The sequence below is a fragment of the Phyllostomus discolor genome, chromosome 8 (assembly GCF_004126475.2).
Source record: "Phyllostomus discolor isolate MPI-MPIP mPhyDis1 chromosome 8, mPhyDis1.pri.v3, whole genome shotgun sequence".
NCBI classification, from domain to species: Eukaryota; Metazoa; Chordata; class Mammalia; order Chiroptera; family Phyllostomidae; genus Phyllostomus; species Phyllostomus discolor.
This window is the reverse complement of record NC_040910.2, coordinates 56970788-57214580: the sequence shown is the minus strand read 5'-3', so window position 1 is coordinate 57214580 and position 243793 is coordinate 56970788. Positions and strand designations below refer to the sequence as shown.

The window sequence follows — 243793 nt, the reverse complement described above, 5'->3', positions numbered from 1 at the left end:
TGAGTTGTCTTTCTGGGGATTGCTGACTCCCTGAGCCCTACTGCTCTCCTCTACTGGTGGCAGGGGGTGGGGAGGGTGTCTGCCTTCCTCTTAGTGAGCCAGTTGGTCCTGCAGGGCAGGGGCGCCATTGTTGCTGCAGCAGTGGACACAGGCTCCTGTCTCCTCTGCTGCTGCAGGCAGGGTGGTGGGGTCAGGTGCAAGGTGCCTCTAGGTGGAGGGGTCAGGGGTGGTCCGCCTCAGGGGCTGGATGGGTAAGTGCTCAGCCTCTACTGCTGGGGCAGGATTGGCAGCCACTGGGCCACGGGTTTGGGCACACACTGCCTCTGGGGCTTCAGGTGTGAGCACATGGCCTCCACTGCTGCTGTAGCAGCCAGGGCTGGTTAACAGTTTTAACATGGGTGGATGCTGAGTTTTGGTTGCTTTTCCTGCATTTGATGAACAGATTTCTCTCCTTTAACCTGTTAAGGCAGTGCTACAGCATCTGCAAGTTTTCCAATGCTAAAGAAACCATGCATTCCCATAAAAAATACATACATTTATCATGATGTAGTAAACTGCGTTTAGGTATTTGCTAGCTTTGTTTCAGATTTTTACTTTCTGTTCATGGATATTGGCCTTAATTTTCCTTTCTTGTGCTTTCCTGTCTCATTTAGGTGTATTCAAAGCATTGTGCTGATATACTTTCTCTTCTGGAAGATTTTGCATAAGACTTAAACTATTTGTTATTGCAAGTTTGATGCACCTCACCCTAAAAATAACTGGACCTAGTATTTTATATAAATATAAATACAAATATAAATACAAATACAAATATAAATATAAATGTACACACACACACACACACACACACACACACACTGGCTGGGGTGTGTGTGTGTGTGTTTGGTTTTTTGCATGCTGATTTGGGGACTATTGATACCTGAGGAATGTGAAGTCTAAAAGTTTGTGACCAGTGTGACTCAATTCAGCATGATCCTGCAAAGCAAAAGGTCGTCAGTTCAATTCCCGGTCAAGGCACATGCCTGGATTGTGGGCCCAGTCCCTGGTTGGGGATGCGTGTAAGAGGCAACCAACTGCACACATCTATGTTTCTCTCCCTCTTTTTCCCTCCCTTCCCCTGTCTAAAATGAAATCTTTTTTTGAAAGTTTGTGTCGCTTCAAAACTTGTATGTTGAAATCCTAACCCCAAAGGCAATGGCATTAGAAAACGGAGCCTTTGTGAGGTGATTAACATGCAGTGGAGCCCTCATGAATGCAGTTAGTGTCCTTTCAAAAGGCCCCACCTGTCCCCTTCATCATGTGAGAACATGGACAGCAATGGCTATGGAGCCGGTAGAGGGCCTAAACCAGAAATAGAACCATGCTGGTACCTTGATCTTGGACTTCAATAGTGATAGCCTTCAATAGTGAAAAATGAATGTTTATACACCACCCAGTCTGTGGTATTTTGTTACTGCAGCCTAAACAGACTAAGGCAGGGAAGTTATATTTTCATAGAAATTTCCCCAGAAATTAGAGAATTTTAAAGAATGGTGGTAGGAAGAAAGGCCTTGCAGACATAGCATTAATAACCCAGAAAAGTTTGTTCCTTACAATCCTAAAACACTAAGACTCAATAGTCCCAGGAGGCAGAAAATGAATTCACTGATTTTTGCTTTGCTTACACTCCACCCCCAATAGCACCTCTTCCAAGTTTTTAAAAAAACAAAATGGATACTTCAGTCCTGAAGTGCTTCCTACTCCTGATAAATTAGGCAAAACTACATGATGTTGGCCTCTGTAAAGGTCAATAATTTTAGTCTGACTTGTGAGATAACTGTTTTTAGCTTACTCAGTTATATTTCAGAAATGCTGAAGTAGACTTACTTGTTGAAGGATGTATTAGTCCATTTTTGTAGAAAAAAAGCATCAAGACTTAGAGCCTGATTTTCTTCTAGTGGCCTGTGGAGTGCAGGGAGGTAGCAAGCACCATGCAATGACACAGAAAGGAGCCTGGCTCATTTTACCACCAGGGAGGATACCTAGGTCCCATATTGTTCCTGTGCAGGAAACAGGCACAGCCTGGTAGGCCAAGAGTTGTAGAGCTGCAGTTGTTTGAACCTTTTTCAACTTAATACAGCAAAGATAATTCTTTATGAGAAAACAAGTGAAATACCATGTACTTTGTGACCTAAAATAAAGTGACTTTAGATCTGATTTAGAGTTTGAAACAAGTAGTCAGGGAGTCAACTCACAAGACTATATATCTGCACAATTTTCTTTTCAAGTGGATGGCTTAGGAAACAGGGGAGAAACAACCCAAAAATTTTAACAACCACCAAGTACAGAAGTTGCTTTTAAATAAAAAAGCAAGTTTAGTGAAAGGTGAGGTAGCTAAAGGTCACCTGCTTACATTTGTCCTCCAAAACATTCTTCTTAATACAACTGGCTTGCATACACTTAAATATAATTTCAAAAAATAGGTTTCCAGATTACTCCACAATTTAGATTTTATGACTGCACTTTTACAGGTCACTGTGCTTCCCAGCAATGCTTGTGAAAGCTGGTGGCAGTTGCCACATATTAGCAGAAAGAAAAAAAAAAATACTGACCCTTTGATTTACAAATTCTCTATTTTATAGTCAATAATAACTTAAGAACACACACAAAAATCATTTTTAGACACTTTCCTAATATTCCTAAGGTTATCCTGCATCATGTAGTCTCTGATGTCTGATTAGGTCTATATTCTGAAGTTTAACCCATAATTAAGTACTTTTTATCACTTTCTCCCCAGGATGAATTCTTTGATATTCAGTATGGAATGAACTTCAGTTGAAACATTTTCCACATGAGTTTTACTTACAGTTTTCCTCCAGTATGAGTCCTCTGGTGATTAGTAAGGGAAGAGCTCTGACTAAAAGCTTTCCCACATTCTTTACATTTATAAGGTTTTTCTCCTGTATGAATTCTCATGTGTGTCATAAGGGATGAACTTTGTCTAAAGGCTTTCCCACACACTTTACAGTTAAATGGTTTCTCCCCAGTGTGAATTCTCTGGTGCTGAATTAGAGCTGAGCTTTGGTTGAAGGCCTTTTCACAATCATTACATTTATACGGTTTCTCTCCAGTGTGAATTTTTCGATGAGTATTAACTGCTGAGTGGGAACTGAAGGCTTTTCCACATTCTTTACAATTATATGGTTTCTCTCCAGTATGAATTCTATTGTGTATATTAAGCCGTGAAATCCAGGAGAAAGCTTTTCCACACTCATTACATTTGTAGGGTTTTTCTCCAGTATGAATTCTTTGATGTTGTATGAGAGCCGAGCTTTGGCTGAAGGCTTTCCCACATTCTTTACACGAATAAGGTTTCTCACCTGTGTGAATTCTCTGATGTATAATGAGAGCTGAGTGGTAACTGAATACTTTCCCACACTCATTACAATTAAAGGGTTTCTCTCCAGTATGAATTCTATGGTGCCTACTTAGCCGTGATATTGAAGTAAAGGCTTTCCCACACTGACTACATTCATATGGTTTCTCTCCAGTATGAATTCTATGATGCTGAATAAGAGATGAGCACTGGCTAAAGGCTCTCCCACATTCATTACACTTATAGGGTTTTTCCCCTGTGTGAATTCGCTGGTGATTATTAAGGGATGAGCTACCTTTAAATGTTTTCCCACACTCGTTACATTTATAGGGTCTCTCTCCAGTGTGCATCCTCTGATGTCCAATGAGAGATGTAGTGAAACTGAACGCTTTTCCACAGTCACTGCATATGTAAGGTTTCTCTCCAGTGTGAACTCTCAGGTGCTGAGTCAGGGATGAGCTTTGGCTGAAGGCTTTCCTACATTCCTTACATTTATAGAGCTTCTCTCCAGTGTGGATTCTCTGATGTTTACTCAGGGAAGAACTGTGGAGGAAGATTTTCCCACATATGTTACACTTGTAACATTTTCGCACTGTATTGACTCCCAGTTGTTTAAATAGAATTGAATACTGCTGTGAATGGGGTTTCCTTCCTCTGGAAACAATTCTGGGTTTCCTAATAACTGATGATATTAGACCAAGATTTTTCTCAAGTTCAATACCTATGAGGTTCCTCTCCTTTGTGTAGGATTTTTTTATGGTAATTGAGACTTTCCTGAAAGGTTTGTTCTTTTTGCCTTGCTGCTTCTCCACCTTGTCCTCATTTATGTAGATTTTCTCCAACTTGAAGTTAAAAGTACCATCACCTATGAGTTTACTCATTACTTCCTGATAGTCTTCTTTGGAAAATGTGGTTTCAAACAAGCTCCCCCACCCTAAAATAAATAAAACATGTAAGTCTCCCTTGCATTGGGAATAAAGAAAAGTGACATCAAAATATACAAGGATCACTAACAAATATATGCTCAGAATCTAAACAAATACAGAAGTTCTAAGAAGTGATGAGAACTGTATGAAAACAAAAACGAGGTGATCTATAAGGGTGAACAAGCTGGCATTTTAAACTGTGTGATGAGAAAATTAAACATGAGATATAACTAGCAAGAGCTGGCCATGCAAACATGTAGGTATAAAAATAACTCCAGTTAGAAAAAAAACTTTGTGTTTGAGAAACATAAAGAAGTCCAGTTTATTTAAGCAAGAGGGAACAAGGGAGGAGTGCTGCAAGGTGAAGAGGTGGGCAAGTGCTGTGTCATGTAGAGCCTTCTAAAATCTAGAAAGGCATTTGGAATTTCTTATCAGGATCACTGAGGGTTAGGAGGGACACAATTTTGTTGAAGAAGAATAGCTATGGTGTTGTCTGTCAATGGGGGTAAGGGCAAAGTAAACAAGGGCATATGGGGAGCAGCCAGTCAGGAGGCTGACAAAACCCTCCTGGACGGAGGAGATGGCAGTTTGCAGTGGCATGGCAGTGGAGGCGGGCACATTTGAGCTGCTCTGGAGGTAGAAGTAACCGGCATCTTCACCTACTAACAGTGTGTGCAGAGTAAGTAGAAGACAGGATGCAAGAGTAATACCTAGCTTTTGGCCTGGACAGGTCAATGGAGACAGGGCCATGCGATATGGGAAAATTGAGAGAAGAGTACTTTCCAAGGATAGTTTTGTCCACTTTTTTGATTACTTAGGATACAGTGCAAAAAAAAGAATCAGTTATTCAAAAGGAATAAATATATTTTATGAAAGAGCTTTTATTTCCTTAAAAAGGAGATATACAATCATGAGAAAAATTCAGAAAACTATAAAAATGAAAATGTAGTTTACCCATAAACACATGCAATGTAATCACTATTACATGTGAAATTTAGCACACCAGATTTTTTTTGTACATTAAAAAAATCTTTTACTTAAGAAATAAAAACAGACTGAAACTAAATTTCTCCCTTCCCCTCTTCATTTAAAACAAAAAGAAACCGTGGGCTTCTCTTCATGTAGATAAATGTAGGATGACACCATCTTTTTAAGGGCTGTGTAATATTCCAGTCATGAACATACCATCATTTACTAAATCCCTTCTGAAAGTCATTTAGATTTCTTTTTCCCCAGTAATCCCTCATGTTGTGCCCTGGCTGGTGTGACTCAGTAGATTGAGCACCGGCACATTCTTTTACACATTCTTTGCAACTTTACACAATTGTAGAATTATTTTCTTTAGACAAATTTCCAAACCTGGAATTGATTTTAATGAAGCCAGATAGACTGTACCTATCAAAATCCCACTAAAGATACTGTGTGACAGTACGGGGACAGTGGCACAATGGATAATGACACATCTGACTACAGATCAGAGGATTCTAAAGATACTGCATGTCACTTGGAGAGTAGCAAAACACTGGATATGTATTTCTTAATTTCTGGTAATTTAATAAGAAAAAAATGGTATCACTGTTTTAGTTTGAATTTCATTGATTATAATGAGGTTGAGTAGTTTTGAAAAAAAATCCTCAGTGCATTTTCAATTCCCATTCCTTGCCTTTTTAATCACAATACTCATGCCTTTGTGCTGTAATTACTCTCTGGACTTTTTATCTTTATATCATACCTTTGTATCTACAGCCACAGCAGTAATACCAACAGGGAAAAACTAAAAACTAAAATTTCTAAAAGACTGTTCAATAAAATATGGCTTAACAATACAACAGAGTCCTTTCAAAGAGGTAGGCCTCTACTTCATGAGGGTTGAACAATTGAATGACATTCCCAATTAAAAACACGCTCAATAACAACATGTATAATCAATCTCTCTGTTTCTCTCCATCTGTGTGCGTCTGTCTCTTTCGTGCACAAACACACTCAAACAATACCCACACAGTCTGAAAGGATTAACAGTAAAATACCAGCAAAGGTGCAACGTGGTTGGTAAAATTTCAAGGGAATCTCCTTTTCCAGCTCCTCTTATTTATAATACTATGTATACCTTGTACAAATAAATGCATATGGAAGAATTAGAGCCCATTTGACACCAATGATTTTTCTGACAACCAGAAAGCTCAGAATCAAATCAGAAACTCATCCTGGCTACCCATTCTGGTACTTTCTACAGATATATTTACGTTCTAGAGCGCTGAATGAATTTCTATTTTATTTTATCATTATTCTTGCAGTCGGCTTCCTTGAGTTATTAGTAGAATGTGGCAGAGTATACGTAAAATATGTAGTAGAAAAAAGATCCCTGAAATGAGAAAGACTTGGCTCTTCAAAGCAAAGGGCCTAGTGAGTGCCAAACAACAATATTAAGAAATATAAATAAACATCCTGATACAACCTAATGAATTCTGAATTCTAAAGATAAAGAGGATATCCTATAATTTGAGACAGAAGACAAGACCAAAAAACAAGTATTTCTATACAGAAAATAGAGGAAGCAGCATCACACTAACAGATTTTTTAGCAACAAGAGATTCTGTAGCACTCCAAATACAGTAGAGCACAATTTGAGCAATTCTGGGGGAAAACCTGATGCCAGAATTCTAGATCTAAATATAATTCCCACAGGAGAGGTAAAAAAAACTGACTTTAGACAAGCACAAATATAGTACACGTGAACCTTTCTGAAAACATTTTTTAAGAACATACTCTAGTCAAACCAAAGGGAAAGATGTGAAGACAGAATTCCTGAAAGGACACAGAAGACTGAGTGGACACAGAAAGCCTGCCTCCTGCCATCAAGAGAAATAAATGCTGGCCCTAGCTGGGGTGACTCAGTGGCTTAAGTGCCAGACTGTAAACCAAAGGGTCACTGGTTCGATTTCTGGTCAGGGTACATGCCCAGGTTGCAGGCCGGTCCCTTGTTGGGGGCATGCAAGAGGCAGCCAATAGATGCCAATAGATGTTTCTCTCTTCCTCTCCCCCACCCCTCTAAAAAGAAATAAATTTTTTAAAAAAGATAAATAAATGTTAGATAAGCAGCAAGTCAGAGGACAGAACCATCCTCTGGTACCAAAAACAAAGATAAAATTCAAAGTAGAACAGAGAGTGAGAGCTCAGGACCCAGCAACCCATGGAGTTCCAGGGACTGAGACCCAAGTCCTGGTAGCTAGGGTCTGGAACATATTATCTTGAAAATTTTCACAAAAGATTTAGGAGAAAGTCATGATGAATATCTGCGAAATTTCTGCCTACATTTCATAACTGTTACCATTTTGCTACCCTGCCCTCTCTCCCTCATGTTGTATATGAATACAAGCACAGCTTCTTTTCAGCTGAATTATGTGTAATAAGTTGCAAACCAGAAAGTCAAAGCAAAAACCCAATATGGAACAATTAGATTGTATTTAATGTTAAAAGGTATGCGAAAACCACAAAAAGAAAATAACTTAAGAAAATAATCCAGAAAAGCACAAAAAAAGGAGGGAGCCAACCTTCACACGCTATATATTATATATTCTGTATTCAAATTACAAGGGGAGTATTTTTTAAAAAGTGCAATCCAAATCGGAAGAATCCACCTCTCCCTCTGAACCTCCTACGTCAAGTACTCAAAAGATAAGACTGTGAAGCTACATCCTTTCCAGCATTTCCCACTTGGCCAGGGCCATCAGCCAAGGCCCTGGTCAGTGTCAGCTGAGAGCAGCCTCCTGGCTGACTGGCAGCATCTCACAGATGGACCAGATAGGCCCATTTCCCAGGGACCGTCACTCACCTAGACGTGCACCGTAGGAAAGTCCGTTTCCCACCATCCAGGGGTCTTCCCCTTGCTGTAACTGGAAGATAACCTTTGGTTTGGAAAACAGAATCCCTGTGTGTGAGCAAGAAAAAGAGAATGAGTCCATGGCACAGGCACAAACAGCCATCCTGGCCTGTAGATCCAGGCCCAGTGTCTTGGGCCAAAAGGATAGTCCAAGGAAAGAGAGAGGTTTGTTCTGAGAGGGGCTTAAACCTGGGCTTCCAGGGAATCAGGAAAAATGCTAGAGCTCTGGCTGTGTACTCCTCTAAGCTGGAACCTCCTGTGAGTCACAGGGAACAGAGGCCAGGGACAGGAGACGGGAAAAGCACAGAAAGGAACGTCCCTACTCTATGAAGTTGAAACCTTTGCAGCAGCTGAGAGTACTAGCAACTGCTACCCTCAAAGCCCACCTACTGCAGTGGTAGACTGAACCTGCGTGAGCCCTCAATGTCCTCCTTGGAGAGAACACCAAGATGCACCCCCAGCAGAGTATATATCACCAGGCAGAGCCTTACCCACAGAACCTGAGTTGAGGCAGGGCCTCATCCACAGAGCCTGGGACAAGGCAAGGGCTCAACCAGTGAGCCCAGGACGAGGCCCCAGCCTTACCCAGGGACACCAGGCTGTGGTAGTTCTCCAGCATCACCTCCCGGTACAAGGTTCTCTGTGCAGAGTCCAGGCACAGCCACTCGTCCCGGCTGAAGAGCACGGCCACGTCCCCGAACGTCACGGACTCCTGTAACAGCAAAGCCACTTCTGCTTGCCCAGGACCATCCCCACAAGGCAATGACTGAACAGTAACCCTGCTACCACTCAGGGCCCTAAGGATTTCAAGCCAAACCCTTCCTATCCCCCTCAGTTCCTAAGCACGCATCCATCACACACCTTCTGTGCAAGAAACCCTGTGCCCTCAGAATGTGAACAGCCACCAAACAAGACAAGCACTTAAAGTCATTAAACAAACCAGAATGACAGAGATGCAGGCCTTCAGATGTGGAAATGGACAATCATCGAGACCAAACTCCTTCCACAGGTGAGGTGTCAGCATCAGGCTTTAGAAGGAGTCTCTAGCACATTCCCTCAGGGAGGAACAGGTGTGCTGGACTGTCCCCATCTTGGGCCATCTTTGTGTCCTGGGTGAGGGGAGGCTCTGAAATGCCCCAAGCATGGCTTTGTCAGGACAGGGCCCAAGCAGTGGGCTGCACGAATCCTTCAACAGATCCCAGTGCAAAGGCTGCAGATAGAGCCCTCCCATCCACCCAGAGGCCCCTGCCCACCTCTCCCCAGCTTCCCTAGACCACTCACCTCTTTTAAACTAGTGACCCCTTTCTTTTCTTATTAAGAATCTTTTTCTTTAAAAGCAACTTAGCAAAGATCAATACGTAAAAGAAAAAGAAATGTTAACTTTCTACCACAGAAACAAGTTTTATTAACTTCTTCCTATGTGTCCTTTCAGATTTTTTACATGCTAAAACCGCTTTAAATTTAAACAAAGACAGAAGATCCACTGCACGTTTTATTTGTTGTCTCTCATTTCATTGTATAGGTCAATCAGTTCATGTAACTAATCTACTGGTGGACATCTGGGTTATTTCCACTTGAGTTCCATTGCTGCAGACTGGATGCTTCCTTGCTCAGGGAAAGCTCGCTTACTTCCTCCAACCTGTCACCTCTTTCTTCTCCTTTTGCCATCTACGTGAGCCCAGTACTGCTTGTCAGTCCGAAACTGCCCAATACCGAGGCATGTGTCCCTGACCACACCTGCTGACTCAGAGGTCCTCTTTCCTGGATCCTCCTAGAAAAATTACCTGGACCCTTACCAGGTACTGCTATGGTTGACTGGGAAGGCAAAGGCGCTGCCTTTCCTGCATAAATCCCTCATGTTGTGAGGGAATCATTTGACTCTTCCATGTCTTCACCCTCCACAGAGCACAGATACCCTGGATCCCTCACAGAGCTCTGAGTGTGACTGTGGATGAGACCTGTGGCCCATTCAATTCCTCCTAGTCAGCAAGGACTTAACTGTTAAGCACAGAACTGACAATAAGTCTAGCAGTGAGTTGAGGCAGAGTCCCTCTGATCCGACTGGGGCTTCCTGCCCGGATAAGCTCAGCAATGAGTGGAGCATGTTCATGAACCTCTGAACCCAAAAGGCAGTTCAAGGAAGGAAGCCTCACTCACCTGAGCCTGGGGTGGAAGCAACTCTGTGGCCATTTCCCCCTGCCCACTGCCCTGGCTGCAGGAGGCACCTGTAAGGAAGAAGAAAGCTGTGACACTGTCCACACTGTCAGCACTCCCATACTTCAGGCCAGGCCACCACCACTGCACAGGGAGCCCCTGAAGAGGGGACCTCCAGAGAGAGGGGCCCTCAGCATGCCCCAAACTCCCCATCACAGGCCTGCTACCTTCCAGCCAGTGGTTTGTGAATAAAAGATAATCCAACTAAGGGATGAGAATTATCTGAAAATGCATGAACAGAGTGCAGGGCCATCAGCCCAGGCTCAAAGATTTAAAGCAATGAAAAATGACACAAATATTCCGCACATCAGCACTTTGATACTTTGAGCTGTAATAACTGTGATTATGACAACAAAAAGAGGGCTACACAGGCCTGACAAGCCCAGGAACCAAAAGTAACCTGAGGACAGTATGCATGGTGACTCCTAACTGGCCCATCAACCTTCACAGTAGGCGAGCCCTGCCTACCATCCTCCTGCAGCTAAGACTCTTCTCTGCCGAGACAGAGGAACTCGAGCTTCCAGCTCCTTCAAAAAGAGCCCCGAGTCCGGAACTCAACTCGGACCTCCCTGCTGTCACCTTGCTGTACCCACCGTCTCCTCCAGAGACTGCCCTAAGTCACCAGGCTACGCCCACCAGCGCAAGCGCCACATCTCTCCATCTTGCTTTTCATCCAGTCCCGGAGATTTCCCCAGCTCTGCTTCTTCTGCCTTCTTAACCTAGTGACCAGCCTTACATTTTTTCCTCTGATTCCGAAAATATACAAGGAACTGTACGCCTGCTATTCTCGGAGCATTTCTCAATCCTCTCAGTCTTGCTTCAAGGCATGTCCTCAAGTAAATCCTTATGGGTTTGAAGGCTTCTTTCATTGACAATTTTAATTCTTCAAGTGTCATCTGAAGAGCTTGGTGTGCTGTTCAGAAATAGCTAACCAAAAATTCCTCTGTTCTCTTCCTCTTGGAAGCTGCGCTTCCCTTATGAAAAAGAGTTATCATACCCCCCTGTGTGAAAGGAACCTTTACCGACCCACCTTCCCTTTCCCACCTCCTGAAATACAAGACTCAGAAGAAATAGCGTCGCTGGCTAGAAATGAACTTTAAAGACAGAGTAAAAGGACGTAACAACAACAACAACAACAAAAAAATAGTTAAGTCATTCTAGGAAAACGATGCCAAACAAGCAAGGTTTACAAAAATGGATAAATCTAAAGTAACATGTATGCTCTGGGGAAGCGGGGAACCAACAAACATTACAAGCCGAAGACCACCACAGAGTTCACGAACCCCGAAACAAGACACTGCTCGCTGCAATCCTTTCCTACGGCCATTCCTCACGGAGCCCGGCCCGGGCACAGGCCCAGGACGAAAGCGGCTGCAGCTCCAACTTCCGGCCTCCAAGGTGGCCCCTCCGGGCAACGCCCCCTCCCCGGGCCGCGTCCACTTGCCCCGGCCGCCGCGGCTTGAGCGCACCAAGCTGGGACTCGGGACTCTGGACCCACCTCAGGAGGTGCACAACCTGGGCCCTCTCTCACCGGCAATCCGTACCCAGCGCCGCCGCGACGGGTCGCGAAGCTGCCAACCTCACTGGAGGCAAACGGAAGACCTAGCGTAAGAACATTTCTCACCGAAGCCGCCGAGCGTCAATGCGCCTGCGCACTGGAGAGCCGCGGGGTCTCCAGCTCGAGGCGTTGTGCTTTTCCTTTCGAACTCTATTTCCCAGATGCAGCCGCGGCAGGCACCTCGACGGTGACCGGGAAGGATCAATAGCAACAGGCCTGAAGAATGCTCCCTCCTAGAAGCAAGGAAAGGTTGACCTACATCTCGAAGCATCAGCTCTAACCTCTTATCCTCTCGTTCACCCTTTTTATTCGTGATTATAATGACAATGATGATAAGAGGGAAATCTGATAAGTATTTTAAAATGTGGAACATTACGCACTCTCTGATCCTTATTCTTGGTTGGTAAGAGAAGTGTTCAAATCCGTTTCAAATTTTTGTCTAAATTATGTCTAAATTTTGTGGCCTCTAAAAGATATATTTTTAACTGGCATTCACATTAGGTAAAAGCAAAAACAGAAACCCAGTACGTCCCTTTCCATAACACTCATTCTTTTAAAACGGTTCATTGTAATCATGAAGCTTGTCTTCAGCTTCGACTACAATCCCCTTCTTCAAACTGCATTCCCATGACTGGCACCGCACATACCAAATAACATGAGCTCAATATGTTAAATAAATAGTTTTTAAAATATTCAACATTATAGCTTACAAAGGAAAACCTAATTCTAAAGGGCATTTGAAGGTAGAAAATAAAGAGGTTAACTAAATACGCCAGGAAAATGTGAAAAAGAAATCTGGGATCACAATGTTACAATAATATCTTTTCAAAGTAAAAAATGATTAAAATTGGACATATGAGTTGTTTTGTGTTGATAAAAGATACACATGACTAACCACACACCACTAACCATCAGGGAAAAGCAAATCAAAACCATAACGAGTGCCCTGGCTGGTATGGCTCAGTAGATTGGTCCTCATCCTGCAAAACCCAGGTCATCTGTTTGATTCTGGGTCAGGGCACATGCCTGGGTTGCCCACCAGGTCCTTGGTTAGGGGCATGAGAGAGGCAACAGATTAAAGTTTCTCTTGGACAGCTATGTTTCTCTCCTCCTCTTTCTTCTTCCCTTCCCCTCTCTCTAAAAATAAATAAAAATAAAATCTTTTTTTTCAAAGCCTCAATGGAAGCTCTGGCTGGGTTGGCTCAGTTGGTTGGAGCTTCCTCTCATGCACAAAAAATAAAAAGGTTGCCAGTTCCATTCCAATCCTGGAATGTATGGGAAGTAGCAACCAATCTCTCTCTCTCCAACCTCCCTTGGATGAGGATTTTTTAAAAATAACAATAAAAATACAAATCACAACGGGATATCAGTTTGTAACAGGGTGCAGCCAAGAGGGGGGACCCCAAACAGGGATTTGGAATGGGGTCCAGAACTCAAGGTGTCCAGAAAATATTAGGATGCCCTCACCCCCACCCCAATAGGTGTGGGTTGGGGGAAGGGACAGATGGAGCAGGGCCACTGAAAGCTGTTTTACAAAGCAACAGCTTTGCAGCTAACCTCTGGTGTGGTCACTTAACATATCTATAACCTTTAACTGGTTGCATAGATATGTTAAATAGCTATGGCCATGCTCTGAGCCAGGGGAATGGAAGTAACTTCCCCACCAAGACATAACTGAGGGCAGGTCCCCCCCACCCCAGTTACAGCGCCTGCCTGGGAGCTCGAAGATTGGCTCCATGCCATGGGGCCACACCTGCCCAGACTCATGATGGCAGCCCAGTAAAACTGGAAGGATATGAGAGTGTTGGCAAGTGTAGCTGATTGTGGGGGGAGTCAGATATGGGGCTGCAAAGGAAGATTGGCTAGGGGATTTAAAACTGAGATGCAGCAGCAATTGGAGGGAGAACCACTCAGTCTTTAGCAGAATGGGGACTCCCGTGTCCTTGTGCAGAGAGACCCACGCAGCTTTGCCAGAGTGCAGACCCCTGAAGCTTTAGAAGGGGGAACCACCACCTGGCTTTAGCAGAGATCCTGGCGACACAGCTGATGGTGCCAGGAACCAAGAGAGGCCTACCAGCTGAGACAGATTACTGGGAAGAACCAGGGGCTGCCTGAGCCACGGACTTATATTTCTTTTCCTGAGATATGGTACCCCAGACTGGGCAAAGGGGGAAGGAAGGACTTAGTGTGTTTGTGGGTGTTTTAAGGGACTTTTGGATTTTGATGAAGACATTAGGTCACTACTTTAAGTCTGTGTGGCATTAAATAAACATTTCCTTTCCTTTTCACTAATTTCTGGCATTGAAAGACATCTTTCCTCTGCAGCAGACATAACAAACCTGGGGGGTTCCTTTTGGTAATAGTATATTGCCCTTTGGCCCCCCTTGGCCCCTTTTGTTCTGTAACAAGTTCACACCTATTAGTGTGGCTGCTGTGAAAACAAAACAATGCCATACAGAAAACAAGTGCTGATGAAGACCTGGAGACGGTGGAATCCTTGTGCATTGCTGGTGGGAATGTAAAATGATGCAACCACAGTGGAAAATAGTAGGGTGGTTTCTGAGACAATTAAAAATAGAATTACTGTATGATCCAGCAATTCCACTTCTGGGTATATGCTCAAAAGAATTAAAAGCAGGGTCTTAAACAGGTATTTGTATACCAGTGCACACAGTGGCATTATTCACAATAGCCAAAATGTAGAAATATGTAGGAGACCATTCTGTATGGTGTGGGCCAGCTCCCACTCAGAGATGCACAGGACCCATGCCCACGGATAGGTTCTCCCATGGGGAATCAGGCCTACAATGTGTCTAGGCCACTTTGAGTCTTGCTCTTGCTAAAAAACTCCCTCACCCTGAATTGAGGACATTTACTGCAAAGTAACTTCCTAAAACCCATGCTAAAGCTTCCAAGGATGAGTGTAACCAGTTCTACCACTTTTGCCTTTTCATTTGCAAATATCCCTCTTCTGGGATATGATTAGCAGCATTGGTTCCTTTGTTTTCTGTAAAAGGTAACCACCTAAAGCGAACCTGTGCATAGTAAATGAGGACCATCATGTAGTATGCCAAGAAACCCTATTCAGGCCTATCATGGCAAGGGCCAAGGCTTTTGCTCCCCTTGAGAGAAAAGCCATGCTGTCCCTTTTTCTCCACTGGACTCGGTAGTCTGTGTGAATGTCTCATTTCATCCATAATGACTCGGACACTGTGGGCTGGTGTCTGCATCAGAAATAACCCAAGCATCAACGAAGGGCTGGGTGGATAAACAAAATGCGGTCTCTACATACAATGGGTTATTATTCAGCCATAGAAAGAAGTTCTGACACATGCTACAATATGGATGAATCTTGAAGGCATACTAAGTAAACTAAGCAGACACAAGAGACAAATATTATATAATTCCACTTATATAAGGTATCCAGAACAATCAGATTTATACACAAATAGTAGAATAATGGTTACCAGGGACTTGGAGGGAGAGGGAAATGAGGATTTATAGTTTAATGGGTACAGAGTTTCAGTTTGAAATAATGAAAAATTTCTGGAGAGAGGTGGTGATGGTTGCAAAATGTGAATATAGTTAATGCAACTGAACTGTACACTTAAAATGGTAAATTTTATGTTATATGAATTTTATCACAATACAAAATAAAAACATAAAAATCATGAACCACTATTGGCAAAACAACATAGCACTGACATTTATGAAGTAAAAATAACATGGCAGACTAAGTACATAATTACCTCCCTTTATCTCTTAATATTCTTTAAAATAATAATAACATATATAATTTTCAAAGGAATAAATTGAAAACATCTAGAAAAAGTCATCAAAACATCAGAAATTGAGTGAAAATCTTGGAAGGCATTCATAATGTACTCTAAGATCCAAAATCCATCATATGTAAAGACTCGGAGGAAAAAGAAAAACAGAGAAAATGAAAAGGGGGAAAGAATTACAAATGGATTATATCAAGATATGGATAGAGATATAGCAGAAAACATATTCAAGCTGAAAAAGATCTAGGCCTTCAGGTTAAATACAATATAAGGTGTTAAGCATAATAATTGGGGTGTAGGGGTGGAAAGAGGGTGTCTACAAAAAATACAACCTGGATTGAAACTGAAGAACTCTCAGGAAAGCAGGAAACCCTAAAAACTACCAGGATATAAGAAGGAAATAAAGATTACCTATGTATTTATTACTTGCCACAAGTAATAGAAGATGCTACAGCAGAATGAGTGATTCATTGAAGCTGTTCAAAACACAGGATTCTTCCTTCTCTCCACCCTGCTCCTCAGGAGTGGAATGAGATGTAGATATGGCCACAAGATCAAGTTTCTGTTGAGAAATAAAAGAGAGGGACTGGGTGCTGGGTAACCAAGAATTCCACTCTTCCAGGCAAAGCATGGGGTTAGGCTAGTCCTGGACTCTAATCAGCAGTTATGGATCCTAGAAGACTATGTGGAGTAATATTCTCAGATTTCTAAATTAAAATCATTTTGAATTTGGAATTCTATGACCTTTTAATCTAGCACTTACCTATGAGCAGAACAAAGGCATTTGGAAGATGAAAATACAAATATACATAGATTCTGATCTCTAGAATATTTCTGATGGAAATTTTCATGAATGCAATTTATTTTTAAAAATCAAAGTAAAACTTGTACAGATTAAAAAAATGTAGTAAGTAAATGAATCTGAGTAAAAATGATTCTTGAAGCAGATTGTGAGGGTAATTTAACAATAGGGTTAAAAACCCAGTGATGGCAAAACAGAGAGGCAAAGAAGATATGAGAGCGAGCTGAGGTTCTTGTCTTATTCAGGAGAATAGCATAGATACAAGTTAACTTCAAATATAAATTTTTTTAAGTGTTTCAATATGTATGCTAAATATTTAATAGAAACCTCCACCCAAATAGAAAAACAGTCAAATAGAATATGACTTTCTAATCAACTGCTGAGTAATCTTAAATTACATTGAACATCTCTTTTTAATTAAGTATTTGTTGGGGACCACTTTGTGTGGTATCAGGAACTGTAGCCTTGAGTGAGGGAGGCCTTGCCTGTAAGTCCATTAGGGAACGCCAGGAATGCTGGAGGCAGGCATGACCCAACACTAGCACTGAGGGTTCCCATGGGAAATCAGGCCTAAAGAATGCATTATATCCCTTGAGGCTTGCTTTGCTTTGTATAGCCCTGTGGATATAAACCAGAAGTTTAAATTCAAAGCAGAAGGGAGTGAACTTCTAATCTCATGAAACACGCCCTAACAACCCTCTGGCATCAGTGTATCTAACCGGCCATAACCTAAGGCAGATCTCTTCATTTCCTCAATTGTTATCTATAGATAATATCTGTTTTCTGTAACTATGGCCTTTAGACATTGATTGATGAGCTTTGCATGCATACTGTATACTCCTATGCATACCGATCCCAATAAAAGCCATTTCTGAGAAAGGCTGGGGCATTCTCTACTAGAGGGAATCTCCACTCCCTTTCCCACTGGAACAACAGATTGTGTCCGGGATAACTCATTCTCATCCCAGGCAGCTGGGAGAGCTCTGAGGGATGGGGCATCCCACAAGTATTTGATTTATTATTGTAATTAGATTTTCATAAAAGTTGTCTTTTCACTGTGTTTTGTTAATGTGAAATTAAATTATAGTTATAAGCAAAAGTTGGTTGCCTAGGGAACATAATTATATATTCAGTTTAACAGAACTAAAAGAATATTTGTCTTGAAATGCAAGATTTTGTTTGTTACATAGCCTTTTGCCATGCAATTACATTACAAATATTTTTAAATTTCAAAATGAAAATTACTTGTACTGTTTGAGTTATAAGGGTTGGAGTGTGTAATATCAGCTCCTTAAAGAAAAAGCAAAGTGATCTATGATATGTCTCCCTTTCCCTGCAACAGGGAGTTTAATTTTACAATTAACATCCACATTTGTATTGGACTTCTGCAGGACAGTCTTCAGCACGCTTACCCTGCAGTTTTGCACAGTCCTATGTAGAGCTTTGAAGAGACGTGGCAAGTGTCTCTCCTTGACAATCTCACTTTCCCACATCATGGAAGTACTGGTCCCCACACACAGACATGATGATAGAAAATAAAATATAGTAAGTTATATTTCTAAATCTCAGATCTAATTCTCTTTGTTGATACCAGTAGGTAAGTGTGCAGGCAGGGATACTACTTCAAAAGATGCCAACAACAAAAAATATATTTGACAATTATGGAAGTAGTTGAGGGGAAACAAAAGTATTAAGAACTAGAACCAGTAAGCATGTTAAACTGTGTTAAAGGGGCCCAAAATGACATCATGTGTTCAAAGTCCATGACACCAAACCTAGATTTATAATATTTGACCGATGCAGTTTCAGCCTTCTTCAGCAATGCAGTCTAAAATTCTGTCTCTTGGGCAATCTCTCTATCCCCCAAAAGAAACTGAGGCACTCTACCTGATAAAATCGTTGCCTTTCCCTAGAGGAAGGTAACTTTGCCTGAAACAATCCTTTGTTTTGCTAATAACTTTTTTTATCCTGCCTATAAAACCTTCCATATTGCCCACATTGTACAGCATCTTGGGGCTCCTCTGTGCTTACTAGATGGGATGCTGCCTGATTCATGAGTTGTTCAATAAAGCCAAATGGATCTTCCAGTTTACTCGATTGAATTTTTACTCTTTAACAATTGTGTTGCTTGTTTTTTTCTTACTAATTCACATCTATATCTATTCTCTATATTGATTCTTAGTCTGTTGCCTACATTGTATTGGTAAATAGCTGTTCACAGTTTGTAACTATTTTCACTTACTTCATGGTGTATTTTGATGAACAAAAGCTTGTAACTTTTAACAGGTAACTTAAAAATTGTTTTCCTTTTGGGTTAGAGCTTATGATATTGTGATTTATTTTAAGAAATATATACTTGGCTTTAGTTCTCATTCCTGGCATAGAGCTCCAAAATCTCTTGAAATTTCCCAAGTAATGATGATCATAAAGGTGTCTTTTGTTATGTTAATGAAAGACCCCAGGTGCCCTAAGGACAGAAGGTATAAACTTTCAGCTTCGCCTTCCAAAATCAGGGAAGGGGGTAGGGGAGATGGACTTGAGATTGAGTTTAAAGCCATGGCCAATAATTTGATCAATTATATCTATGTAATGATACCTTCATAAAATCCCAGAAGGATGGGGTTCCAGCTTTCAAGCTGGATATCAAATGGAGATTTGGGGAAATTGGCACACAGACAGAGTATGGAAGCTCCATGCCTGTTCCCCAAACCTTGCCCTATGCACCTTTTCTATCTGGCTGAGACATACCCTTTCAAAATAAACTATTAATCTCATAAGAAAAATGTTTCGCTGAGTTCTGTGAGCTGCTGTAGCAAATTAATTGAATTCAAAGAGGGGGTCATTTGAACCTCCAATCTATAGTCAGAAGCACCAGTAACAACCTGGACTTATAATTGGCATTTGAAGTAGAGGTGGGGGGAGTCTTGTAGGACTGAGTTCTTCATATATGGGATCTGGTGCTATCTCTTGGTAGGTAGGTCAGATTGAGTTGAATTGTGGGACACCCAGCTGCTATCAGAGAATTTCTTGATGTGGGGAATGAATTCACACATTGGAAATAGAACAAGAATTATTGGGGTTTTTATTGTTTTAATCATATTTAACAAAATTCTTCACTATCCTTAGGTCAAGAATCTGTTCTCATAAGTTACATTCAAACATCTTTAAAGTTTTAATGATTGTCTTTATTTATGTAGAGTTAATTTTGCATATGATGTGAGGTAAGGTCATTCTCTCTCATTGCTGTTGCCCAGTTTTCCTAAATCACTTATTCACTGTTTATCCTTTACCTTGTGATTGGCAATGCCAGTTTTTTCACATATATGGACATATGTGTGGATTTTCTTATGTGAACTTTCCACATATGTGTAACATTTTAAGGACTCTTTATTCCAATGCTCCTCACACTAACGTCCAGAGTCATGTAATCTCAGTAACACATAGGGATTTATTTACATGGACTTCAACACATGGGTCCAATTTATGTGGACAATCAAAGGACTAAGGGTAGTCAAGTGCCTCTTTGAGGATAAGACAAGTGGTCTATTAAGACACATCACAAAGCTAGCCAGGGTCAATGGGAGTAGTGGAGTGACTCTTGGCCATCTCAGCTCCTCTCAGCCCATGTTGGCTGTCTGTTCAAAGGCCTTGGCTTTAATACTCTTATGTGATAAAATGTTGCATCAGCCTTTGATTAACACATGCTGTTTTGTGCCACCTCCATAAACCCATGATGATTATGTTGCCCTACTGTGCATGCTCTGAGAGGGTGGTGTTACCCTTCAGATCAGCACCTGTTGTTTACCACATTGTACTGCGCATGCTAGAGGGGTTGCATCATTTCGGAGTCATCACTCTACTGAGCATGGTCTAAACATGGCTTCTTAGTTGACAGGACTGTTACATCTTTGTTCAGTCCTGCTCTCCAGGTAGACCTATAACTAGACCTGAATCCCAGCTGCCCCCTGAAGGTGAGGTACACAGTATTAACCTTCCCAAAGAACTATTATGTTTTCTAACTTACAGACACAGGGACATAAGTGGGATGGATATGAAGGATGTGGGAAAATGGTGGAAGGAACTTAAAGTGGGATCAGACTGAATTTATTGATATGGGCTCAGTAAGCAGAGATTCTGTCATTAATGTTGCAGCTCAGACTTAGAAAAGGCTCTAACTGTTTGTTTGGTTAAAATATGAACCAAAAGGTTGTCCACAGTGAGAAAATTTAAAGTGCTGCAACTGCCTTGGTTTGATGTAGAGGAAGGGACTCGAAGGCTTAGAGAGACTGGAATGTTAAAGTGGGTTTGTTTTTTAAGACCTACTCATTCACTCTGAGAGGGTCCAGAAGACATATTGTCCACCAAGACCATGAGAAGTAACTTTTTGAGGGGAGCCCCAGCTTCCTTGAAGGGCCTTGTGCTCACTCTTCCTGAAAGCCAGACCTTACTGTGGGAACTGTGGTCACTGAACTGGGAAACCTAAATGCAGTGGGAGTACCTGGATCCTGGGTTGGCCAAGCCAGATGGTGGCACTCAACCACGAAAGGCAAGGTGGGCAGGGGTTAACATGACACACAGTGGAGTTAAAGCAGCAATGGGAGTAGTCTGAGGCTTTGGCTATTTAATCATGTTGTTCCTAGAAGTGAAATAGATAGGAAACTGACTAAATTCTCACTTGTCTGTATAAGCAGAAAAGTTCTAGGTCAGGTGAACCAAAAGCTAACCTAAATCATAAAAACAGAGAGTCATGGCCCTTCAGCCAATTCCCAGACTTAAACCAGTTTACAGACACAGAACTCCCAGAATGCAGGAGAGGCTGAGTCCCCTTGAAGAAAAACCCCAGTACACTACCAGAAATGCAGACTGCTAATCTTTCCCTGGCCTGCAGTGTTTTACCTGACCACCTATGCATTGAAGAAAAAAACACCATTGTGGAGACTACTGCACCCTGGTTCTTCAACTGACACTAATCCCAGGACTCAAAGCATAGCTGTGACCCCTGAGGCAAGGAAGAGGATTACAGAATTCAGACCATCAGTAGATTTTTAGCTCAGGTCTACCTCACAGTGGGTCCAGGAGGTCCCTCTGATGCCAGGCAGCACCCAGGGAGGCCAAGGGAGGCCTCAACACGCCCAAGTCCTTATCACAGAAAAAGAAGGAATTCCAGAGCATGACAGAAAGATTTAGGAAAGCACAGTAAACTTTATTAAAGCGATAGTACATGCTGGAGAAGTGAGAGCAGGTTGCCCCAATGAGCTCTGGGTGGAAGGTTTCTTTTTTTAATATATTTCATTGATTATGCTAGTACCGTTGTCTCATGTTTTCCCTCCCCTTTTTTCCCCTCCACCCTGCACCTGCCCACCATCATTCCCCCTGTTAGTTCATGTCCATGGGTCATACATATAAGTTCTTTGGCTTCTCCTTTCCTATACTATTCTTAACCTCCTTCTGTCTGTTAGTACTTACTATTTATGCTTCTTATTCCCTTTACCTTTTCCCTCATTCTCCCTCTCCCCCTCCCCACTGATAACCCTCCGTGTGATCTCCATTTCTGTGATTCTGTTCCTGTTCGAGTTGTTTGCTTAGTTTGTTTTTGTTTTTGTTTTAGGTTCAGTTGTTGATAGTTGTGAATTTGTTGTCATTTTACTATTCATAGTTTTGATCATCTTCTTTTTCTTAGATAAGTCCCTTTAACATTTCATATAATAAGGGTTTGGTGATGATGAACTCCTTTAACTTGACCTTATCTGGGAAGCACTTTATCTGCCCTTCCAGGTTGAATGTTTATTTCTTCCTTCTGCTCCAAATCACTGATCTGGGTCCTGGTTTCCTTCCCTTCACTGGTGATTCCCATATATTTTTCTTTATTTCACTTTGCATAGCCTTCATTTTTCCTCTATTTTGCGATCATACTCAATCATTTCTGTGAGCATCTTGATTACCCGTGTTTTGAACTCTGCATCTGATACATTGGCTTCATTGCTTAGTTCTAATTTTTTTGAAATTTGATCTGTTCTTTCATTTGGGCCATTTTTTTTTTAAATTTTGGTGCAGCTGTAGCATTGTATGGGGCAGAGCCTTAGGTATTCACTAGGGTGGGGTAGCCCATGTCTCTGTGTTGTGGTGCTATATGTGGGGGAGGGGTTTGAGAGGGAACAATGCCACTTGCTTGGCTCTTGGCTGGCTTTCAGTCACTACCCACAAGCAAATTGGGTCCTTCTGGTGCTGAGTCCTGTGTGGGTGGGCTTGTGTATGTTCTAGAACCTTGGTCTCTCCAGTGAACCCTTCTGCAAGGCTGGGAGTTTCTCCTGCTGCTGCAACCCCCAAAGGTTTTTACAGCCAGAGGTTTTGAGGCTTTATTTCCCTGTGCTGGAACCCTGGGTGGCATGGTCTGTCTTACTCCCTAATTGTTCCTCCTGATTTATCTGCACACAAATGTGGGACCACCCTCTCCACCAGCCACTGCCTTGCCATGCATCCTCTCTACTTTGGCTGCCCGTCTCCTCCCCTCCTACCAGCCTGAATGAATATTTCTTCTTTAACTCCTTGGTTGTCAGACTTCCATACAGTTTGATTTTCTGGAAGTTCTGGTTATTTTTTGTCTTCAAATTTGTTGTCCTTCTTTTGGTTGTAGAAGGAAGCAAGGTATATTTACCTATACCTCCATCTTGGCTGGAAGTTTCTGGGTGGAAGATTTCTATAAACATGAGCAGGGGTTTGGAGCAGGTGGAGGTCAGATCTGGTGGTCCTGAGGTTCTGACGTTGGTGGGGTGACTGCCAACACCATTCATCCTTTACCAGGACTCTCTCCAGATCATGATTTCTCTTCTCTTTTTCTTCTTTTCTTTCCTTTTCTTTTTTGGTCCTATCAATTACAGGAAACTGGGGGGTGTGGAGGGGGAAGCAGGAAAACAGGTGGTCAGTGAAGGTCATGTTTGGGATGTTCCAGCCAAGACAGAAGAGGGGAGAGGCAGAGGTTGAAGCCTTTGTTCCTTGTTCTAACTTCCTTGCCTCACCTCAACTCATCTTGTATTTTCCAAGTTCTAAAATGCATAGTTGGAATATATATACTGAGAAGCTGATATAATCCCTGCATTGGTTGTTCAACTTGTGGACTGAGGGTTATTATAGTGGGAAAGTCCATGCAAAAGCCATGGGCCTGTTTCCAACTGGAAAAAGAGTAAACCAGCTGCAGCCTGTCAAAGTACCGATGCCTAGGCCCACCTTCAAAGATTTGGATGCAATTGGTGTGGGAAGAAGCCCCAGCATAAGTAACTTTACAAAGTTACTCAAGGACTTAATGTGCACTCAGGATTGAGAGCTTCTGAATGGAAGTGGTTAACACACCACAGGACTGCAGTGATCTGACCTCGGCTAAAACAGAAAACGGTCCCCCCAGAATTCGGCCCGAACTGTAAGCTAGCTTTTCAATCAGTGATTGGATTCAGCATGAGTTCATTAAAGGAAAACTTAAAGATACAGAGCAAGGGATTAAATTGCTCCTAGATGTTAACTGAATTTAAGGGCTCGAACAAAACTTTATCTGATAACCAAATTAAAGTTGCTTAACCTCATTACTTCTAAAAGAGGGTTCTGCAAAAATAAAAAGTGGGACAACATATAATCTCACATCTCCATTTGAACTCAGGTTTCAATACCACAGATATGAATGATGGGTTAACCGAAGGTCTGATATCACAAGGTCCGACAACAGAAAGAAGTGGGTGTGAATTCTGCACTGCCAGTTATTAGTTGTAAGACCTTGGGTAGGTAATTCAACCTTCTTGAGATCCTAAAATGGAGATAATAATACCTGTTTTTCAAGAGGTTTGCAAGGATGAAATGCGATGGAGTATTGAAAGCATCTTTGTTAGGTTCTTTGACACTGAAATTATCTGTGGTAACTCAGTGTTACAGTAAAGATGTTCAGAGAAGGTAGGGAAGAGGCAAAAGACACATGCCCCACCTGGATTTCCCTGGTGCTACTAAAACACCAGTTCCATAAGAGGCCACCCTGAGTGAGCAATCAGCAGCAGTCATTTCTCACTTGGAATCCCTGCCACCATGGTTCAGATACTTTCCATCTCTTTTCTTGGACTGTGGAGTAACTGACTCTGTTTTGCTCTATTTTGAAGGTGGACTAGCTGGGCCTATCGTTCTCCTATATGAGGGGCCCTACTTAGTAGAGTTTCCACTCCAGGACACTTCATGGGCCACTGACTAGCCATCAGTGGTGCCCAGGGAGAGGGAGAGGTCACTTGTCACCAAGCATGCACAAAGAAGCCCTCTGAAGGGAGTATTGGACACATGGGGCTTCCTAGCAGGCAAGAGTTTTGTGTGGCATGTTTAGTACAACTCTGAGTGTCCCAACCAGCAGGAGTTGATAAAACAGTAGCTGAAACATCAAAAACACTCACCCAGGTCCATCCAATTAAAAAAATTAATAAATAAAATGCACATGGAATGTTGAAAAAAAAGCAAAACAAAACACCCTTTCTAGGTTGTGTGTTTGTGTGTGTTCCACCAGAGGACAGGAAACTTTAAGGTGATAGATTTTGTTTTTATGTGTGAATAAGCCCAATAAAGTATAATGATTCCTTGAATAATAGATAATTATAGATAACTTATTGAACATTTTATAATTGCCAGGAACTCCCCTAAACATTTTCTATTATTTAACTTATTGATTGTATTGTCTTTAACTAGTTCATATTGTGAGTTATAATTATGCAATTTGTTACTTAACCTGTTTTTCATTTCTGTCCCTCCATTAGACTGGAAGTTGCTTGACAGTGTTATCTGTTTAAGTTACTATTCCATACTGACTCGTGAGTCTGGATCATTGTAGTATCTGCATAAGGTTCTTATTGAATGAGTAAATGTGAGCACCTTGAATCTTCATCTCAAAACCCAAATTAAGCTGTTGTTATCATAGCACATTGTGTTTGGTTATGAGCAAGAGTCTTTTAAAATTTGTGAAATATGTTTTAGGTAAATATAATTTCAAAATTTTTGAAATTTTGAGAAAATTGTGAGACAATTTTTGAGTAATTGTCTCACAGTGTTTTCTCAATAGTTTTTATGTGGTTTATACATTGGGGAAAATGTTCTTTTGTAGAGAATGCTAGGCATTGTCAAAACTAAAATCAGTAAGATCTCTCTTGAGAAGAACTTGTACCATTAACTTATGTTGATCAAAGCTATAATAAGTATTTTGGAAAAAAGAAATACCACATTCCTGGAGGCATTGCAGAAATAAGTGCCACCATCAAGAACCTGAAGGATGTGGGGTAAAAGGGAGAAAATATATGATGACAGAAGATGATTTGACTTTGGGGGGTGGGCATAGAATGCAACATGAAAATATGTACCACTGAAATGTACACTGGAAACCTATATAATCTTATTAACTGATGACACCTCAATAAATTTAACATAAAGAAAACAAAGAACAGAAAGGATGGAGGGGTGGTGATTCTCACCAAATCCCCGCTTACCTCTCCTGTATGGCCTGGGCAGGAAAAAGGTGGACCTTGGAGAGTGACAGTAGGTTATTTGGGGTTTATCCCAGTGGTGGTTCTAATTTCAGCCTCTGTACAAGGTGTAGTTCCATTGCTGGAGCAACCAACTCATCCCTTGGTGCCTGATATGCAGCTACTCATTTGGCAAACACCAGTTTCTGAATCCCTGTCTGTAAAGACCACCAGAAGCAGTTTGCTTTAGGCTGGTGAGGCCAGCAGTACACCTCCACTGTCCTGTTGCAGGGGACCATCAGCTCTCCTGCCCGTGTCATCACTGAGGTCATAGGGTTCTTGACCCCCATTCTCTTCCACAAGGCAGCACACTGCCCACTGCAGTGACAACATTATGCTATTTGGACTTTGTGAGGAAGAAGTAGCAATTATTCTAGACTTGCTAGTGAGAAAACTGTGTGCCAGAGAATGGAAAATAAATCTGACAAGAAATCAGGGAACTTCTACTTTCTAGAAGTTTGGGGGTATGGGATATTCTCATACAGATGTAGACAGACAGACAGATAGATCAATTGATCTCCATCTCTTCTATGGTGAGAATAAATTGTTGCATCCAGCCTTTCTATACTCCCCCCTCTAAAAAAGGATGCACAAGATCCAGTGGTCCTCTCTGGATTTTGTTCCTCATTTCGGTGTGTTGCTCTGTCCCATTTACCAAGTGCCCAGAAAAGCTGCTGGTGCTGAGTAAGGTCCAGAGCAAGCAGAGGCTCTACAACAGCCCAGGCTGTGTGACCCAGCAGGTACCATGCGCTTCCAGTGTCAGTGGCAGGTACAGATGCTGTTTGCAATGACTGTCATGTTCTGATTTTAAAGGAATTAAACGCTTGAAATGACTCATCCCTGAGTATAATATTTTTGGTAGGCTTTGGTAGTTGACTTTATCAGATTAAAGATCTCCAGATTGTTATATTTTTTAAATCATGAATGGATATTGGATGTCATCAAATGTTTTTTTCTGCATCCATTTAGATAATCATGTTTTTCCCTTTAATCTGTTAATGCAGTGAATTACATGAATAAATTTTCTAAGTCATTAATCTACTAAACTGCATTTCTGGAACAAACCACACTCGATTATAATGTTTTTATGTATTTCTGTTTGCAAGTGTTTTATTATAATTTTTGGTTCTATGCTTCTTTGTTAGGTTATAAATTTTATTTCTTGTCCTAGCTATGTATTTAGATTCATAAAATGCTAAACGTATCCTTTTTTCTATTCTGAAATTGTTTTGTTAAAAAAAAAAATGAGTTCTGCTGCAACACATACTTCTGTATGGTGGATTAATTCCATTTGATGTGAGAGTTTTCCTGGTTTTTATAAGATTTTCCCCCAGCACATTAATATGTTACACTCCAAATAAAAAGGTCTAAATTCAGATAAACCCACACAGCTGATAGCATTACAGCTAAAGAAAATAGGATTGTTCCTGACACCCTTTTAAACTCTCACAGCCTCTCTCTCAGCTCAGTGTGGCCCCCTGCTGTTGCTCAGGAGCTCTTCTGGGTGGTCCTCAGTGCCAGCAACCCTTCACCAGGCCTCTTTCTCCAAGGCACTTCCACCTTCCTTCAAAGGGGAAGAACTCATTCTGTCTCATTCTCTCTCTCTCTCTCTCTCTCTCTCTCTCTCTCTCTCTCTCTCCGCCCCCCCTCATTCGTATTGATGTATCTGGTAAGTTACCACATCTTTTTAACTATGCTATTATTTTTTTAATAAGAAGTGGTTTTGTTAGTGGTTTGTTCAAATACTATTCTTCCCATAACATCAGTTATTTTTCGTTGGCATTTTTACTCAACACAAAAGTTTTCAGGGATACATATACAGCAGCCCAGGAGAAACACCTGTATTCACTCCTTGATTAATTTGTGCTGCTCCTCTGTACCAGAGACTCCAATTGCTGACTCTTGTGCCTTGTAGATACCAACATTGCTTTATCACAGTTTTCATTCAGGTCTCTGCCCTAATATCACTTACCATACAGGTCTTCTGTATATCCAACTCAGTATCCATGTACAAAAATGTGAATTTGGACCCCCACCACACATTACATACAAGAATTAACTCAACTTGGATCAAAGGCCTAGATATGAAAGCTAAAACTGTTAAAATCTTACAATAAAATCTAGATGTAAGTCTTCATGATATCAGATATATCTTTTTGAATTAGTGTTTTGGGTTTTTCAAATAAATACCAGAAATGAAGTAGTTCTAATTATAATTTTTAGAGGAACCTCCATACTGCTTTCCACAGTGGCTGCACCAGTCTGCATTCCCACTAACAGTTCACTAGGGTTCCCTTTTCTCCAATCCTTGTCAGCACTTGTTAATTTATTGATGATAGAAAGTTCTGGCAGGTGTGAGATGCTATCTCACTGTGGTTTTAATATTCGTATCTCTGATGGTTAGTGACATTGAGCATTTTTTCATATACCCTTGGCCATCTGTATGTCCTCTTTGGAGAAGTGTCTATTTAGGTCCTCTGCCCATTTTTTAATTAGATTGTCTTTTTTAATGTAAAGTTGTATGAGTTCTTATATATTTTGAATATGTATCTCTAATCTGATGTATTATTGGTGACTATCTTCTCTCAATGGGTTCATTTTGTTTTCTTTATAATTTTTTTAATCCTCACCTGAGGATGTTTACTGATTTTAGAGGAAGAGGAACAGGGAGAGAAAGGGGCAGAAATATTGATATGAGGGAGAAATGTTGAGCTGTTGCTTACTATGTGCACCCAACCAGGGATTGAACATACAACCCAAGTATGTGCCCTGACTGGGAATCAAACCTGCAAGTTTTGGTGTACACAATGACACTCCAACCAACTGAGCAACCTGACCACGGCTGTCTTTTCATTTTGTTGATGGTTTCCTTTGTTGTGCAAAACTTTTTTAGTTTGATGTAATCCCATTTGTTTATTGCTTATTTTGTTTCCCTTTTCCAAGGAGATGTGTCCAAAAAATACTACTAAGAACAATGTCAGAGGGTTTACTGCCTATTTTTTTTCTAGGAGCTTTATGGTTTCAGGTTCTACATTTAAGTTTTCAATCCATTTTTGTGTTTATCTTTGTATGTGGTGGAAGAAAATGGTCTAGTTGCATTTTTTTTTGCTTGTGTCTGTCCAGTTTTTTCAACAGCATTTACCATATTGACTGTCTTTAGCCTATTGTATAGTCTTGCCTCCTTTGTCGTCAATTAGTTGACCATGTAGGTGTGGTCTTATTTCTGGGATCTCTGTTCTGTTCCATTGATCTACCTTTATGCAAGTACCATGCTGTTTTTATTACTATGGCCTTATAGTGTAGTTTGTTTCAGGTAGCATGATACATCCAACTTTGTTCTACTTTCTCAAGATTGCTGTGGCATTTTGGGGTCTTTTGTGGTTCCATACAAATTTTGGAATTATTTGTTCTAATTCAGTGAAAAATACTGTTGGTATTTTGATAGGGATTGTGTCGAATCTACAAATTGCTTTGGGGAGCATGGACATTTGAATGACATTAATTGTTTCTATTTGTGAGCACAGTCTATGCTTCCATTTATTAGCATCTTCTTCAATTGCTTTCTTTAATGTCTTACAATTTTCCAAGTACAGGTTTTCACCTACTTGGTTAAATTTACTTTTAGATATTTTTATGATGAAATTATAAATGAGTTTGTTCTCTTAATTTCTCTTTCTGAGAGTTCATTATTGGTGTATAAAAATGCAACCAGTTTCTGAACTTTAATTTTGTGTCCTGCTATGTTACTGAACTCACTTGTCAGTTCTAATAGTATTTTAGGGGACTCTGAGTTCTCTCTAGATATTGTCATGTCATCTGCAAATAACAGCGGTTTTTCTTTTTCAATTTGGATTCCTTTTCTTGTCTGATTCCTGTGACTGGGAATTCCAATACTATGTTGAATAAGAGTGGTGACAGTGAACATTCCTATCTTGTTCCTGATCTTAAGAAAAAGCTTTTAGTTTTTCACCATTGAGTATGATATTGGCAATAAGTTTGTTGTCATAAATAGCCTTATTATGTGGAATATGTGCTTTTTATTCTCAATTTGCTGAGAGCTTTTATCATAAATGGATGCTTAATTTTGTCATATTCCTTTTCAGCATCTATTAAATGATTTTTATCTGAAATTTATCCTTCATTTTGTTTATGTGATGCACCACATTAATTGATTTGCAGATATTGAACCAAACTTGCATCTCAGGAATAAATCCCACTTGATCATGGTCTATGATCTTTTTAATGTATTGCTGAAATCAGTGTGCTAATACCTTGTTGAAAATTTTTGCATCTATGTTCATCTAGGATATTGTTCTATAATTTTCTTTTTGTAATGTCTTTGTCTAGCTTTTGAATGAGGGTAATACTGGCCTTATGAAATAAATTTGTGAGGCTTCCTCTCTCTTCAATTTTTGGAGTAGTTTGGGAAGGATAGGTGTTAATTCTTCTTTGAATGTTTGGTGAAATTCACCATGAAGCCAACCAGTGCTTTCTTTGCTTGTTGGGAAATTTTTGATTACTGATTTAATTTCACCAGTAAGTATACTCTGTCCAAATTTTCTGTGTCTTCTTTATTTAGTCTTGAATGATTTTATGTTTGTAGGAATTTATGCATTTTATTTTAGGTCACCCAATTTGTTGGCATATAATTGCTTGTGGCATTTTCTAACAGTCCTTTGTATTTCTTTGGTGTTGGCTGTCACTTCTCTTTCATTTCTGATTTTATTTATTTGGGTCCTCATTTTTTCTTGATGAATCTAGTTAAAAGTTTATAAGTTTTGATTATCTTTTCAAAGAATCAATCTTGGTTTCATTGAGCTTTTGTATTTTTTCTAAAATATCTAATTAATTTTAGTTGTTATTTTGATGGTGGCTGTGAGAAAAGGCGCTCCATGTCTGCCTGTGCCACCATCTTGACCAGAAGCCAGTTTTTTTCTGAACATATTACTCTGTATCAGAAGAATATACATTCTAATTAATAATCTTTATTATTCTCTTTCATCTTCTCACTTTGGGCTTTGTTTATTCTTTTTTTAGTTCTTTTCATGTAAGATTAGATTATTTATTTGGGATTTTTCTTGTTTCTTGAAATAAGCCTGTATTACTATAAGCTTCCCTCAGAACAGCTTTTACTGTGTCCCACAGATTTTGAGTCATTGTGTTTTCATTGTCATTTGTCTCAATGTATTTTTTGATTTTTCCTTTATCTCGCTGTTAATCTATTCATTGCTTAGTAGCATAGTATTTAACCTCCATGTGTTTTTGTGTTTTTTAGCTTTCTTCTTGTGTTTGATTTCTTGTTTCATACTATTGTGAGCATGGAAGGTGCTCAATATTTCAATCCTCTTAAATTTATTGAGATTGTTTTGTGTCCTAACATGTGTACTTGAAAATAATGTATATCCTTCTGATATAGAGTAATATGTTCTAAAAAAAAACTGGCTTCCAGTTGAGACAGTGACATAGGCAGCACCTCTCCAGTGATATGGAGCACCTCTTTGCACAACCACATCAAAATTACAACTAAAATATAGACCAACCATCACTCAGGAACATCAGAAATCTAGCTGAATGGAAGTCTGACAACTACAGTTGTTGAAGAAACCACGTCCATCCAGACAGATAGGAGGGGTGTGGATACAGAATGGGCTGGCCCCACACCCACATGGATAAAAATTCAAGAGGGATATCTTGGGAGTGAGGAGCCCCAGACCCACACCAGAACCCCAGCCCAGGATTCCAGAGCCAGGATGATAAGTCCCCACAACTTCTGGCTATGAAAACCAGTGTGGATTGAGTCAATGGAAGAGGCTGCTCGAGCCCTCTCTGATGGAGTCTCAGATATGGCACCACCTCTCTTGGTGCAGTTCCTCTTGGGAAACCCACACATGAACGGACCTATCCAGGCTCATTCTCTCTGACCTCTAGCACCAGGGTGGCAGCTTGAAGGGCACCAGTGGTATATGGGGAGAGACTGAAGTGCCTGGCATTGGGGTGAGCAGAGGCCATGGTCCCTTTGGAGAGTCCTTTCTCTACAGAGCTGGTAGGGTGGTGCCATATCTGAGACTCCATCAGCCTGGCTAACACTGTGTAACCCACCTTGGAGATTCACAGAGGCTCTACCCCACCCAACTTATGGGCCCACATAAGCTGCTTTTTCATAAGAATGGCTAGTCTTGGATCCTAAATCCTATCAAACAAGTAACAGCTGGCTTCAGTAAGCCCAAGCAGCAGCCAGATTCACAGCTAAAGTTATAGCTTGCCTTCACCTGAGAATCTCCAAGTCAAGTAGCAGCCAGCTCAGATTGCTTTATAGCTCAGGCAGGTTGCCCCAGGCAAAACACAGATCGGGGCTGATGTCGGCCTACACCACCCAGGAAACCCCAGGGCCAATGCAGCCCATGGACAGCTACAGACCATGCTGGAGCACCACCACCCTACCCCTGCACCCCTCCACAGAGGACAGAGGTTGGTGGTGAGTGGTCACAGCCAATCCTTGCAGCTGACTGGGTAAATCCCTCCCATTGATCTGCCAACAGAAACCAAGGCTCAACTACAAGAGGAGGGTGTACTCAGCCCACATAAAGGGTGCACCTTGAGTACCCAGCTTCGGTACTAGGGGAGGCTGTGCCACTGGGCTCTATAGGACACCTACTACCTTAAGCCATGCTACCAAGACATGGAGTCAAAGCAGCTCTGCCTAATACATAGAAACAAACACAGGCAGGCTGCCAAAATGAGGAGACAAAGAAACATGACCCAAAAAAAAAAAAAAAAAAAAAACAGATCAAAACTTGAGGAAAAGAGCTAAACAAAATGGAAATAAGCAATCTGTCATATGCAGAGTTCAAAAACTGCTTATAAGGATGCTCAAGGAACTTAGTAAGGACCTCGGCAGCATGAAAAAGACCCAGTCAGAAATGTAGGATACACTAATTAAAATAAAGAACAATTCACAGGGAAACAACAGTAGAATGGATGAAGCCGAGAATCAAATCAATGATTTGGAACATAAGGGAGCATAAAACAACCAATCAGAACAATAAGAAGAAAAAAATCCAAAAAAATGAGAATAGTATAGACTCTGGGACAACTTTAAGAGGTCCAACATTCACCTCATAGGGTTGCCAGAGGGAAAAGAGAAAGAGAAAAAAATTGGAAATCTATCTGAAAAAATAGTGAAAGACAACTTCCCTAATTTGGTGAAGGAAATAGACATGAAAGTCCAGGAAGTGCAGAGAGTCCCAATTATGATGGATGTAAAGAGTCCAACTCCAAGGCACATCATTATTAAAAGGCCAAAGGTTAAGGATAAAAAGAGACTCTTAAAAGCAAGAGAAAAGAAGTTACTTACCAGGAGGTTGCCAGATGAGAAAGGGCAAATGGATGAAGAGGTGAGGGAATTAAGAAGTACAAATAGGTAGTTACAGAATAGCCACAAGGATGTAAAGTACAGTATAGGAAGTGGAATAGCCAAAGGACTTATGCAAATGACCCAAGGACATAAACAATGGTGGGGGGATTGCCTGAGGGAGTGGGGGGTGCTGAGTGGAGGGAGGAAAGGGGGGAAAATCAGGACAACTGTAATAGCATAATCAATAAAATAGATTTTTTAAAGCCCAATTAAATTATTCTGGTCCAATATGTCACTTAAGGCTGCTGTCTCCTTGTTCACATTCTATCTGAATGATCTATGCATTGATGTCAATGAGATGTTAAAGTCCTCCATAATGATTACGTAACTGTCGATCTCTCCCTTTATGTTCATCAATATTTGCTGTGTATATTTAGGTGCTCCTACGTTGGATATGTAAATGTTTAAAAGGATTACATCATCATGTTGAGTTGATCCCTTTATCATTATGCTCGTCTTTGTCTCTTGCTTTTTTTCTCATTTTCATTTGAATGAAATACCTTTGTTCATCCTTTTACTTTCAGTACATATGTGTCTTGATTGAAATGAGTCTCTTATAGAGAGTATATGTATGGGCCTTTTTTATTATTCATTCAGCTACCTATGTCTTTTGATTGGAGCATTTAACTGATTTATATATAAAGTAATTATTGATATGTACATAGTTATTGCCACTTTATTATCTATATTTTTTCCTCTTTGTTTTCTTCCTTTTCTTCTTAAAGAATACTTTAAACATTTCTTATAATACTGGCTTGGTTGTTATGAACTCCTTTAGCTTTCTGAGGGTGTCTGGGGTGCTCTTTATCTGTCCTTTGGTGTTCTATGCAATAAATAGCCTGCTAGGTAGAAGGATCTTGGTTGTAACCCCTTGATTTTCATCACATTGAATAGTTCATGCCAATCCCTCCTGATATGTAAAGTTTCTGTTGAGAAATCAGTTAACAGTTCTATGGGAGCTCCGTTGGAAGTAACCAACTGCTTTTCCCTTGCTTCTTTTAAGAGTCTCTCTTTGTCTTTAACTTCTGGCATTTTAATTAGGATGTGTCTTGATGTAGAACTCTTTGGATTCATCTTGTCTGGGATTCTCCATTTCTTGGACTTGTATGTCTATTTCCTTTGTCAGATTAGGGAAGTTTTCAGTCATTATTTTTTCAAATAGGTTTTCAGTCCTTTGTTCTTTCTCTTCTCCTTCTGGTACCCCTATGATGTGAATGTTGTGATGCTTAGTGGTGTCCAAGAGGTTTCTTAAACTATTTTCATTTTTTGTAATTCTTTTTTCTTTTTGGTGTTCTGACTGACTATTTTCTACTTCCTTGTTTTCCAATTTCCGGATTCAATACTCTGCTTTATCTAATTTGCTGTTGATTCTCTGTCTTTATTCTTCACTTCAATTGTATTTTTTACTTCTGACTGGTTGTCTTTTATGGTACTTATATCTTCATATAAGTTCTCACTGAGTTCATCTATTTTTCCCATAAATTTACTGAGCATTCTTTTTAAAAAATATATATTTTATTGATTATTACTGCCAGAGTTGTCCCTTTGCCCTTTGCCCACCTCTGCCCAGTACCCTCATTACCTCCAGCAACACCCTCCCCCAACCAGTTCATGTCAATGGGTCATGCATATCAGATCTTTGGCTTCACCTTTTCCTGTACTGTTCTTAACATCTCCCTGTCTATTTTGTATCTAACAATTATGCTTCTCATTCCCAGCACCTTTTCTCCTATTCTCCCCCTTCCTCCTCCCAGTGGATAACCTTCCAAATGATCTCCATATCTATGTTTCTGTTCCTGTACTTCTTGTTTGCTTAGCTTTTTTTTAGGTTCAGCTGTTGATAGGTGTGAATTTCTTGCCATTTTAATATTCATAGTTTTTATTTTCTTCTTTTTCTTAAATAAGTCCCTTTAACATTTCATATAATAAGGGCTTGGTGATCATGAACCACTTTTAGCTTTACTTCATCTGGGAAGCACTTCATCTGCTCTCCATTCTAAATGATAGCTTTGCTGAATAGAGTAATCTAGGTTGTAGGTCCTTGTTTTTCATCACTTTGATACTTCTTTCCAGTACCTTCTTGCCTACAGCTTCTTTTGAGAAATCAACTCATAGTCTTAGGTGAACACCTTTGTAGGTAACTCTCTGCTTTTCTCTTGCTGCTTTTAAGATTCTCTCTTTATCTTTAACCTTTGGCATTTTAATTATGATGTGTTTTTGTATGGTCTTCTTTGGGTCCAACTTCTTTGGGACTTTCTGTGCTTCCTTGACTTGCATATCTATTTCCTTTGCCAAATTGGGGAAGTTTTGCTTCATTATTTCAAATAAGTTTTCAATTTTTTGCTCTTACTCTTCTCCTTCTGGCAACCCTATAATTTGGATGTTAGTATGTTTAGACATGTCCCAGAGGTACTTTATACTATCCCTGTTTGGGGAGGATTCTTTTTTTCTTCTTGCTGTTCTGGTTAAATGCTTATTTCTTCCTTATATTCCAGATCATTAATTTGAATCCTGACTTCATCCCTCCACTGTTGGTTCCCTGAAGATTTTTTGAAAATTTTGCTTAGTGTAACCTACATTTCTTCCTGGGTCTTTTTTATTTTGTTTCTGTACTCAATGAGTTCTTTGATCCTGATCACCAGTATTTTAAATTTTGTGTCTAATAGGTTACTTATCTATATTTTGTTTAGTTCTTTTTCTCATGTTTTGTTCTGTTCTTTCACTTGGGCCATATTTCATTGTCTCCTCAATTTGGCAGCCACCCTGTGTTTGTTTCTGTGTATTAAGTAGAGCTACTTTGACTCCCTGTCTTAGTAGCATGGCCTGTTTTAGAAAAGGCACCTATAAATTGTGTGGGGAAGAGCCTTAGGTAATCACCAGGGCAGAGCAACCTGTTTCACCACTTTGTGACTCTGTGTAGGAAGAGAGCTAGGAGAGGGGGCAATGCCACTGCCTGGCTTCTGGAGGTTTGCCCAACACTCACCTAGCTTCCCTAGTGCTGAACCTCAGAGGGTGTGTGTCTGCATATGTTTTAAGTCCCTGCAGGCCCTCTAAGTGGAGTCTCCTAAAAATTCAGCAGTTTCTTCTGCCATCATTGAGCATTCTTATAACCAGTGTTTTTTTTTAAATATTGAACTGTTTTATGTTTTATTGTTTAGTGTGTTACGGTTGTCCAAATTTCCCCCCTTTGTCTCTCTCCATTTAGCCCTCTCCCCTTCCATAGTCCATCTCCACACCACTGTCCATATCTATAGGTTCTTCATATATGTTCTTTGACTAATCCCTTCACCTTCTTTCAAATAGTACCCACTTCCCTCCTCTTTTAAATATTGACTTTTTAAGTATATTTTATGGATTATGCTGTCACAGTTGTCTCATTTTTTTCTCCCCTTTATCTCCCTATACTGCAGCTCCCTCCGGCATCCCCCCTCCATGGGTTGTATATGTAAATTCTTTTGCTACAGAATAGACCCGGGGTGGAGGGGAATGATATAGTATTACCAAATTGACCCACCCTTGTGCTCCAGGGGTCCCCCACCCTGTACTAGGTTCTCCTTGCTTGCCACCAGGGAAAGATGTCTCCCAATGCCAGAGATTGGTGAAAAGGAAAGGAAAAAAATTATTTATTTAAAGAGTTATACAAATTTAAGAGTAATAACTTAATGTCTTCATTGAGATCCCAAAGTCCTTTAGAATACCCACAAATGCATAGTCCTTCCTTCCCCCCTCTGCCCAGTCCAGAGTATCATATCTCAGAAAAAGAAATAGAAGTCCATTGTTCTTCTCTGCCTGAGCCGTGTGGTACCAAAAAGACCCTGTATGGATGCTCGTCTGAGTTGAAACCCCAGCACTAATCTTCCTTTGCCGCACCATTTCCAACTCTGCCCACAATTGGCCACAGCTGCCAGCATATCCATATTTTTCCAGCTTTACTGGGCTGCCATAGTAAATCCGGGCAGGTGTGGTCCTGTGATGTGGAGCCAATCATCCCCAAGCTCTGTAGCTCATGGAGCAGGTTCTGTAATGAGGGGGAGTTGCCTCCTAGTTACATCATGGATTAAAGTCACTCCCTGTACCTTTTCCCCCATTCACTCCTCTCCATCCCCCTCCCCACTGATAACCCTCCATGTGATCTCCATTTCTGTGATTATGTTCCTGTTCTAGTTGTTTGCTTAGTTTGTTTTTGCTTTTGTTTTAGGTGTGGTTGTTAATAATTGTGAGTTTGCTGTCATTTTACTGTACATGCTTTTTACCTTCTTTTTCTTAGATAAGCCCCTTTAACATTTCATATAATAAGGGCTTGGTGATGATGAACTCCTTTAACTTGACCTTATCTGAGAAGCACTTTATCTGCCCTTCCATTCTAAATGAAAGCTTTGCTGGATAGAGTAATCTGGCATGTAGGTCCTTCCCTTTCATGACTTGAAATACTTGTTTCCAGCCCCTTCTTGCCTGTAAGGTTTCTTTTGAGAAATCAGCTGACAGTCTGATGGGAACTCCTTTGTAGGTAACTGTCTCCTTATCTCTTGCTGCTTCTAAGATCCTCTCCTTCATTTTTACCCTGGCTCATATAATTATAATGTGCTTTGGTGTGTCTCTCCTTGGGTCCAACTTCTTTGGGACTCTCTGAACTTCCTGGACTTCCTGGAAGTCTATTTCCTTTGCCAGATTGGGGAAGTTCTCCTTTGTTATTTGTTCAAATAACTTCTCCACTTGTTGCTCTTCCTCTTCTCCTTCTGGTACCCCTATAATTCAGATGTTGGAATGTTTAAAGATGTCCTGGAGGTCCCTAAAAATGAGGTTCCTCTCCTCATTTTTTTGAATTCTTATTTCTTCATTCTTTTCTTTTGGTTGTTTCTTCCTTCTGGTCCACACCATTGATTTGAGTCCCAGTTTCCTTCTTTTCACTATTGGTTCCCTGTACATTTTCCTTTATTTCACTTAGTGTAGCCTTCATTTTTTCTTCTAATTTGCAACCAAATTCAACCAATTCTGTGAGCATCCTGATTACCAGTGCCTTGAACTGTGCATCTGATAGGTTGGCTATCTCTTCATTGCTTAAAAGTATTGGCTCTGGAGCTTTGTTCTATTCTTTCATTTGGGCCTTTTTTTTTTTTTTTTGTCTTGACTTGCCTATTTGTAGTGAGGGGCAGAGTCTTAGGTATTCCCCAGGCCAGGCAACCCAGTTGCTGCATTATGACACTGTATGTGGGGGAGGAGTCTGAGAGGGAACAATGGCGCTTGCTCCACTGTCTGCCGGATTTCAGTCCCTTACTCCACTTCCCCCAAGCAAACTGGGCTCTTCTGGTGCTGATTCCTGTGTGGGTGGGTTTGTGTACGTTCTAGGACCCTGTGGGTCTCTCCAATGAACTTTCCTGTGAGGCTGAGAGTCTCTCCCGGCACCTTAACCTCCACAGGTGTTTCCAATCAGTGTTTTGAGGCTTTATTTCCCCATGCTGAAACCCTGGGTTGTGAGGTCTGTCTCATTCCCCAGTTGTTCCTCCCAGTTTATCTACACATGAATGTGGAACCATCTGGTTCCGCAAGTCACCATGCGCACCGTGCCCCTCCACAATCCACAAGCTTGCTGGGTCTGCCAGCCGCTGCTCTGCATGCCTGGGTCTTCCACCCATCGCTTTTTTTTTGCCATGACCCCTCTCCACCCGGCCACCCAACTCTGCCACTCTTACCGGTCTGGATGAATGTGTCTACTTTAACTCCTTGGTTGTCGGACTGCCATACAGTTCAATTTTCTGTCAGTATTGGTTGTTATTTTGTTTCTAAATTTTTGTTGTCCTTATTTTGGTTGTGCAAGGAGGCACAGTGTGTCTACCTACGCCTCCATCTTAGCCGGAAGTCCCTCTTTGAACATATTTAAAATAGGTGATTTAAAGTTTTTTGTCTAGAAATTTCAATGCCTGTCCTTATCAGTAAATTGCTTTTATTTTCCTCATTCGACCAGGCCACTCTGTCCTGTTTCTTTGCATGTCTCATGATTTTTGTTAAAAATTGGATATTTAAAAGATTACAATGAGATAACTTTTGGAATTAGATTCTTTCCGTTTCCAAATGTTGTTTGTTTGTTAGCTATTTTGAACTAATTCTGTAAAGTCTGTATTCTTTGTGGAATGTTGGTGAGTACAGTGGTCAGCTAATTATTGCACAGGGATTTCTTTAAAGGCTTTGGACTAACAAATCTTCCAGTTCTTGCCAAGGGGCATGTCTTCAATACTCAATTAGGCAGCTGACAACTCTGCCTTAGCCTTTGCTTCCTGCTGCTACAGAGCCTCAAGGTCAGCCAGCATGAGAGCTCAGGGCTTCCTTTGTCTTTCCTGAGTATGAACACAAACTATGCATGTATGTAGCCTTCTAGAGTCCGGGGAGTGCATCAGAGTCTTTCAAAGCCCCAGTGGATATCTCTTTTGCCAGCTTTTCCCTCCAAGCTGTTGTGGTCGTCTATTTTTTGTACCAGCTGTTATCCATCACCTTAGTCAGCTCAATATTGTGATATTTGCTTGATACGGACCCTGACCAGCGATGTCCATGGTGTTGTGGACATGACGAACAAATTCACATGGACTGCAGAAGTCCTGTGGAGAAAAAGGGACATCATGGTCACTCTCTGAGTGAGAGAGAGCCCTGACCCTTGCCTGGGCAAGCTTTTCTTACTTTTCGGGGAGCATTACCTCAAGAAAAGTCTTCATTCATCACTGTCAGGTAGCAATGATCAAACAATAGATAACATTCAAAGAACTATGGGGGCTTATTCTGAGTCAGGGTCGGTTAGCTAAAGGGCCATAAAACTTTGGGAAAGAAACTCATTTTATGCTTGGACCCTTATCAGAAAATTGAGGACATTCTTAGCAAAGCAGGTTTCACAGGATTTTATGCATTCTTTCTTAGACCTGATTGTCCCAGGGAACCCACCCTTCCCAGCACTGGGATGAATCGCCCTCTGGCATTGTTTCAGGTTTAAGTCAGGCAGTGGAAGTAAGGCAGCCAAGAAATCAGGAGACTTCCTGCAGACAGAATGAGGACTCAGGCTATGTCAAAGCCAAGGGCAAGGGTCCATCACCCTCTTTTTCTATAACCCCCCCAAGTCCTTCCCTGAGGGGCCCTTCAAGACCATGCCTGTGTTAGGTCATCCCTCCTTTGAGGAATCTTACCTGTCATTAGCAAACCAGTCATCCACCCAGGGCCAAGCAGAGTGAAGTAAAAGGGGGCAGAGGTAGCACTCCTACCAGGAAGATAAGCTTTGTCTCCCTAGTGGCTTATGGTCCCAAGGTCCTTTACTCAGCTTAGACATGGGGGGTTACAGCTTCTGACAGCAAGCAGGGCGGTTCCCAACATTGCTTATAAATTTTTGACAAATGCTCTCCAGGGAGAGACTTTTAGCACTAGTTAAGCACTATATCAGGTAAAATAAAGACAATTCTTTCAAGTGGGTTTCTTCCAAGAAAGCACAAAATAGATCAAATAATGACAGCTTTGTACCCTTATTATTTAGGTGTGTCTCTTATAAACAAGTTAAAACTGAATTTTGTTTTACCCAAACTCAAATTTTGTCTTTTAACTGAAGCACTTATTCCCATTACATTTATCTTAATTACTGACACATTCTAATTAGTTCTCACATCTTACTTTGCTATTTGTCCCACCTTTTCTGTGTTTTAGAATCTTTTAATTGTGAAAACAACACATAAATTTTTTAAGTACAAGATTGTAAATATGAAGTGTAACACGTTAGTATAAATTTGCCCTGGCTGGTATGGCTCAGTGGATTGAGTGCCAGACTGTGAAGCAAAGGGTCACTGGTTCAGTTCCCAGTCAGGGCACATGCCTGGGTTGCAAGCCAGGTCCCCACTAGGGGGTGCACAAGAGGCAACCTCACAGTGATGTTTCTCTCCCTCTCTTTCTTCTTCCCTTCCCCTCTCTCTAAAAAAATAAATAAATAAAATCTTTTTAAAAAATTAAATACTAATATAATCCCCAACAACCCATAAGTATCGTCACTAACCACTTACCTAGTACAATTCTTTCCTGCATTTCTTTGTGGTTTTACTACTGAGTATGCATTTCTAAATACTAGGATTTACTTTGCATGTTTATGAATACAATATAAAATGAAATCACAGTGTATGTAGTCAACAATATGTAAGATTATTCCGTCATTATATACAGTTTTGGTTCATTTACCTTTCCATATAATATTACATTCAATTGCATAACAAAAGTTATTTATTCACTCTACTGTTAATGCACTTTTGATTTGTTTTATTTAATATTTTCCCTCTAATGAATGATGATACCTTGAATATTCTTGTTCATACATCTATGCATTTATTTCTCCAGGGAATATATCTAGAAGTAAAATTGCTGAGAAATACTGCATGTGTATCTTCAACTTTAGCCATAATGAAAGTTTTAGTTCTAATTCAAAACTGTGTTCCTGGGAATTATACCAGTTTATTCTTTTACTAATAGTGTATGAGAATTCCTATTATTCCCCATCTGTATTAACACATGGAATTTTCAGTTACCAGTGGAACTTCTCTGCTCATTATGATTTTAATTTAAATTTCTCTAATTTTTAATGAGATTGAGTATCCTTTCACATGATTGTTAATATTTTGATATCCTCTTTTGTGATATGACTATCAAATTTTTACCCAATTTTAATGTGTAATTTGTCTTTTTATAATTGACGCATAGAAGTTCTGTCTACGTTCTAGATATTAGTTCTTTGTAGGTTATATCTCACTCTGTGGTTTACCTTTTCACTCCCCTTTTGTTGTCTTTTCCCCTAGCTTTATTTTCTAGAGAAAATAATGTAATGAACCCACATAAACCTATCATCTAGCTTCAACAATCATCAATATTTTATTCTTCTTATCTTGTGATAGATAAAGCTCTTAAGTTTAAAGTTGTTAAACTATAGTTTTCTTCTTTTATTGTTAGTGTTTTTGTGCTAATTTCAACACATCTTTCTCTAAGGTCATGAAATGCTATCATGTACAATCTTTTACCTGCTTTATTGGTTTGCATTTCCCATTAGGTCACTGATGCATGTGGAATTGGTCTTAGCATGTGGAGTGAGGTAGGATTCAGGTTCCATTCGCTTATGTGTGGATAGCTCAGCAGCACTGTTGTTTGCTCCCCCACCCCTCAGTTTCCCAGTGGCCTTTGGGAGGCCCTCCAGACCTCAACTTAGACCTAGTAGTTCGGGTTCCTGACCTAAGCTGATACAAAGAGTGGAGATCCCTCTCACACAGCCCCCTGTGGCTAATTTCCATGCCAACAAATTGCCAAAAACTTAGTTATTTAGGACAAAAAAAAATGTTTTCTTACAAAGTTCTGAAATTTACTGGTGGATGTCAAGATGCCAGCAGGACTGAGTCCCCTTCGGCAATGCTAGAGGACAAGCCATTTCCCTGCCTGTTCCAGGTTTCAGAGCTGCATCCTCAACTTGTGGCTCATTTCTGCATCTGCAAAGCAAGAATTTAGCATCTTCAAGCCTCTCCCTGCATCCATCTTCATATCACCTTCTCTCTTATAAAGACCCAATGATTACACAGGACCCACCGGGATAATCCAGGACCATCTGTCCATCTCAAAAGCCTTAATTTAATCACATCTGCAAAGTCCCATTTGCCATACAAGGTAACCCCACAGGTCCTGGGGGTTAGAACTTGAACAGATGTTGGGAAGGGGCATTATCCAGCCTACCACATTGTCCTTTAAGAAAATGTTTTTCTGCTGTGATCATACCTTGACACTGTGTGTATCATGGAGAAATTTCCATGATATTGAAGTTTTCTGAATTTAAAAAAGTTTTCTGAGCCCTGGCTGGCATAGCTCAGTGGATTGAGTGTGGGCTGCGAACCAAAGTGTCGCAGGTTCGATTCCCAGTCAGGGTACATGCCTGGGTTGCAGGCCATGACCCCCAGCAACTGCACATTGATGTTTCTCTCTCTCTTTCTCCCTCCCTTCCCTCTCTAAAAATAAATAAATAAAATCTTTATAAATAAATAAATAAAAGTTTTCTGACCTCTGTCTGGGAAAAGTTCTCTAAGATTCATTCTATGGCCTTACCCACTTCGATTTCTCTAAGTTTGAAGAAAATGTGTATTCTGATTAAAGACATTGCCATTAAAAACACAATTAGACAGTATCCTTGAACTAGGAATTCTCTGATATTTAGTAAATAAAAATTTTAAATGAAGAGTTTTTCAAGTGTATTTGATGCTTGGAATTCCTCCTTGCCTTGTGGCAAGACAGACTAAAACACCACCTTATAAATGAATCTTTGGTGCATTTAAACATTTGTTTCAAAATTCTTCTTTTATCAAAACTGTGAACCCAAATGCTTATGTTCATATTGATCTTCAAATCAATAAAGATCATACAGAGTAACATAATAAAAACTGACAATTTTATACAGTATCACACATTTGGTTTATTTGTCTAGTAGTCTGCATTTTTACTTAGGGCAAGATTCAGATTTGATCAAATTACTTTAAGTTTTTCCCTTTGAAAATACCCCCTCTCCAGTTATATAATGTCATAAGGAGGCAAAACTGAGCCTTGTGTAATTTAGGAAGAGAGACATATTTTAGTAAAAGTTTCAAAGATTTCTGTGTGTCACTCTCCTCTAAGCTTGCATGACCAAATGAGCATCAGGGTGTTGCAACAGCTGTTTTCAATTAAACTTCATATTTCAGTAGCTACAATGCTTTGCATTTGCTGGTCAGTGGAAAGGAGCAGGCCCTACCTATTCGGTTTGTTCTGGGGGTGCCGGAGTGCCTGGGATCAAACTGTCTGCTCAGCTGAACTGGAGCAGGCCAAGTTTATGCCCAGACCACCAGTCACTTCATAACCAATGTGATCAGTTATTATTGTCTGAAAGCAAAGGCCTAGCAGCCCTGGGCAAAAGCTCATTTGCAAAGTCTTTACCTGATGTTATAGACTGGTTTGTGTACTGAAGTGCAACCCCCAAGGCCTCAGAATGTGACCTTATTTGGAGACAGGGTCTTTACAGAGATAATCAAGGTCAAATGAGGTCATTAGGGTGGTCCCAAGTCCAATATGAATGGTGGCCTTGTAAGAAGAGGAGACTTGGACACAGATATGTGGAGACAGGGAAGACCATGTGGAGACACAGGGAGAAGACAGCCATCCACAAGTTAAGAAGAGAGACCTGGAAGAAATTCTTCCCTCACAGAAATTGTCTCCAGGGGGAGCCACATCTGCCAACACTTTGATTTTCGACTTCTAGGCTCCAGAGCTATGAAACAGTGAGTATCTCTGTCTCAGCCTCCCAGTCTGGGAATCACACTGACTCAGACATGTGCTGAGAGACATCTGCTTCCAAAGTTGGTATCCTTAGGAACCAAGAACCTACATGTTCAAAATGAACAAGATGCTGGCTTCCAGTGACTGGTGGGTAGTACATGCTGGTCCATGGATGAGATGAGCTGGCCCTTGGGGGCCAGTGGCCAACAAGAAGCATGGAGGAAGGTGATGCTGGGACTTAACAACAACCGCTCCCTGCAGTGCATCCTGTTGCTGTGGAGACAAGTCTGCTGCCCTTGGGATCAGCAGAGGCTCCTTTTCGGTGGAGATAGGGTGAAGGGCCTGGTGAGGGGCTGGCATGTCAGGAAGCAGCAGGGTGGCAGGCTCCTTAAGGCACACGTGCCTCATATTTGTCCTCCATGCAGGATGTTCAGGGAGGGGTGAGAGGGACATTCTCAGGCACAGACACCATGCCTTTGAATGTCACTGGGCCAGATACCATGACATGTGAACAATTTCTCGCACCAAACCTGTCCTTGGTGGAATGTATCTAACAACCCATTTCAGGCACTTGTAAGATCACCATTAAATAAACTCAAGAACATACAGTTTTCAATTAATTGTGTAATAAAAATCACATGGTTGTTAATTTGGGGGGCAAGTGTAAAAATATATGTAACATCCAGCTCTGATTAGAAATGTGGAAAGCATACTATAATTTAATTGAACCTTGTCCACAGAAATAGAGCTGAAATCCTGGACTCAGCAGTAAAGGTCATTGAGTTTTTGACCTCAGATTGTCTGAGCAGCTCCACATTCCTTGTGCTGTGTGACCTCAAGGAGTGGCCATCCCTGTCTGCTTCAGTTGTCTCATCAGTGCCAGGTGAACAATATGCTACTGCATGGGGCTAAATTAATCGTAATAATTTTTCTTCCTTCCTCAAGCTTTGTTTTTTGGCCTCTGTGCCACCCACTCTCCCACCCTTCCTGTGCCTCCTTGGCCACCCCCACCCAGCAGCCTCTCTTTGTTCAACCTCCTTGCTGAGGCATTGGGATGCCAGGGACTCGGTCCCCACCCTCTGGCCACACCCTGTGCACAGGTGAGTTCGTTGGCCTACCCAAGACTATCCATCTCACACACTTGCTGTTGCTGCCTCAGCTTCATCTCCAGCCCTGGCCTCTTCCCTCAATTCCATACTCACGACTCCAACCCTAGACTTGACATATGCCTTCAAATCTCAAATGGGATTCTTGACTCCTGTGTCCCAAATCAAACTCTTAGCTTCTGTTCTCCATGGTTCTGCTCTATCTAGGTCCTGGCCCTCATATTCTCAGGGACGCTGACCCTCCTCCCAGGTGTCTGTGCTATGGTGCCTTCTTCTCCCTGACCTCACAGCTAGTTCTTCCCATGTCAGGGGACCACCCATTTCTCTCTCTCCCTTTCACCTCCAACATGCAGGTCAGACCCTCTCACCCGTCTCTTGCACCTCAGTGAAGGCTTTTGCCCCAGCTCACTAATGGTCCATCCTCACTCCAGGGTCACAGGGATGCTCTGATCCTATGAGTTGGAACCTGCTTTGTGATGTGGCCCTGTCTGACCAATCCTGAGCTGGGAAGGGCTGTAAGGGGCTATGGGAGCCCAGCTACCAGCTGAGGCCCCACCCACCTCAAATGCCAGGTTTACACAGTTACTGTATTTTGCCATGTATAATACGTACTTTTTTGCTCAAATTTTTGAGGGAAAAATAAGGATGCACATTATACATGAATAGTACTAATTCTGTATCTATATAAATGTTTTTAATTCTTTTATTTACATGTATGCATTAAAAGAGTAACTCTAGACAGCAATAACAATATCCATATGCAAAATAATGCCCTGGAATATAATTGGTTTTGTTGCTAAATATAAATAAATAAAAATTGAATTAAAAAATTAAAGCAAAAGATTTTTTCCTGAAAGTTTAGGCCAAAAACGTGAGTGTGCACTATGCTCAGAAAAATACAGTAAATGCTCCATTCTTCCCAACTTGTACAGTGGGTACAGCCATGCTTGACCCAGGCCTATGCCAGGGAGAGGTGCCCAGACAGCTGTGGGAGCAGGGACTGTAAGTACTGGTGGAAGAGAGAAGGATGATGTGGCTTTTACTTGCTCCCACTGCCAGCTTTGACTAAATCCCTGTGCCACCCTAATCCACCCTGTCTAATGGAGCCCAAGCCAGCTCAGGCCCCAAAGGACAAGCCTGCTAATCCCTGCAGCTGGGAGCTCACCACCTGGCTCCAGCATGCCCTTCACTCTCAGAGCCTCAGGATGCCAAATCTGGGGCCTCAGACAGGACAGTAAAGGTATCTTTAGACCAAGCCCCTTTCACCTTTAGCCCAAAACAATGAGATAAGGAAAATCAGGTACAAAGAGCCTCATAACAGTGTGACTCACTGCTTCAGACCCCGGAGCCCAGGAAGGCTTATAAACAACCAACCAGAAGAGCAAGTCCTTAGGGCTCCCTCAAGAGCTTTAGAAGGAGGGGGTCTGATCGGTAAGGCAAGCTAGCCTGTCCTCTCCTTCCATCAGAGGTATGTGGACTGGTGGTTTCACATCAACCTGGGTGCAAATCCTAATGCTGACACACCCCAACCATGTGACCTTGGGCGGATCACTTAACTACTTGAAGTCTCTATTTCCTCATCTGCAAAATGGGGCTATGGTAAAAGTCTCTTCTTTGCAAGGTCATTGTGGGTGTGTTAAGCAGAGTCCTTGCTAATATTAAAAGTGGGCTTCCCCCTGGTCGCTTCCCGCCCAGCCCTGCTCTCCCTCTTCCTGTTCAGATCCACACAGCTCACTCAGCCTGGGCTCCTTTCTTCTTCAACTCATGGGTTTACTGCAAGGTTTTGCAAGGAGAAAGTTGGGAAGTGCCTTAGGCAGCTGGAGCCAGGAAACTGGTGGCTAGGAAAGACCAGAAGAGAGAGAGAAAAGGATAAAAGAGAGAGACAAATAAAGAAAAATTGTCAGAGAGACACAGAAAGAAGAAAGAGAAGAGTAGAGACAGACATGGAGAGAGAAACAGACCCAGAGAGAGAAGAGCAGTGGTGTGTAAGAGACGACCCGAGAGAGTCAGGTCAGACACACATCCAAAGACAGAACAGGAGCAGACCCAGGGAGTAGGAGAGAGAGGGAAAGATGTGGAGCCAGTTCTGCGCATACCCCTGCTCGGGGCTGAGGCGGGTCTTTGCTCTCAGGGCAGCCTCTCAGCCCTCCCCACAATCCTTAAATCCTCTCTCGATTTGCGTCTGTCACAGTTGCTTCCTGACACTACAGCGGCTGGCACAGGTGAGTGTGGCAACAGAGGGGCGTCTGGGTGTGCTCTAGGGATGGGCCCCAGGCAAAGTGGTCCAGTGGGGAAGGGGAAGGGCTGGCGCACCGGAGACAGTGGTCGGGCAGGCGATCCCAGTGATAAGGTTCAGTCGGTGTTGAGAGCGGGAAGGTGGGGGCGGGCGGGGGTGTCCGGATAGGCTCAGTCAACATTTATTGCTCGCCTCTCTCTCCCTAGGCCCCGAGGCTCGTGTTTCCCTAGTTCTCCCTGCCAGGCGCTGGGAGCGTTCTCCGGTGCAGTCCTCCCCATCCGCTCTCCTTCCCCAGCCAGTGAGCCCATGGCCGGGCCGAGGAGCACCCTGGAGCCCGCGCTGCTGGCGCTGCTGCAACCAGTGCTGGTGCTACTGCTGGCGCGGGCGGGCTCGGCGGGCGCGGCGGGAGCGGCGGGTTCCGTGCGCCTGGCGGGAGGCCTCACGCTGGGCGGCCTATTCCCGGTGCACGCACGCGGGGCGGCGGGCAGGCCGTGCGGGCCCCTGAAGAAGGAACAGGGAGTGCATCGACTGGAGGCCATGCTGTACGCGCTAGACCGTGTCAACGCTGATCCCACGCTACTGCCCGGCGTGCGCCTGGGCGCCCGGCTGCTCGACACCTGCTCTCGGGACACGTATGCGCTGGAGCAGGCGCTGAGCTTCGTACAGGCGCTGATCCAAGGCCGCGGGGATGGCGACGAGGCAGCCTTGCGCTGCCCTGGCGGGGTCCCCCCGCTGAGCAGGGCGCCCCCAGAGCGCGTGGTGGCTGTCGTGGGCGCCTCGGCCAGCTCCGTTTCCATCATGGTGGCCAACGTGCTGCGCCTGTTTGCGGTGAGGGCGGCAGACCAAGTTCAGTGTCCAGCCCCTCTGTCCCGTCCCCATCCTTGAAGTGACTGAAGTCTAGTCTCCTTGCAGAAATCACTCCAATTCATAAATAGCTGCTTCAAAGAAATCCTGTGGGTCCAGCCAGACGCCGGGCTGAGCCAAGTCCACCCTGAGCCAGGTCCACCCCAGAACCGCACACAGCTGCTGTGTGAATGAGGCAGCCGACCACCTCCTGGGCCTACGGCTGAACGGAACGAGCAGGGCGCACTGGGCTTTAGACCCCACTTGCTGCTTATTCCGGTGTCCTAGTCTGGGGCACACCCTGCACAACCGTGCATGGAGGTCCTGACCCTGGACCCTGTGGAGAGCTCTGGGTGACCAGGAGCAAGTTTCTCCTGGCATCAAGGCCCTCCTTCCGGTGGAGCAACTGGGACAAGTTCCTGGCTTCTCTGGGAGTGAGTGGGCCTGGAAGGACTTGTACCTACCTCCTCCTCTTTTTTGATCATCATTCAAATTCAATTTCAAATGCCTGTCTCTGAAGTTCTCTTAAGGGATAGCACTGGGGTCTCCTTTCTAGAGTCCTTGTCTGCAGCGCCCTGCCCTGTCCTAGAGGCTCAGACAGGCCCACGGAGCCCTTGTCCCTTGGGAATTGTCTTCTGAGGGAGGCAGCATTTCCATTGCAATCTGAGGGCCAGTGATTTGGGGAGATGGCTGAATCAGGGATTAGGGGGTCTTTGGCGTTAGAGCTGGGAGTTTCTGTCCATTCACTGGAATATTGCCCCTTCCTGTCTGAGAAGAGAGGGAGGCTTTGCTTCCATCAGGGTCTGGCCCAGCAAGGGACTTCTGTGTCTTGAGTTTCTCTGATTATCCCAGGAGTGTACTCTGTATAGACTCCATGGCACTAGATGGGACTTTCCTCTGGGCCCTTTTCTGTCATCTGCAGCCACTTAATCCCTCCCACCCCAGCTTCTGCTGGATTACCACTTTGGTGCAGAGCATAGAGAAGCACCTTCTAGTTGGCACAGAGAGAGGTTGTGTGGCTGCCCAGTGTGTGTGTGGATGCAGGGGATGACAGGGAGTTGCCTCACCAGCCTATGTCTAGTCACATTTGTGGGCTTTGTCTCCTTCCCTGCCTGGAGCTCCAGTTTCTGTCTTTCTCCGTCTGGGTTGAGTGCAGCATCTGAAACTCCAGGGCCTTTAGGGTCCACATGGGGACTGTAACTGAATGAGCAGGACCCTGTGAGCCCCGGGCCCACTGCTGCCAGCCCAGCCAGAACTGAGGTGGTGCTGCACCCTGAGATTTTAGACACTGGTACGAATTTAAACATTAAAAAAATGAAGACTAGTGCACAAAGCGCAATCATGGGCCCCATTTGGCTCCCTGGGGGCTGCTTTGCAATTCTTGGTCCAGTAGCAAAGATAAGAGTTTCTGAGTTCACTTCTCAACCACATCCTGTGCTCCCAGTCATTTTAAACCACTTTTCCTAAGGACAGTCAACCTGGAAGGCTTTTCTGAAGACTAAACCAAACGATTGAGAGTGCCCAGAACAACCACGGTGTCACTAGTTGTGCTGCAGCAAGCAGGCCCTTCTCTGCCTCATTTTCTCTGATTTCCCCTCTTTGTCTTTCTTGTTTTTCCCTTTATCTCTTCCTCCTTCCTTCCTTCTTCCCTCACTCCTTCCCTCCTCCTCCTGCTGTCTTCCTCTTTCCATAGGTTTTCGCCCTCTGCATTTTCTTTCTGCCTTGCTTCAAACAACCCTGTCCTCCCTAGACCAGCCCAGCTCCATCCTTCCAAAACCTTCCCTCTCTCTGAGCTTCACCCAGCTCGCACTTCATATTTCCCTTGTGACTATGTCTTTCTTGAAAACGGTTCTGATGCACCCCTCCATCTGCTAGCTTCCCTCCCCTCCGTTCCTCGCTTCTGCCATCACCCTGCCCATTCCCTCCGGTGCAGTCTGCCTTCTCCAGGGTCGGCTCAGCTGTCAGTCCCTGCTGCAGTTGCCCTCTTGCACACAGACAAACCCAGGTCCAAACAGACCCCTCCCTATAGGCTAGACACAGCCTTGAATCACATGCCCCTCCCCTGCTCCCCTGTCTGATCTGCCCCTCCTGGGGCTGCCCCCACCCACACAGACTGCCTCTTTGTATGAGATAAGAAAGGGTCTCCTCAGAAGCTGGCAAAGATGTCCCTTTCCAGGGCAGACAAAGCCTAGATCTAGAGGCTGGACTGGCTGCAGGCTGATGTGCGCTCCCACTGCTCCTCTGCTCTGACACACCCTGCACAACTGGATGTGGGGCTCTTCCCTAGACCCTCATATGTCCCCTACTCATCAAACCCTGTCACAAGGAGCAGGTCTCTCCCCACACCACTGGCCACTCCCACTGGTGCTCAGGTCCCCACCCCAAACCCTTTGTGACCCCAGCTGCATCCTGGGCACTCATTACCTTCCCTTCTGGGATCACTAACCCTATCCACAGTTCAGGTGTCCTTTCTCCTTCTAGATCCCCCAGATCAGCTATGCCTCCACAGCCCCTGAGCTCAGCGACTCCACACGCTACGACTTCTTCTCCCGAGTGGTGCCCCCTGATTCTTACCAGGCCCAGGCCATGGTGGACATTGTACGGGCATTGGGATGGAACTACGTGTCCACGCTGGCCTCTGAGGGCAACTATGGCGAGAGCGGGGTTGAGGCCTTTGTACAGATCTCCCGAGAGGCTGGTGAGCTGGGCAGGAGGGTTGGAAGCACCAAAAAGCCCACACAGGGTTGAGCCAGGGGCCATGAGAAGGGGGCACTGGTCTGTGGTGGGGAACCTGGATGGTATCTTCTGTGGGTAGGAGCCCCTTTCCTTTAGAGCTCCCACCTCAGCCCTGCCTCATGGCCTGGCAGGAAGGGCCCAGGCCCCTGAGGATCACACTACAGTCACACACAGTGGCAACTCAGTGGGTGGGTGGGATGGACGAGAGCTGACTTTGGCATCCTGGACACCCAGGGGGGGTCTGTATAGCACAGTCCATCAAGATTCCCAGGGAACCAAAGCCGGGAGAATTCAACAAGGTGATCAGGCGACTCATGGAGACGCCAAACGCCCGGGGCATCATCATCTTTGCCAGCGAAGATGACATCAGGTGGGACATCCTCCCTACTTCCCCTCCCTGCACACTGCCCCTGCTGCCATCTCTGCCTGCTGCCCCAGAAATGAGCTAGGGCTGGTCTGAGTGGAGGAGCTCCAAGTCCAGCCAGGGGAACACACAAGAATACATGTCCGTTTTTATAATTCACAGTGAAGGAGACCTGTGGGCAGATCTAAGTGCAGAAAATGAGCATCAGGGAAGGAACCCTGGGGGCAGAGGCAGCAGGAGGCTCTGCAAGAGGAGGGAGGCCCTCCTTCCAGACAGTGTGAAGTGGGTTACAGTGCACAGAACAAGAGGGAAAGCCTGGGCCAGAGCCTGGCTGGACTCCTGACTGTCCGAGAAGCCCAGGACAAGGGTCCTAAACACCCCACACCCCATTTTCCATGATAAATGGGAGTCCGACGACTGATGTGGAATGGGGTGAGTGGAGAGAGGTCTATCGGAGGAAGATCTCAGGCCTTTACTGAGCCCATTCCTACTCCCACCAGGAGGGTCCTAGAGGCTGCACACCAGGCCAACCTGACGAGCCACTTCCTGTGGGTCGGCTCAGACAGCTGGGGAGCCAAGGCCTCCCCCATCCTGGACCTGGAGGACGTGGCTGTAGGGGCCATCACCATCCTGCCCAAAAGAGCCTCCATTGACGGTGAGTGAAGGGGTGCCCTCCTACACCTCATCCCCCCACCCCATCCTTCCCCACTGTTCGTCTTGGGCCACTCATTTCCCCCATTGGTAAAAGCACACTGCCATCCAGATGCCTACTAAGAGTTCTAGGTTCTCTTGACCTGAGGTTCGGTCAACACATCCCTCCAAGCAGTGCTCTAATGAGCTGGCAAACGAGGGAGAGCACACCCACCGTACAGGGGGAGAATTGTTAGTGTGTGTTTTTTTTGCTTTGTTTTATTTTTTAATTCAACGCACATATTTCTCATCCTGGCAAGAGCACTTTGATTTCAGGTGAGAGTGGGAGGGAGAGAAACCGAGGACATGGGACACACCGTGCAGTTGCTCCAAGTAATGAAGTCTCCCCTCCTCTTACCCCTCCCACCATCCCACCTGTGACTGTCTGGAAGAATCCAGCAGGGTGTTCACTTCACAACAACTTGATGGGGGACTTCAGGGCTACCTGTAAACCTGGGCCCCAGGCTCAGCCACTATGAGGGAGGCGATGGTGTAGACGAGCAAGATGCCAGCAAGCAGCATGTAGCTGAGTCCACAGCTGAGGTATGCACGACGGGCGTGATGCTATGCCGCACGCAGCCGCCAGGCTGGTGGCTGTGGTGGTGATGCCCAGCTCCACCAGGAGGAGGAGCAGCTGAGCCTGACATTCAACCTCATACTCCTTTTTTCCCCTTAGAATGAATTCAGTCGCAAGTGGCGAACTGGAGTGAGAGTAGTTTTAGCAATAAAAGCATTTTGTCATAAGACTTCAGGTGTGAGGCAGTGAGTCAGTGATGGTCTCAAAGCCCTGAGCTCTGTCCCCCTTTATGTTTCACCACCCTCAGTGGCTGTTATGTGTCTCCATGCTTGTGGCAGCCTATTTACAACATGGCTGCTGAAGCTCCATCCATTACATATTGGCAGCAGTATCCTAACTAGGAAAGAAGGTGCACATAAAAGTCTTTCATGCAGTGAGGCTCCCAGTTTGCATCAGGATGCAAATTCTACCCTAGAAGCCCCAGAGGTCTTTGAACTTATGGGCCAGAAGTTGGTCACATGGGCATTCCCAGCTGCAAAGTGAGCAAGTGGTGAAGGGGACACAGGAGAACCATGGCTAGCTTGGACGGTTGCCACCCTTCTGCCCCTCCTGTCAGGGTTTGACCAGTACTTCATGACACGCTCCCTGGAGAACAACCGCCGGAACATCTGGTTTGCAGAGTTCTGGGAAGAGAATTTTAACTGCAAACTGACCAGCTCAGGTGCTCAGTCAGACGACTCCACCCGCAAATGCACAGGTGAGAGCTGCCCAGGGAGGCAAGAGAGGCGAGGGAGAAGGTGGGAGGCCAGGTTGGGCATGGGGGTCCAGGCACACTTCCTCTGGGCATCCCTAGGACAGGTGAAGAACGCATCGGCCGGGACTCTGGCTACGAGCAGGAGGGGAAGGTGCAGTTTGTGATTGACGCGGTGTACGCCATTGCCCACGCCCTGCACAGCATGCACCAGGCGCTCTGTCCTGGGCACACAGGCCTGTGCCCAGCGATGGAGCCCACAGATGGGCGGACACTGCTGCAGTATATTCGGGCAGTCCGCTTCAACGGTGAGTGGTGCCAGAGCCCCTGTGTGAGTCCCTTGAAATGGATTTCTCAGTGAGACCTGGAATGAATCAGGATCAAAGGGATGGAGAGGCAGCATGGTACAGGGAGCACCTGGGCCTGAGAGCTGGGGACTTGAGCCAAGTTCTAGGGACCACTTTTTAACCCTCCTCCTTCCTCAGGTTCCCCACCTCTTGCCCCAACTTAAAAAATGCAGGTGTTGGAGAAGTTCTCTGTGACTCCTTCTGCCTGGAACCCTCAGCAGGTCACACACAACTCTCACCCCCAGTGTGCAAAGCTCAGAGGCTTCCAGTCTCTCAGAGCAGTGCAGACAGTGAAGAGGCACTGCCTGTGAAGTGGGCATGCTGCCAGCCCAGCTGGGCCCTGCACTGCCTGAGCACAAGGTGCAAGTCTGATGCAGAGGGCCTGGCACATGGTCAGTGCTTCTGAAAAGACCCAGATGGACATGGCTGTGCTCATGGCTTGTGGGGAGAGATACACCCCGAGTACAATTGCTATCCTTTAGAAAATTAAAACTTTATTCTTCCACTAAATATTGAGCACCTTTTCTCTACCAAGCTCTCTGCTAAACAGCACAACTGCATTTCACTCCAGACCAGCTCCATAAGCTGGAAGAAAAAGCTTCTAAAAGAAATAAAGCTAATTGTTCAAATTAGTACAAATTTCATGCCAACACTCAGACTTTTGGACAAGTGTGAGCTCATCCTTTCACCTGGTTAAGCTTTCTTTTTTCAATTGTGCAAACATACACGAATCATATACAGTATATTCACCATCTTAACTACTTTTAAGTGTGCAGTTTAGTTGTGTACATTCTTGTGCAACCAGTCTCCAGGACGCTCTCCATTCATGTTGTGAATATGCTGTGAAGAACATGGGTGTAAAGTATCACTTTGACTTCCTGCATTCTCTTCGAGTTTATACATGGAAGTGGAATTGTTGGATCATGTTGTAATTCTTTTTAGTGTTTTGAGATCACCATACTGTTTTCCACAGTGACTGCAGTTTTATGTTCCTACAAGCAGAGCATAGGGTTTCAATTTCTCTGCATCCTGGCTGATCCTTGGCACTTCCTGCTGTTTGAAAAGGGGCTGTCCTCATGGGCAGGAGTGGTCTCCCACTGTGGTTTTGACTGGCATTTCCCTGATGATGCTGAGCATCTTTGAGTGTGCTTGGTGTGCTCTTCCTTTATCCTGGCCGGGCCTTGGGCCTCTCCAGGAGTCCTCCTGGGACGGGCTGGAGAACAGGGTGAGGATGCCAGTCTCTCCTTCCAGGCAGCGCAGGTACCCCAGTCATGTTCAATGAGAACGGGGATGCTCCGGGAAGATACGACATCTTCCAGTACCAAGCGGCCAACGGCAGCGCAGGCAGCGGCGGCTACCAGGCGGTGGGCCAGTGGGCGGAGACGCTCCAGTTGGATGTGAGTGGCCTGTGTTGAGCTCCAGGGGTGGGAGGCGCCCCGCCAGACATGGTGGGCTCTCAACCCCTGTGTCCGGGTTGCAGGTGGATGCCTTGCAGTGGGCGGGAGACCCCTGGGAGGTGCCGCCATCCCAGTGCAGCCTGCCCTGCCGGCCAGGCGAACGGAAGAAGATGGTGAAGGGCGTGCCCTGCTGCTGGCACTGCGAGGCCTGCGACGGGTACCTCTTCCAGGCCGATGAGTTCACGTGCGAGGCCTGCCCGGGTCACATGCGGCCCACCCGCAACCGCACAGGCTGCCGCCCGACGCCCGTGGTGCGCCTCACCTGGACCTCGCCCTGGGCCGCACCGCCGCTGCTCCTGGCAGCGCTGGGCATCGTGGCCACTTCCGCCGTCGTGGCCACCTTCATTAGACACAACGACACGCCCATTGTGCGCGCCTCGGGCCGCGAGCTTAGCTATGTGCTGCTCACTGGTATCTTCCTGGTCTACGCCATCACCTTCCTCATGGTGGCTGAGCCTGGGGCGGCTGTCTGTGCCGCCCGGAGGCTCCTCCTTGGCCTGGGCACCACCCTCAGCTACTCTGCCCTGTTTACCAAGACCAATCGCATCTACCGCATCTTCGAGCAGGGGAAGCGCTCGGTCACGCCCCCGCCCTTCATCAGCCCCACCTCGCAGCTTGTCATCACCTTCAGCCTCACCTCCGTGCAGGTGAGTCTCCAGGCTCCCAAGGTGCGGGGGCAGGGGGACCCTGACCTCCACTCAACCACTCTTCTATTTTGGAAATACATAGTACATGCAGCCTCAGGAGATAGGGCCCCAGCGATCTCCTGGAAGGAGGACTCCGGGAAGAGCAGCCAGCCATTCCTCCACTTCTCCTGGAAGAAAAATGGGTCAGAAGGTGGGAGCGGCAACGTTAGAATTAGTTTCATAAACTGAGCAATGCTCTTCCACAACTTGGTTCCCATATACACATAGAGCAGAGAGATGTCTGATGAATTTTCCAAAGCAAAGAATCTGTTTCCAGAGAGGAAGTTATTGTGGTCCAGGCCTGGGGAGAGGATTGGGCCCTGATGACGTGGCCATGATGTAGCCATGGCGTGGCACATCCTGTTTATGAATGGCCAGATTTTGCCATGTGTGTGCAGCAAAAGCAGAGTGCCTGGGGTATTCATATAAGACAGCAGTACCACAGTTTTGGACATGAGTCCGTGGTCTGGGAAGCCCTGGGTATTTTCTGGGCAAAGATGCTAAGAGAAAGGTGTGTGACGTTGTGTGACATTGTAGAGCCAGTCCGGTTCGCAGGGCCAGTGGACAGCATGCTTTCCACTCTAAGTGAGCCCTCCTGCCCACCCAGTCATGCATGGACCACGTTCATTCCCACCCACAGGCCTCCATGCATGTCATTCACAGCTAGAAGATTCTTCCTGAACATGCAGGGCGTGTGCTTCCTCTATCGCTGCCAAAATCTCAGTGCCCAGCTCATCCAAAAAAGGCATCTCATGCCTCCCTGCCCAAAACCCCCACATGCACCTCACCCCAGCACCCCAGAGAGATGCTTAGACTACATTCAGTGCCCTTCCAGCTCACCTAGGGACTCCCCACACTATGCCCTCATTTCCAGAAACCTTGGACCATTTCTAAGAGGTGCACTTGAAACTTCACTAGGTTATTTACCAAAATGATGGGTGTACAATGTTCCCCCACTGTTGTTTCAATTAGCCTCGCCTTCATGGCTGGTGCAGCCAACTGTGGCAACAGTATTTTCTGTGCCTGCCTGCTCCTACACTTTGATCATTTCCTGTTAGTTATATGTGTTGGATCCTAGTTCTTTATCAACTACAGGTGTCTCAAAATCACTGTGGTACATTTTGTTTGCTGCTCCTGCACATCATAGGCCTTGAGTTTTAGTTGTCCATGGGAAACTTTGTTCCCCCATCTGGAGCCTCGCTCTAAGAAGCCCTCCATGCTGCCTTCCCAGACAGTGGGCAGTGTGACATTTTATTAGTCCCTTGTTCAGGAAGTGGCTGACTTTGGGAGAATCACAAAAAGGTGTTCCTTCTGGTCATACACATTATTATAAAGTGCCCCTTCCTCTAGATCGCACAGGCCTGATCCAGGCGCACTGCCCCACCTGCTCCCTCACACCCTTCCCCCAAATCTGGTGCACTCCTACGGGTAATGACCTGCATGGACGGATGGCAGCCCTTCCAGGGCCCTGACTTCATACAGGTGTTTTCTTTCCTGCTCCCAGCTTCCCTTGGCTCAAGGTCATGTCCCCATCATGGAGGGAATTCAAACTCCATCTCCTCACTGTTAGGACCTGTTTTCCTCTGATGACCTCCCACTGCCCAGCATCCCCTCCTCACCCTCTCACAAGAGGCTCCCTGAGGGGCTTCTTCACTGGGGCTGCACGGTGCATTCACACGTGGTTTCATCCAGTCCCGTGTGATAGTTCTCTGGATCTGGAGAAGGAGTGGGGTCCTCGGGAACTAGGTTTGCCTCACTGCTCATTGGAAACAAGCCAGTGTTTCAGGTTCACAGAGTGAAGGTGAGGCTGTCTCACTGGCGGCTGTGAGGACAGACCATCTCTGCTGGGCCTGGCCCTTAATCAGTGGTTCAGGCACCACTCCCCTGCACGCTGGCATCGTGTTCTTGCAATAGATTGTGAGGATTCCTGTTCTGCAGATGGAGAAGATGTATTTAGGGCCACAACTCTGATTCTGCCTTCAGTCACAGCACCTGACAGGCTCAGTAAACACCATTGGTAATGAGTGGAATACAGGAAGGAGACATCTAGGGGCCCCTCCCCAGCCAGCCCTGATGCGGCCAGCATATACCTCCACTGCAGCTATACCTCTGCAGTGGACTGTGTCACAGGCTTTCCCCTGGGTACACCCTCCTGCAAGGCCCTCTCTTCTCCAGGGCAGCTCTCTCGGACCTCAGCATCCCACCCAGTAGCTCAGGGGCCTCCAGGGGACCCTAACTTGCCAGAGACCCCAGTTGGTGGGCAGTCTGAGTATGTCCCTGATATGACATTGTCTCCTGTAGATGGTGGGAGTGATTGCATGGCTGGGGGCCCAGCCCCCACATAGCGTGATTGACTATGAGGAGCAGCGGACGGTGGACCCAGAGCAAGCCAGAGGGGTGCTCAAGTGCGACATGTCGGATCTGTCTCTCATTGGCTGCCTGGGCTACAGCCTCCTGCTCATGGTCACTTGCACAGTGTATGCTATCAAGGCCCGTGGTGTGCCCGAGACCTTCAACGAGGCCAAGCCCATTGGCTTCACCATGTACACCACCTGCATCATCTGGCTAGCTTTTGTGCCTATCTTCTTTGGCACTGCCCAGTCAGCTGAAAAGGTAATTTTGTTCTCCCCTTGGTTTTGCTTCTTCATTTGTTTCCTGCCTGTCCATGGAAGGGTAGGGCTCCATTGTCCCAAGAGCTGGGCCACACACAGGAATGATTGCCTGGTTGCTTGATGCATTCATGTCCTTAAATACACATTCACTTGTTTGTCTTTCCTGTTGCCCTCTGTTTATTCATTCATTCATCCATGCTTCTAATCATTGATCAACTTTTCATTCAATTACTTCTTCATATACTTTCTACCTGCTGATCCTTTCATCTATTGGCCCACTTGCTTGATCATTATTCACTCATCTATTCATGTGTATAGTAGAACATTTGTTTACTCATACATGCGTTTGTCCACTCACTCCTTTATTCAGTCTCAGTTTGTTCATTGATTTGTGCATGTGAAAACATGTCCATTCATTCATGAACATCCTCTAGCCCTTTTAGGCATATGGACTATTTCCACAGGTGTCACTCTTTGTGAATGGAACCCTCTTCCCTCAGCCACTGGTCCACCAGAGACGTGTCACTCACCCTCCTTCCCACCTACACCAGAGCTGCCCATGACTAGCATTTCTTCATGCCACAGGGCCTTGGCTTATGTAGTTGTCCTTTTCCAAGTGTTCATCCCCAGGCTGTGTAAGGGTGGGGGTTGGAAAGAACAGAGCTCAATCCCACCTGGTCCCTTTTCTGTGGCTCAGATCTACATCCAAACCACCACACTGACTGTGTCCTTGAGCCTGAGCGCGTCAGTGTCCCTCGGCATGCTCTATGTACCCAAAACCTACGTCATCTTGTTCCACCCGGAGCAGAACGTGCAAAAGCGGAAGCGGAGCCTCAAAGCAACCTCCACAGTGGTAGCCCCACCCAAGGGTGAGGACACAGAGGCCCCCAAGTAGTGAGGGGGAGAAGAGGATGGTCACTCCCTCTCTCTCCTTTTCTTTCCCTTGCATCACAATGGGAACTGGGAAGAGTGACTCAGAGGAGACCTTCCAGGAGGCCACGCCCAGCAGGGTGCAACTGGCTCTGGGAAGACCTAGACCATGTGCCAATTTTATCCCTGCTTTTCTGTGCATGTTGGCTGGTACCCTATTTCCTCACTGCAGACTAGACTTTCTCCTAATGGCGGGGAATGGCCACACAGAGGCTTCTACTTCTGGGCGGGACTTAACTTATGCCCTATGGTTTGAAGCTGAGATGCTGCAGTGTGAGTGAGATTTTCTTTTTTTTTTTTTTAATATATTTTATTGATTATGCTATTACAGTTGTCCCATTTCCCCCCTTCTCTCCCCTCCACCCTGTACCCCCCTCCCACCCACATTTCCCCCTTTAGTTCATGTCCATGTGTCATACTTATGAGTTCTTTAGTTTCTACATTTCCCGTACTATTCTTGCCCTCCCCCTATCTATTTTCAACCTACATTCTATGCTACTTATTCTCTATACCTTTTCCCCCTCTCTCCTCCTCCCACCCCCCTGCTGCTAACCCTCCATGTGCCCTCCATTTCTGTGGTTCTGTTCCTGTTCTAATTGTTTACTTAGTTTCTTTTGGTTTTGCTTTAGGTGTGGTTGTTAATATTTGTGAGTTTGCTCTCCTTTTACTATACATGTCTTTTCTTTATCTGCTTTTCTTAGATAAGTCCCTTTAGCATTTCATAAAATAGGGGCTTGGTGATGATGAACCCCTTTAACTTGACCTTATCTGAGAAGCACTTTATCTGCCCTTCCATTCTAAATGAGAGCTTTGCTGGATAGAGCAATCTGGGATGTAGGTCCTTGTCTTTCATGACTTGGAATATTTCTTTCCAGCCCCTTCTTGCCTGTAAGGTCTCTTTGGAGAAATCAGCTGACAGTCTGATGGGAACTCCTTTGTAGGCTACTGTCCCCTTACCTCTTGCTGCTTCTAGGATTCTCTCCTTCGTTTTTACCTTGGCTAATGTAATGATGATGTGCCTTGGTGTGTTTCTTCTTGGGTCCAACTTCTTTGGGGCTCTCTGAGCTTCTTGGATTTCTTGGAAGACTGTTCCCTTTGCCAGATTGGGGAAGTTCTCCTTTATTATTTGTTCAAATACGTGCTCAATCTGTTGCTTTTCCCCTTCCGATTCTGGTACCCCTATAATTCAGATATTGGAACGTTTAAAGGTGTCTTGGATGCTCTTAATCTTTTCCTCAATTTTTTGAATTCTTATTTCATCATGCTTTCCTGCTTGGTTGATTCTATCTTCCTTCTGGTCCACTGTATTGTTTTGAGACTCATATTCCTTCCTTTCACTATTGGCTCTCCTCCGTGTGTCTTCCTGCATCTGTTTTATGGTAATCTGCATTCTTTCATCTAAATTTCGTCCAAAATCAACCAGTTCCGTGAGCTTTCTGATCACCAGTGTTTTGAACTGCGCATCTGATAGATTGGCTAATTCTTGGTCGCTCAAAAGGATGAGTCCTGGGGGACTGATCTGCTCTATTGAAAACATATTTTTTTTTCCCCTATCTCTCCTTTTTTTTTTTCCAGTCTGGGTGCTCTTGTTACGATGGGGAGCGGAGCCTTAGGTGCTCACCAGGGCTGGGCACCCCAGTCGCTAGATTGTGACGTAATATGTGGGGGTGGGGCGGGAGCGGGAGCAGGCGGGAGAAAACAATGGCGGTAGTTCCGTTCCCCTGGACTCAGACCCTTGTCTGGGCTTCTGGGCCGCGAGTTCTGCCCTGGTCCACAATCACTACCCCTCTGGGTCTGCCAGCCGCAGCTTGCGTACTCAGGGATCACCGCTGCGTTCTTGCGCCCCCGGATGGCTTTTGCGCCTATTTCGCGCCAAACCTTCCCCCGACCTCCGCGCGCCGCTGACCCGAGCCAGCCCCGCGCCCGCCCGGCTCGTCTTCTCCTACCAGTCCGGATGAACGCGTCTACTTCAACTTCTTGGCTGCCCGACTTCCATTCAGATAAATCCTCTGCCGGATCTGGGTGTTATTCTGATAGTAAATTATTGTTGTAAGTTATTGGTTTTCTAATCTTGGTTGTACGAGGAAGTACGGTGCGTCCACCTATTCCTCCATCTTGCCAGAAGTCCCAGACTCAGTGTGAGTGAGATTTTCATCCCTTGATCAGCAGCCACCAGAACTTAGGCACTGGGCCATGTGTGAGACTGTGTGGACCCCTGACTGACGTGTGGGCTGGAGTTGGGGAGCAGCAGTTTCCACAAGAGCAGATCCTGGGTTTGTCTGCTAGACTGAGCCACTTGAGCGTGGCACAGAGGGATAAACCTTGGATGAGGGCCCTGTGAGAGAAGATGGGTCTGCCGGGGTCAGGAGAGAGCAGAGGGACCAGGTGCCGCACCCCCCCTACCCCATGAAATTACTTGTGTAAGAGCATCTTCTTTGGAATCTTGTCCCCTGGGACCTGAGGGTGTCACACTCAGATTACAGCTTTTTTTCTTTCCTGTCTGTACTTCCTTAACCCTAAGAAAGTCAGATGCACTAGTGTGGTGTGAGTGGTGTGAGAATAAATGAACAAGGGCATATCTGTCCTCCTCTGATGCCTGTCAGAGCTTGTGCCGGGAGTTCCAGGTGGGACCAGTTATAGGGACAGTTGTGTCCATGGTGAGGATTAATTCAAGTAGATAACATAGGATGGCTCTAAAAACTCTTGTTTCCCAATATATTTTGGGAAGTCCCCTTTGCAAGGCAAGTGTAGGCATCGGGAGAAAGATGCTAACACTACAGATCCATGGATGTTTATTTTCCAATAATTTTTCTTATTACAAAAAGCTTGGTTTAAGTGATGGGATTTTTTAAGTATGTTTTATTGATTATGCTATTACAGTTGTCCCAATTTTTTCCTCCCTTGACTCCCTCCTACTGGTACCCCCTCTTGCTTCAGCAACCCCCCCTTAGTTCATGTCCATGGGTCATGCATATAAGTTCTTTGGCTTCTCTATCTGCCATACTATTCTTAACCTCCCCCTGTCTGTTTGGTACCTACCAATTATGCTTCTTATTTCCTGTACCTTTTCCTCCATTCTTCCCCCTCCCCCTCCCCACTGATAACCCTCCATGTGATCTCCATTTCTGTGATTCTGTTCCTGTTCTAGTTAGTTTTTGTTTGTTTGGTTTTTTTTTTAGGTTCAGTTGTCCATAGTTGTGAGTTTGTTGTCATTTTAATGTTCAGTTTTGATTTTTTTCTTTTTCTTAAATAAGTCCCTTTAACATTTCACATAATAAAGGCTTGATAATGTTGAACTCCTTTAGCTTTACCTTATCTGGGAAGTACTTTATCTGCCCTTCCATTCTAAATGATAGCTTTGTTTAATAGAGTGATTTTGTTTGTGGGTCCTTGCTTTTCATCTTTTGGAATACTTCTTTCCAGCCCCTTCTTGCCTGCAGTTTCTTTTGAGAAATCAGCTGATAGTCTTATGGGAACTCCTTTGTAGGTAACTGTCTCCTTTTCTCTTGCTGCTTTTAAGATTCTCTCCTTATCTTTAACCTTGGGTAAGTTAATTATGATATGGCTCTGGCTGGTGTGACTCAGTGGATTGAGTGCCGACCTTCAAACCAAAGGGTCACCAGTTCAATTCCCAGTCTGGGGCACATGCTTGGGTTCTGGGCCAGGACCACAGTGGGGGTTACGTGGGAGTCAACCACCCATTGATGTTTTTCTTCCTCTCTTCCTCCCTCCCTTCCCTTCTAAAATTAAATGAATAAAATCTTTTTAAAAATAGTTATGATGTGGCTTGGCATGGTCCTCTTTGGGTCCAACTTCTTTGGGACTCTCTGTGCTCCCTAGACTGTATGTCTATTACCTTCACCAAATTAGGAAAGTTTTCTTTCATTATTTTTTCAAATAAGTTTTCAATTTCTTTCTTTTCCTCTTCTTCTGGCATCCCTATGATTCAGTTGTTGACACATTTGGAGATGTCCCAGAGTCTTCTTATTCTCTCTTGGTTTTTTTTTTTTTTTTAATTTTGTTTCTTCAGTCTGTTCTGGTTGAATGTTTATTTCTTCCTTATGTTCCAAATTATTGATATAAATACCAGCTTCTTTCCCTTCACTGTGTTTCCCTGTGGATTTTTATTTCACTTAGTGTAGCCTTTATTTCTTCCCTTATGCTTTTGCCATAGTCAATGAGATCTCTGAGCATCTTTATCACCAGTGTTTTAAACTCTGAATCTGATAGGTTACAGAGTTGGTTATGTCCATTTTGTTTAGTTCTTTTACTGAGGTTTTCTTTTGTTCTTTCACTTGAGCCATACTTTGTCTCCTCAATTTGGCAGCCTCCCTGTGTTTGTTTCTGTGTATTAGGTAGAGCTGCTTTGACTCTCAGATTTGGCACACCTGTTATGTTGTATGGGGCAGAGCCTTAGGTATTCACCAGGACAGGGAAGCAGCTTCATGGTTTGTGGCTTTGTATGTGGGGGAGGGGTCAGAAAGGGGGTATTGTCACTGCCTGACTGCTGGAGGCTTATTCAGCATTCAGTCCACTTCCAGTCACTTATGCAACTGGTGCCCCTCTAACTGTTGCCCTGGGGGTGTTTCCCAGGGTGCGTGGGTTTGTGTACATTCTAGGATCCCGTAGGTCCTTTAAACAGACTCTCCTGAGAGATTGGCAGTTCCTTCTGCCACCCTCACCCTCACTGGTTTTTACAGTCAGGAGTTATGAGGCTTTATATTCCCAGTCCCGAACCCTGGGCTGTGCAGTCTGGCCTAGGGCTTCCTCCCCAGATATTCCTAATGTGGGACCACCCATCCCGCTGTCTGTCACCACCACCTGGTCACTGCCACACCAAGTCTTCTCCACCCTGGCTCCACCCCTCCTACTCGTCTGGATGAATCCTTTAAATCCTTCTTTAAATCCTTGGTTGTCAGACTTCCATACAGCTCAATTTCCTGGCAGTTCTGGGTGTTTTTTGATTTGAGATTAATTGTGAACCTTCTTATGGTTGTGTGAGGAGGCAAAGCATGTCTGCTTACCCCTCCATCTTGGCCCCTTAGTAATGGAATTTTATTTTCTTGGGGTAGAACTAAAGTTTAAAGTGGGCTCTTTTTATTAGTGTCAATTCCCTAGTATCTAATGTCTGGCACTGATTTTGAAGATCAGCCACACATCATACAACATAGACTATTCACTACACAGAGTCTCTGATGCATGAAGGTTCTGAATAGGTGTTTCTGCATTCTTGAAGTTGATAGGGCATTTCCTTAGGGTAACACACAGATTCTCCTTCCTCACAAATGTTGCATTTCCAAGGCTTGTTTCTCTGCTCTGCTAATTATGAAATGTCATATTTTGCTGAATGCTTTCCTAATTCATTATTCCACAGGGCTTTTCACCTGTGTGGGTCTTCTGGTGTACAATGAATTGTGCTTTCTTGCTGAAGTCTCTTCCATATGAACACTTTTATAGTTTTTTTTCTCTGGTACGAACTTGTAGAGTCAATGAGCTCTGACCCCAAAATGAAGGTGTTCCTGAGTTTACCATTCTCTTGGTGTTTCTCCCAGTGTGAATTCTTTGATGTTCTCTGAGTCTTGGCTTCTGCTGGATCACTTTTTCCACATTTGTTACATTTTGTGGTTGTTCCCATTTGAACTCTATGACTCAGAGTTCAGATGAGTTCTTAGTAAAAGCCTTTACATATTTAGAGGATGTCTCCCTGTGATGTGGGGTTTCTGACTCCAAGTCCTGGTGTTTTGCTGAAGACTTCCTTCCATACTCTCTCCATATTCATCCCTCCTGTCTCTGTTTGTGAATTCCTGCTGCACCATGAGTTCTGTCTTCTTCTGTGGTCTTCTCATATTGGCCCACTGTCTGACTGCACAGCATGAGCCCTTCTGCATGTACTGGGTGTCCTTCCTTCCTGAGTGGATCGTCATGTTCGCTGTGATCATGCAGTCCCTTTCTGAATTCTTGAACATATTTAAAGTTTTGACTTCTACAAGAGCACTTTTCCACCTTCCATGTGTACACAAGGTCTGGTACTTTGATAATTTCTTTACTTCTCAGTGAGGTTTACAACTCCCTGAAGGTGTTTCTCTATTTGCATGCATAGTTTTGCATTGTCTGGTGTCCAATCAATCACTTTGAACTCCTAAATAAAGTTGTTTTCAGATCTGTGGAATTCAGAAGCCACTCTGTCCATGTGGTTCTCTGAGGTTGAATAAAAACTGAACTGTACTCGGAGGCTTTCTCACATTCACGGTCCTTGGATAATTTCTCCCCAGCATGAATTACATGTTTCAGTGGAAATGTGTCCTGAATTGGAGACTACCACATTACAATCATAGTCTTCTCTGAGGTATGAGTTCTTTAAAAGAGAATAAGATTACACTTTGACATGAGCATTTACTTAACAATTCGTAAGGTTGTTACCTGTGTACAATGTTTTGTGAGTTCTATAGGAGGGTCTTTTTATACTAATTATACCTTTTCATTAGTGTGATTTTTAAAACATATGTTTTATTGATTATGTTGTTGTCCCATTATTTTCTCCCCTCTATTCCCTTCCACCCTGTGCCCCCCTCCCACCATCATTCCCCCACCTTAGTTCATATTCATGGGTCACACTCATAAGTTCCTTGGCTTCTCCATTTCCCATACTACTCTTAACCACTCCTATTCTGTACCTGCCATTATGCTTCATATTCCCTGTACTTTTCCCCCTGTTCTCCCGGCTCTGATGATAACCTCCATGTGATCTCTGTTTCTGTCACTCTGTTTCTGTCTAGCTGTCTCCTTAGTTCATTTTAGTTTTAGTTTTTGTTTTTTTAGGTTTGGTTGTTGATAGTTGTGAGTCTTTTGTCATTTTACCATTCATATTTTTTAGCTTCTTCTTTTTCTTAGATAAGTCTTTAACATTTCATATAATGAGCTTGGTGATGAACTCCTTTAACTTGACCTTATCTGGGAAGCACTTTATCTGCCCTTCCATTTTTAATGATAGCTTTGCTGGGTAGAGTAATCTTGGATGTAGGTCTTTGCCTTTCATGACTTTGAATACTTCTTTCCAGCCCCTTCTTGCCTGCAAGGTTTCTTTTGAGAAGTCACCTGAGAGTCTTATGGGAACTCCTTTGTAGGTAACTGTCTCCTTTTCTCTTGTTGCTTTTAAGATTCTCTCCTTATCTTTCATCTTGGGTAATGTAATTATGGTGTACCTTGGTGTGTGCTTCCTTGGGTCCAACTTTTTGGGGACTCTCTGGAGTTCCTGGACTTCCTGGAAGTCTGTCTCCTTTGCCAGATTAGGGATGTTCTCCTTCATTATGTTTTCCAATAAGTTTTCCAGTTCTTGCTCTTCCTCTTCCCCTTCTGGCACCCCTATGAGTCACATGTTGGAGAGTTTAAACTTGTTCTGGAGGTTCTGAAGCCTCTCATCATTTTTTTTAAATTCTTGTTTCTTCATTCTGTTCTGGTTGAATGTTTCTTTTTTCCTTCTGTTCCAAATATTTGATTTCAGTCCTGGTTTCTTTCCCTTTACTGTTGGTTCCCTGTACATTTTCCCTTATTTCACTTTTCATAGCCTTTACTTCTTCCTCTATTTTGGGACCATACTCAGCCATTTCTGTGAGCATCATGATTACCAGTGTTTTGAACTCTGCACCTGATAGGTTAGCTATCTCTTCATTGCTTAGTTGTATTTTTTCTGGAACTTTGGTCTGATCTTTCATTTGGGCCATATTTTTTTTTTCTTGGTGCATTTGTTAGGTTGTAAGGGGCAGAGCCTTTGGTATTCACCAGGGCAGGGCAACCTACATTGCTGTGTTGTTGCACTGTATGCAGGAGAGGGATCTGGGAGGGAACAATGCCACATGCTCAGCCCTTCGCCAGCTTTCAGTTACTTTCCCCACTCCCCACAACCAAATTGGGCCCTTCTAGTGCTGATTCCCAGGTGGGTGGTTTTGTGTATAGTCTAGGAACCTGTGGGTCTTTCTAAAGTACTCTCCTGTGAGGCTGGGAGTTTCTCCTGCTGCCACAATCCCCACAGGATTTTTCAGTCAGAGGATTTGAGGCTTTATTTCCCTGCACTGGAACCCTGGGTTTCAAGGTCTGTCTCATTCCCCATTTGTTCCTCCCAGTTTATTCATACCCAAATTTGTGTACACCCAGTTTGCCAGCCACCACCTTGCCGTGAGTCCTCTCCACCCTGGCTGCCCATCTCTGCCCCTTCTACTGGTCTCAATGAATGCTTATTTAACTCCTTTGTTGTTGGACTTCCATACAGTTAGATTTCCTGGCAGTTCTGGTAATATTTTGTTTTTAAATTTGTTCTTCTCCTTCTTTTGGTTGTGCAAGAAGAAAAATGTATCAACCTATGCCTTCATCTTGTCCGGAAGGCTTATTGATGTGATTTTCGACACATTTATTATATTTACTACAGCAACTTTGTTACATCTATTACATTCTGTGTTCTTTAGAGATTTCCCCCAAATTCATCACATTCATTGCCTCTCACTTTATTCAGTGATCCTTATTAAATAAATGTAACTTCCCCCAAAAGTGTGGCTTGGGTTTTCTGTTGCTTTTAAAAAATATAGCTATCGATTTGTAAGACTCCTAAAATAGAATAAACACATAATTCCAGGTAAATCTTTTTACCATCATTTTCTAGAATGAATCCTCCTCAGGAATACTCTGTTATATGACATCTTTGTTTCTAAATATGAAAAATGCCCAAGTGTAAGTATTTTCCATCTCTTAGGCTTTGAGAAGGAATCCTGTTTCAGTGGGGACAGAAGAGCAGAGTGCTGACAGTAATGACAAATAGGCTGGGCATTTGAAAGACGATCTTCCAACCTGTGGACCACAGCATAGGAACCAAGGTGGGATATAGTTCTGAAAGAGAGCAAGTGAGCAGGAGCACTGGAGGGAAAATGCAGGCAAGGGTGCAAAAAGGTAGATTTGTCAAGATACTGGATTTGGACATTTGAAGCCTCATCACTTCATTTGTGGATTACTATGACAGGATACTAACTGGTCTTTCTGCTTCCTGTGTCCTACAACCAACATTGAAGTCATCGTTGCAAGGCACTGGCCCCCACACTTAGAGAAATGTTGCTGTGGGCCCTGCACTGTCCTGGTACCTGCATCTGGCTGTGATTTAGTCTCATGTTTACCTGCAGATTCAGAAACAGAAATAGCAGGAAGACTGCACTAGGCCAGCATATATTGTTCCCACATATTGTTCCCTGATATAATCTGGCAGATTTGGTATCATTAGCTTCTTCTACCAGAACTCTTGAATATTGAACTGGCCCATAGTATCAATTTCTGAGTTCTTTTTCTCATTTGGACTTGTCAGGCAGGGAAGTTTTCCAGAATCCACAGACATTGTCTTGCCCCTGCCACTGTATACTTCTTGACTCAGTTTTCACATCTTCAAATGGTACAATGTTGAGGTTAAGACTTCTTGAGATCAGTTCCAGCTCTGCCACTTGTTAGATGGGTGACCTTGGGCTGGATAATTGGTCTCTCTTATAGTTACCGACAGCCAAAGTCTCCTAGCAACCCCACAGAGATGCCCAATCACTGATGCTATTTCCCTAGCACTGACCCCCAGCCCTACTAGTCACTTCCATGTGGACCCAGCTCATCAAGCCAAGCCCCTCAGCTGACTGGTCTCCCAAGACCCCATCTCACAGCCAAGACCCAATTTCCTGACCCCTGCAGCATTCTCATTCGCTGTCGTTCCAACAAGTGTCATGGGAATGTCCTCTGTGCTGCATCAGTCTACACAACAGGCAAGATTTCCTTCCTGGGAATTACATCCTAATGGTGGGTACAAGCAATAAACAGTTTTTAATACAAATAAATCCAATACTCAGTCTGTCAGAAGAGGACAAGCACTGTGGAAAAAAGGAAATACTACAGCAGGGTAAGGGGAATGGGGAAGGTTGGAGGGGATGGGCTTCCATATTAGATAGAGTGATTCAGTGTGGGTGTCGCTGACAGGCAGCATTGGGAGGGGGTGGGCAGCGAGCTGTTGGGTTACTGAGGAGAGGGGGTCCAGCAGGTGGAGTGGCCAGTGAAGAGGCCCAAAAATAGGGTGCGGCTGGTATGAGGACCCACTAAGGAGGCCAGTGTGGTTAGAGCAGGGTGAGGGAAGGAAACAATGGGGGAAAGGGAGCGAGGTGTATCAGTCAGGATTCTCCACAAAAACAGCACCAATAGGGCATGTTGATTTTCTGGAGAACCCCAATACATAGATGAATGGAGATACAGATCTCTATCTATCTCTCTATATAGAAAGATATCTGTATATTTCCTATTGGATATAGTGTATTATATAGTATACTTATAGATATAGGCTGTGAGGATATATGGTGTGTATGTGTGCATGTGTGTGTGCGTGTATATATATATACATGATACATATATATAATACAAAGGCACAGAGAAAATGATAATCTATATATCTATCTGTCCTATAACCAATAGAGGAGATGATATAGATATGGATGACAAAGATATAGATATATTCAAGAGATATAGTTTAAGGAATTGGCTCCTATGAATGTGGGGGTTGGCAAGCCTGAAATCTGTAGGGCAGGTGGCAGACTGGAAGCTCAGGTAAGAGCTGGTGCTGTAGTCTTGCGGCAGAATTACTTCTCTTCTGGGAAGCCTGAATTTTTGCTCCTGAGGCATTGCATAGGGCCCACCCATTGAGGACAATTACTTCTGTCTTCTGTCTTCTTTACTTGAAATCAACTGCCTGTACTATTAACTGTACCTAAACAGCACAGTGGTTAGTGGTTGATTGAATAACTGGGCACTACAGCCTAGCCAAGTGGATATAAGAAACTACGACATGAAGTACTAAGGGACTGTCCTGTGGAGTCCGCAGGCTGTGATCCTAGGTGAATGAGATATGGGAGGGTTATGCTGGAGGACTTGAAGAGCACACTGAGATGTTCTGACAAGTTTCAGAGGACCACTCTGCCCACTGTTTTAAGATTATGAAGATAAAGAAAGGATATTTCATTTGAACTCAAGAAGGGAAGCCTTGGAGAGGGAACTCTCATATACTATCACTCAGACACCAACCAGGAAGATGTTTGCTTGACACACCCAGCAGAAGGAAGAACTTTCCCTTCCCCAACAACAGCCCAGCCAATGTGGAGCTGACATCCCACTGAGCTCTTCCAAATGGCCCCTCCCCACTTCCTCCTTGCCTCTCCCCTGATCTTCCCACATACCTGTGGTTCTCCACAGTTTGCTCGTTCCAAACTGCAGTGCCTCTGCTATTCCCAGATAGATGCATATTGTTGGTGAAACAGCAAGCACTCTTATTTTTAAGGCCAACAATATCTTAGAAACATCTTTTGTGCATGTGTGTTTTCAGAGTTTGACATGCATTCACTGAAATAGTATTGCTCTAAGTCATGCATGCACCAGCATTCTTAGAAACACTTTTGGTGTTGCCTTGTTTGGGGAAGGGAATAAACAGGAAGAGAGAGGAGAGGTGAGTGAAAACTGATGGCCAGCGTGACCAGTTCTCCAAGACCCACAAGCAGTCCAGCTTAATGGTTAAGGGCTTGGTTTCTAGGATCAGAAGCTGCTTTTCTTACTCTAACACTGTGTGATCTTGGACAAGTCACAGATTCCTCATCTATAAAGTGAGTAGGAAAACCATGTCTAGTGATAGGTCATTGCCCGTGCCCACACCTGGCAGTTTTGTTTAGATTCCACGGCACAAAGTAGGCAATGTTCACAGTACCTGGATGATACAGTAAGAGCTCAAGATATGACTTACAATGTGAGCATATCTAGCATGTTATGATGGTAGGAATAAAAACCACTAGAAAGAATAAGAAAAGTTTGGATTAAAGAAAACCTAGAAGATGAGGACTATGAGATCATTACTTGCCAAGGAACAACTAATGACACCTCCCTTACTAAAGTGAATTATTGCAACAGCTACATAATTGGACTCTGAGAAGACAGTCTACCCTAAGGAGTCAGTCTCCCTGTAATTTCAGGAATCCGTAACACTTGCCCACCATCTGTGGAAGTGGGACCAAAGTGCACACCCACCCTGAAGGGAAGCTAACTTATTTAGAGAAGGCCCCTCCCCTGATTCAATTGGTCTGTTTTCATGCAAATAAGGACTCCAAATCCTACATTTCTATTGGTCCAAAAAGCACTGTCCTAATTGGCCAGAACAGCCACTCTAATTGGTAAGGAGGCTATAGCTGCCCAGCTCTGATTGGATAGGGAGTCTCAATCCTACTGACTGAAATAGGATTCCAGAACTCCTTTATAAGGACTAGCTCAGACAGGCACAGTGCAGGCAAGCAGTGTAGTGTGGGAGGCAAGCAGTTTAGTGCCAACTCCTCCCTTAAGTGTGGCTTGCTTAAGCTGCCCCTGTTTAGCAACAGCTCCAGGTTGTTTATAATTTGAGCCCAGTTAGCCACTAGGGGTCTTCTCAACAGGTATATTTGTTCTTGGGGTCATCAAAGCCTTTCATCAACCTTCAAGAGGGGATGGTAGAAACAGCTGCTTATGATTGATTGAGTTAATAAACACTGGGTGCTTACAGTACCTAACACAAGGTATGCCCTCAAATGTTAACTGTTCTCCCCAGCAGAAAGGATGCAGCTGGAACACTATGGTGTCTGGGGCCAGGGAAGTTTGGAAGGCCATATGTGGAGGTAGGACCAGAAGCACAAATCTGTCATGTCTTAGTTTTACCTGATTAGGGAAGCAGGCAGCACAAATGCAATGTGTACAGCTTAAACACTGGGTATTTTCTCATTTATTTTCAGAAAAATACACTGAAATACTTTCATGGCAACAATTTTTAAGGTAGTGATGTGTGACATACAAGGTAACACACAGAACAAGAAGGGTGAGTCTCATGACCAAATCCTGGCACTTGCAGAGAATGACCATTTGCACAACTGAGAAAATTAAATTATAGGGAAAATCAAGCTTTGTATTTCTTTTCCTTCACAAACTGGTATAAAATATTTAAAGTAAAAATATTACCAAAAATACATTTAGCAGGAGTTGAGGCTGGCCAGGAAGCTGGGAATCCTCCTATGGCAGGTGGCAGAGTTTTGTTTCCACACTGTCCTGCCGGCTAATCCAGCTGTGTACAGGAGGCAGCACAAGTGCAAAGGGGAAGAGGAGGGAGAAGACGCAGACAGCTGGAGGCTACCCATTCTTAGATTAAACTGATGTTGAAGGGAACTGTTTTCTCAACCTAAGGCATGCATGCAGTTTAGGGCTATTTTATTTCAAATAACCCTTGAGACCGAGCCTGCTGCAAAGTCAAGGTGCCATTTTAACCAGCAAACCTTTGGGTTGGCAGGCAGACACTCCATCCATTGAGCCATACCAGGCAGGGCCCAAGGTGCCATTTGAAAAGCAGCTGCTGAGCATGCAAGAAGGCAATATCTTAGATGCTGCTGTCAAAGCCAGGCAAACTCAGGTGGGCAGGGAGAACCACGTGCAAAATCAATCAGCTACATGTGAGTTGAAACCTAACAAGGCAGAAGGATTAGAGGAATTTACAAGGGGAAATTTGGAGCAATTTCATTTTTCTCCTTGAGAACAGGCAGTTTTAGTGGCTGTTCATGGGAGGCCATAGACACTGAAGAATGTAACCAGGTCTAGAGGCTACTCCTCTACTTAACCCCCACCCCCTCCGGCAGAGAGCAATTGGCACTTCCAATGGGTTTCCCCACTGGGCAACTTCCAAGTGCACAACTGGGAGAGTTGGGCCAAGGTCCATTTCTCGGCTCATAGCTTAGCTTCAGTCATGTGAGGGGGTGGGGAGCCTGGTTCACACATAAGCCCAGCACCTCCTCTGCCATGTACATGTGCTGGGTGTGCTGGAAGTCTCTCATGTAGGTGCGACAAAGGGTAGTGGGAGGTGGGCTGGATGTGCTGGGGATGGCACATACCAGCTCAGACCCTGTAACCCTGAAGGGTGGATCCCAGGGGTCCTCACCTCTATCAGTCAGTGTCCATGTGGCCAATCTGCAAGTCTAGAAAAGTGAGGTACAGAATGAGCTGTTCCTAGGAGTCTCTAATGCCTTGGGCATAACTTGGCTGAATTCAGAGAACTTGGGCTTTTAGACAGCAGCAAGCTTCAACTCTGTTTAACCTGGAGTCCACTGAGTCCACCATGACATGGAAGACCCCCTCTGTGCTGGGAGCTGAGGTGCAGCATTTATAGGGATCAACAGGCTGCCCAGATTGATGGGGTGTATCTCCATAAACCAGGAACCTGTTACCTTCTGCCCAGACCAGGTCTCTTTGCTCTCCCACCTTTATAATGCAGAGTGCAACAGCCTGCACTGGTGTGGGCTCCCCATTCTTTGTGGGGGCAGGGAGAAGGGACATGTCACCAGAAACTGTGTGTATGAAGACACCACAGATGTTATTTTATCTGTGATTTCTATGACCGAGCTGAAAGATTAAGGTGATGAATGATCTGTACCTGCAGGACTAGAGTGTCGTTCAAACTTTTGGGCACAGACACTGCTCCTGCCAAAGACTGTCATGGTGCTGGTGACCACTTCTTGACTTGTAGAATCAGAAGTCTCAACATGTTGCTCACCACTGTCACAACCGGATAGACTTTAGGCAGTGGAATACCCAGATGGAGGAGAGGAAGTGGCCATTTTCCAATGAAAAAGCACAAATACAAAGCTCTCTGCTTTTCCTATGAACACAGTTAATACCTTCAGAAAACCGGACAAAGGCAGAGCAAGGACCAGGATGCAGTTTCATATTCATGGCTATAACAAGTAAACTCTAATGCAAGGGGCACTGGGGACTGCCCAGACGGAAAGAGAGGGGGGCAGAGCCTTCTGAGAACAGGCTGTGGGCTCTGCTTCTCCTGTCTGTGGCACAACAGGAAATGGCAAATCAGAAAAGTGGAGGTGACTTCAAACACAAACAGGTGGTTGGGACTGTCCCACCTGAAGCCAAGGTGCGCCTGCCTGCTGTGCATAGAGTAACTGCAGTACAAACAGTTGGAGGGTAGTATTTACACAGACTAAGACCCTACTTTAGGTATAACCCCAGGGTCAAAGTCAAGTTGAAGTCCAAAGAAACTGGAATTTTGAGATTCCAGAGAAACTCCAGAGAAACTCAGGAATTTTGATTAATCTCTGCTTCCCAGGCAGCAGTTCCAAGTTCTAAAAGCTGGATCTGGGGCGATACCCAGACTCATGGACTGTGTGTGAGGTTGGATCACTATATTCCCCAAGTATAAATGGATAATAAGTGACATGATGTTACCAGTTAGGGGTTGCTAAATCAAAAGAGGGACACACCATTCAAATGAATTGTACTGGAAGGAGAAGAAAGGCAGAAAGCCAGTGGGCACACAAACCAGGGAGATCTGGCCAAAGGTGGCATGACACAGAAGATAGGGAGCAGCATTTCAGTCAGTCCCAGCTGACACATGAGAGGATGCATGCCCTTTACCCTGGATGTCAGCAGTGTGGGTGAGAACAAAGGGTTACGCCAAAAGGAGACAGACACCCTCTTACGTGAGAGATTCAGGTAAAGTGAAAGTCTTATAGACCATTTTCTTACTGTTTTGTTCCTTTGTTCCTTAATTTCTATAATTTTACAATTTCTATTTTTGATTTTCATACACTCAGCCTGTACACAGCTCATCAGAGCACCACAGGCATGTGGACCTCACTGGGTTGATTGCCAGCCTCTTCCCACCTTTCTTGTCTCCATGTCAGGTCATATGGTTAGCTGTCCCTAATGGGGTGTCAATAGAAGTGATATGTGTGAATTCTAGGCCAAGGGGGCTAAGAATTGTATAATTTCTCTTAATAATCAAAATGTAAATTTGATAAACAAATTTTTAAGTTGTTAATGAAGCTCCATATTGATTCTTATACTTGGCGATTCAGACTAATTGCACAGTACTGCTTGCTATTCAGGTGAGGCAGTTCTGAACCATGAGGAGTGTCTGACATTCTTAAATTCTCAAAACCCACAATACTATGAAGCTTGATCCTCAATAATAAAATGACTATCTTGACATAAGCTTTCATGGTTATCCTCTGGAATGGATTCTCTTACCTTCAATTATTCATACACTCAGTCTCAAAGCTCTTTTCTTTAAACTGCAATCACTTTTCTCCAATGTGATGTTTCTGATGCTGAATGAGGTTTGCAGTCTGGCTGAAGGCTTTCCCACACTTACTGCATTTGTACGGTTTCTCCCCCGTGTGTGTCCTCTGATGTTGGGTGAGGTGTGTGCTTCGGATGAAGGCTTTCTCGCAGAGTTTACACTTGTAAGGTTTTTCTCTAGTGTGAATTCTCTTATGCTGAGTAAGGGCTGAATGGTCACTGAAGGCCTTCTCACATATATTACATGTATATGGTTTTTCCCCAGTATGAATCCTCTGATGCTGGGCTAGGGCAGACTGGTCCCTGAAGGCTTTCTCACACAAACCACATCTGTAAGGTTTTTCTCCAGTATGAATCTTCCGATGTCGAGCAAAGGATGAATTATCTCTAAAAGCTTTCCCACACTCGTTACACTTATAAGGTTTCTCTCCAGTATGAATTCTCTGGTGCTCAGTCAGGGAGGAGTTCACTCTGAAGGCCTTTCCACATTCATTACATTCAAAGGGCTTCTCTCCAGTGTGAATTCTCTGATGCTGAAGAAAACTTGTACTTTGATTGAAGGCTTTCCCACATTCATTACATTTATAGGGTTTCTCTCCACTATGAATATTCTGGTGTTTGGTAAGATGTGCCCTGCACACAAAGGCTTTGTCACATATGTTACATTTGAAAGGTTTCTCTCCGGTATGTATTCTATGATGGTGGGCAAGGTGTATGTTTCGGATAAAAGCTTTTCCACATAAGTTGCATTCGAAAGGTTTCTCTCCAGTGTGAATTTTCTGATGGTAAGTGAGTGAGGAGCTCACTGAGAACGCCTTGCCACATTCCTTACATTCATACGGTTTCTCACCAGTGTGAATTCTTTGGTGATGGATAAGGTGTGTGCTCTGGTGAAAGGCCTTCCCACATTCTCTACATTCATACCGTTTCTCTTTAATAAGAGTTTTCGGATTAGAACTAAGTTTTTCGATATGAATTTTCCGATGTTTATTAAGGGTCGAACTTGTAGTGAAGACTTTTCCACACTCACTACACTCAAAGGCTTTTTTGTTAGACTGAAATCCCTGACTTTGAACAGAAGATGAGCTCATAGTGTGGCGCCTCCCAGATCCATCCCATTCCTGGTCACTGCTCACAGGTGAGGTTTGCTGGGCAGTGAGGACCCCTTTATGCAGCTTCACCTGGCGGCTTTCGTGCTGCCATTCCCATGGACCATCGCACGTCCAGTGACTCCTGCTAGTGAATCTCCCTTCTATCATCCACTGATCCAATTCTTCTTCAGGAATATCTGCCTTGAGAGTAGATTTCTTACTCACAGGGAGAGGCATCCAGTCTGAAAGACATCAAAAATAAATGTCTGTTTTATCCTAGCAAAACATCTAGTTGGGATTAAGTTGATGAGTCTGTTTAAAATGTTAATAAAAAGATAGCATTTTTGAAGATTTCTTGAAGAAAGGAAAAGGGAAAAGAGGTGAACAGAGGGCAAAATAGGAAGGGATTGATCAAATGTACAATGTGATAAGCAGGAGGATCTTGGGATCCTTAAGTCCAGAAGTCATAGGCCTGGGTTGCGATCCTGAGTATAACAGTTATTTTATTTGTGATTGCAGAGAAGCTATCTGACTTTCTAAGCCATTGAAAAACCTATACAGTCCACATTATGCCAACAGATAAGAAAAAATGTACCTTATTTGTACCTATAATGTACCTATAATGATATAGTCATCGTAACAATCCAGATGACCTTAAGAAATCATTGAAACTAGCAAGAATGAATGTGGCAGAAAAAATTCAGCTCAAGTAACTACCAAAACCAATATTTTAATGTTTTATATAGTCATTTGAGCATTCAGATGGATGATAAAAAGTTAGGCTACTCTTAAGGCTGTGTGAAGGACCTCCTGCTACTGGTGAGGAAGCAACATCTTCAAACTTATATGAATAATGTGACATCTATATGAGGTGAATGCACAGAGAACCAGGATGTACCCACCACGTCTTAGAGGGCAAGGCCCTGAATCTAGGAAAAGGGGAATACTAGGCAACTAGAAGGGAACTCTGCTCTTAGGAGAGGAGTCACAGCCCCATGAATTATATGACAAAATAATTCCTTTCACCAAATACAAATTTCACACTTAACAATGGTCTCACTTGTTTCCCTTCATGGTACCTTGATATTAACAAGTAGAGCTCTGAATTGCATATTAGTTTTGCATATGCATTTGTGAATATGTACCTTTTATGTTGTCTATTTAAGACTCTACACTAAGAAATGGAATAATAAGCATTAGCTGCTAAACACACATAATGCAGATTATGGGAAAGTGCTATCAAGAACGAGCCTCCCTCATTATTTTTTTTCTCTACTCAATCAAGAAAACCTGCAAAGAGCTATTTAAAAAAAAAAAAAAACCTCTTTAAAAGTTATCTGAGAAAGTTAAATAGGTGTACTTTAAGGCTAAAAATCCTGGTGAACTCAGAATATATATCTTTGCTCAAAACAAAGAATGGTCAACATTAAACACTAATACTGCCAAATCTCAAAAACTTAAGAACTGACTTTCACTTCTGGACCTGATAGAGTAGCCTGTGGCAGACCAATATACCTATGGAAAAAACTGGGAAATCTGAAATGAAAAGAAATCTGTCTAAAGGCATCCCATGTACATCACTTGAGGCCAACTTGATAGTCTAGTTTTGGGGAGAAAAGGGAAATATAGAGAGGGGATTCCAAAATTTAGTGTTTTTTTATCTCACATAATTTGCTGAATTCTTATGCTTCTCAGGGCAGGAGACTAACACTAAGCAGAGATTCAGAATCTTCTATAGTCTTATAGTACTGTAGAGTCAAAAATGAGCTCAGGACCTTTCAAGAGGGGGCGGAGAAGGCATAGTTAATGTGTGAGGCTCTCATTTGGGACTCAAACATTTGCATCATAGGGATTCCAGAACAAGGAAAAATGAATGGAAACTTTATTTAAAGCAATAATAGCTGAAAACTTTCCCAACCTGAGGAAGAAAACAGATATCCAGGAAGTACAAAGTACCAAACAAGATGAACCCAAAGAGGTCTGCACCAAGACATATTATAATTAAAATGACAAAAGTCAAAGATATAGAGAGCAAGAGTAAAGCAATAAGTTACACACAAAGGAACCCTCATAAGGCCATCAGCTGATTTATCAGCAGCAATTTGACAGGCCAGAAGGAAGTGGCAGGACATCTTTAAAGTGCTAAAAGAAAGAAAGCTACAACCTAGAATACTATATCTGGCAGGGTTATCTTTCAGAATTGAAGGAGACATAAGGAGTTTCCCAGACGAGCAAAAACTAAAGGATTGTCATCACCATTAAATCAGCTTTAAAAGAAATGCTAAGGGGTCTTTTTTAAGCAGAAAAGGAAAGGTCATAATCAGAAATAAGAAAATATGATAAAGGAACAAATTTCACAGGTAAGGCCAAACATTTAATAAATACAGTGAATCAGATATTTTAAAAAGCTACTGTGAAGGTCAAAAGAAAAAAGACAAACTCAAAAGACAATAAGTAGTTAGGAGATATACGACACAAAAAGAGATCTTATATGTCACATAACATCAATAACATAAAGGAGGAGAGAGCTAAAAATGTAGTCCTAGCCCTGGCTGGCGTAGCTCAATGGATTGAGCGCGGGCTATGAACCAAAGTGTCACAGGTTCGATTGCCAGCCAGGGTACATGCCTGGGTTGCAGGCCATAACCCCCAGCAACCGCACATTGATGTCTGTCTGTCTGTCTGTCTGTCTCTCAATCTCTCTCCCTCCCTTCCCTCTCTAAAAATAAATAAATAAATCTTTTTAAAAAATGTAGTCCTTATAGGATATATTTGAACTTAAATGCCTATCAGCTTAAAATACACTACTATAGTTACAGAATGATATACATAAAACTCATGGTATCCACAAACCAAAAAACTATAAAATATATACAAAGAATAAGGAGAAAACAACCATATAAAACACTAAAGAAAACCAGCAAACCACAAAGGAAAAGAGCAAGAAAAAGGGCAGAAACAGAGAATTAGAAAGATGACCAAAAACAATTAACAAAATGGCAATAAGTATACACTTATCAATAATTTCTTTAAATGTAAATGATTAACTGTTCTAATAAAAGACATGGGGTAGCAGAATGAATAAAAAAACAGACCAGTCTATATGCTGTATACGACAGATTCACTTAAGATCAAAAGATACACACAGGCTGAAAGTGAAGGAATGAAAAAAGATATTCCATGCAAATAGAAACAAAAAGAAAGCTGGAGTATGATACTCTTATTAGACAAAACACAAAATGTTTAAAAGAGCAAACAAGAATATTACATAATTATAAAGGGGTCAATACAAGAAGAGGATATAACAATCATGAATATCTATGTGCCCAACAAAGGAGCACCAGAATATACAAAGTAATTATTAATGAACATAAAAGGAAAAATCCACAGTAATACAATACTAGTAGGGGATTTTTAATATACCACTCACATCAATGGATCAATAGATCATCAAGACAGGAAAATTATTAAAGAAATAATGGCCTTAAATGTCATGCTAGATCAGTTCACCTAATAGATATTTTAGAACTTTTCATCCAAAAAGTGCAGAATTTTTTTTCAAGTACACATAGAGTATTCTCCAGGTTAGATCATACATCAGGACATATAACAAGCCTCAATAAATTCAAGAACATTGAAATCATATCAAATATCTTTTCTGACTACAGTGGCATGAAAATTAAAAAGCAGCTACAGGAAAAAAACTGGAAAAAAAGCCACAAATATGTGGAGATAAAACAATACCTACTAAGCAACCAATCAATCAAAGAGGAAATTAAACAGGAAATCAAAAACTATCTGAAACAAATGAAAATACAACTATTTTTAAATGTATATGATGTAGCAAAAGCAGTTGAAGAAGGAAGGTCATAGCTGTACAGGCCTACCTCAAGAAGCAGGAAAAATCCCAAATACACAATCTACCTCTATGCCTAAAGGGACTAGAAAAAGAACAAACAAAACCCAAAGAAAACAAAAGGAAGAAAATAGTTAAGATCAGAGTGGAAATAAAAGTAGAACTGAAAAATAGGAAAGATCAATAAAACTAAGAACTGGTTCTTTGAAAAGATAAAATTGAAAAACCTTCAGCCAGACTCATCATGGAAAAAAAAAGAGTCCAAATAAAATCATAAATGAAAAATAAGTTACAACCAACACAACAGAAATAAAAAGAATTAATAAAGGATACTGCAAACAATTACATGCCAACAAACTCAACAACCTAGAAGAAATGTTATAGTAAATTTGTATAAGTATGTAACCTTCCAAGACCAAATCAGATAGAAATACAAAATCTAAACAAACCAATTACTAGCAAAGAAACTGAAGTGGTAATAAAAAAACTCACAACAAATAAAAGTCCAGGGCCAGATGGCTTCACATGTAATTCTACATAACATGCAAAGAAGAAATCATGCCTATCCTTTGTAAACCATTTCAAAAAATTGAAGAGAAAGGAATGCTCCTAAATGCATTCTATGAAGCCAGCATTACCCAGAGAGCAAAACCAGACAAAGACATTTAAAAAAAAAATACAGACTACTATCCTTGAGAAACATAGGTGCAAGAATTCTCAACAGAAAATTAGCAAACTGGGTTCAACAACATATTAAAAAGATCATATATCATAACCAAATGGGTTTTATCCCAGGAATGCAAGAATGGATCAACATACACAAATCAATCAATGTGATACATCACATTAACAAACTAAAGGATAAAAACCATATGAATATCTCAACAGATGCAGAAAAAGTATTTGACAAAATCCAACATTCATATGATAAAAATTCTCAAAAAAGTGGATATAAAAGAAACTTAAATCAAAATGATAAAGGCTATATGCAACCAAACCCAGAGCTAACATCACACTCAATTTTTAAAAGCCAAAAGTTTTTCCTCTAAGACCAAGAACAAGACAAAAATGCCCACTCTCATCACTGTTATTCAACATAGTATTGGAAGTTCTAGCCAGAGCAATCAGACCAGAAAAAGAAATAAAAGGCATCCAAGAAGCAGCAAGAGATAAGACAGTTACCTACAAAGGAGTTCCCATCAGACTGTCAGCTGATTTCTCAAAAGAAACCTTACAGGCAAGAAGGGGCTGGAAACAAGTATTCCAAGTCATGAAAGGCAAGGACCTACACCCAAGATTACTCTATCCAGCAAAGCTTTCATTTAGAATGGAAGGGCAGATAAAGTGCTTCCCAGAGAAGGTCAAGTTAAAGGAGTTCATCATCACGAAGCCCTTATTATATGAAATGTTAAAGGGGCTTATCTAAGAAAAAGAAGGTAAAAAACACCCTGGCTGGCGTAGCTCAGCGGATTGAGCGCGGGCTGGGAACCAAAGTGTCCCAGGTTCGATTCCCAGCCAGGGTACATTCCTGGGTTGCAGGCCAGAACCCCCAGCAACCGCACATTGAATCTTTCTCTCTCTCTCTCTCTCTCTCTCTCTCCCCCGCCTCCCTCCCTTCCCTCTCTAAAAATAAATAAATAAAATCTTTAAAAAAAAAAGAAGGTAAAAAACATGTACAGTAAAATGACAGCAAACTCACAATTATTAACAACCACACCTAAAACAAAACCAAAAACAAACTAAGCAAACAACTAGAACAGGAACAAAACCACAGAAATGGAGATCACATGGAGGGTTAGCAACAGGGGAGTGGGAGGAGGAGAGAGGGGGAAAAGGTACAGAGAATAAGTAGCATAAATGACAGGTAGAAAATAGACAGGGGGAGGGTAAGAATAGTATGTGAAATGTAGAAGCCAGAGAACTTATGACACATGGACATGAACTAAAGGGGGGGGATGTGGGTGGGAGGGGGTGTGCAGGGTGGAGGGGAGTGAAGGGGGGGGAAATGGGACAACTGTAATAGCATAAACAATAAAATATATTTTAAAAAAAGAAAAAGAAAAAAAAGGCATCCAAATTGAAAATGAAGAAGTAAAACTCATTATTTGTAGATGACATGACACTGTATATAGAAAACCCTAACAACTCCAACAAAAGACTATTAGAACTAATAAATGATTTCAGTAAGATTGCAGAATACAGAATGAATATACAGAAGTCTGTCGCATTTCTATATGCCAGCAACAAATGATCAGTAGGAGAAATTAAGAAAACAATTTCATTCCACAGCTACTGGTCTGCAGCTGTTCTGATGGTGGCACTTGTGGCATTCCTCTGTGGGAAAGAAATTGTTAGAGAGTTAAACACCTCTTTCTTAGCAAAACAGAAAGTGTGCATATGTGTGACAGACATGGGGAAAAAAAAAACAATTTCATTTACAATTGCATCAAAATGTATAAAATACCTAGGAATACATTTAACCAAGGAGATAAAAGATATGTACTCTGCAAGCTATAAGAAAAAAATTGAAGAAGATACAAATAAATGGGAGAATATATCTTGCTCATAAATTAGGATTAATATCATTAAAATGTCCTTATTACCTAAAGCAATATATAGAGTCAATGCAATCTCTGCAAAAACACCAATGGCATTCTTCTTGGAATTAGAACAACTAATTCTCAAATTTATATTGAACCACAAACAATAACAACAACAACAACAAAATACTGAATAGGCAAAGAAATCTTAAATAATAACTAAGTGGGAGATATCATACTACCTGGTATCAAATATACTACAAAGCTACAACAATCAAAACAATATGGCACTGGCATAAAATCATATAGATTATGATTCCATATAGATTAATGGAATACAGAGCCCAGAAATAGATTCTGTCTTATATGGTCAACTAATCCATGACAAAGGAGTCAAAGATATATAGTGGGGTAAAGATAGTCTCTTCAATAAGTGATGTTGGGAAAACAACAAAAACAAGCAAAAAATATTAAGTTAGACCATTTTCTTAGACCATGTATAAAAATAAACTCAAAATGTATTAAAAACTTAAATGTAAGACCTGAAACCATAAAAACTCTTGAAGAAAACATAGGCAGTAAACTCTTGGAATTGCTCTTAGCAATGTCTTTTTGAATATATTCCTCAGGCAAGGGCAACAAAAAAATAAATAAACAAATAGGACTATGTCAAACTAAAAAGGGTTTTCACAGCAAAGGAAATCGTCAATAAAATGAAAAGACAATCTGCTGAATGGGAGAACATATTCACCAATAATACATCTGATAAAGGATTAATACCCAGAATATATAAGAAACTCAAAAAATTTAAAACCAAAACAAACAAAGTACAATCTGATAAAAAAAAAATGGGCAATGGCCTGAACAGACATTTCTCCAAAGCATACATACAGATGGCTAACAGACATATGAAAAGGTGCAGCACCACTACTCATCAGGGAAATGCAAATGAAAGCCACAATGAGGTATCAGTTCACAACTACTAAAATGGCTGTCATCAATAAATCAACAACTTAAGTGTTGGTGAGAATGTAGAGAAAAGAGAACCCTCATATACTGTTGGTGGGGATGTAAATTAGTGCAGCCACTATAGAAAACACATGGAGGTTCCTTTAAAAAATAAGAATAGAACTATCAGACCCTTGTCCGAGGTATCATCTGCAAATATGTCTTCCCTTACACTTGGTTCTCTTTTCATTTTAATACTGTTTTCTTTAGCCCTGCAGAAGCTTTCTATTTTGATGAGATCCCATTTGTTTATTCTTTCCTTTACGTCCCTTGTTCTGAAGGACGTTATCAGTGAAAATACTGCTACTTGGAATATCTGAGATTTTAGTGCCTATGTTATCCTCTAGGGCTTTTATGGTGTCACGACTCATATTTAAGTCTTTTATTCACCTTCTGATCTCCAAAATATATAAAGAACTCACACAACTCCACTTCAGGAAGACAAACAACCCAATTAAAAAATTTGAACAGACACTTCTCCAAGGAGGACATACAGAGGGGGCCCAGAGACATATGAAAAGATGCTCAGCACCACCAGCCATCAGAGAGATGCAAATTAAAACCAGAATGAGATACCACTTCACACCAGTCAGAATGGCCATCATAAACAAATCAACAAACAAGTGTTGGAGAAGTTGTGGAGAAAAGGGAATCCTAGGGCACTGTTGGTGGGACTGAAGACTGGTACAACCACTATGGAAAACAGTATGGAATTTCCTCAGAAAACTAAAAATTGAACTGCCTTTTCACCCAGCAATACCACTGTTGGGATTCTATCCTAAGAACCCTGAAACACCAATTTGAAAGAACCTATGCACCCCAATGTTTATAGCAGCACAATTCACTGTAGCCAAGCGCTGGAAGCAACCTAAGTGCCCATCAGTAAATGAATGGATCAAACAACTATGGTACATTTACACAATGGAATTCTATGCAGCAGAAAGAAGGAAGAGCTCCTACCCTTCATGGCAGCATGGATGGAGCTGGAGAGCATTAGGCTAAGTGAAAGAAATCAAGCAGTAAAAGAGAAATACCATATGATCTCATCTTTAACTGGAACCTAATCAACAAAACAAGCAAGCAAAATACAACCAGAGACACTGAAATAAAGAACAATCTGACAGTAACCAGAGAGGAGGACAGAGAGGGATAATAGGAGCTCAACCTTACTGGGGGTCAGGGATGGGTGGGGGGTGTGGTGGGGTGAAAATAGAGACAAATGTACTTGAACAACAATAAATAAAAAGAAAAAAAGAATAGAACTATCACATGATCCAGCAATTCCTCTTCTGGGTATTTACCAAAAAAATATGAAAACAGTTATTTGTAAAGATATATGCACTCCTATTCTCACTGCAGCATTATTCATGGTGGCCAAGGCATGGACACAACCTAAGTGCTCACTGACGATGAATGGATGAAGGTGCGGTCCAATGGACTGAGCCATAAAAATGATGAAATATTGCCATGGCGACAACATAGATGAATCTTCAGAGTATTACACTAAATGAGATTAGTTAAAAAGATGAAAAACCGCCCCCACATATAACGTCACAATCTAGCGACTGGGGCACCCAACCCCGGTAAACACCTAAGGCTCCGCCCCCTACCATAACAAGAGCGACCAGACCGGAGAATAAATAAATAAATAAATAAATAAATAAATAAATAAATAAAATAATAGGAGAGACAAGGAAAGACAGAAGACATGTTTCCAGCAGCACAGATTAGTCCCCCAGGACTCATCCTTTTGAGTGACCAAGAAATAGCCAATCTATCAGATGCACAGTTCAAAACACTGGTGATCAGGAAGCTCACGGAACTGGTTGACTTTGGATGCAAATTACATGAAAAAATGCAGATTACCATAAAAGGGATGCAGGAAGATTCACGGAGGAGAGCCAATAGTGAAAGGAAGGAATCTGAGTCTCAAAACAACACAATGGGCCAGAAGGAAGATAGAATCAACCAAGCAGGAGAGCATGATGAAATAAGAATTCAAAAAATCGAAGAAAAGCTTAAGACCATCGAGGACACCTTTAAACGTTCCAACATCCGAATTATAGGGGTACCAGAAGGGGAAGACCAACAAGTGGAAAGGTTATTTGAACAAATAATAAAGGAGAACTTCCCCAAACTGGCAAAGGGAACAGTCTTCCAAGAAATCCAAGGAGCGCAGAGAGCCCCAAAGAAGTTGGACTCAAAAAGAAACACACCAAGGCACATCATAATTACTTTAGCCAAGGTAAAAACGAAGGAGAGAATCCTAGAAGCAGCAAGAGATAAAGGGACAGTCACCTACAAAGGAGTTCCCATCAGACTGTCAGCTGATTTTTCAAAAGAGACCTTACAGGCAAGAAGGGGCTGGAAAGAAATATTCCAAGTCATGAAAGACAAGGACCTACATCCCAGATTGCTCTATCCAGCAAAGCTCTCATTTAGAATGGAAGAGAAGATAAAGTGCTTTTCAGATAAGGTCAAATTAAAGGAGTTCATCATCACCAAGCCCTTACTTTATGAAATGCTAAAGGGACTTATCTAAGAAAAGAAGATAAAGAAAAGACATGTATAGTAAAAGGACAGCAAACTCACAATTATTAACAACCACACCTAAAGCAAAACCAAAAGAAACTAAGCAAACAACTAGAATAGGAACAGAACCACAGAAATGGAGGGCACATGGGGGGCTAGCAGTAGGGGTGGGAGGAGGAGAGAGGGGGAAAAGGTATAGAGAATAAGTAGCATAGAATGTAGCTTGAAAATAGATAGGGGGAGGGCAAGAATAGTACGGGAAAAGTAGAAGCTAAAGAACTCATAAGTATGACACATGGACATGGACTAAAGGGGGGGAACGTGGGTGGGAGAGGGGGTACAGGGTGGAGGGGAGTGAAGGGGGAAATGGGACAACTGTAATAGCATAATCAATAAAATATATTAAAAAAAAAGATGAAAAACATGATTTTACTCATATGCGGAATATAAAACCAAAAGTAACAAACTGAAAAAACAAAAACTCATAATAGATACAGACAATAGAATGATGGTGAACATGGGGGAAGGAGAGATTGGGAAGGGCAAGAGCATAAACGGGATCAAATATATGGTGACAGAAGGAACCAGACTTCGGGTAGTGAGCATGGAATAGAGGACACACAGGTAGAATTATATTTCTGTATACCTGAAAATTATGTAGTGTTATTAACCGATGTTACTTCAATAAATTTAATTTAAAAACTTTTTTAAAATAGGCCAAAAATGGGTTTTTAAAAAATAGGCTTTTTTAAAGAAGCCAAAGCTATGGTTAGGGAAGGAGCCATCTTTAGGACAAAAGAAACAGGAGAGATGGGGTGAGTGGGTTCTGGTGTGTTAGTAACATTCTATTTCTTAATACAGGTGCTGATTATACAGATGTATTTATACTGTAAACATTGGTTGAGTGTATACTTTTGTCTTGTGTATTCTTCCGTGTTACTGTTACTTCAGGAAAAATTTACCTTAAAAATTCAGGGGAGTGGATTCAAAAATAATAACGTGGTTCAAGGAGACTAACTGCCTACTAGCTTTTATTTTCAGCAGGTTTGGAGAGCCGTGTCTATGAAAGTCTTGTCTTTTCTTTTTTTACAATTTTATTTATTCATTCATTCATTTATTCACTCATTCATTCATTCATTTTTTTAGAGACAGAGGAAAGGAGGGAGAAAGAGAGGGAGTGTTGGCCCTAACCGGTGTGGCTCTGTTGGTTGGGCAGCATCCAGCAAAGCGAAAGGTCACCGGTTGGATTTCCAGTCAGGGCATATACCTGGGTTGTGGTTCGGCCTGGCCAGGGTGCATGCAAGAGGCAACCAATAGATGTTTCTCTCCCTTTCTTTCTCCCTCCCTTCCCCTCTCTCTAAAAATAAACAAAACCTTTAAAAAAAGATTATTTGTCTTTTTAATGTCTTAGGTTACAGAATGACCTTCATTTAATTGTTTGTGTCCAGGGAGTCAAATGCACCCTGCTTTTACCACACTGAAGGAGAACTGAGGTGAGGAAGACTGGATCCCTCAGGCTACGAGCACTCAGTCAGCCCTCACTGGGCCCAGGTCACTTCAGTCTAGACTGAATTAAGGAACCATGGCCCCAGCTTCAAAGGCCCACATCAAAAAAAAAAAGTATGCTTTTAAACCATATAACTAAGGTTTCAAGTAAGGCATGCAAGTCCTATGGCCCAAGTCTCCTATACAATGTAGTCCAGAGGCCACCCCCAGGGAGGGACCAGAAATTAAGCCAATTTAATTTCAAATCATCAGGAGTTTCAAGAATTGGTACATCAGATACATCCAGAAGTGAGAAGTAGCAGTGGATAAAGGAAGGAGGTTTATGGTCAATAGACAAAGGCTCAGAGGAACCAGGGACATCCCTCTCCCAACTCCACAGAAGACGCAAAAGATAGGAGGTCCTTTCTCCCTAGTGGAAGTTAGCGAAGCTAGTCTGCATGAAAACACCCAGGCGGCCCATGAGGAAGGGTCAAGAGAGCCATGCTGATTTAGGCCAGGCCCCAGCACTCGCCCAGCAAAGCTTCCCCAAAGGACCTCAGGCCTTCCGCTGTTCAACTGGGATCCAGATGCAGAAGGAAAAACTTCTACCAGGAAAGAGGTGCCACAGAAATTCAGGAACAGAGAGACTGTGAAGGGAGAAGAAAACATCTTTTGAAAATCATTATCTTTAGAGGTAGAATGTTTTAACTGTAAAACCAGAATAAGGGCTTACAGATAAAGGAATATTCAAAGAAACAAGAGTTCTTGAAAGTAAAAATTATGACAAAATTTGAAAACTCAACAAAGAAGTCCCACAGTAAACAGAAAACCAGAAAAAGAAAAAAGAAAAAGAAACCCTGTTTTCAGGCAATTAACAAATGACAAATGACACATGAAAGATGTGGTCTCTGGACAGTTTCTAGGTCATAGCATGGGACCAAAACAGTCAGGAGTCTCTGTGAACTGAAGTGACAGGACCCAGGGTTTGGGGAGGCCAAGACAGCTAAAATCTGTAGCCCACTAAAGACAAGAACGCTGAGGAAACTCAATTTGCAGTTTAAAACCTTCCCACAAGAAAAAAAAAAAGAGAGAGAGGAAAAAAGCCCAGAACACTTTGCTGATTCCACCAAACATTTAATAAAGACACCAATCTACACACATTTTCCTAGAAAACAGAAGAAAAGGGGAAAGTTCCACATTCACTGTATAAGGCTAATATTATTCTGACCAAAGGAAACAAAATTACAGACTAATATTGCCCTGACTGGTGTGGCTCAGGGAGTTGGGGGTCATCCCACAAAGCAAAATGTCGCCAGTTTGATCTTTTGCATCTTTTGCTTAGTTCTGTCCCCAGTTGTTGTGTGTAACAAGGGGAAACTGACATTTTTCTTGCACATCAATGTTTCTCTCCCTTTCTTTATCTCTCCCTTCTCCTCTCTCTTAAAAATAAAATCTTTTTAAAAAATAAATTAATACTACTCATGAATACTAATGTAAAAATTCTTAAAATGTTAGCAAATTAATTGTAGCAATATTTTAAAAGGATAATATATGAAGACTAAGTTGGGTTTATTCCAGGAATGCAAATTTGGCTTGGCATTTTAAAGCCAATCAATATAATTCACTATATTAACCACAGCATCATCTTAAGGATTCAGAAAAGCATTGAACAGAAATTCAGCATCTGTTTAGTTTAAAGTCCCATCAAGCCAGGGTACTTGTAAATTTCTTCAACCTGATAAAGAGCACCTATTAAAACTTCAGTGGTGGAAGACAGAGTGCTTCCCCCAAGACAGCAAACAAGCAGGTGGCCGCCTGCCAGTTGCCACTCAGCTCTGTGCCAGGCCGTAACCTATGCAGGAAGAAACATGGGGACTCACAGACATTGCTGTGGGGATGCAAAATGGAACAGTCCCTTTGAAAACATTTTCACAATTTATGATAAAGTTACATATATGCATTTAGTATACAAACCAGCAACCCCACCTCTAGTGAACATTTACCTCAGTGAAAACATACTTTGAGAAAAAGTATAGGAACTAAAAGCACATCCACAGAAAAATTTGTACCTGGATGTTTATAGGAGCTTCAGGCAAAGACTGAAAACAACCCAAAGGTTCACCACTGAATGGATGAACAAATAGGGGTCCAGCCAAACGACAGGATGCTGGTCAGCAAAGCAAGGGACGAGGACACATGAAAGAGCCAGGACGGGTCTCAAAGACATTATGTTAAATAAAAGATGTCAGACACAAATGAGCACATGCTACCTAATCCCATTGACAGGGGACGCTGGAACGGTGACCTGGGGACAGAGGCAAGACAGAGGCATCCTGGAGAGTAACTGCAAGAGGTAACAAGAACTTCCAGAGGTGACTAGAATGTTACTTTTTCTTGATTTGTGACAGTTACACAACTGTATGAATTTGTCAAAACTGATCCAATATTACACTTTAAACCTCACTTGTTCTATCACATATATTAAATTATACTGTAATGAAGCTGATTAAAAATATTTTACAAACCTAGGCTGCTGGTCAAGATGACCCACCTCTTTGTACAACCACACCAATATTACAACTAAAATACAAAACAAATATCACTCAGGAACATCAGAAATTGAGTTGAATGGAAGTCTGACAACTATAGAATTGAAGAAACCACATCCATCCAGACTGGTAGGAGGGGTGTAGTCACAGATGGGCTAACACTGTGTAACCCACCTTGGAGCTTCACAGAGGCTCTACCCCACCCAACTTATGGGCCCACATAAGCTGCTTTTTCATAAGAATGGCTAGTCTTGGATCCTAAATCCTATCAAACAAGCAACAGCTGGCTTCAGTGAGCCCAAGCAGCAGCCAGATTCACAGCTAGAGTTACAGCTTGCCTTCACCTGGGAATCTCCAAGTCAAGTAGCAGCCAGCTCAGATTGCTTTATAGCTCAGGCAGGTTGCCCCAGGCAAAACACAGGTGGGGGCTGATGTCGGCCTACACCACCCAGGAAACCCCAGGACCAATGCAGCCCATGGACAGCTACAGACCATGCTGGAGCACCACCACCCTACCCCTGCACCCCTCCACAGAGGACAGAGGTTGGTGGTGAGTGGTCACAGCCAATCCCTGCAGCTGACTGGGTAAATCCCTCCCATTGATCTGCCAACAGAAACCAAGGCTCAACTACAAGAAGAGGGTATACTCAGCCCACACAAAGGGCGCATGTTGAATACCCTGCTTGGGTACTAGGGGAGGCTGTGCCACTGGGCTCTATAGGACACCTACTATATTAGGCCACGCTACCAAGACATGTATTATCTGCCTAATACATAGAAACAAACACAGGCAGGCTGCCAAAATGAGGGGACAAAAAAACATGGCCCAAATGAAAGAACAGATCAAAACTCGAGAAAAAGAGCTAAACAAAATGGAGATATGCAATCTATCAGATACAGAGTTCAAAATGCTGCTTATAAGGATGCTCAAGAAACTTAGTGAGGACAGCAGCATAAAAAAGGCCCGGTCAGAAACCAAGGATACACTCATTGAAATAAAGAACAATTTACAGGGAAACAACAGTAGAATGGATGAAGCCAAGAATCAAATCAATGATTTGGAACATAAGGAAGCAGATAACATCCAATCAGAACAAGAAGAAGAAAAAAAATCCAAAAAAATTAGAATAGTATAAATAGCCTCTGGAACAACTTTAAGAGGTCCAACATTCACCTCATAGGGGTGCCAGAAAGAGAAGAGAAAGAGTAAGAAATTGGAAATCTATCTGAAAAAAATAGTGAAAGACTTCCCTAATTTGGTGAAGGAAATAGACACACAAGTCCAGGAAGCACAGAGAGTCCCAAACAAGATGGATGCAAGAGGCCCACTCCAAGACACATCATAATTAAAAGGCCAAAGGTTAAAGATAAAGAGAGACTCTTAAAAGCAAGAGAAAAGAAGTTAGTTACCGAAAGGTTGCCAGATGGGAGGGGGGAATAAATGAAGAGGTGAGGATTAAGAAGTACAAATAGGCAGTCACAGAATAGTCATGGAGATATAAAGTACAGTACAGGAAATGGAGTAGGCAAAGAACTTATGCAAATGACCCAAGGACATGAACAATGGTGGGGAGATTGCCTGAAAGAGTGGGGGGTCCTGGGTGGAAAGGAGCTAAGGGGTAAAGTTGGGACAACTATAATAGTATAATCAATAAAATATAATTTTTAAAGAAAACCTCAATAGAAGTGGAGGATAAAACTATAAAATCTGTCAAGAAGTAGAACAAAAAAGCATATAGATGAAAATTTTAATGAAAGGAAAATTAGAAGACCAGTCCAGGAGGTATCAAGCATTCCATGAAGAGGAAGAGAAAGAGAAAACCAAAGGTGAAAATCAAGCAGTAACAGAAGAAAATGTCTCTACCATAACTGAAGAACCAAAGGCAGGGATTTTATTTATTTTTTCAAAAGGACAATATTGTTTATTTATTTAAACTGGGAACAATTCAACAAATGCTGAGCACATGTTAGGTACAATGCTAGCCATTATAAAAAAGAAAAAATGGGTTAGCTTACAAAAGAATAAAGTGTCCAACACAGTGTGGATTAAAATGTTCCTTTGAGAATAAAAGTATTTGCACTGCCTTTTAATTCTAAGTTATCCAATAACATCAAGTCCAAAGCCAAACTATTTTCCAACCAAATGCCTAGAAATCTGACAGTGGTGAAGAATGAATAGTAACTTTAATCACACTATTACACACACAAACAGACAATGCAGACAATTTACAGAAGATCTGAAAGCTAAAATACAAATTTGCTCTCCTTTAATAAAAAATGTATAAACTGTAAACATGAACCTGGAAGAACTGAGGTCTAAGTTAATACATAAAAACTTCACTTAAATTGTATTGAATGTTTAGAGGCTTTAAAAAAAATGTACTGTTGCCCTGACAAGTGTGGCTCAGTTGATTGGGCATCATTCCTTAAAGGGAAAGGTGGCCGGTTTGATTCCCAGTCAGGACACATTGCCTGGGTTGTGGGTTTGGTCCCTGGTTAGGGCATGTGCAAGAGGCAACCAATTGATGTTTCTCTCTCACATTGATGTTTCTCTTCCTTTCTTTTTCCCTCCCATCCCCTCTCTCTAAAAATAAAATCTTTTAAAAAATAAATTTTTTTAAATGTACTATTAAAACCAATAGGGATGAATTAGTTCAACTCCCTGTCATGGTGGATGAGCAGTCACACAAAATGCAAAGGGCAAGCTTTGTTTTTTTTTATTTTTAAAGATTTTATTTATTTATTTTTAGAGAGAAGGGACTGGAGGGAGAAAGAGAGGGAAAGAAACATCAGTGTGTGGTTGCCTCTCATGTGACCCTCACTGGGGACCTGGCCTGCAACCTAGGCATGTTCCCTGACTGGGAATTGAACTAGCAAGCCTTTGGTTTGTAGCCCACACTCAATCTACTGAGCTACACAAACCAGGGCCAAAGGACAAGCATTTTAGATGGGAAGGCCTCAGCAAATGCTGCACTAGAGGCTCACAGAAGCCCAGTGGGTACAAACAGAACCATGCCAGGTGCATCCCTTGGAAACTTTAGAACATTGGAGTAAAAGGAGGAGTTCCTGCCAGCTTTTGGAGAGGAGAACAGGTCACAGCTGATGAAGACTAAGAATAATTTTGTATTTTGCAACAATAGACTGAGGTCCAGAAACCAATGGAGCATTGTCTTTAAAATTCTGAAGGAAAAGATATCCAGCTGAATTCTGTCTAATCAAACTACCCAGAAAGTGTCAGGGCAGAAAAAGGTATTTATAGACATGATAGGCTACAAAAAATGAACTCGCACGCATTCTTCCTCAGGAAGCTACTGAAAGATGTGTGCCACCAAAAAAAGGGAGTAGACCAAGCAGGGAAGCCATAGGAGACATGCAGCCAGAGATGGGGGGCTTCACAGCAGTGTGAGAGCTGGGTGCCTGGTACTCTAGGATGGAGCAGGTCACACAGTCCAGAAAATGGTTTCATTTTTCAGAAAAATGAAACCTTGACATTGCCTGATGAATCTGAAAGTCTTCCAGAGAGATATAGACCACTGGAAGAGGGCTGAGATTAAATGAAGCTCTGAACCAATGAATACCAGGAATAGATTTCCTAGGAAAGCAATAGCTGTCATAATTGACTACATGGACCAATGGTGAATACTGCTTAAGGATGTAAACACTGATTATTCCTGTGACCTAAATGACTCTGCAACTCTGCTGGGAAGTCAGGGAATAAGAATGCATTGAGATGGCTAGTTGGTGTGGCAAGTTTCACCGTCACTCTTTACAGGAGGAACTCAAAAAATAAGATCTAAAACTGAAAAGTCAAGAGAAAGAAATACAAACATGTGACTTGGAGACATGGAAGCAAAAAGACCTAATAATCAACTACAAGAAGAGAAAGCACTTACTTTTGAAGAGGGGTGAAAGAGGAAGGGGGTGACCATGGCCCCTGTTTTCCATAGTAGTTTCATTAAACTGAATGCATGTATTGCTTTGATAAAATTTAATTCTAAAAATAGAAAAGAACAAAATAAACTCTAAAAAAGTCAAAGGAAAGAAATAATAAAAAGCAAAAATTAATGAAATGGGTCATGATAAGATAGAAAGGATCAGCTAAGTCAAACCTTTATTCATTAAAAAAGCCTACTAAGAAAGCAAAACTCTCATAAGACTTATACAGGAAAAAAAAGACAAAAGTACATATTATTAGAAATCATACTTTCACTTAACAAATACACACTTAGGAGCTGGGGTTCTGAGGACACAAAAGCAAACATGAACAAGACCAGGTCCTTCCCTCGTTGATCTGAGGGCAGAAAGGAGGATTTAAACAAGCCACAGAAAGCACTTAAAGAAAAATCATAAAGATAAAGACTGATCTAGTCTAGTTCATTAATTAAGAATTTCTGTTAGTAAATACAAAAATAAGTTATAGACTGAAATACATATTAACTGATAAAGTATTAGATTCCTGAGTATATAAAACTCCTAGAAATGAAAAAGAAAAAGATAACTATAATTTAAAAGTTTGTCAAAGAACATAAATATGTAAGTTATAGGACACAAATAATCAACATACAAAAAGGTGTTCAAATTCAGTAGTAAATAAGAAAATGTGGGCCCTGGCTGGTGTGGCTCAGTGGATTGAGTGCCAGACTGCAAAGCAAAGGGTGGCCAGTTCGATTCCCAGTCAGGGCACATGCCTGGGTTGTGGGCCAGGTCAGGCCCTGAGTATAGGGTGCACGAGAGGCAACTACACGTTGATGTTACTCTCCCTCTCTTCTCCTTCTCTTCCCCTATCTCTAAAAAATAAATAAATAAAATGTTAAAAAAATGAAAATGCAACTTAATACCACAATGAGATAGCATTTCTCAAGATTGGGACTAGGAGAATTTTTAAGTCTGAAAGTTCCAAATTTTGGCAAGAATATAAGATAACAGGAACTTATATCAACTAATAGTATAATTTGGAACAAATGTAATCAGCAATCTGGGCAAATCTAGGAAAGCTGAAGAAGCGTAGACCCTTAAACCCATTATTGTTACATCTATGAATACACTAAAGAAAGCCCCAAACAAGGCCCATGTGTACAAAAGGAGGAATGTACAATATTCAGGTCAGCACTATTCAAAACAGCAAAAAGTTTGGAAACAACCTCCAGGTCTATTACATTAAGGGATAATCATGAAAGGAATATCAAAGTGCAGTTAAAAAAGGACATAGAGCTACACATCTCAACAAGGATTTAAAACCAGAAGTTATGGAAAGGTATCTATAGTACAGCACACGCACATTAGGCTTGACAGCAACAAGCTGCTCAGAGCTATGAATAAACATGGCAAAGCCGTGAAGAGCAGCACAGAGTTGCTGGGCAGAAGTCAAGCTGTGGCTCTCTGAAATGACAGGAGGAAGGTGGGAAGTGGGGGTGCACACCGGGCTGCATATGTGCCTCCATGTCCTGTTTCTTAAGCTACACAGTGGGGTATGGGTGTTACTTCTTTATTCTTCAAACTGTTCAAAACTATTATCTATCCTCTTTTGTATCTAGGATATACAGTATTCAAAATATATTTTAAGGTTAGAAAAGCAAATGACAATGATAAGTGTACAAATAAAATTACTTTTCAGAGAAATTAAGAGCTGGCTCTGGCCGGTGTGACTCAGTTGGTACGTTGTCATTCTTTAAATGAAAAGGCCACTGGTTCAATACCCAGTCAGGGTGTAGGCCTGAGTTGTGGGCTCAGTATCCAGTAGGAACGCCTATGAGGCAAATGATCGATGTTTCTCTCTTATATTGATACTTCTCTTCCTCTCTCTTCCCTCTACTCCACTCTCTCTAATATCAATAAACATGTCCTCAGGTGAGGATGGAAAAAAAAAGACCTGGTTCTCTAAAAAAATTCCCAAAAATTTTAAGAGAAAAAAAATTGCAGGTAAAATTGGAAATGAGAAAGAGAACATAATATAAAAATGTTGAAATTATAGATGCATACCATGCATAATTATAAATGAATACATTCTATAGCACAAAAAGATTACAGCTGAGACTTCCAGCCAAGATGGAAGCATGGGTAGATACACTTTGCCTCCTCATACAACCAAAAAAGGGACAACAAATTTAAAAACAAAAAAACCAAACTGCCAGAAAAATCAAACTGTATAGAAGTCCAACAACCAAGGAGTTAAAGAAGAAACATTCATACAGACCGGTACGAGGGACAGACATGGACAGCCGGGGCAGAGAGGACAAGAGGCAAGGCAGCAGCTAGAAGACCGGGGTAGGTAAGGCGGCAGCTGGAGGACCGGTGAGGGCAAGGTGGCAGCTGGCAGAGTGGGCAGTCCCATATTTGCATGTGGATAAACCCGGACAACCAGACAGATCACACAACCCAGGATTCCAGTGCAGGGAAATAAACTCTTAAAACCTCTGACTGAAAAAATCTCTGGAGGTTGTGGCAGCAGGGAAATCTCTCAGACTCACAGGAGAGTGCGTTGGAGAGACCCACAGGGTCCTAGAATGTGCATAAACCCATCTACCTGGGAATCAGCACCAGAAGGGCCCAACTTGCTTGTGGAGAGCAGAGGAAATAACTGAAAGCGGGGTGAAAGCTGAGACAGCAGCATTTTTGCCTCCCAGACCCCTCTCACAGTACAGCAAGACAATAAAGCAAAGTGGGTTGCCCCGCTCTGGCAAATACCTAAGGCTCCGCCCCTTACTACTTAATGGGCTGGCCAAGATTAAAAAAATATATATATATCTATCTATGTATATATACCTATCTATATATATATGCCAAATGAAAGAACAGATCAAAACTCCAGAAAAACAACTAAGAGACAAGGCAACAACCAACCTATCAGATGCAGAGTTCAAAACACTGGTAAGCAGGATGCTCACAGAAATGGCTGAGTATGGTCCCAAAATAAAGGAAGAAGTAAAGGCTATGAAGAGTGAAATAAAGAAAAATACACAGGGAACCAGCAGTGAAGGGAAGGAAACCAGGACTGAAATCAAGGATTTGGAACAGAAGGAAGAAAGAAACATTCAACCAGAACAGAACGAAGAAATGAGAATTCAGAAAAATGAGGAGAGGTGTCAGAACCTCCAGGACAACTTTAAACATTCCAACATGTGACTCATAGGGGTGCCAGAAGGAGAAGAGGAAGAGCAAGAACTGGAAAACTTATTGGGAAACATAATGAAGGAGAAGTTTCCCAATCTGGCAAACGAAATAGACTTCCAGGAAGTCCAGAAACCCCGGAGAGTCCCAAAAAAGTTGGAACCAAGGAAGCACACACCAAGGCACATCATAATTACATTACCCAAGATGAAAGAAAAGGAGGGAATCTTAAAAGCAGCAAGAGAAAAGGAGACAGTTACCTACAAAGGAGTTCCCATAAGACTCTCAGGTGATTTCTCAAAAGAAACCTTGCAGGCAAGAAGGGGCTGGAAAGAAGTATTCAAAGTCATGAAAGGCAAGGACCTACATCCAAGATTACTCTACCCAGCAAAGCTATCATTAAAAATGGAAGGGCAGAAAAAGTGCTTCCCAGATAAGGTCAAGTTAAAGGAGTTCATCATAACCAAGCCCTTATCATATGAAATGTTAAAGAGACTTATCTAAGAAAAAGATGATAAAAAATATGAATAGTAGGATGACGGCAAACTCACAACTATCAACAACTAAACCTAAAAAAACAAACTAAGCAAACAACTAGAAATAGAGATCACATGGAAGGGTGGAGAATAGGGAAAAAGGTACAGGGAATAAGAGGCATAAATGGTAGGTACAAAATAGACAGGGAGAGGTTAAGAATAGTATGGGAAATGGAGAAGCCAAATAACTTATATGTATGACCCATGGACATGAACTAATGGATAGAATGATGGTGGGGAGGTATATGGTGAAGGGGAATAAAGGGGAGAAAAAAATGGGACAACTGTAATAGCATAATCAACAAAATATATTTAAAAACAAAAAAAGATTACAGCTAAAGGATAAGATGTACAGTTGATATAACAAGAAACCTAAACAAACTAATAAGAAATGTAAAAAGTTACTAATAAATAAGAAATGTAAACAATAAGGGATGGAGTAGTTTTCTTTAGGTTTACTGAGTAAACGATTTCTCTGTCATTAAAGCTATCTTGGAGAAGGGGGAAAACGACAGTCTGAGGGTCAGGTGAACCAGTTTTGTGTTGACTTGGCTCTAACCCTGACTTGCCATGTAACAGGAACATCAAATGAATGAACCATGATGAGACTCAGCTTTCTGTAACTTGCCTCACTGGTTGTACTTATTAAATGTGGAGGCTGACATAAATCCCCAGAAATCACCCAGCACAGAGACTCAGTCAGCTTTCCCCTCCTACTAGCTCATGGCCCAGAGAACAGAAAAATTAAGAAGAAAAGCTATCTATCAGGATTTTTTTTTGTTCTAATTACAGGTAAGTGCCTATTCTAAACCAAGAGTAATCAGTGCAACAGTGGAAAAGCTCTAAACCCCATCCCTTAAAAATCAGAGATAGAAGCTACTACCATCATTTTATATGATTTTTTAAGTCCTAGCTGGACATTAAGAAATGAAACAGAAATAAGAAAAAAGAAAAACTAAAAATGTATCCAGTGAATATTTTAAGAATTAGTGACAGGAAGGGGATATTCTGAAATGACTACCATTTCTTTATAGTAGCAATTTCCAGTTTAAAAGAGAAAAAGAAGAAATGGTACTATACAAAAATAAAACTATAGCCTTATTGGGAAAGGGGGGAAACAGTTATAATTCTTTATTGGGAAGCATAAAATAAGACTTTCCATATCTGACTGGTTAGCCACTAATCATGCTTCATGAGTTGGCTCCAAGTTTGGGCTGTACAGGCAATGCAGAAATAAGGGGAGCCAGCACCAAGGGCTGTGAAAGGCACCTGGGAAGGAATGGACCACTGCCACCTGGTGTGTCAAGTCACGACGTACACCTGACCTGGGAGTCCCTTGTAGGCATCAAAATCCTTCATCTTCATGACCCCTCCTCACACAAGTGCAATAAGGAACTGGCATTAATGAGGAAGACATGGGAGAACTGAAGTCCTGGGCCCAGACTGGTAGGACGGTGAAGGAGTTTCTTATTGCATTCTCCTCCTTTATTGTTCCAACACTGCTTGTGTAATGCAGAAACAAATATCAAAATGCCTTAGTTTGGCTGTAAAATAAAACATACAAATTCAGAACGCTATTGGAGTTAAGACATTTAAATTCCATAACAGACTGAGTCTTAGACATTCCATGTATATAGTTACTTACTGTAGGATATAAATTCTTTCCTCTACTATGAAACGTCAGTAACAGAAGGTTTTTAAAAGTATATATAAATACTGGATAGCCTGCAAATGCAGCAGTGAAAGTGAAACGTTGTAATGTCCTAGGGAAGGCACTAAGCTCCAGAGAACATCACAGGGCAAAAGAGGCACACCCCGCCCCTGCTCCCAAGTTCCTAGATCCAATGGGCCCCTCGAGGCAAGTGACAGCCACTAAATGGTCAGGCGCTCTATGCTGCTGGCAACAAGTCTGTCCCACCCACCAGGTGCCACGCACCATGCTGGCCATGACCCAGCAGTGTTCTCACGGTGCTCTCAGCCGAATTCGGAGCCACAGAAAGTAGAGAATAATTACATGCTGGCTGACTGTACGCATGTGTGAATGAGCAAAGAAGGAGATGGCTGAAGGAACACACAGGGTTCAGCTGGAACAGGATCAGCCTCAGAGGGCACATGATGACTGGCCCTTAGCCTTGAAGAAGCTGGCCTGCCATGCTCACCCCAGCGTGGCCCCTCCTCCCCAGAGAAGGAAGGGCTGAGACCACACTGTCACACAAGCAGGGGCTGGGAGACCACAGGACCTGGTAGGGCAGCTGCCCAAATTACATGTGAGGTCTTTCCCAAATGAGATGATTCATCCACACCAGATAGGGAGAGAAAAAAAATCCTGAATGGGAAGGTCCAGGGAGGCACAGATCGTCAACAGGAAGGAGTGGCATATGCCTGTGGGGACAAACGTGGCAGCAAGGTATGAGGCAAACAGAAGGGAGCAGATGCTCCCTTCTCCGGCCACAGGCATAGCACGTTTCCCGAGTTCCCTTGGCACCCACCACATGCAGAGCCTTACCCAAGCAGAAACCTCCGGAGGCGACCTCCGATGTCCATTCTTCCCCTTTTCCCAGCTGGGCAAACAGATCTGGTTTGGGTCCTAAGAGCCCTGTTTTTGAGGGGGAAAAAAGGACCACATCTGTTCATGCTACATAAAAAATCAATGTGAAGATGAGATCTAGTTCTTGGAACCTCCTACAAAAGGGGACTGGGTAGGAAGGCCAGGGGTAGAGAGGAGTTAAGGATGAAAAGATGGCTCATGTCTGAGGCACAGTCTGTTCCCATGTCCTCTCTGCCAAAGGGGAGCATTCGACCCGACTCACCATAAACTTCAAGAGTCCTGTGCCCAGGACACCAAGGAGTGGCAGGTCACAGACTTAAAAGTAACATCTTCAGTTGGCCTGCTCCATCTGCTGGGTGCTACCAGTCCTAGTACCAGAGAGCTGTCCAGGAGAAAGATGAGCCTGTGGGGACGCCCACTGCACTTACCAAGCGAGGCCAGGTGGCTGCAGTTTTCCAGCATAACGTCCTGGTACAGGCGTCTCTGCACAGGGCTCAGCTGGGCCCACTCCTCCTGGGTGAACAGCACCGCCACGTCCCTGAGGGTCACCGGTTCCTGCAAGGAAAGCTACCCCTGTTGGCTAGGGCCACCCCTTCACAGGACACATTTTAGTGCCCAGTTTAGGTCTTTTGAATGGCAACCAAACAACAAAGAGTTTGAGGAGAAGGTCAGGGAAGAGAAATATTAGGTAGGCCAAAATATCCATCTTGTCTTTTATGTAAAAAAACAGACATATTTTTCATTTTCACCAATAACTTTATTGATTTGGATATTTTGAGTATGTTGCCTATGTCCCATGTATTAGAACGTTGATTGTTCTCAATTAATGTCTTGATTTGATCGCCATCGACTTCCACCTGACTGTGGAACATTGTCCAGCAAGAAATCTCCAGCACCATGGCAGACTGGGACACCGCACATTCATGTGGTCATAAGCCAGTAGGAACAAATGGGGAGAAAGACCATGCAACCTAGGGTTCCAGCATGGGGAAACAGAGCCTCAAAACCTGGCAGTAAAAACCTGTGAGGTTTATGGTGGCAGGAGAAACTCCCAGTCTCATAGAATCAGTTGGAGGGGCCCACAGGATCCTAGAACAGCACACAATCCTACCCACCTGGGAATCAGCATCTGAAAGGGCACAACCCACTTGTGGGAAGGGGGGTAAGTGACTGAAACCAGGGTGAGAGCTGAACCAGCAGCAATGTTGTCTCTCAGACCCCTCCCACACATACATAACTCAGTGTCCCACAATTTTGGGTCCCACAACGGAGTGCCACAACTCAGCCAAGTGGGTTACCCCACCCTGGCAAATACCTAAGGCACCACTCTTAGAATGTAATGGGTGCTGCCCTGCCAAAGAAATATGGCCCAAATGAAAGAACAGATCAAAACTCCAGAAAAACAACTAAGAGACAAGGCAACAACCAACCTATCAGATGCAGAGTTCAAAACACTGGTAAGCAGGATGCTCACAGAAATGGCTGAGTATGGTCCCAAAATAAAGGAAGAAGTAAAGGCTATGAAGAGTGAAATAAAGAAAAATACACAGGGAACCAGCAGTGAAGGGAAGGAAACCAGGACTGAAATCAAGGATTTGGAACAGAAGGAAGAAAGAAACATTCAACCAGAACAGAACGAAGAAATGAGAATTCAGAAAAATGAGGAGAGGTGTCAGAACCTCCAGGACAACTTTAAACATTCCAACATGTGACTCATAGGGGTGCCAGAAGGAGAAGAGGAAGAGCAAGAACTGGAAAACTTATTGGGAAACATAATGAAGGAGAAGTTTCCCAATCTGGCAAACGAAATAGACTTCCAGGAAATCCAGAAACCCCGGAGAGTCCCAAAAAAGTTGGAACCAAGGAAGCACACACCAAGGCACATCATAATTACATTACCCAAGATGAAAGAAAAGGAGGGAATCTTAAAAGCAGCAAGAGAAAAGGAGACAGTTACCTACAAAGGAGTTCCCATAAGACTCTCAGGTGATTTCTCAAAAGAAACCTTGCAGGCAAGAAGGGGCTGGAAAGAACTATTCAAAGTCATGAAAGGCAAGGACCTACGTCCAAGATTACTCTACTCAGCAAAGCTATCATTAAAAATGGAAGGGCAGAAAAAGTGCTTCCCAGATAAGGTCAAGTTAAAGGAGTTCATCATAACCAAGCCCTTATCATATGAAATGTTAAAGACTTATCTAACCAAAGAAGATAATCAAAAATATAAATAAAATGACACCAATCTCACAACTATCAACAACTGAATATAAAAACAAAAAAAGAACAAAAACTAATTAAGCAAACAACTAGAACAGGAACATAATCACAGAAACGGAGATCACATGGAGGGTTATCAGTGGGGAGGAGGAGGACAGAGAATGGGGGAAAAAGTACAGGGAATAAGAAGCATAAAAGATAGGTACAAAATAGACAGGGAGAGGTTAAGAGTAGTATGGGAAATGGAGAAGCCAAAGAACTTATGTGTATAACCCATGGACAGGAACTAAGTGGCAAGGGGCAGGGGAAGGGCGAGATACAGGTGGGAGGGCGGTACGGCATGGAGATGGAGAAAGGGGAGAAATGAATGCGACAACTGTAATAGTATAATCAATAAAATATACTTTAAAAATAGAAATCTCCAGCATGAAACATATTCAATCAGTCACAGCACCTTCTCCATGCAATGCACAAATCTTTTTCTGAGTTTCAGTTGTGTTTTCACCTTTCTTAAAATAATAAAGCATAATATGCTGAAAATGTTGCATATTTTCGTCCATCTTCAATGTTAAAATGACTGCACAAAAATTGACCAATTCTCATGTTTTTCTAAATGCACACTGATATGACAGCTGCTACCATACAATCTAACAAAATTGTTTTGAATGAAGTTAAAAAAACTAAGTACTACTACAGCCATCACTTGGGAAAAACAAATTAACTTTTTGGCCAATCCAGTATCACAGTGGACTGGTACCGTGGAGACCCACCAGAGAGACAAAGTGGTGCCTGAGACGGGTGCCAAAGGACAAGTCAGACACCGGGAGCAGGAGGCTAAGTAGCTGGTGGGCTATGACTGGGTTGTACTCAGCAACTTCAACCAGGGGCTCATCCCTTTCCATTATTTCTACCAAAGAGTTCTGCCCTGGATAGGGTTCAATGTGAAGGAGTTAGAACAACTTTATCAAACTCATCATAATTTACACATTCGAATGAATTCTGCCCCTTCAGGGTATAACCCATTGCTTATTCTACAGAGGCTGGCTCTGCTCAAAGCTCTTAGTAAATTATTGAAATCAAAACAATCTTTTTTAAAAGTAAAAATGTTTTTGTAATTATAGTTGACATACAATATTATATAGTGACTAGACATTTATATGACTTACCAAGTGATCCCCGGATCAGTCTAGTACCCATTTGGCACCACACACAGCTATTACAATGTTATTGACTGTATTCCCTGTGCCGTACATTTTACATGCTGATGACTATTGGGTTGACTGCCAATTTGTACTTCTTAATCCCTTTGCCTTTTCACGCATTCTCCCAAACCCCTTCCCATCTGGCAACCATCAGTTTGTTCCTTGTTTTTATAATTGTTTCTGTTTTATTTGTTCACTTGTTTTGTTCTTTAGATTCCACATATAAGTAAAATTATATATTTGTCTTTCTGTGACTGACTTATTTCACTAAGCATAATACCTTCTAGGTTCATCCATGTTGTTCTAAACGGTAAGATTTCATTGTTTTTCATGGCCGAGTAATATTCTACTGTATAGGTGTACCACGTTTTGAATGATTTCATTGGTATGCAACAGCCCTCTGAGGTAAAAAGCCATGTCATTATTTAAAAAGAAAAAAAAAGAATCCAGTAAATTGCACCTCCCCAAGAAAGTGTTCTGATTTCTCCTGTTGCCTCTTATCTTAGGCACCACCTCTTACTACTTTACCTCCCTGACCTGACTTGCTAGTGGAAAGAGTGCAGGTTTCTATTTTGGACCAACCTGGTTTCTAGTTCCAGTTGTCACTTATGTGACCTCTAACAACTTTCTTAGCCTGGATGACGCTAACTAAAATGAGCCTGATACGGGGGAAAGTGGAGAAAGTAGTGACTGGGTCAGGCCTCTTTATGAGACTGGACTGGGAGAAAAACTCCTGGTCAGAGAACAGCGACATGCCATGCTCTCCAAACCTCTATGTTCAAATCTTCTGAGGCAATTCAGTGTGGAAAAGCACGCCCCAGCAACCCCCACTCACCTGGACTGTGGTTGGCAGGTGCCTGACAGCCATTTCTTCTCTAAAGAGCCCTCTTAGGTACAAGCAGAGTCGGAGTCCTCGGGCAGAAACTTGCACACACCTGTTGTGGTGAGACGACTGGATCAAAAGCTAGCACACAGCAGTCCAGAGTGAGGCTGTGAGAGCATTCGCATCGTGGGGAACCTGCAGTACCCCAGCCATGAATTCATAGTCCCTACCTACTCCCAATGCTCTGGCCTTCTGAGAGCAAGTCTGTTGGCATGTCTGCTGACCCCACGGTAAAGGGAATCACTCACCATTCGGCTCCCTGCCCCCCATTTCCTGTAGCATCTGAGTCAAACCCCCGTATCTCCCCTTCCGTATCATACATACACTGCCTCCTCCTTGCAGACGGCCCTCTCCAGCCCCAGCTATCAAGCTGTCTGCCCGCCCTTAAGTCACGCTGAGCAGTCTCCTCACTGGACCGCTGCCTAATTCTGGGAGGAGGGGAAGTGTAGAAGGATCTGCTCAGAAAAGCCGGATCTCCACGGTAAGGCTCTCAAGCCAAGCCCTTCTCTGGCCTCAGGCCTGGCCTCCTCCGGGGCCCCAGTCCGGGTGACCCGGGAAGGGAAGGTGTGCAAGCAGTGTACCTGTATGGGAGGCGGGACGAGGAGGGGCGGGGAGTCTTCACTGCACCAAGTCTCGAGGTCGGCCTCACAGCCCTCCCAAAGGTTCCACTTGCGTTCACAGCCTTACCCGGCGCACCCTCTACCCCCGGGCGTAACCGGCTCCCCGGTTGACGCCGAAGCCCTGCCCCTCCTCGTCCGCGGGCATTCGCACGCTCTGCCCGAACCTCGACAGCCCACCCTTGGTCGTCCCTTTTCTCTGGGAATCCAACCTCAGGTTTAGATCCCGGGAAGTTTGGGACATCCGAGCAGCGTGCTCCAGATAGGAGCATGTCTCAGACCTACTGGGCTTTCCCCTCCGCCCTTCTCCCCGGGCGCCACCGCCTACGGCCGCTCTCGCCCTCCCGAAGAGGATCTGGCCACCGTGCCTGGTCACCAAGGCGTTTCCCTTCGAGGAGCCCCTGCCGACAGCGACAGATCGCAACCGCCACATCGCAGACAGAACACAAAGAACTGGAGTCTGCAGCCGGGTCTGAACTGCGCTTGCGCATTGCCTAGTGCTCCGCAGAGCCGAATTCCCACAGATTCCAGGGCTGCTGTGTTTAGCTTTCCGGGCCACTTCCCATTTGACAAATACGCTACGAGCGTCCGCATCAGCGCGAGGAAGAGAAAAGTACTGCGCCCCGTAACAGACACTGCCCTTCCCTGAACTCCCGGCCCCCGCCCTCCGCCAGGTCTAGAGTCTTTCATATGGAAACTACATTTCCCAAGGGCCTCTGCGCGGCGTGCTAGTCCACTGAACATATAACTCCCCCAGTGTTGACCTGCAGTGGTGGTCTTGGTTCCGTTCTGGCTGGGACTCGGTCTTTGCCTTGAAAAAACGCCCAAGGAGATAGATACTAGTAAATTGACGGTGGAATAAGATAGGTTAGTCCTGTGGAGCGGCGCCTGATCCGGTGAGGAGAGCGGATCGGGAAGGGCCCCGGAGGACGGAATAGGACGCTACAAGCTGAAAAGGCGCATTCCATACCGCGCATTCCATACCGCGTCCTCCGCGCGGAAGACCGTGCGAAGGACGCGAAAAGGAGGCGAGAACGCTCGTCGGCCCCGAGGTCGCAAACGACACCAAGTGTGGCCGTCAGAGGTTCGGCGAAAAGTGGGGTGCGGGGTGGTCAGGGGCTGAAGGATGCGGACTCGGGACCTGGGTGGTGGCCCCGGGCACGGTGCGTGGGAAGCATAGAGCAGGTGGAATAGATTTGGCCCTGGACGACTTCTCCGGAGAGGACGGAGCCTGGTTGCCAAAGAGGCCGGCCCTCCTGGGACGCTGGCTGGTATTTGTTGTTGCCGACAGGACTTGTCTTAGAATACGTATTTTCAGGAAGATGAGAGGGTTTTAATTTTGTCGGTGGTGAAAAATACTCGTGTGTGATCTGGGGTTTATCAGAAAGCCGTGTCAGTGACTTAAGTGACACTACCGCATTGTCTGAGGGTTTCTGAAGGTTTCATTGTGTGGCCACTCGGAACACTTAATGTGTCAGGCACAGTTCTAGGGGCTGAAAACCCTTCGCTTGTGTAGCTTTAATTCTATTCAAGGAGGAAGGCAGTAAAAATATGAGGTACTGTTGACAGTGAAGCTGCGATGAGGTTTTAGTATGACAGAGGTTGGGGATTGTTTTAAGTGGTGTTTTGGGGAGTTCTCTGGAAAAATAACATGGCACAGAGATTGGAACACAGTGAGGGAGGGAATCACTGAATACCTGGCCAGGCGCCCTCGGAGGAAGAGGGGACAGGAATGCCTCCAGGCCCATGTGACTGGAGAGAGCCTGGGGAACTCAGGGGAGCGGAGCGGAAGCAGGCCCCAGGGTAACTAGAAGCCTTGAAAACCATTGCAGGATTTAGTCTGTGTGTGATAGGAAACCATTGCAGGGGTTGCCTGGGCACACTGACAGGATCACTGGTCGGCTGAGTGGGTCCAGAGGGAACACAGGGAAGCCAGTTAGGAGGCTATTACTCAGTGCCATAACCTTTTTACGAGTTATGTTTTGAAAGCCTAGTCTTTCTGAGATAAGTAAGGGTTCTGGATGCCATGTTAAATGAGTTGTTGTGCACTAACTACATGTGAGGCACTTTGATAAGCACTTTGCATCAGTTATCTAGTGGAGTCCAAACCTATGAGGTTTCCCTGTGAACAATGAAAAAACCGAGGCACCAATGTTAAGTGCCTTGTGAGGGTCTCAAATCCAGTACATGGAACCAGGAGTCCTGCACCTGTTGATGGAGGGCAGGTGTAAAGGTTTGTCCTCATTACTTGCTGCCCAGGATGGCTGAGAACTGACATACAGGGTCTCAGGCTTCCAGAACTCCTGAAAAATTAGTGAAACCTCCATTGGTCTGGCCCAAGGGTCCTGGTGCACCCTCTACAGATTAGTTTTACTGCTTTTGAGTTATTGCATCCATCTTGGGTTTCAGTAACTTCATTCTTCCTCTCTCCCTTATCTTGTGCCTTCCCTTTGAGCCTTTATTGTGCTATCACATTCTCCTATTTTCTACTCATTTCTTCTCTGCCTTTCTTCCCTTCCATTTCTCTCTTGAGGTGAGGCGAGGAACAAGAAAAACAGGTGAAGAGAAAGGAGGAAACTGAGTGTCTAACAGATTAAAAATCTGTGTCTGATGATAGTTTTTTTCATTCCTCCTTGGTCCTCAGTGTTCAAACTTCATGCCTGAAACTTAGGTCACATAATCCAGGGAGATTGAACTGCCCAAGGTCCCAGTATTGAGTCCTCCATTGCCCCCTACAGGCATGTTATGCTGTCACCATTGATCACCATCTCTCCCAGTGAGAGATTCTTACAGCCTCTACCTGTGCTCCAGATCTTACTTCCCCACTTTGAGCTGCTCATCCCGTCCTTTCTGCACCTTTAGACTCTTCACACCTTTTAGATGACAAACATACTCAATTCTTCTACCTCAAATCATGCAAATTCTCAGCAGATTGTTGGTTGGCTAAGTCAACACTTTTCTCAAGCCGTGTTTTCTTTGTCCATCTCCATTATAGAGGCTGCAAAATGAAACGCTTTTTTTTTTCAGTCTCCTTTGCTACTAGCCTCCATGTAACACAGCTGTAGTCAAGGATGCAGGCAGAAGTCTGCTGAGGGGCTTCTGATAACAGGCAGAGACGCTGCTAGTGCTATCCATTCCTTTTCTTCTTGCATTGAATGCAGATATTTTACCAGAAGCTGTGGCAGCCATGTGACCATGATGGAAAGCCATGAAACTCAAGGCATTGAATTATTTTGTCTCTGTACCAATGCCACCCATCTTAGATTTCTTGTGTGAGGGAATAAATCCCTATTTGTTGTAAACCATTGTTAACTGGACATTCTACTCTTGTCAAGCCTGAAGTTCTTCTGATAGACATACCTTCTTTCAACCCTAGTCCCTCTGTAGTTACCTTTCTAAACCCCTTTCCTAGTATAGCTACTAAATCCTTTCAACCTTTAACTCACTCTTCAACCTACTAAAACTTAGAGATTATCAGTAACTAAAGCCAAAGGCCATTTTTCTACTTTTATCTTACTGTAACCTTCTGCAGCACTTGAAAATATTAACTATTCCCATCCCGATACTAAAATTCTTTTACTTCTGTGTCAACCTGTGCTCCTCATTTTGGTTTTGCATGTTTCTTCTGGCTCTTATTTCCCCTCAGCTTCTACTGATTCCATCTCTTCCATTTAACCCCATTTAGTAACAGTACAGTAGTCCCCCCATCAGGGGATACATTCCAAGACCCCCAGTAGATGCCTGAAACCAAGGATAGTACCAAACACTATATAAACTATGTTTTTACCCATAAATACTATGATAAAGTTTTATTTATAAACTAGGCACAGAAGATTAACAGTAACTAAAAAAAATTATGTCATGTGAATGTGGTCTCTCAAAGTATCTGACTGTACTGTACTCACCCTTCTTGTGATGATGTGCCAAGATACAATGGCTACATGATGACAGGGAGTGTGATGGCAAGGTACTGGGATAGTATGAGTTCATCACTCTACTCAGAACAGTGCACAATTTAAAACATGAATTGTTTATTTCTGAAATTCTCCATTTCATATTTTGGGGCCCTAAGTTGACTATGGGTAACTGAAACCATGGAAAGCAAAACTGCAAATAAGGGTGGGGACTACTGTACTCTTAGAGCACCCTCAAATCACTGCCCTACTGTTTATTCTATGGCCTATTGGGAATGTTCACTTGGATATCCACAGACTCACCAAAACGCCCACAGACTGAACTCATCATTGCCCCCACAAAATTGGTCAACTTAATATTTTTAATTATGGCACATCTATATATCCAAATAAAAAACTCAAGTGCTCACATTTAATCAGTTACCACATTATCTAGATTGTATCATTTTTTGCTTGAATTTTTCCTTCCCTATCCCACTACCATTTTCTCAGTTTAAACCTTAGAAAGCAAGAATGTATCATATTCTTTTTTTAAAAGATTGTATTTATTTAATTTTTAGAGAGGGGAAGGGAGGGAGAGAAGGAGAAACATCAGTGTGTGGTTGCCTCTTGCACACCCCCTACTAGGGACCTGGCCCACAACCCAGGCATGTGCCCTGACTAGGAATCAAACCTGAAACTCTTTGGTTCACAGGCTGGCATTCAACCACTGAGACATACCAGCCAGGGCTACAGCACATTCTTTGATTTTCTAACTATCTTAGCACATGTTTAGCACTTATTAAATGTATGTGAAATAAATAAAAGTTTTTCTACTATCATATCTATAGAATTATACAATCTCCATAAGATTGTTCTGAATATGTTTTGAGTTACAAAGACTTTCTTAATATGTCAGATTTTCATGTCTATTAGTGTTTAGCCTATTCTCCTTTCCATTTCAGTACAGTATGATACAAAGATATGTATTTGAATCCTATGTAAACACTATAAGTTTTATTTTCTAAATAATTAGCTTATTTAACAATTTAATGACTTGAGAGCTCAAAACAGCATGCTGTTACATTAAAGTTTGTACAGTTATCCCATCATCTGTTAGCAACCAGCCTGTATTTTAGGGGAGAAAATAATGCAGGGAGAAGGAAGAGCATGGAGGAATAAAAAGATTTGGTAGAGGTAGAGAATTTTAACTCACAACATCAAGGGAAACCAGGTTGTAAAACAGGGGCATCTAATAACATATATAACATGGTAAAAGATTAAGGATGTCCCAGCATTCCTTATATTTATAGGTTTGTTGCTTTGTAGAGCTCACAGGGATCCTGAAGAACTTCTAAATCCAAAATCCCTCATTTACCAAATACGGACATTGTGACCTGGTAAGAGTAGGTGACTTGTCCAAGTTAGTGACAGATCAGAGTATATTCCAGGTCTTTCAGCTGTCCAGTTACGCACTCTCACATTTCCTCTCCACTGTGAAGTCTCTGATAAACAAAGGAGAATCTGCAGTATTATATAACGGAACTTATCTTCAGCATGTTCTTTAGAACATTAAACCTTCTGATACAAAGTTCTTTCTGAATCAAGATTTTCCACTTTTTTATGGTTTCTCTGCAGTGGTCTGTATCATCTGACATGGTATAACATACATCAACCAAAATATTCCCCAAATCTTCACATTTATTCAATTTCTACATTATATGACTTATCTGATTATCACTGAAACGTTAACCATGGTAAAGGGCCTGATGAAAACTTTCCTCACGTATGAGTTCTCTGATGTCGTGTAAGGTTTGTACTCCGACTGAAAGCTTTCCCACATTCATTACACTGATAGGGTTTCTCTCCTGTATGAGTTCTCTGATGTACTGTAAGGGACGAATTCTTAATAAAGGCTTTGCCACACTGATCACATTCATAGGGTTTCTCACCAGTATGAATTCTTTGATGCTCAATAAGGTATGCACTCTGGCTGAAGGCCTTTCCACACTCATTGCATTTGTAAGGTTTCTCTCCAGTATGAATAACCCTGTGTACAGTAAGGGATGATCGCCCAGTGAAATGCTTTCCACATACAACACACTCATAAGGCTTCTCTCCAGTATGAATCCTCCGATGCTGAGTAAGAGATGAATTCTTACTGAAAGCTTTTCCACACTGATTACATTCAAAAGGTTTTACTCCAGAATGAAGTCTCTGATGTTCTATAAGGTATGTACTTTGGCTAAAGCATTTCCCACATTTGTTACATTTGTAGGGTTTTTCTCCAGTGTGATTTCGTTGATGCAGGGTAAGAGTTGAGCTCTTACTAAAGGCTTTTCCACATTCACTACACTCATAGGGTTTCTCTCCAGTATGACTTCTCTGATGTACAATAAGATGCATACTCTGACTGAAAGACTTCCCACATTCATTACATTCATAGGGTTTTTCTCCTGTATGAGTTCTTTGATGCACTGTGAGATTCATACTTTGGGTAAAAGCTTTCCCACACTCATTACATTTGTAGGGTTTCTCACCAGTATGAATCCTTTCATGTTGAATAAGGGATGAATTCTTACGGAAAGCTTTTCCACACTCTTTACACTGATAGGGTTTTTCTCCAGTATGAGTTCTTTGATGAACAGTAAGGTTCATGCTTTGACTGAAGGTTTTCCCACACTCATTACATTTGTAGGGTTTCTCTCCAGTATGAATTCTTTGATGTACAGTAAGGGAGGAACGTTCAATGAAGTGCTTCCCACATACATTACACTTATATGGTTTCTCCCCAGTATGAATCCTCTGGTGCTTAAGAAGGGATGAGCTCTGGCTGAAGGCTTTCCCACATTCATTACATTCATAGACTTTCTTTCCTATCAGCATTCTTTGAATCTTAACTAATTCAGAATTTTGTTTAATATCTTTTCCATGTGAATTCTGATAACAGGACCTTTTTCCCATAGGAATACTTTGTTGTATATCAATGACTGAACCCTGACTGGAACATCTTCCAAATTCATTACCTCTACATACCCTCCTCTCAGTGAGGGTTTCCTTATGGGTAACTGCCACTTCACCCAGATGTCTATCTGGGTTTTTCTGTTGCCCCTGTAACCAATTATCAGGTTCCCAGGTCTCCCCTAAAGAAGAATGCCAGAGACTTTTCTTTTCCATTGTTACCAGATAGGATAAATCTTCGGTAATGTTGGGCTTTGGACTTGTCTTTTTGGTTTCAAGTCTTGTCTCCCAGTCTGTAAAACATAAAAAATTCAAATGCACATTGGTTTCTGGGCTGGAAGACTGAAAACTATAAGGTAAAAATGAGAATAAAATTGAGAATATATGGCACATTTGAGAGCTTTCAGAGAAAAGAGTGAGCCCATGCAGAAGGGACAGACACTGAAGTCACTGACCACTGGACAAGGATAAATAATGAAGACGGAACTAAAGGAAAATATACAGAAGAACTGGGATTGGAAGAGCAGATCGGAAAGCCCTGCAATGTTGTACCTAGTGTTCCTACCAGCCACTTCTTCCCACCTATATTCTAATGCTAAACCTTCAAAAATATCATAGTGTGAGACAGTGAAGATTGCCAGTTCTGGAATCAAACAGGTTGAAACCCTGGCAATGAATATTTACCATCTTAACTAGTTACTTGTTTCTCTACATCTGAGTTTTCAGATATAAAATGAGGATAAGAATAATCTGATAAGGAATAATCTGCCCTTTGGGAACAAAGTTGTCGAGAACATACTTGAAACTCAAACTCTCAAGGGAGGATAACACAACCCAAAATTTCAAGCAGGCTGTAATTTGCTCACAAAGGTTAAGAGAATCCTAGAGGGCCCTATGCTTTTCTAAATACCCATTCCTTAAAGTTTAGAATTAGTGGTGGGGGCAAGCAAGGGAGAGTGTTGAACTGCAGAGGGGACTAAAGGAAGAACCTTGTAGCCACTCAAACTTTATTTTCTCAGATCCCATCATTTTATCCCAGACAAAAATGGTGTGGAGGCAATGAGAGGCAGAGGACAGGAACTAGAATCTGAGAATATGCCTGTCAATTTTGATCAAAGTCAGCGGAGCAGATATCAGTGGTGAAGCAACAAACCAAAGGCCAGTGGGCAGGAGGCTTTACTGTGAAACAAGGGGCACCAATAAACTTGCCCTCCTCCTTACAACCTGACCTGCTTACATAAAAAAAGACAAAAAAATGGAAAGCCAAGCAGATTCCACTTCCAAAACATACACACCAAGTTACCACAGAGAGGACCTATCCAATCAAATATGAAGATAATAGGCAACACATGAATTAGAGGTGTTCACTTGCCCCACTTCACTGTCATATCCAACTGAAGTCTCTGAGAATGTTTAAAGTATCACCCATGATTCATTCACATTGTTAGAGAAATATAAAGTCCAGACAGAATTACCTCCATCCAAACATGAATGATACACAGAAAATACCAAGTTTGGAAACTACGTAGACTCAGTAGGGTGTCCAACCTTTTGGCATCTCTGGGCCATGCTGGAAGAAGTTTTTTTGGGCCACAATTGAATACACTGTGACACATAATCACAAAAAAATCTCATAATGTTTTAAGTAAATTTACAACTTTGTGTTGGGCCACATACATAGCTGTCCTGAGCCACATGCGGCATGTGGGCTGCAGGTTGGACACCCCTGAATTATAGAGGGTTAATAAGTAAATCTTTAAAATAACAGAATGAGAAGAAAACAGCATAAAAATCAAAAGACATAAAAGTTTTTAAAAAGTTGCATACTTGGAAAAGATATCTGTAACAATGACCAATAAACTAGAACCTAGATTTGGAAAACAATGTCTATGGAACACTAAACTAGAAAAATGAGCAAAAGACAAATAGGTACTGAAGAAAAGGAAGACCACTGTTAAGTGCACACATCTAGGTAAATCTAACTTGCAAAGTTATTCCATAATTCATAATTTTAAAAGTAGCATTGTACAATAGCAAAATATCAGAAATACAAATATCCATCAATGATAGAATAGATAACTAAATTGTCAAACATTTATACAATGGAATAATAATTAACAACAGTAAATGTTATGAACTTCATATTTTGGTCTCCTGAAAATTCGTATGTTGAAGCCAAATTCCAAATGGGATAGTATTAGGAGGTGGGGCCTTTGGGAGGTCATTAGGTCATGAGGGTGGAGCCCTAGTGATAGGATAAGTACCCTCATAAGAAGAGATGGGAGAACTTGCTTCCTGTCTCTCTGCTCTCTAGCATGTGAGAACACAGCAGGAAGGCAGCTGTCCATGAACCAGGATGAAGGCCCACACCAACAACCCAACCACGCAAGCACCTTGATCTCAGACTTACAGGCTCTGGAACAATGAGAAATTAAATGTTTGATTTTTAAGCCACCTAGCTATGATATTCCGTCATAGGAGCCTGAACTTAGACTAGTTAAAGTTAATAAACTAATGCTACACATGTCAATATGAATAAGTAATTTAAACAAAGTTACAGAAAAATAAATGTATACAGAGTCCACTTAAATAAAGTTTAAAAACAGATTAAAACTAACACACTGCTTACAAGTTCATTTATGGATGGCAACACTTTAACAAAAAGGGAAGAGAACGATCATGAGTGAGAATAGTGGTTACATCCAAGGGAGAGAGATGAGAGTGTGTGAATGAGGAGCACACAAAGCACGGCAAGGATACCAGTAATATTCTGTTTCTTATCAGGGTCCTAGGCATTCATTAGCCTTTATCATTATTACCTGTAAGCAGCGGCAGTATGGCATAATGGTTAAGATAATAACTCTGGAGCCATTACTAACTGGCTCAAATTTGAGCTTTACCATCGTTAGCTGTGTGACCTTGGGCAGGTTACCTAACACATCTGTATTTCAGTTTTCTCACCTGTTAAATGGTATCTATCTCACAGTGTTGATGTAAAAATGAGAATCAGTTAATATTTATAGCATTTATATTGGAAGAGTTATGTCGGATTTCGTTAAATAATATATGTTTTACACATTCTCATTCGTATATAACATTTTAAATGAGAAGAACAAAATATTTTCTGTGTTGGAAAATATTAATCATTTTAAGTTTAAACATCATGATGATCTACTACAGAAAACTTAGTAGTAAGATTCATTTTATCTTCATGAAATTTAGAGACCTAATTCAAAACTTAATTCTGAAGACCTGCTCCCTAATTAAAAAATCAATTACCTAAAAATTTTTTAAAAACTGGCTTATGTGACTCAGGAATTAAACTTGGCCAGTACTCTATAGTTGTACAGAGAAAACCAAAGCACTTTCTTATGTATGAAAGATTCAGTGATTACAGCACTCTTAAAAAACAGTCCTAAAATATTAAGTATTCAATTTGCACAAAGGTTAGGGTTAGGGTTGAAAAAGTGACTGAAGTAAGGACTTTAGGGGCTGAGGAAGAATCGCAGGCCTACTGAAAGGAAAGCAACCCAGACAGAGGACATGCAGTGTGGATGCCTCAGGGGCAGGGCTGGTCACCCTGGGCAAGGATGAACAAGCTTTTGGACACTGCTACATTTTTACAGTCTTTTACATCAGTTTTCCTATTAATGGAAGCAAAGACATGTGTCTACTAAACATTAGTGAGGTTCATGTTAGCATGAGGTAGACAGGGTCTCTGTAACAGGATATAAATTCTCTGTGTTGTGTACACACACACACATACACATAGTAATCCAGTACATCTCTGAGGATGTTACAAAATTATGTTATGAAACACAAACAACAGGTTTCTGGGTGCAGTGGTAGTTGACAGTAGCTTCCTGGAGAGCTTTAAATGTTACAGGCTCTAATTGCACCTTATTTTTTAGGCATGATGTTTGATAATAGATTTCTAACATTTTATATATGTTCTTAACTTTTGTTTCCTTCAATACTGAACCTCAACTGATTTAAGTCTAACAACCACTGACTGAAAGCTAAAAATTTACTGTTTTCTACATTACTAATAATTTCCATCTTTATTTCAACATTAACTAGTTTACTAGTGATAATGCTGTCTCCAAAAATAGCACTTCTAAATTTACATTTTGTACTCACCTTTGATAAAATAGCAAAATCTAATGAAGCATTCAACAACTGTACACATGAAAACTAGCACAGGAACAGAAAACAATCATCTAAAAAGAATATTAGGCCAGGGTGTGGCCTACTTTTACTAAATATACTAGGAAATAAGAAGTTGCAGCAAGATAAGGAAAGAAAATAATGATTTTTTTTAAATTAGTGTTAAACTCCAAAACAAAAACATACAAAGCGAAACAGCCTGTGTTCAGATTCTGCCATGTGATTTTGACTCTCTGAGTTTATGTCTTCCCCTGAGAAAGGGGCTGAGATACCTACCCCACGGAATGTTGTGAGGAACACATCAGATGATGGCCAGGCAAGAGCCAAGTGCAGCACTCAAGCAATGTTTTCTTGTCTCGGTTTTGGACAGCACAGTGAGATGAAACTGTGGCTTAATCCAACAGGAACATGGAATAAAATCTGGAAGGAAGATCTGCAGTTTGCACATCATCGCATGTCCTGCTCCACACACCCAGTGTCTCCTTTGTAACACATACCTCTGCTCTTGTAAATACAGTCAAGTCTCCTCCTGGGTGAAAACAAACCAGAGGCACCCTGCCTATGACTTCTTTCAGATCTTGCCCTTTCTTCCCTTTCCTTAAAACTAACCTTGTTGAAACAACAGTCTGCTCTCAACCAAAGCATGCCTCCCTCACACCAGAAGTGGTCCTCCCAGGGTCACAGACCACCTCTCTTTCCCTCTTGGCATTGGTGTACTCACCCTCTTCTTCTCTCTCTTCTTGGCCCAGCTCTCCCATAATTCCCTCCTCCTTTGACCATTCTTTGTCACCTTTGCCAGAGCATCCGTGGCTTCCAGCCAAACATTATTGTTCTTTGGGGTTTCATCCTCATTGCTTTGCCCTATCATTTACCCTTCCTGATAATTAACAGGACAAATTGATATAAATGTCACACATATAACTCTCAAATCTGTCTTTTCACCTGATTTCTAAAAATTCTACTGGATGTCATCAGTAGTCACTCAACAAACATATAATAAACACCTCTGGCAGGGAATGTGGTAGGTAGAGGTTATAAAGAGAAGTAAGCTCACTCATGACAACTCAGTGAACCTACATACTAGTTGCTGTGCAGATTTTCAAAGAGACAAGGAAAACAGTGAAACGCAGTCACAAACAAGTGAAGAATCTGTAGGATCCAGTCCAATGGAGAAGCCTGAAGACAGGTAAAGAAATGGGAAAAGAAAACAAAGTATCAAGAATACATGTGTTTGCCTCTGCTGCGTCCAGAAAAACCACCAAAATGACAGTGGAATACTCAAAAAAGCCTATATAAACCCACCAAAATGTAGAGAACAAGGGAAAAAATGCTAAACACTCAAACCCAAATAATTTAAATATCCTCATACAGACAAGTTAATGAATGCATAAAAATAGACAGCTATTTATTGAGTTAGCCAAAAAATCCATATGGCTTTCTCCACAAAATAAAAGACACTTTTCATTTTCACCAATCACTTTGCTGATTTGGATATTTTAAGTCTGTTGGCTATCTCCTGTTACTGGTTTCTAGTGGGTACAGGCCAAGGGTGCTGTTAAACATCTTCCAATGGGTAAGACTGCCCCATAGCAGAGAGTTATTTGACCAAAATGTCAATAGTACCAAGAAACTTCACAAACCACTTTTGGCACATTCCATCAGCTACAGTACCTTCTCCATATGCTGCGCAAATCTTTTTTTTTTTGCATTTCAGTTACACTGGATATAACCTTTCTTGAAATAATAAAACATAATACACTGAAAGTATGTATCTTCTTCCATCTTTGGTATTAAAATGGCTGCACAAAAATTCATCAATTTTGCTAAGTTTTTTTTAATGCAGGCTGATATGACAGCTGTCACAGTACAATCTAACAAAATTATTTCAAATGAAGTTAAAGACAACTAAGCACTACTAGAGCCATCATACTAAAACTTTTTGGCCAACCCAATAAAAAAAGGAACACTCAGAGAGTGAGAAGGCTCACAGAAATTTTTTAAAAAAGACAGTAGAAATAAATTTTTTCACAGAAGGAAAAAAAGTTTAAGAAAATCTTCACATCTCCCTGCACTCTTCCCTTCAAACAACACCATGCAACCCCTGCAGGCAGGTCTTTGTACCTGCTGTCCCCTGTGCCTAGAGTGCCCCCTTGGGGCCCATCAGTCACCTCAGAGGAAAGGCCTCCTTGAAATAAATAAATATATATTATATAAATATAATAAATACAGATATTATAAATATTTTATATATCTATATATAGAGATATATACACACAGCACTGTTAACACTTGCAGTTCCTGATGCTGCTGTCTCCCCCCAGCACCATGACTCTGTAATACTCATTTCCTGCTGTTTTCCTTTAGTAATTTACTGTCTCCCTTACTAGGGCTATAAAGCTCCACAGAGAAACTGCCTGTTTTGGTTACTGCTGTATCTGCAGTGCTACGAACAGGGCCTAATATGCTCAAAAAACAACCGTTGAATAAATAGGTTATTTATATTAAGAATAAGTACAAATAGTAATCAAATCCACACAGATCTGTAATAAAGGCAATTAATGCTCATGAAGGGGTCATTTTATACCTAATAAATTAGCATTAAAAAGCACAGTATCCAAAGCTGTGCAATATGTAGCAAGGGCCCTAAAAATGTAGTATCCTTTGACCAGTGATTCTTCTAGAATCCCATTCCTTAGAAAGCTTACTGGAAAACAGCAACAATGTTCATTAGATTATTTTCTTTCCTATCAGTGTGTTCTTTCACTTCCTTTTTTTTATTGCATTATATATCCATAAGCGTACACTAACCAGAGATCAAAAATTACTTGCTTATCTCATAATTTTAACCATATAAAAAGAAGTGGTGACCAACACTTTCACACTGAGCAGAGCAATATAAAGGTGTAGAACACTTTTTCACAGAAAGTCAGTAATAACATCTGAAAGAGACATTTCAGTTGTGAAGGGGATTAGAAACCAGATAATAAAGATTAAGTTTTTAGAGGAGAATGAGATTGAATAGGCAGTTGATGCAGATTACAAACTTTGAAATGAGAATGAAAATGTAGAAAATGTAACATTACTGGTAAAAAAAAAAAAAAAAAAAAAGCTGAAGTCATTTTCATTGGTCTTTAAATGAAGACCCTAAAGCACCAATACAACGCAGAGGAAGAAAAATGTTAAGTTATCCAGGAAAGGAAGCCATAGATACAGGTTATGGCTAAGACAGACCCATGCCAGAGAACAAAGAGAATAAAGCAGAGTGAGAGAGAAATGGGAAACAATCACTAATATTTACTTCCTTTCTGGGATGTCCCAGGCAGTGCAGCACTCATTTACCCCACACAGTGTCACCAAGGCAAGGACATGCCACACCAGGGAGGAGGCGTGGCACCGATCATGGGAGAGGTTCAAGAGAACACACGTCGAACATGCAGGTCTCCCCAAGGCACCCAGTGATCTCTGGAGTGACTTCTTCCCCAGTGACACACTCAAGTAACAAGACTAACACTTTACCTACAGAGACGCCCCTGGAAGCTCTTTTGCATCAGGCTCAGTCCTTCTCACTCCAGCTGAGAAATCACATCTGGTTTGGAAAGGTGATACCCTGCTCAGGAGGAAAGACACTAAACTTGTGTTCTGAACTGAGTATAAAAGCCACTTTCAACACAAGTCCTTCCTTATTCCTTCCCCTTCAGGGCTTCTGAATCAAAGGGAGGTGGGCTGCTGCATTTCCCATTTTCCAATTCCCTACAGAAAAAAAGACCTTTCATCTGGAAAGACAGGACACCAAGCAGCTACCCTAAAACAATGCCCCACAGTACACAGGATTTCTAGTCTAAATGCATGAATCTCCCAGGTTGTACAAGAGGTCAATCACAATGGGGGAAGGTGAGATACAGGGGTTAGTCCTCACCCAGCAAGAGCACATTCCTGTAGTTCTCCGGTGTCCCGTTCCCACACAGCTTCCTCGGAGCACAGGCTAGATGAATCCACTCTTCCCAGGTGAAATCCACACACATCCTTGAGTGTCGCTGACTCCTGAAACTACAAAGTCCAGCTCAATACAGGATTATGCCAACAAAACCCTCTCAGCAAGTAAAAGCAAGCAGTCTCGGAAGGGACAGGACAGAGATCTGTGTGAGGAAAAACATGTCATTCTCCAAAAGAAACTAAACATCTGCAACATTATGAAGACAAAGTGCTCTGGCACATAAGGACAAGGAGCAGAGGTACAAGGAGTCATGGGGATGGCACCAAGGCCACTCCAGTCACCACTGTCCTGATGGCCTCCCATCCACCCCATGGGAGGAGGGGTTCCCACCCTAGACAGCACTGCATGACTAAGCACCCATGCCTGGCCTGGGCAGAGGAGACTCCCAACAGCCCAAGGAGGAAGATACTACACACCACACAGATGCGCTCAGGAGCCATGAACCAGCAGGGAGGTGGAAGGCAGGCTTGACAATGACAAAGGGTAAGGTGACCTTTGATTACCAAGGGAAGATATGATTACTGGGACAATTTCATGGATTGGGAGATGAAACTCATTAGGTTGAAGACTGGGAGAAGTGCCCCTGATGGGGCCGACAGAAACACTAGCTGGGTGGGAAACCCTGCAGCTGGAAGGGGTGTATTCGGCGAGAGCAGGGGAACTCCTGGTACGTCTCTGAAGCCCAGCAAGGCTCAAAGATGCCAAGACAGCACATGGAACTGCAGCCCTTACAATAGAGGTAGGAATCCCAGTTACTAGGGAAAAGCATGCAAACAGGACAAATCTGGACAGGTCGGTCTATGAGAGAACCAATAAAACCCAGCTTGACTTGAATAGCATTTCAGATTTATATGCCCATTTCAACCTTGTTCTCTAGCCCTTAGGCTTGGAAATAAAACACCATAAGCACTTCCGGCCAAGATGGAGGCGTAGGTAGACACACTGTGCCTCCTCACACAACCAAGATAGGGACAACAACAATTTAAAAACAGAATAACAACCAGAACTGGCAGAAAACTGAACTGTATGGAAGTCAGACAACCAAGGAGTTAAAATAGACACATTCAGCCAGACTGGTAGGAGAGGCGAAGCCGGGGTGCAGAGGGGTCACAGCACAAAGAGCTGTGGGACTGGGCGTACAAGGCATCCCGGGCACACAAGACCGCAGCAGGCAGATCCTGGGCACACAGGTGGTGGCTGGTAGACCCCGGGCATGGGGTGGCAACTGGCAGACCCAGCAAGGCAGTGATTGTGAAGCAAGGCACCCAGGGTCCCAATGCCAGGAAATAGAGTCTCGGGTCACTGATTGAAAACACCTGTGGGGGTTGAAGTGCAGGGAGAGACTCCCAACTTCACAGGAGAGTTCGTTGGAGAGACCCCCAGGGTCCTGGAACATACACAGGCCCATCCACACAGGAATTAGCACCAGAAAGGCTCAGTTGGCTTGGCGGAAGTGGTGGAAGGGACTGAAATCCAACAGCGGAGCAAGCACCATAGTTTCTTCTTGGACCCCGCCCCCACATACAGCATCACAACCCAGTGACTGGGTTGCCCCGCCCTGGAGAACACCTAAGGCTCTGCCCCTCACTACGTAACAAGGGCAACCAGATCAAAAAATAAATAAATAAATAAAAGCTCAAGCTGAAGTACAAATGAAAGCCCCAGAGTCAATACTTTTAAGCGACCAAGAGATAACCAACCTATCAGATGCACGGTTCAAAGTACTGGTGATCAGGATGCTCACAGAATTGGTTGAACTGGGTTACAAATTAGATGAAAAAATGAAGGCTATGATAAGAGAAATGAAGGAAAACGCACAGGGGACCAATAGTTATAGAAACAAAATTGGGACGCAAATCAACAGAGTGGACCAGAAGGAAGAAAGAAACAATCAAACAGAAAACAATGGAGAAACAAGAATTCACAAACATGAGGAGAAGCTTAGGAACCTCCAGGACATCTTTAAACATTCCAACATCTGAATTATAGGGGTACCAGAAGGGGAAGAGGAAGAGCAACAAGAGGAAAAGTTATTTGAACAAATAACAAAGGAGAACTTCCCCAATCTGGCAAAGGAAATAGACTTCCAGGAAGTCCAGGAGGCTCAGAGAGTCCCCAAGAAGTTGGACCCAAGGAGGAACACACCAAGGCATATCATAATTACATTAGCCAAGATTAAAATGAAGGAGATAATCCTAGAAGCAGCGAGAGATAAGGAGACAGTTACCTACAAAAGAGTTCCCATCAGACTGTCAGCTGATTTCTAAAAAGAGATCTTACAGGCAAGAAAGGGCTGGAAAGAAGTATTCCAAATCATGAAAGGCAAGGACCTACATCCAAGATTACTCTATCCAGCACAGCTTTCATTTAGAATGGAAGGGCAGATAAAGTGCTTCTCAGGTAAGTTCAAGTTAAAGGAGTTCATCATCACGAAGCCCTTATTATATGAAATGTTAAAGGGATTTATCTAAGAAAAAGAAGATAAAAAATATGAACAGTAAAATGACAGCAAACTCACAATTATTAACAACCACACCTAAAACAAAAACAAAAGCAAACTAAGCAAACAACTGGAAGAGGAACAGAACCACAGAAATGGAGATCAAATGGAGGGTTACCAACAGGGGAGTTGGAGGGAGAGAGAGGGGGGGAAAAGGTTCAGAGAATAAGTAGCATAGATGGTAGGTAGAAAATAGACAGGGGGAGAGCAAGAGTAGAATGGGAAATGTAGAAGCTAAAGAACTTATGATACAAGGACATGAACTAAAGTGGGGTAATTTGGGTGGAAGAGGGTGTGCAGGGTAGAGGGGAATGAAGGGGGGGTAATGGGACAACTGTAATAGCACAATCAATAAAATATATTTTTAAAAAACCACCATAAGCATTCAGTATGTTTACCAAGTGTGATGGTTAATTTTAGGACCACTTGATGGGGCTATGGTGTGCCCAGGTAGCTGGTAAAGCAGTACTTATGGCTGTTTCTGTGAGGGAACTCGGCTTCGAATGGGCAGGCCAAGGAAAGATGATCAGTCCTCACCAGAGACAGTGGGCCCAAAGAGGATAGAAAGATGGGGAAGGATGAATTTTCTCTCTGCTTGTGTTGAGACAGCCACATCTGCTGTCTCAGACACCAGTGTCCCCAGTTTGTGAGCCTTCAGGTTCAGACCAGGACTTACACTGTGGGTCCCTGGGACCACAGGCTTCCGGGTTTACAGCGGAACTATAGCACTGGCTCTCGTGAGTCTGTGGATGGCAGATCATGGGGACTTTTCAGCCTCCATAACTGCATGAGCCAACTTCTCATAACCTCTTTCCACATAGTCACACATATCCTATAGGCTCTGTTTCTATGGAGAACCCTGACTAATTCAAGGAGGAACAAGTCATTTTATAGATGAGGAATCTGATCAAGGTTACATAACCTCTCCAAGGTCACACAGCTGGGACTCAAACCCAAGGCCACCTGACTTCTGGTGCTTGTAGGATGAGAAGAAGGCCAAGAACAGAATGCTAGCACCCCCGGCAAGCAAGAGAGTGAGAGCCAGACTGGAAGGGAGATCCAGGATCAACAGGCGAAGAAAGAGTTTCAAGGAGAGGGAGTGGTTCAAACAGCATGACGACTTAAAAGAGAGCTGCTGACTTGAAAATGAGCTAATTGCAGCCGAGTGGTGAAGGCAGGAGTCACCCTGTAGTAGATAAAAGAATAAATGGAAGGTTAGAAATCAGAAGCAGCCAGGTGTGAAAAAGAGAGGAGAAACAAGACTTCAGAAAATAAGTAATGGAAATAAAATAATAGAAGAGGTTTTCATTTACTGACAGAGAATACTGCAGTATGTAAATGGGCAAAGGGGAGAAGTGCAGTGAGGAAAAAGAATGAGAGAGACCAGAGATGGGATGAAACCAATTTAGACCTGTATAGTTTACATCCAACTGGCTACGAACTCCAGGGACAATGTCAGCACCGAGGAACAAGGCTTGTTATCTTTCTTCCCACCTCATTGTTTTCTCCGAATATTTATTTAAACAATAGATCAAAATAAAAAATGTTAAAAAGCACTGACAAATATCAAGAAAAGTAAAAGTAGCTACTATAGTGGATATAAATACACATCAGAATTTCCACTTTAAGAAGGAAAAAAAGGAACCAAGAAAAATCATCAATTCAACAAATGTAAAGGAAGGAGGAGAAGGTGAGATGAAGAAAATCAGACAGACTAAGCACTACTAAGATTGTCACTTGAAATGCGGAGTACCCTAGGCTGCAATCCCTCCTTTGCTCAAAAAAACATCCTATTTGTTATTATAGCCTAAACATATTTTGTTAACAAAAAGAAACAAGCAAACATAATAACCAGAAACATTAAGTAACCGCAAAAAAATCCTCATACATAAATGGGTTGGCTTTCTATCTTAGAAGACAAAAACTCTAAAATCGGTTGAAAATTGTTATATGGCATGTGTAAGAGACAGATCTAAAACACAAACCAAAAAATTAAAATAAAAGGGGGGGGGTGTTAAGACAAGATATAGCAGGCAACTGCAAATGAAAAATAGGCAGGGAGAACACAGAAGTATCAGATAAGGCAGAATATATGTGGAAACAAAACAGGAAGCCCTGGTTTGTGAGAAAAGATAGAGATCAGAAATATGGCATTCTCTCTCCAAAAATTAATCCACTTTTTTAGTCAACTGCCTTGTTAGCCAAATATAGCAGGCAAGATTAAAAGCCCAAATTCAGACTCAAATGGACTGTCTTTTTCTCTTCCCCAGACTCTTGTGCCCTGAGTGCAGAGTCCTTAGAGGACCCGAAGTTTGTCTTTTATTGACCAAGACCTGTCCTGTGGACCCGTGCTGGCCACGGGCTCAGGAACACTAGTTTAGGGAAGCACAAAAAGGCATCTTAAAGAAGAAAGTGAAACCTGACAATATCGTTCAAAAACTTTGTTGTTAATCCTTTATTGTTCATAAAATGTATCTGTTGTTCCACCAAGGCAGTTTTTCCTTTTCTCCTTTCCACTTGGTCTGGGTCATTTTCTCCCAGCTGTACATGAAGCCCAGGTGACTCATGGTGCTTAAAAAAAAAAAGCAGCTTCATGACCTCATTCATGTAACCTAAAACCCAGACCTTTGGACAGTGTTATTCTTTAAAAAGGTGGAGTATCAAATGAAATAAATAGGGATACTTTAAATGATGAAAGTATAATTTATAAAGAAGATACAAGTGTGTAGTTTGAGGCACCACAGCAGCAAAATGCCTTCAGATAGAATTCTTAGCAATCTATTTTTTTTCTTTTTTTGCAAAATTCCAATCATGGCTAAATAACAATGACAACAGCAACAACAAAAAAATTAAACATGGGAAAATACACTTAATAGGAATATGTAAGATCCTTATGATCAAAGTTAATAGAAGCCATAATGAAGATCTCAGTAACATGAAGGATAACTTTTTACTCAGTAGGAAGAATAAACATTGTAAAGATGGTACTCTTCCTCAAATTAACATAGATTTAATGGACTGCAAATCAAAATTGCATATTTTTGTTTTTAACTGTTACTTTTAGAACTTGATGAAGTTAATAAAACTTGACAGTTAATAAAATTCAACTGTAAGGATAAATGTGTAAGAATAGTACAGTAAACAAAATTTTGAAGAGAAAAACAAAAGGAGATTTGCTTTGCGAAATAAAATGAATTCTAAACAAAGAGAGTAGCCATGGTACTAGAGCAGAAACAGATGCCACTCCAGCTCTGCCCTCTGCCAGGCTAACCAGTCCCCAGCCACCATGTCACCCTTGACCATCCCACCCTGCTGTGTGGCTAGCCCAGCTTAACCATGTCTTCAGGAATGTCTCCTCTTCATTGCTGCCTCCCCCTTCCAGAAGATCTAGAAGAGAGGGGCCTCTCCTGGCTCATTCATTGCTATCTTCCCAGCATCCAAAACACTGGTGAGCAAGTGCTAGATATCTGTTTAATGAAAGGGTGGAGGATGAATGCCTCACCTCACTAAGTTAAAGTTAGGTTCCAACCTCACATTATGTACAGTGAATTCCAGCTAGCGAGGATGTAAATGTAAAATGATAAAACATAGTGTCACAGGTTTGATTCCCAGTCAGGGTACATGCCTGGGTTGCAGGCCATGACCCCCAGCAACTGCACACTGATGTTTCTCTCTCTCTCTTTCTCCCTCCCTTCCCTCTCTAAAAATAAATAAATAAAATCTTCAAAAAAAATGATAAAACAAACAGAAAGCATTGAAATATATTTATATGTAATCTTAGGGTGAAAAAAGCCTTTCATACAAGATTCCAAAGCCAAAGAGAGAAAAAGGAAAGTTTAACTGAATGAAACTTCAAACCTTATTTGTAGCAGAAGATGTTATAAACAAATTTAAAAGAAAAATGATGGAACAATATTGGCAATTTATGGCAAAGGATTAATACCCACATTATAGGAAAGGCTTTTTTTACATATAAACAACCCAATACAAAAATGGGCAAAAGATGTAAGAAAGGTATTTAAAAGAAGTAGAAAAATGTACAACCATAGTTATTTCCTGGGCTTAGAAGTATATTTTATAGCTGTAAAAATATTTTTACAACTATATGCCCAATATTTATATTCAGAAAAAGAAGATATTTGCTCTGGCCAGTGTGGCCCAGTTGGAGTGGCATCTGGTAGACCTAAAGGTCGTGGACTGGATCCCATCTGGGCGTGTATGAGCAGGCAACCAATCACCCTCTCTTACTGTCTCCCTTTCTCTAAAAGCAATGAAAAAAATGTCCTAAGGTGAGAAATACATATATAACTTACAGGCAAATACTTGAAGAATTCATAGTCACATCACCAGTTAATGAATAGGAGGAAAGATGAAGAAAGGAAAACAGCTCTAATGTTGCACCAATGCATGGCAGGTCAATCATTGCGCTCTTCAAAAGTGTTGAGGTGCCCTGGCTGGGTGGCTCAGGTGGTTGGAGCGTTGTCCCATACACCAAAAAGGCCTCGGGTCTGATCCCCAGTCAGGGCACATACCTAGGGTGCAGGTTCGATCCCGGTCATGGCACGTACAGGAGGCAACTAATGGATATTTCTTTCTGTCTCTCTCTCTCTAAAATCAATAAACAAACACATCCTCAGGTGAGGATTACAAAAAAAAAGTGTTAAAGTCACCAATGACAAAGACTGAGAAACTGTTCCAGATTAAGGGAGACTAAGGAGACAGGAGATATATTTGTCAAAACTCAATGAAGTATAAGCTCAAAATGGGTTATTTTATATAAATTATACCTGAAATAAAGCAGATTTTAAAACTTCATTAACACTATTTTAACTACATAAAACCAAGGCCAGTGACAATGAAACTATAACCTTCATCAACCAAAATCTTCTGAATGTTCTCCCTCTTCTAGAAACTTCCTTTCTCTAACACCCATTTTTTGAGTTATGTTGCCTTTTATAACTGAGCTTGATGATATCAGAGAGAGAAAGTAATACAAACAGAAATCACATCAGTTAATACTTGTCTTCAAGAAGCCTTCTTAAAACTGGCTCCTGCGGTGAATAGATAAGCACATGTAAGAGAAGCCTCACACATGATCTCATGAGTACAGAGAAGACCAGGAGTCCCTCAGGACTGCAGACCAGTGAAGTCAGCCTAACCTTAAAAAAAAAAAAAAAAACACAAAAAACATTAAATAAAATGTAGGATCTCTTGGGCCAAGTCCCTCTGATGTTTGAGTTCCTTTCCAGAGAAGCAGTAATTCCAGGTTCTAGTAAAAACTAGCAGTTTTTATTTTAAAGCAATGAGGGCAGAACAGCTGAAAGCTCCTCTCCTCACTCACCGTCTTTGCTCCCTGATTTCCTCCAGTGAATGGACACCGCTTCTCCCTGGAAAAGTTCTATGCCAACTCCCTTATCAAAACTCCTGCCACTCCACACCTACCACCTCACTGACACACAAATTCCTCCTTCCCGGCACCTGACCCCAAACCGTGCATCTGACTCCTCACTACCAGTCAAGGCTACGTTCCACTCCACCTCTAAACTCTAAACACCAAGCTCTTGGCTGCAATGGTGCTAAGGGTGCCTCCACCCATTTATTGCTTCAACATCCTAGGAACCATGCTGGGAACTTTTTACTTATGTTACTTCACCTGAACTTCCAAAAAATGTATGAAGTAGGTATTAGTAAATGGAATATGCCACGTGAAATTCTTACCAATGTCAAATATATAGCAAATACTCAGTTAATCTGTTATTTCTATCATCACCATGAGGAACTAATGCTTTAGGGGAACTCAAGTCACTTGCCCAAGAAAATACAGTTATTAAATGGTAAAGTCAGGATTGAAACTTGGGCCATTCTGACTGCATTACAGCATATCCTCTCCCATTACCCGTACTCAACCCTGGGACTTCTCCTGGCTGCCACACTGGTCTTCTCCCTCCCCAGGTCTTGGAACACTGACATGCTGTGTGCCAACCACACCTGTTCTTACAATCAGATTCACGTGCAATCACCATGACTGCACCTGGTAGAGATGTGACTTTTTGTGTTCCCAGAGAGGCCCTAGCCCTGCAAGTACCAGGACCATCTCTCACACGATGCCTGTTCCTTTTCTGACACTTGAACAGCACCAAGAGCTCAACTGACCAGCTGAATATGGAAGTGACAACTGAGAACAGAGCTGAGTGAAACTGAAGGGAAAGCTTTGTGGAAAATAGCCCACACTCAGAAAATAGCCCACACTCAGAGATCGCAACAGCCCTGTCTTGCAGTGAAGCCCACCTGCAGCATGGAGGTAAGGAATGAGGGAGAGGTCAGAGACTGAAAAAGGAACTCACCTGAGCTCCCCATGGTAGCAGCCCAGCAGCCATTGCCTTCTCCTTCCTTCCTGTGGGGTCCTTCCTAAGGGATGGGCAGGAGGAGGAGGTAGAGCTGACGGAAAGAAAAGCCATGAGAAAGGAGACTTCATCAACAACCAAAAATAAAATACCTACAGATAAAGCAAATAACATGTGTACATGATCTACATAAACAAAGGTAGGATTTTTAGTAAGTTGATTTTACTAAGCTTATTTGGAATATATATACCAACACAAGAGACATACAAATTACACCAAACTAATAATATTTTCAAGTTAATTATGAAAAAGGTGATTTTTTTAAAAAGTTGTGTTGCATAACAACAGCCAAAAAATTTCTGAAAGGGAACAGTGGTGAACAAGAACTTGCCCATCAGATATTATGAAGCTACTATAATTAGAGCACAGTGTTACTGAATGGTAGAATCACTCATTCACCAGATATTGTTGACCACCTGCCGTGTACCAGGCACCTGTTCAAACTAGCAGACTGATGTGCAATCATTGTGACTATACCTAGCAGAGATGTGACTTCTTGTGTTCCCTGAGAAGCCCTGGCCCTGCAACTACCTGTGGGTGGGAAGGGGTGAATACAGCTGCAAACAGGTACCACCCAGGAGGGTAGAGGGTAATCTCTCTATCCTCATGGATGATAGTGTCTAAAGGGGAAAAAGAGTTCATGGAACAAATTAATATCCTGCCAACACAAATAGTTCAGAAAAAAACTGTATACTAGAATTCAGGATATTAAAAACATGAACTTCATGTCAGTGAAGAAAGGATGAATTATCTAATAATTTGGCACAAGGGCTTACCATTTGGAAAAGAAGAATCTGCACATAAAATGCAACTAAAGAACTAGAAGAAAATACAAATGAGCATTTCTGTGATCATCATAATAGACTAGATGGCATACTGATGCCAAAGGCCCAAACATGAAGGCAAGGTTTTCATGTCTAACCATATAAAAATGTGACATTTCCTCAGAGTAAAGAAACACACTCACATATCACATGAACACATTTAAAACAAAATGCAAATAGCATAAAAATATTCATTAGTATTCAAAATGCATATCTGAACAACCCTATCACTTGCACCTCTCAGAAAGTTAGAAAAGAGTAAGTACACCAGGTTTGGTATGGGTCATTCAGGCACTATTATATTGCAAATTTTATAAATTACTACCTTTCTGGATGGAATACAACAAGAGGTATCAAAAGCCTTATAGTAGGGCCCAGAAATTTCACTTGAAGAGATTTATAGAATGAGACAAGAATGCAAAGATATATGTAGCTAAGTGGCCTATATTGTTCATAATACTCAGAACAAAACAGAATAAAACCTGAGAGCACAAACGGCTAAAGAATTATTAAATATGGCAGAGACACACTTTTCCTCGCACTCATTAAAATTACAACTTAGCAATTTTTAGGAATTGGTATAAGCAGATGTTTTCAAAATATTGTTTTTAAAGTTTATTATCCATGTTGACTTAGTGTTACTTACATGGATAAAAACATTTAGTTTTTTTTTTTAAAAAACCATGAAGCTTAAAATTTGTGCATTTTAAATCCCTTACCAAATGTATTTCATAACTCACTTTTAAAAACAAATGGACAAAAGAATACATTCATATACATATACACTCCGACATGCAAATAATTTTTTCCTTTTTGCCCACTGAATTTTCTAGTTCTACAGTGAATTTTTTGTTATTGTTGTAAGAAAGGGGAAAAATGCTTTTTAAAAAATTAGAGGAAGGAAAAGGAAAGGATTCCCCGAGGCAGAGAACCTGCACAAAGTTGGCATTCCGTCGGTGAAACGGGTCAAGGCGAGCCCACGCCGCATCCCTCAGAATCGGAAACCAGCGGCAAGCACTGAAGTGCTGTTTACACAAAGGGCAGGGGTTGGAGTCTGGAGCCCCGCACCCAGGCCAGCATCCCCGACTGCCTAGCGCGAAAAGCCCGCGGCGGGAAGAACCGAGGGTCCCTCGCGGGCGCACCGCCCTCGCTGCTCCAGAGGCAAGTGGTGAAAGGACTGTGTGCGGAGACTCTCAGGTCTCGGTGCCCTCTACCCCCAACTCCTTCGCCCCAGGCTCGGCCCTCGGCCACCGGCTCCCAGCCCGGGGCAGGAGGCGTAGCCTTCGAAGTAAGCGGCTGCGCACTGGTCCGAAGGACGTGGCCCTAGCCCCTCAGCCGCCTACAGGCGATCAGGGCTGGTCCGACCCCCGCCTCCACCTGGCGCTCGCCACCCGGCCAGCCCTAACACGTCCACTCCCAGGTCCGCACTCACCCTCGCCCAGCGCCCAAAACCTGCGGGAGAAGCCGATGCAAACAACGCCCGTCAGCCACCTCCCCAAGGCGCTGAACTACAGTTCCCACAAGGCGGCGGGGCCTTTAGCGCAAGCGCTGGAGGTGTAACTGGAGTGCGCAGGCAGACGCTGGAGTGCGCAGGCGCAGACCTGAAATAAGCGCTGTAGCGCAGGTGCCGGAGTCGGATTGGGAGGGACAGTGGGTCGGTTCCAGCAGTCCCACGGGGTGGGGGCGTTGGCTTGGAGACCGGTCCCCGTAGAGGTATCCTTGCGGTTTGTCCAGCCGGAAAGGTCTGTACCAAGACCTTACCCCGACTTACCCTAAGGAAGCCTCTCCTAAGTGCCTCACCGTGCCTGATCCGTGGGGCGGGGACAAGGAGCTAACAACCTCAACTGTGTGTCACTTTCCTCTTCTGCAATAGAGGGAGCCCAGAAGAGTCACTAGCAGAGTTATCAAAATGAGTAGAAAAAGTAGAAGTATCTGGGGTCCCTAGTGTGCACTCCATGAATAATGGTAACAGTGCCCGTTTCCTTAGTTCAGCGTCAGGTGCTAAGGACTTCAGAATTATCATTTATATAGAATGCGGACAAAATCTCCAATTAAATATGTGGCCAGAGTTGGTAGATTCAGCCAGTTAGTTCTGCTGCTGAAACTTGGAGAAGTACGCTCCTTGTGGGGTAGATCAGTATGGTAGCTTAGCGTGTAATATTTGGTTTTCCAAAAATTATGCTGGTTTCCTCTGCGTGTTTCTATTGCTGTGACAAAAATTTAACCCTTGACCAAACTTTGGACAGTTTTCTCTGAGCCCTCTTTTCTACTAGGGCTGGGCCCTGAGCCCTGTTCTTGGCCTGTGGAGCTTAGTTTCCTACTAAATCAGTTTAGGTAGAATCCCCATTCTTCATATCCAATTAAATTCCTAATCCCCTGTCCTTGACGTCTAAATCCTCGATCTGCCTATAACAATCCTGCCAGATCAATTTAACAAGAATGCCCCCAAACTTGCTGTGTAATTCTGGTAATTTTCCATCCACTGCCCCTCTTAACCTCCTTGGTTGCTATTAATTAATCCCCAGCTGTCTTTGCTGTACTGGGAGTTGAGCTTGGTTTTACTGAAGCCTTTCTCCCTTATTGCAATAGTACTAAATAAAATGTGTTATTATTGTCTTTTAATTAGTGCCCAACTCTTAAACTATTTCAAAATATTGGAAAATATGAAAGTCTTCACAATGCATTTAATCAAGCTAAGTAACTCAGATAACATCAAACTAAGTAAAAAATATATCAGTGCACTAACACAAATACCTTAAACTGAACAGTTTCTCCTGGATTACAAAGACTTTCTAACAACAGAAATTACAGGAACAGGAGACCCAAGATGGCAGGGGAGTAAGTGGAAGCTACACTTAACCTTCTCCCAGGACGAATCTGGAATTAGAACTAAATTGTAGAGAAAGCATCCTGAATAACCAACTGAGCACTAGCTGGAAAGAAGCCTTATAACCACAGACAGACAGAGGAAACCACATCACCACAATGTGACTGGTAGGGAGTGCGGAGGAGGCTCAAGAGAGCCCGCTGGGCTCATGTGGGTAGCAGCTGAGTTTTGGACAGACATTTCAGTTACCAGGGGTTCCCCCTGAGAAATGTGGGGTCTAAGCCCCAAGCTGGGCTCCCATCTTACAGCACCAGAACTGGAGAGAACCCAGATAACATCCAGTTGTGAAAAGCAAAGGGGTTTCTCTCTGCCAGGGAGAGATGCCTGGAGACTGAGAGAGCCTCTTAAAGGGCCAATGCACAATATTTTGTTTCCAGCCACTTACCCTGGGCTCCAGCACAAGGAGGGCAGAGTGGACTAGAGACACATGAAGAGAGTCTGGAGCTGGTGGCCCTGGGGAGAGAACTAAAGGAACAGCTGCGAGGATCCCTGTGCTAAGTTATTCCCCATACTACAAAGGCCGCCTTTCTCAGGCAGAGCACCACATTCCAAGTAGCATCAGCCTGAGTGGAAGCAATAGCCCCACCCACAGGAACCCTTCTGCCCCACCCTGTGGAACTAAAGCTCAGCTGCTGAGGAGTACAGTTGGAGGAACCTTCAGTGATTAAGCCTAACACAAAGCCTGCAGGAAAAGGCAAATCTGTGGGACCTCTGAGACATTAATTGACCCTCTCCCTGGCCCAGTGCTGGTAAAAGCCAGTCTTGGAGCGCAGCCTGGTTTTTTCTGCACACACTCAGACCCAGCAAAGGAAGCCACAAGCTGTGAATCACTGACAGCTCCAAACAGGTAACAGAGCCAGTCACAGGCAGTGTCTTGACATTGGTCTGCATAACAGTCTTTGCAGACCAACATAAATACATAGAAACAAACACAAAAAGGCAGCCAAAATGGGAAAACAAACACCCCAAATGAAAGAATGAAAGAACTCTCCAGAAGAACTAAATAAATTGAAGGCAAGCAATTTATCAGAGATACAGTTTAAAATAATGACTATAAGGATGCTCAACAGCGTGAGAGAAGACTTAGAAATCATAAGGACCAGTCAGAAATAAAGAATGCAATATCTGAAATAAATAATGCACTGGAAGAAATAAACAGGTTAGAAGAAGGTTAGGTTAGAAGAAGCACAGGATTAAAATAGTGATTCAAAAGACAAGGTAGAAAAAACCTAAGCAGAACACCAATAAAACCCTTTTTTAATGAGGATAGTTTAAGGGACCTTTAGGACAACATGAAGCATAACAACTTCCACATCACAGGGATACAAGAAGGAGAGGAAAGTAAGGAAGGGATCAAGAACCTACTTGAAGAAATAATGATTGAAAACTTCCCTAACCTGGTGAAGGAAAAGACACAGGAGTCCAGAAAGCACAGACAGCCCCAAACAAGATGCACCCAAAGAGGCCCACAACAAGGTACATCATAATTAAAATGGCAAAGCCTAAACACAAGGAGAATCTTAAAACCTACAAGAGAAAGACAGTTATTTATAAGGAACCTCCCATAGGACTGTCATCTAATTTCCCAACAGAAACATTTCAGACCAGTAGTGACTGGCACAAAATATTCAAGGAGATGAAAGCAAGGACCTCCAACCAAGCCTTCTTTACCCAGCAAGGCTATCATTTAAAATTGAAGGAGAAATAAAGAGCTCCCCAGACAAGAAAAACTAATGGAGTTTGTTACCACCAAACCAATATTGAAACAACTACAGAAGAACTTGCTTGAAGGAGCAGAAGAAAGAAAAGAAAAACCCCAGAGGAAAACAGTTAAAAATAAAATGACAGTAAATATATATCTGTCAATAATCACTTTAAATGTAAATGGTTTAAATGCATCAATCAAAAGACATAAGGTAGCTGAATGGATAAGAAAAAAGGACCCATATATATGCTGTCTCCAAGAGACCCACCTCAAAATGAAAGATACACACAGACTAAAAGTAAAAAGATGGAAAAACATATTTCATACAAATGGAAAGAGAAAAGAGCTGGGGTAGCAACGCTTATATCTAACAAAATAGACTTTAACACCATGGCTATAGTAAGAGACAAGGAAGAACACTACATAAAGGGAACAACCCAAAAAGAGGTTATAACCCTAATAAACATTTATGCATACAACATAGAAGCACCTAAATATGTAAAGCAAATCTTGATAGACATAAAGGAAGAGGCTGACAGAAATACAGTCATAGTAGGAGATTTTAACACCCCATTGACTTCAGTGGATAGATCTTCCAGACAGAAAGTCAACAAGGAGTCAGTGATATTAAATGACACACTAGTTCAAATGGATCAAACTGTTATCTTCAGAGCATTTCATCCCACAGCAGCAGAATATACATACTTTTCAAGTGCACATGGAACCTTTCCAAGTATAGACCACATGTTAGGACACAAAACAAGTCACAAAATTTAAGAAGATTTAAATCATAGCAAGTATCTTCTCGGACCATAATGCTATGAAACTAGAAACCAATCACAAGAAGAAAACTGAAACATACACAAAGACATGGGAGGTAAATAACATGTTATTAAACAATGAATGAGTCAACAATGAGATCAATAAAGAAACCAAAAGACAACTTGAAACAAGTGAAAATGAGAACACAACAACCAAAAATCTATGGGACACAGGGAAAGCGGTCTTAAGAAGGGAATTCATAGCATTACAGGCCTATCTCAAGAAACTAGAAAAACTCAAATAAAACATATAACTTTACACTTAAAGGAACCAAAAAAAAAGAACAGCAAGCAAAGCCCAAAAAGAGTAACAGAAAGGAAATAAATAGATCAGAGCAGAAATAAATGAAATAGAGCCTTAAAATAATAATAATAATAATAATAATAATAATAATAAAAAGAGAAGCTGAGAACAGAAAATTGGAACAAGTATGTTGTGCTTTCACTGGAGATGGTCCTCGTAGAAGTGTTCCTTTCCTGTCGCAGGGCACATGGATTTGGTTTGTGAGTCTCCGAGACCTGAAAATTGACCACTTCTTCACATGCAGAGGACTGCACCATCAGCCCGCCAGCCATAACCATGCCACAAAATGAATATATTGAGTTACACTGTAAGCACTATGGATATTATTTTGATTACCATGAGAAAAAGAAAAAAGCAAGAGGCTCATGAACATTCCAAGAAGGAAAAAATGATGATTGGTCTGAAGGCTAAGCTCTACCATAAACAGTGCCGTGCTGAGAAAACGAAGAAGACTATCAAGATGCATGAAAAGAGAAACACCAAACAAAAGAATCATGAAAAGCCTGCTCAAGGAGCAGTACCTGCTTATCTACTGGACAGAGAGGGACAATCCTGAGCTAAAGTACTTTCCAATATGATTAAACAAAAACCAAAAGAGAAAGCAGGAAAATGAAAAATCCCTCTACCCAAAGTTCGTGCCCAGGGAGAAACAGAGATATTAAAAATTGAAAATATTTGAAAATCTTTTTCAAACAGGAAAAAGAAAGAAAGAAGTATGGAAGCGGATGGTTACTAAAGTCTGCTTTGTCGGACATAGCTTTACTCAAAAACTACCTAAATATGAAAGATTCATTAGGCCAATGGGCTTACATATCAAGAAGGCCCATGTAACACATCCTGAACTGAAAGTCACCTTTTGCCTGCCAACACTTGGTGTGAAGAAGAATCCCTCATCCCCCTTTTATATGACTTTGGGTGTTATTACCAAATGTACTGTCATCGAGGTGAATGTAAACAAGTTAGGCCTTGTGACCCAAGGAGGCAAGGTTATTTGGGGAAAATATGCCCAGGTTACCAATGATCCTGAAAAAGATGGATGTACAAATGTAGTCTTACTGGTTTGACACCAGTTTCATACAAGTAACTCCCTGTAATTATTGAAGATTGTGCACCAATCAGGAAAATCTGACTGTGATGTTTCTGCATACTACAATTATTACAATGGTTTACATGTCTGCAGCCATCAAGAGAACTATTTTATTGTAAGGAACATTAATATGGCCCAGTTTTACAAATTGGAAAAAAAAACAATAAAAAGATCAAAGAATCCAAGAGCTGGTTCTTTCAAAAAATAAGCAACATTGACAAAAATTTTAACCAGAATCAATAAGGAAAAGAAGGACCCAAATAAAAATCAGAAATGAATAAGATGGAATGAATGTCACCACAGAAACACCAAAGATTGTAAGAAAATGTTATGATCAACTATATATAACAACAAATTGAACAATGTAGATGAAATGGGTAAATCCTAGAATCACACAATCTTCCAAATCTGAATCAGGAAGAATCAGAGAATCTGAATAGACAGGTTACATCTACTATAACTGAAGCAGTGATGGAAAGAAAAAAAAACTGCCAACAAACAGTTTGGATGGCTCCACAAGTAAATTTTACCAAACATTCTGAGAAGAAATAACACCTCTCCTCAAACTATTCCAAAAAATTCAAGAGGAGGAATATCTCTCAAGCTCATTTTATGAGGCCAGCATTATCCTAATTCCAAAACCAGATAAAGACACTACAAAAAAAGAAGATTATAGCCCAATATCCCTGATGAACATAGATGCCAAAATCCTCAAAAATTAGCAAACTGAATACAGCAATGCATTGAAAAGACCATATACCATGATCAAGTGGGATTTATCTCGGGGATGCAAAGTTGGAACAATATTCACAAATCAATAAGTGTGATATACCACATAAACAAAATTAAGGATAAAAATCACATGATTATACTAATAGATGCAAATAAGCATTTGATAAAATCCATCCCCCATTTATGATCAAAACTGTCAGCAATGTAGGAACAGAGAGAACATACTTGAACATAATAAAGGCCTATAGGAGGGACCCACTGCTAGAATCATTCTTAATGGGAAAAAAACTAAAGCTTTCTCATTAAGATTGGGAACAAAGCAGGAATATCTGCTATCACTTTTCTTATTCAACATAGTACTGGAAGTCCTAGTCACAGTTAGGAGACAAGAAGAAAAAATAAAAGGCACCCAAGTTGGAAAGGAAAAAATAAAATGGTCATTATTTACAGAAGACATGATATTGTACATAGAGAACCCTAAAAATTCCACCAGGAAACTACTAGAACTGATAAATGAATTCAGTAAACTAGCTGGATACAAAATTAATATCCAGAAAGTAGTTGCATTTTATATAACTATAATGAAACATCAGTCAGGGAAATTTCTAAAACAATCCCATTCACAATTACTTCAAAAAGAATAAAATACCTAGGAATAAATTTAACCAAGGATGTAAAAGACCTGTACTCTGAAAATTATAAGACACCAAAGAAAGAAATTGAAGAAGACACAAATAAGCTGAAGCACATACTGTGGTCATGGATGGGAAAAATTTGTATCATTAAAATTTTCATGCTACCCAAAGCAACCTATAGATTTAATGCAATTACCATCAAGATACCAATGACATATTTCACAAAACTAGGATGAATATTTCCAAAAGTTACATGTAATCATGAAAGACCCCAAATAGCAACAGTGATCTTGAGAAAGAAACAAAGTTGGAGAAATCATACTACCTAATGTCAAACTATACTATAAGGCCATAGTAATAAAAACAGCATGGTACTTTCACATAAAAACAGACACATAGATCAAAAATTGAGAGCCCAAAAATAAACCCACACCTTTATAGTCAATTAATATTTAACAGAAGAAGTAAGCACATACAATGGACTAAAGATAGTTTATTCAATAAAATGTATTGGAAAAAATGAGCAGATACTTGCAGAAAAATAAAACTAGACCACCTTCTTATGCCGAACACAAGAATAAATTCAAAATGGATTAAAGACTTAAATGTTAGACTCAAACCCATAAAAAAAATCCTAGAAGGAAACATAGGCACTAAAACCTTTGGCATTGCTCATAGTAATATTTTTTCTGGTATATCTCCTCAGGCAAGGAAAACAAAAGAAAAAATAAACAAATGTGACTACATCAAACTAAAACCTTTTTGCACAGCAAAGGAAACCATCAACAAAATAAAAAGACAACCTACAGAATGGGAGAACATACTTGTCAATACATCTGATAAAGGGTTAATATCCAAAATTTATAAAGAACTCATACTATCCAACACTCAAAAAAACCAACAATCCAATTAAAAAATAATCCAAGGACCTGAGTAGAGATTTCTCGAAAGAGGATATACAGATGACCAATAGACATATGAGAAAAAAGCTCAACATCACTAATTATCAAGAAGATGCAAATTAAAGTCACAAAGACATATTATCTCACACCTGTCAGAATGACTAACATCAATAAATCAACAAACAATAAGTGTTGGTGAGGATGTGGAGAAAAGGGAACCCTAGTGCACTGCTGCTGATAAAGTAGACTGATGCAGCCTGTGTCAAAAACAGTATGGAATTTCCTCAACTACACTGGTACCTCAGTACTTGTCATTAATTCATTCCAGAACTTGTGATGTGTGCTGAAACCAATGGGCACCAAGCAAGCAATGAATGATAAAGCATTTTCTCTTGCAGTGTGGTGTCATGACTCATACAAGTTCTAGCAAGTGTGATGAGTCCCTTCAAGCACCAGTAATAAAACTTTTCCTGTCATCAAAATGCAATGAGTACAGGGTTCAATGAGTTCTGAAGCTGAGGAGTACTGAGGTATGAGTGGAATTAAAAACTGAAGTGTCTTTTGATCCAGCAACCCACTTCTGGGAATATACCTAAAGAATCCTGAAACACCAATTCACACAAAATATATGCACCACTATGTACAAAGCAACATTATTTACAATAGCCAAGATCCGGAAACAGCCCAAGTGTCCATCAGTAGATGAATGGATAAGAAAATTGTGATACATCACACAATGGAATACTGTGTGACCATAAAAAAAAAGAAGGAAATCTTAGTTTTTGCAACAGCAGGGATGGACCTGGAAATTATTATACTAAGTGAAATAAGCCAGTCAGGAAAAGACAAACACCATATGATCTCACTTATAGGGAGAATCCAATGAACAAAACTGACAAACAAAATAGAAACAGAGGCATGGACACATGGAACAGAGTGACAGCTGTCAGAGAGGAGGGGAAAGAAGGAACTGAGTGAAAGAAGATGAAGGGATTAGCCAAAGAACATATATGTGTAACTTGTAGACACAGACAACAGTGTGGTGATGGCCAGAGGGAGGGGGGCAGGGTTTGCGGGGAGGTGGGTAAAGAGGGGAAAATGGGGACATCTGTAATAGTGTCAACTATTTTAAAGTTAATAAAAATGAAAATTTGAACAACACTATAACCAATTAAGTCTAACAGGCATCTATAAAACATTCCCCCAACCAGGTTATATAACCTCAAAGGCACATGGAAAATCCTCAAGGCTAGACCATATGCTAGGCAGTAACAATTTTTAAAAACCCTCAGTAAATTAAAAATATTGAAATAATACAATGTATGTTCTCCAACCACAGTGAAATGAAACAAGAAATCAATAATATAGATTGGCTCAGTGGACTGAGTGCAGACCTGTGGCTCAGTGGACTGAGTGCAGACCTGGAAACAAAAGGGTCCCCGGTTTGATTCCCAGTTCAGGGCACCTACCTGGGCTGCAGGACAGGTCCCCAGTAGGGGGTGTGCAAGAGGCAACTACACAATGTTTCTCTCCCTCTCTCCCTCCCTTCCCCTCTCTCTAAAACCAAATAAAATCTTTTTAAAAATAAAAAGATAAAAAAATTAAAAATCAATGGATCAGAGAATAATTTTAAAATATTAGAAAATAATTTATGTTTGTGCTTCCAAGTGTACCATCAAATGAGTAAAATAATTAACACAATCAGAAAAAATAATTTCAACTCACATATTTATTTGTATATATTCATATATTTAAAATAAGGGACTAGTATACATATATATTACGTATATAAAATAAGCGACTAGTATCTAGAACACAGAGAACTCATAACTCAATAAGAAAAAGATAAATAGCCCTATTAAATATGGGTAAAGAGTGGATTCTTTTAGTTTAAATAAAAAAATTAATTCTACATTTTCTGATTTGATTTTCTTTAATGTGCAAAGGACCTTAATTGGCATTGCTCCTAGTAAAATATACAAATGGAAAAAAGGCAGATGAAAAAATGCTTAACATCATGGGCCATCAGGGAAATGCAAATCAAAACCACATGTAATTTCACTTCACACCCACCAGGATGACAAAATAAAAATGTCAGGAAAGTGTTGGTGAGAAAGTAAAGAAATAGAAAGACTCATACACTACTTAAAAATATAATAATAGTAATAAAAAATAGAAAGAAAAATAATTTGGTAGGTCCTCAAATGGTAAAACAGGGTGAACATATGGTCCAGCAATTCCACAACTTGTATATAGCAAAGAAAAATGAAAACATATGTTTGCGCAAAAATTTACACACAGTGTTTACAGTAGCTCTATTGACAATAGCCACAAGGTGGAAAAAACTCAAATGTCTATCAAATGATGGATGGTAAAGAAAACATAGTATATGCATACACTGGAATATTAAAATATAAAAAGGAATGACATTAAAAGGGTACAAAATGGATACCAAAAAGATATAAAAGGGCTACATGATATAACATGGAATGAACTTTGAAAATACTATACTAAGTCACAAAAGACCACATATATAATCCCATTCATTTGAAATCTCCATAAAAGACAAATGTATAGAGCCATAAAAGATGAGTGGTTGCTTAGGGTTGGGAAGTATATAGGGTAACAGGACAATGATAGAGTGTATGGGGTTTCATTTTGAGGTGACAAAAATGTTCCAAAATTGCCTGTAGAATTTCAGTTGTGCATATCTGTGAATATGCCAACAACTACTGCATTGTAGTCTTTAAATGGGTTAATTAATTATAAGGTATGCAAACTATATCCCAATAAAGCTTAAAATTAATATACAAACTTCCATGCAAATATTAGATTTTATTACTCTAATAAATTCACAGAATGCAATTGCAAGGTCATGTGGTAGTTGTCTTCTTTTCAGTCTTAGGTGGAAATCATCTAGACTTTCACCATTAAATATTAAGTTTGCTGGAGTTTTTTCTTATGTGATTTTTATCAAGTTGAAGAAGTTTGCCTCTATTCCTATTCTTCTGAGAGGTTTTATTATGAATGAGTTAGATTTTCTCAAATGCCTTATGTGTATTAAATGATATCATGTGATTTCTTTATTTAGCATATTAATATAGAGGATTACATTGATTGGCTTTCAAATACCAAACTACTCCTGCACCCATGGAATAAATTCCACCTGGTCATGGTGGAATTTTATATTTTATATATTATTGGATTCTATTATTTTTATATACTTACATATACATTTATATATTATTATATTCTATTATTTCACTAATAGAATATAGTGAACTCTGTATTCTGTAATTTTTGTAACTGTATTGGACAGTTTTCTTTTTATTTTCTACTGTCTTTGGTTTTCACATCAAGGTAATACTATCTTATAAAATGAATTGAGAAGTGTTCCCTTTTCAGTTTTGGGGAATGAAACATATAAAATTCATGTTAATTCTTCTTTAAACATTTACTAGAATATTTAGTAAAATAATCTGGACCTAGGGGTATTTTAGAGGGAGATTTTTTAATTATGAATTTAATTCCCTTAATATACAGAACAATTCCAATTGCATTTCAGGGAATTGATCTATATCATCTAAATTGTCAGATTTAAATGTATAGAAATGTTCATTGTTTTCTATTCCTTTATGAAATGGTTGGTCAGGTGTGACTGTAAGAGATGCAGGAGGGGCTCAGAGGAAAAAATCCAAGGTTTACTATACTCAGAAGCCCTATAGACAGGAGGCATAGCGTGCCATGCAAGCCCACATGGGAAAAACACCAGGATGGTCGAGGCAAAAGACAGAACAGAATGAAAGGTTTAGGCCAAGGCTTTGCCTTCTCTTCTCTTCTCTTCTCTTCTCTTTTTTGGAGTTGTAGGAAAGATAAGGCAGGGCAGGGTGAACAGTTTAGAATTTGCTGGTTTGGGTAATTCCAGCAGGCTCTGGGCCATAGGAATAGGCCTTGTTGCCTGACACCTGGCCCTGGAAAGATTGTAAGAGAAGTATTGCCCTGTGTGGTATACAAGCTAGAAAGAAGTGTGGCTTTGCATTGGTTAGTTTGTATATCAAAGGCATTCTTCCAGCTGCACCACTTGCTCTCTATAAGTATTGATTAACACCAGCAAGGGCAGTCTCTTCCTAGCCAGAAATATTTTTATTAGGGGTATGAAAACACTGTAACACACAGCTTTGTTTATCACAAAAAGTCTTAACTTCTTTATTTTCTTCACTTGCTCAGTTATTTTGGGGTTTTTTTTTTTTCATTTGTTTTTAAAGTGTATTTTATTGATTATGCTATTATAGTTGTCCCAATAGTCCAAACATTCATCCAGACAGAAAAAGTTGGGACAAAGTTGGGAGTTTTGCCTGGAATGCACCTTCCTGCACTGGGCAAGGAAGGTGGCTAAGGTAGGTACTATGCTCTACTGCAATTCTTATAGGCTTTGGATTTGCCTGAGATGTTGGAACTCCTTACCTGCTTCCAGAAGTTCTCCAAGAGCAATTTGGTCCATATCATGTTGTTTAGTTGAAGTTTCTGTGGAAGAATGAAGGCCTCAGTCTTCCTGGTCCACCATCTTGCTGTTCTCATTCTCTTGGGCTTGTAGTTATTTCATTTCAGCACTTGAAATTGTTAATCCTCTGTAGTTTCTCTTGAGAAATCTGCATCATTCAAATTATTTTTTCCTTTATAGATAACGTATTATTTTTCTCTCTAACCTCTTTTGATTTTGTCTTTGACTTTAGTTTTCAAAAGTTTAAAAGTATTATATGTGTTGGTGAGAATTTATTTCGATTTTTACTTTTTGGAATTTACACAGCTTCTTTTTTTTTTAATATATTTTATTGATTATGCTATTACAGTTGTCCCATTTCCCCCCTTCTCTCCCTTCCACCCTGTACCCCCCTCCCACCCACATTTCCCCCTTTAGTTCATGTCCATGTGTCATACTTATGAGTTCTTTAGTTTCTACATTTCCTGTACTATTCTTGCCCTCCCCCTATCTATTTTCAACCTACATTCTATGCTACTTATTCTCTATACCTTTTCCCCCTCTCTCCTCCTCCCACCCCCCTGCTGCTAACCCTCCATGTGCCCTCCATTTCTGTGGTTCTGTTCCTGTTCTAATTGTTTACTTAGTTTCTTTTGGTTTTGCTTTAGGTGTGGTTGTTAATATTTGTGAGTTTGCTCTCCTTTTACTATACATGTCTTTTCTTTATCTTCTTTTCTTAGATAAGTCCCTTTAGCATTTCATAAAATAAGGGCTTGGTGATGATGAACTGCTTTAATTTGACCTTATCTGAAAAGCACTTTATCTTCCCTTCCATTCTAAATGAGAGCTTTGCTGGATAGAGCAATCTGGGATGTAGGTCCTTGTCTTTCATGACCTGGAGTATTTCTTTCCAAGAAATCAGCTGACAGTCTGATGGGAACTCCTTTGTAGGTTACTGTCCCCTTATATCTTGCTGTTTCTAGGATTCTCTCCTTCGTTTTTACCTTGGCTAATGTAATGATGATGTGCCTTGGTGTGTTTCTTCTTGGGTCCAACTTCTTTGGGGCTCTCTGAGCTTCTTGGATTTCTTGGAAGACTGTTCCCTTTGCCAGATTGGGGAAGTTCTCCTTTATTATTTGTTCAAATACGTGCTCAATCTGTTGCTTTTCCCCGTCTGATTCTGGTACCCCTATAATTCGGATATTGGAACGTTTAAAGGTGTCTTGGATGCTCTTAATCTTTTCCTCAATTTTTTGAATTCTTATTTCATCATGCTTTCCTGCTTGGTTGATTCTATCTTCCTTCTGGTCCACTGTAGTGTTTTGGGATTCATATTCCTTCCTTTCACTATTGGCTCTCCTCCGTGTGTCTTCCTGCATCTGTTTTATGGTAATCTGCATTCTTTCATCTAAATTTCGTCCAAAATCAACCAGTTCCGTGAGCTTTCTGATCACCAGTGTTTTGAACTGCGCATCTGATAGATTGGCTAATTCTTGGTCGCTCAAAAGGATGTGTCCTGGGGGACTGATCTGCTCTGTTGAAAACATATTTTTTTCCCCCTGTCTCTCCTTTTTTTTTCCCCGGTCTGGTTGCTCTTGTTACGGTGGGGGGCGGAGTCTTAGGTGCTCACCAGGGCTGGGCACCCCAGTCGCTAGATTGTGACGTTATCTGTGGGGGTGGGGCGGGAGCAGTAGCGGGGTGGGAGAAAACAATGGCAGTAGTTCCGTTCCCCTGGACTCAGACCCTTGTCTGGGCTTCTGGGCCGCGAGTTCTGCCCTGGTCCACAATCGCTACCCCTCTGGGTCTGCCAGCCGCAGCTTGCGTACTCAGGGATCACCGCTGCCTTCTTGCACGCCGGATGGCTTTTGTGCCGATTTCACACCAAACCTTCCCCCGACCTCCGCGCGCCGCCAGCCCTGTGCCCGCCCGGCTTGTCTTCTCCTACCAGTCCGGATGAACGCGTCTACTTCAACTTCTTGGCTGCCAGACTTCCATTCAGATAAATCCTCTGCCGGATCTGGGTGTTATTCTGATAGTAAATTATTGTTGTAAATTATTGGTTTTCTAATCTTGGTTGTATGAGGAGGTACGGTGCGTCCACCTATTCCTCCATCTTGCTGGAAGTGGAATTTACACAGCTTCTTGAATCTGTAGGTTTATGGCTGCTAAACATAAAAATCTTCAATCAGTACTTCAAAAACTTTTCAGGCCCATCTTCTTTTTCCTCTTCCTTCTCAAATTGGATGATATGAATATTAGATATTTTGTTATATTCCCACAGGTATCTAAAGCTTTGTTCTTTTTTTTTTAGTCTATTTCCTCTGTCATTAGGACTGAATAATTTATACTGTGCTATCTTCAACTTCATACATATTATTCTCTGTCCACTCATTTTTGTTCTTAAGCCCATACAGTAATTTCTAAAAATTTAGGTTATTGTATGTTTTTAGATCTAAATTTCCATTTGTTTCTTCTTTATCTCTTTAATTTCTTTGCAGAGACTATTTTTGTTTATTTCAAACACTTTTGTAATTGCTCAATTGAAGTATTTTTTATGATGGCCATGTTAAAATCTTTGTCAGATTATTCTAACATCTTGTCATCAATTTGTTGATGTCTGCTGTCTTTTTTGTTGTTGTTATTGTTCAAGTAATCATCTTGGTTTTTAGTATAACGAAAGTCTTTTATTGAATCATGGACATTTTGGGTATTATGTTATAAAACTGCAGGTCTTTTTTGAACCTCCTACTTCTTCTGGCTTGCTTTAATGCTGCTCTGGGAAAGGAAGAGGAAGTGCCACCTTATTATGGCCATGTCGGGTAAAAGTACAGCTTACCCATTTGGCCTCCCTAACATCCAAGGAGGTAAGGATCCCATTTTCATTGCTTGGTAGGGACAGTATTTCTAGCTCTGCACCAGGCCTTCACTGATATAACTGAGGCTGTAAGGGTATCTTCTTACTGCTATTTGATCTCCAATGATGCCATGGGATGGGAACATGGCCTAATTACTGCTGAGCAAGGGTAAAAGTTGTTACGGCATTAGGCTTCCTCTGTCACCACCCCAGCAGGGAGTAGGAGGGATTCTTTCCTACTACTGAATGGGAGTGGAGGGTGTCCAGGTTCCCCACATGGTCTCCACTATTATTGCTGGGATGGTGGATGTTATTACCAGCCAGCATGTCTGGATGTCTTACCAGTTGGCCTCCTCTGACACCACTCCACAGGAACTTATGGCCCCTCTTTACAAGCTCACAAAGGTGGAAGTCTTGGCTTCCCACTCTGCTTTTCTTGGTGTATGTACAGACCAATATTTTCTGTTGTTTGGCTAGAGTAGAATGAATATCATCTAAGATTTTTTGTCTTACTAGAGAACCCCTTTCATGGTCCTTTGCCTAAAGAAACCTGGCTCTGGCCTTCTGGTCAAGATGGACGCATAGATAGACACACTGTGCCTCCTCACACAAACAAAAGAAAGGCAACAACAAATTAAAAAAAAAAACAGAACTTACAGAAAATTAAACTGCATGGAAGTCTGACAACCGAGGAGTTAAAGAAGAAACATTCATCCAGACAGGTAGGAGGGGCAGAGGTCACCAGCCAGGCAGAGAGGACTTGCGGCAAGCCAATGGCTAAAGGACCAGGTCTGGCAAGGCAGTGGCTGGTGAACATGGTGGCCCCACATTCACATGCAAATAAACTGGGAGGAACAACTGGGGAGTGAGATAAACCATGCAGCCCAGGGTTCCAGTGCTGGGAATTAAAGCCTCAAGCCTCTGATTGATAACACCTGTGGGGATTGAGTCAGCATCAGGAGAAACTCCCACACTCACAGGAGAGTTCATTGGAGAGACCAAAGGGGTCCTGGAATGTACACAAATCCACCCACCCAGGAATCAGCATGAGAAGGGCCCAGTTTGATTGTGGATAGCAGGGGAAGTGACTGAAAACTGGCGGAGAGCCAAGTAGGTGGCACTATTCCCTCTCAGACCCTTCCCCCACATACAGCGTCACAACACAGTGACACAGGTGGCCCTGCCCTGGTGAACACCTACAGCTCTGCCCCTTACTATATAAAAGGCATACCAAGCAAAAAAACAAAAAAAAAACAAAAAACAAAAAAACGGACCAAATGAAAGAACAGATTAAAGCTCCAGAAAAAATACAACTAAGCAACAAAGAGATAGCCAACTTATCTGATGCACAGTTCAAAACACTGGTAACCAGAATGCTCACAGAAATAGTTGAGTATGGTTGCAAATTAGATTAAAAAATGAAGGCTATGCTAACAGAAATAAAATAAAATGCACAGGAAACCAACAGTGACAGGAAGGAAACCAAGACTGACATCAACGGTGTGGATGAGAAGGAAGAAACAAACATTCAATAAGAACAGAATGAAGAAACAAGAATTCAAAAAAAATGAGGAGGAGCTTAGGAAACTCTGGGATAATTTATGGTTCCAACATCTGAATCACAGGGGTGCCACAAGGAGAAGAGTGACACCAAGAAATTGAAAACTTTTTGAACAAATAATGAAGGAGAACTTTCCCAATCTTGCAAAGGAAATAGACTTCTAGGAAGTCCAGGAAGCTCAGAGTGTGCCAAAGAAGTTGGACCCAAGGAGGAACACACCAAGACACATCATAATTACATTAGCCAAGAATAAAGATAAAGAGAGAATCTTAAAGGCAGCAAGAGAAAAAGAGACAGTTACCTACAAAGGAGTTCCCATCAGACTGTCAGCTGATTTCTCAAAATAGAAATACTCAAAAATATTCAAAGTCATGAAAGGCAAGGACCTACATCCCAGATTGCTCTATCCAGCAAAGCTATCATTTAGAATGGAAGGGCAGATAAAGTGCTTCTCAGATAAGTTCAAGTTAAAGGAACTCATCATCACCAAACCCTTATTATATGAAATGTTAAAGGAACTTATCTAAGAAAAGGAAGATAAAAAATATGAATGGTAAAATGACAGCAAATTCACAATTATTAACAAATGAACCTTAAAAAAAAGGCAAACTAAGCCAACAACTAGAACAGGAACAGAACCACAGAAATGGAGATCACATGGAGAGTTACCAACAGGGGAGTGGGAGGGGGAGAGATGGGGGAAGGTACAGAGAATAAGTAGCATAGACGGTAGGTAGAAAATAGACAGGGGGAGGACAAGAATAGTATAGGAAATATAGAAGCCAAAGAACTTATATGTATGACCCATGGACATGAACTAAAGGGGGGGAATGTGGGTGGGAGGGGAATAAAGGGGAGAAAATGGCACAACTGTAATAGCGTAATCAATAAAATATATTTTTTAAAAAAAGAAATCTGGCTCTTGTTAGAGCTTTCTAATTTTGTATGTATGTCTGTGTCTATTGGTATTTCTGGCCTCCCACCATCTTCAGCTGCAAGTTTGGGATATGTGAGACAAAGAGAATCACCATATTATTTCTCCTGTCTTGAAGTTCCTATCTGGCCTATCTTCCTCTCTCCACTCTTCAGAGACTCCTTATGTTTGTTCTCTATCAATATCACACAGGAATTTTAGATGTATTAGTGGGATATAGGGAAAAGTCTATCTGTCTACTCCATCTTCCTAGAGCAATTTGATTTTTATGTTAAAAATTTGAGTTCATAGCCCTGACTGGCATGGCTCAGTGGATTGATTGTGGGCTGCGAACCAAAGTGTCGCAGGTTTGATTCCCAGTCAGGGCACATGCCTGGGTTGCAGGGCACGACCCCCAGCAACCACACATTGATGTTTCTCTCTCTCTTTCTCCCTCCCTTCCCTCTCTGAAAATAAATGAATAAAATCTTAAAAAAGAATTTCAAAAAAATTTGAGTTCATAATGGAGAACCTAATTATTTATTTTATCTAACACTATAGGCCAATATTATTACTAAGACTATGACTGTAAGAAATAATAGAATTTCTTTAGTTCTTTTTGTGTTCATCTCAACTTATCTTGGTGTTTTTATACAAAACAGTGTAAGAGGAACATTTAAAATTTTTAATAGGTCTACACCAATAGGAACCAAAAGCAGGGTATGAAACAATACAGTGGAACCTCTAGAGTTAAAAACACCAGAAACTGTGTAACTTGAAGTGGAATGGGGGCAAGAAAACACACAACTCTTTTGACTTTTTGTTCAATGTTCTCATAGACAGTTATCTCTCAAAAAGTAAAAAAAAAAAAAAAATTACAGCTTGTGGAAATCAGATTCCTCAAACAACTGATGTTGTAACCTGAAGTGTACTGACATATAATACTATATTTTCTGACTTTGAAACCATAATTGCACTTTAATTTTGAAAAAATATAACATTGTCAGCTTTAAGCATTTTAGCATCCATGGTATTTGGTAAAAGACCAGGACAACTGTCAGGCACCAATATTAGAGCTATCCTCTGTTCCTTTTTGTCGTTGTTTTTTTGTTTGTTTGTTTTTTGCTAAAATCCTCAACAAAATCTGTTCTTTTTTAACTTCTCACTAGGAACATTTCTCACAGACTCTCCCAAACTCCTACTTCCAAGGACCAGCCATTTAGTCAGTTTTTCAAGCCAGAAATTATCAAATCGTCTTTGAACCTTACATCCCAGTACACATTCTTTGCAAAACGGTCTTCAAATTGGCCATTTGTTCCTCAGAAATATACAGTGATTTAATATCTTAAGGATCATATCTAAACTTGTATAGTCTCAGACAGTATATAGTATATGATAACCTACCTCTAGCTTACCCTGGCAATATTATTTTTAATTTTCTCCTATCAGAAGCCCTTTGTACTCACAATGTTCATTTCCCTACTGGTCCCTACAAATGTATTTACTCTCCCTTTGAGCATTTTGCTGCTTTGATACTCTGGTCCTTGTCTTCCCCATACCCTGTAGGTATCACAATTCCATCCATTCTTCAAATTTAGATGACAAAGAAATTCTCTCAGTTCCTGGAATACAACTTTATTACTTCATTGGGCCTCTCTTTATTAATAAAGAAATCTGATCTTATACACACATACATATATAAAATACATCATGACCAAGTAGGATTTTTTCCAGAAACAACATTGGTAATTCCCTATTAAAAGTAGAAAGAGAAAAACACCATGATCATTTCAGTCAGTGGAGAAAGAGAATGACAAAATACTACTCCCATGTATGACAAAAACACCCAGCACACTAGAAATACAAGGAAATGTCCTATATTGATAACAGATATCCACAAATTAAAGCCAACATCATATTAAGTGACCTTAAAAACAGAATGTTATCATTTACATTCAACATTGGACTGGCCTGTGCTATATAGTACTATAACATAAAAAATAATTTTAAGGTATCACAAGTAGAAAAGAAAAATAAAACAGCCATTATTTACAGATGATTGTTTATGCAAAAGATCCCAAAAGAATCTACAAACCAACTATTAGAAAACATTGAATATAAACTGAAAGGTTACTGTATATGAGGTCAATATATAAAAATGTATTTCTATGCACTGATAACAAATTGGAAAGTGAAGTTTAAAAAAACTATTTCCAATAGTGCAGTGAGTATATCATGTTCTCTCCTTCCTCCTTGCCATTCCTTCAAAACTTTTCCCCTGATGTGAACTGCTATTGAACTCTTACATATTTTTTTCCAGAATCTGTTCACACTTATCACTCTGTGAAAGCATTCTTTCTTCATAAGTCGCTTTTAAATCTTTAACTTGCCAGGAAATTATTTTCTTAAAAACAAAAGTAACACAGATACAAAACATGTAAAACTGATAAAAATAGAGCTTTCTTACCAAAATAAGAGTATGGGGTAAACTCAGAGCCACAACTTCCTAAACCTCTAAAGTTCAGATTGAAACTCAATAATTGAATATTTTGTTTAGCAACCACAGACCTCCAAAATTTCTACTACAACCAACATCTTAAAAACAAGAGGTCTTTCTCCTGCTTTGCAGAAAATAAGGTCAGTAGGCAGAAATTCCTCACCTCCAAATCAAATTTTATCTGCATCTCCATCTTTCTATAGGCTTTTCCCTCCAGCCAAAAATAAGGTAACTCCTCCATCTATGTGCTAAATCCATCATTAAGTCTCAAAAAATTTGTTCCACTCAACACTCTTAATTTAACCTCAGTATATGCATATAAATGGCCCAGTCATTAATACAAAAAAGCTCCCTAAATTATTTTCTTCTCTCTAAATACAGATTTTCCTTCCCTTCAGTTAAACATTTTTCCATTTTTTAAAATATATTTTATTGATTATGCTATTACAGTTGTCCAATTTTCCCCCCTTCACTCCTCTCTGCCCTGCAACCCCCTCCCACCCACATTCACCCCCTTTAGTTCATGTCCATGGGTCATACATATAAGTTCTTTGGCTTCTACACTTCCCATACTATTCTTACCCTCCCCCTGTCTATTTTCTACCTACCATCTATGCTACTTATTTTCTGTACCTTCCCCCCTCTCTCCCCCTCCTAATCCTCTGTTGCTAACCCTCAGTGTGATCTCCATTTCTGTGGTTCTGTTCTTGTTCTAGTTGTTTGCTTAGTTTGCTCTTGTTTTTGTTTCAGGTATGGTTGTTAATAATTGTGAGTTTGCTGTCATTTTACTGTTCATATTTTTTATCTTCTTTTTCCTAGATAAATCCCTTTAACATTTCACATAATAAGGGCTTGATGATGATGAACTCCTTTAACTTGAACTTATCTGAGAAGCACTTTATCTGCCCTTCCATTCTAAATGAAATCTTTGCTGGATAGAGCAATCTTGGGTGTAGGTCCTTACCTTTCATGACTTGGAATACTTCTTTCTATCTCCTTCTTACCTGTAAGTTCTCTTTTAAGAAATCAACTGAGTTTTTTGGGAACTCCTTTGTAGGTTACTGTCTCCTTATCTCTCCCTGCTTCTAGGATTCTCTCCTTCATTTTTACCTTGGCTAATGTAATTATGATGTGTCTTGGTGTGTTCCTCCTTGGGTCCAACTTCTTTGAGACTCTGAGCTTCCTGGACTTCCTGGAAGTTATTTCCTTTGCCAGATTAGGGGGGTTCTCCTTCATTATTTGTTCAAATAACTTTTCAATTTGTTGCTCTTCCTCTTCCCCTTCTGGTACCCCTATAATTCAGATGTTGGAACATTTAAAGATGTCCTGGAGGTTCCTAAGCCTCTCCTCATTTTTTTAAATTCCTGTTTCTTCATTCTCTTCTGACTGGATGTTTCTTTCTTCCTCCTGGTCCACACTGTTGATGTGAGTTCCAGTTTCCTTCCCATCACTATTGGTTTCCTGTACATTTTCCTTTATTTCACTTAGCATAGCCTTCATTTCTTAATCTAATTTGCAACAATATTCTACCATTTCTGTGAGCACCCCGATTACCAGTGTTTTGAACTGTGCATCTGATAGGTTGGCTATCTCTTCATTGCCTAGTTGTATTTTTTCTGGAGCTTTGATCTGTTCTTTTGTTTGGGCCATTTGTTCTGTGTTGGTAAGCCTGTTACATAGTAAGGGGCAGAGCCTTAGGTGTTCCCCAGGGCAGGGCCACCTGTGTCACTGCATTGTGACACCATATGTGGTGAAGGGGTCCATGAGGGAACAATGGCACTTGCTCCACTCTCTGCCACATTTCAGTCACTTCCCCTGCTTCTCACAAGCAACTTGGGCCCTTATGGTGCTGATTCCCACATGGGTGGGCTTGTGCACATTCTAGGACCCTGTGGGTCTCTCCAATGAACTCTGGGAGTCTGGGAGTTCCTGTGAGGCTTGGAGTTTCTCCCACTGCTGCCTCAACCTTGACAGGTGTTTTCAATCTGTGGTTTGAGGCTTTATTTCCTGGTGCTGGGGCCCTGGGTTGCGCAGTTCATCACGTTCCCCAGTTGTTTCTCCCAGTTTATCTGCATGTGATTGTGGGGCTGCCTGCTCCACCAATAGCCACCTTGCCAACCAGCTGCAGCCTTGCCCACCCCGCTCCACAATCCGCCACCTTGCTGGGTCCACCAGCTGCGGCCTTGCCAACCCTGGTCCTCCAGCCACCACCTTTCTGTGAGTCCTCTCCTTCCAGCTGCCTGTCTCCACCCCTCCTACCTGTCTGGATGAGTATGTCTGCTTTAACTCCTTGGTTGTCAGACTTCAATACAGTTCAATTTTCTGTCAGTTCTGGTTGTTTTTTGTTTTTAAATTGTTTTTTCTCCTTCTTTTGATTGTGAAAGGAGGTGCAGTGTTTCTACCTACACCTCTATCTTGGCTTGAAATCCCCATTTAAATTTCTTGAAACATAGTCTAAAACAGTCTACTAGTTCTGACCTTCCTATTAATAATCTAATCTATCATACTCTGACTTCTTTTCACCCTAATTCACTGAAATTGCTCTTGCCAACGTCTGCAATGCTCTCCTAGTCACCAATTCCAATTGACTCTCCCTATTACTTAATTTGTAGTACCTGAAACTACTGACCCTCTGAGATTCATTTGTCCTTAGGGCTCAGTGCCACTATTCTTCTGGCTTCACTCCTACCTGCATGGCCATTCCTTTTCATCTTAGTTCAATTCCTTTTCTTACATCAACTCCTTATATACTGATGATTTCCTGGGTTATACCCATGATCCCTTTGGTTCTCATTCTAATCTGTACACTCTGCTGGCCAATTTCATGTACCATGGTTTTGACTACCACCTATATTTTAATTATCCATAATGCTAGTCATCTGGTCAACAATTCCCTTTTAGATCTGTACAACCAACTTAACATGTGTAAAACTAAACTTGCTCATTCCCTGTATTTTCTACTTAGTGCATGGCACAACCATCCCATCCATCCAGTTAATTAGGCAGAACCCTGCTTTTCTTCTCACATCACCTCTCCCAATTATTTGATTGCAAAAACCAAGCCCTATTTTACCACATTAATATCTGTCACATAGTCTTCACTCCTTGAGTGGAGAGCCTCATTTACCTATCATTCAAATTACTATAACAGCCCATACTTCTAGGCTTCAGTCTTCTCAGCAGTCTTCAACCTCCTAGGTTCATTATTTACACATCGTTGCCAGAACAATTTTGCCCACATAAAATCTTTCACTGGTTCCATAAATTTCAGAATCAAAATCAATTCCTTAGCATGGAAAATAAGACCTTTGGTTATCTGACCTCTGGCTCCTCAAGCTTTAACACCAGTCATTCTCATCACTTAACCTATGTCCTACAAACATACCATGATGTCAGCTTTGCATAGTTTGAAGTACTCATCTCATGCTGGAAAATTTATATTATTTTTCCAAAACTGGGTTTAGGCATCACTGTTTTGGAACACTAACTCTGGTCTTTCCAGGCCCCTTTGGCTAAGCTCCTTCTTTCTGCATCCTGCACAAATCTCTACAATTTGTATGTTACATAACATAGTATCACAATAACATCTATCTCCTTGTGAAAATCCTTTAGCACATAATCTGCTGACTCATTTGTCATTCCCTTTAATGCTGTCCTCTTGTCCCCTCAATTCATGACTTCTTCAAGTCAGTGCCTGTTTCTTCTGCACAATTTCTGGTGCCTGGGAGAGAACCTGACTCAGACCTGATGATAAACAACCATTTACTGGGTAAACCAGTTCCAGAGATTAGAATGATTTCCCTTCTTTCTTTTTCCTTCTCAATCTGAAATTTGTTAAAACTAGCAGCCCAAGTGCCCATCATACATGAGTGAATTAAAAAGCTATGGTACATTTACACAATGTAATACTACTCAGCCATAAAAAAAGGAAAGCTTACCCTAATTTATGACAGCATGGATAGACTTGGAGAACATTATGCTAAGTGAAATAAGCCAGTCAAAGAAAGACAGATACCATATACTTTCACTCATATGTGGAAGCTAATGAACTAAATAAACAGGCAAAATAGAGATAGACTCAGATAGAGATCAGGTGGACAGTTATTGGGGGAGTGGAATAAAGTAACTGAGCAAAAAAGAAAAAGGAAAAATCTCAGGGACAGGAACAACAGTGTGGTGACTGTCAGGAGAAGAGGAGTTGGTGGGAAAGTATAGTAGGGTACACAGGGGATACATGGTGATGGACAGAGACTTGACTTGGGGTGGTGAACACACAATACAGTATACAGATGATGTGCTGTGGAATTGTGCACCTGAAACCTGTATAATTTTGTTGAGCAGTGTCACCCCAATAAATTCAATAAAAAGGAAAAAAGTGATAAAGGACATTAGTGGAAAAAATAATTATCAGATGCCCAATAACAGCCACAAAAAAAATAAAAATAAAACCTAGGCAACCTCAAGTGGGAAAATTTTTATTTCATGAAAATGATTCCTTTTCAAAACTTTGCCATGGGTGATAAGTTCTTTAAACTATTTCTTAGGACTAGAATATCTTTTGCAGCCAAGAAAGAAAATATTAAAAGTTTTAACCTTGATTGCCTAATCAAACTATATTTTGTTCTATTTAAATTATCTAACATGCTGTTCAAAACATACAAAGCATAATGAAAATATGACTTCAAAGAAACAAAGAAAAATAATTCTTAGAACAAAATTAGAAATTGTGTAAAATTTGGGGGAGATTATTAGGTATAGTTTCAATGTAACTAGAAGAATAAAGGAGAAAGAGAAGACATTTTTTCTCTTTTTAGAGAAAACTACACACAGTTTAAAATAGTTCAGGAAAACACAAATTCAAGATCTTGAGGTAGTTTAGGACTTCTGCCAAGATAAGGTGTAGACACACTTTGCCTCCATGCACAACCAAAAGAAGGATGACAACAATTTTAAAAACAAAAAATAACCAGAACTGCCAGAAAACTGAACTGTATGGAGGTCTGATAACCAAGAAGTTAAAGAAGAAACATTCATTCAGACTGGTAGGATTGGAGGAGCCAGGCCACTGGGGGTAGGGAGAGGACCTGTGGCAAGGCAGCAGGAGAACGAGTGGTCCCACATTTGCATGTGGACAAACTGGAAAGAACAACTGGGGAGTGAGATAGACTGTGAAACCCTGGGTCCCAGAGTGGGGAAATAAAGCCTCAAAACCTCTGGCTGTAAAAACCTGTGGGGTTGCAGTGGCGGGAGAAACTCGCAGCCTCACAGGAGAGTAGATTGGAGAGACCCATAGGGTCCTGGAATGTACACAAAACAACCCACACTGGAATCAGCACCAGAAGGACCCAAATTGCTTGTAAGTAGCAGGACAAGTGACTGAAAGCTGCTGAGAGCTGAGCATCATTGTTCCACAATGCAGCAAAATGGGTTGTCCCATCCTGGCAAATACATAAAGCTCTACCCCTTACATTGTAACAGGTGCGCCGAGACAAAGAAATATGGCCCAAATGAAAGAATAGAACAAAGCCCCCAAAATAAAACTAAGCAATGAAGAGGTAGACAATGCACAGTTTAAAACACTGGTAATCAGGATACTCACAGAAATGGTTGAGTATGGTTGCAAAATGGAGGAAAAAGTGAAGGCTATGCAAAGTGAAAAAAAGAAAAATATACAGGGAACCAACAGTAAAGGGGAGGAAACCAGGACTCAAATCATTGATTTGGAACAGAAGGAACAAAGATACATTCAACCAGAACAGAATGAAGAAATAAGAATTCAAAAAAATGAGGAGAGACTTAGGAACCTCCAGGACAATTTCAAACACTCCAACATCCGAATCTGGGGTGGGACCAGGAGGAGAAGAGGAAGAGCAAGAACTGGAAAACTTATCTGAAAAATTAGTGAAGAACATCCCTAATCTGGCAAAGGAGAGAGACTTCCAGGAAGTCCAGGAAGCCCAGAGAGTCCCCAAAAAGTTGGAACCAAGGAAGCACACACCAAGACACATCATAATTGCATTACCCAAGAATAAAGATAAGGAGGGAATCTTAAAAACAAGAGAAAAGGAGACAGTTACCTCTACAAAGGAGTTCCCATAAGGCTCTCGGGTGATTTCTCAAAAGAAACCTTGCAGGCAAGAAGGGGCTGGAAAGAAGTATTCAAAGTCATGAAAGGCAAGGACCTACATCCAAGATTACTCTACCCAGAAAAGCTATCATTTAAAATGGAAGGGCAGAAAAAGTGCTTCCCAGATATGGTCAAGTTAAAGGAATTCATCATCACCAAGCCTTTATCATATGAAATGTTAAAGAGACTTATCAAAAAAATGACAAAAAATATGAACTTCAAAATGATGACAAACACAACTGTATCAACAACTGAACCTAGAAAAGAAAGAAAGAACAAACTAAGCAACTAGAACAGGAACAGAATCACAGAAATGGAGATCACATGGAGGGTTATCAGTAGGGAGGGGATGGGGGAGGATGCAGGAAAAGGTACAGGGAATAGGAAGCATAAATGGTAGGTACAAAATAGACAGGGGGAGGTTAAAAATAGTATAGGAAATGGAGAAGCCGAAGAACTTATATATATGACCCATGGACATGAACTTGGTGGGGGAATGCTGGTGAGAGGGGAGGTGCAGGGCAGAGGGGAATAAAGGGGAGAGAAAATGGGACAAATATAATAGCATAGTCAATGAAATATATTTTTAAAAAGATAGAAAAAAGAGCTTGAGGTAGTTTACAATTTGTTTTTATCTATTATTTTGTCCTTTGCTTTAAAAATGAATATATTTTAATATCAATTGTTTGCTGTTAAAATGTTTGTTGTAATAAATATGCTTATATAGTTGGTATCTTTCTGGGGTTTTTTTTTTTTTCAGTATAGAAGTCTTTTATTTTTTCCTCACTTATCATGCCATGAATTCTTAGGGAATGGGTTCCAACAGCTCAGGCTCCTTTTCATTAGTTCTCACAAAGTGTGCTTCTCTGAGTGAAGCAGGCTGATGCTCTAGCTGAACCCAGGTACCTTTCTCCTTGGCTTCCTTCTTTTTCTGATCATTTTTCTTCACACGTTTCAGGAAACTATCTCAACTCTTCAAGTGCTTAATATGCTCAATTTGTATATTAATTCTCTTGGCAAGAATCTTGCCCTTGTTTACAATGTCCACCGCACACTGGGTGACATTCTAGACTCTTCCAGTTTTGCCATGGTGACATTTGTGGGGCACTCCTTTCTGAACAGTGCCCATTCCCTTGACATCTACAATATCACCTTTCTTGTAGATCCATATGTATGTAGCCAAAGGAAAAACTCTGTGTTTTCTAAAAGGCCTAGAGAATATGTAACAGGTACCTCTCCTCTTTCCCTTTGTGTTAGTCATTTTGGCGAATTACTGGAAGATAGCAGTTCCAGCCGGAAAAAAAAGTAGTTGGGTGTCTTTCTAATGAAAGTTAGCATGTCTTTACTGAGATTTTTCTCTTATTTATATATCATATAGTAGTTTATAATGCTATATAAGGACAGAAAAACCCTTTAATCTTACAAGTGATCAAAAACAATATTTGTGATTGTGATTTGCCTCAGAATATTTGAAAGTGACTGACAGATATGAAAGCTTTCCATATATTTGTTAGTCACAGTTAATCCTTAGAATAACAGATAAGGAATAAATTAAAATAGAAGGTACTTTTCTATTCATTACATTTACTAAATAAATCTCAAGTGAGCAAACTCTGATGAGCTTTGGTTTGACTTGCACACATGCAAATCTACTACCAAGGGGTCCTCTTCAATGTGAATTTTATAATGATTAGTAAGAGATGTCCTCTGGCTGAAGAGTTTCCCACATGTATTACACTGATAGGGTTTTTCTCCAGTATGAATTCTCTGATGTGCAATAAGTGATGAGATCTGTCTAAAAGTTTTCCCACATATATTACATTTAAAGGGTTCCTCTCCTGTATGAATTATTTAATGTTGAATTAGAGCTGCACTTTAGCCAAAAGATACCCCACATTCCAGACATCGACGTGGTTTCTCTCCTGTATGAATTCTCTGGTGATTATTAAGGGATGAGCTACACCAGAATGTCTTCCCACACTCATTATATTTATAGGGTCTTTCTCCAGTGTTCATTCTCTGCTGTTGAATGAGAGCTGAACTTCATTAGAAGGCTTTCCCACACAATTTACATTTACATGGTTTCTCTCCAGTATGAATTCTGTCATGAGTAAGTGTACAGTGGGAACTTAAGGCTTTACCACATTCATTATAACTATACAGTTTCTCTAGAGTATGTATTATTTGGTGTCTATTAAGTCATGAAGTTGAAGTGAAGTCTTTTCCACATTCATTACATCAATAGGGCTTTTTTCCAGTGTGAATTCTTTCATGTTGAATAAGAGATGCACTCTGACTGAAGGCTCTCCTACATTCACTACATTTAAAAGGTTTCTCTCCTATATGAATTTTCTGATAACAAAGGAATGAGCTAGAGTTAAAGGTGTTGCCACATTCATTACATAAATAGGACTTCTTTCTGAAATGAATTCTCTGACATCCATAAAGGGATATGCTACAACTGGATGCCTTCCTGCCTGGATTATATTTATGGGGATTCTCTTGAGCATGGGTTTTTTGGGGTTTTGTTTTTGTTTTGTTTTGGGGGGTTTTTCGGTGTAAAAAAAAAGTCAGATCTCCTGGTGAAGGATTTACCACATTCTTTACATCTATAGGGTTTTTCCATAGTGTAGGTTCATAGGTGTTTACAAAGGGATGCACTATGATCGAAGGCTTTCCCACATTCTTTACATATATAGGGTTTCTCTATAGTATCTGTTCTTTGATGTTGAATAAGAGCTGAACTTTGGCTGAAGGCTTTCAAACATTCTTCATATTTAAATAATTTCTCTCCAGAATGTTTTTTCTGATGTTTATAAAGGAATGAACTATGAATGAAGGCCTTTTCACATATATTACATTTATAACCTTTCCCTGCTATCTTAATTTTTGGTTGGTTAAGCAAATTTGAATTCTGCTTAAATCTGTTTCTTTGTATTTCATATTTTGAGGGTGTTTTATCTCTAGCAACCTTCTATTGCTTAACAAAGACAGATTTCAGACTGAAATTTTGACCAAAGTCAATATTTTTATGGTTTCTTTCTACAATGCTGATTTTCTTATGGGGGATTGAAATTATTTGTAAACTTTCATTTTTGTTCCTCTGCTTCTTTAGTTTGTCTTTGTACATGCATGGTTTTTCTGATAAGAAATTCCAGAGTTCACCTTTTGAGTGTTTTCCTTCTCAGCCCCAAAAATGATGAGTCTTATGTTTGCATTGGTTTTGTGGTTTTAGGACTGCTCTTATTTCCTGGAAAAAGAAACTGCCAATGACTCATGTGGTTGGCTAAGACTAAATCTTTAGAAAGAATATTAATATATAAATAAGGGCTTGCTTTCTGGCTAATACATATTAGCAAGATGAAAAAATAAGAAATTAACACTGTATAAGACAGTAAAAGAATAAAGCTCATTTACAGAAAATGAGACTGTGACAGTACCCAGGAGAACAGAGAATAGAGAGAGGAGCTAGGAGTATGAATTTGGATGTGCAGTTTGGTATCTGAAGCCTATGATAGACTTGCAAATTATCTCCATAACATGGGTCTCATTTCTGCAATAATTTCCAATCTTAAATGTCTTGTCTCTTATTCCAACACGCTCAAATTTTCTGTAGGCTTCAGATGCAGTTCCAGTGTTAACTCATCTCTGCACCCTTCTTGACTAAGCTCCAACAATCCATTCCCCTTATTATACTGCTTACTACAGTACATTATAATGTATGTACCTAATAGGAAAAATATGAATGTATCCAGAGACAATGACAAAAACTTTTTTAAATCAGCACCAGTGATAATAAAATGTTCAAGAAAATAGGAAATTAGGGATGCTTCCTCAACATAAAATAGTCCTAAAGTCTATTAGAACTATTCTAATAGTTCTAATTAAGATTCCTATCTTAATTAATGAAGAAACACTAGAGGCATTTCCACCATGGTCAAGAACAAGGCAATGATGACCATTATTTTCACTTCTAATCAACAGTCTACTAGATGTTTTATCCAATACAATTACACAAAATTGTGTAAAATCAATTAGAGGCATAAAGAAGAAACAAAACTACCTCAGTTTGCTGATGATATAATACTATATATTTTTTAAGAATTTTATTTATTTGTTTGTTTGTTTGTTTGTTTGTTTGTTTTTAGAGAGGAAGGAAGGGAGAGAGGCACAGAAACATCATTCAGATGCCTTCCATATGTGCCCTGACTGGGGACCAAACCTGCAACCCAGGCATGTGCCCTGACCGGGAATTGAACCAACAACCTTTTGCCTTGCTGGACAACACCAAACCAACTGAGCTATGCCAGTCAGGGCTATAATAATACTATATTTTAAAATCAGAGAACCAATGGTAACAGTTGGTCAGTAATGTAGCATGATATAAAATCAACACACTCAAATCAATAACCTTTATTTATTTTAACAAAGAATTTCAAGTATAAGAAACATGAAAAACAAAAAAATGAAGAAAATTGTAAAAGTTAAAGTGTGCCTAAACAAAAAGAAACTTTATTTTTTCTTTTTATTGAAATTATTGGAGTGATATTGGTTAATAAAATTATATGGGTTTCAATTGTACAATTCTATAATACACTATCTCTATATTGTATTGTGTCCACCACACAAAGTAGTCTCCTTCCATCTCCATTTATTCACCTTATACCCTCTTCTACTTCCTCCCACCCCCTTTTCTGCCCAGCAATCACCATACTGTTGCATATAAGTTTTTTGTTTGCTTTGCTTAATCCCTTCACCTTTTTCATCCAGCCCTGCAACCCTCTTCTCTGAGAGCTCTCAGACTGTTCTTTGTATCTATGAGTCTGTTTGTATTTTGTTCAGAAACTCTCCTATTCCCTAAACAACAAAACAAACAAGCAAGCAAAATATAACCAGAGACTTGGAAATAAAGAACAAAATGACAGTAACCAGAGCGGAGAAAGGAGGGGAATAATGGGGCAAAGAAGGGGAAGGGTTATCAAGGAACATGTATAAAGGACCCACGGACAAAGACAACAGAGGAGGGGGGATTGACTGTGGGTGGGTAGGGCGGCGGAGAGTAATGGAGACAAAACGGTGACAGCTGTAATTGAACAATAAAAAAAGAAATGCTCCTATTCTTTTCAAGATTTTATTTATTTATTTTTAGACAGAGGGGAAGGAAGGGAGAAAGACAAGGAAAGAAACATCAGTGTGTGGTTGCTTCTCATGTGCCCCCTACTGGGGACCTGGCCCACAACCTAAGCATGTGCCCTGACTGGGAATCAAACCAGCGACCCTTTGGTTTGAGGGCTGGTACTGAATCCACGGAACCACACCAGCCAGGGCAAAACTCTCCTATTCTTCAATAGAACAATTCAATGTTATAAAATATAAAGATATTTTAAATAAAATATATAAAGATTATTTATTTTAAATCCTGCATAAGGAGCAAGATTTCTCAACCTCAGCTGACATTGTAGGCTGGATAATTCTTTCTTGTGTCCAGCTGCCCAGTGCATTAGTACACACCCTTTCCACCACTCTTCCCACCCCCAAGTAGTTACAAGCAAAAATGTTTCAAAACATTGACAAAAGACCCCTGGTAGAGAACCACTGGAATAAATGAAACAAAAATAACAATAAGTTAGTAACTGTTGAAACTGGATGATACATAGAAATTTTTTGTACTACGCTCTCCATCCTCGCAACATGAGTGAACAGGTTAATCTTTTTTCTTCTTATAGACCATATCTAACAATAGAGATGCAACTTTAAAATTCAGGCTACTTTATTTTTGATTTGGCATATTTTACTGAATTTGTTTGGATGACAAACAAAACCATACAGATAATAAAACTATACAGATCCAAGTGTACACCTATAACACATCATCTGTATACTGTATCATACACCCACTACCCAGGCTTTTTCCACCACACTTATCCCCCACTTTGCCCTCTTCCACCTCTCCTCACCCCCTTTCACAATGGTCATCACCATACTGTGGTTTGTCTTTGTTGTTGGTGGTTTTTGCCCATTCCCTTCACCTTTTTTACCCAGTTCCCTAACACCTCTCCTTTGACAGCTGTCAGTCTGTTCTATGTATCTACAAGTCTGTTTCTATTTAGTTAATTAATTTTCTTCATTAGATTCCATATACAAGTGAAACCATATGGTATTTGTATTACTATGACTGACTATTTGACTTAAGAAAACGTTCTCTGGGTATACTCATGCTATCACAAAGGGTAAGATTGCCTTCTTTTTTACAACCAAATAGTATTCCATTGTGTAAATGTACCATGTACATTTTTTTAAAATGTACTTTTTTATCCACTTCTCTAAGGATGGGCACTTGGGCTGCTTCCAAATCTTGGCTATTGTAAGTAATGCAGCAATGAACCTAGGGGTGCATATATTCTTTCAAATTAGTGTTTCCATTTTCTTCAGATGTATTTCCAGAAGTGGAACCACTAATTCAAAACACAGTTCCATTTTTAATTTTTTGAGGAAATTCCATGTTTTCCACAGTGGCTGCACCAATCTGCATTCCCACCAATAGTACATGGGGGGGTCTGTTTTCTCCACACTGTCACCAAAACTTGTTTATTGATTTATTGATGATAGCTATTCTGACAGGGGTAAGTTGGTATCTCATCATAGTATTAATTTGATTACTATGACCTTGCAGTATAGTTTGTTATCAGGTAGTGTGATGCCTCTTTGTTCTTCCTCGACATTGTTGACATTGTTGGGGGTCTTTTTTGGTTCCATATACATTTTTCAAATATTTGTTCTAGTTCTGTAGGCTATGCCATTGTATTTTGACAGGACTTGTGTCCAATCTCTAGAGTGCTTTTGGTAGTATGGACATTTTAATTATGTGAATTCTTCCTATCCATGAATACAGTACATGCTTCCACTTATTTGTTATCTTCTTTAATTTCTTTCTTCAGTATCCTGTAATTATCCAAGTGCAGGTCTTTTACCTCCTTGATTAAATTTATTCTTGGGTACATTATTTTTGTTAGAATTATAAATGGGATTGTTTTCTTAGGTACCCTTTCTATAGTTCATTATCGGTGTTTCTGAATATTAATTTTGTATCCAGCTACTTTATTGAATTCAGTTATCAGGTCTAGGTGGTGGTGGTGGTGGTGGTTGTTTGGTGGAGTCTTTAGGGTTCTCTTTGTACAGTATCATGTCACCTGCAAATAATGACACATTTACTTCTTCATTTCCAAGTTGGGTACCTTTTATTTTTTCTTGTCTGATTGCTTCACTAAGACTTTCAGTACTATGTTGAATAAATGGTGAAAGCAGACATCCCTGTCTTGCTCCTGATCTTAAGAAAAACACTTTCAGGTCTTGCCCATTGAACATGTTACTGAGTTTGTCATATATGACCTTTATTATGTTGAGGTATGTTCCCTTTTTCCCCACTTTGCTGTGAGGAGTTTTTATCATAAATGTATGCTGGATTTTACCAAATGCTTCTTCTGCATATATTGATATGATCCTGTAATTTTTATCCTTCATTTGTTTATGTGACCTATCATGTTTATTCATTTGTGAATACTGTACCACCAAAGGAATAAATACCATTTGATCATGGTATATGATGGTTTTAATGTATTGCTCTATCTGGTTTGCTAATATTTTCTTGATGATTGTAGCATCTATATTCATCAGGGATGCTAGCCTATAATTTTCTTTCTTTGTAGTGTCTTTATCTGGTTTTTTAATTAGAATAATGCTGGCTTTGTAAAATGAGCTTTGGAGTCTTCCCTCCTCTTGAATCTTTTAACATAGTTTTTAAAAGACAGGTGTTACTTCTTCTTTGAATGTTTGGTAAATTCACCTGTGAAGCCATCTGGCCCAGGACTTTTATTTGTCAGGAGTTTTTTTATTACTGCCTCGATTTCATTAGTTGTAATGAATCTATTCATATTTCTTGATTCTTCCTGATTCAGTTTTAGAAGATTGTATGTTTCCAGGAATTTATCAATTTCACCCAGGTTGTCCTATATCTTTGCATGTAGTTGTTTGTAATATTTTCTTACAATTCATTGTTTTTCTATAGTGTCTGTTGTTACTTTTCTTTCATTTCTGATTGTATTTATTTGGGACCTCTTGTTTCGTTTTTTATTCATACTTTTAAAAGATTTTACTTTTTAGAGAGAGGGGAAAGGAGGGTGAAAGAGAGGGAGAGAAACATCATTTGATTGCCTCTTTCACATTCCCAACCAAAGACTTTGCCCACAACCCAGGCATGTACCCTGATCAGGAATCAAACCAGCAACCTTTCAGTTTGTGGGATAATGCCCAACCCACTGGAGTCATACCAGTCAGGGCTCTCTTTTTTTGAGTCTAGCTAAAGTTTCATCATTCTTGCTTATCTTTTCAAAGAATCAGCTCTTGGTTTCATTGATCTTTAGTACTTTTTTGTGTGTCTCTATATCATTTATTTACACTTTAATGTTTGTTATTTTCTTCCTTCTACTTACTCTGGGCTTTTCTTTCTTTTTCTGATTCTTTGCATGTAGGGTTAGATGATTTGAAATTTTTCTTGCTTCTTGAGACAGGTGACAGAAAGTCCAGGAGATTTATGGGCCTTGTTTTTGTAAAAGCTCAAGTGAGAGGGGTAGGGCAGTAAGGATTCAACTGGTTTCCAGAAGAATGCCAGCAGCTATGCCTCATTTGCTTCCAATAATGGGAAATCTCATGATCAGGTACTTAGCTGGTGATGCATACCTTCTTTGTTCCACCATAGGTGGTGGCTTAGGTCCTCCATGTCCTAGTACCTCCTAACAGGTTGGTTTGTTTACATTCTAGGACCCTGTGAGCCCCTCCAACACGCTGACCTATAAGACTAGGAGTTTCTCCCTCTACTGCAAACCCCACAGGTATTTACAGCCAGAGGTTTTTAGGCTATACTTACCCACACTGGGACCCTGGTTGCATGGTCTGTCTTGCTCCCTAGTTATTCCTCCTGGTTTATACACATGCGAATATGGTACCATCCAGTCCACCGGCCACTACCTTGCTGAGTGTCCTCTCTGCTCTGACTTCCTGTCTCCTCCCCTCCTACCGGTCTACATGAATGTTTCCTCTTTAACTCCTTGGTTGTCGGACATCCATACAGTTCGATTTTCTGGCAGTTCTTGTTGTTTTTTGTTTTTAAATTTGTTGTTGTCCTTCTTCTGGTTGTGCAAGGAAGCAAAGCATATCTACCAATGCCTCCACCTGCTGTATACTAATATTTTAAAAATTCATTTGACGAGACCTGCATTTTGAGGGGTTCTAAGATGGCTGTGGAGCAGGTAGAAAGCACAGTCATCTCCTTCTAGTGCCAAACTGGATTTACAGCTAAATTATAGAACAATCAACCTGAATAACCAACTGAGGGACAGCTGAACAGGAGTATTATAACAAAGGATTTACAGAAGAACCACACAAACTGGTAAAAAGGGAAGGGGTGCAATTAGGGATGCCCTTGCACCCACCTGCATTGGCTGAGAAATCAGAGGGATATCTCAGCTGTGAAAGTCCCCCCTGAAGAGGGTCCAACCCCAAGCCAGGATCCCCAACCCAGAGCACGACAGTGGGAAAGAGAAGCCTGCATAGCACCTGGCATTGAAAATCAGTGGGGACTCTGTCTGCTGGGAAGAAGATGTAGTCTGCTAGAATCCCCAGTGCTCTCCTCAAGGACCAATGAACAGGAGCTTGCTCTTGGACACTCACCAAGAGTCTGGTAAAGGGAAGGTGACTCAGGGCATGTGAGAATCATAAAGAGAAGATCTGGGTGGCAAGCCCCTGAGGACAGATCTGGACAGTCAGACACTGAGGTCCTTCTCCTGAATCCATATTCTACACTGCCTTCAGATACCATCTTCCAGGGCCAAGCACTCCTATTCTTACATCACCAGCCTGGGGAGTGTAGTAACTTGGATCTCCAACTACTGGTGACATCACCCTGCCAAGCTTGAGTCCTGCAGAGAAGTCTGTTGGCTGCACTCAAAATGGACCTTTGGTGTACTCTTTCTCAGGAGAAGCTCTAGGCAGACTCTCAGACAGTCATTAAGCTGTGTGACTTTGGAATGGGGACCAGTCTTGGCCCCCTTTTGTCAGCTCAGCTGGTGTCACTGCCAACTGGAAATTGTGTTGATCTTTCCTCCCAAGTCCCAGTGGCCTACCTCTGCTGAACTCAGTTCAGTGGTAGAAGGGAGTGCTGCTAAGAGCTGGGACTTTCAGAGGGTGTTTCCCTTGGAGGGTCTTGTCCAGGACTCAGATGAGTGCTGGGTTTTGAGGCTGCAGAGTAGGGGAGGACAAGAGGCGAAATGCTTGCCTTTCTCCTTCATGCTCAACTAGTACCATCCCAAAAGGGAGACTCTTTGGTCTGTTTTCCCAAGTTGTGGTGGCTTCATCCTGCTGAGCTTTCTCCTGCAGTAGGGATGGCTGGCTGCACCCAATCTGAACCTGTGGTGAACTCTTCTTGGGGGAGCTAGGGTTGAAGATTCTGGCAGAGACTGAGTGATGAGACTCTGGGACAGACTGAGAAATATGGTTCTGGAGTAAGGGCTACTTTGTCCTCATGGAGTACCTGACCATACTGGCCCCAAATAGGAGACCCACTAGCTCGAAATCCCAGTCAATTTGCACTACTGAGCTTGTGGCCATTCTGGGCCCACTCTACAGTCCTACTTGGGAGGCTCTGAAGGAAGACCAGGCAACCTCAGTGGGTGCAGAGTGGCCTACAAGTGTAGATGGACCTTAGGGAGCCTTGTAGCATTCATTGGTTTGCCCACAGCTCAGAAATGAAGGAAGCTGAAGCTTCTACACAGCCCAGCACCTCACACACACACACCCAGGCCTAGTTTAGGCAGCCACAAACAGTGAATAATGTGGTAGCTCCATACAGGCAGACCAACACTGGTTACACACAAGGTCTGACATTGACCTACACCTGAATCTTGCCCAAGTGGACACAGAACCAACATAACCAGCAGAGGGTTTCACACTACACCAGTATTCAACCCAGCTAACCACACCCAAAGAGGAATTCCAGCATGCACCAGACCCTGCTGGGAACAACTCTGCCTCAGGCAGTAGCTTCTGCACAGTGACTCACATGCTGACTATATAGTCTATCATTATAGTCAGCCATCTTGAGGGTTAACACTACCCACAAATGAGCCAACAGCATTTAAGACTCACCTACAACAGGAGGGCACACATAACCTACACAAGAAACATTCCTAGAGCAACCAGTTCAGGTGATGTTCAAGACTGGACCACTGAGCCCCAAAAGACATGTACATTGTAGAGCTGTCATAACAAGTTTTGGAGTCATAACGGATCTACCTAATATACAGAAACAAAAAAAGAAAGAGACAAAATGGGGAGACAAAGAAACATATCCCAAATGATAGCTCAAGAGAAGTCTCCAGAAAAAGAATTAAATGAAATGGAAGCAACCAAGATACCACATGCAGAGTTGAAAATGATTATAAGGCTGCTCAAGGACCTTAGGAGAAGAATGGATGATCTCAGTGAGAACTTAAACAAAGAGATAAGTATGCATTAAAAAGGACACAGAAACTATAAAAAAGAACCATTCAGAAACGAAAACTATAATATCTGAAATGAAGAATACACTAGAAGGATACATGAAGCAGTGGGCTGAATCAGCAATTTAGAAGACAAAATAACAAAAACACACAACTACTCTATCCAGCAAGACTGCTGTTTAACATTGAAGGTGCAATAAAGAGCTTCCCAGACAAAAAGAAGCTATTACCACCAAACCAATACTGCAAGATATGTAAAAGGGTCTTCTTTTAAGCAGAAGAAAGACAAAAAATAGAAATAGAGAGGAACATAGGCATGAAGAATAAAATGGCAGTAAATAAGAACCTATTGGTAATAACTTTAAATGAGAATGGATTAAATGCTTCAATCAAAAGGCATAGGGTTAGCTGAAGGATAAGAAAACATGACCCATACATATGCTGTCTACAAGATACAGACTGAACCTGAAGGGATAGCAAAAGCTATTCCATGCAAATGCAAAAAAGCTGGGGTAGCAATACTATTCTCAGACAAAATAGACTTCAAAACAAAGGTCATAACAAGAGACAGATAAAAGACTTTACATAATACTAAAGGGATTGATTGAATAAGAGGATATAAACCTTGTTAAACATGTATGTATTCACCCCGGCTGGCGTAGCTCAGTGGATTGAGCGCGGGCTGCGAACCAAAGTGTCGCAGGTTTGATTCCCAGTCGGGGTACATGCCTGGGTTGCAGGCCATGACCCCCAGCAACCACACATTGATGTTTCTCTCTCTCTCTATCTCCTTCCCTTCCCTCTCTAAAAATAAATAAGTAAAATATTTAAAAAAAAAACATATATGTATTCAACATAGGAGCACCTAAACATATAAAGCGAATCTGGTATACATAAAGGGAGAGAATTAAAATAAAGAACCATCACTCAGAGCCATCAGAAATCTAGTTGAATGGAAGACCGACAACTATGGATTAAAGAAACTACATCCATTCAGACTGGTAGGAGGGACACAGACATGGAATGGGTGAGTCCCTCACCCATGTATGGTGAATAAAAATTCAGGAGGGATATCTCAGGAGTGAGGAGTCCCAGCATCACACCAGGATCCCCAGCCCAGAGTTCCAGTGCCAGGAAGATAAGTCCCCAGAAGTTTTGGCTGAAAAAAACAGCAGAGATTGAGTTGAAAGAAAGCCCCAAGCAGTTCCTTTTAAAGAACCCACACAGATATTCACCTACTCAGACTCACTCCCTCTGCGCTCTAGCACTGGGGTAGCAGCTTGAAAGGCACCAGTGGCATACAGGGAGAAATTGAATTGTCTGGCATTAAAGCGAACAGAGGCCACTGTCCCCTTTCTGGGCCCTCCCACCACAAAGCTCCACAGCCAGCAAGCTGGTGCCATATCTGAGACTCCATCAACCTGGCTAACATTGACCTGCCTTGGAGATCCCCAGAGGATTTGCCCCACCCAACTTACAGGTCCACCCACGCTGCTTTTCCATATGAATGGCTGGTCTTGGTTCATGGTGCACAACTTCCTAAATCCTATCAAACAAGCAAAAGCTGGCCTCAGTGAGCCCCACGCCCAACACTGGCAGCAGCCAAGCTACATTCACAATTTGGCTTTGCCTGGAAATCTCCAAGCCCAGCATAAGTAGTAGCCATCTCAGCTTGCTTATAGCTCAGGCAGGGAGCCACTAGGCAAAACATAGGTAGGGACTGAACTTGGCCTGCAACACCCAGGAAACCCCAGGGCCAGTGTACCCAGTAGACACCTACAGACCATGTCAGAGTGTTACAGGGTGCAGCCAAGAGGGGGGCCCAAATAGGCATTTGAAATGGGGTCCAGAACTTAAGGTGTCCAGATTTTAAGATGTCTCCATCCCCCACCCCAGGGTGTGGGTTGGGGGAAGGGACAAATGGAGCAGGGCCATTGAGAGCTGTTTTGCATAGCAACAGCCTTGCAGCTAACCTCTGGCTTGGTCATTTAACATATCTATAGCCTTTGGCTGGTTGCATAGATATGTTAAGTAGCTGTGATCAGCTCTAAGCCAGGGGAATGGAAGTAACTTCCCCACCCAGATGTAACTGGGGGGGGGGGCAGGTCCCCTGAGTTACAGCGCATGCGTGGGAGCTCAGAGAGGATTGGCTCCAGGACATGGGGCCACGCCTGCCCAGACTCATGATAGCAGCCCAGTAAAGCTGGAAGGATATGAGTTCTGGCATGTGAAGCCGAGTGTGGGAGGAGTCGGAAATGAGGCTGCAGAGGAAGATTGGCCGCGGGGATTTAAAACCCAGATTTGGCGGCCATTGAGGAGGAGGAGAACCATGCTGCTTTAGGAAGGAGAACCACGCGGACTTGACGGAGTGGAGACTCCTGCAGCCCTGGAGGAGAGAACCACGCGGCCTGGCAGAGTGGGGCCCCCACAGCTTTAGAAGGGGGAACCACCACCTGGTTTTAGCAGAGATCCCGGCGACTCAGCTGAGGGTGCCGGGAACCCAGGGAGGTCTCCCAGTTGAGATGGAGTTCTAACTGGGAAGAACCAGAGGACTGCCTAAGCCATGGACTTCTATTTCCTTTCCTGAGATACGGTACTCTGGACTGGGCAAAGGGGGTAGGAAGGAAGGACTGTGTCTGTTTGTGGGTGTTTTAAGGGACTTTGGGATTTTAGTAAAGACATTAGGTCACTACTTTAAGTTAGTATAGCATTAAATAAACATTTCCTTTCCTTTTCACGAACCCCTGGCATTGAGAGACGTCTTTCCTCTGGCGGCGGACATAACGGACCCAGGTCCTTCTTTCAATAATAGTATATCATCCCAGGCCCCCCTTGTTGTGTTCTGTAACAAGAGCACCACCACCCTGTCCCAGCACAGCTGTTCTTCCACAGAGGGTGGATGTTTGTGGGAAGTGGTCACAGCCAATACTTACAGCTGACTGGCCTGGATAAATCCCTCCCATTGACTGGCCAACAGCAACCAAGCCTCAACTACAAGAGGAGGGTGTACTCGGCCCACACGAAGGGTGTACCTTGAGTTCCTAGCTTATAGGGGAGTTTGTGCCACTGGACTCTATAGGACACCTACTAAATTAGGGCACATGACCTAACCCATAGAAACAAACACCAGGAGGCTGCCAAAATAAGAAGACAAATAAACATGGCCCAAATGAAAGAACAGATCAAAACTCCAGAAAAAGAGCTAAATTAAATGTAGATAAGCAATCTACAAGATGCAAAGTTTAAAATGCTAGTTATAAGGGTGTTCAAGTAACTAAGTGAGGATTGTAACAGCATAAAAAATATCCTGTCTGAAACACAGAATATACTCATTGAAATAAAGAACAACTTACAGGGAAACAACAGAGTGGATGAAGCCGAGAATCAAATCAATGATTTGGAACATAAGGAAGCAAAAAACAACCAATCAGAACAACAAGAAAAAAAAGAATCCAAAAAACATGAAGATAGTATAATCCAAAAAATAAGGACAGCCTCTAGGACAAATTCAAGAAGTCCAATACGTGCATCACAGGGGTGTCTGACAGAGAAGAGAAAGAAATTGGAAATGTATTTTAGAAAATTGTGAAAGAAAACTTCCATAATTTAGTAAAGGAAATAGACATGCAAGTGCAGGAAGCACAGAGGGTCCCAAACAAGATGGATGCAAAGAGGCCAGCTCCAAGACACAGCATAATTAAAATGTCAAAGGCTAAAGATAAAGACATAATCTCAAAAGCAACAAGAGAAAAGAGGTTAGTCACCTACATGGGAATTCCCCTAAGACTGTCAGATGATTTCTCAAAAGAAACTCTGCAGGCTAGAAGGGATTGGCAAGAAATATTCAAAGTCATGAAAAGCAGGGACCTATAGCCAAGACTGCTCTACCCATTTAGAGTAATTAACCCATTAGAGCTCTACCTATTGCTCTAGCAAAAGTACAATTTAGAATTGGGCAGATAAAGAGCTTCCCAGTCCTTGACATTCCTGGGAGGGAATTCTGTCCATGTCTGGTGCTCTCTTTCTGACCGTATGCCAGAGCAGGATCACACCACAGCTTCTTCAGCTGTGCCCTAACTGAAGGACATTAAATTGTTTCTAATTTGGACCAATTCTTTTTAAATATCAAGGACCATATAATTCTTCTGCTTAAAATCCTTTAACTATCCATTGAATAGTTCATATCTCTAAGAACCATAGTAAAACACTTTATAACAGGGCCCCCGTCAAGTATTCTAAAATTGTTTCCCCTGAGCCTCAGTCAGAATGAACTACCTACAAGTCCTTGAATACACCATGTTTGCTGAATGAACACATGAGAATGTTGCTCCTCTGAAACAATAGAAAAGAACAAGAAGAGAGATCCTGACCAATTCATTCATGAAGTGATTACCAGGGCAAAAAAAAGACACTCGTGTCTGGGGTCCTCAGCATCCCTTTCTCCAGCACTTCCTGAGAACCGAGAACCCTCGAGAAATTTTCCCAACAATGACCATAGTCCACACACTGCACCATCGATTGTTAACCAGCCTGTTGCCTGGAGGGGTTCCCAGGCCCCTCAGCCCCACTCACCAAGATAGGAGCTTCCAGGACATTCCTCCTCTGACTTCTAGAGCTCTTCTCCTTACTGCAACAGGGAGATAACTTTTGGTTTGGGAAATGGGAGTCCTGCTCACAAACAAAGAGGAAAAGAAAATGCCTTGGTTTTGTTTTGACACAAAGAGCTATCCCAGAGTGGAAAACGCATGGAGGGTACAAAAAGTTTCAGTGGGGTGCTCAAGTTGTGCCCCCACAACAAGAGAGGTGTGTTAGGAAGGGCCTTATAGGACACAACTATGTAATAATTAAGTGTATGTTAGGAAAATATAAACACACAACCTGAACAGGGCTTTCTATAGATGATGGAATGTTAAATGTGTAGACCAAATTAAAACTTGTAAACAGGTATCTATCAAAAGGATTATATACCAAGCAGCTCATTTAAAATGAAAAAAAAAAAAATACTACCTAAATCCCTTTCAGAGATGGACTATACAATGTCTACCTGGCTGGAAAGAGAATTGAGAAAGGCAAGAGACAGGTCAGGTCAACAGAGAGAATGAGGGACACTGTCTGCTGGGAGGTGAGCAAACAAAATCACAGAACAATCACAATGGGAAAACAACACCCAGAGAGTCCCATCCCTGGGGCAATTCCATGCCTACAAAGGGTAAAAGGTTTTAAATATTTATGGAGATCCAATGTATACAACCCTAAGGTAAAATAATTAAAGTTTCAGAAGATGACCTATGACTTTTATCCAGGGATGCGGGTGCTGAGTTACCCCATTTCTGAATTCTGCATCTACAGGGACGATGTCCTTACCCAGTAAGACCAGGTGACCGTAGCTCTCCAGCATCACATCCCGGTACAAGCTTCTCTGAGAAGGACACACCTGTCTCCACTCATCCCAGGTAAAGAGCACAGCCACATCCTCAAATGTCACAGACACCCTCCATGACAAGCCATCCCAGCCTGCCAGGACCCCATCACAATAAAGAGGGCAGTGGTGGGCTACATAATTTGCTTCTGATATTTTTCTGGGTTCTGAAGGCTCCAGGTCATTTGTTTAAAGAGTAATCAATCAGTAACAAATATATACTGAACAGCATGAGGTATGAACCAGGCCCTGTGTCAGTGGCATTAAGGCCATTAGTGAAAGTGTCAATTAGAATAATTTCTGTGATGGCACTTAGACAATATCTGTTGACTTAAAAAGACATCCATAACAGTATTAAGTACAAAGAGCAGGTTACATATCAGTGGGTAATTTGTTCCCAATTTTTCCTTTATTTTATTAAATTTATTGGGGTGACACTGGTTACTAAGATCATACAGGTTTCAGGCATTCCATGATACATGATCTGTGTATTGCATTATGTGTGCACCACCCAAAGTCAAATCATCTTCTGTCACCAAATATTTGGTGTTCCCTTTTTTCTTAAATTATGAGTACACTGAAAAAATTATATGTGATGCTGAGAGATACATCATAAATGACTGACAGCAACTATCTCCAGATGGTAGGGTGAAGAGTAATTTTACTTTTTTGGTATATATGAAAAAAAAAGTACATACAAGCAACACATGTATACACACAAATATATATGAGGTCTGCCCAGAAAAAGTCCATCTATTGTTAATATAACAAGAACAGTTTGTGCAACATCAGTGTAACCTGGCAGCCAAGGAGAATGGACTGAAATGCACATGTGTGAACAATGACAACTTCACTGTACTAGTCAGTTGTGGGAGGGCTCCGCCTGCAGGACCTCCCCCCCACCCCGCCCCCAGCCACCACGGATGAGAATAAGTCTACTAAGACATGATATGTCTGGGGAGGAAAGGTGACCGATCTCTCAAAGGAGAAGGGCCAAAAGCCTTTTCTTCAATGGGCTTTTATTGGGTTCATTTTGCACAAGAATACAGGTAAAGCTCATTAATCATTGTCAGGCAGTAAGGATCAAACAGTAGATAACAAAGAACTCAGAGGGCCTATTTTGAGTCAGGGTCAGATAGCTAAAGAGCCATAAAACTTTGAGGAACAAACTCACTTCTTGCTTGGACCCTTATCATTTAATTGAGAGCAATCTAAACAAAGCAGTTTTCACAGGATTTTACATATTCTTTCTTAGGCCTGATCAACCTAGGGAACCCACCCTTTCCAGCACAGGGTTGCACCTACCACAGGCATTGTTTCAGGCTTAAGTCAGGCAGGGGAAGTAAGGCAGCCAAGAGATTAGGAGACTTCTTGAAGACAGAATGAGGACTCAGGCTATGTCAAAGCCAAGGAACAAGGGTCCAGCACCCCCTTTTGCTATAGCCCCCCAAGTCCTTCCCTGGGGCCTCCCCGTGATTGTGCCTGTCTTAAGTCATTCCCCCCTTGGGGAATCTAACCCATCATTGGCTAACCGATCAAGCACTGGGGGCCAGACAGGGTGAAGAAGGAGCAGAAGCAGCACTCCTACCAGGGAGATAACCTTTGTCTCGTTAGTGGCTTATGGTCCAAAGGTTGCTCACTCGCCTTAGCCATGGGGGCAGGGGGGGTGGGGGTTACAGCTTCTAAGACCAGGCAGGGCTGTTCCCAACAGTCAGTGGCGGTGATGGACGCATTAAGTGAGAATGTGTACTGTGTGGCCATCACATTCAAAATGACTTAGCAAGTAAAGCAACGAATCCGCATCCAATTCTGTACTAAAGCTTGAACATTCCTCTGAGGAAACTATTCATATGATTCAGAAGGCTTTCGGGGATGATGCAAAGGAACTTTGCCAAGGGTGATGTTTGTTCTGTCCCCAAGTGATATAAGACGTGCAGCATCTCACCTGTCAAATTTGGAATCATGCAGTGAATTGAGATTAATGAATAAAAGCATGTCTATTAGAGAAAGAAAAGAGGACCACTAGACCTGGATTGGGGGAGGAGGCAAGCATTCACTACAGAATCCACCATCCACCAGGGTGGAGCAACTCTTCCAAGGGAAAAGGCCTTGGCCTCCAAACCCTGGGGAAGATTGCATTGGGTAGAGAACTTCAGTTCAAGTGAAAACAGAAAACAAACAAAAACAAATAAAGAACAACAGCAATCTGTCCCTAAGATCTGAGATACAGTGAACTCACCTGACAGCTTGCTTCCCTTTCTTCAGGAGTCATATCCTCCTTCCCTGCTCTTCTCCCTGAAGATGGGCAGAGTCTCCAGAAGGTAGATCTTAGAGAAGAAAACGGAAGCAAGGAGAGAGAAGCCCCTTCTACTTTCCACCCCCAGAATCAGCAGCTCTCAAATCCTTAGGCCACCTAAGAATGCCCCACGTGCCCTCAGAGAGAGAAGTCAGAAGGAACCAGGGGCTCTGAAAGGACCTGGCACGGATCAGCAGCAGTAACAGTAGCAATGAATTGGAGCCTCGCCCCTAGCCATGCCCCGCCTGCGTCATTCAGTCCCACAGCACCTAGGGCACCGTCAGCACTCCCGCTTTACAGACCAGGATACTGAGGGCACAGTGGGAGCTGCACGCACTCACAAAGCCGGTGAGGGTGCCAAGGGATCCCACCACGGCTCCAGCACATCCCATCAGGCCTCACTGAGCACTTGTAACAACTTTCTCCACCGCAAGCTTTTCCCACCCAACACCCCTGTCTCCCGTCAAGGAATCAATTTCCAGACATTTAGAGAAAACTGCTTTGAAAAGGGTAAACATCCGCTTTGCTAAAGTGGAGACATGAGGGGGGCGGGGCTCTCTGAGGAGTGGGCACAGGAAACAAAGATCCTGGGCAAGGTCCTGACTCTGCCATTGCGGGAAGCCAGCAACTGCTCATTCTGCCCGGATGAGAAGAATCGGGGGGGGGGGGGGGGGGGGGGAATTAGGGGCTGCGCTAATGCCCGGTCCCCACCCCCACAAATTCCAGAGGGCAGTGGTGGCAGCCGGGAGGGGAGGAAACACCTTTCCTCTCCTTCACTGAAAGCAGGCAGCGGACTCAAAGGCCAGCAGGGGCCGGACAGAGAGCACGCTGGGCATGGTCGGGAGGAAGTAAGAGGGGGACTGGGCCTTGGGGCAACAGGGATGAAGTGCGGCGTACAAGGCGTACAAGTGCACGACTGTGGAGCCGCTCCTAGGACACAGGCGGACAAAGCCCAGGTGTCCTTGGCCCTTGGCCCGCCTGCACCCACAAATCACTCGCGCAGACCTGGCCTGTAGCGCGCATCCTCCCGAGGCCCCAATCCTAACTATCCTCCGCCGCTTACATGGCCTGGAGGATCCGGGAGGCGTGCCTCCACCAGGCACGCTCTGCAGGAGGGAGGCCCCAGGACTGCCAAGCGGGGCAGCAGCCTCGAGTCAGGATTCTGACCAGCAGCCGGCTCGCAAAGGCCGCAACCCCCACACCCACCGCGCTCTACAGAAGAAGTTGGGGGGGGGGAGGGGCGGTTAGGGGCTGCGCCATGCCTGATGCCTGTGGGAAATGAAGTCCATACAAGGACCTGAGGATTCTGGGAAGTGTAGTTCTCTGCGCTCATCTATGAGGCGGTGGGGTCGTGGCTGGGGTTGGGGGTGCCGTTGGCGGGTGACTGTATCACATGCTCAAACCTAGACCTGACTTTTTAAAGGATAGCCTCACTGCAGTTACTGTAGGCCCCTAGGTTCCTCCGTTCATCGTGAAGGAAAAGGAAGTTCACCAAGGGCGGTCGGTATGGTATCTCGTAGCTCCACATCTGAATGAATGACAGTACGGCAAGTAGGCAATTGCTAAGAATAAACCAAATTCTCTTTAAATCATTAAACTAAACTATCGATCCCACACTATGTGCTAAGTTCTGTTGTAAAATGTTGGAAATATGTCAGTGACGAAAAAGGGGTGGGATAGAGAGCAGACAATAAACCAAGGACGTAATTACAAGGCATTTGGGAAGATTAGTGTTTGAGGGGAAAGCCAAAGAAGAGCAGGATCAGAAGTATCTGGCTGAGGTGTGCAGTCAGGTTGCAGTAAGGAATAGGGTCACAAATACCAGATGGTGATACAGTTTGGTTTGATACCTTATCAAACCAAATCTTGATAAGGTAGAATCAATATCCTTCCATCAGTTCTGTTGAAGTATCTTGGCTATAATCAACTGACATGGATAACCCATCACTATGCCAACCTGTAAGTAAATATGCAGAGACTGGATTCATTGACTCTATAAATCAGCTTAGGGAAAATTGATACCTTCGTGATATTGATTCTAACACCCCATTACCATAGTATATCTCAGCTTTATTTAGATGAAGTAACTCTCCATATATTTTCCCATGGTATCGTATATTGTTAGTTTTATTTGTAGATGTTTCCTGTTTTTTAAGCTATTGTAAATGATATCTCTTTTTAAATTTAATTTATAAAGTACTGGGTTTGTATATGGCATGTGCCTAAAGTCTAAGTTCCAATAATGAATTGTTTTGGATTTTTTATGTAATATCATATAACATATGAATGACAGTTTTACTTCTTTTGTTTATATATTTTCTTTCCAGTAATCACCATATTGAGTGGTCTATAATTTCTAGTCAAAATAGAGGACCATCAGCAAAATGGCAAAGTGAAAAGTTCCAACTTCTCAGCTCTCCTTGGAAACATCAAAAACAATGAGCAACTAACTAAGGTTACCTTTGAAAGGTTCTGGAAAACAATAAAAGACAAACAGCAGCCAAACAAACACTCAAAGTACAAACCACATATGAAATTGTGGGAAATTTTGTGGCATTTTCATGTTCCCTTGCCCCACTCCTTCCTCCACGCATATCTTGGTCTGGAGAGGAGGCAGCTGAATTCCCAATTCCCTCTCTCCAACAGGGAGAGGACAAAGCAGCCTTTATATGTAAAATGCCTGCCTGGGGGCTGCCAAAAATATTGGGCTCTGTCTTGCTTAACTGGGATCTCAGGTGGGGAGAAGCACTGCTCTAGAAAGTTGTACTAAACTACACTTCCACTGACACCTGCAATGAGAAATTAAGGTATAAACATAAAATAGACTATCAACAGCCCTGAGGAGAGGCTGCAGTGAGAATCTTGGAAATCAAGACATTTAAAAGCAGCTGAAAAAGCAACATAAGGTCTAACCAAGATGCATGTTCACAAAAGACTAAGAAGATCTTAGGTTTTTCTCCTTCTTCTGGTCCCTAGGCTGTCAAACTAGCATTAATTAGTGAAGGACTGCTGTAGCACAGAACCCATCTGCAAAGACTAGTTTATTTTTTATGACTTTATTCTTTTAGAGCAGTTTTAGGTTCACAGCAAAATTGAAAGAATACAGAGATTTCCCATACAGCCACACCTTGTTTTATTGTGCGGCACATTATTGCACTTTGCAGACATTGAAGTTATTTACAAATTGAGGGTCTGTGGCAACCCTGCATCAAACAAGTCTGCAGGTACCATTTTTCCAACAGTATTTGCTCACTTCGTGTCTCTGTGTCACATTTTGGTAATTCTTCCAATATTTTAAACTTTTTCATTATTTTATTTGTTAGGCTAATCAGCGATCTTTGATGTTATGATTGTAATTTTGGGGGGTGCCACAGACCACAGCTATATAAGACTACAAACTTAATCGACAAATGTGTTCTGACTGCTCCACCAATTGGCAGTCCCCCTGTCCTCTCTCCCTCTCCTCAGGCCTCCGTGTTCCTGAGATACAATAATATTGAAATCAGGGCAATTAATAATCCTACAGTGGCTTCTAAGTGTTAATTAAAAGGGAGAGTTGCACATCTCTCACTTTAAATGAAAGCCAGAAATGATTAGCTTAGTGAGGAAAGCATGTGGAAAGCTGAGAAAGGCTGAACTTTAGGCCTCTTGTACCGGTCAGCCAAGTTGTGAATGCAAAGGAAAAGAACTTGAAGAAAATTGAAGGTCCTGCTCCAGTAAACACACAGATGGTAAGAAAGTGAAGCCCTTATTGCTGATATGGAGAAAGTTTGAGTGGTCTGGATGCAAGCCCAAACCAGCCACAACATTCTCATAAGCCAGTGATTTTCAACTGATGTGCTACAAGAATATTTAAAACGTGACACCTGACTATTTAGTCACTGACCTCTTTTCCCTTCGATTATCAAGTTAAAAAATGATAATAGCCAACACAACATTAGCAATTCAGTGTGACTACCCTGTTTTGAACCACAAATATATAGGTCACATAAGAGAGCTGTAACATATTGGTCATGCCACATGATAAGGTTGGGTCTGATTAGTTAATTCTTGGTAATGGAAATCCTTAAATACAAGTTTAGGCACCTGATTTTTTAAAAAATCACTTTGAATTTTAAAAAGTATTTAATTATTATTATTTTTGTAAGTCAAAATTATACCTACTTTTTGTCAGACTGGCCAAAAAAATATATACTTTTTGGTGTGCTAGAGAATTTTAGTAATTAGTTTATGTATGCCATGAGATAAAAAAGGTTGAAAATCACTGCCTTAAGCCAAAGCCTAAAACAGAGCAAGACCCTAACTCCCTTCAATACTGTGAAAGCTGAGAGAGGTGAGAAAGCTGCAGAAGAGAAGTTTGAAGCTAGCAAAGGTCTATGGAAAGAAGACATCTCCAGAAAAATGCAAGGTGAAGCAGCAATTACTAATGTAGAAGCTATAACAAATTATCCAGAAGATCTAGCTAGGACAATTAATGAAGGTGGTGACACTAAATGGGCTTTCAACGTAGCAGAGACATATTGGAAGAAAATGTCATATAGGACTTTCATAGCGAGAGAAGTTAATTACTGGCTTCAAGGCTTCAAAGGATAAGCTGACTCTCTTGTTAAGGGCTTATGTAGCTGGTGACTATCTTGAAGCCAGTGCTCATTTACCATCTGAAAATCCTGGGGACCTTAAGAATTATGCTAAATCTGCTATGCCTGTGCTCTGTAAATGAAACAAAAAAAGCCTGGATGACAGAGCATCTCTTTACAACATTTACTGAATATTTTAAGCCCACTGATGAAGTTGTTTCCATATGTGCTAACACAACATCCATTCTCCAGTCCATGGATCAAAGAGTAACTTTGACTTTCAAGTGTTATTTAAGAAACACATTTTTTAAGGCTATGGCTTCCATAGATAGTAATGCCTCTGATGGGATTCGTGGGTAAAATGAGTTGAAAACCTTCTGGAAAGGATTCACCATTCTAGGTGTTATTAAGAGTATTCATGATTCATGGGAAGAGGTCAAAACATCAACATTAACAGAAGTCTGGAAGAAGTTGACTTCAACCTTCATGGGTGAATTTTAGGGATCCAAGACTTTCACAGAGGAAGTAACTATAAATATGGTGGAAATAGTAAGAGAAATAGAATTACAAGTGGAGCCTGAAGATATGGCTGAGTTGCTGCAATCTTGTGATAAAACTGTAATGGATAATGGAGGAGCCTCTTATGGATGAACAAAGAAAGTGGTTTCTTGAAATGGAATCTACTCCTGGTGAAGATGCTAGGAAGAATGTTAAAACTACAACAAAGGATTTAGAATATTACATAAACTTAGTTAATGAAGTAGTGTCAGGACTTCTGGCCAAGATGGAGGCATACGTAGACACACTGTGCCTCCTCACACAACCAAAAGAAGAACAACAATTTTAAAACAAAAAGCTGACCAGAACTGAAAGAAAATTGAACTGTATGGAAGTCCAACAACCAAGGAGCTAAAGAAGACATATTCATCCAGACAGGTAGGAGAGGCAGAAATGGGCAGCTGGGTGGAGAGGACTCCTGGCAAGGCTGCAGCTAGTCGGCAGGTGGCGCAGGCAGCCCCACAATCACATGCAGATAAACTGGGAGAAACAACTGAGGAACGTGATGAACTGCACAACCCAGGGCCCCAGCACCAGGAAATAAAGCCTCAAACCACAGATTGAAAACACCTGTCGAAGTTGAGGCAGCAGTGGGAGAAACTCCAAGCCTCACAGGAACTTCCCAGCCTCCCAGAGTTCATTGGAGAGACCCACAGGGTCCTAGAATGTACACAAGCCCACCCATGTGGGAATCAGCACCATAAGGGCCCAAGTTGCTTGTGAGAAGCAGGGGAAGTGACTGAAATGTGGCAGAGAGTGGAGCAAGTGCCATTGTTCCCTCATGGACCCCTTCACCACATATGGTGTCACAATGCAGTGACACAGGTGGCCCTGCCCTGGGGAACACCTGAGGCTCTGCCCCTTACTATGTAACAGGCTTACCAACACAGAACAAATGGCCCAAACAAAAGAACAGATCAAAGCTCCAGAAAAAATACAACTAGGCAATGAAGAGATAGCCAACCTATCAGATGCACAGTTCAAAACACTGGTAATCGGGGTGCTCACAGAAATGGTAGAATATTGTTGCAAATTAGATTAAGAAATGAAGGCTATGCTAAGTGAAATAAAGGAAAATGTACAGGAAACCAATAGTGATGGGAAGGAAACTGGAACTCACATCAACAGTGTGGACCAGGAGGAAGAAAGAAACATCCAGTCAGAAGAGAATGAAGAAACAGGAATTTAAAAAAATGAGGAGAGGCTTAGGAACCTCCAGGACATCTTTAAATGTTCCAACATCTGAATTATAGGGGTACCAGAAGGGGAAGAGGAAGAGCAACAAATTGAAAAGTTATTTGAACAAATAATGAAGGAGAACCCCCCTAATCTGGCAAAGGAAATAACTTCCAGAAGTCCAGGAAGCTCAGAGTCTCAAAGAATTTGGACCCAAGAGGAACACACCAGACACATCATAATTACATTAGCCAGGTAAAAATGAAGGAGAGATCCTAGAAGCAGGGAGAGATAAGGAGACAGTAACCTACAAAGGAGTTCCCAAAAAACTCAGTTTGATTTCTTAAAAGAGAACTTACAGGTAAGAAGGAGATAGAAAGAAGATTCCAATTCCAAGTCATGAAAGGTAAGGACCTACACCCAAGATTGCTCTATCCAGCAAAGATTTCATTTAGAATGGAAGGGCAGATAAAGTGCTTCTCAGATAAGTTCAAGTTAAAGGAGTTCATCATCATCAAGCCCTTATTATGTGAAATGTTAAAGGGATTTATCTAGGAAAAAGAAGATAAAAAAATATGAACAGTAAATGACAGCAAACTCACAATTATTAACAACCATACCTGAAACAAAAACAAGAGCAAACTAAGCAAACAACTAGAACAAGAACAGAACCACAGAAATGGAGATCACACTGAGGGTTAGCAACAGAGGATTAGGAGGGGGGAAAGAGGAGGAAACAAGTAGCATAGATGGTAGGTAGAAAATAGACAGGGGGAGGGTAAGAATAGTATAGGAAATGTAGAAGCTAAAGAACTTATATGTATGACACATGGACATGAACTAAAGGGGGGGGATGTGGGTTGGAGGAGATGTGCAGGGTGGAGGGGGATAAAGAGGTGAAATGGGACAACTATAATAGCATAACCAGTAAAATATATTTTTAAAAAACTCTTAGCAAAGTAAGAATAGAGGGAACACATTACAACATAATAAAGGCCAGATAAGACAAACCTACAGCCAATCTCATACTCAACAAGGAAAAAAGTGTTTCCCTTAAGATCAGGAACAAGACAGGGATGTCCATTTTTACCACTCTTATTCAGTATACTACTGGAAGTCCTAGCCACAGCAATCAGACAAGAAGAAAAAATAAAAGACATACAAACTGGGAAGGAAGATGTAAAACTGTCATTATTTATACATGACATTATACTATATAGAGAGAGAACCCTAAAGATTCCATCAAAAAACTACTAGAATTGACAGTAAATGAATTCAGTAGAGAATATAAAATTAATATTCAGAATTGGCTGAATTTTTATATACCAATAATGAACTATCAGAAAGGGAATGTAAGAAACAATCTCATTTACAGTTGCATCAAAAAAATAAAATACCAGGTAATAAAATTTAACCAGAAAGTGTAAGACATTGAAGAAAAAAACTGAAGGAGATACTAATAAATGGAAGCATATACTATGCACATGAATAGGAAGAATGAACTATTTTTAAATGTTCATATTACCCAAAGTAATCTATAGATTTAATACAATTCCTTTCTGAATACCAATGTGTATTTCAAAGGACTAGAACAAATAATCCAAAAATTTATTTAGAAATATAAAAGACCCTGAATAGTGACAGAAATTTTGAAAAGGAACCAAATGGGAGGTATCATTATACCTGATATCAAACTATACTACAAGATGAACTCCTGGTCAAGAAGAAGCCATAGGCAGACTTGCTTTGCCTCCTCACACAACCACAAGAAGAATCACAACTAACCTCAAAACAAAAAACAACCAGAACTGCCAGAAAATCAAACTGTATGGAGTTCAACAACCAAGGTTTTAAAGAAACCATATTCATCCAGATGGGTAGGGCAGAGATGGGGAGCTGGGGTGTAGAGGACACAGTGAGGCACAAGAGGGGTGACAGAATGGACAGTCCCACATTCATGTATGGTGGATAAAAATCAGGAGGGATACCTTGGGAGGGAGTGAGCAATTCCAGGCCCAGGCTACACTGCACAGCCCAGGGTTCCATCACCAGGAAAATAAAGTCTCATAACTTATGGCTGAGTGGGTTGGGGCTGTGAAAAACTGCTGCTTCTTCAGGAAAGTCTGTTTAAAGGGCCCATATGAACCTAGAAGATATGAATACCCACCCACTCTGGGAAACAGCACCGGGGCAACTGCTACAAGGGTGCCAGTCATGTATGGGAAGTGGGAAAAGTGATTGGAAATGGGTCGAGTGCTGGACAATGTTCCAGAAGCCAAAGAGCAGAACTGTCCCCTCTCTGACCCCTCCTCCACACACAGAGCCACAAAGTGGTGAAGCAGACAACCCCACCCTAGTGGCTACCTAAAGCTCTGTCCCTTGCAACTTAACAGATGCGGTAAAATAGGGAGTCAAAGCAGCTCTACCTAATACACAAAAATAAAACAAGGAGGCTGCCAAATTGAGGAGGCAAAGAAATATGGCCCAATGAAAGAACAGAATAAAACCACAGAAAAAGAACTAAACAAAACAGAGATAGCCAACCTATCAGATGCAGAATTCAACAAAACACTGGTGATAAGGAGGCGCAAAGAACTCACTGAGTACAGCAAAGGCATAAAGAAAGAAATGAAGACTCTAAAAAGTGAAACAAAGACAAATCTACAGGAAACCAAGAGTGAAGGGAAGGAAGATAGGATTCAAATCAACAATTTGGAACATAAGGAAGAAATAAATATTCAACCAGAAATGAATGAAGAAACAAGAATTCAAAAATATGAGGAGTGTATGAGAAAACTGGGACATCTCCAAAAGTGCCAACATCTGAATCATAGGGATGGCAGAAGGAGGAGAGGAAGAACTTGAAAACTTATTTGAAAAAATAATGAGATACAAAATTTCCCAAATTTGGCAAAAGATTACACATACAAAAAGTTGTATGTACACATACAACTCCAGGAAGCAGAGAGTACCAAACAAGTTGGACCAAAGAAGACCACCAAGAAATTGCATAAGTAAAATGCCAAAGATTAAAGATAAAGAGAGAATCTTAAAAGTAGCAAAAGAAAAGTGGAGAGTTTATCTGTGATGGAGTTCCCATAGGACTATCAACTGATTTCTCAAAAGAAACTTTGCAGGCAAAAGGGAATGGCAAGAATTATTCAACGTGATGAAAACCAAGGACTTACATTCAAGAATAGTCTATCCAGCAAAGCTATCATTTAGAATGAAAGGGCAGATAAAGTGCTTCCCAGACAGCATATAAAGCTAAAGAAGTTCATGACCACCAAGCCCTTATTATATGATATGTTAAAGGGACTTATTTAAGAAAAAGAAGACCAAAATTATGAATAGTAAAATGACAACAAACTCACAAATATCAACAATGGAATCTGAACAGCAAAAACAGGTAGGTAGATACACTGTGCTTCCTTGCACAACCAAAAGAAGGACAACGACAAATTTAAAAATAAAAAACAACCAGAACTGACAGAAATTGAACTGTATGGAAGTCTGACAACCAAGGAGTTAAAGAAGAAACATTCATCCAGACTGGTAGGAGGGGCAAAGACAGGTAGCAGGCCATACAAGACTCATGACAAGGTGGTGGCTGGCAGAGCCAGTGGTCCTACATTCACCTGCGGATAAACCAGGAGGAATAACTTAGGAGCAAGATAAACCACACAACCCAAGATTCCAACACAGAGAAATAAAGCTTCAAAACCTCTGACTGAAAAAAATCTGTGGAAGTTGACAAGGCAGGAGAAACCCCCAGCCTCACAGGGGAGTTCACTGGAGAGCCCACAGGGACCTAGAATGTACATAAAACCACCCCACCCAGGAATCAGCACCAGAAATGCCCAATTTGCTTGTTAATGGTGGCAGAAGTGACTGAAAGCTGCCGGAGAGCTGGGCAACCAACTTTGTTCCCTCTCAGACCCCTCCCCCACATACAGTGCAACAACCTAGCAATGTGGGTAGCCCTGGCCTAGTGAATACCTAAGGCTCTGCACCTTAATGCATAACAGGCACACTGAGACAAAAAAAAAAAAGTAAATAAAGACTGAAATGGAAGAACAGATCAAAGCTATAGAAAAAAATACAACTAAGCAACAAAGAGAGAGCCAACCTACCACATGCAGAGTTGAAAACACTGGTAATCAGGATGCTCACAGAATTGGTTGAGTATGGTAAAAAAAAAAAAAATACAGGAAAAAGTGAAGGCTATGAAAAGAGAAGTAAAGAAAAATGTACAGGGAACCAACAGTGATTGGAAGGAAACTGGGACTCAAATCAATGGTTTGGACCAGAAGGAAGAAATGAATATTAAACAGAAAAGAATGAATAAATAAGAATTCAAAAAAATGAGGAGAGGCTTAGTAACCCCTGGTACAACTTCAAATGTTCCAACATCTGAATTATAGGGGTACCAGAAGGAGAAGTAGAAGACCAAGAAATTGAAAACTTACTTGAAAAATAATTAAGGAGAACTCCCCCAGTCTGGCAAAGGAAATAGACTTCCAGGAAGTCCTGGAAGCTCAGAGAGTCCCAAACAAGTTGGACCTGAGAAAATACACACCAAGGCACATCATAATTGCATTAGCCAGGATTAAAGATAAGGAGAGAATCCTAAAAGCAACAAGAGAAAAGGAGACAGTTACCTACAAAGGAGTTCCCATAAGACTATAAACTGATTTCTCAAAAGAAATCTGACAGGCAAGAAGGGGCTGGAAAGAAGTATTTGAAGTCATGAAATGCAAGGACCTACATCCAAGGTTACTCTATCCAGCAAAGCTATCATTTAGAATGGTAAGGGCAGATAAAGTGCTTCCCAAATAAGGTGAAGTTAACGGAGTTCATCTTTACCAAGTTCTTATTCTATGAAATGTTAAAGGGACTTATCTAGGAAAAAGAAGATAAAAAATATGAACATTAAAATGACAATAAACTCACAACTATCAACAAGTAGAACAGGAACAGAATCACAGAACTGGAGATCACATGGAGGGTTATCAGTGGGGAAGAGGAGGGGAGAATGGGGGAAAAGGTCAGGGAATAAGTAGCATAAATGGTAGATAGAAAATAGACAGGAGGAGGTTAAGAATAGTATAGGAAATGGAGAAGCCAAAGAACTTGTATGTGCAACCCATGGACATGAACTAAGGGAGAGGAGAATGTGGATGGGAGGGGTGTACTGGGCAGAGGGGAGTAAAGGGAGGGAATGGGACAACTGGAATAGCACAATCAATAAAATATATTTTAAGAAATAAAAAGCAAAAACAAACTAAGCAGACAGCTATAACAGAAACAGAATCATAGATGTGTAGATCATTTGAAGTGTTATCAGTTGGGAGGGGGAAGAGGAGAATGGGGAAAAGGTACAGGGGTTAAGAAGCATAATTAGTAGCTACAAAATAGACAGGGGGTGTTAAGAATAATATAGTAAGTGGAGAAGCCAAAAAACTTAAATGTACGGTCCATGAATATGAACTAAGTGGGGAGATTGCTGGAGGGAAAAGGAGGTACCAGGTGGAGGGGGACAAAAGGAGCAAAATTGGGACAGCTAATAGCATAACCAAGAAAATATACTTTAAAATATACTACAAGGTTACAGTAATCAAAACAGCATGGTGCTGGCATACAAACAGACACACAGATCAATGAAACCAAATAGAGAGCCCAGATATAAATCCATACCTGTATGCTCAACCAATCTATGACAAAGGAAACAGGAACGTACACTGAGGTAAAGATAGCCTATTCAATAAATGATGCTGGGAAATTGGACAGATACTTGCAAAAAGTGGAACTAGACCACCTCCTTACACTATATACAAGAATAAACTCAAGATGGATTAAAGAATTTAAATGTAAGTCACACAACCATAAAACTCCTAGAAGAAAACAAAGGCAGTAAAATCTCTGATATTCCTCTTAGCAATTTTTTCTTTTTTCTTTTATTTTACTGATTATGGTACTAGAGTTTTCCTAATTTTTTTCTCCCTTTTATCCCCCCTCTGCCCTGCAGTCCCCAGCCCTCCAGCCTACCCCCTGCCCCTGCCTTAGTTCATGTCTATGGGTTGTACATGTAAGTTTTTTGGCTTCTCTGTTTCCTATGCCATTTTAACCTCTCCCCATCTATTTGCCTACCATTTATGCTTCCTATTCCCTGTACTATTCCCCCTCCCATTCTTCCCATCCCCATCCCCACTGAAAACCCTCCATGTGATCTCCATTTCTCTGGTTCTGTTCCTGTTCTAGTTGTTTGCTTAGTTTGCTTTTGTTTTTTTAGGTTCAGTTGTTGATATTTATGAGTTTGTTGTCATTTTGCTGTTCATAGTTCTTGATCTCCTATTTCTTAGATAAGTCCTTTTGACATTTCATATAATAAGGGCTTGGTGATGATGAACTCCTTTAACTTGACCTTATCTGGGAAGTACTTTATCTGCCCTTCCATTCTAAATGATAGCTTTGCTGGATAGAATAACCTTGGATGTAGGTCCTTACCTTTCATGACTTCATATACTTCTTTCCAGCCCCTTCTTGCCTGTCATATTTCTTTTGAGAAATCAGCTTATAGTGTTATGGGCACTCCTGTGTAGGTAAGTCTTTACTTTTGCTGCATTTGAGATTCTCTCTTTATCTTTAATCTTGGGTAATTTAATGATGATGTGCCTTGGTGTGTTCCTCCTTGGGTCCAGTTTCTTTGGGACTCTCTGGCCTTCCTGAACTTCCTGTAAGTCTATTTCCTTTGCCAGGCTGGGGAACTTTTCCTTCATTATTTGTTCAAATAAGTTTTCAACTTCTTGGTCTTCCTTTTCTCCTGGCACCCCTATGATTCAGATGTTAGAGCACTTAAAGTTGCCCCATAGGTTACTAAGCTGCTCCTCGTTTTTTTTTTTTTTTGAATTCTTGTTTCTTCATTCTGTTCCAATTGGATGTTTATTTCTTCTTTTAGTTCTGAATCATTGATTTGAGTCCCAGTTTCCTTTCCTTCAGTCTTGGTTCCCTATATATTTTGCTTTATTTCAGCTTGCATAGCCTTCATTTCTTCCTTCATTTTGCAAGCGAGCTCAATCAATTCTGTGAGCATCCTGATTACCAGTGTTTTGAACTCCACATCAGATAGGTTTTCTGTCTCCTCGTCACTTAGCTCTTTTTCTGAAGCTTTGATCTGTTCTTTAATTTGGGCCATATTTCTTTGTCTCGGCATACATGTTATGTTGTAAGGGGGTGGAGCCTTAGGTATTCACCAGAGTGGGGCAACCCTCTTTGCTGTGTTGTGACTCTGTCTGTGGAGAAGAGGTCAGAGAGAGAACAATGCCACTCGTTTGCTCTGCTCTAACCCCAATTTCCAATAAACTCTCCTGTGAGACTGGGAGTTTCTCCCTCTGTGGCAACTGCCTCAGTATTTTACAGCTAGCTTTGATTCTTTAGTTTCCCTTTCAGCCAGCCCCACCTCGCTCACATGATCCACCACTTTTCCATGTGTCCTCTCTGCTTGGCTGCCCATCTCCTATCTCTATCTCTCCTACTGGTCTGGGTGAGTGTTTCTTTAACTCCTTGGTTGTTGGAGTTCCGCGCAGTTTGATTTTCTGACACTTCTGGCTTTTTATTGTTTTAAAATTGGTTGTTATCCTTCTTTTGGTTGTGCAAGGAAGTGCAGTGCTTCTACCTACACCTCCATCTTGGCTGAAACTCAGCAATATTTTTTCTGACATATCTTCTCAAGCATGGGAAACAAAATAAAAATAAACAAATGGTACTACATCAAACCAAAAAGTTTTTGTACAGTAAGGGAAACCATCCACAAAACAAAATGATAACCTACTGAATGGGGAAGATATTTTCTAGTGATAATGTCCATTGATGGGTTAATATCCAAAAGACATAAGGAACTCATAGAACTTAACACCAAAAAGACAAATAATCTGATTTAAAAATGGGCAAAGGACCTCAATAGATAATTCTCCAAAGAGGATACACAGATGGCCAATAAACAAATGAAACGATTCTCAATGTCACTAATTATCAGAGAAATACAAATTAAAACCACAATAAGGTACCATCTCACACCTGTCAGAATGACTACTGCCAATAAAGCATCAAACAAGTGTTGGTGAGGAGGTGGAGAAAAGGGAACCCTAGTACACTGTTGGTTGGAATGCAGACTGGTACAGCCAGTATGGAAAACATTGTGGAAGTTTCTCAAAAAATTAAAAAGGAGCCCTGGCTGGCATAGCTCAGTGGATTGAGCACGGGCTGCGAACCAAAGCGTTGCAGGTTCGATTCCCAGTCAGGGCACATGCCTGGGTTGCAGGCCATGGCCCCCAGCAACCTCACATTGATGTTTCTCTCTCTCCTTCTCCCTCCCTTTCCTCTCTAAAAATGAATAAATAAAATCTTTTAAAAAATTAAAAATGGAATTGCCTTATGATGCAGCAATTCCACTTGTGGGACTATATAGAAGAAACCCAAAACACTAATTTAAAAGAACATATGCCCCTCTATGTTCATTAAAGCATTATTTACAATAGCCAAGGTATGGAAGCAACCTAAGTGCCCATTAATAGACAAATGGATAAAAAAGCTGTGGTACATTTACATAATGGAATACTCCTCAGCCATAAAAAAGAATGAAATTTTACCTTTTGTGACAGCATGGATGGACTTAGAGGATATTATGCTAAATGAAATAAGTCATATAGAGAAAGGCAAATAGCATCTATATGTAGAACTTGAAGAACAAAATATACCAACAAACAAAATAGAAACTGATTCATAGGTACAGAGAACAGTCAGTAGGTTGACAAAGGGGAGGGGAGCTGGGGGACTGTGTGAAAAAAGTGAAGGGATTAAGAAGTACAAATTGGGCCCTGGCTTGTGTGGCTCAATGGATTGAGTGTGGGCCTGTGAACCAAAGGGTCCTGGTTCAATTCCCAGTCAGCACACATGCCTGGGTTGCAGGCCAGGTCCCCAGTAGGGGGTATGAGAGAGGAAAACACATTGATGTTTCTCTCCCTCTCTTTCTTCTCTTCCCTTCTGTCTAAAAGTAAATAAAATCTTTTTTTAAAAAAGAAGTACAGATTGGAAGTTACAAAATAACCACAGAGATGTAAGTTACAGCATAAGAATATATTCAATAATATTGTGATGACTATATTGACTATGTATGGGGCCAGGTTGTACTTGAAATGTTGGGGGGACACTCTGTAAAGTACAGTCTTAACTGTCTAACCACTATGCCATATATCTGAAACTAATACAGAATAACATTGAATGTAAACTGTAATTGAAAAATAAAAAAACCTTACTCATTATTTTCACATAATTATAAAATTTATATTTTTATATCAATCATCTTGTAAAATGAAACTAAAGTATTCTACAGCTTATATTATCCAATAAATCTATTTGTTAAAAAATATTAGCAAAGTTCACAGTTAAGTTGGTTGTAAACTTTAGTATGTAGCTAAGAATACACATGAGATCTGAAGCAGGTGCTCTTGTGCAACTGAATTTAAATGAATAATCCAGATGTGGCTGCTGGGTATTTTGGACTTGCTTTGTTTTGTTTAATTACTATCAAATAACATACCTCAGTGAAATTAATCTTTACCTAATAAACCTTGACTGCAAGTATATTTCTTACAATAAATCAAATTCCATTTTTCTAAAAAAATGTATTTTGACATACAATATGTTAGTTTCACATATTCAGCATAGTATTAGATATTTATATACCTTACAAAGTGATTACCCTGATAAGTCTAGTCCCCACCTGCACCATACATAATTATTACAATGTTATTGGCTTATGTTCCCTATGCTACATTTTACATCCTTGTGACTGATTTTGTAACTAACAGTTGGTACTTCTTAATCCTCTTTTCCTTTTCCATGCATCCTCCTACCATCAGTTTGTTCTCTGTACCTACGAATTTGTTTCTGGTTTGTTTGTTATTTTGTTTTTAGATTTCACATATAAGTGAAATCATACAATATTTGTGTTTTCTCTATTTCACTGAGCATATACCCTCCATCCATGTTATCTCAAGTGGCAAGATTTCATTCTTCTTATCCTTTGTAAATATGTCTCACATCTTCTTATCATTTGTTTATCATTAGGAACCTAGGTTGCTAAGTGAGAAAAGTCAGTCAGAGCAAGACAAGTACCATATGATTTCACTCATATGTGGACTGTAATGAATACAAACTAACAAACGAAATAGAACAGACTCAGAGAACATACTGACGCTGTCAGAGGGGAGGGTTGTTGGGAGGGCTGGGTGTGAAAGGTGAAGGGATTAAGCACAGACAACAGTGTGGTGATTACCAGAGGGAAGGTGGGGTGGGCAGGAACCATTGGCATCGGAAGGAGACTTGGAGTGATAACGGCACAATGCAATATACAGATGATGTGTACACATGAACCTGTATAATTTTATTAACCAATGTCTGCCATAATTCAATTAAAAATTTTTTTGAAAAGGTATGCTGTCACTCAGCTCCCAGAAGAAATGAAGTCCTGGGATTCAGCTTAGGGCTCTCATTCCTGATTCCAAGCTGGGGTGGTTTAGAGGTGGCTGGGGTCCTGAGACGGCTTCCAGAGGGGGTAGGTGGGGGGTGGAGTTCCCACCCTGTTGGCGGAGGCAGGGAGCCTTGGGGCAACAGTCGCTTGTAGGGACAGCAGCAGCAGCAGCAGCAGCCGCAGCCGCCAAGCTGGGAGAGCCCCATCCCACGGTTGTGCTCACTGGGACCCGGGGCGTGCTGCTGCCCCACGCAGTCCACTCACGACCTAAAGTCTGCTGGTGCCCTGGCGGAGGGAGGACCCAGTGGTGGGGGAGGCAAAGGAGGAAACCATGGAGGGCAGGGGAGCCCGGTGGGCCAAGTGGACCCAGAACTAGTTATTTCAGTCCAAGCAACAGCTTTCCAGCCCTCCGCAGCTTAGGAGAGCTAAGGCAGTGCCCTGCCTGCAGAGCCTGTCCCGCCTCTGGTGCTGGCCGAGCCCCGTTTCTGCCTTTCCTTCCAAATCTTTCATTTTTGTCCTCAGTATGTGTTTTCAGAAAGGTGACCATAAGTTTTCATTTATTCCTCTTGTCCTGGCATAATTATTAATTCTGTCTCTTTTATTACGCAAGTTGGCCCAGTTTGAAGGTATTTTTTAATTTCGTTTATTAGCGCACCAATCATGTGCCTGAGTACTAAATTTCTGATTCAGAAGTAAACTTAAAGGCACTGCCCCTTGTTTACCTTAACCTTGGCAAGGGGAAAGAGTTAATAAACAGAGTAATAAATTTCTCATATACTACCAGGTATAAATTAAGTGCTGAGATGGACCATAATGCTTAGTGGCATTAAGCACATTGATGATGCTGTGCAGCCATCCCTACCATCTACCTCCAGAACTTTCTCATCTTCCCAAATTGATGCTCTGTTCTCATGGCCTCCCACAGCCCCTGGTACCCACCATATATATGTTCTGTCTCTATAAATCTGACTCCTGTAGGAACCTCCTATTAGTGGAATTACATATTTGTCTTTTTGTGTCTGTTTGTTGTTTTGTTTTGTTTTGTTTTGTTTTTTACTGTCTATAGTGTCCCTAATATTCATCCACATTGTAGAAGGTATCAGGATTTCTTTAAAAAATAATGATATTCCATTGTATGGACAGACCTCATTTATTTACCCCTGAATGTGTTGATGGACACTTGGGTGGTTTCCACCTTTTGGAAATTGTGAATTATGCTGCTATGAATATGAGTATGCAAATATCTGTTCAAGTCTTTGATTTCAATCCTTTTGGGTATATACCCCTAGAGAATTTTAAGCTAAAAAATGGCTTTTTCTTCAGATTGTAACTGCTATTACCACAATGGCCACCAGAGGGCACAGCTTTTCCAAGACTTCTCAGGCCAAGCTAAGACCACAGGTCAAAAAAAACAAACCAAAAACAACAACAATAACAACAACAAAAACAGAAAAACCAGGCCAGGAACCAAGCACCCTGCTGCCTAAGAGGGCAGGCCATAGTCTGAGTTAGTTAGTGAGGGATGTGGGTGTGGGACACAGACAGAGGTGTGATTCAGTGAAATATTTTTGTGCTGAAGAAACAAAATTTCAAGATGAGCTAAAGATAAAGTATGAAACAAAACAAAACTAATAAAAATCTTTGAAGGAATTTACAAGGCTGCTTTTACTACCAAGGGTTGAAAATATTTTTTTAAACCCCAAAACAAAACACTAAAACAGGAAATTATTGATATCTTTAGTAAATATGTCATTGATATTTTAATAGGGATTGCACTGAATCTATAAATTGCTTTGGGTAGTATGTACATTTTGGTGATGTTAATTCTTCCAGTCCATGAACATGGTGTATGTTTCCATTTGTTTGTATCTTCCTTAATTTCTTTCTTCAGTGTTGGTAGTTTTCTAAGTACAGGTCTTTTATCTCCTTGGTTAGGTTTATTCCTAAGTACTTTATTTTTCTTGTTGCTGTAGCAAATGGGATTTTTTCCTGATTTTTGTTTCTGATATTTCATTGTTGGTATACAAAAATGCCTTTCATTTCTGAATATTGACTTTGTATCCTGCTGCTTTGCCAAATTCACTTATTAGGTCAAGTAGTTTTTTTGGTGGAGTCTATAGGGTTTTCTATGTACACTATCATGTCATCTGCAAACAATGACAGTTTTACTTCCTTCTTTCCAATGTGGATGCTATTTATTTATTTTTCTTGTCTGGTCTCTGTGGCTAGGACCTCCAATACTATGTTGAATAGAAGTGGTGAAAGCAGACATCCTTGTCTTGTTCCTGATCTCAGTGGGAAAGCTTTTAGTTTCTGCCCATTGAGTATGATGTTGTCTCCTTTGGTAAATATTCATCTTTATTTTCTTCTAGTGGTATGCTATTCCAGGGTTTTTTACACTGAACTTTTTTATCCATCTGGAATTTGGTTGTAAGGGTTGAAGTGAAGATCAAGACGTTTTTTTCCAAATGAGTAGCCAGTTGTTCCAGATCCATTTATTGAATAAGCAGCTGTTTACATTCAGATTTGAGGGTCCTCATTTATTTTTAAAAATTTTTATTTATTTATTTTTAGAGAGGGAAAGGGAGGGAGAAAGAGAGGGAGAGAAACATCAGTGTGTGGTTGCCTCTCAAGCACCTCCAATTGAGGACCTAGCTTGCAACCCAGGCATGTGTTCTGACTGAGAATCAAACTAGTGACCCTTTGATTCTCAGTCCACTGCTCAATCCACCAAGCCACACCAGCCAGGACTGAGGGTCCTCACTTATAAATACAAAATAACTATATTTGAGTTTGTTTAAAGATTTTTGTTTCTTATTCTAAATCTATCTTTTTTGTTATCTGTACAATGATGATATTGTCATAATATTCTTCCCATCTAGGAAAACTTATCTGTTTATTATTTCTTAGTATCCCTTTAAATATTTACTATTTCATTCATATTAACCCTATACAGTTATTATCAATTTTATTTCTACATTATACACAGTTTGTGTTGACATTATAAAATGAGTCATTTCCTGGTTATATTTTCTGGTAAATGCTGGCCTATAGGAAAGCTATTAATATTTATGTACTTATGTTGTATCCTATTACCTTCCTGAATTTCTACTAACTCTAATGGTTCTTCAGCTAGATTTTCTAAAGTAAATAAGGTTATCATCATAAATATAGATAATTTAATCTCCTTTCTCATGATACTTATTTTTCTCATTTTTTCTTGTTATATTGTGATAGGTAGAAGATCTAAATGTTAACTAACAATGACAACAGGTATTCTAATAATGTCAACATATTCTTTCCTTAATTGTGTTTTCATGTTAACCATAGTGCAATGGCTGAGGAAAAACAACTAATTATTAGGAAAGTATGATTTTTCACGCTTAACAATTAATAGCAATGTCTGACATTTACTGGATTCTTACTATCTGCTAGTCACTTTTCTAAGCATTTTACAAAATTGTTTCACTTAATTCTTTCAAAAATCCCTCGTCGGTAGGTGCTGTGGTAATTGACATTTACATAGGAAGAAACTTGGGCTCAAAGAACCCCCCCAAAAAAGCCATGGAAGAATCAGGATTTAAATGTATGTTATAGAACTTGTGACCCTGTGTGTTTACCGTTTGCTCCTAGACAATAAAAACATCCTTCCACTACTAACTTAGTTTTGATAACAGGGATAGGTCAAGAGTTTATCAAAGAACTTTCTGCCTTTTTTAGAGATAAAAGTGTATTATTTTTTCTTTCATTTACTAAATTTTGTTTAAAAGACTTCTAAATGTTCAGTAGAGTACTGGAAATGGAAAGAAAAATGTCGGAGCTTTTGCCAACTTCTGAGGTGTAAGCATTCCTATGACTGATTTCAAGCTATCACCTTGACATCGCTTAATGAGGAGATGGGAAGGGATCAGCTCTGTTGGATCTTGCGGCCCAGCTGCCAACACTGATTCATACTTGCATTCCTGACATAAACCTTTAAAGGCATGGTGAATTGTTTCTTTAATATGCACACATACATACACAATACACAATGCAGGGTATATACTGTACTGTCACTTAACACCCTTAGTGGGACTTGTAGAGCCTTGTAATCAAGCACATCAATTTTCAGCAGCAAAAATGCTCTAATATTCACTATTCTAATATTTACTAAATACTATAAAGAAGCTCACATTATTTTGAGTAACTTAGTTACCAACCTATTTTTGGTGCTAACCATACCCAAAAAATTCAATTTGCAGAACTTTGATTTCAGAATTATGGATAAATTCTGTGAACTTTGATTTTATGTATTATTTTGCTCTATGTTTTGTGAACTTGGCCTTTAAATTTTTTCTTTTTTAATATATTTATTGATTATGCTATTACAGTTGTCCCATTTCCCCCTTCACTCCACTCCACCCTGTACCCCCTCTCCCACCCACCTTCCCCCCCTTAAGTTCACGTCCATGTGTCATACTTGTGAGTTCTTTAGCTTCTACATTTCCTGTACTATTCTTGCCCTCCCCCTATCTATTTTCAACCTACATTCTATGCTACTTATTCTCTATACCTTTTCCCCCTCTCTCCTCCTCCCACCCCCCTACTGCTAGCCCTCCATGTGCCCTCCATTTCTGTGGTTCTGTTCCTGTTCTAGTTGTTTACTTAGTTTCTTTTGGTTTTGCTTTAGGTGTGGTTGTTAATATTTGTGAGTTTGCTGTCCTTTTACTATACATGTCTTTTCTTTATCTTCTTTTCTTAGATAAGTCCCTTTAGCATTTCATAAAATAAGGGCTTGGTGATGATGAACTGCTTTAATTTGACCTTATCTGAAAAGCGCTTTATCTTCCCTTCCATTCTAAATGAGAGCTTTGCTGGATAGAGCAATCTGGGATGTAGGTCCTTGTCTTTCATGACCTGGAGTATTTCTTTCCAAGAAATCAGCTGACAGTCTGATGGAACTCCTTTGTAGGTTACTGTCCCCTTATATCTTGCTGTTTCTAGGATTCTCTCCTTCGTTTTTACCTTGGCTAATGTAATGATGATGTGCCTTGGTGTGTTTCTTCTTGGGTCCAACTTCTTTGGGGCTCTCTGAGCTTCTTGGATTTCTTGGAAGACTGTTCCCTTTGCCAGATTGGGGAAGTTCTCCTTTATTATTTGTTCAAATAACTTTTCCACTTGTTGCTCCTCCCCTTCTGGTATCCCTATAATTCGGATGTTAGAATGTTTAAAGGTGTCCTCGATGGTCTTAAGCTTTTCTTCGATTTTTTGAATTCTTATTTCATCATGCTTTCCTGCTTGGTTGATTCTGTCTTCCTTCTGGTCCACTGTATTGTTTGAGACTCAGATTCCTTCCTTTCACTATTGGCTCTCCTCTGCGTATCTTCCTGCATCTCTTTTATGGTAATCTGCATCCTTTCATCTAAATTGCGCCCAAAATCAACCAATTCCGTGAGCTTTCTGATCACCAGTGTTTTGAACTGTGCATCTGATAGATTGGCTATTTCTTGGTCACTCAAAAGGATGAGTCCTGGGGGACTGATCTGCTCTGCTGGAAACATGTCTTATGTCTTTCCCTGTCTCTCCTATTATTTTTTTTTTTCGGTCTGGTCGCTCTTGTTATGGTGGGGGCGGAGCCTTAGGTGTTCACCAGGGCTGGGCACCCCAGTCGCTAGATTGTGACGTTATATGTGGGAGCGAGGGTGGGAACAGGGACGGGAGGGAACAATGGCGACAGTTCTGTTCTCCTGGGCTCAGACCCTTCCCTGGGCTCCTGGGCTGTGAGCTCTGCCCTGGTCCACAATCGCTGCCCCACTGATTCCCCCAGCCGCTGCTTGCATACTCAGGGATCACCACTGCGTTCTTGCGCCCCAGATGGCTGTCGCGCCGATTTTGCGCCAAATTTCCCCCGACCTCCGTGCCCCGCCGACCCGCACCAGCCCCGTGCCCACCCAGCTTGTTGTCCCCTACCAGTCTGGATGTACGGGTCTACTTCAACTTCTTGGCTGTCCGACTTCCATTCAGATAAATCCTCTAACAGTTCTGAGTGATATTATAGCTGTAAATTATTGTTGTTCTATTCTTGGTCGTGCGAGGAGGTACAGTGCGTCCACCTATTCCTCCATCTTGCCGGAAGTCCCAAATTTTTTCTAGATTGTCAGCTTTCATTAGAGTTGGAATGTTTATAGAATGATCAGAAGATTTTCCATCTATTTTAGAAATATTCACCTATTTCTTGAACTTTTGAAGTTGAAAAAATGGCATAACCATTAGGAATTGACCATTTGGGGAGAGATTATTTTGGATAATATCTTTAGGTTTTTCTTTTATTATTTATTTATTCATTCAGGTGTTCTATTCTTTCCTGAGTCAATGTCTGTAATATATATATTTGTAGAAAGCTCAATTTCACTGAGATTTTCAAAAATCTCAGCACAGAGTTGCACATCATATTCTATTATTTAAAAATCCCTCTCCAAGGATCCAAGATGGTGGCAGAATAGGTGGACGTTATACTCACCTCTGCCCAGAACCAAATTAGAATTACAACTGAAATACAGAACAATCATCCTAAATAACTAACTGAAGACTAGCTGAACAGAAGTTTATAATCAAAGATACAGAAGAAGCCACATAAAGACTGTCAGGTAAGGTAGAGACATGAAAAGGGCTGGCCCCACTCCCATGAGCAGTGAGCAGTGACTGAGAATCCAGAGAGCTATCTCAGCTGCAAAGGGCACCCTCTGAAGGGCATGAGGGGTCTCAACCCCATGAGAGCTCCCCAGCCTGGAGCACCAGAATAGGGAAGAAGCACCCACATAGCATCTGGCTATGAAAGTCAGCCAGGGTTCTATCTACCAGGGAGAGACAGAATCTGCTAGAAACCCTGTCACCCTTTTAAAGAGCCAGAGCACAGAATCTCATTGGCAGTCACTCACCCTGTGCTCGGGGAGAGGGAGGGTAGAACTGAATAGAGGTCCTATAAGGAAAGACTGGGCTTGTGGCCCTGAGAGATAGCTGAAGAGACAGCTGCCAGGGTCCCTGTGCTGAGTCCCTCTTTCCACCCTGCAAATGCTAACTTTGTTGGGCAGAGGACTCCCCTCCACACAGCATCAGCCTTGGGAATGCAGTGACTCCACCCTGTTTATTGCACTACCCTGCAAAACTCACAACCTAAGGAGGAGTCAGCTGTCAGGGCCTAGGGTGTAGAGGTCCACAGACTGAAGGAAGGTCAGGACTGAGCTGTGTGGCTCTGGAGCACAAGTCATTCATGCACCTTCCTGTGAGCCTGACCAGCACCTCCCCCTCACAGGAGACCCACTATTTCACCCTCCAGACTCCTGGCAGCCTTGTCCTGCCATGGTTGAGCTTTCTAGGAGGTCCAGGAAGAATCAGGGACACTGTGAGTTCTGTGGCTCTGGGACTGGAACCATTTTTTCCTCACATGCCCAACTGGTGCAGAACCCTCCTATCACACAGCCAAATCTTGGTCAGAGTGGGCCTGATAAACTCTGCTGGCCTCACTCTGAAGACTCCCTGAGACCCTTCCACACCATGAGTATCTGTGGGCACCTGGCATGTGCAGCTAGCCTTGGTGTACCCCATGACTTTTGCAGAGTGGCCTCAGAGCCAGTACTGACTCCAAGTTTGAACTTGTATCAATCTGAAGAATCCTACCCACCCCACCTGGTGACTCACTGAGACCCTTCCTCATGCATCTTGATCACCACCAGAGGCACTTTCAGTGAAAGACACTAACAGGGAGCCAGTAGGCAGAGGCAAGTGGAGGCAGATCTCAGATGTCATGAGCGTTTTACTGACTAGCCCTCAGGTGTGGTGCTAATGTGAGCAGGCCTTGGTGCACAGCTTGGCCCTTCGCATACATACGCAGGGCCAGCAGAGGCAGCCACAAAATTTGGACCATTTTGTACCTCTAAATATGTTACCAGGGCCAGTTACAGGCAGTGTGTGACATTGACCTGCACCAGAGTTCCTACCAAGAGGCCCCAGAACCAAACACCCAGTGATGAGCTTCAGAAAACATAAGAGCAGGATTCCGTTAGCTTCACAAACTGAAAGTCCAAAGGGAGATTTTGGCAGGCACCAGACCCTGCTGAGTCAAATTCCACTTCAGGTGGTCAGCATCTACACAACAACTCATAAATTGTGGTTGAAGTTGATCCTCACCATCAGCTAGAGTGAAGGTTGAGCCCATACATGAATGGGTCAAGTGCTATCAAGACTCAGTTACAACAGAAGGGCCCACATAACACGCACAAGGGACATTCCTAAAGCACTCAACTCAGATGCTCAAGGAGATTGCACCACTGAGTCCCAAAGGACACCTACTACAACAAACCACCCTACCAAGACTGGAAGATATAGCAGATCTTCCACACAAAGAGGCAGCCAAAATGGAGAGACAAAGAAACATGCCCAGATGAAAGAACAGAAGACATCTCCAGAAAAAGAGCTAAATGAAATGTAGCAATCCACCAGATAAAGAGTTCAAAAAAATAGTTATAAGGATGTTCAAAGAACTTAGTGAGAAATTCAACAGCATGAAAAAGAACATAGAAATGATAATAAAGAACCAATCAGATATGAAGTACACAATAAAAAGTAAAATAAAGTGAAGAATACACTAAAAGGAATAAGCAGTGGGTAGGATAAAGCAGAGAATCAAAACAGAAATTTGGAAGACAAAGTAACAGAAAACACCCAATCAAAGAAGCATAAAGAAAAAAGAATTTAAAAATTTAAGGATAGTGTCAGGGACCTTTGGGACAACATAAATTGTAACAACATCCACATGATAGGAATACCAGAAGGAAAAGAGAGAAAGCAAGGGATTGAGAACCTATCTGAAGAAATAATGACTGAAAACTTTCCTAACCTGGTGAAGGAAAATGACACATAGGACCAAGAAGTGAAGAGAGTCCCAAATAAGATCAACCCAAAAGTCTCACACGAAGACACATCATAATTAAAATAGCAAAGGTTAAATATAAAGACAGAATCTTAAAAGCAACTAGAGAAAGACAGTTAGTTGCCTACAAGGGAGCTCCCATAAGAATGTCAGCTGATTTTTTCTACAGGAACATTTCAGGACAGATGGACCTGGCATGAAATATTAAAGTGATAAAAAGCAAGCACTTACAAGAAAGACATTTACATAACAAGGCTATTATTTAAAATTGCAGGAAAAAAAACAAAGAGATTCCCATAAAAAAAAACAAAAGACTTCATTACCACCAAACCAATATTACAAAATATGTTAAAGGCTCTTCCTTAAGAAGAAGAAAAAAAACTAGAGGATAGGTATAAAGAATAAATGTGAATAAATATGTACTTATTAATAATCACTCTAGTGTAAATAGCTTAAGTACTCTAATCAAAAGACATAGGATACCTAAATGGACAATAAAATAACACCCATATATACTGGCTACAACAGACCCACCTCAAACAAAAGATACACACACACTAGAAGTAAAAAGATTTTTTAAAATATTGTATGCAAATGAAATTTTTTAAAAAGAAGGGAAACAATACTTAGATGAGATAAAATATGGGTTTAGGACTTCTGGCCAAGATAGAGGCGGAGGTAGGTACACTGTGGCCTCCTCACACAACCTAAAGAAGGACAAAAACAAATTAAAAAAAAAAACCATTCAGAACCACCAGAAAATCTAACCATATGGAAGTCTCAACAACCAAGGAGTTAAAGAAAAAAATATTCACCAAGACAGAGATGGGCAGCTGAGGCAAAGAGGACACACAGCAAGGTGATGGCTAGAGGACCAGGCATTCCCACATGTGCGTGTGGATAAGTGGAAAGATCAACTGGGAGCAAGACAGACAGAGAAACCCAGGCTTCCAGTGCAAGGAAAAGAAAGCCTCAAAACCTCTGACTAAAAAACCTCTGGGGCTTGCGGGGGCAGAAGAAACTCTCAGACTCACAGGAAAGATCATTGGAGATGTACACAAACCTACCCATCTTGGAATCAACACCAGGAGAGCCCAATTTGCTTCTGGGTAGTGAGTGAAGTGACTGAAAGCCAGCAGAGAACTGAGTACGCAGCATTTTTCCCTTTTGGATCCCTCTTCCACATACAGTGCCAAAACTCAGCTAAATGGGTTGCCCTGCCCTGGCAAATACCTGAGGCTCTACCCCTTACAATGTTATAGGTGCTCCAAGACAAAGAAATATGGCCCAAATGAAAGACAATATCAAAGCTCCAAAATAGAACTAAGGGATGAGGAGGTAGCCAAACTATATCAGATGCAGAGTTCACAACACCGGTAATCAGGATGCTCACAGAAATGATTGAGTATGGTTAAAAAATAGAGGAAGAAGTGAAGGCTATGCAAAGTGAAATAAAGAAAATTATACAAGGAAGCAACAGTGAGAGGAAGGAAACTGGGACTCAAACCAATGATTTACAGCAGAAGGAAGAAAGGAACATTCATCCAGAACAGAATGAAGAACAAGAATTCAAAAAAATGACGAGAGGCTTAGGAACCTCCAGGACATCTTTAAACTTCCCAACATCCAAATCATAGGGGTGCCAGATGGAGAAGAGGAAGACCAAGAAATTGGAAACTTATTTGAAAAATAATGAAAGCCAATCTTCCCCAATCTGACAAAGGAAATAGACTTCTAGGAAGTCCAGGAAGCTCAGAGAGTCCCAAAGAAGTTGGACCCAAGGAAATACACACCAAGGTACATCATAATTACATTACCCAGGATTAAAGATAAGGAGAGAATCTTAAAAGCAGCAAAAGAAAAGGAGGCAGTTACCTACAAAAGAGTTCCCACAAGACTGTCAGGTGATTTCTCAAAAAAAAACCTTGCAGGCAAGAAGGGGCTGGAAAGAAATATTTGAAGTCATGAAAGGTAAGGACCTACATCCAAGATTACTCTATCCAGCAAAGCTATCATTTAGAATGGGAAGGGCAGATAAAGTGCTTCCCAGATAAGGTCAAGTTAAGGAGCTCATCATCACTGAGCCCTTAATATATGAAATGTTAAAGGGATATTTAAGAAGAAGAAGAAGATCAAAACTAACTATGAACATTAAAATGACAATAAACTCACAACCATCAACAACTGTACATTTAAAAAATAAAATGAAAAACTAAGCAAACAACTAGAACAGGATCAGATCACAGAAATGGAGTTTATATGGAGGGTTATCAGTGGGGGATGGCAAGGGTGAGAAAGGGGGAAAAGGTATAGGGAATAAGTAGCATAAATGGTAGGCAGAAAATAAACAGGGGGAGGTTAAGAATAGTATAGGAAATGCAGAAGCAAAAAAATCATATATGTATGACCCATGGACATGAACTAAGGTTGAAGAATGAGGAAGGGGGATACAGGGTCACAGGTGACAAGGGGAGAAAAATAGAACTGTAATAGCATAATCAATAAAATATACTTTTAAAAAATTAGGAAAGGACCAGAATAAACACTTCTCCAAAGAGGACATACAGATGGCCAATAGGCATATGAAAAGATGCTCAATGTCATTAATCATGAGAGAAATACAAACTGAAACCACTATGAGATCTCACCTCAAACCTGTCAGAATGACCATCATCAATAAATCAACAAACAAGTGCTGGCAAGTATGAGGAGAAAAGGAAACCCTTGTGCACTGTTGGTGGAAATGCAGAATGGTGCAGCCACTGTGGAATACTGTAGGGAGTTACCTCAAAAAACAGCCCTGGATGGTGTGGTTCAGGGGACTGAGTGCTGGCCTGTGAACAAAAGGGTCTCTGGTTCAATTCCCAGTTGGGGCATATGCCTGGGCTGGAATCCAGGTCCCCATTGAGGGGCATGCAAGATGCAACCACACACTGGTGTTTCTCTTCCTCTCTTTTTCCTTCCCTTCCCCTCTCTCTAAAAATAAATAAATAAAATCTTTTTAAAAAAATAAAAAATGGCCCTGACCAGTGTGGCTCAGTTGGTTGGGTATCAACCTACAAAATGAAAGGTCATGGGTTCAATTTCCAATCAAGGCACGTGCTGGTTTGTGGGTTCTGTGCCCAATGAGGGCACATACAAGAGGCAACTGATTGATGTTTTTCTCTCACATTGATGTTTCTCTCCATCCATTTCTCCCTCCCTTCCTCACTGTCTAAAATAAATAAAATATTTTAAATACTTAAAATGGAACTTTCTTATGACCCAGTGATTGTACTTCTGAGAATGTATCTGAAAAAACCTGAAACACTAATTCAAAAAAAACATATGCACCCTTATGTTCATTGCAGCATTATTTACAATAGCAATCATTTGGAAACAGCCAAAGTGTCCATCAATAGATGAGCAAATAAAATGTACCATGGTACATTTACACACTGGAATACTATACAGCCATTAAAAAGAAGGAACTCTTACCCTTTGCAACATAATGGATTGACCTGGAAAACATTATATTAAGTGAACTAAGCCAGTCAGAGAAACCCATATGATTTCACTCATATGTGAAATCTAATGAACAAAATTAATTAACAAGCAAAATTTAGACAGACTCATAGAGACCAGGATGACAACTGTCAGGGAGGGAACTGAGTGTGGGGTAGAGGGATTGAGCAAAAAAATAAAAAAGAGAGAAATGTGACAAGGACAACAATGTGATGATTGCCCAGGGGATGGGGATGCAGGAGATAAAAGAGTATATGGGGGAGGGGATAAATGTTGATGGACGGAGACTTGACCTGGGGTGGTGAACACACAATATAGTGTACAGATGACATATTGTAGAATTGCACACCTGAAACCTATATAATTTTGTTAACCAGTGTCATCCTAATAAATTCAATGAAAAGGAAAGAATAAAATGAAATGCTAAAAGAAACATTAATTAGCCTACTGGTCTTGGTTTCTAATGGTCCTAAACTGTACATTTTAAAATGGTAAAACAAAAACCATGTTCTCAGTACATCTTCTAATAAAAGAAACCAGAGCTCATTAAGAACTGGTTGATCCAGAGCTGCAACAGGAAAAACACAAATGAAACTAGACCATCCTGTAATGGGAGCATTTTAAATAAACACAGTAGTCAACTTGAGGAAATTTTTAAGGGCCAAACCTGGAACAATTTGAGCAAAATAAATAAATAATTGTTGTATTGGATTATAACTGATGGAATGAAATAAATATCTTGAGTACATACTGATTTAAATAAATAACTGAACATATAAATAAATGAGAGAGAAGGGGCACTCTTCCTTACAGAAGAATTTCAATTAATAAACATACAATAAGTGAGGGAAATAGAAAGTCATCATTAAAAAAAAACCACAATTGCCGCAGGCAAGATGCATTGATAGATGCCAAAATTCATGCATGAAATTTTGATGAGAAGTAGATTATTTTCTAAATCTCAAAATATCTCCTTACAAGATATTTATTCATTACCAAATGGAAAACATTAACTTACTCAATGCAATGGAGTAGCCTGGCAAATACACCTTAATAACTATTAACATCACCAATAATAAGACATATTGACATCTTGTAGCCCTTGAGATGTGGCACTGCGAAGGACATAACATCACTTTCTGTGGTGCTTTTGCCAAAAAGGATAACCTCATCTAATCATCAGGGGGGAAAATATCAGGTAAATTAATGGCCAATCTACAGATAATTGACTGATACTCATCAAAAATAATAAGGACATAAAATATACAAACAGGCTGACCTATCACAGATCTCAGGAGACTAAGGCATGTGACCACTAAATGTATGTCCTGGACCAGAAAATGGTAAACCAAAGTCGGTAATTTGGTTAATAATCGTGTATCAATGTGAGTTTCCTAGTTTTGATCATTGGACTGTGTTTGTAAAATGTTATCATTGGAGGAAGTGTATAAGAACTCTTGGACTATTTTCCTAACATTTCATAATTCTAAAATTAATTTCACAGTACAAAGTCAAATAGAAGCATCCCAGCACTTTCCTACTCAAAGATTTTCTCTTACTCGATGCAGAGTCTCTACTGAGTCTGTGCCTGAGTGGTTCCTCCATTTCTCCTTCAAGAACCACAGAATGGCACTGATTTCCAGTGTCTGAAATAATGCTTCAGACATTTTTATCTGGTTTGATTGTTACTTGTTTCAAGCAGGAGGGTAAATCCATCTAGGCTTGAATTATAATGGGGATATCTTAATTCCATATTTACAAACAAACTGATCATTGGAATGCTCATAATTAACCAGAAGAATTTGTGTTGGGAGAAGCCTTTCCACATTAACTGAATTGAGCCAAATGATTCCTGAGTTCTTTCTCTTTTCAGTAGAGTTAAGCAGTTTTTCTTTTTTTTTTTCCTTTTTTATTCATTGGAATCCTTTTATTTTTTATTTTTAAGCTATGGTTGATGTACAATATTATATTAGTTTTAGGTGTACAAACCCTGTAGTTAGACATTTATAGAATCTCATGTGATCACCTGATAAAACCAGCACCCATCAGACACCATACAGTCACTACAATATTATTGACTGTATGTGTATTTTCTATGCTGTAATCTACATCACCCTAGTCATTTTTCAACCACTAATTTGCACTTCTGAATTTCTTCATTTCTTTTTTTAACTACAGAACAATGTTTTTAGTTTTATTGAGAATAGGACATAGTCACTGTATAAGTTTAAGAAATACAGCATGATGGTTTGATTTAGATATATAATGGCCAAGATACAGAGAAACCTAACTGTCCATCATGGATGGATATAAAGAAGTTGTGAGATTATCTATCCAGGTATCTATGTATCTATGCCTCCAATGGAATATAATTCAGCCATTAAAATGAGAAAATCTTACCATTTGTAATAACATGGATAAAACTTGAAGGCATTATATTAAAGAAATAAGTCAGACAGAGAAAGACAAATATTGTATGATCTAACATATGAATTTCTTCATTTCTTTCACCCATGTTCCCAACTCCTCTCCCATCTGACAACATCAAAATGCTTCCTGCATCTATGAGTCTGCTTCTGTTCTGCTTGTTGTCTATTTTGTTTTCTAGATTCCACATATTAACAAAATAACCCGGTGCATACTCTCTGGGTCCATCATGTTGCAGATGGCAAAATTTCATTCTTTTTTATGGAAGAGTCATATTCCATTGCATGTATGCACAACTTGTTCATCCAATCATCTATCGATGGACACTTATGTTGCTGCTATATAATGGCTATTGTAAATATGCTGCAACCAACATATGTGTTTTGGGTTTCTTCAGATAAATACCTAAAAGTAGACTTGCCGGAAGTAGAGTTGCTGGAGTTCCTTCTTTATCTTTCACTATAGTCTTTGTTTTGTTGTTGTTATTGTTATTGTTTTAATTTTTATTTACTGATTTTAGAGAGAGGAAGAGGGGGAGAAGGAAACATGATTTGTTGTTTCAATTATTTATGCATTCCCTTGATTCCCTTTTGTAAAAGATTATATTTATTTTTAGAGAGAGGGAAAGGGAGGGAGGGGAGAAGAGAGGGAGAGAAACATTGATTGGTTGTTTCTTATATGCATGCCAACCAAGGAACAAGCCTACAACCCAGGCATGTGTCCTGACTAGGGATAGAACTGGTGACCATTAGCTTTGTGGAATAATGCTCAACTAACTGAGCTACACTGTTCAGGGACATTGTTTGATTTCTCTGTGTGCCTTGACCAGGATTGAACCCACAAAGTTGGCATATTGGAACAATGCTCTAACCAACTGAGCTACCTGGTCAGGGGCTATAGATTTTGTTTTACAATCTATTTTGGCTGTTATAAGTATTAATATTCCCTGCTTTTTTGGTTTTGTTTCCATTTTCATGAGATATCTTTTTCCATCCTTTTACTTTAGTCTGTATGGTGTCTTCAATCTGAAGTGAGTCTCTTGTAGACAGCATATATAAGGGGTCTTATTGTGTAATCCATTAGTCACTGTATGTCTTTTAAATGTAGCATTTAATCCATTTTCATTTAAAGTATTGTTGACAGATATTTATTGCCATTTTATTACTCTTATTTTATCTCTTTCCTTCTTCTTTTTTTTTTTAATTTCAATCATTGTTCTTGTCTTGCTGTCTTAAAGAAGACGCCTTTAAAGCCATGGCTGGTGTGGCTCAGGTATTGAGCCCAACTGGCCATGTGGGAACCAAATGGTTGTGGGTTTGATCCCCAATCAGTTACATGCCTAAGATTGGGCCAGGTCCCCAGTGGGGGGCACATAAGAGGCAACCACACATTGGTGTTTTTCTCCCTCTCTTATCCTCCTTCCATTCCCTTCTGTGGAAGGAAGGAAGGAGGAAGGAAGGAAGGAAGGAAGGAAAGGAAGGAAGTAAGGAAGGAAGGAAGGAAGGAAGCAAGAAGGAAAGGATGGTAGGGCCAGCAAGAAAGGCAATAAGAAATAAGAAAGACAGCAATAGAATAAAGAACAAAGAAACAGAAGAAAGAACGAAAGAAGAAATACAAGAAAGAAAGAACTAAAGAACTACCGACGAACAAGTACATAAGAGGGAGTGAGGTAGGGATGAAAGAGAGAGGGCGGAGGAAAGAAAGAAAGATGACTTAGTTTCCTTCCTTGTGTACTGGTTTTGATGCTGATGAACTCTTAGTATTTTCATGTATGTGAACTTCTTTATCTGTCCTTCAATTCTAAATGATAGCTTTGCTGGGTAGAGTGATCTTGGTTGTAGGTCCTTGTTTTTTATCACTTTGAATATTTCATGCCAGTCACTTCTGGCCTTCAAAGTTTCTTTTGAGAAATCAGGTGACAGTCTTATGGGAGCTCCCTTGCAGGTAACTAACTGCTTTTCTCTTCCTGCTTTTAAGATTTTCTCTTTGTCATTAGCCTTTAGCATTTTAATTATGATATGTCTTTATGTGGGCCTCTATAGGGTCATCTTGTTTGGGACTCTGTGCTTCCTGGACTTGTATGTCTGTTTCCTTCACCAGGTTAAGAAAGTTTTCTTTCATTATTTTTTCAAATAGGTGTTCAATTTCTTGCTCTCTCTCTTCTCCTTCTGGTAACCCCATGATACAAATATAGGTATATTTGAAATTGTTGCAAAGGCTCCTTACACTATCCTCATTTTTTCCCTTTTTGCTGCTCTAAAAGGCTGTGTTCTGCTTCCATATATCTTAAATCACTGTTTTTGATTCCTTGCTTTATCTACTCTACTGCTGATTTTCTGTAACATTTATTTCAGTTAGTGTATCCTTCATTTCTGTCTGGTTCTTTTCATGGTTTCCATGTCCTTTTGTATGCTGTTGAGGTTCTCACTAAGTTCCTTGAACAGTTTTTTTAAGCTTTTTTAAAAAGATTTTATTTATTTATTATTTTTAGAGAGGGAAGGGAGGGAGAAAGAGAGAGAGAGAGAACCATCAATGTGCGGTTGCTGGGGATCGTGGCCTGCAACCCAAGCATATGCCCTGACTGGGAATTGTACCTGCAACACTTTGATTCGCAGCCTGTGCTCAATCCACTGAGCTACACCAGCCAGGGCTACCTTGAACAGTTTTATAACCATTGTTCTGAACTCTGTATCTGGTAGTTTGCTTGCCTCCTTTTCATAGAATTCTTTTTCTGAAGATGTCTCATTTTCTTTCCTTGGGGACCTGCTTTTTTCTTTTAAATAGTTTAATTCTTATTGTATTTTTTCATTAGCAGCTATCACCCCATACCTTCTTCCACCTTCACCCACCTCCACATGGCCATTACCACAGTTGTTCATGTCCAAAAATTCTTTTCCATTTTGTTCAATCCCTCCACCACCCACCAACCTCCTCTTTACTGCTTATGTTTTCTTCTAGGATTTTTATGGGTTTTAGTCTAACATTTAAGTCTTTAATCCATTTTGAATTTATTCCTGTGTGACATAAGAAAGTGGTCTAGCCCTGGCTAGTGTAGCTCAGTGGATTGAGCACAGGCTATGAATCAAAGGGTCATTGGTTCATTTCCCAGGCATGGCACATGCCTGGGTTGTGGGCCAGGTCCCCATGGGGACCACGTGAGAGGCATCAACATTGATGATACTTTGATGTTTCTCTCCTTCTCCTTCTTCCTCCCTTCCCCTCTCTCTAAAACTAAAAAAATATATATCTTTTTTAAAAAATAAAGTGGTCTAGTTTATTTTTCTGCACATATCTGTCCAGTTTTTCCAAACCATGTACTGAATAAACTATCCTTAGCCCATTGTATGTTTATGACTCCTCTGTCAAATGTTAATTGACTATGAAGGCATAGACTTATATCTGGGCTCTATATTATATTCCATTGTTCTATATGTCCGTTTTTATGTCAGTATTATGCTGTTTTGATTACTATGGCCTTATAGTATTGTTTGCTATTAGGTAGCATGATTACTCCAACTTTGTTCTTCTTTCTCTACATTGGTGTTGCTATTCATGGTCTTTTGTGGTTACATATAAATTTTTTGAATATTTACTATAGTTTGGAAATATACCATTCACATCTTTTTTTTAAGATTTTATTTATTTAAGCCCTGGCTGGCGTAGCTCAGTGGATTGAGCGCGGGCTGTGAACCAAAGTGTTGCAGGTTCGATTCCCAGTCAGGGTACATGCCTGGGTTGCAGGCCATAACCCCCAGCAACCGCACATTGATGTTTCTCTCTCTTTCTATCTCCCTCCCTTCATTCTCTAAAAATAAGTAAATAAAATCTTTAAAAAAAAAAAAGACCTGTACTTAGACAGGTCTTTAACATTCTTGGTTAAATTTATTCCTAGGTGTTATATTCTTTTTGAAGCAATTGTGAATGGGGTCATTTTCTTAATTTCCTTTTCTGATAGTTCATTATTGGAGTATAAAAATGAAACTGATATCTGAATATTAATTTTGTATCCTGCTACTTTACTGAATTTATTTATCAGTTCTAGTAGTTTCTTGGTGGAATCTTAGCATTCTCTATATACAGTATATGTCATCTGCACATATGAGAATTTTACTTATTCCTTCCAATTTGGATGCCTTTTATTTCTTCTTCTTTTCTGATTGTTGTGGCTAGGACTTCCAGTGCTATATTGAGTAATAGCGGTGACAGTGGACATCCCTGTGCTATTCCAGTCTTAAGGGGAACACTTGTAGTTTTTGCCCCTTGAGTATGATGTTGGCAGTGGGTTTCTCATATATATGTTTTGCCATATTTATTATGTTTAGGTATGTTCCCTCTTTTCCCACTTTGCTGAGAGTTTTTACCATAAATGGGTGCAGGATTTCATCAAATGCTTTTTCTGCATCTGTTGATATGATCATGTGATTTTTATCATTCATCAGTTTATGTGGTATAGCACATTTATTGATTTGTGAATATCGTACCAGCCTTGCATCTCAGGAATAAATTCCATTTGATCATGGTGTATGATCTGTTTAATGTATTGCTATATTTGATTTGCTAATATTTTGTTGTAGAAATTAGCATCTATATTCTTCAGGGCTACTGGTCTATACTTTTCTTTCTTTGTAATGTCTTTATCTGGTTTTGGAATTAGAATAATGCTGGCCTTGAAAATGAGCTTTGAAGATTTTCCTCCTCTTCAGTTTTTCATAATAGTTTGAGAAAAACAGGTGTTAGCTCTTCTTAGGATATTTGGTAAAATTCACCTGTGACACCATCCAGTCCAGAGCTTTTGTTTGTTGGGAGTTCTTAGATTACTGCTTCAATTTCACTATGTATAATCTTTCTATTCAGGTTCTCTGAGTCTCCCTCATTTAGCTTTGGAAGATTGTATCTTTATAGGAATTAATTCATTCATCCACATTATCCAATTTGTTGGCATATAGTTGTTCTAATTATTTTCTTACAATCCTTTGTATTTCTTTGGTGTCAGTTGTTACTTCTCCTCTTTCATTTCTGTTCTTATTTATTTGGTTCCTCTCTTTTTTTCGTGATGAACCTGGTTAAAGTTTGTCAATCTTGTTTATCTTTCCAAAGAACTAGCTCTTGGATTTATTGATCATCTATATTGTTTTCTTAGACTCTATTTTGTTTATCTCTGCTCTATTTTTATTATTTCCTTTATCCTACTCACTTTAGGCTTTTTTGTTGCTCTTTTTCCAGTTCCTTTAAGTGTAAAGTTAGATTGTTCATTTGAGCTTTTCCTTGTTTCTTAAATTGGCCTGTAATGCTATGAATTTCTCTCTAGGATTGCTTTCCCTGTGTCGCACAGATTTTGGGCTGTTCTTATTTTCATTTGCTTCAAGTATCTTTTGATTTCTTCCTTGATCTCATTGTTATCCCATTCATGTTTAATAACATGTTATTTTGCTTTCATGTGTTTATGTATTTTTAAGTGTTCTTCTCATGATTAATTTCTGTTTTCATAGCATAATGGTCAGAGAAGATGCTTAATATGATTTCAATATTCTTAAATTCACTGAGGATTGTTTTGTGTCCTAACATGTAGTCTCTCCTAGAAAACATTCTATGTGCACTTAAAAGAATGTATATTCTGCTGCATTGGGATGAAATGCTCTGAAGATACCAGTTAAATCTATTTGATCTATTGTGTCATTTAAAGCCACCATCTTCTTATTGTTCTCTTCAGTCTCTTTTTTTATGATTATCAAGATTTACTTTACATATTTAGGTGCTCATATGTTGGATGCTTAAATGTTTACTATGGTTATATCCTCTTGTTAGATTTTTTTCCTTTATCATTAAGTATTTTTCTTTGTCTCTTACTATACAGCCTTGGTTTCAAATTCTATTTTGTCAGATATATGTATTGGTACCCCAGATTTTTTTCCTTCCATTAGCATGAAATATCTTTTTCCACTCTTTTACTTTTAGGCTATGTGTATCTTTTATTCGGAGATGGGTCTCCTGAAGACAGTATGTATATGGGTCTTGTTTTCTTATTCATTCAGCTATCCAATGTCTTTCAATTAGAACTTTTAAAGAGATTGTTGAAAGATATGTTTTTATTGCCATTTTATTTTTTAACTATGTTCCTCTGTTATTTTTTTCTTTTTTCTTTTCTTCTTCTTCGTAAAGGGCTTCTTTGACATTTGTTGCAATACTTGTTTAGTGGCAACACACTCCTTTAGCTTTTTCTTGTCTGGAAAGCTCTTTATTTCTCCTTCAATTTAAATGATAGCCTTGCTGGGGAAATAGCCTTGATTGTGGGTTTTACTTTCATCACTTTGAATATTTCATGCCAACATTTCTGATCTGAAATGTTTCTGTTGAGAAATCACATGTCAGTCCTATGGGAGCTCCTGTGTAAGTAACTGCTTTTCATTTTTTAAATATTTATTTATTTTTAGAGAGAGGGAGAAAGAGAAGGAAACATCGAGGTGAGAGAAACATCAATTGGTTGCCTCTTGCATGCCCACAGCTGGAAACCTGGCCTTCAACCCAGGCATGTGCTCTGACTTGGAATCAAACTTGTGATTTGTCAGTTTGCCAGATGGTGCCCAACTCACTGAGCCAACACCAGTCAGGGCACTAACTGATTTTCTTTCATGACTTTTAAGATTATCTCCTTGTCTTTAAGCTTTGCCATTTTAATTATGATGTGTCATGGTGTTGGCCTCTTTGGGCTCATCTTGTTTGGGACTCAGTGGTTCCTGGACTTGTGTGTCTTTTTCCTTCACCAGGTTAAGGTAGTTATTAGTCATCATGTCATCAAATAGGTTATTGATCCCTTACTCTCTCTCTTCTCCTTCTGGTTTCCCTTATATGCAGATATTATTAGCTTTAATGTTGTCCTAAAGGCCCCTTAAACTCTTCTCATTTTTTTTAATTCTTTTTTCTTTTTTTTTTTTTGCTGCTTTGATTGAGGGTTTTTCCCTACCTTGCCTTCTAAATCACCGATTCTAACCTCTGCTTCACCTAACCTACTTTTTATTCCCCCAAGTGTATTATTTATTTCAGATATTACATTTTTTATTTGTGACTGGTCCTTTCTATGGTTTTTATATCATTTTTCAGGCTGATGAGCATCCTCACAATCATTCCTTTGAATTCTGTATCTGATAAATTGCTTGCCTCCATTTCATTTATCTCTTCTCTGTAAAATTCTCTCATTCTTTCATTTGGGGCCTGTTTCTTTGTGTTTGTTTCTATGTATTAGTGAGATCAGCAAAGACTCTGATTTGAAGCTATGTCAGACCCTGCCTGTGACTGGCCCTGTGCAACTTGTTTGGAGCTGTAAGCAATCCACAGCACGTGGCTCCCTCTACTGGGCATGTTGAAAATACCAGGCTGTACACCAAGTCAGGAGAGAGCATTTGTATTGAAAAGCCACTGGAAATGTCTTGGATAGACCCACAATTTGGGTGGATCGGCATCACAGGAAATCACCAAGGTGGGGTGAACAGGGCTAGCCAAGTTGATGGAGACTCAGATATGGTGCCCACCTGCTGGCTCTGTGCAGGGGAGTGTTCAGAAAAGGAACCATGGCCTCTGTCTGCACTTCTATCTGGGAAAAAGCTCACCTCCCATCCCACACCCTGAAGCCAGACAGTTCGGTTCCTCTCCTGTGCCCCTACTTCCTTTTGAACTGCTGCCTTAGCACTAGAGCTTTGAACAAGTGTGTCAGAATAAATCCATCTGTGGGCCCTTTAAGAGAAACACCTGGGTCTCTAGAAGTCTCCATCTCACTCAGCCACAATCTCCACTGGTTTTTATAGCCAGACACTTTGGGTACTTCTCTTCCTGGCACTGGAATCTTGGGCTGGGGATTCTGATTTAGGGCTGGGACCTCTTGCTCTTCAGGGGGGACTCTAGAGCCAAGATATCCCTCCCAATTTTTAATTCAAGACCAGCCTCCTCCACATTTTTGCTCAATGTCACTTCTTCTATATATCTGTAATTATAGGATTCTGTTCTGCTAGATTTCAGGCATTCTAAATAATGGTTGTTCAATAATTTAGTTGCAATTTTGATGTAGTTCTGGGAGGTTCCAAGTACCACATTTACCTACTGCCATCTTGACTGGAAGTCCTAGAATTACTTCTAATAATAAATCATAGTACAAGCCTCCTAAATTGAGTTGGGAAGAGTTCTCTCCTCCACACACCAGTCTGTGGATGTTAGCTGAAGTTATGGTCTTTGAAGGCAAGATATTAAGACTCTGTTATATTCTGCCGCAGGAAGAAACACACCTTAAGTCTCAAATATTAGGATGACAGAGTCAATGCCTAAACACACTTTTGCCAAAACTTCTGCAAAGCTACCTTGCACCCAAGTTACTGCTGTTCCAGAAGTTCAGGAGGGAAGTGAACACAAGAGAATTCAGGGAGGTGACTTTTCACTCTTAAGTCCTAGTTTAGGCCCCATTCACTGAGCTGCAGATGAGGACTCAGCAACCTCCCCCTAGAGCCCTCTTCACTTCACTACACTCAGTACCCCTCACATGCTCTATCTGTGCCTCAGCCTTCCACAGGCTGTTTCCATGGAGGTAAAGGAATCATATCATATGTCTGCTACCCAGAACACCACTCTTTCATCCCCTTTGCTGATTCAAGTAAGGATGATGATCTGCTCCTGCTGGCACTGAGGATCATGTCCTATTCAACAGAGAAACAGCAGGAAGTCCCTTGCTACTCTCCAAGGAATTGCTGCTGATTATGATAAAAAGAAACTAGTGAAAATATTTAAGAAGAATTTCACCAAGAGATCCAAGATGGCAGAGGAGTGAGTAGAGGCTACAATAACCTCCTCCCAGGACCAATCTGGAATTAGAAGAATATTGTGGAGAAATCATCTGGAATAAACAACTGAACAATAGCAGAAGAGAAGACATAACCATGATCAGACAGAAGAAACAGCTTCACAACAACGTGACTGGTATGGAGTGCAGAGGAGACATGAGAGGGTTGGCTGGGTTCCCAAGGGTAGCAGTTGAAGTGCCTGAGGAATATTTTAGCAGCTGAAGGGAACTCCATGAGAAGTGTAGGGTCTAAACCCCAAGCTGGGCTCCCCACCAACAGCACCAGATCCCAAAATGTACCCAGATAACATCTGACTGCAAAAAGTAGCAGGTTTTCTCTCTGCCAGGAACAGACAGCTGGAGATGCAGATAGCCTTTTAAAGGGCCAATGCATAAATTTTCATTTGAAGCCACTTACCCTGGGCTTCAGCAAAGGGAGGGCAGAGTGGACTAGAGATGCCTGAGGAGAGACTGGGACTGGTGATTTGGGAGAGAGAACTGAGAGACCAGCCAACAGGATCCTAGTACTAAGTCATCCCCCATATTGCAAGAACCATCTTGCTGAGGCAGACTATAGGGAACCGCTTCATGTGGCATGGAAATGTAGCTCAGCACTCACGTGGAAAACCAGTGGGGAGCAAGTGGCACACAGGACCACACCCATGGGGAGGTTTTCCTGTGGGGAATAAGGCCTGCATTGTACCTAGGCTGCTATGAGAATTGCTTTTGCTAAACCCCCCTCACCCTGGATTGAGGCAGCAAGGGCTTACTATGACTTCCAAAAATCTGAGCTAAACCTCCCAAGTATGGAGTGTGACCAATTCAACCACTTTTCCCCTTGGTCTGCAACATTCTTCTCTTTAAAGTAATTAGCAACATTCTTTCCTTTGTTATTTGTAAAAGGTAATCCCCTGCAGTGAACTGTGCATAGTAAATGAGGACTACCCTCCATGTAATTTACCCAGAAAAGCAATAAAAGCCTGCCCAGGCAGGGATTGGGGGCTCTGGCCCTCTCACCCTCTCTCTCTCAGAGAGTGTCCATGTCATCCCTTTTTCTCTACAAGACTTCTGTAGTCCGTGTGTATTTGTTCTCTAGCAGCAACAACACACACAGATCCTGCAGGCCAGGATCTGCCACAGCAGACCACTCCCCTCTGAGTGGCATCAGCCTCAAAGGAAGCAATAGCCCTGCCCACAGAAATTGCTCTGCCCCACTTGGGGTACTTAAACCTAACTGCTGATTACAAAGTGACTAGATTCACAACTGAAGGAGTCAGCCACAGATGGCAGATCTCTGGTAGTCTTGAACAGTCTGCCTAGTGCCAGGCTGGGACACCACCTGACATCCCCAGAGGTGAATCCAGAAAGAAAAAAAAACAAACAAACAGTTCACCTGCACAACAGCATACATGACATGGTGGGCAGAGAGGCCCTCAGTCACCAGTCAGAGAAAAGGAGCCACCAAAGTATGACCCAACAACAATCAAAATCCAACGACAAACCAGAGAGCCAATATAAACAGCATAAAGGGCATCACAAGAGCATCAAGTTCAGGAGATCAAGGAAACTGCACCACCGAATCCCACAGATTTGCTACCACAGAAGTTAATGCCACAAAGATAGGAAGTCAAAGTAGATCAATCTAAGAAGTAGAAACAAACAAGAAGAGTCTCCCCTAAAATGGGGAGTCAAAGAAACAACCAACAATTGAAAGGAAAGGAGGAATCCCCAGAAAAAGTTATAAATGAAATAGTGGCAATTACACTATCAGACATTAAGTTCAAAATAATTGTTATAAGGAAGTTCAATGAGCTCAGTAAGAACTACAGAGAACTCCAGGGAAGCTTCAGGGAACTTACTGCAAACAACATCACCATGAAAAATGACATAGAAACTATCAATAAGAGCCAGGAGGGAATGAAGAATACAATTTCTGAATTAAAGAACACAGTAGAAAGAATTAAAAGCAGATTAGGTGAAGCAGAGGATCAAATCAGCAAGCTGGAAGACAACATAGGAAAAAAAATCCCAGACAGAACAACAAAAATTCAACAGAACTCTTGTTGAGTGAAAAAAGACTCAACAAGAATGAAGAGGATTTGAGGGAGTTGAAGGACAACATGAAACATAATAATATCCATATCATAGGAATATCAGAAGGAGAAGAAGGGGAGCGAGGCATAGAAAACCTGCTTGAAAAAGTAATGACAGAAAACTTCCCTAAAATGATGACAGAAAAAAATCATACAAGTACAGAAGGCACAGAGGGTCCCAATCAAGATGAATCCAAAGAGGCCCACTCCAAGACACATCATAATAAAAATGGAAAAATTTAAAGACAGAGAATATTAAAGGCAGAAAGGGAGAAACAGCTAGTAACATACCAAGGGAGCCCCAATAAGGCTATCAGCTGATTGCTTAGCAGAAATGCTACAGACCAGTAGGGAATAGCAAGAAATATTCCATGTAAGGAAAAGCAAAGACCTGAACCAAGACTACTCTGCCCAGCAAGACTCTCATTTAAAATGGAAGGTGAAATAAGGAGCTTCCTATACAAAAAAAGGCTAAAAGAATACATCTCCACCAAACCAACATTGCAAAAGATGCTAAAGGGACTGCTTTAAGAAGATGAAGAAAAAGAGAGAGAAAGAGGAACACAAGAGCAAAAGAAAAATGGTAATGGATAAGTACCTATCAATAATAACCTTAAATGTAAATGGATTAAATGCTCCAATCAAAAGGCATAGGGTAGTTGAATGGATAAGAAAACATGACCTGCATAAATGCTGTCTACAAGAGACCCACCTCAGAACAAAAGATCTACACATGCTGAAAGTGAAGGAATGGGAAAAAATATTCTAAGCAGTGGACCTGAAAAAAAAGCTGGGGTAGCAATACTTATATCAGACAAAATAGATTTCCAAAAACAAAAAACCATAAAAGAGACAAATTTATTACATATTTGACCATAAAAAGAGACAAATATATTCCATGTAAATATATACTATCTAAGGGAACAATCCATCAAGAAGCTATAACCCTTGTAAACATATATGCACCCAACATAGGAACACCAAAATATATAAGGAAAATCTTGGAGGACTTCAAGTAAGATATTGACAGCTACATACTCGTAGTAGGGGATTTTAACACCCCCTTGTCAACAATGGTCAGATCTTTCAAGCAAAGAATCAAAAATGATATTGTGGCATTGAACAACACTCTAGATCGAATGGACTTAAGTGATACATACAGAAACTTTCACTCCAAAAAAGCAAAATATACATTCTTTTCAAATGCACATGGAACATTTTCAAAGATAGACCACATCATAACTCAACAAATTCAAGAAAATTGGAATCATATCAAGCATCTTCTTGGATCACAACAGCTTGAAACTAGAAACCAACCTCAAGGAAAAAACTCAAAGACATTCAAATTCATGGAGACTGAATAACGTGATATTAAATAATGAATGGGTTAACAATGAGATCAAGGAAAAAATCAAAAAGTTTCTGGAAACAAATGAAAATGAACACACAACAGCTCAAAACCTATGGGAGCCAGCAAAGGCAATCCTGCGAGGGAAGTTTATAGTAATACAGGCCTACATGCAAAAAGGTAGAAAATTTTCAAATAAACAACCTAACCCTACAAGAACTAAAGGAACAGCAAACAAAGCCCAGAATGAGTAGAAGAAGGAAATAATCAAGAGCAGAGCAGAATTAAATGACATAGAGACTAAAGGAACAATTTAAAGAATCAATAAATCAAAGATCTGGTTCTTTGAGAAGATAAACAAAATCGACAAGCCTTTAACCAGAGTCAAGAAAAAAAGAGAGGACCTAAATAAATAAAATCAGAAATAAAAGAGGAGAAATTACAAACAATACCACAGAAATACAAAGGATTAAAAGAAATTACTGTGAACAACTATATGCCAAGAAATTTGAAAACCTGGGTAAAATGGACAAATTTCTAGAAAAATATAATTTCCCAAAACTGCATCAAGAAGAAACAAAAAGTCTAAACAGACCAATAACAGCTGGTGAAATTGAAGCAGTAATCAAAAACTCCCAGCACACAAAAGCCCTGTATTGAAAGGTTTCACAGGTGAATTTTACCCAACATTTAGAGAAGAGCTAACTCCTGTCCTCAAACTATTCCAAAAAAAAATCAAGAAGAGGGAAGATACCCAAACTCGTTTGATAAGACTATATTATCTTAATTCCAAAACCAGGTAAAGACACAGCAAAGAGAGAAAACTACAGGCCAATATCACCAATGGACATAGATGCTCGAGTTCTCAACAAAATATTGACAAAGCAGATCCAGCAATACATTAAAAAGATCATACATCATGATCCAGTGACATTCATCCCAGGAATGCAAGGATGGTATAATATTCACAAATCAATAAACATAATAAAACTACATAAACCAAATTAAAGACAAAAATAACATGATCATATCAATAGATGCTGAAAAAGCATTTGATAAAGTACAGCACCATATATAATAAAAACACTCAGCAAAGTGGGAATAGAGGGGGCATTGTTCAACAAATAAAGGCCATATATCATACTCAATGGGCAAAAACTAAAAACTTTCTAAGATCAGGAACCAGACCAAGAAGTTCATTTTCACCACTTTTATTCAACATAGTGTTGGAAGTTCTATCCACAGTGATCAGACAAGAAAAAGAAATAAAAGGCATCCAAACTGGAAAGGAGGAAGTAAAACTGTCATTATTTGCAGACAACATGATAGTGTACATAGAAAACCCAATCAGCTCCACCAAAAAAACTACTCGATAATTGATTTTGGCAAAATAGTGGGATACAAAGTCAATATTCAGAAATCAAAGTTATTATTGTACGCAAACAATGATATATCAGAAACAGAATCTACAAAAAAAATCCCACTTACTATACCAACAAGAAAAATCAAGTACCTAGGAATAAATATAACCAAGGAGGCAAAAAAAAATCTGTACTTGGAAAACTATAGAACACTGAAGAAAGAAATTAAGGAAGACACAAACAAATGGAAGCATAACTGTGTTCATGGATTGCAAGAATCAACATCATTAAAATGTCCATACTACCCAAAGCAATCTATAGATTCAACACAATCCCTATTAAAATACCAATGACATATTTCACAGATTTAGAGCAAATATTTCAAAGATTGATATGGAACCAGAATCAAACCCAGATAGCCACAGTAATCTTGAGAAAAAAGAACAAAGTAGGAGGGATCACAGTACCTGATATCAAATTATACTACAAGGCCACTGTAATCAAAACAGTCTGGTACTGGTATAAGAACAGACACATAGGTCAATGGAACAGAATAGAGTCCAGAAATACACCCATATCTTATGGTCAATTAATATTTGTCAAAGGGGGCAGAAGCATAAAATGGAGTAAAAATAGCTTCTTCAACAAATGGTGCTGGGAAACCTGGAATACTACATGCAAAAAGAAACTAGACCACCAACTTACATCACATACCAGAATACATTCAAAATAGACAAAAGACTTAAACAGAAGCCCCAGCACTATAAAAGTCCTAGAGGAAAACATAGACAGTAAAATTTCAGATATCCCATGCAGCAACATTTTTGGTGATATGTCCTCTAGGACAAGTGAAATAAAGGGGAAAAAAACAAATGGGACTACATCAAATTAAAAGGCTTCTGCAAGGAACTCCTACCCTTCAAGACAGTATGGATGGAACTGGAGAGTATTATGCTAAGCGAAATAAGCCAGGCAGTGAAAGACAAATACTGTATGGTCTCACCTATAAGTGGAACCTAATCAACAAAACAAACAAATGAGCATAATAGAACCAGAGACATGGAAATAAAGAACAAACTGACACTTACCAAAGGTAAAGGAGGAGGAGGCTTACATGGGAAAGAAGGGAAAGGACCATCAAGGAATATGTATAAAGGACCCATGGACAAAGACAATGGGGGTTGAGGATTGAATGTGGGAGGTGGGGGTGGGTAGGATGAGGGAGATTAATAAGGGGAAAATGGTGACAACTGTAAGTGAACAACAATAAAAAAATAAACTCTGAAAATATAAAATAAAATTAAAAGCTTCTGCATGGCTAAAGAAAACATCAGCAAAATGAAAAGGGAACCAACCATATGGGAAAATATATTTTCAAATGATATCTCAGACAAGGGTTTGATATCCAAAATATATAAAGAACTCATATGACTCCACTCCAGGAAGACAAAAAAAAATTTAAAAATGGGGAAAGGACCTGAACAGACACTTCTCCAAGGAGAACATACAGAGGGTCCAAAGACATATGAAAATATGCTCAGCATCACTAGCCATCAGAGAGATGCAAATTAAAACCACAATGAGATATCACTTCACAGCGGTCAGAATGGTTATCATAAACAAATCAACAAACAATAAGTGCTGGCAAGGATGTGGAGAAAAGGGAACCCTAGTGCAATATTGGTGGGAATGCAGACTGGTACAGCCACTGTGGAAAACAGTATGGAATTTCCTCAGAAAACTAAAAATGGAACTGCCTTTTGATCCAGTGATTCCACTGCTGGGAATATACGCTAAGAATCCTGAAACACCATTCAAAAGAACCTATGCACCCCTCTGTCGTAGTAGTGTTATTTACAATAGCCAAGTGCTGGAAACAGCCTAAGTGCCAGCCTAAGTGCCCATCAGTAAATGAGTGGATCAAAAACTGTGGTACATTTACACAGTGAAATACTACTCAGCAGAAAAAAGAAGGAGCCCCTACCCTTTGCAACAGCATGGATGGAACTGGAGAGTAGTATGCTAAGTGAAATAAGCCAGGCAATGAAAGACAAATACCATATGATTTCACTTATAAGTGTAACCTAATCAACAGAACAAGAGACACCAAACCTAATCAAACAAACAAGAAAAATATTACCAGAGACATGAAAATAAAGAACAGACTGACAGGGACCAGAGGAGAGTAGGGAGGAGGATAATCAGGGAAAGAAGGAGAAGGACCTAGTTAAAGAACATGTAGGAATGACCCATGGACATGGACAACAGCATGGGAATTGACAGTGGGAGCAAGGAGGGTGGGTGGGAAGGGCAGGGGAAAACAATGGGGGAAATTTGCAACAACTGTAATAGAACAACAATAAGAAAAAAATAAAACAACATTTTAAAACAACAAAAAAGAAAGAAATTTGCCTGCAATGGTACTGTAGAATCTGGAGAAGTAATTCAGCTACAGGGTGACCAGTGCAAGAACATATGCTATTTCCTTGTGGAGACTGGACTGGCTAAGGATGACCAGCTAAAGGTTCATGGATTTTATGTCTTTTGGCTCACTGAAACTTGATATGGATTTTCCTTGCAATGAGTAGAATTTCCCTTTTATCCTTTGTTATGAGTTTAAAAACCTCACAGCTTGTATAATATAACAATTTGGGGTCTGCTGTTAACTTGGATCAGTGTAACTCCTTCATGTAATAAACTGAAAAGAGAAAAAATACATACATAAATACACACACACACAAACTGGCATGGTTGATCCAGTCTTAGTCCATCAACTTATCAGGTGTGGTTCCAGCCCACCATTCAGAGTGAGTTACATCAACACAACCTGAATTTGGTTCAGTTCTGCTAGGAAAACACCCTGAGACAAGGATTTGAATGCAAGGTGTGTCATCCTCAAATAACACTAGGAGGGAAGCAGGAAAGTGACACAGGGAAGGAAAGGACACCATTAGAAAAAGTTGCTGCTGCTGCTGAGCAGGTGACTGCTGAAGGCAGCTGGGGTTCAGTCCACTGCTGACCTCTGAACAATCATATGGAATATGCGTCAATGGTCTAGGTCAAGAGCAGTGTTGGGTTATTGCCCCTAACACACATCTGCCATTGAAATGTATTCCATTCAGCACAACAATAATAAATATAACACCACATGGTGGGCAGAATAATGCCCCCTAAAGATGTCCATATCCTAATCCCCAGAACCTATGTGTGGGCTGTGCTGCATGGAAACACGAGAGTGAAGGCTAAAGATAGAAATAGTGTTCCTAACCCGCTGCCCTTAAAAATAGTAAAATCATATGGAATTATCTGGTGGCCCCAATGTAATCAAAAAGGCCCTTTAAAAGTGAAAGAGGAAGCAGAAAGGTTTGAGTTTGAGCAATGCAAAGGGGGAAAGATTCATGTTGGTGGTGGTTTTGAAGCTAGAGGAAGGAGCCACTAGCCAAGAAGTGCAGACAGCCTTTGGAAGCTTGGAAAAGCAAGAAAACAGATTGTCCCCTAGAACCCCCAGAAAGGAGTGCAGCCCTGCCAACACCTTGATTTCAGCCCAATGAGACCCATCTTGGGTCTGACTTCCAGAACTGTTAAGATAATAAATTTGGGTTGCTTCAAGCTGGTAAGTTTGTGGTAATTTGTTACAGCATCAATCAAAAATGAATACACACACCCAAAGTAATGTCTTTTCAAAATGTATATGGACAAAATCATAAAACTTTGCTGAAGGACATTTTAAAGGTACCTGAATAAATAACTGGCTCATGAATGAATGAGTAGATAGATATATACATGCATGTGTATATTCCCAACCAAAATTACAAACTGATTCAAAACTATATCTGGGAAATAAAATGCACAGCAGTAGAGAGAAACATTGAGAGAAGACAATGTCCTAGTGTTTGTCAGCCATATTATAGGACTATAGTAATTGAAACAATGTCAAAAGAATATACAATAAGTTCAATGGAAAGTATGCAGTGTGAGACTTTATTAAGAGGAGGTAATAGGGGCTAAATGGGAGCACTGAGATTATCAATAGAAGAAGATAGATGGTCTATAGCCTACGGAGGGAAGGACCTTAAGGGAGAAGAGGGTCTCAGAATCTCAGTATCTGAAAAACCTCAGTTTCTGTGGGGGTGGGGGGGGGATATGTGTGTGGGGCCAGAGAAGGGCTAGCAGAGTGCATGCCCAAATTGCCTGATCACTGGGGGCCATCCAGGGGCATGGGTTGGGTAGGGGACAGCGGCCCTCTAAGGCCTGGACACAGCCCTGAGGGCTTCTCACAGATCCAGAAGAGTTCTGCACTACATTTCTTATCATTCCAGCCATCATTGTACAATTCCACACAATCTTCATCTCCTTGATTGTTAGGTTCCCCTTGTTTCCAGAAGCTGTGAACACATTCAGAAACATGAGTCCCCTCCCCCACCCAGAGCCCATCCCCAAACCCACTAGTCCATGGCTTTTGATGGCAAATTTCCAAGAACCAGCCAGAGGATGATGAATTCAGAGGTAGGATTTTCAAAATGTGGGTTCAAACACCACCTCCCTCAATCAGCTCTGGCAAAATGAAAATAAAGATTCCTGGGCCCGTACATAAACTTAGAGAGTCAGAACCACCCCCTCCCAGACCCTGCCACCCCACCACAGGTGGATGCAGGACTCTGCATCTCAATTCACTTTCTCAGGTGATGCTTTTCAATCCCAGAACCTGAGCACCCTTGGTTTAGGGTACAAATCTCTTCCCTACCCTTCCCCTCCCAGGCCATTGTTACTGGGAGGTCACCTGAGAAGAAGGGAACTGTTATCCACCCATTTCCAGGACCCTTCATTGTGGTGGTCAGTGAGGCCAATCCAAGCAGGCTTATCATTTCTGATATTCCAAAATTGCAGGAATTTCTGGGGGGAGGGAGGATATCGGGAGGAAGATTTGTGAAGGCCTCCCATTCTATGTCTGCCCACATTCCTGTGGTCCCCTGCCTTCCACAGAAGCCTTTCTGTGGTCTAGCCTGTAGCCCCTACGTAAGTTGTATGTGTTCACATGTGCATTAATGCTGTGAATGTGTGGGAATGTGTCAACTTATGTCTCAGTCCATTTATGTGTCAAAGGAGGGATTACTCTGAGTTTCCTTTCTTTCTATACATGGGCTCCTTTCACATGACCTTCCTAAGTCCATCATGATTCCTCACCCAGGAAGCCTTCCTTGACTTCATCTCCCCCTGCACCTCCATCTCTCAGAGAGCAAATGAGGGCAACAGGAAGTTTTTTGTTGACCAGTTGCCTGGCCCAGCCCCAGACAGGAACCAGGCCCAGTATACCTGCTCCTCAGCATTGTTGACAACCACCAGCTTGGCATTCATATCCTGACAGGCAGAGACAGAAGATTTCCAGGTTCTTTGGGTCTGGGAGAAGGCATAGCAGTTTCCCTGGAAGAAGTCCCAGTTCCAGGGGCAGGGACGGCACAGGCCAGCTGAGGAGCAGGGGCAGGGTTGGGTTCACCAGCTGGGGAGATGGGCCAGTAGGCTCCTAGGCCCCCAACACCAGCATCAGATCTGCAGTCAGGCCCCTTTGTGAAGCCTGTCAGCTCAGCCCCCAAGAAAGCCACAAGAAAGTTCCCATCCCCACCCTGCAGATTCCGGACTGGTAGCCATGGAAGGTGAGCCTCAGGGCTCCCTGTGACCCCACAGCTCGCTCCTTGGTGTATGAACCTTACTTAAAGTGGCATTCATCCAGGCCAGCTGCTGGTGAATCTCCTCCAGATCTGATTTCATTGGCTCCTGCAGAACCCCTGGATGAAGAAGACTTCAGTTATTAAGCACTTCCTGTGTGTTTGGTGCAGAGAGTGCCTCATCTCTGCCTCTCATAGTGACCATGGCAGCCCATTACACAAATGAGAAAACAATCTTAGGGGGTGACTTGCCCAACACTGTGGGCCCCCAGGACCTCACACAGGGATCCAGTCCCCTCCCCCACTTTATCTGCCCTCCTTTGTCCCACAGCAGTGTTTCATCCAAGGTCACACAACTCAGAGCCCTCTCTCCCACTACAGAACCCAGCCTCCAACCTCACCTGGGTTGCAGCTCCCCTGATGCTCCATCTCTCTTGGCAAGGATTGTTGGATCCTGGAGACTACAACAGAGCAGAGAGTTCCTCCTTTATGCGTGCCCACTGTATGCCTGATCCTGCACCCAGTTCAGTTGCAAGGTCTCTGAGAACCTAGCCCATTCCACAAACCCACCAGGAAGAAGATGAGCTGCATTTCACAGATGACGAGACAGAATCGGAGAGGTAATAATCAGCCCACAGTCACACATGAGGTGACAGCATCCCAACACCCCTGCCCTAGTGGTTCTGAGGACTAGAAAAGGGCAAAGACCATCCCAGAAGGAAAACCCCAAGGGACTAAGGACTCCTGGCCCCAGCCCCTGACTCACCTTGAACCAGGGTGATCAGCATGAGCATGAAGAGACCCAAAGAGATGAGAAGCAGCATCAGAAGCAGAGGGGCCCGGGTCAGACACCCTGCACAAAGAGCAGAGCTGGGTGCTAGAGACAGACCCTGCTCCACCCACCCATGCTGGAAGGGGCCACCCAGCTGCCCTGTTCCCCAAGTACCTGCTCCTGAGCCACCCACCCCAGTACCTGGCAAGCTTCTTAAGATCCTGGGTAGCCCAGGGTCTTTCTCAGCTGATCTCTTGTTTTGGAATACCTCCCTCTCCTCTAAACAGGACAGAATACATTTAGCTGAACTTCAAAGCCTGCTAAGCCCTGCTGGAGACCAGACCCTCTCCCCTGCTTGCAGGCTGGAGGCCAGACCTGGACCCCCCAGGACCCTGGAGCCCTGCCCTCCCCACCATCATGCCAGAAAGGGGGCTCAGCCTCATCAAGGCCATCTGGCTCCTTGGGGACACACATCTCCGCCATTCTCTTCCCTTCCCTGTTCTGTCCCACTCCGCTCTAGCCTGTGGTTTTTATAGCCTCATGTATTGCCCTCAGCAGCCCCTCCTCTGTTCTTCCAAAACTCAGGAAGAAGAACAAGGAACCTACGTGGGGACATCACTTCCTCTCAAGAAAGTAGGGGGTAGAAATGAAATGCCTGACACAGCTATGAGACAAGTCATTTGGGGGTGGCAGAAGCTTTGCAGTGAACACTAGCGCCAGAAGGCGCTGCTCCAATCCCTACCCAGAAGTGGTACCTTCAACTCCACCTTATCAGAGCCTCAGTTTCCTTAGCAGTAACATGGAACAATTACTCTCCCTCTGACTGTTATTGTGAGGTCTAATACAGTGCACTAGTAATGGGTATGAATTTCCTACCCGCATGATAAATACTCAGTAGTAATAACACTTAGCCCATGTGCCCCCAGCACCCTGTGCTGTGTGTTCTCCCTCACTGCAACAAATAAAACACCACAGGTGTGCTTTTGGTGGCCTTTGAGGAGCACTAACAATTCTCACAATAGCCCTATGAAAAAGGTACAGTTATTGAGGGAACAGAAACAGAGAGGACAAGCAACTGCCTGGGGTCACACAGCTTATAAGTGATGGGGCTGGGAGTTAGACCTCAAGCAGGTAGACCCCTGAGTCCCTGCTTAACCACTGCACGAAGCAGTACCCTTTCCCCTGTTGTAATTACTAAGTGCTTTGTAGAGACTCACTTTGAAACTAACATATCAAGCTTTGGATTTATGTATGGACTCCTAGTTTCCTATCCAATTCAATCAATTTTGTTACTTACTGTCTTTAATTCTAATCTAAAGTCAATCTGTGTGCAATGGTGGGGCAAAAGGGAAATGGCCACCTTAAGGAGAAGTTATCTTCAGACAGAAGAATGAAACAATATTCTTTACCTACAGGAGGATTGGGCTGGAGTAGCACAAATGACCTTGCAGTCTGAGCAAATTATTCTTTACTACCAGACTACTGTTACAGTGCTTTTTCATAGTATAACTTACATACTAATGATTGACAAAACAAAGGGATGAAGAATGAAATAGTGCCAGGAGCCATACTTCCTAATGGTTTTGTGGCCGGTGATTGCTTAAATCAATACTGTCACCAGTTTTATATTTATCTCGGTTGTCATGCCACTGTGGCTGTCACTAACAAAAAAATTATGGCTATATATTAAGGAACACAGATAATCATCAACCAGAAGGCTTTGAAATGCTTTCTAAGGACAGTGAAGTTGGTCACGGCAAGAAACTTAAAAATGAAATGAAATCTGGACACAGAGATGAAGTTGGTTCGGTTCGCATCTACATTTATACACTCTATAGACAGCATATTAGATCACTTATTATTTTATTTTTAATTATATTTTATTGATTATGCTATTACAGTTGTCCCAATTTTTCCTACTTTGCCCCAATCCACCCAACACCCCCCACTCCCTCTTTAGACAATCACATCATTGTTCATGTATATGGGTCATGCATATATGTTCTTTGGCTACTCCATCTCCTATAATGTACTTAACATCGCCATGGCTATTTTGTAACTACTTATTTATACTTCTTTTTTTTTTAGATTTTACTTATGTATTTTTAGACAAAGGAGAAAGGAGGAGAAGAGGGAAAAAAACATCAGTGTGTGGTTGCCTCTCATGTGCCCCCTACTGAGGACCTGGCCCACAACTCAGGCATGTGCCCTGACTGGGAAGCAAACCAATGTCCCTTTGGTTCACAGGCGAGTGCTCAATCCACCAATCCATACCATCCAGGGTAACCTAATTGTACTTCTTAATCCCCTCACCTCTTTACCCATTCCCCTGCACCTCCTCTCATCTGACTACCATCAAAATGTTCTCTGTATCCATGATTCTGTCTCTGTCCTTCCTGTTTGCTTAGTTCATTTTTTAGATTCATCTGTTGATAGATATGTATTTATTGCCATTTTATTGTTCATAGCTTTAATCTTCTTTTTCTTAAATAAGCCCCTTTAACATTTCATATAATAATGGTTTGGTAATGATGAACTCCTTTAGTTTTTTCTTGTCCAAGAAGCTCTTCATCTGTCCTTCCATTCTAAATGATAGCTTTGCTGGGTAGAGCAACCTTGGTTGTAGGTCCCTGCTTTTCATGACTTTGAATATTTCTAGCCAATCTCATCTAGCCTGAAACGTTTCTTTTGAGAAATCAGCTGACAGTCTGAAATCAGCTGGAAACTCCCCTGCAGGAAACTTCTTTTCTCTTGTTGCTTTTAAGATTCTGCCTTTATCTTTAACTTTGACACTTTGATTATGGTGGATCTTGGAGTGGGCCCCTTTGCATCCATCTTGTTTGGGACTCTCTGTGCTTCCTGGACTTGCATGTCTATTTCCTTCACCAAATTAGAGAAGTTTTCTTTCATTATCTTTTCAAATAGATTTGCAATTTCTTGCTCTTTCTCTTCTCCTTCTGGCATCCCTATGATGCTAATGTTGGACCTCTTAAAGTTGTCCCAGAGGCTGTTTACACTGTCCTCATTTTATTGGATTCTATTTTCTACTTGTTGTTCTGATTGGTGTTTTTTTTGCTTCCTTATGTTCCAAATCATTGACTTGATTCTCGGTTTCATCCACTCTACTATTGTTTCCCTGTAAATTGTTCTTTATTTCAATTAGTTCATCCTTCATTTCTGACTGGATCTTTGTTGTGATGCTGAGGTCCTCACTAAGTTCCTTGAGCATCCTTATAAGCAGTGTTTTGAACTCTGCACCTGATAGATTGCTTATCCCCAATTCTTTTAGCTCTTTTTCTGGACTTTTGACCTGTTCTTTCACATTTGGGCCATGTTTCTTTTTCTTCCCATTTGGCAGGCTCCCTGTGTTTTTTCTATGTGTTAGGTAGAGCTGCTTTGACTCTGTGCATTGATAGTGGCTTAATATAGTAGGTGTTCTGTAGGGTCCTCACTGATCACCCAAGCTGGGTACTAAAGATGTGCCCTTCATGTGGGCTCAGTACACTCTCTTCTTGTAGTTGAGTCTTGATTGCTGTTGGCAGGTCAATGAGAGGGATTTACCCAAGCCAGTCAGCTTCAAAGACTGGCTGTGACCACTGACCACTGACCTTTTTCCTCTGTGGAGAATCAGCTGTGTGGGGGCAGGGTGGTGGTGCTCTGACATAGTCTGTAGCTGCCCACTGGGTGTGCAGGCTCTGGGATTTCCCAGGTGGTGCAGCGCAAGTTCAGCCCCCACCATGCATGAGCTATAAACTAATCTGAGATGGCTACTACTTGTGCAGGGCTTGCAGATTCCTAGGCCAAGCCAAGCTGTGAATCTAGACTGGCTGCTGTTATTGCTGAGGCTCACTGAGGCCAACTGTTGCCTGTTTGAGAGGGTTTAGGAAGTTGTGAGGCATGAGCCAGGACCAGCCCATATGGAAAAGCAGCTTGGGTGGGGCAGTAACTTTGGTGAGGTAGAGTCTCTGGTGATCTCCAAGGTGGGTCACACACTGTTAGCCAGGTTAATGGAGTCTCAGATATGGCACCAGCCTGCTACTTCTGTGGCTCTTTTGGAGGAGGGTTCAGAAAAGGGACAATGGCCTCTGATTGCCTTGATATCAGACACTTCAATTTCTGTATGCCACTGGTGTCTTTCAAGCTGCTACCCTGGTGCTGGGGCTTTGAAGGAGTGAGTCTGAGTAAGTGAGTACTTGTATGGGTTCTTTAAGAGGGAGTGCTTGGGCTCTAGAAGTTTCTTCCACCAACTAAATCCCCACTGGTTTTTGCAGCCAGAAGTTGTGAGGACTTATCTTCCTGGCACTGGAACCCTGGGTTAGGAGCCCTGGTGTGGGGCTGGGATCCTCAATCCCAAGATATCCCGCCTGAATTTTTATCCATCCCACATCGGTGGGGGGCCAGCACATTCCATGTCTGTGCCTCTCCTACTAGTCTGGGTGAATGTGGTATTTAATTCCATATTTGTCAGAGTTCCATTCAATTTGATTTCTGATGGTCCTGAGTGATGGTTGTTCTATATTTTAGTTGTAATTTTGATGTGGTTGTACAAGGAGGGAAGTCATGTCTGCCAATGCTGCCTTCTTGACCATAAGTGTCCTAATTAGATCATTTTTTTATCCATCTGTCAATCTCTGCCTTTGAATTGGAGAGTTTAACCCATTTATATTTAATGTGATTACTGATAAGGTAGGGTTTATACCTACCATTTTGCTATTCATTCTTTATATGCCCTATGTCTTTTTGTTCCTTGATTCTTCTATTACCATCTTTTTTTTTGTATTAAATAGATGTTTTCTAGTTTATCATCTAAATTTTCTTGTTTCTTTAACTATTTATTTTTGAATTATTTTCCTAGTGCTTATCCTGGGAATTACTATTAACATCTTATTTTTAATAGTATGCAAAGCTTTGCTACTATATCATTCCATTTCCCCCTCCCTTTATGTTGCTATTATCACAAATTACATCTTTATACATGTGTGCTCATCAACTTTAATTTCTAATTATTATATTATACAGTTGTCTTTTAAATCACATGGGGGGAAGGAGTAACAAACAAAAATGTGTTTATACTTGTAGGAGACCATTCTGCATCACATGGGCCCAGCTTCCACTCGAAGATGCACAGGACCCACACCTACCCATGGATAGGTTCTCCCATGGAGAATCAGGCCTGCAATGTGCCTAGGCCACTTTGAGTCTTGCTCTTGCTAAAAAATTCCCTCACCCTGAACTGAGGACATTTACTGCAAAGTAACTTCCTAAAATCCATGCTAAACCTTCCAAGGATGAGTGTAACCAGTTCTACCACTTTTGCCTTTTCATTTGCAAATATCCCTCTTCTATGATGTGATTAGCAGCATTGGCTCCTTTGTTTTCTGTATAGGGTAACCACCTAAAGTGAACCTGTGCATAGTAAATGAGGACCATCATGTAATGTGCCGAGAAACCCAATAAAGGCCCGTAACAGCAAGGACCAAGGCTTTTGCTCCCCTTGAGAGAAAAGCTGTGCTTTCCCTTTTCCTCCACCAGACTCGGTAGTCCGTTTGCATGTCTCATTTCATCCATAATGACAAAGACACTGCGGGCTGGTGTCTGCATCAATATTCTCTATTATAGTTACCTATATAGATTCACATTTCTGTCCTGAAAGACTCCCTTCATTTATTTTATTGTGGTAAAATACACATAATATAAAATTTACCATTTAAACTATACAACTCATTGACATTTAGTACATTCACAATGTTGGGCAACCATCACCAAATGAACCAGAACATTTTCATCATTCCAAAAGGAAACTTCATACCATTTTAGAAGACACTCCCCATTCCCATCTCCCCACAGAGCCTGAAAACCAAATCAACATTCTATTTCTATCAATTTACCTATTCAGTATGTTTCATATAAATGGAATCATGCAACATTCTTTGTGTCTTACTTCTTTCACCTAGCATAATGTTTTCAAGGTTCATAATGTTGTCACACATCATTAGTTTATTCATTTCTATAGCTGAATAATGTAGTTTTTCTGGATATAGGATTCTTCATGGACAGATTTTTTTCTTCTTTCAGCATTTCAAATATGTCTCCCTATGGCCTCATTGGTTTCTGATGACAAATAAGCTGTTGTCCTTACTGGGGATCACTTGTACATGATAAGACATTCTCTCTTGCTGCTTTCAAGATTCTTTCTTTTTCTTTCTTTGTCTCTCTTAGTTTTTCTGGATATAGAATTCTTGATTGACAGGTTTTTTTTCTTTCTTTCTTTCAGCATTTCAAATATGTCTTCCCACTGTCTTCTGGCCTTGTTAGTTTCTGGTGAAAAATAAGCTGTTGGTCTTATTGGGGATCACTTGTACATGATGAGACATTTCTCTCTTGCTTCTTTCAAAATTTGCTCTTTGTCTTTAACAGTTTGATGACTATGTGTCTAAGTGTGGATCTTTTTCAGTTTATCATACTTGGAAATTTTTGAGCTTCTAGATATGTAGCCTAATAATTTCATCAAATTTTGGAGTTTTCAGCCATTATTTCTTCAAATATTCTCTCTCTCTTTCCATTCATTCTCTCCTTCTGACACTTGTATCATGTGTCAAGCATATGTCACTATGCTTGATGGTTTCCTTCAAGTCTCTGAGGCTCTGTTAAAATTTTTTTTCTCTTCCTCAGACTGGATAATCTCAATGGACCTATGTTCAATTCTTACTGATTCTTTCTTCTGCCAGATCATACCTGCTATTGGATTCTAGTACAAAATTTTATTTCAGTTATTGTAACTTACAACTCCAAAATTTCTATATAGTTCCTTTTTTATAATTTTTCTCTTTTTTTCAGGATTTTATTTATTTTATTTTTAGACAAAGGGGAAGGGAGGGGGAGAGAGAGAGAGAGAGAGAGAGAGAGAGAGAGAGAAACATCAGTGTGTGGTTGCCTCTTGCATGCCCCCTACTGGGAACCTGACCCCACAACCCAGGCAAGTACCCTGACTTGGAATCGAGCCAACAACCCTTTGGTTCACAGGCAGGGCACTCAATCCACTGAGCTACACCAGCCAGAGCTTTATAATTTCTCTCTTTATAGATAATCTCTATTTGGTGATATTGTTCTTATACTTTTCTTTAGCTCTTTAGATAAGATTTCTTTTAGTTCATTGAACATATTTAAAAGAGCTGATTTAAAGTATTTGTCATAGGAGGCTTCCAATAAAGATGGAGGAGTAGGTAGATATGCCTTGCCTCATTGCACAACAATAAAAAAGGAACACAACTAATTAAAAATTAAAACAACAACACCAAAACTGCCAGAAAATGACTCATAAAAACACCTGGAGCTGTACAGAAGTCCAACAATCAAGTATTAGAGGAGATATATTAATCCAGATGGGTAGGAAGGGCAGAAATGGGGAGTCAGGACAGAGAGGACCTCAGTGTGGCAGCAGCAGGCCAGGGGTGGAGAGGCAGTGAGGCAGTGAAATGAAGAGGCAGCTGGTGGAAGGGGCAGCCCCACATTCATGTGTGGTGGATAAAAATCAAGGAGATACCTGTGAGAGAACCCAACTGCAGGCCAGACTGCACAGCCCAGGGTTCCAGTGCCAGGAAAAATAGAGCCTCATAACTTCTGGCTGTAAACCTAGTGGGAATTGGAGCAGCAGGAGAAACTGCCCGTACATACACAAACTCACCCACCTTGGAAATCACAACCAGAACAGCAGTTGCAGGGGTGCCAGTTGCCATACAGGAAGTGGTTGAAGTGACTGAAAATGGTGCAAGGGCCAGGCAATCCCCCAGATGTCAGCCAGCAAAGGTATTGTCCCCTCTTTAACTCCTCCCACACACACAGAGCCAGAGTTGCCCCACCCTGGCAAATACCCAAGACGGGAATTGAATACAGCAAAAGTATGAGGGAAGAAATGAAGGCTCTGCTAAGGGAAATAAAGAAAAATCCACAGGAAACCAAGAGTGAAGGGAGGGAAACTGGTATCCCTCCCTTCACTCTCCAATGATTTGGAACATAAGAAAGAAATAAACATTCAATCAGAACAAAATGAAGAAACAAGAATTCAAAAAAAATGAGGAGAGTTTAAGAAAACTCTGGGACATCTATAAAAGAGCCAGCATCCGAATATAGGGATGCCAGAAGGAGAAGAGGAAGAGCAAGAAATTGAAAACTTATTTGAAATAATAATGAAAGAAATAATAATGAAAACTTCCCTAATTTGGTGAAGGAAATAGACGTATGAGTCCAGAAAGCACAGAGAATCCCAAACAAGTTGGACCCAAAGAAGACCACTCCAAGACACATCATAAGTAAAGTGCCAAAGATTAAAGATAAAGAGAGAATATTTAAAGCAACAAGAGAAAGGAAGAGAGTTACCTACAAAGGAGTTCCCATAGAACTATCAGCTAACTTCTCAAAAGAAACTTTGCAGGCATGAAGGGACTAGCAAGAATTATTCAAAGTGGTTAAAAGCGAGGACCTACAACCAAGATTACTCTACCCAGCAAAGCTATCATTTAGAATTAAAGGACAGATAATGTGCTTCCCAGACAAGGTAAAGCTAAAGGAATTCGTCATCACCAAGCCTTCATTATATGAAGTGTTAAAGGGACTTATTTAGGGGAAAAAAAAGATCAAAACTATTGAATATTAAAATGACAACAACTCACAACTATCAACAACTGAATCTAAAAAATGAAACAGAAACAAACTAAGCAAACAACTAAGGAAATAACTAGAACAGGAGTAGAATAATAGATATGAGAGTATCTGGAGAGTTATCATCTGCGAGGGGGGGAAGTGGGTGAATGGGGGAAAAGGTATGGGGATTTGAAGCATAATTGTGTAGCTACAGAATAGACAGTGGGGATGTTAAGAAGAGTATAGGCAATGGAGAAGCTAAAGAACTTACATGGATAATCCATGGACATGGATTAAGAGGGGAATCACTGAAGGGAAGGGGTAACTGAGCAGAGGGAGACAAAGGGAGAAAATTGGGACAAACTGTTACAACTGTTATTAATCAATTAATATACTTTAAAAAATAAAAAAGTAAAGTCTTTATCTAGTAGGGGTCCCAACATCTGGGCTTACTCAGGGACAGTTTCTCTTTTTTAAAATTTTACTTATTTATTTTTAGAGAAAGTAGAAGGGAGGGAGAGAAACATCGATGTTGGTTTTTTCTTGCACACCCCCAACCAGGGACCTGGCCCACAACCCAAGCATGTAACCTGACTGGGATCAAACTGGCAACCCTTTGGTTCACAGGCAGCACTCAATCCACTGAGCCACACCAGCCTAGGGCAGGGACAGTTTTTATTCACTGCTTTTTCCTACCATGTATGGGTAATCTTTCCTTGTTTGTTTGTTTGTTTGTTTGTTTGTTTTATATCTTATAAATTTTTATTGAAAACTAAAACAGTTCAAATAATATAATGCAATAATAGATTGTGACAGCTATGGAAATCAGACTTTTCCCTCCTTATTGTTGACACTGCTTCTTTGTTGACATTGTTTTTGCTTTAGTTAATGACTTTTCTGAACTAATTCTGAAAGTCTATATTCTCTTTGTATATGACCAGTAAAATTACTACCAGCTCAGTAGTTAGGTAGTAATTCAATAGAGATTTCCTTAAATGCCTGAAACAAATGTCTCCCAGTCTTTGCCGAGGATCCCTGTGGTTTTTGGACATGACTTTAAACACTTAACCTGGAAAGTTTGCAACTCTGCCTTAGTTTCCTTTCTGCTTTCACCAAGCCTCAGAGCCTGAAGTGAGAACCTAGGCCCTTCTCAAATCTTTCCTGGGCATGCACGCAACCCTATGGATGAACGTGGTTTCCAGATTCTCAAGAATTTGTTAGAATTTTCAAAAGCTCTTAAATACATTTCATTCATAATTTTTCTTTTTAATACTTTGGTTAGACCATTATTTGCCCCAATTGTTAGCCATTGCCTCAGGCAGCTGTGATGTTAAACATTGGATAAATGCTTTTAGTGGATGTCAATTACAGACAAGCTTTCTAAGGGAGGTCTAGACAGGGAGCACTAGACACATCAAATAATAACTCTTTCTTAGAAATGAAGTTTTGTGATGACTCCCACTCTATTCTTTCTTCAGAAATGTAGGCTGTTAATTTCAAGGCTACTTATGTGTGGGAGAGTTGGGGAAATGGGACTAAGGTAAGTTAAAAGTCCACAGAGCTCTTTACTGAGATTCAGCTATTTTTCTTGACTAAATGCTTCCTGAATACTGTAAACTTGTGGTTGATTTCCAACTTCTAAAAATGTTGATTCTTACAAACTTCGCTGTTTTCTTTTTCATTGCTTTTATGGAAAGGAAAAATTTTACCTCTGCCGTTTTTTTTTGTCATCCTCTTTCTTTTTTTTTTTCCCCTGGATTTTTTTAAATGCTTAAATTGTCTTTAATTTGACCAGTGAAAGGCTTTCACACTGGCTTTCTGTGTCCTTTGACCTATGCCTATAAGTCTTATGCTGATCAGTTTTCCTTCCTCTTGGTTACAACCTTGAGAATTTCTAGGGTGAAATCTGGCCCCACACAGAGGTGTGAGGAGAAACCAAAGAAAAAGGCAGACCACTCCAGATGGTAGGGGACAGGTTTTACACACAAGGAAACTTACTTGTACAGTTGTCTTAGGTAACCACAAATAAGCAGACCTCTGTCCCACCCACCAGAATCTTAAAAGTTTGTATAGAAGCCTTAACTGGGTTAGTCACATATACTATCCAGACAGTCTCAACAGTACTTACTCTCTCAAGGCTGTGCCCTTGAAAATGGCTCCCACTGTGCCAACAGTGGCCATCCATTCCAACAACAGGGAAGGGTGAGGAGTCTGATTGTGCAGGTCCAGCTCACATGGAGCTCGCAGGTTAACTGGCAGTCACACCCTCTCAATGATCTCTCTAACATTTCCTTTCTGGACCAACTAGATATTCCAGGCTTTCCCTGCCCCAGTGTGTAACCAGCCATTTTCCCCAAAGAGCTCGTGTTGCTTTTAAGTGCAGCATGGAATTCAGAAACTAAGACCTGGATGTTCAGTGTACTTATTAATTATTGAGTATCACTAGTGCTAGACCTCTCAGCAGGACAAATGGAACACACACACGCATATACCTCTATGTATTTTTAAAGCCATGAGATTATACCAACACTTCAATTAAATACAACAGATTTCATTGTAATTTTCTCTCCACTCACCCCTTCTCTGAGGTGAAACCCAGTTCCCATTATCCTGAATGTATTGATTTATTACATCAATCTCCCTACATATAACCAATCTATCACCATCCCCTACCCTGTTGAATAGCACCTCACTGTGTTTGGACACTGACCCCTCCACCAAAGCAGACAGACCTCCATGCTGTTGTTCTTCTTACCTCACTTAGGCTGTCACACCCCAGAGCAGGCCTCCCCTCACATGGAGGCTCTCCTCACCAGGGTCTGAACTCTAAAACTCTAGTGGCCTCCATTTGGGGGGTTGTGGGGAGAGAAAGAGAGGGAGAAAAACATCAATGCAAGAGAGAAACATCAATGATTGGTTGCCTGTCATACACTTCCCAACTGGGGACTGAAACCCACAAGCTCAGCATGAACTCTTACCAGGAATGATACAGATGACCATTCACTTTGTGGGATGATGCCCGACCAACTGAGGCCACACTAGTCAGGGCTCCATTTTGCACACTTATTTACTCTGCTGCCCCTAACAGTTTATCTATCCATGCACCCCACCCATACTCAGAGCCAGGGTCTGCCTGCCCCCTGATGTGGAGCTGCCACTACATTGGCTCATTTCATCTCTGAAATTCAGATAATTAGGTGTTGGGAACTGCCCTGGCCGCCGGGGCAATGACCAGTTAGCCAAGGATGGTAAGTTTCCTCAAGGGAGGGATGAACCTAAGACAGGCATGGTCATAAGGGGGCCCTCAGGGAAGGGCTTTGGGGGGCTATGAAGAAAGGGTGTGATGAGCCTTTGCCCCTTGGCTTTGACATAGCCTGAGTCCTCATTCTGTCTGCAAGAAGTCTCCTAATCTCTTGGCTGCCTTATTTCCCCTGCTCAACCTAAACCTGAAACAATCTGGAGATGGGTGCAACCCTGTGCTTGAAAGGGCGGGTTCCCTGGGGTGGTCAGGCCTAAGAAAGAATGCATAAAATCCTGTGAAACCTGCTTTGCTAGTACCCTCAATTTAAATGTTAAGAGTCCAAGCATGAAACGAGTTTGTTTCCCCAAAGTTTCATGGCCCTTTAGCTATTTGACCCTGACTCACAATAGGCCCTCAGAGTTCTTTGAATGTTATCTATTTGATCATTACTGCCTGACAATTATTGATGAACTTTCCATATATGCCCTGTATTCCTATGTAAATTAAAGCCAATAAAAGCCTGTCAAAGCAAGGGTCCACACAGTCTCCCCTTCAGAGAGTGGCTGTGCCACCCCTTTTCCTCCACAGACTCGGTAGTCCATGTGAATTTGTCTTGTCTCAGCCATAACACCGCAGACAACTGTGGGCCAGAGTCCACATCATTAAGGCTTCCTTGCATTCCCAACTCTGAGCTAGCCCTGATGTAAAGCGTGTATTTTCATCTGTGTTTTTCTAATTGTCACCACAGAAGTGCAAATCTTTCTGTTCTTTCTACATTCTAATAAGAAATCTTACAACTTGATACTTCTTTTCTTCTAAATGCTTTTTGGACATAATTTCAATTAATCCCCATAACACAGATACTATTGTCCTCATTGTAATCTATGACAAACAAGCTCAGAAATTACTGCACCTGCCCACTGGTCCATCAGCTTATAAATGTTGAAGCTGGAATCAAACCATGAAAGCACATTGTTTTTCATTCACACCCTATGCCCCCAACTCACACCAGCTCAAAAAACAGGGCAGGAGGTTGACAATGTTGCCTCTCATATTTGGGAAGTCCAAGGGTGACAGGAAGGGGCCAAATTCAGGCTCAAAATTAGTTTATCTGTCAATTATCTGTCTCCCCCACAATGCAGCCTTCTAGACAGAGTTGGCAAACATTTTCTGAAAAGAGCCAGATATAAAATACTTTTCGGCCTTGTTGGCCATATAGTTTCTGCCATGATTACTCAACTCTGCCACTATTATGTGAAAACATCATATCACTGAATGAGCAGGGGTATGTTTCATTAAATTACAATTGACCCTTGAAAAACACAGTCTTGACTGCATGGGTCCATTTATACATGGATTTTTTTTTCCAAGAAATACCTGTACTATTTTCCCCTGGCTCGTGTAGCTCAGTGGATTGAGCATGGGCTGCAAATCAAAGGGTTGCCAGTTCAATTCCCAGTCAGGGCACATGCCTGGGTTGGGGGCCAGGTCCCACAGTAGGGGCCACATGATAGGCAACCACACATTGATTTTTCTCTCCCCCTCTTCCCCCCTCTCTAAAAATAAGTAAAAATTTTAAAAAATAAAATAAAAATGTTTTAAGAACCTATATAAATAATGAATAAATAAATAAATAAATACCTGTACTATTTTTGATCCACAGTTGAGAGTCCACAGGTGCAGAGGACCAACTATGTACATTGATCTATGCCTATTTATATAAGGGACTTGAGCATCTGTGGATTTCACTATCCACAGAGGACCTTGGAACCGACTCCTGTGGATACCTAAGGACAACTTAAGTTTTTTGGAGAGTCAAATGTTATACATGAATTTTTTCTGCATGAGGGGCTGGTGGCTCTAACCTCTACATTGATCAAGAGTCAACTGTTTTATAAGCCCTGGCTAGCATAGCTCAGTGGATTGAGCGCGGGCTGCAAACCAAAGCATTGCAAGTTCAATTCCCAGTTAGGGCATATGCCTGGGTTGGCTGCCACGTGAGAGGCAACCACACATTGATGTTTCTCATCTCTCTTTCTCCCTCACTTCTTCCTCTCTAAAAATAAATAAAATCTTAAAAAATATAATAAATTTTTTAAATCCAGTGTGACAAATGTTGTCTTTAAAAAATAAAAAAAAGAGTTAACTGTTTTTATAAAAAGAACCAGGTGCTAGGCTGTTTCAGAGGGAGGAAACTGAGTCTATTCTCTTCACTTGCTATATTCCCAGTGACAAGAACACTACCCAGTACATAGTAGGCACTCCACTGGTGTTTATTAAATGAATGACTAAAAGAATTATTATTGC

The 243793-nt window shown here is 41.3% G+C and overlaps 5 protein-coding genes, 1 long non-coding RNA gene, 1 other non-coding gene and 3 pseudogenes across 25 annotated transcripts; 5 read left to right on the top strand and 5 right to left on the bottom strand.

The window, feature by feature from the left end:
- Window positions 1–2201: 2201 nt before the first annotated feature.
- Window positions 2202–177870, bottom strand: ZNF879 (zinc finger protein 879). Of its 5 annotated transcripts, none has more exons than XM_028534561.2 (5): window positions 11907–12032; window positions 10319–10386; window positions 8747–8873; window positions 8114–8209; window positions 2202–4289 (listed from the first exon to the last, which is right to left on the bottom strand). In XM_028534561.2, the coding sequence occupies exons 2-5, from the start codon at window positions 10349–10351 to the stop codon at window positions 2842–2844; spliced, it is 1704 nt and encodes a 567-aa protein (XP_028390362.1). In that variant the 5' UTR covers window positions 10352–10386; window positions 11907–12032; the 3' UTR covers window positions 2202–2841. The 5 variants fall into 5 exon arrangements, with proteins under 5 accessions (XP_028390362.1, XP_035888657.1, XP_035888658.1 ...); XM_036032764.1 differs by lacking the exon at window positions 11907–12032 and adding an exon at window positions 11659–11850; XM_036032765.1 differs by lacking the exons at window positions 10319–10386; window positions 11907–12032 and adding an exon at window positions 177810–177870.
- GRM6 (glutamate metabotropic receptor 6) lies at window positions 47815–60316 on the top strand. 2 transcript variants are annotated; one of them, XM_036032751.1, is made up of 11 exons: window positions 47815–48087; window positions 48308–48929; window positions 51426–51642; window positions 51915–52050; window positions 52545–52699; window positions 53868–54008; window positions 54110–54310; window positions 55601–55746; window positions 55830–56453; window positions 58794–59105; window positions 59802–60316. In XM_036032751.1, exons 2-11 carry the CDS (start codon window positions 48408–48410, stop codon window positions 59997–59999), a joined length of 2652 nt encoding a protein of 883 aa, XP_035888644.1. In that variant the 5' UTR covers window positions 47815–48087; window positions 48308–48407; the 3' UTR covers window positions 60000–60316. The 2 variants fall into 2 exon arrangements, with proteins under 2 accessions (XP_035888644.1, XP_035888645.1); XM_036032752.1 differs by lacking the exons at window positions 55601–55746; window positions 55830–56453; window positions 58794–59105; window positions 59802–60316 and adding an exon at window positions 54488–54941.
- Window positions 75231–107131, bottom strand: ZNF454 (zinc finger protein 454). 3 transcript variants are annotated; one of them, XR_004904722.1, is made up of 6 exons: window positions 106637–107131; window positions 105687–105786; window positions 101864–101990; window positions 101394–101483; window positions 76133–77516; window positions 75231–75805 (listed from the first exon to the last, which is right to left on the bottom strand). XR_004904722.1 is itself a non-coding variant. In XM_036032753.1 (5 exons), exons 1-5 carry the CDS (start codon window positions 106840–106842, stop codon window positions 76183–76185), a joined length of 1857 nt encoding a protein of 618 aa, XP_035888646.1. In that variant the 5' UTR covers window positions 106843–107130; the 3' UTR covers window positions 75231–76182. The 3 variants fall into 3 exon arrangements, 2 of the variants coding, with proteins under 2 accessions (XP_035888646.1, XP_028390264.1); XM_036032753.1 differs by having other exon boundaries at window positions 75231–77516; window positions 106637–107130; XM_028534463.2 differs by having other exon boundaries at window positions 75231–77516; window positions 106720–107130.
- LOC114515434 lies at window positions 83412–83544 on the top strand. The gene has a single exon (XR_003686184.1). It is a non-coding gene; the product is annotated as a small nucleolar RNA SNORA41 (small nucleolar RNA).
- On the bottom strand, window positions 110614–177897 carry ZFP2 (ZFP2 zinc finger protein). 12 transcript variants are annotated; one of them, XM_028534235.2, is made up of 6 exons: window positions 132527–132576; window positions 130211–130304; window positions 121289–121419; window positions 120889–120979; window positions 117649–117792; window positions 110614–113498 (listed from the first exon to the last, which is right to left on the bottom strand). In XM_028534235.2, exon 6 carries the CDS (start codon window positions 113419–113421, stop codon window positions 112027–112029), a length of 1395 nt encoding a protein of 464 aa, XP_028390036.1. In that variant the 5' UTR covers window positions 113422–113498; window positions 117649–117792; window positions 120889–120979; window positions 121289–121419; window positions 130211–130304; window positions 132527–132576; the 3' UTR covers window positions 110614–112026. The 12 variants fall into 12 exon arrangements, with proteins under 12 accessions (XP_028390036.1, XP_028390039.1, XP_028390038.1 ...); XM_028534238.2 differs by having other exon boundaries at window positions 117649–120979; window positions 121289–121413; window positions 132527–132588; XM_028534237.2 differs by lacking the exons at window positions 120889–120979; window positions 132527–132576.
- On the top strand, window positions 137010–138059 carry LOC114515023 (annotated as a pseudogene).
- Window positions 159390–159894, bottom strand: LOC114515024 (annotated as a pseudogene).
- Window positions 177046–181755, top strand: LOC118502048. Its single transcript, XR_004904724.1, has 3 exons — window positions 177046–177061; window positions 180666–180673; window positions 181056–181755. It is a non-coding gene; the product is annotated as an uncharacterized LOC118502048 (long non-coding RNA).
- Window positions 181756–218134: 36379 nt separating this feature from the next.
- Window positions 218135–225853, top strand: LOC114515316 (annotated as a pseudogene).
- A 1277-nt stretch (window positions 225854–227130) lies between these two features.
- On the bottom strand, window positions 227131–230127 carry LOC114515317 (CD209 antigen-like protein 2). The gene is made up of 8 exons (XM_036032749.1): window positions 230019–230127; window positions 229807–229884; window positions 229600–229686; window positions 229235–229294; window positions 228879–228953; window positions 228484–228635; window positions 227951–228063; window positions 227131–227555 (listed from the first exon to the last, which is right to left on the bottom strand). The coding sequence occupies exons 1-8, from the start codon at window positions 230086–230088 to the stop codon at window positions 227366–227368; spliced, it is 825 nt and encodes a 274-aa protein (XP_035888642.1). The 5' UTR covers window positions 230089–230127; the 3' UTR covers window positions 227131–227365.
- Between the last annotated feature and the right edge of the window lie 13666 nt (window positions 230128–243793).

Coding starts and splice junctions, on each gene's coding strand:
- GRM6 (XM_036032751.1), top strand. CDS start 48,408: ATGGCCGGGCCGAGGAGCACCCTGGAGCCCGCGCTGCTGGCGCTGCTG. Junction 51,643..51,914: donor ACAGATCTCCCGAGAGGCTG/GTGAGCTGGGCA, acceptor CTGGACACCCAG/GGGGGGTCTGTATAGCACAG. Junction 52,700..53,867: donor CAAAAGAGCCTCCATTGACG/GTGAGTGAAGGG, acceptor CCCTCCTGTCAG/GGTTTGACCAGTACTTCATG.
- ZNF454 (XM_036032753.1), bottom strand. CDS start 106,842: ATGCGCAAGCGCAGTTCAGACCCGGCTGCAGACTCCAGTTCTTTGTGT. Junction 105,787..106,636: donor AGGGCGGAGGGGAAAGCCCA/GTAGGTCTGAGA, acceptor TCACCACAACAG/GTGTGTGCAAGTTTCTGCCC. Junction 77,517..101,393: donor CTCCGGAGGTTTCTGCTTGG/GTAAGGCTCTGC, acceptor GATGTCTTTCAG/ACTGGATGCCTCTCCCTGTG.
- ZFP2 (XM_036032754.1), bottom strand. CDS start 130,341: ATGAAGTCTCCTTTCTCATGGCTTTTCTTTCCGTCAGCTCTACCTCCT. Junction 121,420..130,210: donor TGCTACCATGGGGAGCTCAG/GTGAGTTCCTTT, acceptor TGGACTTTGTAG/TTTCAGGAGTCAGCGACACT. Junction 113,499..121,288: donor CAGGAATGTGCTCTTGCTGG/GTGAGGACTAAC, acceptor TATGTTTTACAG/ACTGGGAGACAAGACTTGAA.
- ZNF879 (XM_036032765.1), bottom strand. CDS start 177,842: ATGACTCCTGAAGAAAGGGAAGCAAGCTGTCAG. Junction 8,210..8,746: donor CCACAGCCTGGTGTCCCTGG/GTAAGGCTGGGG, acceptor GCTCACACACAG/GGATTCTGTTTTCCAAACCA. Junction 4,290..8,113: donor TTCCTACGGTGCACGTCTAG/GTGAGTGACGGT, acceptor TATTTATTTTAG/GGTGGGGGAGCTTGTTTGAA.
- LOC114515317 (XM_036032749.1), bottom strand. CDS start 230,088: ATGGCGGAGATGTGTGTCCCCAAGGAGCCAGATGGCCTTGATGAGGCT. Junction 229,687..229,806: donor GATCTTAAGAAGCTTGCCAG/GTACTGGGGTGG, acceptor CTCTTTGTGCAG/GGTGTCTGACCCGGGCCCCT. Junction 228,636..228,878: donor CTGGATGAATGCCACTTTAA/GTAAGGTTCATA, acceptor CCTGCTCCTCAG/CTGGCCTGTGCCGTCCCTGC.